The sequence below is a fragment of the Ammospiza nelsoni genome, chromosome 4 (genome assembly GCF_027579445.1).
Source record: "Ammospiza nelsoni isolate bAmmNel1 chromosome 4, bAmmNel1.pri, whole genome shotgun sequence".
Lineage (NCBI taxonomy): Eukaryota > Metazoa > Chordata > Aves > Passeriformes > Passerellidae > Ammospiza > Ammospiza nelsoni.
This window is the reverse complement of record NC_080636.1, coordinates 28,823,411-29,111,768: the sequence shown is the minus strand read 5'-3', so window position 1 is coordinate 29,111,768 and position 288,358 is coordinate 28,823,411. Positions and strand designations below refer to the sequence as shown.

Here is a 288,358-nt window from a genome sequence, read left to right as displayed (position 1 = left end):
TTCAAGTTCGCTTTTTCTTAAATAGTTTAAAAGTGTGTCTATGATAACAAAGTACCAAAACCATTGTGACTTGACTTACACTAAAAGATTGTATATTTTATACATGTGAAGTGGCTGATGATCTCAGCATTATTTTTCAGAAGGGTGTTTTCCTACTTTTGAATATTTTGGCCTGTTAATAGGTCACAAAATAAAAATTCATTCTAGTATTAAAGAATTAAATGGCATTGTATATGTCATAGTGTCTGTATCATAGTATTTTTCCCTTTTAAATACCTCTCCTGTGCTTTCATAGACAGGTAGAAAGATTGTAATGTGGAAAAGCAAGAGGGGGACCTCTGTTCAGAATCCCTGGATGTGTGTATGTTTCAGTGTAATGGAAACCTGTGTGTATTCAAAGTGTGAATTTAATGAATGTAGAAGGACAGTGTAAGAACTCTCACCTCCAGACTGCAGTTTGTTGGTTTTTTGTTTGGTTGGTTTGCTTTTTATGGTTTTCTTCCTGGATCTGGCTTATTATAGAGGTGAGGGGATTAAAGGTATTCTGGCTGGAATTTAGGACCCAAGATATAGACAGAGCATCATGGGAGGAAAGACCTAAAGAAGCAATATTATGAAAGTGATGTATTCTCATTTACAGTCATTTAAGTATTAAGAAAGTAAAGTTCATTAAAAATCTGACTTTGAAAGACTTAGTACATCCTTAGTTGAATTGAGAGATGTATTCTCCTACTTCTTCAGAGGGCTGAAAATTTTAGATGGATTTTTTTGCAGAATTTATGCTTTAAAAATTACTTTTTTGTTTAATCAGTGCTTCTCCCTGATGAACTATTCACTGTGACCAGCACCAGTTGAGAAAGAGCCCTTTTGCTTTCTCTCCTAAAATGCCAGGCTGTCCAAAGAACGATTTGTAGACGTTTAGCACTGTTTGTGATTTTCTGTTGTAAAACCTAACCAGTAAGCTGTGAATACTCCCACACAAGTTCTTCAAACTGAGAACTGAACTGCTTGCTCAGAAATGCACTGTATGAATGAGTAGTGGGATTCCTCTCAATAAGAATGGAAGAAAAAAAACTACACATAATTTATAAGGTAGCATATTATGTAATTTTAATTACTTTTCTGCTAAGTAGGCTAGATTAACATTCTTTTTCAGAGGTTATCTTACCTCTTTTTATAAATTGCATTTGAAAAATATCTTCTACTTGCTTCCTATGAAGGCATGTTTCATGGATTTGCATCAGGCGGAGGCACCCTGCCTGTCTATCCAAACACCACAGTATTCTACTCAAACCTCTTTCACAACCTGCAGTGCCCTATTGTTCATTTTATGGCTTTCAGCTCCTCTGAGGAGCAGGTTAGAGACCATCACACAGGGATGTTCTGTGAAAGCAGTCACATTGATTTAGATAATTGCAATTTATTGCTTTTAAGGCTAGCATTCTGACTTCCATGCACTTTGCTAGATCAGAAACAACAGTGTCAAAAGCTGTAACATCTCCTCTGATTGCAGTGCACGAGAGCTGCTCCCAGTGAGTTTCTGCTGAGGAGTGCTGGGGTGTTCCCGATGGGCTTTGCTAGGACAGTAGGTAAAATCTGAAAGGATTCATTGCACAGGGCAGAATCTTGTAGTCTCGATTATAGTTCAGTTCAAATGGTGCACAGTAATTGAATAGAAGGAATGATAAGTCATTAAGACTAGACATAATTTGCAAAATATTGTATTTGTAAATGGAACTTCCAGTTTAACAAAACATGGAAATTGTTGTTTGAACATGGCCTATGACCTTGTTTCAATCCTAAACAATAGCCTCCAGAGGTAGATATCAGTGGATTATTTCAGCATTCCTCTGTAAATCACATGTATGAACATGGAGTCAGAAGATTTGAGCAGGGCTGAAAATAAACTGAATCTACATCTTCTTCTTTTCAATATATATAGTAATAAAACAGTAAAAAATTGCTGAGATTTATCTTCCTCAACTACTTCATCACAATTTTGTTTGGTTGTCTTGAAAATATAATTTCGCAAATATTTCTTTACCAGGAAATCTTCAAAATTAAGTAAAAACAGTTTTCAAAAAGAAAAAAAAAGAAAAATCACAGGGATTTTTGTGTCCATTTTTTTAAATTGATTTACTCAGAAACTGCAATCATGTCTTCCCATTATATAAGTCCAAATGGAACCTGTTTCCCATGTGTGACTATAAGAAAGATTGCTGTGCTTCAGTAGATAAAATAGATAAAGATGGGTCTTTTTATGCTATTAAATAGGAATTGTAAGAATATGGTCTAAACTATTATATTTGCTTAAGAGTAGAATCTATTTTAAGGATTTTGTGTTTGATGTTAAGATAAGTTGTCAATAATAGAAAATTGTACCTGCTTTATCATCTGTGGAAATTGGAATCCAGCTATTTCATTATTTCTTTTACAAGATTTTCCTTTAATTTTGAAGCTCTGTGGTCTCCTCTTTCTTCAGGCAATGCATACTAAATATTTTTCTGCAAGATTCACATAAATAGCAGATTTCATTCAGTGGTTTATAAATTAACTAATTGCTTTTGTTTTTATTGAGTTCTGTGTGCTTTTGGTAAAACAAATGATCCTTTAGGAATAATTTAGTCAACTTAGTAAAGGCTTTAGATCTTTTAAAGGAAAGCTCACCACTAAGGAGAGGACCTATAAATTCAATAAGGCAAAATTCTAAAATGTTTATCTTGCCTTGTAATTTTTATTTCTCATGCATCTCTGGGCAAAAAGACTGTCTTTTTGAAACCTTAATAATGAAGGCAAGGCAAATGTTTGTAGATATGTTTGATTCTCAAAAAACGTTTGCAACATCTAAATGTATTCTTTGGACAAATCTTTTACCTATATACTCCCTGTCTAATATTCCTGCAGTGGGAACATGTGTTAGTGTTCAGATAGCTTGTTGTATCATTGTACACATAACTAATTATCACACATGAACTTTTGTTTTGTGCTTGACAATCTCTGGAATGTCAGTGCAGAGGCTGTCCTTTCCGGCCAGCCTCTCATGGCACTTTGGTTCTTATTTACTATGTTGGATAAAGAGATATTTTAAACTGTATTCATTTATGCTCAGTACGAACTGCAAGGGAATTTTCCCCAGTCTTTACTGGTATTGCCTGCCACTTGTTTGCAACTGCCAGTACCTGTTTAGGCCATCTATTTTCCTGTCAAGGTCTATATTTCCCGTATTTCCCCACCTTCTTCCCCCTCCCTTCCTACTACGTGCTTGACCCCAGCCTTTTGGAGCCAAGATTTGAGTGGTTGAGTATATTGTCACATTTGAAAAACAATTCTTTTGGCTAGAACTGAAAAAAAATTAATTGAAATTTGAAAAAGAAAACCTCTGAAAATAACTGGAGTTACATAAAATAAACTTTGCTGTTGGGGTAATTGTACCATTAATCTGAAGCTTACATTTGTGAGTGAATATTTGTGGGTTTGTATATAGTCAAAATGTTAACTGTATAAAAAGGAAAGCTGATATAGTTGATATAGAATTAGTAATATAAGATAAAGAGGTTTTGGAGAGGTGTCAAGCTGACTATTAAGGAAAATTTTTATGATTAAATGAGACATTTGAATATATTTAGATGAAGTTGTAATTAAGACAGTCAAATAACCTTAATTCTGATATTTTTTTAGCACTATCCACTAGCGCCATAGTCACAGTTGTGATAATGCAGTATTTCTGCAGATTACATTAAAAAAGTTTCAAAAAGTGTCTTTGCTTCCTTTTCTGCTTCTTACCTATGTGGCAGAAGTTTCCTGTATATTTTATTACTTTTCTGTACTTATGGCAGAGATATTTTGAGGCTTGCAGCCTTCTATTGCTCAACATTTTAGCATTTCTAGAGGGGCTTTTTTTTAAAAAAAAAAGTATGACAATGTCATAATCTGCTTTAGAAGAATTATATTTTTATGAATTAAACTGGTCATAATAGAGAATTCATTTTAAGTTATAACTATTATAAATATTTATTTTAGAAGCATAATATTTTGAAGCATTATTGATTTTTTTTATAAATAGTTTATATTCTAGTGCATGTTATGGTTAATAATTTTTAAAAAATAGTTTAGAATTTAAAAGAGATTAGAGTCAAAGTAAATTATTTTTGTAAAATCAACAGTGATATTATAGAAAATATATATATATATTTTGGTTAATCTAAAGGTTTTAACAAGTTGATGTAGAAAGGGAAGTCATCTATTGAAGACATCAGAATTTAAATCTATATCTAAATGCTCAGTTGACCTACCTCTAGATTATTCCTCAAATGAGTTATAAGAAAAGTATATAGGAAAAAGTAAAGGATGCTGTCCTCTGTTTGCAGGTTTGTAGAAGGTATTGCAGAGGATTACTGAATTTTTCATCTGTGAGAATTGAAGGCTTTGATCTTAAATATTTGTGAATAAAGTCTGTGCTAGTTTTTAATTAGTATTAATTCCAACTGTAAGGATTGAAAAGCATACAGATAATATTAGTCAGCAATAAGATGAGAAGCAATATTAATATAAGTTCTGACTACTTCCTGCATAGCAATTGTTTTGGGTTTCTCACAGTAGAAATAATCCCAGGTAGTAGAGAATCAGTGCTAAAAGTTAAGCAAAATAGGTGGTGATTAAATGTCATATTATGGAAGATATTTTTCTAGGTAAATGGTATTAGTGAATTAAAATAGTATAATAAAACCTTTCAATCACCCTGATAACAAAATAATATAATTTAGTTTTTCTGAATTAGGAAATATCAGAAATAATTCTAGCTGTATATCATCTTATGTTGCATCTTTCTCCCTTGTGCTTAATATGTTATTCTGTAGGTATGTAGTATTTATATGGGGACTTGGTAAACTTTTTTTTTTAAATTCTCACTTTATAGGATATGCAAGTTCAGAGAGTAAGTGCTATTTTATTTTTATTACTCTGTACGTGACTGATTTCTCATTAATTTTTAAGTATTGTGTTGTGCTCTAAATATAGAATTCCTATATTGCCTTACCTTTCTTTAATAACAATTATCTTTGTGGTTCCCAAATGTTTCACAATCCTAAATTTATTTTTATGGTATCATGAAAGGTGAAATTTCCATTTCCATCCTTATTCTCATAATACACTACAAACTATGAGTGGTGGGATTTTAAGTCTAAAGTACCATCTAAAGATAAATATGCCTAAATATGGAACAGTGAATACTTACAAACAGTAATGAGTATGTAATTTCAGTATGTTCAAGCACAGCTACCTTGGCTTTAGTTCCAGGTAGAAGCTCTGAGCATTTCTATATATTAAATCCCTTGGTATAACTCAAATGCCCTTGTTTTGTTTGTAGAAACATACCAGTATTATTGTCTGATATTCCAAGAGTTTTACTTGTACATTCATTTGAGTACTACTTTGGTTTGTTTCTTCTGCTGAAATGCAGAAGTAAACAAAGTATAGAAACAAAAAATTCAATACTTGCCGCAGTGCAGAAAGGGTTTTAAACTGACTCTGTAGTAACTTAAGTAACCAGTTCTTCCAAGAAATTGAATTTATCTGTTTTCAGTATATGGTTTTATGTGTGTATATTTTACATATTAATTTGAAAAATTCAGTTTTAAAAATAGGCTAATGAAGAGACTTGAGCTTTTTCAGTGCTTGATATAGGTGACATGACATACGCCTATCAGTCAGAGATTACTCATTTGACTTGAAAGAAAATAACCTGACACTTGGAAAGAAACAGTCACAGAACTCCTTAATATTCCTTGATCTTTGTTTTGAAGTTTTGCTTTGATGTATATTCAGGCCTGTGAGAAATGTTGCCAGCTAATGCTTGTACTAGCTTTCCTGTAATTTGCATTGCAAATTGAATCATAGCCTTAGATTGGGAGGAAGGTCCTATTATCCAACCCGTTGCTTATAGCAGTTCCAGTTAGATCTGACTCTGTAGGTCTAGCCCACATCAAATTTCAAATGTTTTAAGGATTAGAACTTAAAAATAATTACTTATTTCTCCACTATTTGACCATTCTCATGTCATTTTTTTTTCCTTATACCTGTTCAGATTTTCCTGTCTTGTATTTTACATATGTAGTCCCTTGACCTAGCTCTGTGAACATCTGAAAGCTCAGGAGCTCAACATTTGCTTGAATTCAGCCAAGGGAAACAGGGAGTTTTAGAATCACAGAATCCTTTAGGATAGAAATGACACCTAAGGTCTTAGGCTCCAGCTGTCCACCATTAATCGTGTTCCTAAGTGCCATATATGCATGCTTCAGATGAACTGCTTCACATACCTACTGTAGATAAACTCTACTTCCTTTTTAATAACTTGAATGCCTTTATTTTACTGTAAGGTTAGCTTAGAGTAACTTACACATACATGTTCATGCAGTAAGTCAAGTCTCATTGGTTAAAGATATCTCTTGCTCAAAGAAAGAAGATATCAAGCATTAATAGGAGAAGCTAAAACTCTGATGAAAGTGTCCTTTTGGAGACAACCATATCTGTATAACAAGATTGGTTCATCATTATCATCATGTGACTAAGAGATAAAAGATAGCCAGCTTAAAATGGATAGAATTCAGGTCAAAAATAATTAGCAGTTCAGAGGGATAGAATGAGCACCTCTCCTATGAGGAAAGATTAATAGAGTTGGAGTTCTTCATGCTGGAGAAGAGAACTCTGCAGAAAGATGTAATTTCAATTTCTCAGTACTGAAGGGTTCTTATAAGAAAGACGGAGACCCTGTAGTGGTAAGAGCAGGGATAACGGTCTTGAAGTACGAGAGGGTTGATTTAGAATGAACTTAAGGAAGACATTTTTTACGGGAATGGTGTTGAGGCACTGGAACAGATGGTCCAGAGAAATTGTGGGTGTCCAATCTCTGAAAGTCTTCAAAGTTCAAAGTGAATGGGACTTTGATCAACCTGGTTCAGTGAAGAACACCCCAGTTTGTGGCAGGACCTGGTGGACTAGGTGATCGTTAAAGGTCGCTTCCAGCCCAAACCATTCTATGAATTTTTTGGTTGTTGTACTTTGCAGTATTCTTTCTGTTGAAGACACCTGGTAATGATAAAAGCCTCTTGTTTAGATTGAAAGCTGGAACCCCTCTTTTTGGCGCAGGGTATGAAACACCACTTGAGTATTATTCTGTTCAGAAGAGAACCTTAAGATCTGCATTTATTTGCTATCATCAAAAGAAAGATATGGCAATAAAGAGTACTGTTCTTATGACATTTATTATTGTTTCTGAGTTAGTGGAAAAAATGGAAACCATCCTGAAGGACATGGACTGTCTGTTACTTTTATAGAATACAAATATGTACATTTTTTATGTTTATAATTGAAATCTTAAGCTTAATATTGACATAGCAGTCAGTCTCTGGAATAGATCAATGAGAAGATGGTTTTCATTCACTGCACAGCTGCTGTGGGGTTTTGTTTCAGTTTTAAAGTGGTGTGTGAATGGAGAGAGGTTCTATTTTCTGCTTTGTTTTGACTGGGATATTAGCTGGTCCTTGGATTTATTTTTCCTTTTTTAGGCATGCCCTGTACATGTTCTGTAAAGCGACTGTTTCTGAGGTGAAAAAGTTACCTATATTAGTCATAAAATACCTCCCACGTGGTGAGAAAATGATGAAAGAAGAAGTACAGCTTTGACTGCACTGCTCATCACTTCATCTTTCTGCTTAATAAAAACCAAATGGAATAGAAGAGCAAAGATGCCATAGTAAATTAGAAGTAGAGCACTGGTGGAATTCTTTGCCAAATATGCCAAACCTTTAGCTTTTTTTATAATTCCCTGTGATTGATACTAGATCCTTTTGTGCATTACCTGCCAGGTGGAATGAAGTCTGGCATATAAAAAGGGGTGGCTGGACATTAATGCCGCTTCAGAGAAATTTGATTTTCTGTAAAGTTTTAGCAGCGCTGGGGATAAATACAAAGGGTTATAAGCAGTGTAATGATCTTTGAATCTGCATCTTCATCCTATCCTGTATCCCAGGAGGCTAATGTAATTTCACAGGAAAATGTACCAAGATACATCACTTATCTTTCTCCTTCATGCATATGCTATCAACTCTGATGTAATGCATTAACATTATAATAAAAAGAATTTGTCAATCAGGAAATAGATAGAAGCATGCATTTGGAGGCAGAAAGGAAGAAGGAGAAGGAGAAATACAGTCATGTTGATGCAGAGATTTTTACAAATTTTGACATGCATTTAATTTATTAAAATCTCTCCTTTGAAGTATAAATAAAAAGCACATATTCTGTCATTGATGCTATCATACTGATTTTGCTAGCCTTTTATTTATGCAGTACTAATGTGAAGACTTTTATGTAAAGTAATTGTGGAATTCGGAGTTAATCAAGGTATTTCAATACAAAATGTAAAAGGAAAAAGTCTCAATGGTTTTAAAAGCTGTGAATAGGTTACAGCAATGGTATGAATTAATTGAAATGTAAATTTTTCACTATGACAGAAATAAGTTCAAAGTCTCAGCAGTTCTCATCCTTTTTATTCTACCACCTTTACTGGCCATGTTTAGGTTTTTTTAAAGGAAATCTGTAGAGGTTCTACCTAGCTAAATATTATAATTAACAAATTTTTTCTCATTATTTTGTATTTTCAGGTAACATGCATTTGGAACAGGAATGAATACAGGTCAGGCAAAAAAATCTTTAATATCCCATCTAGGCAGTTTTTATGTAATTGAAAGTCTAATATCAATATGCCTATTTTCTCAATATAATACCTATTTTCTCAACAATGTATCTGATCCAGGGTCTGTTAGTTGGTTTCACAGTTACTGACCGTTCATATTCAGTGTTTCTTTGACTCTCTAGCTACATTGATTTCTATTTTTTTTTTTTTTTTTTTGCTTTAGTGGCCAACAAAACCAAGCCCCTTACTTTTTGGGCCTAATGATAGTAATCACAGCTCAAGATCTTTCTATTATTTTTTTTTTCTTGTGATTGTTTATAGTTTTCTGTTTTTAGTTGCATTCTGTATTATGTGAAATTCTAGTGATCACTAGCTGCATGAAACCTAGAAAGTACTGCTTGTTCTGAAGTTGCAAAAATTATAAAATTCTTAGGGTTTTTTTTTTTGGCATAATTTTTTTCTTAAATTGATGATTTCTTATGGAGCTATCAGAAAGAGGTAAATTCTAGGATATTTCCTTGAATTTGGGCTGAGTTCTGCCCACCCATATCAAAATTTGTTCTCTCTACAGAACTAATATTGAGAAAGTGCCAAGAATTTGTATCTTCTCAGTGACCATTAGAAATATTCAGTAAAAGAGTCTTTAAAATTGAGAAACAATTTTATTGGAAAAAGGTAATTTAATTATTTCCATTCTGCTTCTCAGATTTTCAGTTCCATTTTGATATGAAGGCACAAAATGAATATAGATAAACGAGTTTGATTTGTAAATTTAAAAAGGAATGATTAAATTTGATTTTGCATAATGGAAACAGGAGTGTTTGTGTCACATGTTGATACTAGCCACTTTATGTCCCCTGTATATTCCAGTTATTTTCCTGCTGGTAAAATAAAAGTTCTGCCATAAGCATTTTTCTTTCATTTATGGAATTACAGGTACTGAAGTATATTTTAACCATGATGAATTATTATTTTTATTATTGTTATCCCAGAGACTCTTTGGAAGCTGAAGAAACACCAGTGTTCTGTGTCAGTGTTTAAAATAGACAAGAAACTTTAAGTCTACTTTAACATATGTAAAATAGAGTCAGTACTATAGATTGTGACATTTCAAGTCAGGTGTTGTTTTCAGAATAAGAAATGTTTCTAATCCATTATTTGTAGGGTATGAGGTCAATGAGAAACTGCAGTGGTTTCATTTGTGTTTGGCTCAGGCTCCCTAGGTCTTGGAAATCACTAGGAACTACTCCAGATATATTTCTAAGTAGTTGAAAGCAATATCTGTACCTAGATCTACATACGCTTTGCATAAATATAAAGCTTTAACTTTGAAATTTTCCAGTTAGAATGATTAATGAATTGCAAAAATGCCTTCAGGGAAAAGATGTCCTACATTAGTGGAGAGGGAGCCTGACAAGACGTCTGTTTAGCTTAAAGCACTACCTGTCTCCAAAGGCAAGACTGTTACTTTTCAACTAATATTCTACATGTCAAAACCATTGAAGTCTAGTAACTAACTGTAGCCGAGTGACACTGTCAAATGATTTTTTTGAAATTATATTTTAAGTAAAATTATATCTAATTTTGTGCACATAAATCTTTGAAGCTGCAACTTTTAAGCAATAATGGATTATTTCTGAATATTAATTTTAAGGATCTTTTTTATCAGTCTGTGAATATACTATTTTTAAGTTTCTCTGATTCATTTTCATACAGGTACAGTTCTGTAAATAATAGGAAACATGTAATGAAAATAATTCTCTACAGTAATCGGTTTCCATTTACCATACAACATTTTGTTGTATTTCTAGATTGTTTCTGTCTGTATTTGCTTATTCTTGTAATTACACAAATAACTTTGTGTTTTATTTAGAAATAATTTGGATTAACGTATTTGTTTAGCACTAATTACAGAATTACTGAGGCCAATTGCATTGCTCTGAGGCCCAGTGGATTGCTTGGAAAAGTGCCAATATGAATAAACACCTTTTAAGTAAAATTTATGGAAGTTAATGAGATGAACTACCCTATTTTAATACTCTGGTCTGAATTCCTTAATGTCTTTCACAAGCCTCAGTTTCAAGACAAAGAATTTTAGAAATGTTGCAGTTATTTTAATTAATAAAACATAGTGTTGTTCCTGAGGGAATAGTTTTGTCTTAGGTATGCTTCTGAAATGCCAACTAGTCATATGTAGCTTTAACATTTTGGAAAGCAAAGCGTTCTGTTAGTTGTGGAAGCTGTGTAAATGTTTACATGAACTGGTAGATTTTAACTTTTTTTTTTTTTTAATACAGTTTTCACTTTAAATTCATATCCTAATAAATATATCTGCAAATAATCTCAGTTTTAAATAAAGATACTCATTACACAAGCCATATATTAGGTCTTCTGTTTTAAGAAAAGCTTACTCCTAGCAAATATTTTCATATTTGGTGGTTTTGAAAGCATTTAAACATTTTTTTCTGCTAACATCAAAGAATATTTTTGTACTGTTTGTTAGATGGATTATACCTTTAATTTGTGCAAAATAATAAGTTCAAAACATTTAGGAACACCTTTGTAGATACTATTATCCAAAGTGCAGTTGTGCAAGACTGCAGTACCTAATTTTGTGGGTACGCTACAAAGATAAACTATTTTTAGTCTACAAATGACTGAGGGAATTAGAATTATTTCAACAAATACAATTTCAAACCTGACCATTTAATGGCTTTAATTAATATTATAATTCAGAGACACTATGGTCATTATTTTCATGCAAACAATAATTATCTAGACAGTATTTCCTTTACAGGAATGTTTAGTGTATTATAGTTATAGAAGCATTAAGGTTTGAAAAGACCTGTAAGATCATCAAGTCCAGCTGCCACCCTAGCACCACCACCGTATTTGTCACTAAAACTCATCCTCAAGTGCTGTATCCACGTTCTTTTAGCACTACCAGGAATGGTGACTCTACCACTTTTCAGGGCAGTCTGGCCCAATGCTTTTAAATCCTTTCCAATTTTCTTTTTCCTAATATCTAACCTAAATGTCCCCTGGAAGAACTTGAGTTTGTTTACTTTCATCCTGCTGCTTGTTACCTGGGAGAAGAGACTGAACCCCTCTGACTCCAACCTCCTATTAGGTAGCTGTAGAGAGAGATCAATCCCTCCTGATTCTGCTTTTCTCCAGACCAAGCAACCCCAGCTGATAAACAAAGCTCAGCTACTCCTCGTAGTGTAAGGTGGAAGATTTGGCATCAATCTTAGTGTTTTTTCACTGGACAGTGATGGTTTTCATTGTGCAGGGATGATACAAGCACCGTTTTTAAGTTAATTTTTTCAATTTTTCATTTTAACTACCTGGAACATTTTAAAGGTTGTGGGTTTATTAATGGTCATGTAAACTTATTGATAGCTGGGGAAACTTCATTATCACAGAGCTTTTACTGGTGTTTTGCAAATAAAAAAGAGGAGTTTAATTATATTTGAGGGCTTGAAACTAAACTAGTCTTTCTAACATGGTTAGACTGATTTTGGGTTCAAAATGTTCAGCATACTTTCTGTGTGAACTGCCATAATATTCAGAGAGGGAGTTGTTGGTGCCTTTTTTCATTCTTGTAGTTGAAACCAAATACGCAACTGCAAAATTAACAAAAGAAATTATTTTCTTCTTGGAACTTCAGCACTTAAGAATTACCATGTTTCCTTTAACTACCAGCTGTAATGTCACATCTCTGTGTATGAAAGCAATGATTTAACTGCTGCTTTGAAATATTTCCTTTTGGGACTATGAAATCCTTAGCGCTTTCTACAGACTGTTAAACTATAGTGTTACTCTGAAGATGTGTTGCATCATTAGACAGAATAAAAAATGTGTATCTAGTCCATGGTCTCTAGAGTAGCTGCCTCTCTGGTTTGACATATTATAGTCTTTTCTGTCACTGATGAATGGCAGTTATGCAGGAACTCCTTTTCATAGGCATTGTAAAATAAAATGTCTGCCTTTAAATTTATAGAGGCAAAAAATATCAAGGAAAAGGGGAGCAATGTAAGGTCACAAATGTGAAGATTTTTTCCTTCTGTAAATTTTCTTCTTCTAAAGGAAGGATGCTAGCAAATGCTGTGAGGATAAGCTTTCCTTTAGACTGTCTCTCTTTCCTTTTGAGAGAGACTTTGAAACTACATTGATTAGATGATCCATTGGTACATTGGTAATTGATTAACAGAGACTAAGTACCCTTAGATTCTGTTTGGGTTTAATTGTCCATTTTTTTGCCTTTTTTTTTTTTTTTTGAGGGTTTTTTAAATGGTGGTCAAAGGATGATTGTGGAATTTTGTTGGGCTGTCAGGTTAGTTAAAATATCAGCTGGTTTTAGGAATCTCTGAACATAAATAGTGGGTGACCAAATTGCTGAGGTTTGCATGTTACCGTTCTTTTTTTGTCAGTTTGCCCAAGGGCTTTATTTGCTCTTTTAGGCTTCCACAGGCAAACTTAAAGTCTGTTCTATTGCTTTGAAAAGACTGTGTTACAATTTAGCAATCTAATTTTCTGATTAAATCATTAAGGAACCAAAATATAGACTTCAGCTGAAGAAATCTCAGTGCTTCTGGAGGTTTGGGAAATGCTGTTTATTTCTCCTTTTCCATTGCATGCTTTTTTCATGTTTGTTTGACTGCTATACTTACATCAAAATCACAATTCATCTTAGGATAATTTAATTAGGCAATTTTTTTAGTAGTGACTGGTATCCCGAGAGGGTTGATAATTACGGATTAGACTTTGTATACTCTTTAAAAATGCTGCATTAAAAAAGGACCAGTGGGGATTTTGAGCAAGCATCACTTAGGCAGATGGAACCACTAAATAAGAAAATAAAACAAGATAAGTGAAGAGAAAAGATAATCGTAATGTTTCTGAACTCTTGGAATTTTGTGGGTTTTGTTTTGCTTGTGATCACTTCTTGATTGTTTTTTCCTCCTGCTACTTTTCTTAATCATATGTTGACTGCTGAACCAATTCTGAAATAATCTTTGTAAATACAAGAGGGACTCTGATAAGGAAACAGTGGTGATTCTACAGAAAACTTACACAGCTGCGGTGTAGAATTTTTTTCACTGCATATTAAAAAACCAATAATAAAATTTCTTGCATCTGCTGACTTTGATCTCCTATCCTTTAATTAATATCTTTCTTTTTCTTGAAACGACAAAAAGATAATTCTTCTTTATCAATGTTATAGTCTCTGTCAATCTTTTTTTAAATGTAGTCTGCTTGGGCTTTTCCTCTAGTCCATGAAAACCAGGTCCTTTATAGTGTTAAAGGTACCCATCTCTTTGCAATTGCCTGTTATTTGTGATCCACCAGTGGGTGGTAAACATGGGGATAAGCAGCAACTGCACCCCACAGCAACAAAACCCTCTTCAAACCTCTTCAATTTTCCAGAAATATTTAAGTGTTATATTTTACACCTAAAAAATTATGTAATATTTCTGGAAAATTAAAATGGTCCTTTTTGGGCTAAAATATCATATATATGAGGAACATGATGGGGTGGATAAAATCTGTTGACAATCTCTGACTGCAAAAAATAATGAAGTGAAATTTCTGCTAAGCAAAATATTTTTCAAGATACTCAGCACAGGTGTGCTGATCTTCCTCAATGTGTTCAGTGGTATAAAATCTTCTGTCACAAAGTTGAGGAACTTGCCTATTTTTAATGTAACAAAGCAGTGACATGTTGGATATATTTAAATAGTCTTTACAGTGCAAGAGGCTCTCTCTTAGGGGAGAGACTTCTGACGAGGATGCTAATAGGAAGGTAGGTTTAGTAATGTGTGAAAGAGTACCAGAAAGCTACTAGTCTTTCCAAGGAGGAAAAAAGTGAATTTAGGCTTATAACAATTTACCAAGTGTTGACTGTGCTAATCACTCAGTGGACATTCTCAGCTGAGGTATAACACAAATGGTCCTGAGTAGCAGTAGGGATAATGATTAGTGGTAAGAAAGTGGTTGGATTGAGAAATGAGTGATACTTCCTCAGAAAAGAGATATAATAACAGTGAAATTTCTCACAAACTGAAATCTGCTTTTAAATTCTCTCTGGGTGAATGATTAGTAAGCCATCAATAATGGCTGTTGGACTTTATGGACTGTTGTCCATAAGGAAGAGACTATAGACTCTCAGGCAGCACTACATGTGCTGTTTTTGGAACATCTGAGAGGCAAAAGAATTATGGATTTTAAGGACTTGAGGGTAAGGAGAGTAAGAACTGTGAAACTAGAAAATGAACAGGAAGATAAAAAAGGATAAAATTTTATATATTTGTCTCCCCTTTATTCTACTGTGCAAGAAGACTTTATGTGCTTCTGTTTTGTTACTCCTGCAATAAATAGTGACTGCAGTCATTAAGAGATCTGTTACTGTTCTAGGAGCTCCAGGCTCTTTTAAGTGACTCTTGGTGGCTTGTGCTTTTGATATCAGATGGAGTTTTATTCTAAACTTAAACTTCATTTCTTTGCCTTGTTCTTCTGTCTTTTTGGACGTGTACGCTTTGTCAAAAATGCTGGTTGTCTTCTGATTGTTTTCTTATTGCAAGCAAGGCTTTTAATTTATTTCCATATTTCTTGTATATAATATTATACTGAATCACTTAGAATTACTGCAAAAAGAGCTGTTGACTTAATTTTCTAGTCTCTCTATGAATTCAACTTAAATGATACTTTCTTGAGCCTATAATCCTTTCTTTTTTCTGCAACAATTAGTCCTTTTGTCTCAATATTTTTTCTTTGTTTTCATCTTTTTTTACACATTTTAATAATATATAAAAACAATGGATGGTAACAGAAAGTAAATATTGAAGTTTCTTTTAGATCTTTATGTTAATTTGAGAGCTCACATGTGAAGTACGTTTTGAATGTACTCTGATACTGTAGTAGTCACAGACAATAGAATAATTTCTGAACTTAAACCCAGGACTCTTAGAGATTTCATTAGATCTAATTATAACTAATTTGTCTAAATTCCCATGAAAATAACTTAATAGGCTGAATGCATTCTGTTGTACTTACTTAATTACTTTTTAGTAGTAATAAGCAACTGAGGGCCTGTAAAGAATACCAAACAGATATCAGTGACTGAGACTTTCTAAAATCATTAGTTGAAATCTTGACTTTTCCACTTATGAGTTTGTTGTTTTAGTGTGTTTTAGAGCTGTATGTGTGCTATTTCCCCTCAGGAAACGAGCTGATATACCAGTCCAAGCTGTCTGTGTTTAGCAAAGCCATGCTGGTGGTATTTCCGGGAAGAGACTCTACAAAGTTTTATTCATTGTCAATGAAGATGTTGAACTTGGAACATACAAAAGTTATACTTACTACTGCTGCAACAGTCACACCCATCAATATGACTTTTCTGGTAAAAATTGAGAGAACACTTTTCCCCACAACATTATTTTGCTAGAGAAAGGTTAGTAGGCCTATTGGTCTAACAGTTTTCTGTCACATGGAGGATTTGAGTCATATTTGTCTAATACCTTCTGCTCACCACACTCTCCCACACCCCCACCAAAAAAAGAAAGCAGTTGTAGTGACTTTTCATGCAGTGGAAGATATCTTTCTTGAGAGTTTTGAATGTACTACTTAAAAGGCCTTACAAACTTTCCACACTTAAAAGGAGAGCTATTTTCATGTGGTCTTTAGTTGCAACTGTGTTGAAGAAAACTGCATTTAAGTTGTGTGGGGCTTTTTTGCTTTAATTTTTTTAAGAAATTACTAGAATTATTGTTCTTACTAATTCTATATACTTGCCACATGAGTGAGTCTAAGAAATGCTTTGCAAGAAAAATAGAATTATAAAGTATCTGTAGTTTACTGCACGGCTCTTCCTTGAGTTCTCCTTGCAACTAAGTTCAAAAACAGTACAAATCTGTTCAGAATTTTAGGTGTAGCAAGACTTTCTCAGCTGCACTTAGCCAAAAGCAAGAGGATCTGCCTACAAAATATTAATTCTATGAGGACCATCTTTGTGTTTCCTTTTGTTCCAATGACCTGCAATTCTAACAACAAATATTTTTTTTTTGTGAAGTCTCTGGCCAGTATTCCTAAGAGCACAGCTCTGTTTCTACTTTCTTGTTATAAAAATAAAGATTAAAAACTCCTCAAAAATATTCCAAAGAAAGATGAAAATATGACCAAGCTTTATAAGAAACAAAAAAGAAAAGCGATGAAGGGTGCTCCATGTTTCACACTCAGGAGTATGCTTTATTTACTTAGGATATGGAAAGTTGGCACCTATTATTTAAAGGAAATTGTTTGCAGACATGGGAAATTCAAACTGGCAAATTTGGAGTTAAACTGCCTGATAATGCAGCTAAAATTACAATAGGGCTCCTTTTCAGCAAAGATTGAATCGATGGTGAGAACTACGACTGTAATTCATGCTGTGCATTCAAATTTAAGACTTATTTTATTAACTATAGTACAGTTGTGCAGGTGAGAAAAGGAAGACGGGAATTGCATCTAAAAAGCTATGGTCAGATTCTATAGAAGTCTGCCAGTCTTTCTCTGAACAGACAATGGCATTTTCAGCTAATGAAATAGGAAAGTGTGTTAGTTAATTAAGTTCACTTTACACTGCTTTTAAAAGAAATAGGGAAATTGTCCTTTATCAGGATAGCAATAGAACAAAATGATTTTTTTTTACATGTCAAATATAGCAGGAGCCAGGTACTTTAAAAATGGCTGCAATATTCAGCAGTTATCAGACTGACTTGTCTTTCTACAATTTCTTTGCTTCATACTACCTGAAGGTAAGAAAGCTAGGAGTTACAACAATGTTAACAATGAGTTACCTAGTTTTAGTACTCTTTCATTGCAGAAAAATAGATGTTTCCTTGGCACGTTTGATAGTAGTTTTCCCCAAAACAAAAAGGTTAAAACTATATTCTTAAATTTTTTGAGTTTAATAATAAAACTGAATTCCTTTTAGTTTTAAGCTTCTCATTTTTTTGGTAATCATGTGTTGCCATGCATTCATTTGTATAAATTACTGAGGGTCTTGTGCTGCTAGAAATGAGTAGCCACAGAGCCAAGAGGTGTCTTGTCATCTTTAAAAATGTGCTTCAAACTTTTCAGGTCAAAGAATGTGCTCTTCATTCTAATTTTATAGATGACACTTAACCATAAACAAAAGAAATAGATAACACGCTTTCAGGATTTCTGCAATTCCCTTTCCTTCTCCACTTTATTCAGCTGATAATGGTGTATGTGTTTCCTGCTGCTAAAGCTGTTGAGTTTGTCTGTATTATTGTCCATGTGTGTGATTTCTGAATTCCCAATGAGAAGAAAAGCCAGCTGTGGTTTGATCACAGGAAAATTTTTTGGAAGTTTTGGATCCTGCTTTAGAATTGAAGGAACCACACCTATCTTGGATGAAGGCTTTAGCCATAGATCTCCTAGAATAAAAATTTCAGTCTTGTTTTGATTTTGCATATCACAGGACAAGGTTCTTAACTCTTGAGGAGTGATTTTAAAAACAGTTCCAGGACAGAACATGGGCTCTTCCAGCAGGCTATCAAGGTACCATTTTTAAGGTAGGTGGGGCAACACTTTAATATTTTTTATCAGTTAATAATATGTTTCTTATCAGGAGCAAGGTATATTTTGTTGTTAAAAACTGAATAAAAGCAGTTCAGTGTCATGCATTTGCCCATAATACAGGTGTTTGGAGACCTACCAGCATAAGATGTAGCCATCCTATGTGCTCTTTAAATAGTCCTGCTAATAAATAAAGGCTTTTGTGTCCATAGCGCTGTGCTCTGGTGCATACTGTAAGAGTGATAGGGAGGACTGATCTGTGGTACCTTGTAATACTCTGAATGTGTCTTCTAATGGCACATTTCTGTGCACATTCCATAGTAACATCTCTGTGCCTAAGAGAGCAGGTAAGTTTATTGGCCCACTATGTCTGTTCTGTAGGGCTGTACCAGGCAAAGAGAGGCAGATAGCATGAAGAAATTTCAGGTGTCATTGCAGGGATTCTGGGAGAAAAGAAAGGGTAGTAAAAGATCAACTCTTCTCTTGGATGTAATAAATGCCCTGTATGAGTAGAAGTCCTAAGAGCATCTCCTCTTTGGGTGGTGTAGAGTTGGTGTTAGTTGGTTGGTTTGTTGTTTTTTTCTTTGTCAGATGTTAGCACTTCCACTAGTTCGGGTGTCATGTTTTATCACTTGTAATGTTGTTTTCTCTGTGGTCTGTTTTCACTGATATGAGATCTAAGAGTAAAGCAATTGACACTTTTGTGCTTTTCCAACTTTTTGTATTTTTGACTAGTTGTAGATGTTCTTTTGGGGTGACAGACATACTCTTCATATTTTCTGCTTCTACTGTCATTCCTCTTTGTGTTGTTTTCAGTTGCAGAGAAACAGAGCATCATTTTGAAGTAAGAGCACTTTCCTACAGCTTAGATTGATTTTTGTCTGTGTTGGCATGTGTCTGAAAGCTCCCAGCATCATCAATGCCAGTTTTAACATCAGAGGCATTTTCTTTTTCTTTTTTCTGTTGAAGAAAATATCAATAGGTGAAACCATGTTCTTCATTGATGCTATTCCATAATGTGAACTGCTAAATACAACTATGATTGTTGCTCTGTCAAATTACTTTTTTTTGTTCAAAACAATTCTCTAGTGTGAGCTCAACTATGGCTAAGTGACTAGTTAAAACACCTGCAGTAACATGAATGCTTGTATCCAATAATGAGTGAGTCTAGCTAATCTACAGCTTCTTAGGGATGTATTAGTGATTACCATGGAGCAGCTAACCCTTGAAGGACTTCCTTTCCCACACAGTCAGCATTTTCACATAGTTGCAATGTCATCCTTTATGGAAAATGTGTTGATCTTGGTATACAATTGGTCTGTCACATGAGTCTTTGTGAAAGATTATGAACCAAGCATTACTCTGTTTTAGACATAATTAACCTGAACTGTAGTATGACTGAGATCACTTTTAGAACAAACTTTTTCTATCTGTTAAACTAAAGTTACAGTGACCAGAAAGATAGTTTGCAGAATTTAATTCTATACCTTAATGGAATTTAGTTAGTCCTCACAATTCTACAGCAAATAGGTGGAGTTCAGAGAGCTAGAAATGGGGACTTATGGTGATAAAGGCATAAAATCGGGATATTTTCTGCCAGATTGCCTCTCCAGGACCCAGTGCATTTTGGGGCTGATATGATACAAGGAAAAGATGATTTTAAGTTCTAGTCATCTAGGATTTGTAATGCCATTTACTTCAAATTTCAGATCAAATAAGTCAGCAGCATAGATTTCCATCTGTGATGTAGACAAAGAAAAGATAGCTATGTTGATGGTGTTTGTTTTGAGGGTTTTTTTTCAGTTGGGTTTCATCATGTTTTTAATTTGACCAGTTAGCAAATTTCCAGTAACCTATTATGTGTGTGGCCATTCTGACTTCTTTAGTGCTTCATTGTTTAAAATGCAAGACTTGGGGTTGTTCAGCCTGGAGAAGGTTCCAGGGAGACCTTGAAGCAGCCTTCCAGTGCTTAGAGGTGACAAGGCTTTGTAGTCTTGAAGAACTTTTTGTAAGGATATGTTGTAATAGGACAGTGAGGAATGGTTTTCACCTGAAAGAGGCTTGTTTTTTCAGATTAGATAGTAGGAAAAGGTTCTACTGCGAGGATGGTGAGTCACTGGAACAGGCTGCCCAGAGAAGCCTGGGGATGCCACATCCCTGGAAGTGTTCAATACCAGGTGGGTTGGGCATCCTGGTCTGTGGGCATTCTGCTCAATGGAAGGAGGCCTTGTCTGTTGAGAGGAATTGGAACTAGATGATTTTTAAGATCCCTTCTAAAACAAATCATTCCATGATTCTGTGACTTCAGCAGCAAATTCATTATTTAGGATCTATATTGTAAAGTAGATTGTGATATTTGTTTCCTCATAGTCAGTTTCAAAGTCTCTCAATTGAGATTTTTGTTTAATTAAATAAGTGGGATTTTGACATAATCTGAGAGAATCTTAACTTTCTGATTAGTATCAGGGGAAATTCAGACTTGACATTAGGCAAGCAGAAAAGGCCTTGACTCTAAGAGCTGCTCAGTAATAATGGAAAATCTCTGTGTTATCAACAGCACAAATCTGAGATGCAGCCCCTACATCAGTGAGTATGAAGAAAATTAACTCTACTCCAGGCATAAGGAGCACAATCCAGACATCAGGAGCACTGATTTGCTGCAGTTTGCTGGCAGTGCAGGTGGAAGGGCAGCTGCTTGTTTAGCCCACTTTCTTATCTATAAGAGTGAATTCTGTTAGTAGGATACAGGCATGGCATAAAACTACTGGGGTGGCAGATAAGGTAGTAAAAATTCTTATTTCCTTTAGAAGAGTATATGCAACTAAAAATAGGATGTATGTAAAAAAAATGAAGGCAATTGTCTTGCTGCCTTGATCTATGTAAAGTGCCCATCTGTGAAATAGAGGCATGTAGTGTTCATATATAACCATTCACAACATTTATCAGATATCATAATGGTTATAAGAGACATTGGAAGATTTTATTTATAGGTCTTTGGTTTAGGTTCATTTGTTTGGGGTTTTGTTGAGGGTTTTTATTATATGTTGGAGAGAATTCTATTTATGAAACAGATTTCCTGCACCTGCAAAAAGAGAATGGAATATGCTAAGAAAGCTGTCAGCACTTCTTTCTGCAGTGGCTTTCATGGCAAATTGCCTTTTTTTTAGTGTTTGTAATGAAACTGTGGGCCATTAATGTGCTTGGAAGGAAACTCTAAAGGTCAAATTTCATCCTCTGTTGTGATCGGTTACAAGTACAGTTGAGATCTGGAGTGTTTCCTCCTTTAGATGAAATTTAGCCCAAAGTATGATGGAAGATAATTTTGAATGTCATATAACCAACAGCTGAGACTCAACCTTTTCTGATTAAAATATAAAAACATAGATTTGGTTTTTATCAAAGCCTACTGCAATGTATTTCACTCTATATCAATTCAGAGCAGCAAGAAAGCCAAATGAAAAGAATAGCCACAAAATAACTGTCAAGTAAAGTGGTAAATGAAAAGCAGAGAACCTGTTTTTTCAAAAGGTGAGTTTATTGACTGTGGATATGCTATCTGAATAAAAACATAGAAATGCTTATATGGGAGCACATTTGCCCAAGATTCTCTTTTAAGTCATGCTGAATGCTTGAACAGAGAAACTATTTCAGCCTGTTTGTCTTGCATTTACTTCAGCCTACCCTTGTCTTTGGACTAAACTTTCCGAGTGCTGTGACAGTAGAAGAGATAACAGTGTTCAAGTAATTCTTGGAATTCTTAAAACAAATTTCAGTTTTCCCAGGCCAAAGTTGTGCCGAAATATTTTGATAAGCCACATTATTTTCCCTAATGTTAAGTTGAAAGGCAAAGAAGCAAAGGATAAAATTTAAACTGAGTAGGGATCCATAAAAAATACCAAATGGTGCTCAGTCTTGGGACTATGTAGTTGTTCATAGATTAATGAGAGCTCACACAGTTATAATGGTCAGGGGCAGCAAAGTGTAACACAAGAGCAGACATCATTGCTGCTGATTCAGTCATGGGGTATCAAGCTCCAGATGTAAGTCAGGTGTCTCAATTATTTAGTGAGGTCAAAATAAATATTTCTAGAACTCCTTACCTTTTCTGTCAGATGTTGTTTCTAGGCTTCTCCAGATTTACATTTATTACTTTAAACATTGTAAATGGATAATTTCTTATTTACAATGATCTAAAACATCTAAACAATATTGGTTTATCCATACAAGTGCCTGCATTTTCAGTGTACATTTGACTTCAGAAGACATTGCTGTTGTATAGTGAATATTTTGTGTGTCATTTGCATAGAAATTTTTATGGGTCCTGTTTAATACACACTACAAGGAAAAAATAGATGCAGTTAACGCAAAGAAATTCAGATTTCTTTTCTTTTAATATATAAATGGAAGTTAAGTGGTCATTAGACTTTATATATGTGTCCTTTTAAAATGCCCTGTTAAAATTTGCAGAATGAATATGGGCTATGGAATACAGGTTCTTGCTTCTTCATTTTAATTGTAGGTCCAGGTTATTGTAGAAGCATATTTCTGGTATTTAGCATATAAGCTCTGAATTTACAAGTAGTAATTTTATATAAATATATGTGTGTGTGTACATATGTGTATATATATATATACACATGTACGTATGTCTGGGGATATAGGGAATGAATTATCTTTAAATGCAAAAATTAGAAACTGATTATCATATCGAGTACAAGCAAATAAAAGCAGTGATGAAAAATAAATCACATTTCCAAAGAGGCACACTAGTGATATGTGCATTTTACCCTGTAAATCCAAAGCAGGCTTTTTTTTGCATCCTCATTATTTAAGGTGTGAATAACATAAATTCACATTTCTTGGGTTGAGAGCAGTGCTATGCAGTCTGTTATTAAGCAGTATTCTTTTTGCCCTAAATTGGTATTCCCAGTTCGTTCAATGAGCTGAAAATCCTTTTATTATTGATAAAGCAATCTTTTTGTGTGTCTTGGAAGTACCCAGCTTTGCTATTTAATTATCTTCTAATTAAAATACCCATTAAAAGAGTTTATTTGATTACTCAGAGACAGTTAGTAAAAAGTGTATGTTGTAGATATAAAAAGTCTGTCAGATGTGAGTAGCATTTAACCTTTTTTTTTGAAAGTCACAAATCAAAAGGAAGGGCTCTGAAATGTAGCAGAACTTCAGTAATGACCGCCCAAATATGCATCAAACTTGGAAGGCAATCAATATTTTTAGGCTTACCTTTGAGATTGCTTCAGGAATAGGAAAATTAGCAAACCCAGGTTCTATACAATTCTGATGGACTGTCACTGGAGAATACAGCCTTATTTTTAATCACAATGTATATAAACACATTTTCAGAAGAAATGTTTTGGGGGGTTTTGTTTGTCTGTTTTGTTTGGGTTTTTTTGGTGCCTCTTTCTGGTTGCCACAAGCCAGGCAAAGACATATATCAAATTTATCCTTTATCTTAGAGAATGTTGCAGCTGCATTGCTAGTGAGATTAGTATTTTCTATATTAATTAAATGCTAGTACTTCCTAGTACATTTGACACAAAAAAGGAATTAAATACAATATTGGATCCTTTCACTAGTTTGTTCAACTTTTTTTTATACTGTGGAGTAAAAACTCCACAGTACTTTCTTGTTGTCTGTGTTGAGAAGCTGATCTACACCTGTGTACACATCAGGGGCATTCATTATTTGAGAACACTAAGGAGGTAGGTGTCAGGTTTTGCCAGATACTATTATGATGTTGCACATCTTGATGAGCCCAAAAGACTAATAAATAAGGCAGGAAAGAATCTAAAAAGTTAATGTTGTTAATATATGCAAAATATATTTTGTTTATTAATGGAGAGTAAATAGGTTACCTGTGTCCTGGCTGAGACTCTGCAGTAATCTAAAAATACATATTGAAAACTCTTGAAATATAAAAGATTTGACTGTGACATAAGATCAAGTTATAATCATGCTTTCACTTGTGGATGGAATTGGTTAGGGCTCCTTACCTGCACTAAAATGAGTAAAATGAATCTTCAGTTGTGACTTCAGTGATACCACATTGATGGCTGATGTCTGAAGAGGTGGCCTATAAAATTTAACAGATCTAGTGTTTTATAATGGCATCTTTTTCCTAACTGATACACTGGTAGATGGCTTAAAAACACTTTCACCTGACAGCATTTTCTTTATCTTACATTACTGTGAATGGATGTAATAATACTTGAATAAAAGGCAGATTTCGTTCAATTAGAATTTAAGTTGGAGGAATTTTTCCTTTTTATGTTGATACACCAAAAAAAAAAATAAATCTGTTTTCTCTACAAAATAACCCATTTTGAAGACATGCAGCCCATCTCTGTGTGGAAAAAACAGAAATAGGAGAGATCCATGAGGTGAGCTTAGTTTATGGTTCGTGTTTGGAGATGGAAGTAAGGAGAAAAGCTGATTGTATTACAGCACACTGCTACAATGTGTGCATAAGGCTTCCTTTAGGCAGCTTGTGCAAAAAGAAGCCTAATTATGGTATTTCAAAATACAGACTTACTCAAGAAGCAGAACTAGATTATATGCAGAGTTTGTTTTGATTTGTGCTATTTGGTATCACAGAGAGAATGCTTAGAGCTATTTTAGATTTATCTATGTCTGGCCTAGTCACAGTGTGATGATGAGACACATGTTTTTTGAGATTAAAACCTATTAACATGGTACAAGTGAAGAAATGGCTATCCAAAACTGATGGTATCAGCTTTAACTTATCAAAAGACAAAATCTCTTCTGTGAAGATTTTGTATCTCTGTGCTGGGATTGGGTTAAAAAAAGGCAACATAAGTAAAAGGAAAGGCTTTTACATGCTCTTTTTCATTTTTCTGTCTTCTTTCAAAATTATATCTTTGGTTTTTCAGTCTGCTTTTATGTGTATTCTAGTGAAAATTGTGGTTGTTTAGTCATCTGTGTGTTTACTTTTCCTTCAGTCTGAAATTGTAAATTGACAATAAAATTATTGTAAGCCAATTTTAAATAGGATTTATGCAGCAATTGGTGTTTGGAGATGGCAAAGAAAATTGAGCTGTAATCTTGGAGGAGACAGTGGAACGTGAAGGGAATTATGTTTAGGTGTATCATAAGGGGAGAGCTGAGTGTGGTTGTTGCAACAGAGGTCTATAGTATGTCTGCTCATGACTGCTGAAAAAGAGCTAAGGAACCAAATTTGAGGTAGTCCAGGTCTAAGGTCTTTCCTTTTCTCCAAATAAGATAGAAGGAAAAATACATTTTAATGATGTTTGGTACTGTGACTTACCTGTAGATTAAGGTAGTTACCAGTAGACTGTGAAATACCATACTTTGTGAAATGATAGCACAGAAAGCTTTTGAGCATGGCTCCTTGGGGAAATATTTCCTATGGGAGATTCTGGCTGCAGTGAAATGGAAATAGTGGCTCATTTGGGACTGATTTCTGTAAAACTATGGTCTCTGAAAGTATTAATTAGTAGCGACATTATCAAATAACTTTTTTTTCATTGATTGTTTTCTAAATTATCTTCTAAAATTGGTCTGTCTCCACCTTTGATTAGCATTGATCCAACATGCTGCTGCACGACAGGTAAAGATTAAAGTAATACTCTTTTTAGTAAATTACAAAGCCTGTTTTTTATAATTTACATTTTAGTTTTCATTGTTTTACAATAGCAGGGAATTCTACACTTGTACAGTCAACTTCACTATCATATTTATTAGGCTTAATAACTGGTGAAGTGAGTGAACATTCTCCAATAGCTTGCAATATGCAGGCTATTTGGAGAAATACTGATTTGAAATCTGCCTAAAATCTTAGTTAAGGAGTGGAAACATCATTTAAAAAGTGTCATAGAAGTATAGCCTAAGTAATGAAAAATATGCCAACTAGCAATTTATACTGTCCAGGAAAACTAGGAATTTTGGAATACCCTGCTTCTAATTAGAAATTAGCCTTATAGTCTAAATTAATTGTTTTTCTTACAGAAGAGCTGAACCATTTCTTCTTTTGACTGTTTTGTTTCAGAGTCTCCAGTTGAAATTTTGAGTTTAATTATTGACTTAATTCAAAAAATGAAAAATATACTGTGTGTAGTTTCAGTCAAACTCTTGAAAATCATGTATTGTGGTTTCGGTGTCTAAAATCTGTGAATCAAAATTCTCAACATTTTTTTTTCCTAAGAATGAAGAAACTAAATCCTATTCTTTTTTCTATATATATATTTATATTTGAGGTTTTAAATAAATCAAGTAAAGGCATTACTTTATGATAATATAATTGAGTTACACAAATATTCAGAGAAATTTTGCACTAAAAATTGTGTCAGTCATTAGCCAGTCCTTCTTCAGGGAAAATCAGCAATAAATGTAGCATCTTTTGAAAAGATTAATGGAATTATAAATTGGAAGGGTAAAGAAAGGAGGGGATTCAAAAATGACCAGAAAGTTTACAAAGGGATTGGTTACAGGAAAAAGGGAATACTACTGCAGTTCTTGTATGCATTTGTTTTCTGCGTGAATACGTTCATGCACACCTACGCTTGTAGTGCTGTCTTAAATTTGTGACCTCTTGCAGATTTATATCTTTCTAAATATTTTTATTTTTTCCCTTCATATTTTCCTGTGGGTAGAGGGAGCATTCCAGCATGACTAGGCAATGATAGTTGAGTGCTACTGTGATGAAAAGTGAGTTCTTAAAACTAATTGAAATATGAGCTTCATCTTAGACCATAAGTGCTAGAGGGGAAGTAAAGATGTACTTGTCAGTCTAAGTTAAGATCACCCCTGCTTAGGATAGACTAAAGAATTTCTAGAGAAGGGAAATTAGACTAGTCAGATAAGCTTCAGAAAAAACACACATTTCAAAAATTTTATCTAATAACTTCTGATGCATTGCCCTGTGTAATGTGACTTGTCTCAATGCCTTTATCAGTTATCTTCCAATATTTTTTAATGTGTTTTTTTTTCTTTAATAAAAAGTAATTGCTGATACAGCTTTTGAAGTATTGCATTGTATCTACTCTTATGGCTGTTTTAGCTACTCTTTCTTTGTGTCTTCCTGAAGAGCAGTAAAGTGGATTTACACAATCTGTGTCTTGTCATTTCAGCATATCCTGTTTTGGCATTCATCCCAATATCATTAATCTTTAAAAATTCATAAGTGTCTTTTTTGTAGAAAAATCACTATTGGAAATCACTATAGTTTAATATTAATCTTAATTAAGGCATTGGAGGATTAGGAAAATTCTAAGAGGTAATGCATAGATTAGACCAATTCAAGGAAATTTATAAACCAAGTGGCGCTCTCAAAGTATGAGCACAATTTTAATAAAATGGCCACTCTAACGTATGAAATTCAGAGTGAGAACATAAATATACTCATTGTCTTTGAGAGATATGAATTTTCTTACTTATTTTAATTTTAATTAGTAACTTATGTATTCATCAGAAACTTGTCATAGAAGATCAGAGAAAGAACATTGGAAATCTAAATTAGGATGGCCATGAGATATGATTAATTAATATTGGATTTCAAAAGATATGACTCAAATAATATATTGACATTACATTGCTTTTTATTTGTTCATGCTGCTGCTTTGAATGTAACATGCAGCTTACTGGAAACTAAAAGCATTAGACTTTATAAATACACTTGTAAACTTGAAATGGCTTGCAGGTATCAGCCAACCTCAGCTCTAAGTGGACATGGATAAAAAATCCCATCATTCAGGAGGCAACCGAAATGGAACATATTTTCAAAATTCTTGTAATTCTTAAATTATCACACTTGCACAAATGAATGAACTGTGAAAGCACTTTCAGTCTTTGCTATATACTTAGAAGCCATTTCTATCAAAAAAGAGTTATGGTTTGAGTGCAAATGTTATCTGAGACACCTATGACTAAAAGTTGAGAAGTCATTAGAACTGTTCTCTTTTCCAACTTGTCTTGACAGCAACTTGTGTGTAATGTTTTATATTTTTTTATGCACTCATTTTCATTTTTCCTCACTGAAAATTACCTTCTTCTAGTCTTGTAATGCATATATGATTACCTGGCATCTGAAGCCTAGAATTCTTATTCAGAGAAAGAAAGAGAATTGATTTGAAGTAACTTAGAGGCAATGAAGTTCTTTGCATGACCAGATTTTAATTGCTCAGATTAATGTGCATTAGTAAAGGAACAACGAAGGTTTTTTAAACCTTTTTGGAAAAAATCTGCTTGGCTGAATAATAAGTTGCTGCAGCATTTCATAGGATGTTAATGTCTTGTTCAGGTGAAGTTTTGAGAGAGCTGTTTTTCCCAGTAATAGATGCCATGTGAATCAAAGTTTCTTTTTAAGTGTAGGAGTCTTGTTTAAGTAGTGTGGAGAGCAATATGGAACAACCTTAATGAAGCTAAAGAACCAGGTATCTCTGTCCTGCAGAGATACCTTTCTAAATTCTTCTACACTTAATATTTTTTTCTCCCATCTCTACTCCTGTCCAAAACTTTGAAAAAATTTCATGTTTTGTTTTATTGTTTTAACAGTTTCATTAACAGTCATGATTTCAGACGAATTTTGTCCTTTCTACTGTGTAGAAACAGGCTGCTATATTTTTCTTCACAGTAAATAATTAATTTTTCATCATTCTTCAGACTTCTCTACCCAACACTCTTTTTTAATGTGTCTCATTTAATTGTGCAGCAAATGCATTCAAAATGAAATACCGTTTAGCTTCATCTAGTCATCAGCCTGTATACTTGTCTTCTGCCTTCACATCCTAGTAATACCAGTTTGGGTGCCTCAAATTCTGTTTGTGACTGTTTTGGTTTATTTATTAATTTTTAGAAAAAAATATTTTCTGGTATACACAATTCTGTTTTGGTCCATTCCTATGATAGTTCTCATTTTAAAAGTTTGCTTTTTTCATTTTTTCCAAAATGCATGAAATCATGAATTGAATATCTTATGTGTCCCAGTACATGGTATCTTTTTTTGTTTTTGTCAGTTTGCAAGTTCTTTAAAATATACAGCTTTTATTTGTCACTGCTGTAAGTGAAATTCTAGACAGTTGTAGTTAAGACAATAATGGACACCAGTTTTCTACCATGAAATGGGACTAGAAGTAGATTGTTCTTGCAAAGAACACTAACAGATGTTTGGGAACACAAGACACAGAGATCTTGTGAAGCAAAGTGTCTATGTCCCAAATATGAATAAAAATGCCTTCCTTTTTAAACAAGACACTGAGTGAAATAAATTATTGGAATTAGTAAATATTGTGAAATAATAAAGCTAGAAACTGAAACTAGACTAATTAAGACAGAATTGAAGTGTCATAAGCAATGTATATTGCTTTATTGAAATGATGGAGACAGATGTTGGAGAACCATGACTTGAGCCTTAGTGCATTTTTCTAGATCTGTAAAAACTGGAAGTGTTATTTAATATGTACTTTAAGGTTTTAGTCAGTCATTGTGAAATTGGAATAAACTTTAAATTTTGTGGTTAGGATCAATATTATTCACAAAGATAACAAATACCAATCTGAGAGGACCTGATAATCTTGGTTTGGAGTGGGGGAAGAGGGGGGTTTGATATTTTTTGCCCCCCTCTCCTTATTTGCATTATGGTAATTATGGTGACAAACCCACATTCTCTTACAGAATGAGACTTTATAAGGAAACAAAAGAAAATCAGCTTTTCACTTATCTGCTGTAACAGTTATTTTTACTTTCATCCCCAATACATTGTCTCACTGAATGCAGTTTGATTTTTGACTCTTTTTGTAGGCAGACTGCAAGTCAGTTGGTGGATGGCAATGTTCTATATATCTTCTCTATTCCTAAGATATCATCAAATAGTAGGTTCCTTAGGACATCTATGAAAATACTGTAAAATCTCAGGAAGTCTTTGATTAGTCAATTTTATCTTTACAGACTACCATGTACATTTTTTTTAATCTCTGTTTGGATGCCTTTCATTCAGGATAAAAGTTTCTACAGTTTATATAGTTTTAAATTGTCATACGTTTGTCCAATTTTGTATTCCAGCTTCTACTGGATATCTGTAATAGTTTATTTCATCTGGGTGAAAACACTCGATTCTGTAAATAATACTGCAGGTTTTACTTAGCAGGTTAGAAGAAAATTTTCTAACTTTTTTTTTTGTTTGTTTTTAAGGAGGTAAATATTTTCTGAATGGAAAAATTCAAAGATTGACATGAAGATATGCTTAAAATTATTCAGCTAACCTCTTGAACCTCATTTAAGTCCAGATACCTGGACTGCAAGTCCATCTGGAAAACAAACAAGTAGTTTTGTATATCTACATGCATTTTTAATTGGATAAAGATATGCCTGATCACTTATAGTAATTTGCAACTAGATGTTGTTTGTTATTGCAATTTAGCTGGAATACTTCTTAATAATATTAAAAGTAATAAATTTTGCACAATGAGCTAAAATTTCTAAAAGATCCTTAAGTAATGAGCATGCATTAGTATTTCATCCAGCAGCAGAAAGAGTGAGATTTTCCGAATTTGAAGAGAAATTACTTTTTTTCAAGTCCTTCAAGTGCTATGTTTTTGAAATAGTGCAGTGATATAATGACAGATAGAAAAAAGAATATTTTTGCAAATTGTTAGTCCTGTTAGAATAAAGACCCAGCTCTCCACCTGTGCAAACCTTTGCATGAGCAGTGCTGAAGTTATGAACAGGAAGATAACCAATAAAATTTTCTGAAAGGAAAATTGAGAAAAAGGGAAAAAAAGTGCAAATATGTTTTATATCCTCCAGCTCATTTAATTAACCTTACCTTATTACCCTTTTGCTCATTAGTACCAGTCTGGTAGCTTCTGATAGCCTTTGCATTTAAACAGTCACAGGTTTTAAAGCTCCAATAAAGCCAGTGGTATGATACCTTACTGTTACTGTTCCTGAATTTGTAATATGCACCTAACTTCACTGACAAGGATTATTTTTCTAAAATTTTTGATGTCTCTGAAACATGTCTTTTTGGTTTTTTACCTTGGTAACCTGGAGTCTCAAAGAAATATTGTCAAACATTTTTATTTTTACTTTTTCAGGAATTGGAATTCAGAAATTTTTGATGCTAAGGTTTAAATTTTTTTTGCTATCATTTTGTAACTAGGTTGTCTTGAAAAGGCCTTTGAAAATTTTGTGAGCAAAATTTTCTGACCAGGTCTATGTCCCCAAAACCATTTTATTTATGTCATGTAACTTATAAAAGTCTGGAATATAATCAAAAGGGTTTTTTTTGGGTTTGGGGTTATTTTTTTGTCACTTATACAATAAAATTATTTTTAAAATTAAATGCTAGTAATAGAAGAAAAAAATTCAAATTATATGGAAGAGTTAGATGTTAGAGACAAATAATACCAATAATTAAACATACCAGCATGGAGCTTTTTGGTTTGTTTGTTCTTTGCTTTTGTTTTCAGCAAATAAACGAAATCCTTAGATATGTGTAGTTAAAGAAACCCCTCAGAATCTGCAACTGTCATCCCATCATGTGACCACACTGTCCAGGCTTTTCAGAAAAGTCTTATGATTGGGATTTTATAGGTAGTAAAAAGGAAAAATATAGACAAAATCTGTAAAAAAGCATAAGAAATTGTGTTTGTTGTGTGATCCTTCTATCTGTGAGGATGTCCAAAAAATGGCCTGAAAACAGGAAAAAACTTTATGCAAAAGATTAAAATAAAGATTTTTTCATTGTTTTGTATCTTTTTCTTCCTTGTAGATTTTGGAGCAGAATTTTAGCTGAGTTCCAGGAAGATATTTTTCTTCCTGTGGTTCATACGTTTACCATTTTCTTAAAGAACACATGGAAAGGGCAATACTAGCTATTTGGAAAGGGAAGTACTAGCTATTTCAATAAATAGGTGTAAAAAGAACATGATGTTAATATCTGTGAATGATTTCTCTTTAGCTAACATTTAGCTACCACATGATACTGTCATCTACTAAAATCTTCCCTTGCTTTATAAGTGAATAATGCAGTAAAAACACATTATTTAAAATAAAAATACTTGGAAGCAAGGATTTAAATTTTCCAATCAGTCAGGCTAGTAAATCCATTAGGTGTAATTTAGAAATTTTCATTAGAAGTTTTATGTGTTAATTACCTGGTGAAATATGTGGAATTATTCATTCAAAAATTAGGGGTAGTTACGAAAGTAACTTCTCAAATATACCACTGCCTATTTTTCTGTAGCTTAGGCATGTTCAATTAATTTTATATTTTCACGTAATTTCATGTTTATGATACCACCTTCTTTTGGCTTAAGTCACATCAAGAATTTTAACATCCTTTAAAAATTTCTAACCTACTCAGTAGGAGACTCCTTTTTTTTCTTTTTTCTTTTTTTATTACTTACATGGATGTGTTTTAGAGTAGACTATTCAAAATCAATTCTTCTATAAAATGATAGCAGGAATTTTGTGGTTGTAGCTGAGTATGTTAAGCAATGCAGACCAGACCATATAGAACATCACATTTGGTATCAAAACACCACAGGGTGTTTTCAGAGCTTAATATCAAAATAACTGTAAAAATCCCTCTGCTTGAAATCTGATAAGGCCTGTACACCAATTATAAAATTATACCCTGTGCAACAGTTTTAAAATTGCTTAGGCTACTGAAAGTTATTGCTGATTAGTTCTGCTTTTATGATTTACCATTAAAAGCTTCATTCTCATGATTTACTATTTACTTCCACTTCTGAACTTAACTCTGATAGAACTCATTTGAGCAAAGAAAAAAATTAATCCAGGATTTGAGTTATAATTTTCTATATTGGATTTAATGTTTGACTCATTCTAGGGTGACTTGAAGTAATATTTGGCACTGGATTCTGTAATCAAAAATCCTGCCTTTTGGAGTGGTAGGTAAGGATAAAGTGAAGCAAGGGCATTTGTGGTCAAAAAGTGGCAGAGTCTTCATTAGAGTTTTGTAACTTTGTTTTTTCATTATTAAAGTTTCAGAGATAGCCTATGTTATTACTTTTTTAAAGTGTTAAACTATTTTTGTTGGGAAAACTATGCAAACACTAATATTCATGGGTATGATTAATGAAGGCTATTGAATGTTTTGCGTAGATGCAAATCTCTAGTCATAATCTTAGCTATGCTTCATAGTTTCCTCAGTACCTAATAACTAATGTTAAATAACCAATTTTAATACAATTTTGTGAATTTTAAGCTTTCCTTTCAATTTAATCACTTGTGAAACCTATATCTGTCCTTGGATTTATATTAAATTTTTCTTCAAAATTTTAATGTTAGAGAAGTTTTCATATTAATTAAGTTCGTGCAACTCAATGTTTTGTTACTCTAGCCCAAAAGTTAGTATCTGACACTTGGATTTCCTAATATGCAAGAGATTTTATAACAGGTTTTTTTCTTTTTTCTCTCTGTATTTTACAAGAGCCTCATTTAATGAAGAAGTATAGGCTAATCACAGACTGAATAAAACAGATGAAATGAAGTTGCTGAATGCCACTTTAGTACTTCAGTTTTCTTGGTGGAAATCTATGTATAATTAAAAGCAGATCAATGAGACTCTTAGAATACTTTGAATAGAGAATTTTATCATCAAAACATGGGAGAGAAAGAGAATAATTCTTATACGGAAATAAGATGCTTCATGTTGTCTCTCGATTACTCATAGAAATGTCCTATTGACAAGTTAGAGAAATTATAAAAATTGGTCAGTAATTTGTCTCTATGGTTCTCAGTTTATTTCTGGGGTTGGTTGACACTGTAAATGTCTGACTGGAGTTTTGTTCATCAGAGTGTAGATTGAGCCAACTGGTTGCTCATTCTTCAGCATGAACATGAAAAGCAGAACGGCAAATTGTGCTCAGTACAGGTGATGTAAATATGATGAGTACTAGCTTTGAAATCAGCTGATCTACTGCTGGAATATACTGACTTTTAATTATTATGGCTTGTGTGACACATTTGCCCTGCAGTCAGGTGCTGTAAGGCAAATAGTTTTCCCAGGGACCTTGGAAATCAAAGCCAGGGTTCACCTCCTGTGTGCCCACAGCAAGAGGAGAGGAAGGACCTCGGGCTGGAACCAAGGTGTGGGTGATGTGAGATCTGGGGCTGATCACTGCTGGGCACTGAGCATGATGTGGGACAGTCATAAAAGCTACATTTCTAAGTGTCTGTGGGAGTGCCAAATAAGTAGCTGTGCAATAGCCTAGATATATTTATTTTAATTGTTTAGATGATGAATTAAATTTCATCAGAATAAAATATCAGCTGTTTGTTGTAACAAGTTATGTGTTTATGTTGTATAACACTTTAATGATTTCATGATTACTGTGACAGCTGCTTTCCCACAATTAGTCCCACATTAATGTCAGTGCAATCTGTTCATATCATTTACTCTTTTTTTCCCCTAAAATCTTTAGGCATTTCCCCTGCATTGTTTCAGAACAACCAATCTTTCAGATCTGAATTATCAGAATTACTCCAAATCTGTATTGATGTTTTGAAGTTTCTTACAATCTTTTTGATTACTGTTCCCGTAATAGTATCAATGCCCATTAAAAACTTTGTTTCACTTAACAGTGAAATGTCAATAATTTGCAATAAATTTGCAAAAACTTCTGAGATTAATATCCTTTTGCCCTGTGAATATTTATGTCATGCTATTTCTATTTCTATTATGTCATGATATTTCTTAAATGCTTTGTCTCATCTATATCATAATTAATGATTTTATGCTTCCAGTGTCCTTTCAGACAAGATGGCTATAGTTTTTTGTTTTTTTTAAGTTATGTTTGTAAAGATTTTAGCTTATGTGATCAAGGTTTTTCATTTGAGTATCTGTGTGATGTTCTCTATAATGTTATATAAATATATAGCTGTTAATTTCTTGGACTAGGAAAATCTTTCTTCAGTTGTGCTTAAGCAAGAGATATAGGCCATGATTGCTTGCATCTAGAAAGCAGATTGCAGTATGTTTCCCTTATCAGTTCCACCTTTCCTCCATCTTTATCTAATTAGGAAAATGATAAAATAGTTACAATAGTTTGAAATTATATTCTAAATTGAGTTCTGGGCAATGACATAATTTACACAAGGGAAGAAGCACAAAATAGCTCTAGGAAAGGTTATGGAAACCTTAGATGTTATAACATTATCTGACTTCTATGAATCAGATTTCATTTTATGATTCTCATTCATTTATTTGATGAACAGCATATGTCTAGCTTATAATGAAAGGTATGCATTTTTGATTTAGTTTTTTAGTTAGTTTTCTTTTGTTCGGACATTATTTTTCAGCTTTACAAAGATGAGACGGGAGGACTCCATATCAGCAGAGTAAAAAACTGCAGCTCACCCCTGCTTTTTATGATTGCAATGATATAATTCTGTTCTCATTGCTCAAAGTCTAGAAACCAAGTATTTATCACTGTATCAGGAAAGCCTCATTACTTCAGATTCTTTTCAGGTGTCTAAAGATAATCTTGCAGAAGTTGATAGGAAGTCTTTTGGATAAACCTCTGTTTTAAGTGATTCATTTGCTTATGCACTTAAAGATGCTTTTGAGTAAAGTAAAATGCCTTATTAGAACTGGGGTTTTTTTCTTTTGTTTTTTTATTCCCTTTAAGCTGCAACAGTTGCCAAATTTCTGTTGGTAAGTTACAGGGCTGCATTTCTGTCAGCTTTCACCTGGTTTTGGAAAATAGAATGGTTGACCTGGTAAAGGAATATTAATTTCTACCAGGTACACACTAGCTAGAAGAACTTGGCAAGGTTTCTTGATTTTAATCATGCTGCCAAATATTAAGAAACAAATAAGGTCACATCACTTAAAACAGGAAAACTTACCATGTATTTAGGTAAGCTTGGAAACTTAAAGCAGTGATTGAAAATTTACATGTAGTGAAGAAAATGAAGCTTACAGAAGGAGGAATACTCAAAATGGTATTGGAAGGGAAATGGTAGGAAAATGCCCACTACAAAGATCATTGCAGAGAAAGACCATTTGATAAAGTCTTGGAGAATAAGGATGGCTCCTTAGAGATTTCTAAAAAAGTGTGAAAATAAATGGGTCTAGATAGGTTTAGGAAAAAAATCAAGAAAATATCCAAGAGCATATGGGAACCTGTTCTGGTGTCTCACTGAGTCTTGTAGCCTGCATTGATGTTAGCTGCAAAGATGTGGGACAGTGATGAGAAAGCACCCCTCTTTTATGGGTTTGCATGAAGTTATTTTATAATTCTATAAAAAACTTGTAAATTATGGAAATGTGAACATTTCAGATAAGATTGAAGGGAAAAGCAGATGGTAAATATGAATTCAAACTCAAACCCACATATCAGTGTTCCTTATTTATTTCTATATTCTCCATAATGTTTCTATACATTTAGTTTTTACAGTATTTTGTGCATACAGTATATTTGTATGTAAACTGTCATTTTAGTAGAAATTTTATTTGTATTTTCCTTTAGAACTGAGGAAAATCTCTTTTAATAGACATATTTTGAGGTGTATTAGGGGTACTAATGTCTTTTTCTTGCTGTTTTGGTTTGCTCCAGTATTCAACTTCATTAGTATAATTGTATTTGTACTTAGGCATTTGTTGCAGAATGATGATCTAAGAGAAGCTTAATTTCTTGGGAAGGTTCATGCTTTTGTTGCTGGACATTGAGTGACACTTCCAGAGTGCTAAAAATCCCACCTTAGAGCTGATTTACCATGTCAAAGTACTTCTCTTTTGCTACTGTAATAGAGAAAGCTTTCAACATATAGGCTGCCTGTCTGAGAACTCACTGGGATGACTGAATTGCAGTGCTGAGCTAGATGTGAGTACAATTGATGTGTGTGTAGGTCTGTAGTGCTTCTTCTCAGTTGGTGGAATTGGCTTTTTTTTACCCCTAAGAGAAATACTGTAAAGGCCTCGCTCATCATGCAGTGGTCTGTTTCTGCTATATTGTACATATTGAGTATATTGTACCCAATACATATTCATATCAATGTACCACATATACATATCTGGTATATTCTACATATTGTGCATACATTTACACTGGCTGATTAGCATAAATGAGGAGCAGAACTACTTTGCATTTGTGCCATGGAAAATATTTAACCTTTACCTCTTAGAACTTTGAACTCTGCTTGTTGTTTCTGCGTAGATGGGAACACAGCTAACTCTGCAATACAAAGCAACAGAAAATTCAGTAGTAATTTATGTATTTTCAATTAGATAGTTGGTGATTAGTATTATTTATTTAGAAGTAGTAAATTTGCCTTTTAATTATGTACACTGAGAAAACTGAATATTGCAAGTAGGTAAAGGAAATGAACACTGAATGAAGAGTGCCAGCTTTTAATTATGCAAATGAGCACCACCGCAGAAGAATTATTTAGTAATCTTTTTGTTCTTAGAATTGCAAATCTATCTCCACAATTGTGTTTAAAACAAATGAAACTGGATTTGTATAACTTCTTTTGTGTAGATATTTGTGGTTAATGAGATTGAACAGAAGTATCAGTAGTCTTAAGAGACTTTGTAATGTGCAATGGATCAGGGTTGTAGAACTGAAATATTACGGCCAATATTATTCTTGTAGGGGATCCTATTATATAGAAATATAATACTTGAGAAACAGCAATTATCTATTTCTCCTGATTTTTTTAATATTATGTTTTTATTAAATGTTTTATTAATTTTTAATGGCTGCATGTTTTTTATTCTCATTCTGCTGGAGTTCAGTTGAATATCTAAGCTATGACTCTTCCCAGATGGTCTGCTTTTCCTTGTCTCTCTCTAGCTCTCAGAGCAGCTTTTTATTTTTTTGTCTCATGTTAATTTTACAGCCTAGTGCCACTCTTGCTGGCAAAGTGCTTAGTTCTGTGACAGTGACTCAATGAGTAAATAGTAGTGAAAGAGTAGGCTAATTTGTAGTCTCTTCCATCACCCTAAAAATGTGTTTGAGCTTCAGTAATGCTAGGAGGCAGTAAGAAGTGTATTTTTAAAATCCAGTGGGAAAAAAAAACAAGGAATTAAAAGCCCTGAAAAAAATATTATGACAGAAGGATAAACGTTGAATAACATGTGTTTAGAAGATTGTAGAGTAGCAGTGAACATCCTTTCCCAACCAGGGAAGGAGCTGGAAGTTAGGTAAAAGAACATTGTCCGTCACTCCCCACCTTGGCTGAGCTTTCATTTTCTGAGTGAGAGAGAACCTTGACTTTCTAAGTCTAAAAGTCAAATTATGGTTTACCAAACAATGCTCAGAGGCAGACATGCGTTCCCCAATATTGAAGAGCTGGTAGGTATTGATAAATAGGCCCATCAGCACAATCCAGTAGTGAAATTCATGCTTGCATGTAGATCTGGACAAGGAAATTGAGTCTTGTGGTTGAAAAAAGGAGTTGCCTGTGCTGCTAGTTCTTGCACCCATGAAGAAATAAACATTCTTCACTGCCCAAATGCTGATCATTTTTCAATTTAAATTTTGATTTTCAGTATCATTTATTCTCATAAATTCCAAGACATGAAATTCCAACAGGGTTCGAAAAAAAAAAAAACTAGCTGTAAAATATTTCTTCTGCCTTCAGATTTGAAAAACAGCATGGGCATATTCACACCAAATATTGAGATTTTTCCATGCTTTTGCTGCAGGATTAATCATCAGCAACATGCTTATTCTCCTGCTGCTACTTAGAGGAAGGCAAACACAGCATTGATATATTCTGCTCATTATCTTGTTGATGTATAGGATAAAGAAATATGTGTGGAAAAGGTTGTAAATATGATAGTTCTTTACTGAATTGAGAAAAAATGCTCAGTCAGAGAAATAAATTTGGGAACTATAAATGGATGTAAATCTATCTCTGCTTCATTCACTTCTAGTTGGAGATTTACTAATTTGGAGACTGGCAAATGAGTGGCTTTAGTCGACCTTTGCAATGTAAAAAGATTAAGATAGAAAATGTTTCTCCTAGCAATTGTGTGTTTTACATGGTAAAAGTAAAGATAGGAAACTGGGATAGTTAGTGAGAAAAAGTTTCTAGGTTAAAGGGGTACAATAAGAATAATAAATAAGAAATAAAATATGTAATTATTTCACAGTAGAAGGGTATCATTACAGGATATTTGGTGTGCTGCCTGTCAAAGCTATGGGTAGTTGAAGGTAGCTTAAACAGTTTGTTTGCCTCTTTTAATTTAGGATTCACAAATGTCTCCTTTCAGCAGAAATGCGTGCTTTTTATGAAAAGGAAGAGGAATAATGTCATTTTTAAAATCTCTGTGGCTCAAAGACCAAAACCAAATTAAAAGTAACTATGAATGACATAAAAAAAATAAAACCTACACAGAGAAACCACTGGAAAAAACCCCCACATTTCCCACAGGACTTTCAATTATGCATAATCTTATCATCAGAACTTTACTGTTTCTGTAAATATGCATATGCATGTTGGTTTTAGGGAATTTTTTTCATATATGCAAAGTAAAAATCACAGCTGTTTCTATAAGGGATGTTGTTTACTTAGTTAACTTTTCTTTTGAAAGGTTTATGGTGGAGAAATGTAAAAATTAATAAATTCTAGCTCTTGTAGTTGGTTGGTGAGAAGATTGAAAAAATCCCTTTTCTCTGCTGCATAGTTTTTATGTCAAATTTTTATTTATGTACATTACAGTATGGTAAAATCTTCTTCGAGTTACCAGTTCCAGATATACAAGTGAACATATTTTCTAATTTAAAAAACCTAGAAGTTTGTGTATGTTTTGCTCTGTTGGAGTGGGTTTTTTGGGGGTGTGGTCTCTGGTTTGCAGGGTTTTTTTGTTTGTATGTTTGGTTGGTTGGAGTTTTTTTGATAATTCCTTTAACTAGCCTGAACTATCTTGATATTTCAATATAACTCAGACCCCAGAATTCATCCTCTTTCATTGATGTTTTTCTTGCAGTTCAAGGATAAAAGTAATACTAAGGAGTACAACTTTAAGATCAAAACTGAGTATGTGGTTCATTAATGTGTCCCAGAGTGCTGATTAATATCTCTCGAATTTCTCCCAAATTCTCTGTCAGAGTAGAGCTCTATTTCAAATTACTTGCCACTGCTTTATAGCCAACACATTCCTGAAATTTGCCAGCACCCTTTTCCCAGTTTCATGTTCAATTCTTCATCAGGTATTTGAGAAGCCTTAAAATGTTTTCACAACTTTGGAATTGTTAAACTGCTGTTCCACTTTTTTTTTCTTCTTTTTTTAGTATCTTTGCAACGTTCACCATCTAATTGGAATAAAGTTAGAATGTTATATAAAATATTGTTATTTAAACGACTGAAATAAAACAGTCACCAAATTATTTAAGTCAAAATATTTTCATACTGCATATGTTAACTATTTGTTATTTGTTATAACCACTTATGCTTTTATAACTACTTGGACACACCTCAGGTAATTGTCATTAATAAAGCTGAATCCTTTGTTCTCCATTAGTCAGCCAAGACTCATTCATGACTTAGAATCTCCATAAAGTGGTCATGCTGTTTTGAAGAATTCAGAAATTTATGTATTATTTAGCACATTTTTTTTTCATTTGGCTAAACAAGTTATAAAATACAGAGAAGCTAAAAACAGAGATTGCTTGAATTTGCTGTAAATTGTTGAATTGTTGGCTTCTTCTTCCTGTATTATTTGATTTTTATTGTAATTACTTCTATTTCAGCAGCTTTCACATAACAAAATGTTACATAAGATTGTGGTTTTTTTTTTCCCCACTTCATTTTGAATTTTTAAAGGCTACTAATTCCAGATATAATGTGCATTGAGGTAAAACTTGACACAGAAGAACCTACTTCAAACATAATTTTTAATATTTGAGAATTTTGTGATTTGAAGGACTGAATGTATTCTGAGTTAAGAGAAAAATAATCTTTGAACTTCCTCTTTGCCTACAAAGTAAACACGCCTGAAATATATTAAATACTATGTAAAAGAAAATTTATTTGATACCTCTCTGCATTCTGTCCAAGAAGGAGGGGAAAGTAAAGATTAAAAGAAAATAAGCTGATACTGGTTGTCATGTCTGCTGATGCAAGAGAGAAGCCCAAGATCAGCCTATGCATCAGTTAAATCCTATAGAAGTTTAATTATTGCTACGCAGGACATTTAATTTCAGACCATTGTGAAAAATTTTGTTGAAACTGGGAAATATATTGCTATTTAACTACAAGTATCTTCATATATATGCATTATTTCAGAAGTGGAGTTATATTGGGGTAGGATTCTACATATATCTTGAGTTCTGCATTGTATTTTCTGGAATATGAGGGGATGCCAGAAGAATGCTCTGGAGGTCTTAGTGGTAATAATAAATGGATAGTACAAAGACATTGCTGAAAAGCAGAGTCCAAAAAGTTATTTCTGAAATCTGGAATGTTCCAAAATCATGTTAATTCCAGGGAGACTTTACTAACTTCTTGAAAAGATACATTCTTTTAAGGTCTTTCATTTGTCATATTTTATGGTGTTATTTTAATAAATGTTGAATTTAGAAATACATTGTACATATTGTATTGGGTTTAAATATTGCTGTTATAGGGAATCTAAACTGCCATACTTTTATAGAATTTAATTTGTATATTTTGACTTTGCTAAACGGTTCAGACAAATATTGCAACATATAGAATAGGATGAAACTGCTTACACATTGTTATGTGTCAGGCTTCATAAGGTTCTTCAGATGGTAACCTGTTACAAAATTATGTGGAGGACCAAAGGGCCATGAATTGTCTGGACTCAAGAGAAGGTGAGGAGCAGTTCTAGAGGATGGGAATATAGTGGGCAGATGCAGCCAGACTGGTGGTGGTTGTCTGAAAATGTTCATAATACTGGATGGAATGGCAAAGCCTTAGTGTGTGCCAGGTAGTAAAGGGCAGGACTGAGAAGTTCACATACAAAAAACATTAATGTAACTTCTGAAGCTGCAGGAGCTCCTGAAGTGATGATAATCATCATCAAAAGCCAAAGGAAAGAGATTTATTTCTGAAGTAAATGGAATTAAATTACATTCAGATTAATTTACATGGTTATTTATAGGGCTTAACAAATTCAGTAGGAAATAATACATATGAAACAACAAGAGGCTGAGGATAATGTTTTAGACATTAAACCATACCGAAGTTCTCTTTCTTCTTGATAGGCAGTGACAAAATTAAACTTTGAAATGACAAGGAGCAGCCAGGAGAGTGAAAGTCCCAATCATGCTGGTGACAGAGAAAAAAGTGAGAGACAAAACTGTTTCAGTTGAATTGACAAAATCAAAGAGGGAAGAGGAATACTGTCTTTTTCTGAGGATAATGACTGAACTGATAGAAGTCTAGCAGGAGGAAGAATGGAGAGAATTGTAATGTAATGCCAAAGTACAGAGGATATAGAAAATTTAAGTGTAGGGGAACTGGTGGTGATGATATATATTTTAGAAAGAGAAATTATGAAAGATGATGATAAATCCTTTAAGTTTTTTAGATTGTATCAGGAGTAGAACATTTTTCAGACCCTGTAGGAGCAATGTACATTCAAGAAGGCAAAGCCTCTGAAAGATAACACTGTACAAGAAAGATACAGTGGTATTTTTGCATCCATCTTCTTTGTCAATCTGCCTTTAATCACATTGTCCTAGAAAATCTGTTGACAGGAGACAAAATCAACAAAATCAGCTGTAGCAAAAGCTTACTCTTTACTTAAGAACTCTTAAGCAACATAGCAATGGATAGAGAAGGTAGAAAGCATCACATAAAACCTCTTATTTGAAGCTGTCTTTGCATTGGGGATGAGAAAGGGACAGATGTTATGGAGAACTTTTAAATGGGTATATGTAGGGGGATAGAATATAGGGAAATAAAGATAGTGTAGACAGTAATCTTACCCCTAAGGAGTTGCAGCTGGGCCAATTATCAAAGATTGGGAACAGGCCTGACTTCAACAGGCCACAGCTGTAAGCAATGAGGAGAAGATGCTATAAAAGAGTGGCGTGGCTGGGTGAGAAGGGAACTGGAGTCAGTTGGCTGCTTTGTGAATTAGAAAGAGACAGTCCTTGGTGGAGCTGACCGCGAGAAAACACCACGAAGATACGAAATTTTTGTGATAAGGAGACAACAGTATGGAACTCCTGCAATAAGTTGACAATTGATATGGAGTTCTAACCCTTGAGAAGAACTGAGGTAGGAAACAGCAAACTTATGGGAATCTGCTTGCAGGAATTTCTGACTATTAGAGTAATAGATTTTAAATCACTTCCTTTAGAACATTAAACGCATTAGGAGAAATTAGAAAAAAGCATAGGATTAGTGGCATAATGAAAAAAATAGATCAGGGAAAATTCTAGTATTTATAAAAGGAGCTCTATGGATACAGTCCACTACAATTTTCGAAGAATTCTCTGAATGCATGGATAAGGGAGAATTTCTTGGTAGTTCTTAGTTGACTTGGATCTCCATATTTTATGCAACAATAACTATTGTCTGACGGAGAAATGGAAATAAATTGTTACCTATAGAATGAGAAGGACCTCATACTCTGATGTATATTAAGACTATTTGAAAAACACAAAACAAAGGGATATAAAATATTAATGGTAAACTTTAGAATTTAACTAGTTGTGTTGATTTGAGCAATGATTCTCTACACATGCATTGAAATGAAAGTACAGAAAACAAATGCAATTTAAGACTTTGCAAATCTTTGCAGGAGTCTGGTTTTTTAGATACTATTGGGTTCTTTAAAGAGTATTGGACTGTGAGAGAAGTGGTATGCTGGAATATGATGAAACTAAAGTGTCAGGTTGAGGTTATGTTAAATGATGTGAGCAATTTTTAGTTGAAGATAGAGGGGCTTAAATTTGGGTATTAACTAAAAAAGTCTTCCCATGAAATAATTCAGTATTTTTGTGATATTTAAGTTTGTATCTATCTATCTTATACCTTTTTCCTTAGCAAGTTTGTCTCCTCATCATCAATTTTGTACATTAATATTTACCTCTAGAAATCTGTGTAAAATAAAATAATAGGATGACTCTAGCACAAAATTAAAGAATGTTAGTTATTCTTATATTGGTTGTTAGTAAGAGTTGCTTTTTAACTTCTTTTATCCGGTAATAACTAATCCACTGTACTAATCCACTATATTCAACAGTCTTATTCCATATGCACTGATTTTTATCTCTTTCTCCCCAGAATAGCAGCACTCATCTCGCTTATCACAATAGTACTTTCCTTAAATGACTTAGATATTTCAGAAAATTAGATAGCAGTTATGATATTTGACTTCATCTTTTTACTGAAGGAAATTATTTCTTTGGGCATATTAAATCAAGTCACAGTTATTTTCCCCTGAAGATATCTGATACTGTAATACTTGCAATTTTGTATTAGTTAAAATATCCATTATCAAAAATTGGACAATTTCTCCCTTCTTTTTTTTTTCTTTAATGTAAAACTGAGTAATATTAATAACAAGAAGAAAGTTACTTCAAAGGAAGAAGTAGAGGTATTGAGAATAACTAAGATTTTTAGAGCTGACTTTTTTTTTACTGCTCTGATGAATGTGGATTTTTGAATTTATAATTCCATTTCTAGAGTCAGCCTAAATAACCTAGTATGGATATTTCTCATTATTTCTTTAGAACAGCTGTTGTTTTAAATTCTTGCAGCAAATCCTAGGCAAACAACAGGCTGGAGAGAAACATTAATGAAGGTTTTCTGAAGTGTTGACACTACGTTTTCACTGTCCTTCCTAAATCATTCCCATCATTTTATTGGTTTATTATGGCTGTTATTATTCATTGGGCTCATAATTTCACAGAAATATTACTAATGACCCTTAGAATCCTTTCCTTCATTTTGCTGCTAAATCTGAGTTCATGGTTATGTGGGCATGGCTTGGATTGATTTCTACAGATACGTTGCCTTGCAATCATCAGCTCTGAAGATCGTCACGCTCGTTTGATTTGGCTGAGTCCACCCTGCAGAAGTTGTGCTGGCTCTTTCCAACAGACCGTGTTTGTCAGCCTTCCCACTGACATCACATTGTATTGCAGAGTCTTGAGGGGTTGCCGGGAATGGAAGTCGGGATCAGTGGCCTGTAGTTCCTCGAATCGCTTTGGAGAGAAGCTAGTCCTCCTTGCAGATGGATGCTGCACTGAAGACCTGAGGCTGTCCTGCTGCCTCAGTTTTTTGCAGAGGCATTGCAGAGTATTGCCAGCAGTTCTGCTGCTCCATTTGGTACCTTGGGTGAACGCTCCACAGGCCAAGTGGTTTACTAGCACCTAACTTACCTATGATCTAATTATCTGCATTGACACTGTTAAGCATCTTTTTTTGGAGCAGAGGTGGTAGGCAACAGACTATTTCCCCTATTATTTTTTTTCTATTTGGTTGCTAAGAGTGTGACCAATTACTGATTGGTGGTATGCTGGGTTTTTTTTGTTTGTTTTTGTTCTATTCAAAATGCCAATTGCATCCTTAGATGCTTTCACACAGAAAATTAATCGAGAAAAATCAGATAAAACTGAGGACATAACATTATAAAAGATAGAAAAGTTAAAGGAAAAGGGCTAACAACAGATAGATGCAAGACCAAGTCTTAAATATATAAAATATATGAGCTGGAAAATAATATAAATTGAATTGTGAAGAATTTTATGAGCGTGTATCCTTTGAATCTCTTTTTTTTCCACCCAAGTGTTCCTCTGTGTTAAGACTACTATGCTTTATGATCTTCCAGACCATCAATTAACATCATTAATTTGAAAATAATTCCATAGGTTGTGTTAGGATAAAATTTGTGTGATTCTGCAAAAATATGAATATGCTAGACTTGGATTTTCTATCCACTGTTTTATGATAAGCCAAGAATTCTCCTGTGGCCAATTGTGCTCCTGTCTTATTAATCTTTTTGGCACTGGTAAACTCACATTTGTCATATGGACAATTTAGGTTGATGACATAAGTTATTTTGAGTGGTGCTCCAGTACTCATTAGCTTCATATTGAACTACTTCTCAGGGAAATTTTTTTTGCCATATTTGACATTTTAAAGTTGTAAATAGAGCTGGTTTGTGTACTTTCCTTTTGGCTAAATGTGTCAGTCTACATATAGCTTCCTGCCTTTTTTCATAAGCAGCAGGTTTGTATGTTAGCCTGTTTAATTCCTTTTTTTATTTGTGTGTTGTGTTTCTAATTCATCTAGTGAATTTCAATGAGTATTGGTTATTTGCAAAGTAGAAGAAAATGATTGATTTGTTAATAGAAAGTGCCTAGCCACTTCAGTGGTTTTAAGTGAAAATTGAACTGCAGATGTTAAATTTTAAACTTTTTTTCCTTAAAGTAGTTGTTTAATCAAGGGGAAAAAATGCAAATAATGCGATTTTTCATTGTGTTGGTTAATTCTTTGTAATTCTTCATGGCACTAAAGTTTCAAAGCTTTTTAAGATCAGTGGTTTGTAATTAGACAGTGGAAATGCTGAAATTGATAACAGAAAAATTATTAGTTGTTTAATAAGGAGGATTTTAGTCTTTCAGAAGCTCTTTGAATACATACCTTTTTTTCAGATATTTTAGAACTTGTGATGTGAGCCTAATGCTTAAAGGGATACCCTGCACAAGATCTGTGGTTCTGTCTATGGAAAGTGTGTGATTTTGCAAGGAGGACTAATATGTCCCTCTTCAAGCATTTAATGTGTTGCTATATGTCATAACTAGCTAGGCACTCCCATTTTTGACTACAGTTTCATGTGACTGTGGTGGTTATTTTTTAAACTGTGGTCATAAGAACATTGTGGGGTAAAATGCTGCTCAGTACCATTTCATGTTTCTGTTTGGAACTACAAGTTGTGTAAAGGACAAGGTGGAAGAAAAAATTTCTTCATTTTCCTTTATGCAGCACCTGGTGTATAGCATCATAAAATTTTGTGCATCTGTCTGAAGTATTAGCAGAATGAAAATGGAGCATAAATTAAAAGAGTTTGTCATAACTAATGGCAGGTAATTAGGCTGTTAGATACAAAGCAACACAATAATTCAAGTGAAGAATTAGTAATATGGCTAGTACGAAATGCACTGGTTTTCAAGTCTCTGAAGTTTTCTTGCAGAGACTTAGATGGGAAGAAGAAACATTTGTAATTTGTAACAGGAAAATGAATGGTGCTCTTCATAAAAGTACTACTTGAAATTCTGAAGTTCATTAATCAGACATGAAAAACAATCTCATTCTGGATAATGTGTCAGTTGAAAATAAACACCTATTTCTTAATCAGGTTTATTAGGTTTCCAAGTTATTATTTAAAAAACAAAAAAAACCCAGAAAACAAACCCAACCAAAAACAAAGTCAAAAAACCCCAGTAATCTGTATGGCTAAAAGCTGCTCTCCGTTCTTCAGTGATTCAGAGACTAAGTGCCTATTTGCACATTTATTTAAGAAAATCAATTCACAATGCTGTTTAATTTAAAAGTAAACCAACTTCCTGCTTTGAATCTTACAGAGTTGAACTGCAGATGCTAAATTCTTTAAAGAAGTAGTTTAATGAAGGAAAGCTGTTCCAGATATTCCAAAATGACTTTCAAAAGATGTGACAGTGTATTTCACTGAGCTTCACAGGGACGATTGTGCTGCTGTTGAAGGGTTTTCTCAAAGAACAAAAATTTGTCAACAGATTTCTCCTTTGAAATAAGGAGCAGAGGTCATTAGTGCAACAGCACATATAGAATTAGTGTAAAATTCCCTCTTTTTTTTGTCCCTTTCACCTATTTCAGACAGCATAAAGCAGTCTTGTTTCCTTTTCAGAAAGGCGTTATCAAAATCTCTGTAGACTAGAACACTTCATCAACAAAAGTTGGTTTAATGAATTGCTTTTAAAAACTTGTCCACGAGTATTCAAGTTTCTATCCAGTTTTTCTACAATGGATTGGTTGTGTATCTTTTCATATTGAAGAGTAGATAATTTTAAGTGAAAGTTATCAGAATGCTCTTGTGTTATTTTTTTAATGAATTTCTTTATATCCAGGATAATTCTGACATAATGTGAATTTTGGAAACAGATCAAGTAATAATGGAATCAATTTTGTCTTAGTAGAGATTTTATCAGGTGTTAGCTGTGTTTGGGGAGGTAAATGTGTTCTCTGGTGAATACATTCCTATATGATAAAAAAAAAATTAACTCCTTGCTGAAACCCCTTTTTGTTGTTTGAGTAAATGGGATTTATTAAAGCTTGTGCACACACTTTGGAGAGGCCTGGTCATTGCATTTGGAAGTTTTCACGCAAAACAGGAATGCTGATGTCTCTAAAATAAAGCTGCAGATGGAGATTAGATTTTCATTTCCAGACCATTTTAGACTATATTCATGGCTGGCAGACCTTGTTAGGGTTATATATATCCTAAATCAAATGTGACAAGCAATTAACAAATTTTGGGCACATTGTTCTCTCCCATTCTTCTCCTTGCCTCCTGGTTTTCATTGTGTCTTGTTTTTCTGATAATAAGTGGAAATTCTTGTCCAGATTATAAGTGATCAGAACAATTACATAAGGAGGAATTGGAGTGGGCGTGAGGTGTTTAGGACCTTAAGAATCTTTCTGTTCTTCTGTGAGAAATATTTATTGAGCCTGATTCTGGGCTTGTCCAACCACATTATTTCTAATTATTCCTGGATCAGCAGGAAACTTTTAGTTTTATCTGGTAGTTGTTGCAACAATCTTGAACAGTGTGGAGAATTGCAGCTTTTATCAGTGTAGGCTATACTTTCAGGTGATGCACTTAGAAACCTTAAAAAATTTATTTTAAGGTCATATATATTAAAATACAAAGCTAATTACTTCTTGCAACACTTTGGTGATATTTTCAGGTGTTATAATAATTATTGTATAAAATATTGATAATTTGTCTTCTTTTCAAATGGCAACAACTCATTAGCTCTAAGCTCAGAAAAAATGCCTACAAGAAGCAGTTTTTGAAAAGCGTAAGGTGGTGATTTGTCCAGAGTTACACTACTGTAGTCATGCTTTTGAGATACTTATGTCAATTTGGAATTTGTATAAGAAAAAAATACACATCTTTTAAGCTAATAAACTTCAGAAATTTTTATTTGAATGCACTTTTTGTTTAAACCAGCTGATCACATATAAAAAATGACTTTTATGCTTATTAAAACTGTGATAACAGTTTTGACAGCTCCCTTGTGAGTACTTCTATTCATGTCATTGTCTTCCTGAATCATAAACTCAAAAAAGCTATATTTGGTAGTAAAATACTGCTATTAGAGGCTTCTGAATGTATACCATATTTCTGCTTTCTGAATGTTTATACACGCGGGTGGATAGAAGTATATTTTACTGAAATGCAGTTACACACGGGAAAAAAAGCAGGAACACCAAAAGCACACAAACAGGTCAAAAAACAATTGTCAGTGTGTTGTAAGTACAGTATTGACTGAAGGGAATGATCTCAGAACACTCTTCTATATTGATTTCAAATTCAGGCATTCCTTCATAATTTGCTGCTCTTGCATAGAAAGAGCTTGGTTCTTTTCTTAGTTATAGTGTTTCCTTAGGTATAGTGTTTATTTGTTGAAAATTAAGTTCCTTGGTATGCTGATATTAGATGATGGTTTTTTCCTCTTTTCTCTTTTTGTTCAGCATATGTAACTCGTTTGATGCACAATAGCTGAAATACAGCTGAAGTGTATTTTAAATTGTGGAGCGTAGAAAATGCTTTGTTGAAGATTTTTCCGATGTGTGATGCTATAAGTAGAATTAGGCAGCTTGGCAGAAACCAATGGTGGTTTCTCTCTTTTCTACTCAGAAACATTAATTTTTTTCTTTCTCTGTTTGGATTGGCAGGGACCACATAAATGCCATACAAGGGTTGTATCCACAGTGATGTCTGATCATGGAATTTCATTCTCTTAGTTGTTATTCTACATATTGCTGAACTTGCAACTTGAATAAGTGAAAAATGCCTTTCGCTAGGACTTCACAGTGCCCTGGTGCTTTCCCTGTTAGCTGAGTTTGTGTGCATGTTTTAGGATATAGCCTCAATACCTAATGGCATCTACACTTTTTTCCACTTGGTCTCGAAATAACTTCTAGAAAAAGGACAGGACATAAAGATATTTGTTCAAATGTGATAATGGTATGGTGAGGGACTCGATTCTTCTGTTTATTCCAAATCATCATAAGCTGTAGGTGCCTTTAATACCTTTCAGCTCTTTTCTATTGCAAGGTTCTATTACCAGTCTTGTAAAAGTAATGGGATAAGTTATTCAAACAAATAGCATAGTGAATAATGTTGCAGCAGGAAATCTTTACCAACAAATATAAAGCAACTCTAAATATATTTTTGTAGATAATAATTTTTACATCTGCAAGAATCTGCCTTATTATGAAAAGAGTAGAAAAAATTCACACTCCAAAAAGAGAAATTCTCAGATGAAATGTTTTTTCTTTATCTTTACAGAGAACTGAGTTTCCAAGGAGTCTAATACTCAGTATGCTGATACACCTGACCTAGAAATTTAAACAGCAATATTAAATTCATTCCCTTTCTAGGACGGAGGCCCCGGTTTTAGCTGTATATATGCCAGATTACCTTGAAAACATTTTCTGTGGATCTCATGAGATGATGTCCCAGAAACTTGACTTTTAAGGCAAGAATGACTGACTTTTTATGGGCTGAATGCGTAAAACACAAAGCAGAGATAGAAGTTACTTCCTAACTAATTTTGTCAGTGCTTCAGAAATAGTATTTCAGTAGTAGTTTCTAATAAGGTAAAGTAGAATTGTATTTCATTTTCTTTTGGCAATAGGTGCTTCATAATCCAAGATATTCAAAATTAAAGGATGCAATAAATGTCTCCTTTAAGCACAAAATGTATAAACTTTTTTTTATTTTCAATTTTTATCCATATTAATTCAGAGAAGTTGGTCTTGCTCAAGAAAACTGCTAATCATCATTAAATGGATTTAATCTTAAATTGCAGTACTTCCCATTCTCCTACACTAAGTATAATGCAGAGACTTCACCTCTGTCATGGTTTAACCCCAGCCAGCAGCCAAACTCTACACAGCCTCTTGCTCAGTCTTCCACCCACTAAAGGAAGGAAGGGGATGAGAATCAGAAGGGTAATAGAAGAAAAAATATGTTGGTTCAAATAAAAACAGTTTGATAGGTAAAGCAAAAGCTGCAGGAACAAACAAAGCAAAGCAAGGAATTAATTCACTGCCTTCACATGGACAGGCAGGTGTTCTGCCATCTCCACAAGATCAGAGCGCCATGTAATGGTAACTTGGGAAGACAATTTCCATCACTCTGAACATCTCTTTTCTTCCTCCTTCTTCTCTCTGCTTCATGTACAGAGCATGAAGACGCATGGTGCGAATATCCCTTGGGGCAGCTGGAGTCACTGCCCTGGCTGTCCCCCTCCCAGCGCCTGTTGCACCCCCAGTCTCCTTGTGGTGGGGCGGGATGAACAGCAGAAAAGGCACTGGCTTTGTGCAAGTGCTGCTGAGCAATGAGAAAACATGCCTCTATTATCAACACTGGTTTGGGCACAAATCTGAAACATTTGCCCATGCAACCTACTATTGAGGAATTTAGCTCCACTCCAGCAAAAAACAGCAAAGAATACAGAGTCAGCTGAAAGATTTTTGTATTCACTAGGTGAAATATCTTTCTGTACAGGGGGCTCGAGGGAATACAGCAGTTTCCATTTTTTTGGTCTGCCTGAAGTTTAAAAGCCTGTATGATAAAATGAGATGTTTTGCACATAAACAAGAAGATCAATCTAAGCTCTCGAAGGGAAACTTATTATGAATTATGGTAGTTGCTCTGATTTTTTTTTTTTCTGCTAGATTGATTTATCCATTATAAATGCTTGATTTCAATCTAGATATAAAAAATTATTCTAGCATAACATAGCATGCATAGATTTTACTTAATTTAGAAGATCATAACATCACTAAAATTTTGGGTTGAAATGTTTAGTAACTACAAAAGCCATGCCTACTGTTCTAAAACGAAGAAGTAATTCTATCCCTGAAGGGAAAAAATAAAAAAGATCTTTAGATCATGTAGACACATTAATTGCATTTTAGGACTTTTAAGTCCAAAAAGGGTATGATTACCACTTTTTTTTTCTAGTATTTTTGAATAAATAAACAAAATCTCTTACCCAGTCATAGGATCCTGAAGATGATGTGGCCATTTCCATCCCAGTTGTACACATAATTTTTCACTCTTACAGTACTGTATTGCCTTTCTTACAATGAATGGCATTGTAGGCATCAGGGAAAAACAATACTTTTGGTCTCCCATTTCTCTTTGTACTGTGCATGTTTGTAGTGCTTATTGTAAATGCTTTCTTGTGTTTTCCCAATATGACCCAGTGAAAACAAAAGGAAGCTGCTGATGCTGATGAATGTGTACTTGGGGTACGAATGTGGAGGTGGGCACAGTTTGCTCCCGAGCTTGTGCCTGGTTACAGGGGTTGAGGCTTCAGAGGGAAGAAGTCTACACTATTTTGGCAGACCTCAAAGCAAGCTGTGCATGCATTGGGAAGGTTTGATGAGGACCATGCTTTGTCAGACAGCCCAGCAAGTAGCTGTGCAGTGCCTCGCTACTCCAGTAGCAGTTTCTAGTGAGGAGCATTTAAGGTGAAGTCCTTCCAGGGAATTTAAAGAGAGAGTAGGGCAGTTGCTTGGAATCACTAGCTAGAATATGTGGGCATTAGTGGTTGAGTCTTAATGTTAATTTTAAAAAGCCAGAGATGACTATGTTTTTGTCTGCCCAGTAGTTTTTCTTCTTTTTTATTATTCTCTGTGAAGTACTAGAAATGCAGTGTTTGAAGTTCTGTCTTCCCTGAGGTGTAGAAATAGTGTTACTGCCCTCCTTTGCACTATGGTGCTTCTGACCGTGAATTCTGGAAATGGTCCCTATTCCTGTCTGAGCTAGACTCTCTTGGCTGTACTTACCTTTTTTTCCTCCTGTCCATCACCAGCCTCATGTTTCCTTGTTCCCTTGAAGATTCCTAAAATATTTTTCCCACTTGAGAACAGACTTTTTATTATCGGTTTCTTTCTGAGAATCAGCTTGCACATTTTGAAATAAAAATTGCTGTATGATTATTTTAGTATTCATAATACCAGGAATTTTAAAATTCTGTGAGTACCATTTCCTAATCTTCAGTGGTGGTTTTGTGAATAAATGATGCTGTATAGCAATTCTCTGAAGTTTTTAATGAAAATATTGAACAAAAAGAGGCTCATAATTACTGCATTCAGTCAGATAATACATTAATCAGTTCAGAAAAATATCATTATGTGATATGATAGCTAATCCACTGAAAATGTGTTTTGCAAAATGTTTAGGTGCACTAGTACAAATATTTTCTGAAACAAAGTTTTTATTTTCCATTTTACATTTCATTATAAAGTATTTATTCTTTGAGACAGAGTTGAAACAGATATGTGAAGTTTTTACATTTAACCTCATTTTCCTCTGTTAATAAATATCTTTTGAAAGGATCCTGATTTGTTGACCGACTTCTACTAAACAATACCCCCTAAATCATTAAGTATTTAGTTGTTGCAACTTATTTTCATAGGCCTGCTCCACTGGTGGTCATCAAAAGCTCAGTTTATATGACAGCCACTTCCCAATATGTGTATTTCTTGTGCTTGATCTGTATTTCCTCTATTTCAGATGACTAAGGAAAATAATTCAAGAAAACAATTTTATGCATTTAGTATTTTCAATGCAGTAATTATGTTGCAAGGAATGGAAAGCTTTGAAACCTAGGAATGCCAGGTTCCCTGTTGCTTTAGCATAAGGAATGGTAGGAATGGGTAGTCTTAGGCAATTATGAGGTCATTTTCTCTAAAGGAATATCTATATAGCTTTATAGCTATACCTCATTAATAGGCTGAAGCTAGTGAGGAATTAGCTTTCCACGGAGATAGAGTTCGGCATGAAATGGCTCTAGAATCTTAAATAAAGGTCCTAAGTCCATTGATACCTAAAAGCTGAAAGTCTGCAAAAACTGCGTCACCAGAAGTTTGTATAAAGAAAAAAAAATGTACCAAGATGTAGGATATGTCCACCAAAAATTACTGTTGCTGAAGAAAAATGCATTGACGCATGAGGAATTTTCTGTAAGTATTAGAAACAATTTTCAGGCTCCATTGTCATCACTCAGTAGGTTGGTTGATCAGAAATATGAAATCTACAGACTTTTTGTAGAAAAGATTCCTTAGAAGAAATATTAAGGGTAAATTTCAGTACACTGATTTGGATTTTTACAAACTCTAACTTTAGACAGGATCTAGTGTGAGCATTTCTGATCAGGTTTGATTCATTGATCCAAAAGTGAGTGGATAGTTGGTCAAATGGAACATTCTGGTTCCACCATACTTCCTGCAGCTTGTCTCTCAAAATTGATCATTCATTCATGTTGGGATTCTGGTGAGAGCGGATAGGAATGGTTTAATTACTGGTGAGCCTACAGGAGCCAAATTAGTACTGAAGAATAACAAACATGGAATATTAATCTGGCAGATTTTATCCAAAGGAAACTCTGGAGGCTCTTATTTGTTTATAAGAAAACCGTGGTATGGTGGTAAAAGCAAACTATTGAAAAAAATATTTTCCCCTCTGTTGTTTTTGTGTTGCTGAGGAGTTTTGCTGACCCTGGAAATTTCATTAATTTCCTGGATTGTTCTCAGTAAGAGTTGCTTCTTGCTTTTTGACAGTCACAGATAGTTTCTAGGATATGCAAAGGTGTTTTCTGCTGATGTGGTAGCTGCCTTCCCAAAATACGCAGAGAATTAGCTTACTTTTGCCAATTTGAAGAGTGAATGTTTGGCTACTTTCCCAGTTCTTTGTTTACTGAAAAAATTGTTATTTCTTGAGCCACAGCTATATCCCTTTTACTGTGGTTTTTTTTTTTGTTTGTTTGTTTGGGGTTTTTTTTTTGGTTTTTGGTTTTTTTTGGTGTTTTTATTTTCTTTACACTTTTTTTTTTTTTTTACAATCATACTGATTGAATCATGTCAGTCTTTCTCATGGCTCATTTATTATGCTTTCCCCCTTATCCACAGGTATCTAACTAGTTATAAAATCTGAATCACTGAATGACTTGTAGGTTAAAATGGACTTCTGGAGGACATCTGCTAATTTTTCTGTATTTTTATAGCTGTCTTCACACTAGCATCTTCAAAGATTGTTTTCCAGTCTGTTTTTGCTTCCAGATCATTTTTCTGTCTCTCTTTTCTATACTTGATCTCCCTTGAATATCCTGTTCCCAAGAATTAGAGTGAGTAATGACTTTTGAGTAAGAGTCTCCAACAAATCAAGTGTTTGATATTTGTCAGTTTTCCATTTTGCTGACCATGGCTTCTTCAGGGACAGGCAGCTGCACGCTGTCTATTGATAAAGCTGGCTCAGTAGAGTTCCAGTCAAGAGCAGTTATTTTTTTCTTCCGTTCTTCCAACTGTGCTTACATGTATCCTAGAAGATAAAATTGCATTGACAGTGGCTCCTCCCTCCTTCAGTCTCTTCTTAGTATGAAAGGAAGGCTTCATTTTTTCCATTCCAATCAGTCTTCTCTTCATCAAGCTATATTGATTCCTTTTTCTTTTCACAGCAGGGAGAGCACATATTCTGTAGGGTGAGTCTCATTTCATTTTTGTTAATCATTTGAGGAAAGTCAGGACAAACCTCTGCCTGCATGAGAACATCAAAGGATTTCCAGTGAAGAGCTGAAGGTAGTTGAATGCAGTAAAAATGAGATCTAGATGACCACCTGTATCTCTCTAGTTTTCCCACAGTACCTGAAAGGATTGGATATTTTTCACCTGGAAGTTGAGTTCACTCATGTTGTTTAACCCATGACGTGGTAGCATCCTATTAATTGCTCAAAGAAAAGAAAAAGTAAAAAAACATTCTTAGTGCTGCCAACTTAGCTAGTGAATATGGAAGAAATGTATGATTGAATCATTACATATTAAATGTCTTCATTATTTGTAAGTACTTGAAACCTCTTTTAAATCACACTCTTGTGTGATTGAGCTTCCTTCTCAGGAAGGAAGCTCAATTTGGATTTTTTTGCTAAATCTAAGCAAGATGACTGTTGGTCAATGAATGTTCTTCTGCATGCATTTTCAGGAAGAAGCAAATGCAAACAGAAGTAAAATGGGGAAAGGGAAAAGGTGGAAATTATTCTAGTAATAAAGTGTGTGATTCTATTTTTGATGAAAAATGTTGCCAGGGTGATTTAGGAGTTTAGATCTGCTTTTAGTAATTAATACTACATCTTTAACATAGATCTGCTTTTTGTAATTAATACTACATCTTTAACATTTTTTAATTAATACTACATCTTTAACATTTCAAATAGGTTTGGAAAATATTATTAACTTCTTTTTCATCTAGGGATCTTAAGTGATTTGGGAGCTTGCAACCAGAATGGTTATGTTTCTTTCCAAAAGATCAACTAACATCTGAAAAGAAAGTCAAAATTTTTTTGCACTTTGAAGCACAGAACTAAATTGTTTAGTTATTGAAATATAGTTTTAAAAGTGCAGTAAGAAATAATTTCAAATTTCATGTAATAAGAAAAATTATTTTTCTGCTGATATACTTTTAATGCTGCTTTTAGATCACTGATAAAGACAGTTCTGAAGGTTCCTTTCTCTTGAATGTTTTACAAGTTGCACTTCATCTTCAGCATCTCTTGGTATTGGATTTTTATTTTTTTTGGTGAGATGTCATTGGTCATGTGAGTGCTAGATAGATGAGTAGTCTTTTGTTACAGTATTAGGATGCCATGAAGATGGTTTATAAAGAGTCAGGCGCAGAAACAAGGCATCACAGTGAAACCACTTTTATAAATTACAAAACTGCTCATCAGGGTTGCATCCATTAGTAACAAGGAAGATGAATAAGCTAATTAAAGGAAGGAAATGCTGAAGACAAAAAAGGAAACAAATTAGAGTCTTAGTCCTGTATATTATATGAAATTTAAAACATAAACTTACATTCCTCATTTCTGCATAAACTACCTAGGTGTTCTCCATAGCTTTATGGTATCATCTGAAATACAGGGTAAACTTATAGATTAATGACTTAAATCTCTATTCTGAGAGTATTTGAAGAATTGAGGTTTTTGTGTTATCTTGGTAAAAAAATCATGACCAGAATGTTAATATTTTAAACACCTGGTAAAACACCTCTCTTGTTAAATTTTAAAAATGTTATTCTTTTAGACTGGAGCAGGAACCCATATTGGTAGGTAGGTGGTAGAAAATTAGAGATTACTGTATGTGTATCTGTCTATTTATATTTAGATTATCTATTTATATTTACACACCTATATGTATTTTTAAATCTAATTCTCGTGGTGAATTCCATCGTCTTTTATTAAGATGAATTCAGCTCTTTTCTGCCTGTACTCTTATCAGGCAGACAGGCAAAATATAGCTTATACTTTTAGAGCTTTGGATGGTAGTAAGATTTGATTCATGCTTGTTACTGTAACACCAATAACACCTTTAGTTTGCATATCGATATAATTATGATTACTTATCTATATGATTGTGATTACTATTGATTAAAAAATATCCTGACAAAATGGAGAAGCTATTAATATTGAATATGAGGACATTAAATTCACATTAAGGTAAAACTGATAAAAAAATCAGTGTAGCTGTGCCTGTGTACATTACTGAAGAAGCTCAACCAATAAAAGTAAAACCCAAAATGTAATCAGTCTCTTTTTAAGAACTATTCCTGTTCTTCATATCATAGCACTTACTCAATGCAGCTTTTTCTGTACTCTGATATCTGGTCCATGTTATTTTTCATATGAATTTACAGAGTTATGTATTTTAGGCTGGAAGAGACAAGTATGTGGATTCAGATCTACAAGTATTGGTTTTCTAGCCATACAATGGAGTTGTGCTACACTTATGTGAAAATAAGAGGAAAAGGAAGAGTATTTAAAAGCTTATTTTCCATCTTTCTAGAAATTCAGGTTTTCGTTCATATTTCCTATGTTTCCTCTTCTTTCACTGTGGACTACATGATTACCCTACAAGAAATTTAGACTCCAAACTACAGGCAGAAATTAACTATTTAATGAAGGTATTTCCTCATAAAGTGTTCATTCCACCTCTACTTCCAGTCCAGCTGAGTTTGGTGAATCTGCAACTCTTAAAACATCTTTCTTGACCCTTGAAGATTACACTTTTGCCACCATCTACTGAAACTGATGTAACAAAATTTGTAATTCACAGAGGAAAATTAGCTCCAGTTTTTGTGAAGCTACAGAAGTATTGGTCCTGTCATCTTCCATTGATGTGATTGCCAAGTTTTCTCCTCATGAAATATCCTTAGCAAAGACGTTATTCATCTTATCTTCTCACTGGCCTTAAGAGAAGGAGCTGAGCAGATGTAAGGTTCTGGTCCTAGCACTTGTGAATGCTCTCTGCCTTACTGTGATATGTAGAGAAACAGGGATGAGAGCCCACCAGGTTTAAAAGAAAAGTGGTGGGTTTTTAAACTGGTATCCAGTGGTTTGCTGTAGTTTTCCTGACTTTGTTGCTATTTTATTAGTCTCTTAGAATTTATTCAGTAAGACAAAATTCATCTCTTTGTCTAGCAGAAGGAGTATTTGAGATAAGTTCCAGAGACCTGTCACAGGTGGTAGGGCAGAATGCTGCAGTCTCTTTCAGCAGTCTGTCTCCTTAGGCATCTGCTTTTCTCTAAGACAACTCAGCTATATGGAATCTTGTGTTGCTGTTACTAGACTTCAGTGATCCCACCTAGTTTGATTAAGGTTTTCCTTAATAGTCAGTGTAGCTAGATAGAGCTCCTCAAAAAGTTATTCTCAAACACCACATGCAAAGTTAGATGACTATAAAGCTAAATAAACTGAAATAATGATTTAGTTCTTAAAGCAAAAACTTCTTTTAAAAATACACTAAAAATGTACTGAAATTAGGTTTGGTTTTGAAAACGTAGCTTAGAAAGGCATATTTTTTTGAAAAAAATGAAGCCTGAGCTGGATTTGAATCCAGATTCCTTAAAAATTCATTATATCAATTATTATTATTTAGAAATATTTCAAGTCACAGAACAGTGGTAAAAAGTATTATTCTATTCATTACATGATTATTTATTCTTTTAACATGCTGTGAACTTCATTGTGCAGAGAACATTACAATTAAACATGTTGAACAGAGCAGCCATAAATGCTCACACTAAGTAATAATGGTAATAGTTTGTATCAGGTGACTGATATTAATTTTTGTGAAGTGATAATTTTATTGGAGAGAAAATTTCCAAGATGCAAACATTTATTGTCCTTTTATAGGCAACTGTTTCAGTAAGTGTTTAGTAAGTACAGGCATCACAGGGAGAAAATTTTGTACCTCAGCTGCTGTCCTGCCTGTGGCTATAATGAAGTCTCTGTAGTAATCTAACTGTATTGAGTTAGGAAAAATTAAATTCTAATTGTCAACATAAAACCCAGCAAATTGTCAGTAAAAACATACTGACTTAAGCCTCGTTGACAACAATGACTAAGCTGTACTTTGTGGCCAAGACAAAAGCAGATTCTTCTGAATTATTAAACTTCAAATCACATAAATTATGTAATCAACTGACTTTATGTGCAGCTTGGTAGTGAAATTATTTGGTTGTGTTTTTTACTTTAAATTTTCAAGGGTGCAAAGGCATTTCCAGATGTCTTCATTAGAAAACGCAGTTTTGGAGCGTTGTGCGCAATTCTACCTTCAAGTCTAAAAGTTACAAGAAGAAAAATCCACAACAGAACAAAAAAACATCAAACCCTCAGATCAGAATCTTGAAAACCCTCTGATTTGACACCTTCATGACAAAAATAGTCTATGATAAATAATTCTTTTGTTGTGAGGCACAGTTTGTTTAGTCTCCATCCTTGGGGTTGGACTGGATCACCTCTTTGAACTCCATTCTGTGATTCCATGACAAAAGGAGAAGACTTAGCAGGTGTCAGGTGTAGCCTGTATAAAAATTTCAGAGGAAATTTCTCTCTCTCTCCAATATTTAATTCTCTAGTAATGTACCTCTACAGTCTTGATATAATCTCAACCAAATCAATCTCAACCAAATCAAGATAATACAATATTTTTCTGTTAATTTTGGAAGTATTCTAGATTACCAAACTCTTGTAAAAGAGAAAGAACAATCCATCTGCTTCAGCACATACTAGAAGAGACACCAAGAGCTTCTTGCATAGGTACTTGGCATTTTAAATGCTTTCTAAGAAAATTCATTTGTTTATGCATCAGGCTTTTTCAAAAGATACAGCTCTCTTACTTGCCATCTTCATATTTGTTTTTATAATGAGTTTCTTGATTTCATCCCAAGTCTTGATTTTAAAGCCAAGGCTGGGATGTAACATTTGTGTATTTGCTATAAAAGAAGTGCTATGAATTTTATAGCTCTTCCTGCTCTTTGTGATGTATGTAGGGTAAGCTTTCAGCAAAAGTCTATAAAGAAACCAGTAACATTATTTTCTGCTGTAAGTTTGGTGCAACATACTGTGTGAGGGGAAGCAAAATGAATGGCCTGCTGTAATGTCACACAAAAAGAGAGTTCTCCAAAGCCTGTTGGCCAAGAGGTTGTTTTACTTTCAGAGTGAGTGGGGAGAGATAGCTGGTTCAGGTAAATCATCTCTATGATGTTTTGAGCTATGGCTAGTCATGACCAGATTGCTTTTTTGATTTTTTTTTTCCCTCTAAATGATGGTATGATGCATCTTCCTTGCTGGCTATCATTCTTCTGTATCTGAATCTCTACAGCTCATCCAATTCATTATCAACCCAAATGAATATTGAGTCTAGATGCTGTCATACTGTGAATTTATATTTTCAAGTACCTTTATGTTTTCATTCTTTCTATGAATTGAGGGAATAATGCACAGAGAATGTCTAGGAGTAGTGTTATGTTCCAGGTGACAGTTTCAGCAGAAGGTAGGGGCCCCCTTCCAAGGGTTCAAGGTCCAGAGAGGCTCCTGCTTCAGCATGGGCTCTCCATGGGCTCACAAACTCTGGCCCCTCAGGCTATTCCAGCATGGCATCTTCCACAGGCTGCGGTGGGGATTTCTCCTCTGGCTTCACCAAGGCTCACAGAGTGGAGCAGTATACAAGGGGGAACTGAGGGATGCCTGGCTGTGGTGATGGAATAAAATGCCATTGTATTTAATGATTATGTTGCAAAAAACGCTCCCTGTTCCATGGGGCTATATTCATAGTTTTAGGACCAGTGCTACTTCTGACATTGCCATGGTCTGAAAGTTGGCTTTTCAGCTGTTTCTAACAAACATAATTTTTTCATAGGTAATATATAAAGTTAAATCAAGAAAATGGAAATGGTGTAAAATTAACCCATTTAAATCTCAAAATTTAATTATACATCAAATTTTTTTTACAATGACTGGCTAAATAATGTGTAGAAACTCATTATAAGGAGAAAGTTGATTAGCTGATTTGTGTACACAGTTTTTAGGTTTATAAGGCATTTTAACACAATTAGGATGAAAACTGCCAGCGTATGATAAGAAGATGATGCAAAGCCTTAAAACCTGGCCATACTTTGCTTTGGGAGGATTGAGAAATGTCTTTGAGAAATTTTGTTTGTAAAATTCACTACATAAATAAACTGTGAAGCATTGCATTTAATTGAAATTGAGGGCAAAGAGAAATCATGATTGAAAAAAATAAAAATGACAAAATGCCTGTTTGCTAAATTACTTAAAATCTGCTTATTAAATTCTTCATTTCTGTCTTGACTTATTTCAGTGATATATATACTGTCACAATATGTGACAGTATATATAGTGTGTTCTATGACTTATGTCTCTATTCACTGTGAGTTAATTTATTCCATTAATATCTCATTCACTAGAAGAATGGTAAAACCTAAAAAGTGTTGATTTGGATAAATATCCAGCAACACAGATAATTACATGAACATTTTTGAGCTTCACATTTTAAAAATCTTATAAAATCAACATTTCTTTGATCCTTCAAATGAATGTAATCTGGTTTTTATTTCTCATTGGATCAACTGACTCATTTTTGTGTATTTTTACTTTTTTTTTAGTCAAAAGAAAGGCAACTTTTAAGCTCAAAATTGATTTTTATCTGGTTTATAAGTTTGTTGAGTTTTTGTTTGTTTGTTTTGGATTTCTTCATTTTGTTTTGTATTGTCTAATTCCTCCTGAGCACAAAGCCTATTAAAACAACATTTCTAATGGGAATATTGCAGAAAGAACTCTTACATAAACAGAATGAGAATGCTTTAATTTAATTTTTAAGTCAAAGAGAAAATTTAATACCTTCCCGTCTAAAGGCAGTGTGACAGCTCAATATGAATATAAATCTCTGTAAAAGACAGCTGTGAAGGAAAAAAATTAAACAGTTTTTTATTAAATGGCACAAATACTTCTTTTTAAAGGAAGTAATAATTGAAAGTTCTTTAAGCAGTTTGCAAATAGTTACTGCTTGTTGGTGTGTGAGAAGAATTTAAACTAGTTCGGGAATTCAACAGATTTTAACTGTATCCATCTCTTGAAGGGCAAAATGTAGCTTTTGGTTTTTTTTCTTTTTTGTAAAATAAGAAGGCATATATAATAGCATCAATTGTTAATTTAATTTGCTAAGTACAATAAAAGACTGAAAACTTCATTTATGAAAGATGTATTTAGAAAGGTGAGATTTTTCTTTTGTTAGTTCAAGAGTGTACTGGCTACAAGTTTTATGAAGAAAATTGGTGTTATCTCAGCCAAAACCAGTACAAAAGAAAAGATACATGACTCTTTCTCCAGACCCAAATTTTGCTGAATGATCTCATAAAGGACAATAAAACAATATTCAGAATTAAAGTGTAAAATACATGTATAGATTACTTTTATATTTTTAATAGTTTCGTGTTGATAAATTTGAAATGCAAATCCAATTTGAAACAGAAACCAAAGGTTTACATTAAAGTCATAAAATCCACCAAATTCATGCTAGATGCCTAGTACAAATAACATTGATGTGGTTAATGCTGGATGAATGTGTCTCTTCTGTGGCCATAGAAACTGATTTTCTATACCTTCTGAGATAATTGTAATGTAACATTGCGTGTGAAAAACAGACCTCTCATTTCCCTACTTATGCTTACATCTTTCTTTTACAGATGACACGAGAGCAGTATATATTAGCAACACAACAGAACAGCCTTCCAAGGACTGAACATCCTCAGTTTTACCCAGTAGGGATTTATGGATGGCGAAAGAGGTGCTTATACTTCTTTGTCCTTCTGCTGTTGGTTACCATGATTGTTAATTTAGCAATGACAATATGGATTTTGAAGGTTATGAATTTCACAGTGGTAAGTATTACAGTAACTTTATGTACCTCATTTCTTCAAGTACTAGCTTCTAGGCTTTTTTCTTTTTCCTTTACCATGTTATATAAAAATCTAATAATTTTGGAGGAAAAAACGCATATACTTATTTGAATGCTGGTTCAGATAGTCAAACTTTTTATATATATTCTGCAATGAGTGGACTGGTGCCCTCTCTTTCTGATGTTTTTGGTTAAAAAACATATTTTCTGAAGTTATATCTGGATCTTAGACTTTTTTGTTTGCCCAGATCAAAAGTATCATGATGACTGCCCCAAGCATCTTTTAATTTCTTGTCATCACTAAATAACAAGCAAGAGCAGTTTACTGTATTTGTTATGTAGAGTATCTCTCTTAGGAGGGAACTGGGTTAGTCATGTCAATGTATGGTTTTTCTTATCTTTTGTTCTTTGTATTTTTTAAAGTTTACTGGAAATTTGGACTGTGTTTCTCCCAGAACTTAGAGTAGCTGTTTTGGTGTTGGTAGGAGGGTAGGCGAGTCTAAAAGTCTCATGCTTTAATGAGTCGGTCTCTGGTGGAATCTTTAGTATCAGCAAAGTGTTTCAGATGTACACTTGAAAGAACATCTGCATTCAATGGAAACTGTGGTAGGAGTGAGCACTAGCTGGCAGCAGAGTGGTGACTTTTTGTATATCAAAAGAAAAGAGAGAACTTCTACACAGTTTAAAGTAGCAGTGTTTCTGCTAGGACCAGTGCAGTCTTCCTCTCTTGATTTTAACCTTCATAACCAATATTTTAGTGTATTTAGTTATAAAATTCCAATTCCTGTGTCACAGCACATTTCTTCATTAGTTTATCAGAAATAGAAGATCAGCCAGCAAAACCAGCATAAAACCTGTGTCTAAAATCGTTCTATATCTGTTGACGATCTGTAATGCATTAGATGATCTGAAACTGTTTTCTGGTGAGACGTATTGTGCAAATACATTTATTCTTCTAAGTTTCCACTAGTGGGTGAACATGTTGAATTAATATTTTGACAACTGTATGATTTTAATATTCACGTACAGAAAAGTTTGTGATAATCTTTTGGAAGGTTGCCTTTTTTCAGAGGGGGCTTTTTTTGCTCTGTTTTTTCTATTTTTCAGCACAATGTGTTTTTAAAATAGGATACCCATATATGTTTTTGCCTATTTGAATAATTATTCATTTGTACTGGAAAATATTTAGGCATAACTCTTTAAGCAATTTTAAAATATAGCTTTTAAAAAGCACAGAATTTTTCTCTGTACAGAAGATTGCATTCCAATAGAATATTTGAAAGTACTGTTTCCATATCTAGGGATCTTTTGACCATCCACACTACAAGCTATTTTAACACTATTGAGTTTAAATCTTTTCAAATTTGATCAAGCAGTTTTTAAAACAAAACAAAAAGATAAATTCTGAAATATTTTGCTTTCCTGCATGTCAAAGTTTGTTGGAAAGTTAAAAATTTATGGTGAATTACTAAATCAGTGCAGGATTCTAGTGCAGAAAACAAACAGATTATTGCAGCACTTAAAATAAAACACTTTCTCCTTGATCATATTAAAATACATTTTTAAAATTATGTGCTGAAGACTTAAATTACTTCTGCAGACTCATGGAATAGTAGGTAGCTGGTATTCACATTGGAATCTCTGTGTGCTAGAAGTGTCATGTTAAAAGTTGAGCAACATCTTCACGCTCATGTCCTCACATGCACTTTTGAGCGAGAGTGAGAAATTTGTATGAAGTCTGAAAGAGTCACATTCTTAGGTGTAGGTTTTTGACAGTAAAATAATTTAGTTTATAAACCTAAAGTTTGTGTATATAAAAAGGCAATGACGTTGAAATACAAAGATATTTCTTCCATGTACATGTATGTATGTACAGATAGATATAAAAGAAGAAATTTTATTTGTTTAACTGGAGTGTGATAGGAAATCAGAGGTGCAGCTAGAAACCTCAAGTGTTTGCTCAAAAGAGGAATATATTCATGATAAAAGTAATTGCTGAAATTGGACTGCTTTGACATTTTGACATTATTTTAAAATATTTCCTGTTTTAGCATAAGTCAGTGTTGAGCTTTCTATGAAGACAATATTAATTGCCGCATTTCAAGGGGTCATGAAAAGCCAGGTCAAGGTTTGTCGTTGCTGTCTGATGATTGCAACACTGTTAATTTGTATTAGCTGTTGCCTTTTCTATTTTTAACTGTAAAGCTACAGCCACTGACAATTTGGCATAATAAAAACCTTGCTGCGGTCAAGTTTCCAGCTGGAAAAGTTTTCTTGAATATACTGACCTTGCACATAAGAGTCACATTCTGAATCTGAGCAGTCATCCCATGTTCTTTTTATACTCAGAATGTAAAAAAGGGTCTTGTGTAAAGCATTCATCTCAAAGTAAGATAGGCAACTTATATGAATTTTTCTTATGGATAAATGTTGAATAGCTTATCAAATAAGTAATAATAGTAAAAAAAAAAAGTTTCTTTGCAATCATATAAAAATATAGTACCGGCAAGGTGTGCAAGTCTCCTTTTATCAGATTATGTAATGTGACTAGGAAAAATAGAGAAATGTTCAGGGATACAATCTCTTCTTCCGGTGTCTAAGGTAAATAAACTTGAAAGGTAACAAATAATTGAAATTACCTTGAAAGATATAAATAATTCCCCTGATATATAATATGTATCAGATGAGCAAAACAAAAAGTAATTAATATCTGTGTAGCAGGAATATTAGCAGGAGGGGTCACAGATGTAGTAATAATTTTTGAAAGATGTTTTCCCACTGGTAGCTTAATCTTAGTGTCCTCTAATATCAAGTTGAGCTTTGTTACCTCACTGTTCAATTATCTTTTTAGAAAGATGTGGCCAAGGAGGCCAATGGCATCTTGGTCTGTATCAAGAGCAGTGTGGCCAGCAGGACTTGGGACATGGTTATGCCCCTGCACTTGGCACTGGTGATGTCACACCTCAAATACTGTGTTCGCTTTTGGGCCCCTCACTTCTAAAAGGACATTGAGGTGCATGTCTGTAGACAGGCAACAGGATGGCAAATGGTCTGGAAAACATGTCTTGTGAGAATGGCTGAGGGAGCAGGGGGTGTTTATCCTGGAGAAGAAGAGGCTGAGGGGGAGACCTCATCACTCTCTACAACTGCCTGAAAGGAGGATGTAGTGAGATCAGGGTTGTTTTCTTCTGCCATGTCTCAAATGAGCAAATGAGAAGAAATGGCCTTAAACTGTGTGAGGGGAGGTTCCAATTGCATATTAATTTCTTTTTCAATGAAAAAGTTGTTAGACATTGAAATAAGTTGCCCATGCAAGGAGTGAAGTTATCATCTCTGGAAGTGTTCAAAGGGCATCTGTATGGTTCAGGGGTGGTTGTGGTGGTACTGGGGAGATGGTTAAACTGGATAATCTTTAAGGTCTGATTTTCAAAGGAGATGTGCAAAATATCTTGGAAAAATCAAGCCAGGAACTAAAATCTGTAAATTTTTTTAGTATATAAAGTAATAGCCTTAGGGGACTTGGGTTTCATGGAACACTTATGGTTTCCTTTCCTTGCACTAACCTTGGCATGGTTCACAGGCTCCCTCATGGAATTGTCTGTCTTTCACTTTCCATCAGGATGTAATTACCTCTCACTTAGTCTATGCTGTATGAGTTTAATGAAGCTCAGAGCTGTTAGTCACTATTTACCTGTCTATACAGTTACTATACTAGGGATTTTGGGAAGGATAGATACTCAAGTCATGACTTGGTACGAGAGCGAAGGGGTAAAATATTAATGGTTTTGTGTTTAGAACATTCTGGTTATTTCATATATATGTGAATAGTATATGTGAATTTTAAAGGTTTGTGAAGAAATATTTTTTTACTGTGCGTGCATTCTTGTCAACCTGTATTTACATGGACTACAGCAAAAGTAATTAGCTGATTTTTTTTTTTAAGATCTAATCACTTTATCATTATTCTCCAATACAGCTTTTACTTTGTATCCTCTTTAAGTTTTTTAACCTCAACAGAATTATAGTTTTATATAATTTATTCTTGATATAGCTGTTAATGAATAAGACGTATTGACACTCTGTCAATCTGTTTACTTTTTAAAAGAGACTTACTATATATTTTTGTTACTAACCAAATACCAGTGTAGCAATACATGACTGAAAGTTTTCTGCATGTATTTCAGGTTAGCTTTAAAAAGGGGAATTCAAAGTGTTCCTCTTATTGTTGGGATGTGACATTGTGAAATAACATGTAGCAATCGGCACAGAAGTGTAGGTCCAGCTCTTGGTGGAGGAAGCATTTAATAACACCTCTTTGATACATTTTCTCATATGTGCACAATTGGCATTGATATTGACACATCTAATATTATGTTTTACCTTTGCTTATCACATGACATTAATGTCTGGAGTTTATTAAAGCTAAAAAAAATGGTACTGTTAGAGAAAATGCTCATGTAGCTCTTTGATCTCTTTTTGTGTCCTGTAACAGCCACAATTGGCATTGATGGCACCAAGTTATTTTACTGGTTTTGGTTGTACATCTGGTTTTGTGTGTCTTCATTTTCTGATTACCCCTAGGAATCCATATATGAAAAGACATTTTATGACCCCCTGTAAGAATGCAGCCACCAGCTTCAGATGTTTTCTCTTGCTGTAGCTGCAGTGTTGCAGTCAGTTTTGACTGCTGTTAGGACACAATGTTGTCTGTATTGATCCATGTTAAACTCCTCTTGCCAGTCCTACCATGGGAATTACTTTTAAGATCAGGGGCCAGACAAGTTATCTGGGTAGAGACAGTTTATTTCTCCAGGAACTTTGAGGAACGCTTTATCTTCAGACATAAGCAGAGTGTAAAGAGCAGTTTGAGTTTCCTGGCTGGAATGCTTGTGCTTCATGCCCCAGCTGAGCATACTGTCTTTGCTGGCTGCCTAGCTCTGAATCCACGTTGTATGGACAGCAGGTGGTTTGCAGGGGGAATGTTTGCCTGAATTCCACCTATTCCATGTTTAACTCCTAATTTCCATGTTTAAAAGCCAAGTAAACATGATTTATTTCATATTTAACAGAATATATATTAAGGCAGAAATTTGCAAACATTAATTCTGCCCCCCCCCCCCCCCCGTTTGTATCATAACAGATTATCCCTATATTCCTTTACAAGTTTCAATTTTATAATTGAAATAGTGTTTCAGTAAACACTATTTTCCTGGGTTTTGGTTAATATGCAAGAATGTGGAAATCTTCCTAATATTTAAGTCTCTGTTGGGACACACACATGCTTCTGATCTTAATATCCAATATGGAGAAAACACTCATGATTTTTTTAAAAGTACAATTTCTACATTAAAGTTATAATTTGATGCCCAAGTTTTTAGCAGTACAGAACCAAATCAGTTCTGTTCAATGCTTTTATCTAGATGTAGACCAAACTGTCTTGGCATACTGAGGAAAAAAATCTATTTGTGAAGCTATACTGTAATAGAAATTATCCATTTCTCAACAAGCATGACAGTGATATGAGTAGTTAAGTTTCTAAGTTCTTAGGCCACCCATAAGTCTTTATTTGATGGTCAAATATTGGTTACCAGTTCCGTTAGTTCTGCTGAACTATGTGATGAAGATAGCACTTTCACATAATAATTAATACCATTTCAAGTAGCACTAGGGCAATGTCCTTTTCTTAGGCAATCTTTGAGACATGTCCAATTTGTAGCAGGTTGGCATTTCAAAGTTATAAAGTTTTGTAATTGTACTTATGTAAAAAATAATTATGTCATCTGGCAAACAGAAAACCTCTTCCATCTGACAAAGGCAGCAGTTTGTTATTAGGTTTTGAGTAAATATGAATAGAAGCAGTTGATGTATATTTAATAAATATATTCTGTCACATCTGCAGGTTAAATTTACTTCAATGGCAATAATTTATTGCCAATAATTTTTTAAAAACTGAAAATTATCTAATTTTTAAAACTTTTTTTATCTTATCATCTATGTAGAAAATTATTTCTCTAGATCCATCAGCATTTTTTCTTTCAAGAACATGATGTTCTGTTTTTCTGTTTTGGAATGAATGAGAGAAAACTCTTGTTTTCTTTTTGCTTGTTTTTTTTTTCCTTTGTTTGTGTTTTTGTTTTGTTGTTGTTTTTTTTTTGCTTTGTCGGTCTGGACTGACAAAGTTCCAGTCCAGAGGAGAGGCAATATAATTAACTTTTAGTGATTATGAGACTAAGTCAAGATATGACAGACCAAGGCTCAAATTATCTCTAATGTAGATCATGTTCCAGATAAGTGTTTTATGCATAGCTTATTAGTCCTTATGATTTCTGGCATTTTGTTTTAATAGATACATGACATCTCTCTTACTATTTCTTAATCTCAAATGCTACATATCAACCTTGTAACAAATTTTATTGAAGAGTCCAATGAAATGGCTGTGTATTCCTCAGGAATATTTTCTGCACCGATTTAGAATTCTTTTGAAATTTTGACTTTTAAATTATTTGAAATAGTACTTAGAAAATCTTCAGCTAAAATGAGTGTTAGAAACTAGATGTCTGCGCATGGACATGTATACTAGAATGCACAAATTCTTATTTATATAGGTGACTATTTTCTCATATCCTTATGGTGCACTGGAAATCAGAAATGTCAGCTTCTTGAATGAACCTGTCAGCTCTGTGAATAATTCAACAACTTACCCATAGAATGTCAGCAAATTAATCTTGCTGTGAGTTAATTTTACTTGGACTTTTTTATCCCACTTTTTAACATTCATGGAAAAGCACAACTTGAGAGAGCTGGAGGGAATGTTGTACAACTCGTGTCCCCTTTCATTTTCAGTGCCATAGACAAGAATGAACCGATTTATTCTTACTCTCTTTTGAGCATTTCATATATTTGCTGTCCTGAGCACAATGAAAACTCATTTGAAATATTTCTAGTACCATTCTTCTAAATCACCTTTTTATCTCATCTTGTATGTGTACCTCCTGTGTTGTGTACCTCTTTTCCTAGTCCTTATGGGGAGGAAAAAAATCAGTGTTAGTGCAAGCATGGGGTAGGCTTACTTGACTATACAATAATTAATATAAAATCTGTTGTGTCACAGTGGAAAGGTGACTAATCTGATGTCATATTTGTGATACATAAGACAACAGCTTGCATGAACAGTCAAGCCACTGTTAAACATATTTTGTTAGGTATTTTATAGTACTGGACCTCTCATGGAAAGATATCTTTCAGTAAAAAGTAGGAAGGTATTGTTTAAAACAATCCAATTTAATAACACTTCTCAGCAAACATTGACTCCCTTGATTAATGTGCGGGTTACTTTATTGATTCTGTGTGGCTGAATGCAGATCTTAAATTATTTATTTTATTTCTGAGATATGTCTGTACATTTTGGGGTTTGTTTTTAACAAATGATCTCTCATGAAGAAGGAATGTGATAAAATTCTTTTCTCATTTTTATATTTGTTTGGTCATTCAGATTTAATGGCAAAATACTAGTAGAGTTTCCAATAGAAAAAATAAGTGAATACACTGCACCTCAGAAAGTATTGTAAAAATATGCCAGCAACAACAGTTGAAATTAATGTAATAGGTTAGCCAAAAATGTGTATGTACATATATAGATATGTGTATATATATGTATCTATTCAGTTTGCCAAGGTTTACCTTCTCTGAAACAATCATGTGTTCAAGCTGAGTGAGCAATATTTACTAGACAGCTTAATCATTCACTGTGTAAATAGGCTGGAACAAGTATCTCAGAATTTTTTCAAATATTTGCTTTCATGAAAATGGAATTAATATAATTTCCATTAAAGGCTTTTTTTTTTCCCTTCTGAGTGTATTCTAGCATGACATTAGTGTTTATAGAAAATTATCTTTTCAAGAGACTATTATATAAATATAATTTTGAATTCTTAAAGGTTTATCAAGTAAGAGTTCTGACACTTATATTTGTCCAAGTACATAGCTTGAATAGCAGACATTTGAAGAATGTTTTTGGTTTGGAGTTATTTTTAATGAGGGGGGAAAAGGTGGAACAAATTAATTTTGTATACCAGGTTTCATGAAAATAATCAATAGAAAGTCATAAAAATAAAAGAAGGCTAATGCATCAGCTTGTTTGTCTCAAGTGGAGCAACTAAATCAGAGTTAATTTTATAGTTCAGGCCAAGTAGTAGTATTTTATATGTTTATTTAGCAGTGATTAGAGAGATATCAAACCACTTGAACAAAGTTTAGTTACTTAAAAGTACCAACAGTCTGTATAAATAATGAAATGTGTGATTCTTACTTCCTTTCTATTATTGGGATGACTTATCTGAGTAAAGAGTGCAATAAAAAATTACATTCTCTGCTTGGAATCCTGCTTTTATTTGTACAAATCTTCCACCCTGAAATAAATACAAGTCCATGTATTAAGTACAAGAGCAGAATGTACTTATGTAAATCTAGCCTATATTAGACCTAGCACATTTAGGAATTATAATAAAAAAGAAACAGGAAGATAAGATAGAATATGTAGTGATAAATGTCTTACATGGCAGAGTATTTCCTCTTCTTTCTTATAAGTCAGGATATTAAATGTGTGGTTGGAATCCCAGATGGGATTAAATGATGAATTAAATGTTTCACTGATGCAGAAGGAAGGACATGTTTTAATAAAAAATGTGAATAAGGGTTTTTTTTTGTCCTGCAGCAACGAGGAGAAAAATTTTCAAGACTTTGACCCAAAAGATACAACACTGGTGCAGGTATCATTTCTATGCCTGGCAAACATATTTTACTACTGCTAGGTACAATCAAGGAATGAAAATCAAGAAATCCAGTAAAAGCAGATCATAAATGGTATTGCCAAAGACAATGTAGAAGTAGTGGAAATACCACAAAATATAAGTCAATGTTGATACACAATCCTAAACCTCTTAATCATAATCTAAATTTGGCTGCCTTTTCTGGAAAAGCCTGGAGCATCAGAGCTTGTCCAATGATCTGTTATTCAGGCAGCATGCTGCATACCCTGTCTGTGACATCAGTGTCCATCAATAATGTGGGAACTGCATTATTTTACTGTGGCACTCAGTAAAGCACAAGTTGTGGACAGCTTTGTGTGGAATCTTAAAAGTTTTGAGCTTAAGGCATCTTACAAAACAAAACCCCCAAAAACCCCAGATACATATTTTAGTGTCTCTAATCATGAAATCAGCATTTTTGTGATGTAAAATCACTATCTATAAATTGGTTTTAGTTATAGATCTTACATTCCTCTCACTTCATTGACATCTACTTATACAGTAGAGCAACATCAAGAAATGTTTTCCCGAAGAGAAATTTCTAATTACTGTGTTTATTTTTCTTATTATCTTCAAGGCTCAGTTTTATAACAGCAAGGATGTGCAAGAGGGTAATAGATTTCTGTCCACATCAACAAAAAACTAAAATTGGAATAAGTATAATAAAAATACAATAGTAATTAATAATATATTAACTTTGGTTCAAATTTTAACACATCTTTCTTCTCATATACTGGGATGGCACAAGTCAAAAAATGATAAGCAATTCTTTTTATAAAATGAAATTGCTATCTATTCTTCTCAGTTGAGATGATACTTTAATAGTAAAGGTAGATGAAAGCATATGTAAAGATAGAAATTTAAAAATATAGACTTGATCATCTTCAAATCATTCTTCCATCTTTTAGAGGTGGAGCTTTCTCATTTCCTTCATTGTGTTCAGGAAGATACAATTCTTATCAGTCATCTTTCGGGTTCTGGTCATGCTACATAGAAGTAACAGAGGAGACAAATATCTATATTTGTTTTGTTGTCTGAACAAACAACATGAAAGACACATTTTAAATAGTTTTTGTCACATATTGTAACGCTGTTATTTATTTACCAGAACATGATCATCACTATTAGAAAGGTGTTCATTTTTTACAGTAGTAAGTTGAGAATAAAAATGTATTATGCCAACAATATGCCTGTGGGTTTGTTTGTCAGACTGATTGATATAGGCTTATCTGTATATAAACATCCAAACTTATTTTTTCTCAAGAGGGATGTAAATTATTTACATTTGAATTTCCTGATGGTTTTTACAATTTTTTTTGCTGGTTCACTAATTAAAATGTGAACTATAGAGAAGGAGGATTGATTTTTAAGCTTAGTTCTATGTTATCTTGCTCTTACTTTCAAACTTAATTATTTGCAAAATTATTTAAATTAAATCCTATCTACAGGATGCTACTATGGAAATCCTTATGTTCTAATTGAAAAAAGGACACACTCTTTTGTGGTACCTAAGGAGGACCTGTTGGACAGGAAAAAAGGGGCAAAGAATATGGCAACACAAAGTCTCTGGCAGGCATAAAACTTCAGGGGAATGTGATGGTGCTCACAGGGGTTCTTGGATGAGGCAAGAGATGAGAATTTTGACTCCATGTTCAGAAGGCTTGATTTATTATTTTATGATATGTATATTACATTATAACTATACTAAAAAGAAATAGAAGGAAATGTTTCCTCTCAGAAGCTAGCTAATAGAATAGAAAAGAATGATAACAAAAGGCAGCTCTCTCGGACTCTGTCTGAGATAGCTTGGCCTTGACTGGCCATTAATTATAAACACCCAAGATGGGCCAATAACAGATGAACCCATTGCATTCCACAGCAGCAGATAATAATTGTTTACATTTTGTTGCTGAAACTTCTCAGCTTCAGCAGGAAAAATCCTAAGAAAGGATTTTCACTAAAGATGTCTGTGACAGGGGAATATGCTTGCTCTAAACTCTCATGTCACTTTTTATATTAAGCAGGAGTGTTATGATCTGCAGTTCTTAATGTGAACTGTGGAAAAATAAATATCCTGTTATGGATTGTTATCTGAGGTTTCGTCAAACTGTCAAAGGACTCTTATACTTCTGTTTTAAGGTTTAATAAAGCTGTAACCTGGAGCTTGCTGAAGGTTAACACATTTACTTTCAAGAAAATAAAATTCAGTGACAGATAAGGGCATTTATTACTGCACAAATAGAAAAAATAGTTTTCATAGTCTGAAGGGAAACCTTAATGGATTTTGGATTCATGGTGTGTGTGAATAAAATTACTTCAGATACCCTAAGGTTCAGGTGAAACTTTAGTCATATGTAAAGTACAATAAAACACCAGATAATTCTTACCCATTTTTAAAAATTCTGAACATACTTAAACCGCTGCCTTAATAAAAATGAAAATAAGTATAGATTTTATAATAGGGTACAGTATAATCACAGGTTCTCAAAGGTATAGGCTCAACTAAAATATTCTGCAAACTACTGCTATTCGTTGACAGAAGATCTGAGGAGTCCACCTAAGCAGTCCACTCATATAAATATTTCACATTACTCTTTGCTAGTTAACTGAATTTTATTAGTAGAGTTATACTGAATATTCAGTAAGCTTACAGTGTGTGAATTTACACACACACAAAAAGATATTCCTAAATAATTTTTTTACATCAAATAATCTTTCTGTATTACAGAGAACATTTCTGCAATCTTACTTGGTAGCTTTTAGTTTACTGGTCATTAAAACCTCTCTCTTCCTAGTAGTGCACTCTATTAACTCTGATTAGAAGTATTTCTATACACTTTTTTCACACTTCTGTATGGGTTTTTTGTATGCTTTAACACTTGGTGTTACTTTCATACACACAATCTAAAAGATTCAAGTGTCAGGTTAGGATTTAATGGCTGGGTTTTCAAAAGTAGTTGGAAGTCAACCTTGATGGCATGTATGTTATTTGAAAAATACCGTCCTGCACAGCTTTATGCTTGTTGGTGTTGTAAGATGCCCTCCATCTTACATCCATTCTATGTGAAATATTTCCTTATTGAGCACAGTATTTGTTGTGTATCATACATACACACAGTATGCTGGGTAATAACAGCTGTCTGGGAAGTAACAGCTAAATAAACAAATAGTCTGTTATAAAGGGTGTTGAAGAGCAGAATGCTCATGCAAGCTCTAAAACCTCAAAGCATGGTGGCTAGAAGTATTGATTCTCGTGAAGGTGGAGCAGCAAAGTATGCAAAGAATTTCTGAGACTGGGCAGGACAGTGAAGATCAGGAATTGTACATCAGAGGTGTGGGGGGGGGCATACAAGTTTCTCCTTCCGTTTTATTTACTGATTATTAGAAGTACCAATTCCAGGGTGAGTCCAGGAAAATAAGACAGTCAGGAAATAGTAGGGAAGCCAGCTGAACATGAGCTACAGAGGAGAGACAGCTGTTCAGGCCACAGAAGGACCATTCTGTGCTGGGTAGCCACTTGGATGGAGAGGAGTTGTTAAAAGTTGTGGAAAAGTGTTACTCTGACAGCATCATCTGTAGTTACTCTGTGGAGAACTTGGGGAGGACCTTATGATGTGAATATTAAAAAATTGATGGAGGTTTGTGAATTCATTGGGTAAATGCCTGGCAGGAAAATGTACCAAAAAAATCCTGAATCCGAATATCCTATTTTAATATTTGTGTGTCTGATGTTATTGGAAATGAGATATTAGGGTTAACTTTTGATCTCACCCAGAATGTCCATTCTTATGATTTTTTGAAAGCAGGGCTGAGAACATAATACTCAGTTTATGCACTATATTGATAAACCCGTGGTTTGTATTGTGTATTTCAATGCATCACAGTGTGCAGTCAATTCAGGAAATTAAGGATCGCATTAAAGTCAATAGAACTAAGTGGTTTAGTCCTAATCCCAGGAAATTAGAAGTTATTTGAAATCTTTACTTCCTCCCAAAAATAGATGAAAAAATAAAGGGGTAGGCTGAGTAGCAGTGTTGTAGCACCACAAAACAAAACTAAACTGATTTCTTGTCAAACTAAATTCTGGGTTTGGCTCTGTGAGTTATTGCTCTCTGTCATGAAAGTGTGATTTAGTTAACTATTTTGAAGCTATGTCTGCTCTCATATAATTTTGCAAACAGTTTAAGACAATCTGAAGAGATGGAAAAAAGAACTGTTCAAGCTATTGGAATAACAATTTATGAATATATTTAGGATATTTTCCAAGTTAGAATTTCAAAGAGTTTTTTTTCCTTCGCATTTACAAATATAACTATGTTTATATTGGTTGTATAAATTCTGAAAAAACCCCATCAGAATGTCTTGAATAGAAAACATTGATCAGTTGCTTCAGTTTTTGTCCTTGGCTGCAGGCTATGCTGTAGGCAACACGGTGTTACACTTATATAAATTTGTCAAACAAAATATTATAGATGTTATTTTATAAATATTTTTTTCAGTTTACTAGAATGCATGAAACTGACTTCAAATTACTAAAAAAAGAATCCGTATAATCCATATACCTAGATTACTTTCTGTGCTTATTCTCAGATCTGTCTCTCTGTCCCTCTGCAAAATCTACAAGCCACTATATGGGTAGCTGAGATCATTTAGATTTAGTATTTTTTTACTTCTTAATTCCTGTTCATGACAACAATTTAGAGAAGCAGAAGCATGTTTAAGCTATGTCTGCCTTCCTAGAGCTGATTATGGGTCTGTTCCATTCCTGGTGTATGCCTTGTGTTCCCATGTGTGTGTATGAAACACGCGTGTGTACAACTACTCACGTGGATCATTGACAGCCTTTCTTATGCTGGCTGCATTTTAATATTCATCTGTTGCTTGCCCTCTGACCTTGATAAAGTCAATCTACAAGCAAGGATTTTCAAAAGCTTGTCCACATATTCAGATCTGAAGATACTGTAGGATCTAGCTACAGAAAAATCATGTAATGAGTGTTTTAGTTAACTTTGCCCGTGTGATTGTGGATGATTAATCTCTTTGAAGTGGAGTATCATCAAAAAATGGTAGAATATTTTCCATATTTAGTTTTGAAACTAAAAATATTTTAAGAAAAGTGCAGCTCCAATTATTTTTAATAGAATGGCAGTTTTTATTTGACTATCAGATGAAGGAAATGAAAAATGCCATAATCTCTGATCAGCACACAGCAGGATAGAGGCATGGTGGCAGTATTACTGATATCTGAGGTGATAATTTTCCAAAATTACCTAGAAACTAAACACACTCAGTGTAAGAGGCAAAACAACCTTTCCAACTTAAATTTAGTGTAAAGTGAAAGCAGAAAAGCCTTGCATATTTTCAGTAAGTATTTTTTATTATTTGACAAAAAATGTCTTTATACTGAGTGCTCAAAAATTCTCCTGTTTTTCATTAAATCTCCTGGGGAAGCAAGACAAATCTGTATGCCAGTATAAAAGCAGGCTTCTTAAGTGTATAAAGCACACAAGTCAGCAAAAATGTAATGATTTTTCAGTTAAAGATATAATATAAAACTATGTTTCCTTTTTTCACTTTTATAAATGAATCATAGAATCATCATAGAATCATAGGATGGTTTGGGTTGGAAGGGGACCTCGATCATTTAGTTCCAGCCCCCCTGCCATGGGCAGGGGCACATTCAGTTAGATCAGGTGCTCAAAGCCCCATCCAACCTGGCCTTGAACAGGGATATGAGGCATTTGCAGTTTCTCTGGGCAGCCTGTTCCAGTGCCTCACAGCCCTCACAGTAGAGAGTTTTTCCCTAATGTCTAATCTAAATCTAGTCTCCTTTAGTTTGAACCCGTTTCCCTTTCTTCTTTTACAACCCACTTTTGTAAATAATTTCTCTCCATCTTTCCTATAAGTTCCCTTCAGATACTGGAAGGATGCACTTAGGTCATCCTGAAGTCTTGCCTTTTCCAGGCTGAACAATCCCAATTCTCTCAGCCTTTGCTCTTAGGAGAGGTGTTCCTTCCCTCTGATCAGCTTGGTGCCCCTCCTCTGGACCAAGTGCTAACTCTGTTCCTATTTTTCCCCAATCCGTTGTCTTCATCACTGTCACTTGTGGTTATCAAATCACCCCGTGTGGTTATCTGAATAGAACTGGTATTACTTGCATGTTACTTTACCATAGTCTCACTGCAGTGATGAGCATGAGGACAGAAACTCCAAGAAATAAAATGCTTTAACTACCCCAATTTTATGTGAGTGGAATTATTAATATAACCATACTTCATAATTGGTTGTGTATATCTGAATTTTCTCATGCTGCAAAGTGAAGACTTAAAGGTGTACAGGAAAGGATGTATAGGCAAGGGAAAAAGAAATAGGAGGCAGAAGAAAAGACTAATCAAAGATGGTAAAATTATGAAATTAAAAAATAATTATAAGATGGAAAAATTGAAATAAAGAAAAAAAGCCATTTATGTTTCATATAAAAGAGGTTTCTTAGCTAACAGATGTATTAGCCACAGGCAGCAATAAGTTTTAAAAATGAAAAACAATACATAATTTTTAGATCACTAAAATTAAAATGGTGACAGCACTAGCAGATACGATATATTGCAAAGAAGTATTCTAGTCTTCTGAATAAATCATTGAACAACGACTGAAAATTAGGGTTTGATTTTTAGCATTCTTTGCAGTTGCCTGGCTGAGAATGTTAATAATTATTACTTCGAAATGGAAGTTGTTAGAAAACCAGCTTGAATGAGAGCAGTCCTGAGAAGGATGTGGGGATTCTGGTGGACGAGAAGCTTGACATGACCCATGAGGGTGCAGCTCAGAGAGCCAGCCGTGTCTTGAGCCGCATGGAAAGGAGCGAGGCCAGCAGTCTGAGGGAGGTGATTCTTCCCCTCTACTCCAATCTTGTGAAACCCCACCTGGCGTACTGGCACAAGTATCTATTTTTTTTTTTTAATTTCCTGGATTTTGTCATTCTCACTCATAATAGACTGTTTTTAAATAAACATTTTATTAAGAAAAGGTTTTCTGATAGTAAGCAACTTAATTATGGAAACCAGCTTTTTTAGTATATAGCTTTGGAAAGGGAAGAAAAGGAAATGAGAGTAAAGAAAAATTGTGTCTAGAGGAAGAAACAAAAAAAAAAGGATAAGAAAAAGACATGAAAATCAAGACAAAAACAAAAATTATACTCCTTGTTTCATGTTTTTTAGTGTCTAATGTACAACTATGCAAATTTTACAAGGACAGAGATATACTCTGAAATATACCTAAAACTAGGTTTTTAGAGTGGTTCTGGCATTTATTCATGGGGAACTATCCTGAATATATTTTATTACCTCTCAAGGAAAGAGGAACTTGGTTTATTTTCTCTGAAAATCTTTGCTAGAGGAACTATAAATTTACCCTTAAAAATTATGATTACCTTTCACATCAGTGGAAGATAAATTCTAGCATCTTTAGCAATACCAGCAAGGTGTTATTTATGCAGGTGTGAGTTTTAACAGTGCCACTACAGATGCAGCATGTATGTGTTAGCAGAAAGGCATGAAGTACATGGCACATTCATTTATATATGATTTATAGGTTTAAGTGTATCTTGAAATATTTAAGTATGCTGAAAGTGTTTGAAATATGTAGTTGGTACTCATTAGTTGTCTCTTTATTACTATTTTCAATTAATGGAGGGCTATAAATTTTATGTTAATTTAGAAATGCTTTCGGCCTCTAACGGTTATGATCTTTTGTGATGTGCTAGTGACATTAAATAAACACAATTGCTGGATGCTGGAATTCTTTTAAGAAATATTTATTACTTACAATAAAACTGTCTCTAAATTCTATAATGATACTGTAAAAATTACAGTACCAGGAGAAAAAGGTCTTTAGGAAGAAGTGGTTTCAGGCTCATACTAAGGCAGAGCAATACAGGCCAAGTCTTGAAAATGAGAGTAGAGGAAGGAAGAAAAGGAAGGAAAGAGAGAGAAAGGGGAAAAAGCATCTCTTCAATGCAAATTATGTTGGCACTTTTTATGTTGGTTGTTGATCTGAGACCCATTAGCTGGATATAGACAGCTAAATAAGCTCTAAGGAGTATAACTGGTGAGACAAAATACAGGTAAAAGTCGATGGATTAGCATTGCATTATTGATGCTGTCAGCCCTGTGTTTTCCAGGGAAACACTGGTGTGAAGTAAGGAACATCTGCTGAACAATATGGCACATCTGATTTCATGCTGCTTGTGAAAACTGCCCCTTGGCATTCTGTATGAGGTCAAAAGATCTCTGAAATTTCAGTGAACAGGCACGGTGGGCATGAGGGTTGACAGATCAAATCAGGTGTGTGTTTTGCCTTTCAGCAAATACCTGATGATTGTGGGTGAAATAAAATCTAAGGCTCAGCAGAGAGTGCCTGAAATGCTATTTGTTGTAGAATTTTGCAGCTGTTAAAGATGTGTTATATAATCTGGCATAATTGATTCCAGATCTATTTTTATTCTCTTCATTTGAAGGGTAGAAACTATTATTGAAAGTTGTTCTCACACTGAAAATTGATTTCAACAAAGCAACTTGTAATTCACAGTTTAGGAAAGGATGTGTAGAACTAAACTATTAGCTAGAATTATATTTATTACTTGATATAGTATTTTTTTAACCTTATAGGAAAAATGATAATACATCCAAATAAAGTTCCAATTTTAATTTAAAACTTAAATAACTGTTCTCCCTGTTCCAAGAATCTACATGATGATTTTTAACATTTAAATACTGTTATTTAACCAAACCCATTGTTTAGAATCTAGCTGTTAACAGAGACATTTGTCTCTGGCTACTTTCTTTCAGGCACTTTTACTACAGAATAGTCAGTAGATAATTTCAGTGTCACTTCAGTCAATAATTATGGGAGATTATGAGAAAATGCAGGTGAATTACACTAGAGTGTGGAGTATCACAGCTTCAGATGTAATTTCATATATATAATGTGTAACAAACGTGTACAAACTGAGCTGCTCAGACTAAGCAATAGGAGTCTTTTTGATCCTTTGAGAAATAATCAGCTGAAAGTACATCCCATCTGAGTCAATAAACATGTCTTCTGAATGTGTTTTCAATAGGAGTAAAAATTGATAAAAATAAAGATAAAGATAATAATAGATTGTTGCAATCTGAATAGATAGAGATTTCATGATTGATTTTCTTGAAACAAGCTACAAGAATGCCGGACATGAGTGGAAACAAAAATTCATTCTGGACTGGGAACATCAGCATGTAGGAAATGACTGTTACCTTTTGCAAAGGATTCAGTCAGCCTCACTGTCCCAGGAAGGTTAAAAACCTGGATGTGGTGACAAACATTAATTGTTTGAGAGGTTTCTTTGTTTACACAAACAGATTTTTAAATAAAAAAGCTAATTAGCTAATAAAAAGGATTCTCACAGAACAACAATAATGTTACTATTTTGTATTCAATCCAAGGCAGTAAATATAATGAAATGCCACAAAAAGCTGACTGCTGTTTGGTATTAATTTTTTATCATAGATGGCTAAATTCATGACTGGTGATCTGGTTTATGATAATTATTTTTAAAATTGTGATTCAGTATTACTGTTTTGGCTATACATGAGTATTTGCTAGAAAAGGTAAAAAACTATTTTCTCAAAATTTGCAATATTTATTTCAATAGCCTTCACAATGATTGAAAGAAGAACTGTATGCATCCTCAAGAAAGGACTATTGCTTTTTTCTTGTGAAATTTCCAGCATGATAGGGAGAACATCTTGTTAATGGAAGTAGTTTGGCACTTTTGACTGTGTACTTCATTAATACTTTATGGGGATGCATGAGCATGGTGATGAAAAATCCTTTCAAGTTATGGGGAAATTGATGCATATTAAGCATGTTACACAAGATGGGTTTTTTTAATTTTTTTTTTTCCCCCAAATGATTATGTCTGGGATTTGAGGACATTGAAAATGAGACAATTGTTGTGTGTTGTCTTGTTGTGGACCTGATTCTTGCCAGGTTACAACCAAGCAGTTGTGCTCTGGAGATTATTTACAATAACATCAAGGAAAAATCAAATTTGTAAAAAGCAACATGAATTTTATAAGAATAGTTTTATGCTTTTTATTTGGATTTCACATCATGTCAGTCACAGGAGTTCCCCTGTGCCATTACTACTCTATCTCACTAGATGAAAAAACAGCCATATGTTGCATCACATAAATGAAAGTTGTTTAATTCCCAGACTTATTCTATGAAAAGTAATTCAATAAAATTAATTGTTCATTTTATATTTTTCAATTTGTGTGCATTGTTTTTCACACTGTACAGTAACTCACATGTTCTTTTGTATGCCTCAGGACCAAGACTCTGCAACTTCATTGAGCAGGCATTAACTTTAAAGAAAAAAAAAAACCAAATAGTAATGAGTTTACAGTAAAAGAATGGAAAGTTGAGGTTGTTAGAAGACTAGAAGAGCATTTGTAAGGGGTCAGCAAGGAATGCAAGAATAAAAATCCATTAAATTACATTATTGAATAGAAACTTCAAGTCATGGGCACATCTCCGCTGCTATGGAAACTGTTTTCTGTGTAGTCATAGAATCAGTGTACTGAAGTGATTACAAGCAGGAAAATACATGTGAAATACAATACGAAACTTCCTTTGAAATACTGAAAATATCTAGAGAAATAAAGGAATTTCAGTAAGTGAAGAAAACTGGAGGAAAATATTTTGCAATTTTATAAACTTTTCTTGTTTCCCACTGAAACAGAAATAAACTTTGCACCATTTTTAAGAACTAACCAGGAGTCTGGCACTGAAACTTCAATTATGGGATGTAGGAGACAAAATTCAAAGGAGGGAATACAGCAGCTTTATAGTGTTTGATCATGCATTCCAGTACTTCTGAAGATATCTTTCAAAATTAGAAGTCAGCACATTTCTAATATATTTTGTAGTAATCTTAAAAACTAGTATTTTCTTTTGAAACTTTATGACTTGAAAATTCTGCAGTTACCTGAATAATGACAAAAAATGTATTGAGTGATTGGGGTGTACTTCTTGGGATTGCATCAATGGAACATATAATTCAATTTCAAAATTTTCTTTCTGAGAATTTGTCATTATTTTGTTTCATCAACAGAGAAACTTACTATAGTGCATCCTCATATTTGAAATTATCTCTGATTTTTGTTTTTTTTTTCAATGAGATATTCTGATGTAGCATTGCTTGCAATTTTTACTTGCTGCTTTGTGAGTTGTAAATATATAGTCTATTCTGGTAGTGGCTGTGGCTCAGTTCATGAGCTGCTAATAGCTGTAGGCACCCCAAATATATCTTCAAACTCATCCCAGCTTTTCTTTCACAGTAACCAACTACAGGCAAAGTTAAAATACTTTTTCTGTTTGCTGGAAAGGCGTATCCACACTTAAAGGTGTTTGGACTGGCATATAGTTGAAGAGACTGTACTAACCACAATTATTTACTCCTGAAGTGTTTGCTTGGATATATGAACACAGTCCTGTAAAAAAAAATCAACCACTTCAACTCTTCTCTCATACTTTCTTGACCACTGTAATGAGCCCATTGTTCTGGTCATGGTATGTGGATAGCCCCTGCATCCACAGGGATGGGGACAGAGTCAGGAATGCCTTTCTGCTGCCATGGGCTGTTTTATCAGGTGTCTCTTCTCTCAGGACTGCAGTCTGGAACTGCTGGAGTCATAACTTCTTTGGCATTTGTAAATCTCTGTTCTCTTTATTCTATTAAAAAGAGCCATGTATCTTCTGCAATGTACCCCGGTGCCAGGACAGGAAATATTTTTCAAGCAGCCCTTTTCCAATAATCTCTTCTTTCTCCTACACATTCCTGTTCTTTCAACACAGCAGACTAGCTGTGTTCTGTTGTTAATACTTTGTTCCTTGTTTTATTGTTTGCTGGGTGTTGTTTTAATTTGTTTTGGTTTTTTTTTTGCATTTGGGCATTTGGGAGCAGAGTCAGGAAGAGTATGAAAATATCAGGAAATTTGAATTTATTCATTTTTTTGTATGTGTATAATTTTAATTTTTTTAAACTCTTCTCAGTTCATTTTCCCAATGGTAGAGGTCTGAGAGAAAAAACCAGAAGTAGAACAGCAACTGCTGCTGCAAATTTCACTTTGTGAGACTACATCTTGAGCCAGGGTCAATCAGTGCTGCATGCAGCCACTGTTGCCCAAGCTGGCTGCTACTACAAATGTCTCCCAGATCTCATGCATTCCTCTTCCACTCTCTGCCATTTGACTTGGTAGAGTCTGACAGAGACCTTGATATGTGCTCTGTGCTCCCTGATTCAAGTGGAAAATACAGAATTGTGGATAGATGACAGGGTTTGTCCATGGCTATCACACAAAAATTCTCATTGATTACAGTCAGGGGCAATTGCAGTCACTATGGTGGGCAATTTATGTCTTTCTTTACTGGAGGTATATTTTCAAAGTTGTTTCAAGATATTGCAAACTTAATAGAAGCTTTACAGCAAAGAGGAAAAAAACAATAGCTTACTGTTCTCTGCTAGGAGTAAGGTTTCAAAGCTGCCATCTTACTACACTGTAGTTTTGGGGTTTTTTTCCAGGTTATTTTGTGAAGTTAGAACAATTTGCAACTCTGAAAACTATTTTGGGATACCAGTTCTGCTTCAGAAGAAGCAGTAGTTTCTTTTATGGGATTTAGAATGAGGAAGCCTTTTCATTCTGCTTTATCACTAGCTTTGGGTAGATAGAATCCTTCTATCCTCCCAGAGCTAGTGATGCCCTTGAGATTAACCTTTTATGAAGAGATTAGGGCTGCTCTGTATCCCTGTGAACAGCAGTGGATGCTGAGAGTGCAGAGGGAGCAAACAGGGTGGAGCTCTGTCTCTTCATTGGTGTTGCTTTTTAGTGTGCTTTGACACTACCCTGAAATGCAATCTCTGAAGTGGGATCTGTAATTTTGTATAAAAGATCATTATTGTATTTAAAAGTCTGTACAAGTTCAGCAGTATAAGAAATGTTTTCTGTGCAAAGTAATGGAATATGCATTTTTCAGTCAGTAATTGATAGAGACACTACACTATCAGGAAATTTCTTCAGAAGGTAGAAATAGTTCAGTGCTATAGCATTGGCTGAAATTTATCTCTGGCTGAAATTAATTTGCATCATTTATTTTGATTAAACATTGCATTTCCTGTGGCAAAGAAAATTTTTCCCCACAGACATTTATAATATTGATTAACAGAATAGTGGGGTGTTTTTATACATGGTTGTAATAGGATGTATTTATTTGAGTGCTCCAATGTAGACTTATGGAACTGTGCTCTTATGCTTTCTGTAAGCTCTACAAAAATCTACACTGAATAAATGAACAGATCCTAAAACTTCCTGTGATATCTGTAATTTACTTCAATATCTTCCATCAAAATTTTCTGCTTTTATAATATTAGAATTCAGTACTATAACTAAGTTCTAAATTTAAGTGATGTTGGAAGATCAAGGGATTAGGTTAAAGAGGGGACTTCAACCTAAATGTTTTAATAGAAGTTCTATTATGTCAAATGTCAACTTTGTTTCAGTAAACAGTTAAAAGGATGAAATTAGTTGATCCTAAAATTTTTAATAACTTAATATAAGGAAAGAAAATGCCCTTAGATTTGAGAGTTTCTTTTTTTTACTGATTTTGCTGTAAGTTTTTCAGCATATGCAATTTATATAGCAATTACCCAGTAATGTTAGAGAATTGCTTCCAATTAAGCTGTCATAAATAGTAATGCACCAGGCACAGTAAAACATTAAGTGTCTCACAGAGAAGTACTTCCACCCTTTCTTTGGCAATGCTGTGTGATCATTCTTTTTGAAACAGAAATATCTGCCATTATCAGTGCTTTTTCACAGCTTGACAGACCGTGTTCATATCCACTTAGAAATATTTATCTTGATGCATTGAAACCTGTACACCTAAAGTCCCTAAAATTGACATCTTATTAAATGGGAAGAATTTCCAATTAGAGTGCTATGCAGTGCCTGGACAGTAAGTGATTCAAAAATATTAAGTGTTATTTGCTAAGTGATTATGATGTGTATTTGGTACAATTATTTTTCTTTACTGTGGCTAACCCTTTCTCTGCTTTCATTTAAACCCTTTTATGAAAGAATTACCTTTAAAAAAACTAGGAAGTTTTTGCTGTCGCTTGCAGACCACTGAAATTTCTCAAGTTTATGAACCTCTCTCTGAGCTCTTTGCAGACTTCCTCTGTCAACATCCTTGATGATATATTGATTAATTTTTGTGAGTATTCGCAGAGTGCTCAAGAATATTAATCTAACTCTAGCAGGATGTAAAATCCAGCTAGGCAAGTTGGCCACTATTATCCTTTTACAATCCAAGTATTGTTTTTATATGCTGTACATTTAAAAAGGGGGGGGTTTTTTGGTCAATGACAATTTTCATTTGTATTTTCCTTTCAGAAGTATATGTCACTATTTTATATACATATGCCACTACTATATATAGACTTCAGACACATATTTATGCAGATTTAAACTACTAACATAGAAGGCTTGATTATATTGTCCAAATTAATAGTCTGCCTGCACAACTCTAAAAGCACATTAGCACAATTTAGATCTAATGGAAGAGCAAGTGCAGAATCTCCTTACAGTGTTCAGACCAGTTTATTATTGACACATCATTCTGTATATGTGAAAAATAGCAGCAGATTAGATTTTCAGATTCTCAGTATAATGGCTACTAGACAAAAAGTTTGGGATTGATTGATTGATTTTAATGCCCTGCAGATATGCTGCGTAGTTGTATAAGATTGCTTATCAGTGATGCTTTTTTTGAGTTTCCTATTAAATATACTGATGCTAATGATAATTTGGCCAATTTTCCACTAATTTTACAGTTCACTAATCCAGTTCATATGTACTTTTTTGGCTACCAAGATCTAAAAGCTGTGTTAAAATCAAGATAAGTTACATCATCTACTTTCACTTCCATCTACAGAACTGTTCATTTGATTTGAGAAACAATTGCTTTAATCGAGTGTGATTTGCTAAATTGCCTCTTTATTCTGTGGTTGGAATATTAAATAGTGTTGGCTACAAATTAGTTTAACACAATATATTTATAATATATTCATAGTAGAATCTGAGAACAGTTTGAGTTGGAAGGGACCTTAAAGACCAGGTTGGATGGGGCTTTGAACAACCTGTTATAGTGGAAGATGTCCCTGCCCATCACAAGAGAGTGAGAACATAGATTTCTTTTCCAATTAGAATTGGAAAATCAAGTTGCATTTCACATTTCTAGTTAGTATTGTTACAAAAACATGACTCAGTAAAAATTTTCCTTGTAGATTTGTCTCTCTCAAATCCCAAAAATGAAACTCAAGTTAAACTGCAGTGTTATTTGAATGACAAGTAAATCCAGCAGTAAGTGCTAGTCACCCCGACCAGCATATAGAAAGTGTGATTCACCACTAGAAGCCAAATTTGCATTTAATCCATCTGTTATAGAAGTTTTATGATAGTTACTCAGATGGCATGAGTACAAATAGGTAAAGTGGGGATATAAATGGGTTATAAAATAGTGTTTTTCCTGTGGTGATGTAAGTTATTGTTATCCAGATTGGTAATCAAAGAATTTAGTAGAGATGGTGCGATACAAGTGTTGATAGTAAATTTGCTTTAGCAGGAAACAGATGGTCTGGATCTTTTCAGCTCTGCAGTTTAGATCATTAGTGTAACTGCAGTAAAAAAAGGTCTTTTTAATGCCAGTGCAATTTACCTCATTATTCCTGGGTAAGTCACTCTTGTTAAAATCATGAAAGAAATATTGTTGTGTGTGTGTGTTTTTATATAGGAGACTATATTAGTGGCTGATGCAATTACTACATCAAACAGTAAGAGGAATATTAAAAAAATTGCAGAAAAAGATCTGGTTTGGATTTTAGGTAGAATAAAAGCTCTTGTGGTCAGATCAGAGGAGAACAAATGAATACAAAAAATACTCAGTCTTGAGTACATGAGCCTTATGTTTTTTGCCTGTTTTTTGAATACAGCAAACAATTTGCAGTATCACCCTACAGATTCATGTGGCTATTAAATGGTTATAAAATATAAGAGAAAATATTTGGTGCCCATATAATATTAGTAATTTTCTAAAAAAAATCCAGCAAGATGACATCATATACAAGTTATGGCAAAAACTATTTCCTATGGCATTTTATAGAAATGAATAGAAAAAATATAAATTTTTCAGTCTGTATGCACTTAGATAGAACTAAAGATTCATGTAGGAGGAATGTTTTCTGTATCACTGCAAAATAGGCTTAGACATTAGTATCATGCAAATATATCAGTTACTTAGAAATTCTCTTTAAATGCTGACTATTCAGTATTCATAAGGAGAATATACATTCTACTGTTGCCTTAAGCAGAAATTCTCTACAGCATTTCAAGGTAGAATTGGTGTTCAGTCAAGTGGTTGAAAAATTCTGAATGAGTCTTTCTCAGAATACTAAGTTTCTCTATCTTCTAGATTTCATCAAGTTCTTTTTTATTTTTTTTTGCGTGTGTATGAAATGTTTTTCAAGAAATGCATTGATTCTGACAATTTCTTGCTTGAATTTCTCGCAACAATTCTGGCATGAATTTCTAAATTCCAAATTTCTAGATGGAATCAAGGGGTCCTAAGTTGGCCAATTGAAATTGCTCATTAAAGCTTCAGAGAGAATGCATCTGGGATTGCTGAACCATCCTTCTAGAGTTCTGGGGAGCAGGCATCTGTGTGGCTCAGACACCAGCAATGCTGCCATGTCAAGCAGTGTGCAGAAATTCCTGATTATGTTGTGACATCAGATGGTGTTGCTTAATATTTTGTACTCAATGCCTGGAAAAAATATTTGCATAAAATTGACCTATATTTCACCTGAGTCTGTAACAAATTTGGTTGCTGCTTGTTGATCTCTATGCTCTCTATGTTGAATAGATAAAGTTCATAAAGCTTAGGTTTCTTTTTAGTCTGTTTCACAACACTTGTACATAATTCAATTTTATTCTCATGTAGAATATTTGCACAACCTGCTTCTTGGTAGTTTATTACATATACAGCTGGAAATAAAAATTAATTTGGTGCGATCTTCGATATTTGGTCATTTTAATATTGTGAATTAGAAATGTGCTGCATGCTGAGATTACTTATGCCTATTTTTATATTTCCTGTTAAAATAGATGCCACAGAATAATATAAAGCCTATGAAGAAAGATATATATTTAACCTAGTCTATAAATTGCAAGGATAGGATAACACTTGAAGGATGAACAGAAAATCGTTCTTTTGTCATTAACATTTTCTTTAGACTCTGCAGTCAGATTTCTAAATAAGTGAATAAAAATCTTATTTCATTAAGTGCTGGCTATTGTCTTTAAATATGACATCTTTCAAGGTAAATTATTTGAAAAAAATTGAAATTAGTTTAGGTAATGGCTAGGCAGGGAAAGGTTTAAAGAAAAAAAATTCTCAAAAGATAGTCTCCTACAGTAGTAAGAGATTTCATTGCTTGTGTTTGTTTTCTTGGTTGTTGTTTTTTTTTTTTTTTTGTTTTGTTTTGGTTTTGTTTTTTTTTTTTCTTTTTCCCCCCATTTCTGGCAATTTTACTGCTCACGGTATAATTGACTGATTTTAATTATTTTTAATTACATGTAGTTGCTTTCTTTTTATGTAGCCATTGATGAGTTTACACCAATGCAGGCAGTGTGGGTAACAAACAGGAGGAGCTGGAAAACATGGTGCAGTTAGAAATCCGGGACCTCACAGAAACATGGTGGGATGAGTTACAGAACCAGAACCCTGCCCGTGAGGGCTACAAGCTTTTCAGAAGGGCAGGCTGGGAGGAGGGGCAGAGCTATTGCTGTTTTGGAATTGTGTTAGGGAATGGATAGACTGTGAGGAGCTGCCTCTGAGTAACAGCTGTGAACAGGTTAAGGGCCTGCGGGAAAATGAAGGCCTGGACCAACAAAGGACACTTCTCAGCTGGAGTCTTCTGTGGGTGCCTGACCCCATGAGGTTCTTTGAGGTTCTTGCTTCAGACACAGGAAGCATTGCGCTCATAATCTCTCATCCCGGTGGGGGTTTCAGCCGCCTGGATGTCTGCTGGGAAAGCAGTGCAGCAGGCTGCAAGGAATCCAGGAGACTCCTGGAGTGTACAGAGGCCACCTTCCAGGGCCAGGTATTAGACAAACCAGCCAGAAGCGAGCCCTGAGGGACAGCGGTACCAGCAGGTAGAAGAATGCGGGATATGACAAAATTTGAGAGATTTGAAACAGAAATTGTACAACTTAAGTTTACAACATGAAGGCATTTTGTTTTCTCAGATTTGCTGAACATAATTAATGGCATTTTGGAAAAGATTGCAGAGTAATTAATGACATCTAGAGCTAGATTCGTTGTATTCAATCCAGAACTGAAAAAGTTTATTTTAGAGCAATGCCTTTCTTGCTTTCTAAGTGGATACACAGGAGCATGGAAACTAAAATCCTTTAGTCTTGCTTCAGTCAGCTACAAAAGTCATCTTCATTCTGTTCAGCCTTACCTTCCTTTTCTTCCCTATATAAAAATGAAGACCAAGAAAGCTAACTATGACAGTGCTAGAAAATACATCACTATCTCCTCAAATCAGACCATACAGAGCAAGAAAAATACAAAATCTTGCTCAACAATCAGAAGTTTAAGCTCAGTGCTGCTCTCCATGCTTTTTCTGCTGCACTGGTGTTATCCAACTGTGGAGAGAGCTCAGCACAGGTTAAATAAATTTTTTTTTTCAGTGAAGTCCTGTACACTTACACTTCTGGTATGAAAGTCCCTGAAACATCTGGATTTACTATTTTTCTCCCTATCAGAAGCTTCAAAGCCACACTTCCAAACTGTAGTCTGAAACCATTGTCTATCTCTTGTGGAGTTTTTTTGCAAGACCTTTTTTTACATATGTTTTCTTTATTAATCCTAGAGAGTCTGACAGTGTGTGGGTGAATTTATTCCTTATGATGTAGTTTTGACAGAATTATACAGCAGTCCTATCTCATGTTCCTCTATAGGGAATCCCAGAAGTCCACTTGAATCAGCCAATGCATCCATTGTTTTTCAAATTATATGTGTCAAGATACGTATGAAGAATGGATACGGTCAGTTCTGTTACTTTAGTGAAGTGGGAGTTTATCAGGTTCTATGGCTACACTTACTATAATTATGTCATGAATCCAAAAATACTTATTTTAGCTGAATGTGAATCTTAATATTAACTCACCTCAATACACCATGGCATTGATTCTGTTCCCTACTGCTACCAGGTCATTCCTTAAATTTATCATGATAAAAAGCCAAATCTAATACGTGTGCTTGTCTCTGGCCATATACAACCCTTCCTAAAGGAGCTTATTTAAGAGCAAAGAATCTAAACAGAGCTGTCTATTTTATTTAAAGAGAAAATTAATTACCTCAAAAATTCTAAGCTTTTATGCAGAAGAGCACAGCATCCTCTGCCCTTTGGTAAGAAGCTGATACATGCTGCTGCCTTGCAGATTGAGTTAAAATAATTTATTTTGGCTCTTTTTTAGATATTTTCCTTTGACTACTGAGTTGAAACCAGCATCTGACCAAGAAACGTTTAAGCTGTCACCTAAATGGGAATTACTAATGACATATCAGGAAAAAACCCCAGATATTCTGTAAGACATAATTTCTGAGTATCTTAGCATAAAGCCTATGACTCATTTTCTGAATTTATCCTCTTCATAATCCTCACCATCAACATGCTTACAAATAGTAAAGCTATGAAGATTAAAAAAAAAATCGTTTTAGGTCTTTTTTTTAGAGTGCTCACAAAAGCCAAGGAAAGTCTGATATTCTGATTCTGGATTCACATATATGGTTGGACTTTCCTATGCTTTCTTTATAAAACTTACTAGAATTCGGGTCAGTAGAAAGCAGCCTAAGAAATGAACTATCAAAAAATTAATTTCCCCCCCAACCTGCAGTGTACAAAGTGTACTTGCAATGTGTTATAATGAGGTATGTAGCATTCATTAGAAGATCTTTTCCTGAAAAGGTACTATGTTGATTTTTACAGCTTAAAAAAAAAATATGCTTGAATAAAGTAAACCTCTCATTTTTGCATTCTTTGAAATGAATAATGATGCTTATTTTAAGAGATCTTGAAAATAACAGAAATCTTGCTCAGATTCTAGTATAATAACCTTCATATGATGCTGTGTCCTTTCCTTTCTGAATAGCATTGGTAATTGATACTGATGTACAAGAAAAAGCTAAGTTTCATCCTTCCTAGCACAGACAAATTTTATCAAGGACTGTAATGAGCTTTGGCTTCATAGCTTTATTTGCAACAAAGCACTACCAGTCTTATTGAAATAGAGAAGTGTGTTCAAATCATTGCATGTTAATTTGATGTACAACTGTCTTTGACAGAAAGGTAGAAGATGTGAATATTCTATTTTGAAAATTATGTTATGACAGTAGAGTATGGAAATACACATTTTCATTTAATCTGGGAGTATTGAGCATCTTAGAAAATGTTGATTACATTTTCTAAATTCACTATTAGATGTTTTGCATATTATGTTATTTCTCTAGTAGGTTGCATCAGTAGTAGTATCTTACAAAGTTCTCCTCAGTGCATGCATGCTCTAGGGTCATCACTGATAGTTCTGACCCTTTGTTCTCTCATGCTACATGAGATCATCCATAAAGTTCTGAATCATTTGTACACCAGTCATATATATCCATGCTGAGTTCTGAAACAAATAAAAACAAAAACAACCAAACAAAAAACCAAACAACATACAAAAAGTTTAGATGAGATTCAAAATATAAGAAATAAAGGCTGATGAAATTTTTCCTTAATATATAGCTGATTAATCTCTTTGGTCCTCAGAAATTTTCAAAAACTTTTCAAACCAACATACCGCCTTCCTCTTCTTCAAACATTTAAATAAAATAGATAGTTATTTGTTGGGTTTTTAGGCAGAAGTTTCTTTCCATTTTGTTTCTTTACATTACAGAAATTTATACTTCAATGCTGGATAAGGTGGATAATGCTACAGCTTAGAGGAAATAGTTTTCTTAAAAATATTCTACAACCTACTATGCTACATCACTAGCGATTCACAGAATATGCACAGAAAGTTTAGTGAAGAACCATTAGTGGGACCTATCTAAAGGAGAAACCTTATCAGGTAATCAGCTATTTTGGACCAGAAATATATTTCTGAATATATCTATCTATCTATTTATGCATCATATATATATATATATGAGAAAGAAAGAAGAGAGGGTCAAGCTGCAGAGTGTTAGCTGCAAGACATCTCAAATCTTCAAGACATATTAGAACCCATATTTACATGAGAAACCATGTTGAAATATGAGAATGAAGCAAATATGATGAATTTATCATCAATGAACACAACTGTTTTAATACTTCACAAGTTACTAAAGTATTTATTAAAATAGCAACCACAAATATTTGAAGTGACTAAATAGCATTAATACTAATATATCAAATTAAGATTTAAATAGTGACTTTCTGGTGCCTTATATTCAGAACATGTTTTTCCTCAGTGATAATAAATGGGTTTGAATTTACTAGTGAAATCCAGAAATTATAGTGAGTACAGTGGCACTCAAAATGGTGTTATATAGAATTAAAAGATTACAGGCAGTATCAAAAGGAGAAGAAACTTGGAAACCTGGCAAGCAGTTCCCATATTTAAGTTTCTTTTCTTTTGTTCTGATAGATAAAACCAGCACATTGTGACACAACATATGAAAATACCGTAAATTTTATTTGTGATACAAGCTGTTGAAAATAGATGTGATTGTGGTGGTCTGATGCAGACTTGTATATATAATATGCGGAAAATATGCTTTGACTCTGTAAGTGGAAAATTTCCCACCTACCATTGCCACCACCTTAATTTTCAGAACTTGTTCTGAAGAAGGAATCATCTCTGAAAATGAAAAGTTAAGGAGAACATTGCCATTTTGGGAGTAAAAGGTATTGCAATGAATTCTATAGTTTAGAAAACTAAAAGCAATTTGAAATCCAAACAACTTTTGGTAAAAGAGATGTAGTTATTTTACATCACTGTTTCAGAGTGTGTGCTGGAGTGGTAATTTTTGTTTAATGTGCATATTTAGCTGCCATCAAACATCAAAATCCACTACAGAAAATAACAATTTAAATACATTAGCCGTATCACACCAATGCACAAACCTGCACTGTTGGAAAGACTTTTTTGTTTGGCAAGGGCTTTACTACAGATCACCATAAATGAGAGGTATTAAAGGAATTTGAACTGGGCACTCACAAAACTATCTGTGTCTGTTTCTTTCACGGTATCAAACAGGAACTGGGCAAGAGGGTGAGTGGAGGCTTGGCATTCACCCACTGATAATATCTGACAAGACATGGGGATGCAATCAGGAAGTGTGCAGGACCAGCAGAACATGGAGCAACCATGTAAAAATGGGATGTTCGTATTACATCCCATAACCTGTGCATTGCAGTCCAGATTATACTGGAGAAGTAGTCTTAATTCTTCACAGAATCTAGCAATCAATTCCTGTCTAAATCAAAGTCTGTCTGCCCTTTGAAGGAACAAACACATACTGCCCTTTATGACAAGGATCTTGTAATTTACAATTTAGAAAAATATTAGCAGTTTCTACTGCCAAGAACAATATTTTTTTTATTTACTTACTTACTTGCCAACTAAACTCTTGTGTAGATGTGATTTTCCACAATGCCTTTCTGTGAATATTCCCACAGCATGTGTGTGAATATTCATGATGCTACACTTCTCTGGATTTTCTTGGAGAAAGCCAGTGCCTGCAATTGAGAGGATGATAAAATCAGAGACCTTTCTGAGGGAACGTTACTGCTTAGTGAAGGTCAAGGGACTGACCCTTATGAGTAGGGGTATCTCTTCTAGTTGTATAATCCTGTTTTAAGTCAGCAACTAAAAAAGTATACAATGTAAGAAAAAGAAAATAGAATTGAAACAGAATCCTACTGCTTGCATGTGTCTCTCTGCAGATAATGTCTTCAGGCTTACAAAGCCTTTTACAGTCCTCTGATAGTCACATCTAAATTATTTTCATACTGATTATGCTTGAGAAGTCCAAGATTTTTATGAATATGATCTTGAGCTTAGTAGAATTACAACTAATGGAACAACCTGGTGACTGCATTAATTATGTAGTGTTTTAATTGCTTTTGATGATTAACTCAATTCATACAGATTAATGCTCATGTAAACTAGAATTGCAACAATGAAAGAGAATAGAATATAGACACTATGGTATAATTTTCCTCTGTTGTTTTATTTGTATGCCTTTATAGTTTAAAATATTTGCATCTGGTATGTGACCAAATATCAAAGCTGTGTGTTGATAATGTACATGGAACATACTTGAAAAGAAAACAAAATATTCCAGAGGAAAAGCATACAAAACAATGCTGACAAAAATATTCCATTGTTCTCTCAAATATTATAATTTCATGTTTTAAAAGCTTTGTCTATGTCTTAAAGCTGCAATTTTGCATATGGAAAGCTCTTTTCTGACTGTTTTCTTCAGACTGGATTGACACATGTAATTTCAGTTAGTTTTTCTTGCTGGTACTAGAGAAGTATCTTTGTGTAATCCTGTGCCATCTTAGGTAATGTGCCTCAGCAATGGACTCAGTACCATTGACTACTCACAAGATGTGCTTGGCAGCAGTAGACTCCAGATGGTGAACTAAAAAACTCTGCTTTTCTGCAGCATCTGGGTATGTGGCTGCTTTCTTGTTTTCTGTTCAACCTACTTGGCTTATTTCTCTGTTTTATATCACAAGATAGATAGTAGATATCAAAATACTTGTGAGAAGGGTTCTTTTTAGGATGCATTTTCTTGTTAGTGAAAAGTGATTAATCTTTCTGATCTGTTTCAGAAAGTTGGAAGTTTTGGGGTGAAAGTGGTAAAATAGGAAACACGCTTTTATTGTCCTGAATTGTATATCCCATGGACTGAATAGCCTTTAGTGATTTAGAGATCATCCAGTTTCATTAGAAAGTACTCTGTTTTTCACATGTTTAGAGAATTCTGGAGATGATCTTCAGCAGATTCACACCTGAACTAAAACCATAAATTTAAATTCACTCTTGGAGTTACTTGCAAGGGTTGTGCAGGCCTTCAAGATGTTCAGAAAATGAGTGTTCTGCAGTAAAATTTGAGATGTGTGAATTTAGAATGAAGAACACCTATCAACTTTGTCCTGCTCTATCAGGAGCTTGATCTAGATGAAAACAAAGATGTTTTTTCTGTGTTGAGAAGAGGAAGCTGTTAGTCACCTTTTCATATCAGAGTGAAAACTTGATCTGTCACTCCTTTTTTCTTATTATAGGGAACAAACACAGAATCTATTTTTGTGTATTTGACAGTGTTAAAAATAACGGAAAAACAATATTAGTCGGTCCTTGCACTTGGGTTATTTTTTATTGGATATTGGTTTTGAATATGCTAAGAACATCCATTCTAGCAATCCAAGCAAAGGATGTTTTCAGTTGTCTGTATGCACCATTTCAAATCTCTAAATCATGCAATAAATGCTATTTAGATACAAGTGTAGGGTGAGAATAGATGGGATACAGGTGGGTCATACAATTTGCAGAAGTGTATGCAAGCCTATGTAAAAAGGAATGGAGATCTGTATTTTCCACCTCTGAAGACTTTGATTTCATTGAGACTGCACTTGCCCATGCTTGAAGGAAAATTGTCATGGGCAAAAGAGATGTCCTGTATGCAGGAAATTCAAACTTCTTTATTTATTAAAACAAATGTGATATCTTATTATCAAGTTAAAAAATTATCCACCCTTGTGTTTGCAGATGAAATTCTAAAATTATAGAGTGAGATTAAAGAATTCCTATTAACCTTAATAGAATGGCAGTTTTACTTATGATTTTTTTTTCTGACAATTAAAAATCCCAAAAGGAGTTTGACGAATCAAGGCATTCAGATGCCAGCTGTAGAACTCCCAAGCCAAATACCAAATTCAACTTCAGAGTAGGATTTCTTATGCCTCCATTTCAAAAAGTAGGATTTCTTATGCCTCCATTTCACAGAAAGAACTGTTTGGATGCAATAGATATTTTAGATTCTACTCTATAATAACTCATAGAAAATAGCCAAGCATAAGTATCATTATCTGTAATACATGCAAAGTGATATCAACTTTTACAGCTTTGTTTTTCTGACAAAATCTCACATATTTTATCTATGGTTGGTTTAAAAAGTACTTTTTTTTTTTATAATTGCTCTCTGAAAACCTGTAAACCTTTTCTGTTAATAAACATGACAAATAACCTTGGTCTTATCCAAATGTTTGCTTATGGTAAGTTTATGTAATTATACATGACAGAAGAAATACAAATATAATTCATAGCAGTATTTGACTTCACAGTACATTTATTCTGTGTTTTGCACAGTACTCCAGTATTTGTTTTAAAAAAAGTTCTACTGTACTGTAGAGCGGTGGAAGTTTTCTAACTGCATTGAAAACTAATACATATGGCTTGCATACATTGATACTAAAAAAATAATAAATGCTTCATGGGCTCCAAAACTGAGAATATAATTACAGTTATGTAAAAGTATGCTAGATTGTGATTTATTGCCACTAGTATTTTTAAACATTCACTTGCATTAAAACCTGTTTATATATTAATAGATCCATGGTTTTGAATAATGAAAGTAGGAGGATTTAAGATATTGTTCTCCAAATGACCACAACAAAGGATGTAGACTTCCACAGATAGCTCTGATCCCATTCAAATCCCATTCCTTTGATACAGCAAGTGCTTGTCATTCCTCTGGCCTTAACGGGATTGAGGCTAAGCTGAGGAGAACAGACTGTTTCTAAATATGCTAATTTACTCAGGCTGTAGAGAAAGGTAAGAAAATAGCAGCCATGACTCTGCACTACTTCACCTTCTACTTTAAGATGGCTCTTCCTCAGGGATGAAGCTGTTTTCTCTCATTCAACCCATATTGATTTGTTTTGTATAGTGCTTCCTTGTACAGCTTTTGTAAGCTGATAATTCAATTTGCATTCCAATTGACCAGTTTAACTGTGGTAAGGGGAGATTTGGCAAAAAGCATTGTGCAGTGCAAAAATGCAATTAGTCATGAGGTTAGTCTTAGTGCTTCATTTTTCTGGATAATGAGTAGATTATCATAAGTACCATGTTACTATTGATTTTGGTTTTCAATAGATGTTTGCAGTCTTTTGGGGGCTTTTTTGAGAGTTGAATAATGCATATCCAAACAAAACTAGACTGCTTAAAATTCTTGGTTGTTTATTTTCAAAGGAGTAGCCACAGCCACTGGTACTTAAAATCCCTTCTAAAGAACTTGTTTTTGTTAGTTACAGTAGGATTTATATATACTGCTTAAAATAAATTCATCTTCACAAAAATTCAACTACAATAAGCTGTCATACTAGTTTCTGACAACATAGACTTCTCCATTAGGACTGCTAGCTTTGCTTTTTTTGGGATGCTATGCTAGCAGTTCAGAGTATCAGAGTATCTACATCTGGGATTTACAAAAGCATGATTTGTAAAATAGCAAACTATAATAGTGTATGCATATTAGATGGGTATTGTGAATTTGTATTTTGTAAGTTTAGGTGCTGCTGGTAAATTACCTATGATGCATTTTCAGGATGCCCTGAACTTAGAGGGGAGTATGCTAACTGAACCTGATTTTCACAGAACAATAAAAAGGCATGGGTTGGAAGAGACCTTAAAGATAATCTAATTCCAATCCCTTCACGAATGGCAAGGCTACTGCTCATTGAATCTGTTTGCTCAGGGCCCATCCAACCTGGCTTTGAACACTTCCAGGGATGGGACATCCACAACATTTCTCCGTGAAATGTTTTCCAGGGCTTCATCATCCTCACAGTAGGATTTTTTCCCTAGCATCTAATCTAAATCTCACCTCTTTTAGTTTAAAACTGTTCCCTACTGTCCTGTCACTAACTGTATGTGTAAATTGTCATTCTCCTTCCTTTTCATAAGCTCCCTTTAAGTACTGGAAGGCTATGAGACACTTTTGCCAGAGCATCATTGCTATCGAAATGATGTTCATTAAACAAGTGTCCAGAACAAGGAGTTTCAGCTTAAGCAGTGAGCATAGGGAAAGAGTTATACATATTCCCCTTCTTTATGAATGTCATGACTCCGTTATTAAAGTCTTTAGAGAATGTGACAGTCTCTCACAATAAGTGACAAAATTACTGCATTTCTTTTACAGTGTCTTATCTGTGTTCTATTTTTAAAAGATCAGAATTTATAAGTCTAGACAATATAAAACTTACATTCTGATCAGCAAGATCTAATCAACAATGCCTCTTTTGTTCACATACTCTTCAACATATCTGTCAGAGAGGTGTAATTATACACAATATTCTGTGATTTTGGCTATGTTGTAGCACTCTTTCCATAAACCTACACAGAACGGTGTTGTTGCTAAGAAAGGAATGATTGTGATATGTGCCCCTCAGGCACATATCTCCGTTTAACCAGTTGATAGAGAGATATTGCATTGTGATCTCTCTTTCCTGTTGTGTTAATTTGCAAACATCAAAAATAGTGTCGTTTTTTATGTCTGTGTAGCAGCTATCATAATCGCTCTCGCGTGATTAGCTTCTCTAAGCAGTACTGCAATTTAATTTAAAAGAAAAAGAAGAGAGGAAGGAGAATTAATTTATCACATAGCTGGTAAAAGATCTACTGTGGCCAATTCATCAAACTTCCTTTGTAATATTAACAAGAAAGTCCATTCATCTGCTAGTACAGTATGTACGGTACCTTGCTTTTATATTTAGTTCCTAGGTACTCTATCAAGATTGTTATAGAATTTTTCTTTCACATAATGAGTGGGGGTTTTGATTGTAGTTCCTTAACTTTGACTGTCCATAACTTCAAAGATGCAGCTCCATGAGTCTTTCAAAATAAAGTATAAGGCTTTGCAACATTTTTCCTAGTCCTTTAATACTTTGTCTCATCCCTAAACTTTCTCCTCAATTTATCAATGTACTTCTTGATTTTCTCTTGACCTTTATACTTTGAATTTCATATAAAAATAAAAGAGCCAATATTTAAACTCCTAATACTTGACAGGTGCCTGTCTGTTCCACAGACGTTTCAGAAGAAAGTTTTCACTTTTTGATGAATTTTTTTTCAGAAGCAAGTCTCCCATCTTAAAGTATTTTTAATGCTGTGTTGGGTTTGTGTGGCAAGGTTTTGATACTGGGATAGAGGAAGTGACAGTGGTTTATAGGGGTGGCTTCTCTGGAAAGATGCACATTGAAGAGAGGGTAGTAAGGGTGTGAGTATGGGTGGCAGCAACAACATGTGATGAACCGACCACAACCCCCATTTCCTGTCTCTCTGCACCACTGCAGGGGAAAAGGGTAGAGAATTCAGGAGTAAATTCAAGTCTCAGAAGAGAGACACTTCATTTACTGTAATATGTATTGCTTCTTAGCCTGTTATTTGATGCAGCACAATAATCTGCCTAATTGTCCTAAGCTGTTAAAAGAGTAATGTTTGTAGTTAAAGGTGGATACAGAACTTAGCCTGTCTCATATTGTGCATATTTTGTATAAAGTATAAATTTTTTTACTGTGAAGCAAGGATATTTATTTCCAGAAAACACTTCAATCATCTTTCTTTTTTTTTACTTCTTTATCTGTGAATAGAGAAATTTTCAGAAGTATTTTAGTTCTGTATCATTCATCTAGTACTTTGCTTATTTAATGCTCAAGACATTTTAATGACTGTAGAAATATATATCAAATATGCAGATGAAATGGTAACATTTCATATCAAAACTGGATTTATAATATTGATTGATCAGAAAGGCCACATAAGACATTTATGTTCACTGAGTGAATGGTCCCTACACTTAACAGAGGTAAAACTTAAAGGAGAAGAGGGTATGATTCATAGAAACAAAAATAGAAGAGGAGAATGTGTTCATACATGGCCTGTGGAAATGTGCGAGAACTTCTCTAAAAAGGCTGCAATAAATACCTTTTAGTGTTTTTTTTCCTTTGTGTAACAATGAAGAGTGATATTATACCAGTTTATAGGTTTATTCTTGTAAGCGATATATAAAAGAACTTTCTTACATTTTTCAGCTCCTCAGTAGAGGGTGTCCAATGATCTTTGATCAGAGATAAATTCAACATGATTAAGCTTTTCATTAGGTAGCTTGCTCTTGGGTTAACTACTATTTATGTGAGTATGTACACAGAAAGACATATATATATATATCTACATACAAATTATAAACAGAAAATTTCAGAGTTAGTTCATATTTACAACTGTATCTGACTAATAATATCTCAGTGAAATGTCTGACAGCCTACCTCTTTTGACTCCTCCAAGTCATTGATAAAGACACTGAAACAAGAGGTCCCTGTGGTGTACCACTTGTCACTGGTCTCCATACAGGGAATGAGCACTAATCACTATCCTGAGTGTCTAATTATCCAGCCCACTTTTACTCACATACTTATCCACCTGTCCACAACCTTGGATTGTCGTTTTGCCCTCTTTTGAAAGTGGGTGCAACTGCTATCTTCCTCCAGTTGGTGTGGACTTGCCCTGATCTCCATGACTTTTCAAAGATGATAGTGGAGGGCCTTGCAGGACATCAGCCAGTTTCCTCAGCACCCTCATTCAGCCCTCATGGGGTCCCACTGATTTCTGTGAGTTGAATTCTCCCAATTCATCCTGGCTTCAGTCCTCATGCGCTGCTGGTAGCTCACCTCGTTCTCAAACTAGAGAACTGTTTCTCAAAGCAGAGAGGCCTGGAAGGCTCAGGTGGTGAGGATGGGGTCCCCACTTTGTGCAAGTTACTTGAGGGGTTATGCCCCACCACATTATATATAGCAATTATTATCTCATATGTAGTGTTTAATATATCTCCGTGTTTTCAGGAAAAATGAATTATCTCCTGTGGTTTTTCCCCTTCTGTCTCTGTATTATCAGTATTTGTAAAAACCCATAAACATTCTGTTTAAAGTTTAACATTTAGTATTAAAATTAAACATTTTGCAGCTATGAGAACTCCCATTTGATGGCTTGGGCGTTTGAATTTTTCATGTAACTGACTGATAAAATAGCTCACCTAATGGAATATAAGCTAAATTGAAATTCATTACCATTGTTTGTAGGCTTAGCCTTAGATAAATAAAAGAAGAAAACAGATTTCTCTTCTTATTTTTGTTTTTGTTTGCTTTTTTTTTTTACTTTAACAAAGTAAATCCTCATCAGAACCCTGCTGTTAGTGATTGCCAATTACCTGCAACTGCAGGAGCACTGGTAAAGCGTTGCCTTAATTAGGTAGGCCTAAAAATGCTCTTGGGATCTAAGCAAGCATAAATGTAGCTGAAAGGTTCTGTTTCTCCTTGACAAGCACAAATTTTTGTGTGGAAACCACTGATAGGCATTCCTGAAAATACCTTCATTGAGCTGCTCTGAATATTCTGCTAGTCAAATAAGGTAAATTTGCCATCTTGATATTAAGTTTTTTAAAATGTATTTTCTTAAAACACTGGTTTTGCAGTCATAGGCAGGTATACAGTTCCCCTTTGTTCAGATTTATTTGCTATAAAGTATTTGCTAACTTTCATGAATGAGAAAAGAATATTTCATGTGATACATTATAAAACAGGAAAACCCAGTCAACTCCCAAGTTAAAAAGAATGAAATTAGTTCTGGTAGTATACAAACCTTAAACCATTAACATTTGTGTTGGTTTTACCACGGTCAGGAAAATTAAACTACAAGGAAGCCACTCCCTTTCCTCTGCCCCTTTGGGTAAGGAAGGCACAATAAATGATTTTATGAGTTGAAATAACACTTTACTAAAAACGTGCTAATAACAGCAGTATTAATAGCAAAACTATACAAAAGGGAATGAGGGGCTGGTGAGCAGCAGAAGTTGAGCAGGGGTTTAAGGGGACTGTCTGCTCTGCTCTGCTCTGCTCTGGCAGAGATGGCAAACTCCCGGATTCCAGCGCCTGGCGTTTCCTGCTGAAGCCATCATCCCAGCAATGGCCATGGTGGCACTGAATGAACCTTGTGGTGACCCCCACTCAGTGCTAGAAAACTCCACTGCCTCTCTCTGTAACCAGGAAAACCAGCAGGCCTAGCTGGTATTGACATCCACTTCTCATGGTGTTATCAATCTTATGATGATTATTAAATCTTTGCTATTTCTCCTTGCAATTTACTTTGCCTTTTTTTGACGGTTGGTGGTGAAGTATCATTGCATGTGACTATTAATCCTTTTAATGTTCTGTTTGCTACATTATAATTGTGTTGCAAAGTCAGCATGAAAGAAGGTTTTTAGCATAGTTGCATTTACAGATAGGAAATTTTCTTTGTTCTAGTTTATCCAGAGATTAAATTATGAAATTGGTTTTTTTTGCCAAATTGAAAAGGCCTTTCAAATTCATCTTTCACTTTACTGTAAGATATACAGTGAAAACACATTTAATAGTGTTGGCAAGATTTTGTAATGGTCATTTGCAACAAAAATGAATTTAGCTGCTCCTCAGTTATTCTCTAAATTTAGTTTTCTGGCTGATAAAACATTTATATAAGGTTGTTTCTTTCAATTGAGATGTGAACTATATTATTTATCTATGCTCCCCATTATAATATACAGCCCTGCTTGCATTATTTAGGTAGAATAATGATCACTTAGGTGCAACAAGAGTCTTGTGGTTGTTTTATCTTCTTTGGGTTTGATTCTTTTTATCTGTTTTTAGTTTCTTGCCTTTTTTTTTAACTTTCAAGGCTATGTTTTCAAAAGTGTTCCCAAAGTATAAATTAAGATATTTTCAGCATAAAGATGTCCAGATGTCGTGCCGTGTTCAGACATTAATTTCTCTTTTACATCAATAAAATTAAGCTGGAGGTGAAGATTGTTTCAGGATGTGTGAGGATCCTGTGGCCCTAGGAGGAGTGGTGTGAACTAAATTTGGAAGGAAGGTTGTGAAGGTGGAGGATGCCAGCCTGATTCTAGAAAAAGCAATGCTTTATTCTCTAGGTCCTAAAATAAGCGTGTCTGACCCTAAATCCACAAACTAAAAAAAAAGAACAACAGAAGAGAAATATATTTACAAAGTAATTGAATTTCACTAAAACGTTACCTATTACTGTAATTTTATTTGTTTAGAACTGGAAAAACTCACTACCTGGCTTCTTTTTTGAATAGTTCTGTATGAATTGTATGAACTGTGAGCTTTCTAGCCTTTTTTTTTCTTTGTGGTTTTAGGTCTTTTTTATGTCTACAGTACTCTTTAGTTTTCAAAGCATTGAATCTGCATATTTCACAAGGACATTGTTGTGACTCAGTTCACTGGGACAGTATCTCCAAGTTTCAAAAGTTCTAACTTTCTGAAAAGGGGTTTTAATTTTATTTGGCTTTCTGGAAAAAGAAATTGAATTCTGGATTTAATGATACTTTTTATGGCTTCATGGCCACAATGGACAACACTGTTGTGCAGTGGTACAAAAAAATCAGTGTGTGTTGGCTTTTTTCTTTTATATTAGTTCAGTTGTGTGGAATATCAATTTATGCAATAGTCTGTGCTGTAAACAGCTGAGAGTGACAGTCTGGTGTCCCCCTGAATCAGAGGAAATCTACCAGTGATCCTGCTAAGTCTCACTGATTTTGCAGGAGGAAGTATTCTCATGTTCAGCTGCTGTTCTTTCTTATTTGTTATTTTACCCTGCAGAAGGATAGCATTTCTATATTTTATGTATTAGGGTTATGAAAAATAGTAATATTTTTATAATAAAAAACGTTGAAAACTGAAACAGATGAAATAAAGGTAAAAATCAGAATACTGCTGGCACAGATTCCTCAAACGAAGAATAGATGTCTGGGTTTGGCGTTAATTTTGCATAATGCAATTGAATTTAATCAGGAAATGTTCACACTGAGTATTTAATTAGACTCTAGGTGATCAATCTTGGTAGGGACTTTGCTAATTATCAAGTGGCTGAGTCACTGAAGAAAGTCAAAGTAAAGCTTCAGAGGACTGTACTTCACTGAGGGGTTTGGATGTGTGAGCAGAAGTTTTTAAGGTGATAAATGTTAAAGAAGGTTAATAAATAGTTTATAGTTAATAATGAAGTTGCAGGAATAATAGATGGAGGCACAGACATATGAGAGACTGGAACTGTAGTCTAAAGTAATTTGTATAAATTATAATTGATCCTCTAAGAAGTATATAGAGGTTTAAATGCTGAGCAGAAATAGTTTAGAGAAAAACTGTATCTCTCTGAAAGGCCATGTTAGATCTAGATTACAACAGTAGGAATGATTCTGTTCTTCCTTCACATATCTCTGATATATTAAGTGGGAATTGCATACACCTAGATATGCTTTTGCAGAACAGGCCAAGTATGTGAAGACTTTCTCCCGAAATGCGGCAAAAAAGTTCCACTGACTCTAAGAAAGGGTAGAAGAAAAAATGCTAAATCAGCATCTCTTCTCAAATCTGTCCCTCTTTAGATAAAGATCTGTGGCATTCCCTTAAGCTGTGCTCTGTTTCTGTATGGCTTCTGTTAATGCTTTGCATTTCCCACCATTCCAGTGTTTTCTGAAGTTTGTTGTTGTGGTGAGCTAGAAATGGTATTCTTGAATTTAGTGTTCCCTCTAAAACTACTGGCACATTCCCTTCCCCTTCTCCAGCTGGAGGCAAAAAAGGCAAAAAACATGGGTTGAGATAAGAACAATTTACTGGAAACAGCAATGAGTTAAGAGAACAAACAGTAACAAAAAAAAAAAAAAATTACCAATGATAAAGGGCATGAGAAAAGAAACGATTCACAGGGACAACACGTGACAATAAATAATACTGGACACCTCCCCCAGCACATTTTCTCAACCTGCAGGAACCTTCTCCTCTGAAGCAGTCCTTTTCTTTCCATCCTCAGCAACCGCCTGAAGGAGGGTGTAGAAAAACCTCTGTGTCCTAGTAGCCACACCCTCTCCTGGCTGCTGCAAAGAAATTAACACTGTCCTGGCCCAAACCAAAACATGTACTCTACACCATTTAAGACACACATAAAATGCTAGGTTGGAGCACATCTCATTTCTCAAACTTGGAGCTACAAGCTCTGTGCCTCTACCAAAAAGCTTCGTATCCATTGAAGTCTTTAGCTGAACACTTGTGATCTTGGCATCCCAGCTAGCTTATTTTGCTATTGGATCCTTTCTTCATCCACCCAATATACAGTTCTAGTCTTTTTGTAGTCCTGAGTAAATCACCCAGCTTGTGTAAGTGCTCTCTGTTTATCACCTTGCTTCCAGTTACTGTGCCTGGCTGTCAATCTAAGAATAGTGGTAACTTGATTTTAGTGGCAGTAAAATTAGCTTTCAGGTAATGAATTTGAATTTTACTTGGACCATTATCACATTTTAAATGAAGTTGTACGTGAATACCTGCCAGGTATTTCAGCACTGCTAACAAAAATCTATGTGCCTTCCCCTCTTTCCTGGGATTCTCTTCCTGCAAGACCCTGTGGCAGAGCCTGCCTTCTGCATGGAAGACAACTGGCTGATGCCAAATAGTGCAGAAATTTCAGGGGTTGTTGTTAAAGTATGCTTCATAATTATGTTTGTTTATTTCCATATTTAAATTTGTATACTTTAAGCTGTGTATTAATAATTCTACTGTATATGTAAATTCAAGTTCATATTAATACACACATAATTTTCCATTACTTGTTTCTTGCAGTCACATTCATTATTCAATGTCTATGATTTATTAGATTATGAGGTTTATGTTACAGATAGCAGCAAGTTTTATCTTCTCTTTCTACAGTGCTAAGTACAGCTGGATTTTTACCTGGTAAACTGTAACACAAGTAATAAATCAAATGTATCATATTAGTGCAGTCATGGGATAAGTAAAATTAGCTTTGAAGCATTTATGCAAATAATCTGTTTTCATCAGTCCACGCTTAGGCACATACTCTCCTACTCTCAAAATACTGATATGATTACTTAAAGTATTTTAATGGGTATTTGAAGACATATATATGTATGTGTTTATTTTTAAATCCTAAATATTAAATATTTTCTTGGGAAAAAGAACAATTTCAGTGAGAATAGCAAAAATCAATACAGTAGTAGTTTATGTACAATGTGGAGTTTGACTTCATGGGCTCCTTCATTTTTAGCTCTGCACAGTTGAGGCAGTTGGGTGCTCTGCAGAGTGAAAATAAATCCATAGGCCTGATGAAAATATACTCTCTGGTTTGTGTTTGAAAGAAAAATATTCTCATAAAGCCACAAGTGGGATGTTAATTTTTTTTACTTTTTTTTTTCTCTGAATTATTTCTGCATTATTTAACCTCCTTACTGTCTTGCCTCATCAGTTATCATTTTACAAGGATTATTCTAATTTTTAGTTGCTTTGGTAGCCACAGTGCAATAGAGAACACATACCCAGGAATGTTTTATGGAGAGTTATAGAGTTTTGGTTGTGAGAGATTTCACAATTCCAAAGCCAAAAAATGCAGTGTGGTTCATTTTAACTGACAGTGTAGGTAAATATCTTGTGTGGATTTTAGTGTGATGATCTGGGGTTTTAGTGGATTTGGTTGTTTGGTTGAATTTTTTTGTTTGCTTGTGATTTTTTAGGGTTTTTTGGTGGGTTTTTTTTTGGTTGGTTAGGTTTTTGGTTATTTGGGGATTTTGTTTGTTTTGATTTTATTTTTTTTTTTTCTTTTATTGTAACGCATGTATTTAAGGTAGATATTTGAAAAAAACTACAAGAAATTCAGAGAAGAAAACTGCCAGGGATCATTTACCAGAACAATATCTCCTGTAGCTCAGAAAGTGCCATTATCTCGGTGTTTGTTGTTTCACCCTCTGCCACCCAAACTGTTTTAGTAATCAGACAAATTATTCTCCTATTTGTCTGTATTTTTTATGGTTTCTGTGAAACTAATGTGAAAATAGATGATAAGTGTCATGAGGACAAAACTCTAGTTGTTTTTTTGTGAGTTTGTGTTGGATGATAGCAGTCACTATGTCTGACTGTATCTACCTGTGGCATTCAGGAGCTGAGGATATTAGCCTGGAATCAGCTGATCTTTTCTTTTTCTTTGAGATCATTTCCCCTACCTAAATAAACTTAACAAAAAATCACCTAAACGATGTAATTTATTTTTAAAAAATGAGAAAACAGTGGTAACCTATTTCAAGTGTTACTGGCACTCAAGAGTACACAAATACATGTCAAGGTCACACATTATTTCTTTTTTTTTAAATATGCCCTTTCAGTGTCACAGTGACTAATACTTTTTCTGAAGATTATTAGTTGAACTCAGAAATAGAAAATATTTTTTCTTTGAATTACTTTATAAGTAGGAGTACCAGTCTTTGTCCCTGCCTGCAAAAACAATTTAACTGTGCTCAGCAGAGGTCCCCTGCTAGGGAAACTGTAGTTTTTAATTATTTTTAATACATTATTTAATGAGAAAATTAAACAGAGTAGGATTAATTAGTTTTGTAATTGTTAGCACAGTTAGTGATGTGAAATTGATTTTAATTTCTTAAAGTTAAGGACAGAACATTTTATATAGGTGCACTTAAAATTTCAAGCTTATCTATTCTCTTCAACATCACTCAAAGGAAAAAATATTCAGAAGCTCCACATAAGTAGAAAAAGGGAAGGTATTTAAGACCTTCGCACCTTTAAATGTTTTTCACTAAATGAAGGAGCTGGAAAATATCTCAACCCATCTTAATATATCTTTAGGTTTTGGATGTTTTGACTGCAGAAATTAACATTACATCATAAAATAATCCTCCACAACCCTTCTTCCATTATCTTAGTGAATTTATTTTTGTTAAGAACAAAATTTTTTCCTCTACAGTGGATAGTCTTTTGTTGTCCACTCATTGTTATTTTGATGAAGATAGTGTACTGTCTACATCTGTAATAAGGCACATGAACTTCAGAACTTTTGAATACTTGAGACCAGTGGCTTAGTCAGACACCAAACTATGTATTTGGAATTTACCAGAGAAGTCCTGAACACCTAAAGTATGCTATTGTCCTACTCCGTCCATCCATCCCTAAATTTCCACTTCAAATATACCATAAAACTCTTCTCATTGCATCTTGAAAATAAAATATATGGGCGAAACAGATTATGGAATGGAAAGCTATGCCCTATAAAGAATGGCTCTTATGGAAGAATAGATAAGGAACTATAAAATTAGGAGTGGAAACATTAAACACATTGCTTCAAATTAGTTCTGCGCACATTTGAACTGTGAAGATTGCAGCTGGGAAAATGTACAAATAGATTTGAAAGAAAACTCTTAGCCCAAGTAATAGAAGATATATTCATCAGTGTTCACTAAACACAGTAGTTAAGGTCTCATGTCAGAGCCTTTATAGCAAGTATCATTCTGCCCAGGTCCTGTTTTATTACTTTTCTAATCAAATGCTACTGACATCTGTCAGGACAGGGTGGGGGTTGCTGGACAGACCTTGGGTCTGAGTTAGTATGGCAGTTCTTGAGATCTTGAAGTTTCTTTTAAGAATATTAAAATGTTAATTCTATCATTATGCATTGGATTTTTTAGAGCAATGTTGGAACTCTTGGAGGGTTTGGGGTTTTTTTTTGATGAACATAGGCTTTTTAAGAAAGCCTTCTTACACTCATAACTGAATATGTTGGTTTTGATGTTTTTATTTGGAAATGTTTCTAGTTTTGGGTTGTTGGTATATTTGTTTTCACTCTTCTGGTAAAAGCTTTTTGACTCTGGTCTATTAGGATTTGATCAGAGCAGGATTTGATCTAGCTTGTAGGGCTTGCTAGTGGCCAGTTTGTTCACAGGCATATCAGAATGAAGTGGTGAGATCGACGGTTACTCTGCCTACAATTGTCTGCTCCTAATATACAATTTTGAGGGGATTTCCCCAAAACAGTGTTTAAACAATTTCTACAGCTCATTCCTCTTGGCTTCTTCAAGGGAGAAATTGGATATCCTGTTCACTTTGAGTCTGCTGTACTGCATGTGCACAGAACCTGTATGATGTGAGCAGAGGAGTTCTTGTGTTCACCCCTTCCCTGCACTTGTAGCAAATTGTATGGGCTACCCAGGTACAAGTGTTGGAGATCAGTGGGCCACACAGAGATTACATTTTTAGCTTAGCTGCTTTGAAATAATTTTATCTATTGTGGTCTGAGATCATGTTGAAAATTATCATCTAAGATATGTCATACTAAATGTTACTGATAGGTCCCTCACATGCAAAAATACAAGATATTTAAGAATGATGTGATCTTTCATTTTAGCCCCTAGTGTGAGAAAATAATATAGTACTTATAATAATAATAATGTGCCAAAAATATTGGAAGGACCTCAAAAATATCTGAATATTTTTTTGTAAGCGGTTGCATCCCAAAATATCACATTTCTATTCTGTTAGGTAGGTTTCCATCCAACTCTCTCTCTTCCCATCTATATATATATATATGTGTGTGTGTGTGTATGTGTATAAATTTATGTGGTTTTATATGTATGTATGTCATACTTTTAGGAGCTTGTTCCTTCATTTTGTTATGAAATAACATACATAGAAAAAAGGATGTGTTGGAAACTTGTGTAAGTGATCAGTGTTCACATTTTGCATGCTTCAGGCAAGTTACAATGATACAATATAAACAGAACATAATGTGATTGGTTTCAAGCTCAAAAATAATTCTTCTAGTGTTATACAGGATATAATTTTCTCAAAAGCACTGGAAGAGAGCGGCAAAATTTTTAATTAAAATTTTCTCTAGCTCAAATTCTTCCTGTGGGCAAAAACTTTTTTTTTTCCTTTCCTTTTGAGAAGAAAAAATAAAAGTATACTGTGTTAGTTCCTTAAAGGTACTTTGGTATATAAATAGAGACTTTTATTTTTCTTTTATATGAGGCTCATGCTATGCACATACTCAGATATGCATTAAGAAGTTGATAATTTCTATCTTGTTAGTGTCATCCTAATGATCTCTGCACTCAGGTGAGTGAAGAATTCCTCTTTGTGGTGGTTCTGGTGCTTTCAAGACAAACCCAGAAGAGACTTGAGGAAAGCATTACTGCAGTTATTCTCAGGCCCACCCTGCAGCATTTATAACAGAGACTTTGGAAAATGCACTATTGCATACTGCTTGATAAAATACTTGTGATCAATGCACTTCAGGGCTTTTGATCTAATTCTTCATTACTCTTTCCTGTTCAATATAAAATGAAATATTAAGAGATGCATTTACCAGTTTCAAAACTGTCTAGTTAGTCTTGGAGCATAAATGGATCTCATAACCTCCTCAGTGATTTTTTTTATTACTTGTTATTATTACTGTTATTTTTTCTATTATTAGATGATCTTTAGTTGATGCCAGAGATTAGTCGCATATAGGGCATAACATATATATTGGATATGTGAACATTTTTGAGGATGAAATTGCTAACAGTACATTATAATATCATGTGCATTAAACATTCATACAAGTGCTATGTTAAAACACACAAACAGTACTCAAAACCCGGACACGGATCAAAACTTGAATAGAAGTTATTTAGCTAGGGACAAAAATCATTAATTTTGCAACAGGTTGAAGAATATTAACCTGAAGGAAAGTCTTTAGAAAAGAATTAAAAGTCATAATGGATAATCTGATATAGCAAGAGACTCATGCTACTGTAGAATGTATTTAAAGACAAAGAAATAAAACCCCTAAACACACCTACTCTCCAAAGCCCAATATCAACAAAAAACCCTTTAAAATGAAAAAAATTAAGAACTTTAGCACCCACTCACTCATGCCCCTGCACTCCCAATGACTTTGAAATTAATTTGGGGTTGATGCCCCAATGGAAATACTGGGGTGTGTCTTCTCTTTTTATTCCCAAAAGAATAATAAGACAAAAAAAAAATTTTAATTCTCAACTATGTACCTGTGCAGTGGTTTGAAAATGAGTTTTAAAATAAAATGCTTAAAGAGCTCAATTTATTTCTCATAATGAGGGGGAGCAGTTATTTTTTCTTTAGATGTACTGTCTAAACTTACTGAAGACTATGAGATAACTCACCATCTCATCAAAAAGGTGAATACCATTGGAGATCTTTATGCAGCACTTCTGTGTGTTCTTTTGGCAAGGAAAACCCTTACCTCTGTAAGTGCACTCCCTATGCAATCTCTGAAAATTTAACTTTGCACCCCAGGATGTAGCAATTCAAATTCCCTGAGCTCTCAGTACTAAGTCGAAATCTTTTCTTGTGAAAACCTTTATTGTCTTTAATTGGTTTTTATTGCCTCAATTGTCTCATAACTGTGCCTGATTGAAAAATAACCAGCCAATCAACACAAAAAACCCTCACAAAAACCTCCCACCCTGTGGCATCAGTCTGAGAAAATTTCACTCTCTGCCTTCAGGTAAAAAAGAGTACATTTTTTCCAAACTCAACTGCTGGTGCCACTTTTAAGCTGAAATCATAGCTTCAAACTCCTTACATTGTTGTCATCTGTTAAATGACATAATATAGGGATCTGCTTTGTATAATATATGTGAAATGCCTAATACAGAAGAATCAGACACGTTACATAAGGGAAATGTGCAGTCATCATGTTGCAATAAATGTACAACTGAACTCTTGCACAACCCTTTCTACATCTTACTAACTCTCTTAAATAACATTCTTGATAGGAAAAGTTAGTTCATGATCAACCTATTTACTGATATGTTTATTTCCATAAAAACCGCTGAGTTATATAGTACAGAGCAGCTGCTAGATTTTGTTAGGATTCTTGGGTACTTTTATTCACTCCTGATCTAGAGTCAACTCACATATTTTTGACTCTGTAGTTATTTCTAACCAGAAAATAAAAGGTAATTTGAAAGTTAATTTAAAAAAAATATGGTCACCTAAACTTACAGAAGTATAATGTAATAATATCAATTATATATAAATATAAGGTAATTAAGTAATAATTTTCCCAGTCTTTGCATAAATTTAGGGTTCTTCCCTGACTTGCCTTCCCCCCTCCCCAGTTTCTAGTTTTAAAAATGTTATTCTAGATTATAATTGCTGCTGAAGCTAAATATTATTGTCTAGGAAGAATTTTTTTGCCTGATTATAATTCTGCTTATTTAAAGAGGGTAGCATCCTTTAGAATTATTTAAACTTTAAAAAGACACCTGGCTTAATGTACAAGCCAGACTGATTCTCATTTTTTATAGCTTCCATCATGGTTTAGAATATCAAATACTTTATGTAACCAGTAGTTTCTAATTAAGGCAATGCCATTCCTCTGTCTATGAGGAAAACTTTGATGCTTTGTCATCTTTATGGAAAATGCTTTGTGTGTGTGTGTGTGTTTAGTATACTTGCAAGCACAGTGTGCTCTTCCCTGCAAAAGCTTGTACCTCAGCTGGCAGCTATTCCTGTCTGCTGCAAAGAGAGCTCCAAAACTCAGGACTTTGGAGTCTGCTCATGCAAGATGCCTTCTGTGCATTGCAACTATCTGATCTTGTTGCAAAGCACGTTCTATAACCTAGTGAATAGGTGGCTTTCTGAAACTGAACAGCACAAAGCACTTCTGATATGTTCATATAACTTGATGGCTTTAAACTGGAAAAATACCCAACTGGAAGATTTATGACACTTCTGTATGTCAAAGGATATACATCAAAGGAGACTTTGTATCCTTACTTTATATTTTAATAGTTGAGTTGGCTTTGCCTTATAAATAATTAATACCACTAAGAATTTAACATCTGAAATGATAAATGGCACTTGGCAGCAATAATGTATTGTTTTTATGCTAACAGGGCATAATTCTACCAGCCGGAATTCAAAAGGCATAGTAGAATAAATTGTATCACCACTTGATTTATTGTTATGGAAAAATGGAAAGATCAAACTTCTGGGTCTTGTCACATGGGTACTTCAGTGCTGACAACCTTTTAAAAGGTAGAGGCTGCACTGAACCTGTCTTTTGTGTGTGTGAGGCTTTCCACCCTTCAAAGCCTTTTCCAGGGACACCAGTGAACTGTCTTGCCCTAAATTCTGGCAGTGGCCAGTGCATATTGCAGGAAATATTTCAGAAAATCTGTTAGTGAATGCTTGGTTACTGAAATCCTAACAGAATGGCTTTCTTTCCAGCTTCAAATTTTTATTACTTAAGCCTGGGATTATATTTTGAATCACAGAGCTTTAATGCTGAATTTTTGCATGGAGTTCGACAAATGAGTTACATGGCTAGGCTCTTTTTTTACCCCCAAGTTTTAATTTACTTTTGTTTTTCTCTTTCATTTTCATATGATAACTCTCTGTGGCACTCACTTTTTCTCTGCTCTACCTCTTGCTGTGTTTTATCTTTCTGCTGTGTACCGCTTTCGTACCACATCTAAATTAAATAATTTCCTTTTTCAAACCTTGTTTTTTTATATGCAAAGCTTTAATTTCTTTAGTCACATTTTTTTTCCATTTATGCATTGCTTTATCTTACAGGAAACAGCATTTTTCAAAAGCATATACCTCTTTTATAGCAGTAAATCTGTAGAGATTCTTCCAAGTAATTATTTTGCATACAAATATTCATGGGAATATTGATAGATGGAACCTCTGGAAGTCCTCTGTCCCAACCTTCCATGTCAAGTGCCATGAACACCAGAGCAAGTTCAGCTGGTGTCCTGAAAACTTCCAAGAATGGAGTGTTGCTCACACACTGCCCTCCCCTCCTAGAAAAATGGAGTTTCCTAATGTTGAGCCTCAGACTAGCAGTGTGCAATTTGTGGTGATGTATTTTTGTTATATTGTCATAACCGAGGCTCCACATCTTTGTAACTGTTCCCCATGTAGTTAAAATTTGTGTTCTGTCTCCCCATCTTTACATCTTCACGTAAACTGCTCCAGCTCCCCCAACTTGTAACTCACATTCTCTGGGATCCTCACCATCCTTGTAGCCCTCCACAGAACTTACTTTGGTTTTCAGTCACTCTTGAGCTGGGGTGGGGTGAATGCAGAACTGTCCATGTATTCCAGATGTGACCTCGTCAGCACCAAGTAGAGGGAGATGGAAATTTTCTTCAGTCACATATTTAATTTGTCAAGTGCCGTAAGCCTTGAATGTATTTCAGCAGGATTGCTACTCAGGAAATTTTTTATCAGTCTGTTTACATGCATGCCATCATTCTTCCCTTGTGTGTCTTGGTAGAAATTGTTGGATTGTTGTTGCCCTTCTCTGCAGCTCTGCTATTCAGCATTATCAGCTCCTCACTTATCTTTCCGATTTAGCATCATCTATGGATTTGTTGGGGCACAGGGGGGTTGTTCCATCTCCTCATCCAAGTCTTCAATAAAATTTAACAGAGTAGGGCTAATTATAGAGTAGTTTGAGTTGGAAGGGACCTTTGAGAGTTAGTTAGTTCAACTTGACTGCAGTGACCAGGGGCATCTTCATCTAGGCAAGACCCATCATGCCTGATATCCTTGAACATTTCCAGGGATGTGGCACTCACCACCTCTCTGATTTTCAAATATCATGGAAAGTGGTTTGGCAAGTACATTAGCCAGTTCCCTCAGGACTCAGGGATGCATATCATCAGGTCCCACAGACTTAACTGTGTTTGTGTTTGTGTGGTCAGAAATTGGATTTTCTGTTACAGTGGGAGGAACTTTCCTACTTTATTGCCCATGCTGCTGTTCACTCACTGGAGAATGTGGGAAGAGAAGGTGCCAGTGAAGACTGGAGGCAAAAAAATGTGTGGAGTGTCAGTTTTCTCCTCACCCACTGTTACTGGATTGCCAGTCTTGCTTGTGGGGGCACGCCTTCTTTGACCTGCCTTTTCTGGCTGACATAACTGCAGAAGCCTTTATTCTTCACACTCCTTGCCCAGTTAAACTCCAGCAGCACTTTGGCCCTCCGGACCACATTCCTACATAGCCAGGCAGCATTCCTCTACTCTTCCCAGGATATCTGTCCCTGCTTCCACTGCCTTTGCATTTGCTTTTTTTCCATTAGTTTGATCACCAGGTCTTAAACAGGTTGGTCTCTTTCTTTCCCTTTTTTACCCAACTAGTGGTTTGTTCTTGCAAAGAATTTCCTCATATTCCACAGAAGAACATGGCTGGCTGTGTCAAAAGCCTTAATGTGCAGTAGTGTTTGTCATTGTCTGCGTACATATAAATTTCCAAACAGAAATCCCTTGCTGACTACGCAGTGTGGGGACATTTTACATGCAGGCTGTTGAATTTACTGAGCCATTTATTCAAGCATATATGACTCAGAAATGTCATTAGTCAGACTGGAATTATTGTCTGCATAAAGTGACTGAAGTGTTTTGAAAATTGAATATAGCTCAGTGTTCCTGTTAATTGTTATGAAATGCTGTGTAAGTTACATAATTCTGGAATGGTCTATATTTTAGGCTGCTGTTAGACATCAATCAAAAATAGTCTACCTTTAAAAAAATTTTGAAAGCATGCAATAATATTGAAGAAAATGTTATGATAGAGTTGATCAAGAGCTACTGTGGAATGTGTAGAGGTTTTTAATTACTATATTTGAAAGGAACATAATGTAGTACACATAGAAATAAAGGTGATTTCACACAAAAAGCCTGAAAACAAGCCAGCCAAACAAAAAACCAACCAACCGATAAACAAAAAAAAACCACCAAAAACCACACAAAAGGCCTCAAATACAGCCAAAGTCAACCTGCTGAGAGCTTTTTGAACCCAGCAAGTTTAGTCAATACCAAGGTCATTGCCAAGTAAGAATGAGGAACGAAAAGCAGGTCAACCATGCAGTAACAAGTAGCAGGCAATGAGTTTCCTAAGCTCAATGCAAAGAGGCTTACAGGAATGGAACAACAGGGTTAAAGGGGCAGGGAATAGCAGCAGAAAATCATGAAGATAAATGAGGTAAATAAGAGTGAGAAATAAACAATTAACACATCAAAATCCACATTTTTTGCTAGTTTTAAAGCTCTAAGGATTTATGGAGGTTTTTTTTGGTTGGAGATTTTTTATGTCAGCCATTACACTTACTATAGGGCACTGGAGAAATATTGTATTTCAATTGGTGAAGCAATATCATTAGTACATAACATTAAACATTTGTATAAAAGTAAAATATACATTACTCATTTTAGATGTTGGCAGAGGTCTGGGAAAAACTCCTTTGGATCCCATTGTTCTAAGTATCATTACAAATACTGACCCTTTTTCATCCCTGAATGGTTTTATCTCAATAAATTTTCACTCAAATTAAGTTTTGTAACTCCTGACGAAAATGGCTTAAATACTTCCCTTTTAAAAATATTTTTGCCATTTTAAAAAATTGCTTCTAACTCCTTTTCTTTGTGTTTTTTAATTGGGTCCATGCAGGGGAATGTAATGTGCCTTTTCTGCTTTGCAACTATAATTTAGTAATGAACTTGTATAAAAAAGACAATTGGATTGTGTATTTTTTATTTTTGTAGATAATTTATCATGCTGATGTGGTATTCAATCTTTTTTTCAGTCTTTATTTTATTTTCTGGGAGAAATACTTTGAGAAAAGGGGAGTTAAAGGGAATACTTACAGACTTGTTATAAGCAAATATTATTTCTGTAGTTTAATGTTCTCCTCTTATTCCCAGAATGAAAGGAAGAGGAAAACAGGTTTAAGTACTCTTTCTTTTTTTTCACATGTTCTCAATTTTATGTATAGTAATGTTGAAAAGCTTGTCATACTAATAATTTTTAAATCTAGGCCTTCACCCCTGCTCAGTACTTCTAATTAACCATTAGCATGTCATTAAAAAGCCATTAATTTTGACATATACTAATGTCAATAAAAGATCAAATTAACCTAATAAAGCAACATATAATCTATCCCAGACCTCTGTGTTATGTTTAGCCTGTGCCAAAGGGAATAACAAAACAGATGGACCTGATAATTTTTCGTTACTTAAAACTGAAATCTGTATATCATATGCAGAAGAAGAAAAAAAAATACATATAATGTGTACCTATTAAAATTGTGTTTTATTACTCTTGATTCAATCTAATTGATTGCACATGTAAACTTGGCCTCTAATCTCAGAATATATTTTATCTCAGAATCTGTAGAGATAAGATAACAGATTTATTTGAGAAATGTGCTACAACTGCATGCTAGAGATTATAAGGCAAAAGAGCATTTAGGATTCTGGTACCATATTGCTTGTTTTGCTGCAGTCCTTTATTTACCACCTGTTCATATTTGTTTTGCTGGTTAGTTTAGAGGTTTTTTCCTCTTTCTAATATCATTCAGTGGCAGCTTTAATTAATCATGAAATTGTTAAATACATTCTTGAAATATACTGTGGAGTCTTAGATTCAAGAAAACTTGTTTGTAATGTCGGATGCTTCAGCCAATGCAATCTTGTCTTCCTAGAGTGCTATATATTACTGCAGATTCTCAGCATTATGTGACCACATCTGTCAGTGTGATGGTTATGAAATAGCAATGAAATATGCAATTAAAATCTGAAAATACATTCTGGAAAAGGCGCCTTTCTGAAAATGTCTAAGTTCTTGATATTATTGATTTCTTTAAGCTCTTTATGGCATTGACAACCAGAAGTTTGGAGACAGAATGCTTTGATTGCAGGAACTGGGGTTAACAACACATTTTTCCTTCTACTTTTTCCCTTATTATGTAAATTGTTTATTGTAAAGATAGGGACTAACATGGTTCTGAATGCTTGCAAACTTTGGATTTATAAAGGTAAGTTCAAAAATGTAGAGTTAGGATGCTTTTCAGTCTGCATATAGCATTTTTTGGACCTGTTAAGTGTGCCTTCTTGAACATTTGTAGAAAAGTGTGCATGATGCAATGCAAGGTAGTACCAACCTAAATTATGACTTATCTGTAGCTTTGTGTCGTGGCATCAAAAGTCAATACCTATCTGAGAGAAAAACTTCAAAGCTCTGGGCAGCCTCAGTGTAAGGATAACTAAGTGAAATTGAGTTGCTGAAGGAATCATCTCAGGTTCCTTATGGCCTCCCTTTCTGTGTGAATATTAGGATAACTCTTGGGCTTCTATTGTAAGAGTTTGAAACGAACTTCGCATTTGATCAGTTTGTCATCATAGGGTTGATTTTCACTAGGGAGAACAACAAAAATACAAAGCACTAGATCTTTTCCTTTGTCACATTTATATTATTTTAAAAACTTTGCTAAGGAATTAAAACTCAGATACTGAAAATTAAGTTGACAAGAAATGGGCAGCACAAATCTCAGTGCCTTCACCTGACCCATGATTTCCCTTGCAGCAGGCACTAGGGACCTCTTCATTTCACTGTATGAGCTTCATGTTAGTTTGCCTTGACAATATGTTCTCTTCCCTTTCTCTTTTTGTAATGAAAAACATTGAGATAAAATCCTTAGCTTTCAAATTTAAGTAAAGTGCACCCAAAGCACCTGGTTTTGTCTGTAAGGTTGATCAGGCACTGAAAGAGGTTGCCCAGGGAGACAGTGGAGTCCCAGTCCTTGGAAGCAGTCAGAGTTCAAAGCGGACGGTGTCCTGAGCAAGCTGGTGTGGCTGCTGTGAGCACCCAGTGAGCTGGATGAGTGAAACACCAGTCAGTCCAGTTGCAATGGTTCTGTGTTTCTATTGCTGTTTTAATTGACTGACGGAATACATGCACCACTACTGATGCTGCATGAAAATATTTTCTGTAATCCAAGACACACTTCTAAGTTTCCATGGTTTTTAGACCTCTTTTTCAGGTATGTACGAGATAAGTTTATAGGTTTGCATACCAGGCAAATCAAATATTATATATTATTTCTTTGAAAGCTTGATGCCCTTTTCTCTGTTGGAGTAATTCTTGCTTTATTATTTGACAGCTGCACTTAGGTCTGACTGTGGCTTATGGATCTCTTTGTTTTGCAGTGTGCACAGTGGTACACTACTCACATTTGGATTCGTGCCTTTTGGGGTTTCATTTCAGTTTTCTGTTAAAAGAACATAAACAGATTGCTCTCCATCTATTGCCCAGTTTTCAGGGCCTTTTGCCTTTTGTTTTCCATTCTGTATCTTAAAAAGGGCCCTGTTCACCCTTCTCTTGAGAGTGTTGAGTAATATAAGTAAATGAAGTATGTGAATAATTTCCTGCATGTTTAATTGTGCTACGGAACAACTTATGTAGGTATTCTTGCAACTGCCTTACTGTCTGCACAGTAAGAAATTATGCTGTTCAATTATTCTACTACTTCTTCCACAAAAAAACACCCCACAGATAAACATTATTTCAGTTATTTAGACTAAAAAGATGTTCTTTGTTTTCTTGCAATCCAATAAAGCTGTCAGTTATTGGTGATCACTACAGCAATTTTATCATAATCCTGAAACAGTCAAGGCAAATGTAGTTCTTAAACCAACTAAGTGTACATAAATTTTCCTGAATATTGAAGTCAGCAATAAGTCTGGAAACTTGCATGTTAAATATGCTTCTGTTTGGATTCAAAGGCTCTATTAGAACAAATTATGATGCCTATAACAACCAAAAGGGCAATCACTGAAAATTCAGATGTACTTCATTCTTCATCTCTTATGATCTTCTTTCTTTCTTTTTAGTTTTTTTTTTTGTTTTTTTTTTTTTTTTTTTTTTTTTTTTTTTTATTTGTTTGGTTTGGGTTTTTGGTTTTGTTTTTTTTTTTTTTAATATTAATGGTGTTTGGAAAAATATGCAGATATGCTGCATTTGGACATCTGTAAGATGTTGCATGGAAACAACATTCTTATTTCCATTTGTCTGTGGACTCAGCAAAATACTGTACGTACAATAAGCATGATAAAAATATATTCCACAAAACATAATAAAGTAAAAATTTTAATATATTCTACCATCTTTTGATTTTTCTTTAATTAGATATGTGTAGTGTTATAGAGTGGGCTTAAAAGAGATTGAAATGCATTTTGAAACAGTATTTCCTCAACAAAGATGAGACATCTTGTGAAGATACATACTGTGTGTAATAGTTTCTGCATGGAAATCTAAAAAGAATTATAGAGAGAACTTCAGGAAAATTTTTCCAAAAGCCAACTGCTCCACTCTTTGCTGCAACATAGCTTAAACTGTGCATCATTCTTTATATGTCTGTCAAAAAGGTTATTTAAAATAATTTCAAATGGATCTTGCAAGAACCTTCTGGTCCAGTTTCCATATTCTACTGGCATCCCCTTGATTCTCAGTTTCTTCATTGTAAGTTCACTGTTTATTGCTTTATTATCAGTAGGCATGAATCAAGTGTTATCATGTTTTATTATCGTGTGCTTACTTTCTCTTCACCAGTTTGCACGGCATCAATTTTAGCCCTTTGTATGTCTCTAATTTCCCGCCCCCCCTTATTATTTAATGTTTATTTGCATTGTCCCTTGTGTCATCCTTATCCTGTTTTGGTTTTTCATTGCTTTTGAATCTCATAGATCTCATGAGCATCTCCCAGCTTCCTACAAATAGCTTGTTTGATTATCTCTTCTGGTAGAGTTCATGATATTTTTCAAAGGATTCAAGGTAAGTTGATCTTTACTGCCACTCTTTTGCCTTTTAAAAGATAAATGCCAATTCTGTCTTCTAGTTTTCACCTTTACAGTTTGCTCTCATCCATCCTTAATGAGCTCTCACAGACTTTGTGCTCATAGACTGCATAATTATGAGCCACACAGCAAAAACTACTGTGGTGCAATATGAATAGATCAGTAGAAAAGACAGTTTGTACCAAGGACCCAAAAGCTAGAGTATAGGTATGCGTATTTATTTACTTTATGATTACCTTGGAAAAAACATCCCTATTATACATGTTGCTCAAAGACAGCCAAAGGAAAGATATTTTACAGACTTTCAGCTGTCCAGGCTTCCTGGTGCTGCTTGAGCAAGTGCCAGAGGATACTCTCATCTGTTTAGTGGAGGTGACATGGGTCTTCTCATGCCCTTTGCCATCAAAGCAAGTCTTATTTTAGTTGTTCACTTAAATGCAACACTAGTGCCAGTTGCTTCCTAATTTTGTGTTTGGGTATTGGCTAGAATGGAAGAGATGGTGTCTTAAGTCTTGTGGTGGAGGCAAATGATTAAGTAGACACCCTGAAATAATGACTTTCATTGTCTCACTTGTTTCTTTGTATGAGCAAGAGGCAGGATAAATGGGAGAGGATTTGCAGTTTTGCATTTGGACAGATGGATGTTCAAAATCTTGGGGATAACTGACAGTAGATGCAGAACTTAGGGACACAGCGACACAGCTGAGACCCCTTGACTATGAACTGGTACTGGGACTGCAATGTACTGAATCTTCTATGAGACTGAAGAAGCTGATGGGAAAGCAGGGATGGAAAAGGAAAATCATTATCAATTTAGGAAAAAAAAAAGGCAGGCAGGTAAGACAAGCAAATTAGAAAAGTGCTGAAGAGGGATACATAGGAGGTCTTGATATAATATAAAGAAATACCTTTAGCTTGAGGGCATTTGTGTGAACTGGTTACTGACCTTGAGACCTTTAGCCTTTTAAGTGGTACAAGAAGCAGAAGGACACAGGAGGTCTCTGTGATTTGAGAGCATTCTGTTGGTGCATGTGCACTTGGTACTTACTGTGGGACTTGCTTGTGCTGCAGATCACACATTGATTCAGACCTTTCTGTTCCTTTTAGAGACTGTTGCTGCACTTTGAACAGATCTTCTGATTTAATTTCATCCAAAAGGAATCCCCTTCACATGCAGAAAAACTGCCCCACAGTGTGAGCCAACATGGAGTAAGTGGGGAAATGAGGGATTGCTGCACTCTACTGCTCTGAGCTATGTCACTGTTGTAGACACCTTTTAGCTATTATTTTATCATTTGCTGATTTTGTATACCTCAAGATGAAGTTCATTTCACTCAGTGGGCTTGAAAATACCTAGGTTATGAAACTATTCATAAATGCGTTCATCCTTTCCTTGCAGGATCTTAGTCCTTTATCACCGCTGCACCGATTAAAACAGAAAACCAATTTTTTTTGACCTTTCAACTAAAGAAAAAATTTAGAAAGCAGGAAAAACATGCTTAAGAAATGCCAAAATTCTTCAGTATTTATCAGGAGCCTTTCTTCTCCTTTGGGTAAATTAGTTTGTTAAAGAGCTACTTCACTCTGATTTCTTTTTCACCTTCAGCAAGTCTCCCAGGAAATTTTAACTAAGAGTCCTTTCACTGGATTTGCCTTCTTAAAAAAGCACTGCTTTTCCTTTGATATTTTCCTTCTAATCTAATTTTCAAGAATTTTTGTCCTTTTGTGACCAATCTCAACTACATTACCACTTAATATTCCCATTCACTCTTCATTCTCTGTTAATTGGAGCCAAATGGAAAGCAGTGCCTATCCACCCTTATTACTCCTCAAGAAAGCATTTCAGGAGCTTCCTCTTCATCCTGTCTCCTTCTGTATTCATGAAAGATGTTAGCCATTAACCTATATTATCACTGAGGTCTGTCTCTGGTTTACTCTTCACAGATACATTATCTAATTGATCCTTCTGGTCTTCGAGGGAAATCCCAAACTGGTAATGTTGTTTGGGATTTGTTTTGTTTTTCTTCTTTAAGTTTGTACAGATCCTTTGCAGTCACTTAGCAGTTCTTTCTCTTTTTTGGTCTGAACATCAAAACAAGTGGATTCATCCATGCTCCCTTTCTGTTCTTCCTCAACAAGATGTACTGTGTGAATTTGAATTCTTCAACCTCCTTCTCTCCTTAGATTGTTATATTACTAGTCTTATAACAAATCAGCTGTATGAGATAATAACCAGGTGGCTGGTGAATCTGAAATCCACTCTAACTCATGATTCTTGGTGTAAGTGACCTACAGCTTCAGTCCTGCTAGGACTGAGGTGAGTTCTACATTTGCTGTTGGGGATTGGACCATTTGCTTCCTTAATCAGCTGCTTTGGAGGGTGTCCATTTCAGTCTCCATGTCTGCCACTCCTGCACTCCTTTCCAGCTAGTCAATCACTTTTTCATTGGAATTCCTCATGCCTAATGTTACTGATATCCATTTGTATCATATGAGCTTCTCTGTTTCATCACTTTATAGGTCTTCAGCCCGTTTCCTAAAAGGAACATGCAGGGACACTTCATTCCTGATTTCTACCTTTGGAAGATACAGGTTTCCCTGGTTTCAGCACAGAACCTGAACTGAAGAATTTCCCTCCACAGTTCCTTTGCAGGCACAACAGCAGGTAGCTGTTCTGTGTCCAGCCTGCACCCTCAGAGCTGTAGGCTGAAAATGATCTCATGACAAAGGTGACACTGATGCTGTGCTTTTAAGGGGGTGAATTGTGATACTGAACTTCTTTCTAAAGTCCCTTCTGCAATCTGTCTCTAAAGTTTCCCTGTTACAAAGGTCAGCAAGCCATTGAAATGTTGATTCACAAATTCTTATCTTTCATTGTGCTTTTGTGATCAGTTTAGACACACCGTAGGAAATTTATATCTAAGAACACACTATCATCCCTCAAAATGATGCAATACATCTCTTTGTCATGTTTTCTTGTGAAATTATCCCCTTTACAAGGCTTCTCCCATTTGCCAAACTAACCGATAACTTCTCGATGGCTTTTGCCATGCTGAGCTATATGCAAAGAGATTAGGTAGGTCCTTTTTCCATTGTGGTTTTAACACTCCCTAAAAAACTGAAGGTTAGTATTTTTACTCCCTTTGTGCTGCAGAGAAGGAACTGAAAGCTATCATTTAGGAGATGAGTGTTCTATTGAGCAGGCTGTTAGATAAAAGAGGAGCTATTTTTAAGCAACTTTGTGGCATTTCTTACACTTCCATTTTCTTTTCCCTGATAGCACGAGATGGATCTCTGCAGCAAGCTACTTTGCTCTTTGTCCCATTTATTTTATTGAGTGTATCAATGGAGCAAGGTTTTGTTTAGTGAAAGATATGTAGAAGTTCTTTTGAAAAACATGCAGTGTTGGTACTGTAATACTAAGTAACTGCCTAAACTTGGATAATATTAAGGCTGCAATGTTATATAGTCACACTTCTTGAATCATAAAATTGCTTGATATGACACTTTTTCCTCACATGAAAATAAACATTTTTCATTTTGACAGTAATACATTCCTTAAACTGGACTGCTTTGAAAATTGTTTTCTTTAATGCTATTTAATGCTACAATGTGATCAAGGAAGCAATATAATAGGTCCTACTTAATGATATCTGTTTTGTTATAAGAAAAGCACACGTTGCTGAATACAAGTGCCATTCTAGGGAGTTACAGAAGGATGTGCTTGGCTGTGGGTACTTCAGGGCCTCCATGGTATGGCTCATTAGGTTAAGTTTTTATAAAGGATACAGAGTCATAGTATAGCAAAATATTTTGGAAGGTGCGCATGCCTTAATATAAGAAAGTAGAAATTAAGACTCAAATTACTTTGGATGCTGAAATCTAAATCAGGGAATATTTTAAGTCCTAACTCAGATCTGCAGGTGAGAGTCCAAGCTTGTGGAACTTCTCTTAAAATGGATCTGAGTCTTTTGTGATGGAGCAGTGTGAATTTTACTATTTAAAAAGTCTTTTGGGAAAAAGAATTTTGGTATTAAGGATTTTGAAGGCAAATTCATTTTTTCCAATAAGTTTTTTATTACTTGTATGAACTGGGTGGTTATCTAAAAAAGAGCAACCATTAGAGCAATGTGGTTCTACTATGGTAGCAATAGACTAGTCATCACATACTAAGGAGGTTAAAAAAATTTGCTCCTTTCATAGACAGGGCACGTACTCTAATAAGTACATAAAAATGAAGCTACTGTCTGGCCAGTTTGTGGAATCCAATATCTAAATTCATTTGTTCTGATGACAACATCTGATCTGTAGCATATCATCAGTCAGAATCAGAATAATATTGCAGAAATACCAGACATGCTGAAATCAACAAGTGAGATAATTTTTCTCTGCTTAGCCATGGTAAGTGTTCACAAGCTGTGCTTGTTCTTTTTTTTTTTATTCCACTTAGAGAGATATGGGCGATAAAGGCAGACTAGGAGCAATGTGAGCATTAAGATGCAAAATAACATACAAAGAAAATGATCTGTGATTATTTAGTCTAAGCAATAATGTATCTGAAGGGCAAACAAAAGTAATTGCATGATAGCACTGGAGTTTCAGACTATGTATGAAGAAAATTCTTTCAAAGATAGTAGAGGCAATATTGTAACTTGCCTAAAGAATATATAGAATCTGCCTTTAAGGGAAAGAACAAGAGAAAAGCAAACCCCTACATCTATAGCAGCCAAGGTAGAGCTGACTTTGCAACATTGTAAGAGAATAATTTTCTTTACAGAACCTCTCCACTACGCCCACAGCTCAATTCAAGACATGCTTTATCACTTTTCAATAGGTATAAATGCTCCCGGAATAATTGCTAATGCTTGTTCAGCACTTTTTTTTTTCCTGCTGCCCCACTTAGAGATTAGTGTCACAAGGGCTGAAGTTTTGGTTGTGTCAGGGCAAAGTGCAAACATGGAAAGCTCAAAACACATAATTGCATTAACACAAGCTATTTCCTGCATTTGACTGACAACCCAAATAACATTTTTACTTCTCAAAACCTAGACAAAACTGCATTAGTTTAGTGTATTTCACTGGAATACACAATAAGGGTAAGTCCTAAAACTTATTTGTAGAAGCTCTTAGAAAAATGTCAGAACCTCTTCTCTATTTTAATTGTCATATGTGTACACAACAAACCAGTGGGACTGTACATTTTTTTTCTTATAGGTAAATATTTTTATAGGTTTATCAACAACATTGACTGTTTCTGTATACAGCATATTTGTTTATTGTCCTCTTATATCAGTTTTTAATTTTTCTTTCTGAAGTCAGGCAATCACTTGAAAAAAGAAAAGAATAATGTATGATTAAATTTTCAGCATGACTAAATTATCTTCAAGATTCTTTGCTGAAATTACAACCAGGACTCAAACACAGGGAAGTGGATCATATAAACTGCAATTTATGTGGACAAAGTAAACACACCCACAGTCAATACTGCTGGCTCCTGCACAGCTTGTTTTGCCCAAGACCCCGAGGTCATTTTCCACAGAGCTGCTTTCCAGCAGATCAATCCCAGCCTTGTGCATGGGGTCACCCCTCCCCAGGTGCAGGACCCTGCACTTGCCTTTGCTGGATTTCCTCCCTGCCCATGTCTCCAGCCTGGCAAGGCCCTTCTGAAGGGCTGCACAGCACTCTGGGGTATTGGCTGCTCCTCCCAGCTTGGTGCCATCACCAAACTTGCTGAGGAGGCATCTGCCCCTTCAGCCAAGTCATTGATGAATAAGTTAAACCACTCCCAATATTGAATAACGAGGGACACCACAAGTGTCAGGCCTCCAACCAGAACCTGTATCACTGATTGTGACTCTCTGGAGTCAACCAGTTGTCAATCCATCTCACTGTCCACTCATCCAGACCACACTTCCTGAGTTTGCCTACAAGGATATTGTGAGAGACCAGTGTCAAAAGCCTTGCTGAAGTCAAGGTAGAACAACATGCACTGCTGTCCCCTCATCCCTCCAGGTAATTTTTTCATTGTGGAGACATCAAACAATGATTTACCCTTAGTGAATCCATGCTCCTGATCACCTTCTCATCACCTACATGGATAGAGATGGTCTCCAGCAGGAGACACTCCATCACCTCTCCAGGCATTGAGATCAGGCTGACTGGCCATTAGTTCTTTAGGTCCTTCTTCTTGTTCTTTTTGAAGACTGGGGTGACATTTGCATTTTTTAAGTTCTTAGGTACCTCTCCTGGCTGCCAGAACCTTTCAAAGATGATTGTGAGCAGCCTCACAATGGTGATATTAAAGGACACATCTATGTTTGAATGAAAAATAACATAACTTCCCTTATGATGGAATAAAATCAAAATTTTAAACATGAAACAGGTGTTTCATGTTATTGTCGTGATAGGTATATATTTTATATTAGTAAAGGTAGTTTATAATTGAATAACCAGGTCATACTCCACACTTTATAACCATTCTAAAGTAGCATGTATTCAAAAAATTTTAATTCCAGTTAGTTTGGATAGTAGTCTGATTTTTCTTTCTTTTTATTGGTTTTTTCATCTTATTTTTTTCCTTAGTTTGTCTCTCCTTAAATATTGCTCCACTGTACTACAGTAATTTATTCCCTAGCTTTACCCTGATATCTACACACTGTCAGCATTGAAGATGCTATCTATTATTGTCAGCAGATGGATGAAGGCAGGTGTTTCCATCAATCCAGATTTTTACCATTCCAGTGAATATCTTGACTTTATTTTAGCTTTATTTTTGGCTGTTGAAGCTGTTATCTTTCCTAGTAATCCAGGAAAATACTCTGGTTTTCTTGCTTATACCGCTACCCATTTTGTTTATGCAAGACTTTTGCTGCCTACAGTTTTTCCTTCAGTTGTACATCCATAATCACATCCAAGCACCATTTTTCTCCAACTGGAATTATTTTCCAGCTCTGTTTATTACATCCAGGTTTCTGCATGTGTGAATACAATACAAATAATTTCCTTTGTCATCTTCCTTCCAATCTTTTGTGTGCATCTTCCATTTTATCAACAACCTAGCTGCTAATATAGTTCATCTTCCTAATCATACCCATTGCTGTCCCTTTACATTACCTACTTTTTTGTGCCATGCTGTCAAGTTCAGTATTCTTTTTCCATCTTCACTATAATTCACTACTGCTACATTGGTTCATTCACCTTTCTTCTGATATCATACCCATTTTTTTAATTTGGCATGGCATGTTTGTATGCTTACAGCTGTTTCATCTGTGCTTTTTCATACCTGTGCAGCCACATCATCCAAATTCCATTTCATGTATGGCTTGTGCTATGATGCCTACAAGGCAACAGACATTGAATGCTTATTAATTTATAGGATATCTGATGTAGACACTTTGTTTAAACCTACTTTTTTGTTATTATAATGTCCCCTCTCCCTGTTTTGTGTAATGATTCCTTCAGAATGTGAGCTTTTGAAGACAGGGTTTGGGCTTAAATATATACTCAGAAAACAGGCAGGATATCACATCAGAACTTCTGAAAACCTTGAATATTATTGATAAGAATGAATTTCCTGACCCACCAACTACTTGTTTGTTCCTGCTGTAAAGTACTGAAACATGTATTTGGTGTATGTTGTTATTATTATGGAAGTCAGAAAAAATGCCATGCAAACTTGAAATATAAAATACTATTTAATAATGTTTTAGTCAATTCAGAATAACCAACACTTCAGTTCACTTTTCATTTTAACTTTTCACTGTGCTACTGCATGTAAGTTCATGATCCTAAGGAAAAAGCCTGCATTTTAGTTAGCAGAGTTCTTTACTGCCTTCTCAGTGCCCACTTCATGATGTGCATGACAAATTACTGGAGGATCTATCAGAGTGCTGTTCTCTCCCCATGTAATGAGAGTTTTCATTCCTGACCTGGCGCATCATGCCTTCCAACTTCTTTTCTCCAGACCAAGGAATTTTGAATTCTGTGGTTTTACACAGGAATTGCAGATATTTTGTCCACTTTAATATCTTTCATATAGCAATGTTATTGATAGATTTGCAGAACTTTCTAACACTGGAGGTCTGGGTTTGATGTCATGCAAGAAGGTGTTATTTCATCTGGGTGGATGAAATATAAGATATAGTTACTGATTTCCAAAATGTTATTTCTAATTGAAATATTCCACAGCTTGGCTTCAAAACTGCCCTTTTAGTAGCTTAAAGATCTTCTAAGCCAGCTTATTGAATCCTGTCCTAGGTCTCCAGTTGTCATCTATGTCACAGAGGATTGGCTTTATTGTGTAGAGAGCTAAGCTTGTTCTTTCATACTTCTGGTTTATCAGCAATTTGTGTAGAACTCCTTATCCTCTTCTTTTTTCTTAGAATTTCTTAGTGCTTAAACAAATAAAAGTAAAAAAGAAAGAAAGAAAAACAGAGAGAGAACAATAAAAGAAAGAAAGCACACCACCACATATTTCATTAGATAGCAATATGTGTAGTTCAGGACTAGTTGTAGTAGTTTAGATTGTAGACAGGCTACTGCAGACTGTAGTTTTAGCCAACTTCCTAACTTGTTGAGAAGTATTCATTGTTCTTAAAAAGTATTCATAGCATATACTTTATATTTGTAGTTATCATAAAACATGCTGCTGTAATAGTTTATTGGGCAGAAATTATACAGGCTGTATAAGTAATGCAGCCTTGTAGAATTCTCAGCACATTGTGAAGAAATAGCTTTATCTTGTAAAAGATCATCCTGCCTGTTTAAAGACAGTGTGAATTAATCTCTGGTTTTTTTATATACCATTTACAGGATCATTGAAGAACATAACATGTTTATAAGCAGGTCAAAGCTTGAATAAGCTCTGAATGTCAGTATTGTTGTTTGCCTCCCAGAATATTTTTCTGGAGAGCTCTTTTATGTTCTGATTCAAATTTATACTCTCATTATCACAGATTTATAGTAAGTATAGTTTAGGACTACATTGACTTTAATGTAATGTTCAAAGTCAGTAAAACCCTTCCTTAGGTTGCTGCAGTTTTAAGACAAAGAACAGCATAAACTAAATGCTTGGTTTTCATATTTTAATAGCTTCTTATTTGAATTTCTGGTTTTAATCACTGAAACGTGATGTACTCTAAGAATAACATAAAATATTGATAGTGATGTTTGATTTTTTTGTTTACAATCTCTATAAGATGTTTATTGGTAAAGGGGTTATTTTTCTTTGTATGTGAGGGGAAAAAAAAATGTAAGTGAGGCAGGGTCACAGTTTGTTTCAGATTCTTAAATGAGAAACATGGCAAGTTGTACATGGTATAAGATGCAGAATAATAATAAATACCGAATAATAATAAAGAGGACATAAAGTGATGCAAAGACAATCACTCACAACATAGCACAGACTGATGCCCACTGTGTCTTCAAGCAGTGGCCACTTTGAAAGACAATCCTTGTTCTCTCCAGCCCCCTTCTTGCTCTACCCCCAATTTTCTTGCTGAGCATGGTGTTACAGGTATGGAATATGTCTTTGGCCACTTGGGGTCGATTGCCTTAGCTGCATTCCCTCTCAACTCCTTGGCCATCCCCACTCTACTTACTGGGGGCAGAGAGCGGGGAAAAATGATAGAGGCTTGACACTCTGGAAGCACAGTTCAGCAATAGCCAAAGCACTGGTGTGTTTTAGCCAAAACTGCACACTATTATGCCAGCTGCCATGATGAAAGAGAACCTCCATCCCAGTCAGTCCTAGTACCAAACCTGACGCATGCTTTAAGTACTGGCATAGTTCATTCAAGTCTATTTTTGCACTTGAATAAAATCAAATCACACCAAAAGGATAAATCTGAGTTTTATTTGCCTGGAAAACCTTAACTTTATGGAGTTTATTTGGGAAATAAGCCGAAGGACCTTCCTCTGATTAATTTTTTAATATTAATAACTTTTTAACCAAGTGTTAGTTTTGAAAACCTTCAAATTTTTCTCTTTTACAGCATAGTTTTAACCCAATGAAACAAGAAAAGCCTATTATTCCAAACTCTGTTTAAACTTGAAGGAGGGGATATTGATGAAAAAAAACATACTGGGAGGTAATTCTTTAGTGGGGTCATCTTCATTAAGCATCCTGTGGTAGTACACGTCTGACTATATTCTGTATTTTACTATTCAGACTTATTTCACGCCAGTCATTACACACCTCAGGAATTATCTGGAAGATTATTGTGTTTATCAAGGAATTGAGGTTGCCATCACCCTATTCCAGTTTGATAACACCTTTTGTGACTTAGGCTCCAGAATGTAGTGTCTGTCTTTTTGTGTTGAATCATGTAATTTTACTGAAGTTAGTGCTTCTGTCTGTGCAGAGCCTGTCTGCTTTCTATCTGTTGGATTCTGCTGAAGGACTAAAGAATGAGTACCTAGAAAGGTCACTCAGAAAAATGAAAGCCCTGATGGACACAGTAGGCTCTATCAATACTTTATTTCTGAGACCCCTGACAGTTTAATCTTGCTGTGCGATTTAACTTCCTGCTGCTGAAAATAAGCAGAGAAATTATGATAAGTATCAAAACATAGTGAATGAATTGATTTTGTGCTTTAGGTTTCTGTCAGTAACATAAGAACAGTACCACCATATAAAGTTACTGAAAGTATTTTGAAAATTAATTGATAGTTGTGAGGAATGATATTACTTCAGTAATAAACACTTATATGAATAGAAGTCTAGAAGAATACTGACAGTACAGTCTTCACAGCAGAGTTTTAACAGAGTACAATAAGTGAGCAGCAAAAACAATAATAACGTGAAAGCAAAATAGTGAGTAGCTGCTTATTGAAGTTTGTGCCAATTCTATATGCAATAAGCTGAGATTCAGGAGGGTAAATATCACATATAAATAAATAATTTTATCCTAAACATACTTGTAAGATAGAACAGATGGAAGCTTCTTAGATAACTTTAATTTCAACATTTCTAGTTTTCTGAAAGCTTGAATTTCCATTTTTGTTTATTTTTTGTTTATTTTTTTACTTCCTCCTTTTCCCTCCTTCCCTATTTTTCTTGTAAATATTGTTTATGTGTGTCAGTTAGAAGCATTCCACAGAAGCAGATAAAATCAAATATTGAATTTGCCTTTTCTTTAGAAAACATGTTTATATCCAAATCAATAAATCAAAAAAATATCTAATTCTTGTTGAGTATTTATTCACTGACAAAAATGACAGCATGCTTGTTGTATTTTCCCAGGTTATTCTTCATTAGTAAAATTTTACATTCCATTACTATAGGATTGATCAAATAAAGACTTAATTTTTGTTAATGCAGATTGCACATTCGATAACAAGCTCTAATTTCTTTATTTCCCTTTCAAAAACAGGTATCACTGTTTCCTTTTGCACTTTTTGTTAGAAAGCCCACAAATACCTGAAATTTTCCAAGTGAAAATATTTGTATAAACATTACTTGACTTGAGACAAATACTTTAAAATATATCCTCACTTTCTTAAGAAGCATTATTTGACAATTCAGCCATGGCAGCCGAGGACTGTTACCCAGCTGTTCACCCAGTAGGCGGAGGTTTCTTGTCTCACACTTCAGCCAGCAGAGCACAGGTGCAAGTTCTCATTGTTCCAGTAGACCAGAGTCATCACTGGCTTTGAGATATGTGATTAGCAGTTAGATTAAATGTGCTTATTTTGCACTTGAGTGCATCAAGTTAAATTCCACTGGCTCTACAGTGAAGAGTTACTCTTCTATCAGGAACATAGTAACAAGATTCTCAGGATAAAAAATCTTGACTTTCTATTGTTGTGCAAAATAATTTTGTCTCTTGAGTATAAAGCACGTTTCATTGGTTTTTTTCCTGTAAGAGTGCAGCTGAAGCCTTGTTATGCCACTTTTCTATGCTTATATTTTATTGAACATTGAATTTTGTGGTTTACTTGTTTCATCCAGACTTTTACAATGGCGCTTTCCTATTTCTATTCTGATAAATAAACACAAATAATCAAAATTAGCATTTTTGAAGTTGTTAATGAGCAACATGCTTTTAGTAATGATGAACAACCACTAAAAATTATTTTCTTTCTTCTACATGATATTTTCCTATGTATTTTAATCACCAGGAAAAGCAAAAACACTGGATTGAAGCTATAAATTGCTTTAGATGTAAAAAATGTTACATATATATAGAGAAAATTAAATAGTGGGGTTTTTTTTATTGAGCAATTATAAAATTACATTCAGCAATTGTAATATTTTCACCCTGTGCAGGGAATAATGATGATCTACAGTTCTACCCTGGCACCAGGTTCATCCAAGAAATAAAGTATGCAGGTCACCATCTGGTTGCACAGTTAAATACTTCAGCTCTAGGTTAAGCTCTGGCTATAAATGTGCTCATCTACCTCCTGCCCAAGATCATGAGAAGAGCTGGGGACAGTGGGAGAGCACTCATTATTTTTAGGGGTTAAGCCAACTACTGTCTTCTTTTTAGGTTGCTCTGGATAAGGTTATTTCCTAAAGTGAATATATATATATATTATTGATTGTAGGATGGAATGGGAAATTTGAGAGTCACTAAAAAAGGAATACGACTTGACGGAATATCTGAATTTCTACTTCCACTATATGTGAAAGAAATCCATTCCCGAAAGGTAGGTGTTTTTCATCTTTATTTCTTAATTTGCAGCTAATATAAATTGATCTCTTCAGTCTCAAACTACAAAGTTTAATTCTTACACCTCCTAGATTGGCAATCAGTAGAGGTTTGCTTTGAGAATATCTTAACAGTGAAAGCTTCCTTCATGTCAATTTTTTTTCTGAAACCTTGCTTGCTTTTTAAAAGAAATGTTTTATCCTAAAGAAAGGAGATTCAAAGCATGTATATTTTATACTTCAAATGACCTCAGAAATGGGAATGGAGCATTTGACTCTCAGTTGATGTAAAGACCAGGAAAGAAAGAATGGTGATAAATTCAAAATGCAGAGAAATGAGGAATGGTTTTGTTCTTTTTATCACTAGCTATCATGACTTCTTTTTCTTTTTCATTATTTTTTAATTTTTTGTTTGGGTTTATTTTGCTCATTAGGTAGAGGAAATCCTGCTATACTGTGTAATGTTTCTAGGATTTAATTTTTCAAAGCAAACCCTTTTAAATGTTATTTAAATGAAATTATCATATATCATCAGGTTATTACAGAGAAAAAAAGAAAAGCAATAAATTTTATACTATGAAATTCAGTATAGGTCATTTTAATTCTTTTGGTTTTATTCAGTTATGCTGTTTATATTAATATTGTCAATGAATTTTTAAAAATATTGAAATGCTGGAAAAATAATCTTTTTACCATGAGAATGATTACCTATGATCTGCGTAGAATGTTATCTTGGCTTTCAGTCAATGATCTGAAAAGAATTTTAGTGTGCATACTGCAACATTTGACAGTAGTCACAAGTATGTTGACTCTAAATTCCTTTGCGGAATTTTTTTTCTGTTGAAATCCGTCTTCTATGTATATAATAAAAGTCTTGAGTACATTCATAAATGACATGACAGTTTCCCATTTCTCTTAATTAGTTCACTCTTATGTTAATAAATCCTTGAGGTAGTCTCTTCATCCTCTTGTTCTCTAGAGCTAAGGTCTTTCAATCCTTGACAGAGTAGCAGTATTGTCCTACGTAATGAAAATTTTTATAATATTTAAGTAACCTTGCAGGGAGCATACTCTTCATTCAAGGCTGCAGAACATTACTCATGATGTGTGCATTTTTATCATTTCTTTCCTGTAAGTGGACAGTATGTATTGTTGTTCCATGTCCTGTTCCTCTACATGAGAGTAATGATTTGGAATATTTTCTTGCCCAGTGCTCATACTGCAGAACATTGGTTCTTTTAAAGAGAAGATGGAAACTTTTGTTTCAAGTGATAGTAATGAGACTTGAGTAGGGTCCTATTTTAGCTGCTAACAAATCTCAGAAAAAAATACATTTTATGCATATTTAATGCATGGTTATTGTAAAGGAGGGGATGCAGAATCTACCAGATGCCTAACATAAGGTCCCAATAGTCCTGTGAGGCTCATGAAAAAACACCACTTGTCAGTAAATATTCTCAAGCTAGCAGAAAGTAGAGTTGATCATTAACTTGAAAAAAGTAATTCGAGTAAAATATTTTTGGAATTCCTGGTCTACTTATCTGTATTAACTTTAAGGCACTTGTCACCTAGATAAAAAAGTGGTATTAACACAGACTTTATTCTATCTTGCAGAACTTATGAAATAGATTAACTTTCCAGTCTTATGCCAACTTGCTCAGTAGTTGTGCTAAAGTTCAGTAACTTCTATATGCAAAAGGAATGCCTTGAGGGAATGATGAAGGAAACCTCTGGAGCTGTATCCAGCTTAGCAGTAGAGTTTTGTTACGTCTCTGCAGAGTATTTCTACAGCTGCATGGCATCTGTATGTGACATGAGATGTTTTGGTACTTACAAAAGTGGCCATAGTGCTGCTGAAATCTAAAAGTAAGCTTTCTGGGGTTTTCTGGGGTCTCATCACAGTCAGTAGTGACCTAGTCAATACTGGCAGCAGATTCTGAGCAGCCATCCTGCTCACTCACCAGCTATTAGTGTTTACTTTGGGCAATACAGACAGGAATGCTTTTGTCTGCCTTTTCCATTTAAGTAATAATGATTTAAGTTTGATGTATGCAGGAGTTAAAATATTCTGTGAAATCAACAACTTATTACTTATTTCTAGAAGGAGGGTTAGTTCTTTAAGCCTACACTCATTCCCCTATAAAAGAACACATCCATTAAAGTGACATTGTTTGATGGACTCCCCGATGACTTATTCAGTAGTAACTTTGCAGGACTGGTATATTTCCTCTGCAGTGCAGAACGTGGTTTGTGGAATGGCCTCTGAGGGAGCTCCATGGAGGCTCTCAGGAGCTCCCAGGACCTCTAGGAGGTCAGGCATTCACTGTTCTCCCACTGCAGCTCAGGGCAGAGTGAGGCACAGCAGTGGGTGTGCTGTGCTATGGCTAGGAGGCATTACTGGAGTTCTTGCACATTTGCTGGTGCTATCTTTTAGTAAGCTTGATCTGAAAGTGATAAAAATGTTCATTAAGAGGACAGCATTCACCTCTGATAGTGAATTACTGCTGATAGGAGTGCCCAGCAGTCTGTTGAGTAGGTAGGCGGAGCTGAGCTCTGTGCTGCTGCAATTTAAGTGTGAGAATGGTTAGATTTGCTAGAGTAAAGCTCACATGTGCTTACTGATGACCACTTGCCTGCTGCATACCTGGATGCCCAATTAAGATAATTTATACAGTGTTAAGTGCAGACCTTAAAATGCCTTTATCAAGAGAATGGTATTGAACTTTGTATATAGGTTGAAATACTGCCTTTTATCTTGTGATTGCTTCATTGAAACCCTGAATATTCAAAGCAAGTGCTAAAATACTCAGATTTAAGACAGCTAGAAAACAAATGTATGTGAATTCTTAAAAACATAAGAAAACTTCTAGTGACAATTACTTCTAACAGTATAAAATTTTCTTTCCAAAGGTAGTAGTGAAAAAGCCAGGTCTTGACTAAAATGAATATTTTCCCTTGTGTAGAAGTTGTGTAATTGAGAAGGCTACTCAAAGTGTGCTGTTTTCCTGGCCTTGCTACCCTTGCTTTGCCCTTTTTACCATACACAGTCAGTGGTGTCTGCAGAACTATGGGTTCCAACCCCTAATTCTGTGTTTATACAGAGGAGAAACTTCTATATTTTCATCAAATGGCTTCCCTGCATTTCAGAATTTAAAATGATGCATCAGACTCTGAGCAGATAAGGGCTTTTTTGATCTTGAATTGACATCTTTATATCCCCAAAACCAGGGCATGTGTAGTCTGTGTATTGAATCTTACAGAGAATTAAATTTTGGCTATGAATTGTCTAGCTGTATACTGTTGATCAAATTGCTCACCTGAAACCAGTAAGTTTCATCCAGACCATGTTGTAATTCTCACGTTTATATCATTTGCATTGTTATGATGCAAACTTTATTCTTTATAGTGTATCTTTAATGAGATGTGTGAAATCAGATTACACATAATGCAACTTCCTGAATTATTTCAGTATTTCAGTTCTTCTGAATTGTTTTTATTATCATGCTACTGCGTCCATACCACTGCACTTCAGAATGGAAACAATCAAGGTACAGTCTTATTAGCTTGTCTTATAGCAATAAAAGTTATATGGTGTTCATGGTGTTTTCTTGAGAATGTATTCCTGGGTTTATTAATTTTGCACATACAGTTCTTAAGAGCTGAAAAAAATCCAGTTTTCTCTTTGTGAAATTGTTTCCATTACATAAAAGAAGTAACCCATTGTCCCTTAAAGTAGAGGGGATTACTTTGGGGTTTTTTCCACAATTAATAAGGTTAAACATGTATTCTCTGAAATTAGTGTGTGTTTTCCAGAGATATCCTTAGAGAGCACAGAATTTCCAATTCTTTGGGGAAATTTCAAGAAAACAAAAATAGTGAATATATATGAACTTACTGAACATGAGAAACTCTGAAAACTTTATGTTTATCTTGGGTTTTAAAATATGTGATTCTATATGAATTAAGAAATTGTAGGTGGGGTTCAAAGCAGGATTTCTTTCAGGCATTTTTTCCTCCAGATTTTTACTCAAGCGACTGAATATCCTTGTAAGTATTTAGAGAGCTTTATTTTACATTGTTTTATTTCCAAACCTGGATCTTTATTTCCAAACCTGGATCAATCTTGACAAAAGCTAATCTAAAATATATTTCTTTCATCACTGTTTCTCTGAGTGTATATAATCATCAAAATAGAATTAGTTTTTGCTAATTTCAGCCAAATCATTGCATATATTTAGGTTTATGTTTGGGCTTTAGGTGGCTTTGTGATAACCTTAAATTCTTTTTCTGAGACAATGTCTTCGTTGAGCTTCTCTCTCTGATCAATTTATAAGGATGCAGCATTGGAGATCACATCAAAAACCCTTATAAAGCTGAGGAAGAACATACGCTCTTCTTGTGCGTTGAGACAGGCTTCTCTTTTTGCAAGACCACAAGTTGGTGCTCCTTGCCTTTACTAATCCCATGCTTATTTTGTCCCAGCTCACTTTTTTTCATATCTACATAGTAATAATTTTTAGGGGCCTCTCCCACATAATCTTGTAGGAGCTGATGTGAGACTGACTGGGCTGTCGTTTCTAAAGTCTTCCTTCTTTGCAAGATGCTCATACTCTCTTGTAAGGCCTGGCAGAATTGGGGTTTTGTTGATTTCGGGGTTGGGTAGGAGGAGCATATTCTCCCACATTCCACTCAGAAACGTTCTCCCAAAATTTCAAGGCCAGATTTGCTATATCAACCCTCTTTTCTGCTCTTTGAGATACCCTTCTGCCATGCAGTCAAAACTAGTTCAAGAATCATGCAGTCCTACCCCTACTGAGGTATATAGGTATCAGAGAAACTCCGTTTAGGAGATGTCATTGCACATTTTTTTGTAATACCAAAAAAATCACAAAGGTACCCAAAGAATCTGCCACTGTTATTGCAGATTCTTTAGTTGATGTTCTTTAGTTGATTCTTTAGTTCTTTAGGATGAAATGCAATACTTATTTCTGTAGCCACATGTCACAATCCACTCAGATAAAACTTGAAATGCTTCCCACTTAATTTTTTTGATACCTGCTCTTCAGGCCTTGCCCTTTGGGATCACACACCTGTCACTAAAGATAAAGTCACTATTATGGCATTGTCCTGGTTTTGAGAACTAGGACAGCCATAAAGGACTCCTTAAGTTATTTTGGCTCTCAAAACCATGTCATTCAAATAGTGTCACTTTTATTGATATGAAAGAGATATAAGGTTTTCTTCATCACAAGCTTTGCCAAAGGACAAGTCACTCCTATATTTGTTGATGGTCTCTGGAGGACTACCACTCTGAAATTGAGTTGGCTGTGCTTGGTCTTTGCTGACAGCTGATAAGAACTTCCATGATTCATGATTTTGTTCTTGATTTGCTATACTTCAATGGAATCTGTCTGGGGATCATTCAGTTGAGCAACTTTATCTTTTGAATTCCGCTTTTTCATGTCAGCCTCTACTCCTGTTATTATTGGTGAGACTGGTTGCTCAGTCAAGGAGGATTTCTACTTTTTACATCAAAATCTGAGTTAATGTTACCCAAGCCTTTTTCTTTGGTTGATTATGGTTCATGAATCAAGTAATGATAGGCCTGTATCCATTCAATTTTATACCAACCTAAGGAACTGAATTTTATTTGGGAGCCCTTCTTCAGAAGGATGTGGGAAAGTTATTGAAGTTGGGACTGTTTTTCTAGGGGTTGGGTTTTGTTGTTCTAAGCCTCAATTACATTTTCAGTTTTCCAAGTACGTCCTTCATATAATACGTCTGTGTACTGCTGGGAAAAATTTCAATGAAACTATGGGACATCTCAGTGTGATGTTCATAATGTTTTGTATCTAATTCTCAGGTAAAGTGTAGATAGATTGAGCTGTTTTAACTTTATGGGCATCTTACACTGGTGAATGACCTTTTATTTCCTGAACAACTTTGAAATAGTTTAGTTGCAGTTTACACAAGCTAAGCAATTAAAAAAATACTACATGTTTAAAAAAATATTAATATTTCCATAGAAAATCTATTCCAACACAATAAAGTAAAAGCAGATTACTTGCAAGTGACTTGAAAAGAGGAAGAATCTCTGTCTTCATCTTTTTGTGTATGAATTTGCTTATATTTGTTTTTGGAGAACATTTTTTCCTTTGCATGACATTTTATAATCTTGAGGAACACCTTAGTTTTGCTCCTCTGGATAAACCTTACGATTATGGATGCACAGGTAAAACCAAGAGGCAAAAATGTGAGTCATTGTGGCAGAAAAATATCCACAGAAGATATTAAGCGCAAATGAAATACATTAACATAGTTTTATCTCCCAAAAATACTGTTAGTTTTTTAGCCCTGGCTTGAGGGCTGCTGAGATGGTTTTAAATGTATTTCTCCCAAGTGTAATATCCTCACTCTTAGGCCTTTGGTAGACAAAAGATATATATTCACAAAAAACATTGTGAATGGGAGTGTCTTAAATTAGAAGGAGATATTTCACATCCACTCAGTGTATTAAAAGTTACAAATATTAATGTAATAAAATTATAAGTCTAATGATGTTGGAAGTTGTCAGAATGGATTTCGGAACAGGAAATCATGCCTGCCCAAGCTGTCCTCTACAACAAAATGTCATGCTCGGTGGATGAGGACAATTGTTATTTTTAATCTTGCCTTTAGTCTGCCATCGCTCTTCTTGACTGATGATGTACAGTCTAAAAGAACAATGGGGTGGCCTGAAAACTGGCTAAACTGCTGGGTTCCAAGGGCTGTGACCACTGGAGGCCAGTGGTGTAGACATGAGGTCAGTACTGGGGACGGTGTTGTTTAATTTCTTCATTAATGACCTGGACAATCACAGTGCAATCTTGGCAAGATTGCATATGAGATATAACTCAGAGGACCAGTGTAAAACAAGTAATTTTTAGAAGCAAAAGAGAACAAGAAAAATAAGGAAAGCATTGGAGTTTTAACTGTTCAAAATTTTAATTATTCCACACTCGTTAGTAATAACACTCTTTTTTTTTTTTTTCCTGTTTCACATCAGATGAATTTTAAAAGTACTGAGGGTAATGATCAAATCACAACTTCAAAGATAACGCTTTCTAAATGAATATAAGACAGATTCTCAGGGTATTTATTCGGAAACAGATGTGTCATAAAGTTTGAATTTTTAAATTCCAGAAATACAGGTTAAATTATAAAACTAATTTTACCCATTATATAGAGATTTCTTTTTAATCTTGAAATAAAACAAAATTGTAACAATCTTCTTTTATTTTGTCTGTTTTGCTTTCAGAATACTTTTATCCTGCATGGTTCTTCTCACTTTAAAAACATTTGTAGTGAAATCATATAAAATAGTCAAGTCATTAATAATCAGCAAAAATAAATATCAATAAAATTCCCCAAATTCCCCAAACCTAAAGACTGCTTGTTACAGATCAGAGGTGAGAAGTTCTGAAGCAATTTTAGTTTTGATGACATCTGTGACAAAGCCATAGAAGCTTACTCCCAGAGTTTCATGAGGCAGTTTAGAAAAAATAATTCTCCTAACTATTTATATAATTTGTCAGATCTGTATTGTGTTAGAACCAGGGTTGTTGGGTGGAAGTTTTGGTTTTTTGTTCTATTAGTATTCTCAATATTTCTATACTCTATGAGGACGAATAGAAGTCCCTTAGCAAAGAAAGAAAATTGCCTTCTAACTGTTAAAAACTACTCTACATTTTGGGACACCGCACACAATATTGTGTCTGACATCACAACAGAGAAAATTAATGAATATTTCAAAGTTTGTGATGCAAAAAAAAAGAATGAATCTCATCTCAACAAGCTGGAGTGAAATTCAAAATACAAGTTATGGAATAGTTATCATGACAGTGTCTTATTAGAACACCATTGCTCTCTTAAAGGGAAAAATCTGCTTGCTCCTCCACAGCTTCTGACAGTCACTACAAGCAAATGTAATGATTTAATTTAAAATATTGTCCCTCTCCTATTTGAAATTAGCTTCACATTTTCTTCCTTTAAGAAAGAACTACGTTGAATTTTACTGCTTCACAATAAGCAACATTTTTCGTATGAAGATATATATATTGACCTGCTTGATCAGTCTTAAGAGCTGGACTTTTTATCCCAGATAGCAAGCAGGCTTTTTGGTTTTGTCATAATAAATGTGTCATGTTATAACCTCTAGTTTCAGAAACAACTTGTATCCAACAATGAAATTTTCTGCTGAAACTGCCTTTACAGAGTGATTTTTGTTTTTTGGTTTTTTTTTTTTTACCATTCCCTGAAGGAGTTCCCTGTCCATCTGGTGTTGTGACAGAAACTTCCATCTCTTTTATATAGTTCTGAAATTCCGCCGTCTCAGTGACTAAAACTTCATGGGGTTTTGTAGTGTCAGATCAATTTCTCAGGAGGCTGCTGAACTTCCATCAGTTTTAGGAAGCAATTTGGCCACAGCATTAACTGTACTGGGGGAAGAATTAAGTTAAAATAAGGTAAAGAAGGTAAAGAGAGGCAAGAAGTGCTACAAACGCTTATTTTAAAGAAATATTACAACTTATGAAAGCATTTTAGAATAAAAAATATAATTTATCATTTTTCTCTTTTCCTTTTTAGGCAATGTAAGAAATATGTGTTACTTTTATTTTTGCTTATAGATATTCAATATATGGTTAATTCAATTTGTCCTTAAAAACAGACACGTAGAACAATCATTCTCCTTCTTAGATGCAAAATAAGTACCACATTTCATCATCTTATGAATTGCGTTCTTGAATCTTTGCTAACACTGTTACTGCAAAGCAGCTGGAAATTTATTTTTTGAGGAAATGAAATGGAAGCATTGATTATACTGTATCAAGGAGAGTGTTTTGACACTGGCCTCCATCCAAGAGTGATAAGTAATGCTAACATTAGTTGAAAGCCTTGTTGACTTGAAGAGCGTCCTCAGGAAATAATTCCACAAAACCAAACAATTTATATTCTTTTCATTACCAAGTGCATGATGAGTCACTTCCTTTAATCTCAAGCTACTATGGTATGTTAGAATTTCAAATAAAAAAATCACCTAACTTCTCATCTTTAACAAGTTATACGAAGTTACGTTTTAAAACTCAGTTTTAATTACTCTGCTAATTCACTGAAATTGATATTTTTAAAAAGTCTTAGAATTAAATTTCAAAAAATATTTTAAGGTAGTTACTAAGTGTGTAGGATTTTCAAGGCTAAATCTCCAGACTGTGCAAAGACCTCACATTAAAGAAGGAAAGCCTTTAACCAGCAAACCAGTTCATTGCTGTGTGGTGTATTATTTCTATCTCATAGACACAAAGTAAGGGAAAGATTTCTTTCTTTTTTTTTTTTTTTTTTTTTTTGTTAGAAATTCAGTAGGAAATAAACACTAGCAAGAACTTCAAACTATAGATGGTGAAATTCATGGGTGAGATTAGGACAAAGAAAACTCATAAGTAGAAATCTTGTAATGGAAGCAGCAGAACAAGTTAGCATCCTGTACTGGAATTGGTAATTATGGCTTCAGCATTATGATTGTACAATAACAGCTGGGGATTTACTGTAAAGTTGGCTCTTGGGCTTCAGCCAGAGGCTCATTTGTATCTTTTGCTGAATTTAAATCAGTTGTTCTGCAAAGGAAGTTACTATAGTTCACAAAATTTGTTAATTTAGAGTGGCAATCTGTCATGCATAATTCTACAACAGCTACATACTCTCACTGAACTCTTTGCAAGTGTAATTGGAAATTGCAGTAGTTGGCTAAAGGTTGACTCTGAATTTTCTTTTGGTCTGAAGATGAAATTATTTTTAAAAATAAAAAGTTAAACATAAATGTGATTAGTAAAAGTGAAATCTGTGTGATACTAAACTTGGCACTCCAGTGGTGATTTACATGAAAGAAGTTTCTTAACAGAAAGGAAAATTGAAGTAAGAATATAGAATGGCTAGATTTTTTTTTCACCTCTTGCTAGATCAGCATATAAATTACAAGGTTTGGACAAAGGTTACTTTTGCCTCTCAGTTTCTCCACTGGCATCCACCAGATTGGAATCTTCCTATAAATCTTTGGTCTCTCTTTCTGAGTGTAGTACAAAATCCCAGAAGGAAAGTGCTCCATACTTGTGTTGATATTTTGATAAAGTACAGATATTTTAGAATGTTAATTAAGTCTCCTGACAAGTTGAGCCAAAACACTGCTGCAGAAAATGCAAAAAGTAGTTTGGCTTTTTGCAGGAGAAACTACTTTACATTCTACAAGCAGCAAATTAATTTAAAAAATATTATAGTAAAAAATATTACTATGACTATTTAGATCAGGGATACTACTCAATGCTATTTTAAGATGTTGGTGCTGCTTCTCTTATAAAATATTCTCTACTACGATGCAGGGTTTTTTTTGAAAGAGTGTGGATCATGTTGAATAATATACTAATTTTGGAGTAGCTTCACTGGTTGTTCAGCATGAATAAGGACAACAAAATTTTGTTATTCTGAAAGTGATAAAAATTATACTTTAGCATAATAATTGAGGGACTCTTCTACTGCTCAGATAAGGTGTTAGGATTACCTGAAAGCAGTCAATGGAAGAATGCAGTGATTTCTCTCTATCTTTTATGGATGATGGTGATTGAGTACTTGGCCAGAGAAGTGGTAGATGCCCCAGCCCTGGAAGTGTTCAGGGCCAGGTTGGATGGGGCTTTGAGCAACCTGGACTAGGGGAAGGTGTTCCTGCCCATGGGAGTTGGAAAACAGATGATCTTTAAGGTCCTTTCTGACAGAAACCATTTGATGATTCTTTGATTTTTAGTTCCTCAAATTTTTTCTCCTATTAGATGATAAACAGTGTCTTGAAATGGTTTTAAAGTTGTCACACAAAACCCACAGAAATTATTAGCTGAAACATTGTTGGTAGTGTATATGCAAGAAGTCAGGGTCATATTCTTCCAGCTGAAGACCACATATTTTCTTAACTCCATATTTCGTCTTTGCATTTTAAAGCATTTATCAATTGTTTTTTGGAGTCAGAAGAGCATTAAAAACTGTTTTTAACTAAAAATAGAATTGGTGTTAGGATTTCTGTATTTAGGGCTATTCTGTATCTTTCTAAGGTTTGCAGGTTTTTATTGGTCTGAGTTTTTATCTGTGGATTTCAGCAATTAGATGTAATTGCCAATCAAAATATTGGAAGAGGCATCTGATGATCATGGCACAGATGCTTTATGTGTGATTCCAGTAGAATAAATCAGTATTTGTGAGGCACTCTATAAAGAAATATGCATGTGTGTATTTTTGTAAGAATAACAGGCATAAATCTCGTTTTGACCTTGATTTTGGCATTCAGAAGATAGTGTCTATATACATCCCTATTATTTAGTCTCTCCACCCAGTTCCCAGTTCAGGAACTATGTAATTAACACAGTCTTAGTGCAATGAGAAACAGGTGGGCACTAATTACCCCTTTATCCACCAGGTATCTCAGTTCCTACATAGGAACCACTTAAGCACGCACACAGACTACAGATATCTGGTGTTCACTGCAGTTGAGCTGGGATTACAGGGTGTGCTGCATAGTGTAAAAGGAGTTACAGATGCAACCAGCATAGTACAACCTTCCTGCTTAATTCCCTTCCATTGAATAAACCAAGTTCAGTCTTGGAATGCAAGCAAGTAGAGTAAATAAACATAATTTAAACCATAACTGTGGATACTAGAATCTAATACGTGCCTCAGGCTGAAATGACATCCTGGCCCTGGCAAAAGAGTTTAGTAATGAAACATTAACACAGTAATGAAATCCTTTATGAGGTACGTAGAGACACTTGCTTCACACCATCTGAGATTTTCCATGTGAATTTCGGTGTGAATTGATGAGACACATTTAATTGCATGTTTGGGTCAATTTCCACTTCATGTACAAAATTTTGTTGTTGAATTACTTATCCCTTAAAACAAACTACTCTTGGATCAAATAATTAAAAATATTAAGACTAGGAGTGTTTCCCTGTAGAAAAGCCCATAAACATTTTGATGGTTATTTCAATGTTATGCAGATTTTTATTGTTTTTTAGTAATTTAATCATGATTTAAAAATTTAACCCCCCCCTAATATTTTAATTACTCATTTAGGTTTTATTTAATAGACCAGTTTAACATTTGTTCTTGAAGATAAATTGCAGGTGAAGGACTTACTTTCCAATTGCTGGGCATAGTCCCTCAGAATTTCATCTTGTAATCCTTTTCAAATGAGAGTCTAGCTCTTTAAAACAGAATCTTCTCTGATCCATATCGTAATATTTAGCCTATTAGTTTTCATCAAAAGGGCACTTCTGTAATGCCTGTCCTAATCCTTTCCAAATACTGTGCTTTGGTATGTGTGCTGCTTTGTCTTGCAGCATGCAAACTGGATTTCTTTCTGCTATTTCCTAATGCTGTGTCCTCAGCACTGCAAGTTTCATTGTGAAAGTCTGTTGTAATTAGATCACGCTGCTGTATGTATAACCACTTTCTCACTTCTGCTAATCAACCTTTTCCCTTTCTTTTGCTTCCCTTCCTTAATGATGCCAAGGGCCCTGCTCTTTTGTCAGCCTGCCTGGGGGTTTAAGCAGAAGGCTTAATTAATGTCTTCAGCTGTGATCTGGAAAATGCACTCTCTCACAGACAATTTGGATAGACCCCTACGATTCAAATAAAGTAAAACTGAGAAATCTCTTAAGGCTGAAAGTTCCAAGTCAGAAATGTAACTGAGAAATCATTATCCTGAGGATGAACAAAACTCCTTTGTTTTTAATTTTTGACCTTTAGAAATTCATTAGTTTCTTAAATATCTTAATTATATTAGACCTTGAATATCTCGCCTTCTTGCTTGTGAACCTATTGGGCTTTCCCATACAAATAAGAAACTATTTTAACTAAGTTTTAGTCGGTAGGGAATCTTTATAGAATTAGAATCCACATTTCCCCATGCATCTGCATAAGGGTTTTCAGAAATTTCACAAGTACCTTGGTACTTCTTCTTTTCCTTGCTAAAAGATTTTTTTAATTAAGTCACTTTTTAATCTTCAAGTATCTACTGTACATATAGGAAATGTATTTAAAAATTTATTTTACAAATTGCTGTAATGTCTTAGGATCTCAGTGTCTTGAGAATTTGTTATATGTACCTACTTACATGTTTATTAGGTCTCCAGCTTTATTCAGTCTTCTTTCTGTATTTTGGAATAATCTTTGGTGATTCAATGTTTTACTTCTTTACTTTTTTTTTACTTTTTTTTTTTTTTACAAAAATAAATGCAATTCTAAACTGGTTGCAATGTTGTCAAAACAAAAAATGTGTTATTAAAAAACCAAATCATTTTTGTAGAAAGCTGGAAAACTGAACAACTATCTGCCTCACTTTTTATATGTTTTGGTTTTCCAAAAGAAAGAAGGATAAATTTGGTAGTACTCTCTAACAGTGAATAAATTAACCTTTTTTAAACTGAGATAAGTCTTTAAAGATAAAAGATATTTACAAATAATGTCTTGCCATCCAGTGCCTTCATGTTTCATACTGTTTTTGAGAACAGAAGGCACCATTTCCAGGCAACACATTAATGCTTAGAATTTAGTTTTATTACCATTATGCCATTTGTCTTTTGTGTGATGATGGAGTACAAAGCTTAGGAGAAGCAGAAAGCCAGGATCAGAATTTATTTCTGAAGGTCCATATCTCTCTCCAGCATTTCAGACAACATGGTTTCTGCACCTCAATTTCTTGTCTGCAAAACAGGGCTCATAGCACATCCCTACCTCACAGAAGGTCATTAGCTACATAATTTAAATGACGGTGTGTGCTTTTAGACAACATAAGCAAATAAGGACATCAGGCAATGAGAGTATTAATAAAAAGTACAGAAGTGTTACTGATTCTTATTTACATGGAGTATTCTATATCAGGCATACTGAGATCATCCATTAGTATTCAGTGCCCTCTGTTATTATTACAAATATTACTTTGTTTTGAAGATCAGGCTTGTAGGCATCATTCTAAGCTCATCCTTCCCTTATAATTTATTTCCTTTGTGTTTTGAGACTGATGAGCTATAAATTGCTCATGAGATGTAATGGGTTTTCTAATCAGAAGCTGTAAAGAGTAGAGCCTGGCATTATTTTACTGCTTTGCTAAACAGTTTTACTAATGAGGCTACTAATACAATGTCCCCATTGAAAGATGAAACTCATGATGATATTTCTCCTGATTGGGAAGGATAAGCAGTTTTATTGTGAATTATTTCTAGCAAATATCTTCATCCTTTGAGATGTTTTGTGGGCAGGACCACTAACAGTAGAAATATGAAAGTAAGCAGTAGCTTTGTCAAAGTAAGATGGAAAAATTGGAAAGATTTAATTCATCATTCACGTCTCAAATATTTCCTTCCAAAATAATGCAAGTAAGCTCTGACTCTCAGCAAATGCATTTATAGCATCATAATATCACATTTGTTACAAAAATGCACTAGGAATGCAGCATCACATCCTATAACACTTTCACAGGAAATGCTTTTTTCTTTTGAAAAGTGAATAAAGTTTGATCATAAAGACAAGTATGCAAAGTGTACCGTGTTCAGAGGAACTGAAAGTGTCCCTGACTTTCTGGAGGCAGGGCACCCTATGGCTTCCTTTCCTCTCTCTACGAAAAGTTTGGTTTGGTTTTGGTTTGTTTTTTCTCTATCCTCCATGAGAATTAATCATTATCCTCTGCAAAAATTAATCTAAATATTTCTGATTCTCTTGTGCATGTATTTCTGCATGTGTGCAAAAGTGAAAGAAAGAGATCCTCATCACATACATAGAGTTGTATAAGGTTGAATATTCAAGTCTCTGATCTAGGTCAAGGTGACTTAAGACAAGAAGACTGTGGTCCAAGGTGATGCTTTTTCCTGGTTTTAATTAAAAAAAATCTATTTCAAAAACTTATCTTGTTTTATGTAGCAATTACATAACTACTAATTTCCAGAATAAGTGGGAAAGTCCTACCTGGTTCTCATGCTTTTAAAGAAATGAAAAGAACTTTCCCAACCAGTTTTGATGGCTAAGAAATAATGATAACAGAGTGTTGGAACTTGACAGGCTTGCCTGGAAGTGGATGCACAGTGGAAGGTTGAGGAAAAAATTCTGTACAGTGAAAAAGGTTTTGATTTTTTTTTCCTTTTTTTAAATTGTAGAAGTTGACTAATATTGCTTTCTGATGTAGCTTCAGGTCTTGATTTGAAAGATAAAGAAGTGTTAAATGAGTTAGTCCCTTTTCCTCTCATCCTTTAGAAGAATGTGGAGTGGAGAATGGACCACCACCATTAGAATTTCTTTAAGTGCTGGAAATTTTTCATGTTTTTTGAAAATGATCCAATATTTCATGCAGGTATGCATGTTATTTCTTAGCCAGAAGAGAAGGTAGGATCTGAGAAATTGTCTCTTCCTATTATTCTTCTCAGCAGAAGGCATAATTTATTGGCATGCAGGCCAGTGTGACTGAAATAATACCTGTGTCAAAACCTTAAGATAAACAACATCTACTGCTTTTTCCCCATCCACTGAGTTAGTAAAATCCATTCTGACTAATCCTGATCTCCTTCATCAATTAGCAATTGTTGAAATCATTTTGAGAGTGCATGTTTTCAGCACCATCTGTGTACTTGGGATGTCAGTGTTTATTCTAAGTGAACTGAATTGAAGAAAATAGTCTAAGAATTGTCTATAAACTACCAATCCTCTAAGTTTTCCGTTTTGGGAGATTGCTGCATGCTATTTTTTCCCTGCAAAAAGAAAAACATAAAACATTCTGTATCAATAAAATTACACCAAACAGTAATATAACATGTATTAATGAACTTTACCACAGCAATAAAATATGTATTAATGAACTTTATCACATTATGTAATATTTCAAACTAAATAAGGTAAAAATATGACTCAAGGATGTTGACAGAATTTCCCTCCAAGCACATTTCCAATGTAACATCAGCAGGGAAGAAGGCCATCTGTCCATGTGTTTTTCTGAAAGTATATTCAGGTTTCTTTGGAAAACAAACAGACCTTGTCCTTGTAGAATTTGGCAAATCTGAAAAAAATTGAGTCATTTAACAGATTGAATGTTTTTGTGCAATTCAAGAGACTAGAATGACAGGGAAAGCAACTGCCTTAGCATTAAAAATCAGTGTATGCCCTGTCCTCATGAATTAATAATAATGGCAATACTTAGAGCTTGATAGTTTTTTAAATGTTAATACATATAGTGTAGCCTTAGCTAAGGCAATATCATCTGCTGCACGTACTTTTAAAGCTCTTTATAAGTATATTCCCTGTAAATATCTTCCCTGAGCCAGGAAAGGATATTGATTGGTTTTTGTCTCTGCAGTGCTTTGGTACTTTCAGTCCTGTATTTCCGGAAGTGTGTTCTCTTCCAAAAGACATTTAAAATTATGCTCATATGGTACCTGCAATTAGTATATTGAAACTTGAAGTTATATCAAGAATTAATTTGAACTGTAAACACAAAGAACTTATGCACTTTCTCTGAATAGAGCAATCTTGTTAAATGCAAAACTCTCATTTGTGAATTTTACCATCAATCTGTTTATGGTAGAGATAGTCAATACCTGTGGATTCTTTCACCAAAGTTTCCCACTTCGAGTTCTCACTTATTTACAAATCCTTGAAGATGTACAAGAATGTTACATGTTGCAACTCATGCGACTAAGATTGTTTTTTATGAAGAAATCCTCTGTATTTCACTTCTGTCTATATTTTGTTTTCCTACATTTGAAATTAGTTATTTTATAAATCTTGGAGTGCATTGATATTTTGATAGATATAATTAATTTTGATTAGCTGGGAAAGAACAGGGTTTGCCTGAGGGATGTGGAAGAGACACCATTGCAGAGGTTATTGGCTTAAGGTTCTGTGATCTAGATTGTAATGAAAGATAGATTAATTAATTGTTCTGACTTGAAAATACATGTATATAGCATTTCAATTTTTTTGTCTTTTGTCAAAGCAGTGAGATAATAATTTCATAAATTACATTGAACTCAGACTGTTGAGAGAAATTGCTTTCCCTGCTTAGTAGCTTTGGACTTACAGGTACATTGTTGTTCTTGGATATTCTTGGTTTGATGTGCTGCTGTTGTGACATACAGGACGAGAGACTACACTATGTAATATTTCATTTTCCTCTCCAGATTATACAGAACTTCATAGGTTTACAACAATACCATTTATTGTGCTCAGAAGATGAGAGTAAACCAATTTTAAATTAATGCAATATGTTCTTCAAGGAAAAGAGTAAGGGAAGCTGCAATCTGTTCTTGTGGTTTCAGGACCCTGTGGAGTAAATTCAATTCAGCAAGGATATCATAAATGCCAGAAATATTCTGGGAAGGTCTGAGCATGACAGGATATCTTGCAAATAATAAATTAAGAGAAAAGGAGAAAACTACATTTAGCTAGTTATACTGTAGAGATTTGAGCACCAAGAAAAAACCTAATGACCCCTCTTAAAAAGGAAAAACACAGATGAAAAATGAACAAGATTTTTCAGGTACTGAAATTTTTTGAAATTTTTTCAAATTTGGGTTTTTTTAATCTCTCTGGAACAGTCGCACACCATATTAAAAAAAAAAAAAGAAATGGACTACATATTAGTATTTTGTAATATTTCAGTTTATATATTTATAATTCAGGGAGAACCCAAAGCGGCATTCAAACTGTGGTACATACAAGGTACATGAACATTAAACCCCCTTGAATTGGTTGTGTCATATCAGTTATGACTTTTAATCTCAGTCATTCAAAAATTAATTGACTGCAGTGGGCAGTGCCTATTCAATATACCCAGTGGTGCTTAGAAAGTAACAGTTTATTTATCTTAGAGGGTTTATGGTATTTTTTCAAGGGAAGAGAACTGAGGCAGGAGAATCAGGAAACAACATTTAAAATAAATTTCTGAACAGATCACCCATAGAGAAAACTGCTTGCACTCTTCAGCTGCTAAAGAGATCAAATTTTTACATAATCTGTTGTTTATGATAATATTTCACTATATAGAAACATTAATTTTCATTCCCAAATTAGGCAATCCTGTGTTACAGATGTGGAACATATGTATTGTTTCATTTCAGTACAGAATTAAATTAGTTTCTTGAAAGAGAAAACAGATATAAGTCATAGCTCATAGAATCACAGAATATTAAGGGTTGGAGGAGACCACAGGTATCATCTAGTCCCAATCCCACTGCCATTTGAAGCATTCAGTATTATTTTTATTTTCTGTCTTTGACAAATAAACTCATGTTATTCCTCTAAAAAACTCAGACTAATGATGAAATTCAAGTTTTCACACATCAAAAATTTGTAACTTTAAAGAACAGCTGCCCTTGTGACAAAGGCTGGTTTTGTTTCAAGAAAGAATGTTGAAAATGATATATTGCCTAAAGTATTTTTTTCTACTGTAATATGGCAATCGGAACAAATACATTTCGCCGTGCAATTTTGTCTTAACCTTTTGAAATCCATGTACAAGTAGGTATACAGAACAGGTGGAGCAGTGTCAGCTCAGGAACACCGGTCTGAGATATAATTCTTCGTTATATCACTCTTAGTAAAATGATTTTAATAATTCTGAGACATTTCTGCAAGCCCTGACGCTTAGCAAAATGCCAGCAATTGTAAGCAATTTTCAGTAAGGCAAGAGTGAGATTCCTTATATTTGGCCATTACGTTTCACACACAGCTGGACAAATGGAGGAAGAGCTTCCTCAGAGGGTTCCAAAGGGGGTCCCATGCACTGTGACTCCTATGGGAATAGTAAAGCCTATGGGAAAGAGCCTGAAACATTGACAGAATAGATGGAAGCATTTATGTGCCCTTGTTGGAATGGCTCTTAAAGGCAGCGTAGATGCTGCCCAAGTGGCTGTGGTAGAACAATTCTGAATCTAGGTTTCTTCCCCCCAAATCGACCTGTGAAACAGTGATTCCCTGCTGATTTTTACTTATTATTATTTAAAACAAATATGGTTGCTTTTTTTTTTTTTATCTCAGTAATAAACTAAAAATTGTACTGCCACTTTTCTGAACTAGTGAATGAAAACTTTTAAGGTAATTTAATGTTTTCTGGCAATAAATTATAAAGAACGCGTATCTATATTGTAAATTCTGTCTCTTTCCAAAAATCAGTTAGTGTATGGGAGAGTCACAGATATCCAGAACAGAGTTCAACTAGACAAATTTCACCAAGTTTCTCACCAGCTGTGTGAGAGCACTGGGTTGTGGTTCTTTGATCCTGTTGTGACAAAGTGGAAAAGAAAATACTGCTATTTTTTATGTTTTGCTTTACTTTGTTTCGGAAAGTTCGAAAGATTCAGATTTTGCCATCTGTCTTGTAATTGCAGTTTTGCAATCAAAAAATATCTCCTCATTTTAGGTGGCAGCAAAGTATAGACAGTGCAGCTATATCATTGCCACATACAGATACTGAAATGCCATTTTGTAGTAAGCAGAGAGAATCAGAAATAGGGCACAGTGAACCCCGACATACCTGCAAGGTCACTGTATCTGAAGCAGCATAAAGAAGCTTATGTCAACTCTAGCACCTGTCTTTCTACAACTGTTTTTATCTATTTACACCTCCAAGAATTCCTGTGTAATACTTGAGCACAAAAGAACCTTTGGTTGATAAAGCATCTACATCACAAAGTCAACTAGTGACTGACTGATGTGTGTGCCTTTATTCTCTCACAGCAAAGCAAAGCCAGCATCTCTTCTTCCACTTCCAGAGATAATAAAATACATTGTGATCTAATCTATGTCAAAGAACTGAATGAAAGAGTTTCAAAAACCATTTTTGCTATTAGCAGTCTACCACTTGTGACTAGACTTGTCATTCAAACGATCTAAAATTGAAAATTAAATTAAACTTTTGTAATCCATTGTCATTAACACTAAGAAATTGATTACTTACATTTTCTGGAGGGGATCCTCAAAATTAATCACACTGTGCAGAACTTGATTTAACTTTTAAATTCTGTAAAATCTCCATTATATTTATAATTCTCCTACAACACTTGAAGAAAGTTTATTCCTAATTCAATCATTCCTCTCACTTAGGGCTTTAGAAGAGCCTGCTGATATCATGAATTACTGGTAGCATGGTGCAATTGAATGACTCCAGATGAGTCTCTAACAATAAAAGAGAACTGGTAAATGTATTATGCAATACATTATGGAAAAGAACATTACATTTCAACCTTAAAAGATGGCTGTGGTATTTATTGCATCTTAGAAAGTTAAAGCAAAGTCTGAACCTGTTCATGCAAGACAGTTGAACAGAAGAAGGTAAATTGCCCAAACAGATAAATATCAGTCCTCTTCTCATGTGGAAATCTGTTTTTGAAATAATTTCAGATTCAGCCTCTTGCATTAATATATTCTCAAATCTGTGTTATGACCTGACAATGCTGGGAGTGGATTAGTTTGAGTGTAGCACCTCAGATAGTGAAAAAACTTGAAAATTATGTCTAAAAGGTATAAAGCATGGGGAAAACAAAAAACTTCAATCTTCTGTGTAAAAATCAAAAAGCCAAAAACCTGGGAAATATATTTGTGTTAGAGCTAGCATTTGAGATTTTCTACTCTGTTCAGACTCTTGCTGTGAACTTGATTGTGTGCATGAATTATTTTTTCTTTCTTTACCCTTAATAAAATATTAAGGGTAAAGTAACACTCTAAAGTGTTAATATTGAACTGGGAATATTGAACATTGTTTTAAAAACTGAATGAACTAGAGAAAATCGGAGAAAATCGTCTTAGAAAATAAATAATTTTTGCCTAGGTAAAAGGGGACTTCCAAGACCATGAAATACTTCCCTGTAGAAGTTCTTTGGCAAGATTTCTGTCTGCCTCATAGGAATTGGTAGCTTAGCCTCATGAAAGAAAGATTAAGGGTCTAAAAATGAACAGATTATTTGACATATGTGGTATTTTTAAAGCCCTTGTGGAAAAGGTGCCAGGTTGTATAAATCATATGCTTCCTCTAGAGTCAAACTGGGAAAAAATTCCATGGGAATCTGGAATAAATTTGAGAACCTGTCCTTGAAACGTGGTGCAAGTTCAGCTTGCAGTTCAGCTTGTCAGGAGAAAAAGCCAATGGACAAATGTGTTGTGGGACTCGATCCCCAGGTCTTGGGTTTTGGTCTTCTCTGTTCTTGACTTCACTCTGGCATGAAAGTCAGACAAATTGCATCTGTCCCTCCTTGCCCTTCAGCAGCAGGAAATCAAGTTGCCTGAGCAAGGCAAGAAGTGGCTGCTTTTAATGATTCCTTGGAAAGGGAGTCAGGGCTAGGAGGCCTGACAGGTAGAGCACCTGCCTTATTGTGTATACCTGACATAAAAAGGAGTTGTACTCCCGAAGGAATGCAAGTTTAAAAGCTGTCACTCTGTCCCTGACTGTTTGTTGAGGAATTAGCTAGGGCTTTTAAAAGGAGCATCATATCAAAGCAACATGGAAGACAATTATATGGAAGAGTGTTTTATTAGTTTGCTTTTTTGTTTATACTGCTGGGAATTCTATATTTGAAAATTTGTTTCTATTTTGTTGGCAAAATGCTGTTTTGAAAATACAGCCTTCCTGATTTTAGAAGGGATACTCAATATTTTTTATCAATTTGGCATATAAAAATATATCCAGATAAAGATAATGAAACTGAATGTCTCCTTCCTGATTTTGTATTAAAATGAAGCTAGTATAGAACTCTGTCCCTGTGACATAGTGGGAATATCATAGATTTTGACAATCTCCATTTCCCTTTATATAAATTTGAACTAGTCTTCTTCTATTGCTATAATTCCTTTTGTATAACTTATGAGACATAAAATTATGGATGATAATATAGGTTATGGCTACATTTTTCCTTGCCTTTTACATTCTCTTATAAAAATTTTGGCTGAGCTTTTCATGCTATAAACTAGACAGACGCTGACTCAGGGTAGAGTTTTTCCTAACTAAAATTCTTCTTTTCCCTCAGGATCTTTGACACTTCAGAAGTGCTGACCTAGAGAGAGCACACTATTAAAATACTGTTTTATGCTAGAGTCTCAAAAAAGAAACTGATAGATGACTAGCATTCACAGCCTTTGGCTGAGAGAGGTCTATTTGCTGATGTCTGTGCAGGAAAAAAATGATGAAATTCAAGCTCAGGAAATTGGGAAATGCAACTGTGTTTCATTATGGGTTTTGTAATTTTATTAGTTAGAAAAAAATCCAATAGCTAATATTAGTATGATGAAGTAAAACTAATTCTGTTGTGATTTTTCCCCCATTTGATGTATAGTTCTACTTTTTGGGGTGTTTATTATTATAGATAGATGAAAGCATTGCATTTCATAATTGTTAGCACTATTAATCACAGAATGACAGAATATGCTGAAGGGACCCAGGAAGGGTCCCACAGGGATCGTTGAGTCCAACTCCTGACCCTGCGCAGGACCATCCCCAAGATTTACACCATGGGCCCAAAAGTATTTTCCAAACACTTCTTGAACTCTGTCAGGCTTGATGATGTGACCACTTCCCTGGGGAGCCTTTTCCAATGCCTAAACATCCTGTAGGTAAAGAACCTTTTCTGATATCCAATATAAACAGGTCCCTTTTCACAGGTCTGCTCTCCAGCCTCTCATTCCCCAGTACATACATCCAGGACTACCCATCCCAGCTGCAGTTCTTTTTTGAACTTCATAGGGTTGGTGATTGCCCAATCCTCTAATTTGTCAAGGCCACTCTGCAGGGCCTCCCTGCCCTCAAGGGAGTCAACAAATCTTCCCAGTTTTGTATTGCCTGCAAATTTACTTAGAATCCACTCAAGTCCTGTGTCCAAGACACTTATGAACGCTGAAGAGCACAGGGCAAACTGCTGTGCCACTCCCTTACTGATGTGCCACTGTTGGCCTGACTCCTGTTTTCTGTGCTCCTGGTTGCCTGCATACCCCGGAGACACTTAAATCTCCCTTGGCTGTTCACAGCACTGGCCCTCCTGGCCTGGTTGGCTACCAAGGGTCATGATGAGGCTCCTGAACCCTGGGGAGTCCCTGTACAGCTGGATCCCACCCCTGGGCTTTCCTTCAGTCATGGCGGCTTGATATTTGCCGACTGAAATAAAAATTTAAAAAGTGTTTGATCAAATTTCATTTTTAATGAAATGAAGTTACGGAACAAGAGAATTGAAAAAAAATTAGTTTTTTCAGGGTATCAAGCTGATATTGGAGTATGTAATGCAGAATTCTCGCCATATTATTAGAGGAACCAAAACCATTTTCAAGATACATGCATGATTGTACATTCATTATTTTATTCAAAGGTCTCCTGGTGCAAGTTAATTCATCCATTATATCATCTATATACGCATTAATATCTTCCATTACTTGCTGAAAAGTTACCACACTGGGTTAAAAGTTCCTAAATTTAAAATATTATATATATATATATAATTTTCAGAGGAAGAAAATTTAATAATACAGATTTTCTTATATAAAGGTTATAGGTTAGCACAAATGCATCTAAAATAAGCTTTTTTTTTTTAGATTGACATTTAATCAGATAATATTTTTCTTGTATTTTTGAAATAATGCACTTAACCTTCCTCCCCCACCTCCATGACACTGACAAATGGAAGAGCAAGACTGATTAAAGGAAAAAAATGAAATATTGTGTTGAAATACTGCATGAGTTAGTTAGGATTCTCTTTAAGAGATTTTGAGTTTGCCAATGATGGCAAACCTGTTCTTCCAAATTGATCTTTCATAATTTTTTTACAGGGAAGAATATTTAACAGCAGAGTGAGAATTTCTTAAAAACTTGACTTGAAATGACTTGCCACTTTTTTGGCTGCCAATCTTCTGTACTCAGTGTGCCAATCATCTACATAATTCCCATGGCAAAATGGATAAAGTAAAAACAAAAGAAATACCCCATTTGGGAGAAGAATTGTCGCACAGTGAGTTACCAGATAAGGGCATTTATAAATCCGTTAGAGTCCCAGAGGACCCAGGCTGACTGATGGGACAGTTTGTCTTGTAAAGAATGTGATGCAATTTAGCACAAAAGTCATTGCAATTCATTATTTAAAATTTATTTTTAAACAAAATTGGCTTTTTTTAGAGTCTATAAGGACTTAACTATACATGTCAACCCTGTATGGAAGCAAGGAATTATGACTGGGGTAATTAATACTGTATGTTTTTATCTGAAGGGAAGCTGGAATTTTTCAAATAAGTTCTTGTTGGTGTCTTCAACTTTAAATACTTACTGTCTGAAAAGGATTTAAATTCTTAATGAATGTGACAACGAATGCATGGTCACATTCTGCAGAAGTTCTGATGTAGTTTCTCTCATTTGGCCATAAGTCATTTGGATAGAAATTGTATAAATATTGGAAGACTATAACACAGTTGCACATTAGGTCCTTTGGCAGAGAAATATGTCTCTATGCTCAAACGTTGTTTAAGAAGTCTCTTTCCTACTCCTAGACGGTCAGTCCCATCCACTACTGCAGAACTTCCCTCTTACCTCTATCAGTGCAATGATTTTAGTTGTCTCAGTTGAGCTGTGGTTTTAAATTGTCTTAATAAACAATCTAAATTCTGGTTTTTTGCTATTGTCTGATTACATTCTTACAAATGAAATGGTAAGCCAGTTCATTTGAGTGATAGGATTGATACTTTTTCTTAGCCAAGAAGGGAAAAACAAAACTGTATACTGAGAGAAGGTAAACCACTATTTCTTTCATTATTCTTACTTGGTCTGGAAGAATCTGAAAATCCAGGCTTACATTGTTGAAAGCACTACAAGGAGATGTTCAGTATCTGTTTTTAACTATCTTTAAACTTCTGAAGACTTTTCCAATCTTCATTATTATCTCTATAGCACTTTTATTATCTCTTTAAATATATGTTGTCCTTAAAATTCTGAAGAATGGTCATTTGCATCAGTAATCTTTCTTAAAAGTGGTCACTAAGCCACTTCCCTACACCAAATATTCTATTAAAGTCTGTTTTTCACAGGCAAGTTTTTGTCTAAGGAAGCTTGGTAAAAATAGCTCTAAAAATATAAATCAGCTGATAGTCTTGTTTGCTTGTTTTAGTGTTAAAAAGAAGTTAAGATAATTAAACCTGATTATATGAAAAACTAGTAAATTATTTTCATTGCCACTTAGAATCAAATAGGAAGACATATTGATTTAATTATAATACTAAGAATAGGAATTTTATAAGTTTTAATATTTATTAAAATGTTAATTAGTAGACTGAACAATATCTTAGTTCATTATAAACTAAGTTCTTATGACAAATTTTCTTAATTTTATTTGAATTGCAAGACTGAGTGTAAGGGTAAAATATTTAAGATCACAGTGGTTTTAAGTGTGTATAAAACTCTAGAATCCTAGAAAGCCTGAAAAAATTCAGGGAAGAAAAACATTGTTAGGTGTTTAGGGTTCTCAAGAATTTATTTTAAAAGTGCACTGTTAATTAGTTTTTAAATTTATTATAAAAATGTTTTATATACAGTTTTAGAGTACATTTGGACTTTGACATAGTTTTCATATATTTAAACACTTTGACAGTTCTAAACCAAAGGCTTTATGCTTTACAGGAACCATTCTATGAGATGTACTAACCAAGTTTAAATTTTGTTCATTACCTTTGTTCAAAAGTCAGAACTGAAAACACAAACCAGAGCTGTTTTCACTGCCTCTTAGGATAAATGTGAGGAAAAACACATTAGCATCTCAAGGTTCACTGAAAATAACTAAGGCACACTGGAAATATTTTACAGAGTAAAATAAATTTATAAATTTATAAATTTATAGAATAATATTATAAGATTACAATGGAAAGTTAAGTATAATGGTTTATACTGACAATTAGTATAAAATTCTGATACAGAAACACCTGGAACTGTTTGATCTCTTTACGTTTAGGACAGCTTGACTATCTCACTGAAGTACAACATAAAATATTTTAACTACTGTTGTGCCAACAATGAAGAAAAAAAAAAGCAGAAAGCATTCTCAATTTTTTGGTATGCTGTGTGCACAGCTTTGTGTATGCAGAAGCATGAAAAATAGTCAAACACTAATGCAAGCCAGAATGACATCTTTTTGGCAGTTTACCACTGTTACTGAGGAAATACAATAATTTCTAATTTCTCATATTGCTCAGCGATCTTGAATTTAAAAGGAATTCAGTCTTTGGGACTCTATTGATTCATTCTGCAGGTTGCAGAAGTTGTCCAGGTCCATGGCATTTCTCATGTTTTTTCAATCTAAATGTTATCTGTGAAAAAGTGCAGTTGAGAAGCTCTATTTGATGTAGACTTTGTAAGCAGAGAGATGTTTTCCTCAGTATTTTAAAATATGCAGTGAAAAGTGTTTGGTGTGGAAAAAATTACCCAGTTACTGAAACAGAAATACATTCTGAATAGCTACAGAGTTGCAATGAAAGTCAGATTGTTAATTATGTCCTTTGAAAAAGATCTGTGTTACTAAAAGGTGGCAATTATCTCAATGGTAAAGTTGACAATAGTGCAGTTCCCACTGGGAAATAATATGCTTCCCTGAAGGAGCATATGCCAAATCCTTCCCTGAACCACAATCCATTCGAAAGGGTTTTATTTCCTCAATTTTGACCTTCAGAACAGCTCCAGTGACTTGTTTTAGTTTGTGATTGGCAAGTCTCAAGGCAAATTTCCTAACAGAAAGGCAATTTATTGAACCAGCAAGATTTGTCCTACAATAAATGTGGGGATGAATATCTCCTTTCCAAAGAGAACAAGTTTTAGAGGAGACATGAAACAAATTCTGAGCTCACATATTGGCCAACTTTGTGTCATACTAATGTCAAAGCTACTTATCAAATATTTTACAAGGTTAAAGAATACTGAATGGCAAAACCTGAGATAACACTTTTCAAGGTCAGATTCTAGATGTTGATGTGTAAGGATTAAGGGTGAATGCATGATATGTAGGAGATGTTTGGTGGTTTTAATCTTAAAATACTCTCTTCTTGCTGTTTTCAAGATAATGTAGCATTTTCTATTGATTGTTCATACCCTATAGTGATAGAAAATGCATACTTTGTTAAAAAATAAGCAGTCAGATTAAGATCGTCTTGTGAGCCTGTCTGGAGGATCAAAAAGCAAAGACTGTTCAGATTTACTTATTAGCTGTTTGTATACTATTCAAAACTTGAGGATGCTGTACCATCCAAAGGTATGAAACATCTTCATTCCTTTTTATGTCAGCCATGTTTGTTAACAGAGAATTTTATGGTTGTCTTTCAATATCAGAAAATCACACTCTCCTCCCTAAGGTGAGAAGTTGCCAGCAGATATCATTTCCCCAGGGAAATTCAGAGCAGCCTTAACCATAGAATCAGGAATGGTGTGTAGTAAAGAAAGGAGGAGGAAAAGAGATTTTATAGTCCATTATCACCTAGGGAAGCTTAATGACCAAGAAGAGAAAATGACAAGGAATCATGAGACAAATGCTTTCTTATGAAAAGATAGGAGACATTGGGAATGCAAGTACCGGTGGCCCTGAAAAGAAGACTGTGACTGTCTGCAGGGAGTATGGAAAGGTGTAAGTAATTGTTCCATCATTAAAACAGCTAAAAATTAGCTTTTGTTCTTTTACAGCCAGGCCACGTGGAAAGCTACCTGACTCTTCTAGCTGGACAGTCAAAATTGAATTTTCTCAATAATACCACAGAAGTTGCTGTCGTGAAAAAAAATTGCTGCACAGACAAGTTTGGACTGAATTTCTTTCTTAGGAGCTGGTAGAACAGATGCTGAGACCTTTGCAATTATGCTGAAGATTTCAGTCCTGGCACGTACAAGATCATTTAGTTCCAACCCCTGTGCCATGGGCAGGGGCACCTTCCATTAGATCAGGTTGCTCAGAGCCTCATTCTACATGGCCTTGGCCACTTCCAGGGCTGGGATATCCACAACTTCTCTGGGCAACCTATACCAGTGCTTCACCACTCATAGTAAAGAATTTCTTCCTACTGTGTAATCTAAAATTACACTCAGTTTGAAGCCACTCCCCTTTATTCTATCACCACATACTCCTGTAAGAAATCCCTCTCTCTCTTTCTTGTAGGCTCATTTTGTGTACTGGAAGGCCACAATTAGGTAATCCCAAAGTCACCTCTTCTCTAGGATGAACACCAAATTTTTTAGCCTTTCCTCATAGGAAAGGTGCTTCATCGCTCTTGGCATCTTGGGGGCCCTTCTCTGGACTCACTACAGCAACTCCATGTCCTTCCTGTGTTGGGGACCCCAGAGTTGGATGCAAAGTTCCTTCCAGGTGGGGTCTCACCAGAGCAGAGGGGCAGAATCCCCTCCCTGCCCTGCTGCCCTCGGGGCTCTGGATGCAGCCAGGACACCTTTGGCTCTCTGGGCTCATGGCTGGGTCATGTCCAGCCTCTCACAGCACCCTCAAGTCCCTCTCAGCAGGGCTGCTCTGGATCTGTTCATCCCCAGCCTGTGTTGATACCTGGAGGTCACACAGACCCAGGTGCAGCACCTTGCACTTGGGTGTGTTGAATTGTGTGAGATTCCCATGGGCCCCCTTTTCAAGCATGTTCAGGTCCCTCTGGATGGCATCCCATCCTCTAGATGTGTCAACCACACCACTCAGCTTGGGGTCATCTGCAAATTTGCCGAGGCTGCACTCAACCACTTTGTCATTGATGAAGACATTAAAAGAGTGTTGATCCCAATACAGACCCCAAAATGACGCAACATATCACTGATATCCCTCAGGAGCTGTTCACCACCAGCCTTTGGATGTGATCATCCAACAAATTCCTTATCCACTCAACAGTCTACCTATCAAATCCATCTTTCTCCAATTTAGAAAGAAAAATGTTTTGAGGGACCATGCCAAAGGCTTTACAGATTTACAGATAAATGACATTTGTGGTCCTTCCCTTGTCACTCTTGACCCTTGTAATCACTCCATCAGAGAAGGCCACTAGTTTGGTCAAGCAGAACTTTCCCTTGATAAAGCTGTGCTGGTTATATCTCATCACCTCCCTACTTTCCATGAGCCTTAGCACAGCTTCTAGGAGGGTCTGTTCCATGATCTTCCCAGGCACAGATGTGAGTCTGACAGGTCAGAAGTTCTCAGGGTCCTCGTTTCTACCCTTTTAAAAAATAGGTACATTTCCCTTTTTACACCTGTGACTTTACCTGACTGCCTTGACTTTTTGAATATCATTGTGAGTGGTTTGGCAACTACATAAGCCAGTTCTCTCAGGACTTCTCAGCCTTCTCCTCATCCATTGTTAGCAATTTTCCACGTTCTTTATTAGGGGGAGTTACACCTTCTTTGACCTTCCTGTTCTGGTTAGAAAACCAGTGAATTATCTGTAATTCCCGTAATTGCCATTCTTGCTCATTCCTTTTGATGCCTTGACCAAAGCCTTGTTGTATCTTATGCTAATTGTCCACCTAATTGATAGTTCTTGTCTCAATGAAGTGTAATAATGCAGCCTGAAAGCACCTAACAATTGTAGCGGGTGTGTGCAGAGGAGGGCCCAGTAAAGTGACAATAATAATTTCCCCTCTGTTCACTAAGGGTTTCAAAGTTCATTTGAGATGTGTTTGCTTCTGGTTATTTAACACAGGAGCAGTAGAGATAACTAACAATGCAGAAAGCTTTGCCGAGGTAATTGGGATCCAGCAGTGAGTGATTGTGCTTGAAGGAAGGCTTATCAGGAAATATAAAGAAAGTATAATATTGTAGAACTAAGAGAGCTACATGAAGAAACAAAAAATACAGTTAACTTCTCTGATTTTTTTCTTTTAAAGCTGATGTTAATACTAGTGCTATCATTTAGTCATATAAGTTGCCACCTATAGAATAATTCTATAAAATAATAGATTTAATATTCACCTAAAAAGCATTCTAACTAAAGATTTAATGACTCATCTTGCCATTTTTGTCTTATAATTTTATTTAATATATTCATTTTAATGTGCATTAAAGACTTTCTAATACTTTCTGTTTAACAGCAAGTCTTTCTTTTCTGCTTTGAGCTATAAGCTTCATTCCAGATTTCTGCTACAGTTTATGTATTTCTAAATTTTTTCTTTGTTTCCTAAACTTTCTTTAGAATTTGTTTATTCTTCTTCAGCTTTAGAATTTGAAAAGATCTGTCAAAGAAATCCTAGTGAAATAAAAACTGCTGATGGAAATATTATTTTCATGTAGTCCTTTGCTCTATGTCTGCAAGGCACTACAAAAGAGGAACCCAGAACCTATTGATTTGCTGAAGAGTTCATATTTTTCAGAAATTTTGTTTCAGATTTTCCATAGAAATGGGTAAATATAATGAAAAAAACTTATTTTGACTATTTCTTTCAATTTTATCCATTTTTCCATTTATTGCCACGTAAAAATGATGTATAATTCTTGACATAGATCAAGTGAACAGGTGGTGACATTCTTTCCTCATAAGCATCTCAGAAACAAGAAATCTTGTAAATTATTTAAAAATATCCAGGTTATCAGATCACACACTACAGCATATTGAGGGGGTTTTGGTGGTTTTTCTTCTCTCAGCTACTTAATCTAAAATAATTAGAGAAATTCTCACTCAATAGGCAGTGTTGGGAAATAGCTTTCAAAAGCATGAATATATTTTGATTTATATAGATTTTCATGTGATAGCTTCATCCTCTTCCTGCTGTCAATTGTTGCTATATTTCATGTTGTAGCACTTTAAGTTAAAACAGCATGGGAAAGACAGTCCTGTTTCACTCTGATGGTATAGTGTGGTCAATACTTGCATACATACAAGAACTGAGAGGCTGCTTTCCAAGGCTGAAAATAGAGTAATGAATTGTTGGTGACCATTGAGCATAACTTAAATGACAAAAATCCTTTCAATAAGTTATGCACCCACACCTCAAGAACTTTGGCAGGTTTGAAAGGAGTGAAGTACAGTGATTCCACCCTTAATGTTTTTATTTCAGATTTTGAGACTTATATTGGTTTTCTACGTTTGTGTCCATTAAGGTTTTGGCGGACTTTGCAGTTCAGTGATATATAGTTTTACTTTTTGTGTCACAAGTTTAATGACTAAGTCATGAGCTTTGGGCATTTAACAAGCTTCCTCCAAGTACATATGTAGTGCTGCTCTATTTTTAGTTGAGATATTTATACCTGAATCCCATTTTAAATTTTATTTGATGTTTAAATCAATTCTATGAAAGCCATGTCTTTTGTCTGCTATTTAAATTTCTACTTCTGTTTTATAAGTATGTTTTTCTATGCTTGATTGGATTCCTCCATAATAAAAATGTCATGGTACATTATACAAGGAAGTAAAACAAGTAGGTTATTTCTATCTGGAGGTTATGGCTGTGATCATTGTTCATGTGGCTTCTTGGAACTCTGTGTATAATTCTTGTTGGGTACATCTATGTTACTTTGGTAGGTTTAGCTGAGTTTGAGCTGAGATTTGGTGCGTCAGGAATTGATTTGGTGTGTCAGTCAATAACTGTGATTGCCTTTAGCATATAATATGGACACAGAGCAAAGGCTGTGAATCAAGAGAACATCCTTTGATGAAAAAGAATTATCTAGAAAGTGTGTTTCTTGAAACATTATCAACAACCTCAACTATCAGCTGGGTTGTTTAATTTGTTTGTTTCAAAATATTTGCTTGTGCTTTTCCAAACCTCCTTGGTGTTTAAATCTCATGTGAAGAAATGCAGACTTTTGATAACATTTGGTCAAAATTTTAAGATATCTGGAATGTTTCCTTAAAGCAGAAGTCCAAATGCGTTTACTGAAAATTTTCAATCAGATTTGTGATTTTAAGTGTAATTAGTAGCAATTAAATTGTGATTTTTATGTTTGAAGGGACAATTAGACAGGAAAAACACTAAAATATCATGTGAAACTTTGTTTTGGAAAGCAGGAATTTAAAAAATATCTATATTTTCTATGAAGAAGAAAAAAAGTATCTAATTAAATTGGACCAAAACTTATGTTAACTCTTCAGCTCAGAATTGCCCAGGAATAACTCGGACAATAGATTATATTCATTTCTTCCTATTTGAAAAACACTTGTGTTGGGGTCCCTGCTGTCCTGACACCTTGGGAAAATTCTTGGGAATTTTTTGAGAATATTCTTGGAAATACTGAATATTGGTAAATATTGGTATAATGGAATATTGGAAATATTCTTGGAAAAAAAATCACAGGACTATTCTGATGAAAAAGTTTTCTTTAGTTTGTGTTTTAACAGTTCCAAACTTGTACAAACTTCCAACAGTTTTAATGGAGCCTTCAATTTTTTACCTACTCAAGAACTCAGCAATTGCTTTAATTTTTTGGTATTTTTCTTTCATATCTTTCCTAATGCATTTTTTTTCATGTTTGTTTAGGGCTAGTAATAACCTTAATGATAGAAAGTCTGTCTCTGAGACTCCAAGCCCTACAAATGAGTGGTTTTTTAGATCTACCATCTCTCCCCATTTGCAAGGAATGTTGCTAAAACATGCTGATGCTCTGGTTCTGGACCATGGATAAACTCTACAGAATGTTTTTTCCATCCCCTCATATCTTCTTTGCTCTACTTTCTACCCTTCTTGACTGAGACTATGTCTTTCATACCCTTCTTCTAAACATTTTTGCACTGAATTCCTCCAAGATATTCTTCACACTTGTCATCTGCCATTTGCCTTAGCTGCAGTTGCCCCTGTAGTTATTGCACATCTACTTATCTGTCCCTTCACTCCCTTGGTCTGCTGCACTGACCAGAGCACTCAGTACTTTCTATTTCTTTCAGTTCTCATTTTGTTCCTATGGAGTGGTCAAATAACTCATACATATTTCGTTCTTCTGTTGGGGTCACTGACCAGGTGCAGACAATCAACTTGTTCAGTGGCACCTACAGCATGATCTCTAAAGCAACAGACAAAATGTGCTGCTCTGCAGCAGTGAGGAAACATATTCTCTGTATTTCTTAAAATCTGATAATGGTGGATTTCTCAGCAAACCAAGGTTTAATGCTGATTTCTTTTTTCTGTAAAGGTGCCTTGGTAATGCGATGGTCATTCTGAGTGTTTCAGGGCGTGTTTGAGAACTGCCCTGTAAAGAAAAGTTCTGCCATAATTATTTTGTCCGCCCATATTGGGGGTAGGCTCAAATAAAAGAATATATAGCATTACACCGTCTTACAAACTGCCAGCAGATAGTGTGGAAGATCTCATCCTACCCGCTTATCACATTACTTTTTACATCTGTGTGACACCATGTAGAAGTCCAGAGACCTGAAGTATTACACTTGCCTAAGCACAGAAATCAAATCATAAAAGTGCCACTGCTTGCACTATAGCAATGTAGACATATCAGTACTGTTCCTGAGTGTCAAAGTTGCTGGTATTGTCATAATTATCTGTGTTCTGAGCATAATTTGGGAATATATTTAATTATACAGTGTACCATCTTACCTAAAGTAAACCAATGTTTTATTGAACTCACTGGAATTAAATTTCTCCATTTAAAATGGTTCTAATTTAAAAGGTTCATTTTGGAAAGACTCTTCAAATCTGAGCTAATTAGCTGGGATTGCCTTTTTGAATACTGTATAAAATTTTTCCAAAATATGTTAAAAATAATTGAACCAGCTGTCTAAAATTTAAAAAAGAGGTTTTTTATGATTGCTCATGCAAAAATGGTAAAATGATTTTATAAATTATTTTAATCTATCAGTCTTTCATATACCTACAATTATATGCTCGTCTAATTCTAAAACCACAAGTGGATATTTACTGCTGAACTGTGATTCTTACTCAAAAAAAACCCAAACTAACCAAACACAATTAAAAACCAAACCCTTTTTCCTCAAGTGTTTCATTGTATTTAGAACTGGATTAAAATTTCAGAAAGCTTTCTGAAAATATCCCCTAAATTAATTGGCTTGTTTTTACTTTTATGAATCCTAGCTGTAAACCTGTTTCAGATAATAAGTAACTATTGTAACATTTTAACCTGATTTACCTTTAATCTTGAAGTTGTAGTGCTTTGGGGCTTATAGAGGAGAGACAAGTAGCACAAATGAACCAGAAGGGTTCAGTTCAGGTGGGGCTGGACTGAAATGGGTCCCTCCAGGGACATTTGGTAGGGCCAGTAAGGGCTGGTAGAGCCCTCATGGCCCTGACAGTATCCTTCTGTAATATTTCAGTTATTGGCATATTGGCATTATTGAAGCTCTATGTAACTGTAAGAATGTTCTTACATTGTTGGGTTTTGTTTTCTACAGTATAATTTTTGAATTGGCATCACAAATCATTGTAACCTGAAGTTTGCATCCAGAGAGTAACAGGTCTGGTCATGGGGAGAAAAAAATTATCCAGTGTTTTTATGCTTTATATATGTTTGTATTCCTATGAGTGATATTCATTGCACTTTATACTCATCTTACAGATCAAGAATTCCACTTATTTCAGCTAAGTCTTCTCTGAATGTCTAGCTCCTCTGAGTAGACTGTTTGTGAATTCCTTGAACCTCTGTCTTTAGGCACTTCCTGCATAAAATAAAGTGCAGGTAAACAATGTGGATGAAATGCTGGACTTCTTAAATTCATAGGAGTTTTGCCACTGAATTTTTTTTGGTCCAATATTTAAGATTGTTGCTCTGTGTCTATCATCAGAAAATGAGGAATATAGATTTAAGTTCCTAACTTCTTCAGCCCTCTTTTTTTTCCTTTATATAAGACAAGAAAAGAAGAAGAAAGAAGGTTTGGCTCACCTAATTTTTCATTATCTTGTATTTTGGAATTTGTTATCCAAGATTCTTTTTTCAAAACGAGAACCTGGGAGGCAGATTTTAGCCTGAGGTTTGTGTTAAGTGTTTTTCTATGACGAGAGGAAAAAACCTTGAGATCAGACTGTGATCAGTCTTTGTGAGCAGAAGTTTCCAAATCTTTGCTAAACTGGGAAAAATAGGCATGGCTGTATCCTCCCTTGCTAAGGATAAAATTATTCTAACTGAGAAGACTTTTAACAAAAAAGTGACTAAACAAAAGTGAAAAGGGCTCCTTAAAAGTCTTTGGCCTTGCTGATGCCTATTAGGACAACTGCTTTTCCCAGAGCAGCAGTTGCCTGGACTAATGATTTTCAAAAGACCATAAGGAAAGTGGAAATTAAGTGGTGAGAAAAAGGTCCTTAACAGCTGCTTTTGTTGCCAGAAGCTCCCTTGATTGCATCACATGCTCATCTCAAACTAGTAAAATTGAACCCAATGTCTCACTGATAATTATATCTTTTTATCTGGAAAAATGGGCAAGCCAAACAATCTCTTTCATCTGCCAGAATCTGTGAAGCAGAGGTAATTGGCAGGATGTTAGAGAGGTCATAGCATAGTCCAGTGAGAGATTAAATACACCTGAACTCCTTGAAATTATCTCAGAATCATTTCAGGCTTCCCAGGAAACTGATTATCATTTAAAGTTAATGATCATAGTGAAAACAACTGGGAAGAATGTTTGTTGTACAAGAAAACTCTGGATACAAAAAAAAAGGTCTGTAAAGTAAAGAAAATTTTAGAGAAATTATACATCATTCAGGTAAAAATAAATCTTTATCTATGTCTCCTTATGTAATTTCTTTCTTCTTGAAAAAACTTTCAAGAACAGCAAGAACCAATATATTAAGAGACACACATACAAGGTCTCTTTAACCTTACATGCTTAACCCAGGGATAACCAATAATGGATGCCCAGGGAAGAATCTAAGAATATAACAAGTATATAATAAATTTCTCAAATACCTTCCTAGCCTTTAGTCATTCCTACCTAAGGCACATCCCCAGCTGTTTGTCTTCCTGCTGTTGGGTAAACATACATAAGCGTGCTGAGTGCTAGCAAACTGCCAGGAGCATTGCAGGACCCATGGTCTCTCTGCAAGCTTCAGGGAATGAGCTGTGTGCTACCAGCTGATTTCAGCAAGAAAAGTGCCTTTCTGCAGCATCAGTCACAATCCTATTTTTTTCCTTCTCTCACGCTCTCACCCCACTCCAGTGAGAGCATGATTGGTGAGCTTGCACTTTTTTTTAGGCTGTTTCTTTTGGCTCTCTGTTGAAGCTCTGCTCCTTTCCTGCACATCGGCACTTCCCTTAAAGGAGTGCCTGTGGCTCCTCGTTCTTCTAGAAGCGAAATCCAATTCTGTTTGGGATTGTTTATGCTGGCTTTGAACACAAATGTTTGTATATGCAAACATTTTTCAAAAGCTCAAACCTAGCTGGATGCTGAGAGCCAGATAGTCATCCTGCCAAGTGACTTTAAAAATGTTAAGACTGTGGTTAGCATAAAGTGTTTGTCTCCCTGCTGTATCAGTTTGATCCCTAATAGTACCTGTAAAGTACTAATGGCAGTGGATCAGGGCTCTCTGCTACAAGATCTCACCTTCCAGTGCTCTCATTGTTTTCTTTGAGAGTAACAGTTCTCTTTATCTTCATCTCTTATCTTTACATCTGTGTTTGTAAGGTTTTATTAAGTGCAATGCAAATATTATATATTGTGCAGATTAATGGAATAATACAATATAGTGTTAGTTAAGTAGTTAGGAAAGTATATGCTAACAATATATGGGAAAGGCTAGTGAAACAGGTTGGAATTAAGGCTTTTTGAATTTGGAACTCTGTAATATTAACAGCAAATTAAAACCCAAATTTGGGTGTTTGGGTGTGCAAAGAAATCAAGTTCAAATCTGATTTCTGAAGCAGGGATTGTATGCACAAAGATTTCAAGTTTAAACTAGAACTCTTGGTATTCTTTAATATAAAAATTTGACTTGTAAAATATTTGATGAAATTATTAAAAAGGGCTGTTATTCTTGACACAACTTCCCTCTCAGCATGCATGTTAATACTAAGTTCTAACTTAATTTTCCCTCAAATTTTTGTTCTCTCATTTATTGTCTCATACATGTTTCCCAGGATAGTGCACTGGTCTTACAGTCTGACAGAAATGTAACAGTGAATGCAAGAAATCACATGGGACAGTTAACTGGACAACTGACAGTAGGTGAGTGTTCTTTATTGACTGTTATGTTTATCAATTTAGCTTTATTTATAGGTTTCCTTTATTATCATCACATATAAAATATTACTAAAAAGTCAGGAAAAAGAATCTCATCACCATGCTCCAAAACCATTGCATACAATGGATCATAAGAGCATGATTCAGCATTAGCTCAAGAAGAAAAACTAGAAATGCCTCAAAGTAGCTAAAATGAAAAGAGCTTAATGAAAAATTATTATTTTTGAGATCATTGTAACAAAACAAACTGAAAATGCCTCAGCAAAATATGTTTCAACAACACTTTCAGCAGGAAAATAACCATCATTTTCTTACACTTTCTGTCAGTGTTCCATTACTTCAGTGGCAATTGATTTGGCCCTGTCACTTGTGTAGGGCATTTGTATCAGAACATATTCAAAGTGGTTGGAGTAACAGAATGTTAAAAATCAGAAAAAAAACCCCAAAAACCAAAATGCTTTCCTAGTCACTACAAAAATTAAATGAAAAGGTAACATATTTCCAGCCATTCATTAAAACTGATATTTTACAAAGTATAAAATATAGCAGTTCCAGATGAAATGGATAGTAAAGAATCCTCTACTTATCTTTTTCACTTACCATGTATTTCCCCCTGTTTTATGAAATTTATTGTTATACTTTGTTTTTAGTATGAATCATACTTCTTGTGTTAATAAGTATGAAGTAATATTTTTTTATATTTTTTGAACTAGAGGAGTACTGATTTTTAAGAATATTGGCCAGAAGAATCACTGAGAAATGATTTACTAGTTCTGGTACAAAACAATATATATTGACTGGGAATGGGATAAAAAATATAACAACATACATTCATAAGACCTTAGTATATCAAATTCAAGGAGACACCGCTTAGACTTTATTTGTTTTCATTTTTTTCATTTTACTTCTGGATTAAGATGTGTTTTATTCATTGTTTTTTCCTCATGTCCTGAGGTTATGCCCACAAATAATTTTAACTTAAACTCTAGTTGTAATCTATACTAAGTTTTCATAGTGACTGGAGACAGTGGCTTCTAGTTATAAAAATCTTTTCCAAGTGCACACAGTGACACACCATCTGCACTGATTTCCCTGAGCAACCACGTCGAATGAACGTGCAAAGGTAACCAGACTTGCTAGCAGGTACAGATGAGGAAAATTAAGGTAACACCTGTTCTGGCCATATTGTGCTTGCCCAGTGCAATTACAAAATGCAGTTCTCTATCATCTGGTAACTCTATTGTTAAAACCTCTTCAGCTGGTAACTGCAAAAAGGTGAGTTGTCCATGGCAGACATTCACATTGGCTGAAATAGATATGATATTTTTATCACTGACACTATTCTGGCTGAGTGAATCCAGCACTGAAAATGTGTGTGAGTTTATTGAGGCTGACCTACTTAAAGGCATCACACTAGAGGTTAATATTCTAAAAACATGGATTCCTGAAAAAAACCTATGTTTTATGTTACCGTCATTAGGGCGAACTCCTTAAGCTTCTTGGTGTGCAGCTGGTGCCGTCCCTGGAGAGTAGAAGCTTGTGAAATTGTATATTGTATTTACATTACTTCTTAATCTATCTCCCTCTTTGTTTCATATATGACCTTTGTTATTTCTTATATCAGTATAAAAATATTTTTTTTTGTGAATCCCTAGTACATTATTGAATGCATGTTAAAATACTCCTTATCTCTTATTAAATATTTCTTAGTAAAGACAGTCACAACTGCCAGTAGAATTAGTAAACCCTGAATGCTGTGCTATTAAGAAATCAAAGGAATCTAAAAGTAAAAATATATTATTAAGGCACTCCCTTCTAAATTTTTTTGTTGTGAGAAACACAACAGAGACAAGTTTTTACTTTTGTTTGGGTAAAAGCATGGCCACATTTGCTGGAAGAATGGTAGGGGTCTTTTCCATACAAAGTTTGCTGACAAAAGAAAATATTTTTTTTCCTATTAGTTGTAAATGTGCCCCAGAAAGTCCCTGTCTTTAAAAATGCTCTCTGTCCATTCAGTAGTGATGTGTGCTGAAGCAGCTGTTTGTGTGGCTGCCCAGTGAAAGGAATGAAAATAAACAGTGAGGAAAAATATTTTAAACAACAACAACAAAGCAAATTATCATGTCTTGGGGAAAAAAAAATCTTGTTAAAACTTTGAAATGTCATTATCTGTTCAGTTTTTAAAGAGTTGAAGAATAAGCAGTAAAAAAATAGACTACATATTTAAATGCATGGCAGGAGCATTCTACAAAGAAAGAAGGATGCCAGTGCATTCAAAAGGATGATAATGCACTTTTTATACATGTGATATCATTGGCATTTTATCTTCATTTCACAGGACTGAAGTGATACCACAAACCAGCAAATAGGCTGGTTTCATACTGTGTTTGGCAACCACATTGCCACTCATGCCAAATTTTAGGACAACTAAAAATTCTTTCTGTGGTGTTTGAAACCATGCCATGTAAGAGTAAGACAGCCTTAAGAGCATATAATCAGAACTGTAATAGGAAGATGGATTAATGTAAAAAAGTGTTATTATTGGGCTGGGTGGGAATATGGCTATATGTTCATTAAGGGAGATGGAAAAAAAATCCAGTGAAACTCTTAAAGGGTATTCAATTCTGTAAGTGACAGAATATGTCATTAAAGTGCATCATTAAGACATCTTGGGAAATATCCTAATCTAGGAGGAGTGAAGACAAAGGATATTAAATAATTTATTTTTTAAAAAAAGTAACTAAGTGTATTGGATGATTGAGTGGTTGCATGTTTAAATGGTATAAATTCAAGTTATGCTTCAGGACATAAAGGACCAAGGGTACACCCATTATTGCGTACAGCATTTTTTATACTGGCACCAAAATCTGTACGGAGAGAAAGTCACAGCTGTAGCAGTGCTTTCTGTTGGGAACTGTACCAACTGAGCAAGAGATGTTGGTTTGTACTCCAGTCTATTCATGACATATGGTCTGGAAACTGCCAAGTTTGTGTCTGCATCTCCAAGAGGACTCCACAGCCTTCAGTTTTTAGACATGCCATTTAAGTCCAATGGAGCAGATTTAGCACAAACATGAATTGTATGTGCAGAATAAAGATGAAAAGATGACAATCCATTGAATTTTGCTGGATAAATTGATAGATCTCTCCCCTCTCAGCCCTTACTTACTTATACTTCTGTAGTGTGCATTCTACAGAATTACCTTTACACAACCTTTTTTCTCTGTTTAATCAATGTTTGCACAGTTTATATGGAAAATTATTCTTTTTTTCTACCAATCTTAGAAATGCATGTTAGTTGCTCCCTTTGAGCCACAAGTCTTTTGTCTCCGTGCTGTCTGCACATATCTTGGATACCTCTGCCTGCTTCTGAGTGGAGTATAATAGGCTCACAAGCACTAAAAAAATGTAATGTGACATTTGAAATTGAAACACACATTTGTATTTAATGTAAATTCATCCTCAGGTTGGATCATTATTTCAACTTTGTTGGGGTTTTTTTTGAGAGCTGTTTTTTCTTACTTTTTTTCCTTACTGCAATAATTGCTTCTGACAGGTATTTCTGCTACTGTTTGACCCTTTTCAATTCATAAAGAACTCTAGGGATATCTGAAATGCACCAAAAAAAAAAAAAAGGCATTTAATTTTTGCTAAGCTTTCAGCCCTCGGACAGAATCATAACTCTCACAGACATCCAGACCTGTACAAGTCACGGCTTTGGAGAGCTCCTGAACCTGTCTCTCTAGTCACTGAGATCTCCAGAGCCATGCAAATTCAGAAAAAATATTTGAATACCAAAGTTATATCACATTCTTGCAGCTACTTTTTGAAAATAGCAGGCAGATGTATGATTTCCAATTACAACACTGCTAAAGACTGATAACACTGCTAAAAGATTTACTCAAATAACTTGTCACACTTGGAGATCCTTTCTATACATTTACCATTACAAAACCTGTCTTGTGTATTCCGAGATCTTTGTCTTTAAAATGTGCTTGCTTACTTGTGGTGCTCCATCAAGAGTGCTTGGTATATTGTGCAGAAACTGTTGGACATTAGAAACTGCAGGTATGTAACTTTGTGGGAGTGGGAGTCTCCTTCATCATCCATACCTACATGCTGTATGGCAGTTCCCTATGCTTATATCAAGTGATAAGTGATACCTTAACAGGTAACACATCCTGCTACCCCTTCGCTTCTGAGGTCCTCAAAGTAACTCATCGCCTCAAGGCCACTCCTGGGGCTCTCTTTGCAACAATTAGATATCAATGAAGATCTGAAGCAAGATACAACATTTCAAGTATTCTTGCTTTTAGAATCATCTGTGGGAGTAACAAAATGTTATAATATGATCTCACTCTATCGGGTACTAACAATAACAATAAGGTACAAGTACAAATATGTCTATACATGTTGCTCTAAATCTTTGGTATTATTGTCAAACATTTGTTTGAGATTTTTATGAACTTGAACTAAGTATCCATTAATAACATGCTTAATGAGACAAGAAATGTTTCTGGTTTTGAATCTTGTTTGCATATACTGTAGCCTCAAATGTAAGGTCCTCTCTCCCAAGTATTGCAAGAAGAGGGTGGTTTTAGGATGATCATACACATACATTCTTTCCTTACTGTTGGAAAAGGGAAAAAATGGTCTCAGCTCTTCTCTTATCTGCATAATTGTTCTTGTATCATCTGTAGTAGAGTGCTGGGAGGAAAGGGATGAGTTGGTTTATGACCCTCATCAGTTTCTGCCTTTCAACTGGGCAAACATGGATTAGAACTTGTCAGGAGTATGTGAAAGAAAGGCTTTCTCCTTCTGCTTACAAAGAGGTTTGCCTACCTGTCATTCCAAACTGCAGTGAGATTTCCAAAATCTGAAATGCATTAAACATTCTGCTAGTCTAATTTCCATATCAAGGCAATTGCTCTTGTAACTGCTGTGGTACAGTAGGATAATTATTATTGCTAAGAAGATATGGGAAAACAAAGCCAGATAAATGAATTATCCATTTCTCAGCCTTCTCTCAATTTCTATTCCTTAACTGAAATATAGACTGAATAAACACAAGTTTTGGTCTCTAATACCACTTTAATGTATGCAAATAAGCAATGTAGGCAATTCATTTTACCACACTTAGATGAATTAGTAGTCCAGTTTTTGCAGTTATATACAAAGAGGGCAATTTCACATTGAAATTCAGAATAAATATGTAATAGCTTAAAATCTTCTTTTGGGACATTTTTTCATTTATCAAGTTATTGTGGTGAAGGTTTTCAACTTATAGTTGCTTCACTTCCTCTTAATTTTCTAATACAGAAAAAAATGAACACAGAGTCCCTAATTTCTGGATTAAATTACTTGCATTGCTTACATATTTTCAGGTTTTTTGCACCTTAAATGGAATTTTCTGTTGACAATCATTAGTTGGTATTTTCCGTGTTACTTTTAGATTAGGTAGTTGTCATTCAGAGAGTATTTGGATAATTTACACAGCAAAATCCTATACATTCTGACTGTACTAATTTTAAAGTATAATATTTCTTTAACTTTTTTAGCCAGTTAAGCACTCTTCCCAAAGGCAGGAATATAACAAATTTATCAGGAGGTGAAAATGCATCTTGTGTGCTAGTTTGTGGTACAAATCCATTGTAAGATCTTTTAAATGGAGGTAAATGGGAGATAGCTAGATAGCTTATTCGTTTTTATACAGGTTAGTTCACCTTGCACATAAGTGCAGAGTTAAAGGATTTCTTTCATCTTCAGGAGTCTCTGCAGAAGGAATGATGGAGCAGTGCCTGGAAGGCCATATGGCTTCATGTCTCCTCCTGGCAAAGCACGTGGGATGAGCCAAGAGGCAGTCAGAAAGTGAGCCATGTTCCTCAGAGCAGTTGAAATGTCCAGCTGGAATCTGAGTCTCATCCCTCCTCATAATTTACAGTGCAACGTGATGTTGCCTCCATTTCTGTCTGTCTAGTCATAGAAAAGTCTTTTTACAAAGCATCTGTGCTGTAACAGGTTTTGTGATAGGACTTTACCTAATATATACTTTTAATGAATTTGGCTAAACTATCATGATAATCCACTCCCATTAATTAATTATCCTGAAGTGAGATATTAGGAAAATGTGAAGGTCTCTGAAAACTGGTCCAAACTTTGACCTGCTTGCCAGCACTTTGATGGGTCTGCCAAACTTATCCTGAAAAAATTAACATCATAATTTATTTGAAATTCATCCATATTTCTCTTGCAATTCTCTGTTTAAGTAATTTACAAATAATAGAAAGCATTTTTTTTGTTTTGATTCGGCATCAAGAGAAAGGCAACTCCTTTCTAATTTTTGTTTCTATTTCACTTGTAAATTAGTTGCATCATTTTTCTGTGTTAATTTTCATGCATGCATTTGAAATTCAGCGATGGCAAATATCACTTTGTGGCAAGCCCTTGCATTAACTGGATTGAAAAGTAATACTTTTTTACACATCCATTACACAATTAATTCATAAAAATATTAAATGTACTACATCAATCATTTTCTCTGCAGTTTGTGCTTGGTTAACAAGATCTCTTTGGAAGAAAGGGATGCTTTACACTTACTTCTGAATCCATTTGATAAATCAGGCATATTTTCAGTTTTTTATCAATATCTTTCATATCATTATGATGATCTTATTGTATGTTATGTGCAGACATAACACTTCATTGCTGTTTAATATTTGAAATACCATATGGTATTAAATATATCCTAAGTTTCCCTCATTGCCACATGAATTGCTACAGGAAAACTATGCTGTAAAAATAGAGTAATAAGATATCCCTCTGTCAGTTATTAGGACCAAGTAGTAATTCTGTCTTGTAGGTATTGCCATTATTTAGCCTGATACCTCCTTCCTGAGATACAAGAGCATATCACATCAGTTGGGATATCAAGAATAAAAAATTCTCTATGAATAAACACAACTGCAAGCAGCAGTAGAACAGTAACTGAATTCTGTGCAATTTAAGCATGGTTGTTTCAAGTGAGAGAGTGCTTATGCATTATTGATAATGAACACCTTATCCAAAATGTCTATGGAGTGGATATTTTTCTTTGCTTTAAGTTTTATCATCCTCAGTAGTGTGTTATACAGAATCTTCTTTGAATCTTAAAACAAATAACTCCAGTACTTCCAGAGCTGAGGTCTTAAGACCTCTTCCCCATCCCCTTATTTCTGCATTCAGTATATTTTCTATCTTCTTTCTACCTTCTTCAGACTCTAAAAGTTTTTGTCATTTGAGTCTTGATCCAACTTTTCTTCTCTTTTTCTTTCCCTCAGTCTGAGCTCAGGAAGACTATTTCTACCTCGGATACAAGGTACAGCTCATGTTAGTTCATATCTGAAGTTGTATTGATCTAACGAGAAAAGCATCTTTTCTGTCTGTAATGGCAGACAAAGAGAAAAACACACTTTGTACTTTTATAAATAGTCTGATCATTTTCTTTTTGTACCATAGACAAAATAAATGCAGCTTATTTCCTTTCCTTGTTTGTCCATGATCTAAATTCAGAGGGAATTTTAAGGTCCAGTGCCTTATTTTTGATGTGGTGCTGGCAGGAGAACCTGGCGTGCTAAGGATGGGTGAGGTGCTGGCTTCCTGAAGGGCAGCCTTCAAAAAGAAGCCACCACAAGCCTCTTTTTCTCATGAAAGCACAATGGTCTATCCCACTGTCACTTTAGAGGTGATATGAAAATGATGAAAGGGAGCACTAAATCAGTGTTTTCCAGGCAGGAATTATGGAGGGGAGCGGGAGTACAGCAGTGACTGTGCAGAGAGGTGTCCAATCTGCTTGGTATGAGCTTCAGCTCACTGCCTTAGTGTTTCATATCAGTGCTAACTTTGACCCCAGAGCACCTGTAGTGAGCCTGGACACATACTGAAGTAGATTTTAATTATCAATAGCTATCTGACAGTGGTACTTCAGTCCAGTTTACTTTGGTGCTTTACAGGCTTTTTATTTTACCTTATTGTATTTTAAACACAAATCTGGACCTTTCCACTGTTTCTAGAAAATTGGCACTGAAAGAGAGAAAAAGGTACTCTGTTGTAATTCTCAAATACTTTATCCTCTTCCCATCCCACCCAACCCAACCCTATAACAAATCAGAGGACCTGGAACTATGAGCAGTTGATTGATTTAACTGTAGAAGTAGAGTCTGAGTGGGAAGAGGTAATTAGTGTTTTCATGGTGCTGCAGAAGTGTCAGTGTTTAAACATTAATCCATTGCCATCTGTCCTGCTGCTGTTACCCACATGCTGGTGGCCAGGACAGAGAGCCTAACTACTGCCCAAATGTTCAGAGCAGGGAAGGAGAAGTGGTTTCCTTTTGTAGGAGAGACATCCCAAGAGTCAAAGAAATGGGGCTATTAAGAGGAAATAAGTAGGTTTTAGAGGTATAGGAGTGGGTTTGAAGGAGGCAGCATACATCTTCCAAAGATGGTCCTAATTCTTTGTCTTTAGCTTTATCTGAAGCTAATACTTCATTTAACTTCAAAAACAGCTGCTGTGCATGCCTTGTGACATTCAGAAGGCTGCTGCTGGGTGCTAAGCATTATTAAATTACCTACAACATCTGGACCTTTAACAAGTCTCTGACAGGACATTAAGATTTTATTTTACCCCTTTTTTCCCTGATGTTCAGACGGCTCACTGATATTGTCAGGAATATATTATTCTAAGAGGTGAAGGACAAAATAGGGGTAAAAATTGAGAAGACTATTTTAAGTTAATTAAATACAAAGACATAATTAAAAAGAAAGAGAAGGGCAGTGAGGTTTTTCTGGTGTTCTTTATTTTCATATTTATTTCAGAGAACACTTGGAGGTAGAAATTCAACAGCCTGCTGATCATGTTAGAGGTGTTGAAATAACAGCAAAGAGATTTTTCAAACATAGGGGTGAGAAGTAATTTGATTGTAGACTTAGATTCTTTCTTCAGCTAAATCATCTTTAAAAAGTCTGAGTTCTATCAGTTTTATTACTGAAGCATTTATGGGAAATTTGCCTGTTTCTATTAGTGAAAGAGATTCTTGCAAGTGAACAGTCAGGCTTGGAAACATTTGTGTTTGCCCATGAAAACTATTTGTCCATGTGAGATTGTGAACCTCTTAGAGAGCACTGCTCCAAGTCCCATAAGAAATATAATTCCAAAATGAACTTCAGTGTAACACTGAAACATTAAAATACATTGTAAAATAGTAATTGATAACCACAGCTAGAACATTGCTGCTTATTTGTGCTCATTTATAAATCTGCTTATTTATAAATGAAGTTGTTTATTTGCCTTTCTTTTGCCTCCATTTAGTACAGGATTAAGTTTCAAGTTCCAAATTATGCCAATACTAGACATGTTTAATTGTGCCATTTGTAGATGGGCAGAGCTGTCTTGATATAATTTATCTCAAGCATGTACAGCATTGTTAAAGATATATTTATTATGATTTTGAAAATTTCTTTAATACATAAATATATCTCTGAAAATAACTTCTTTTTCCTTAGGCTATTCTTAGAGTGATAAATATTGTAGTTGTAACTGAATTATGAACAGATGGCATTGAATTAATGATTAGCTGAATATTTTTAAACTTGACTAGATTTCTTCCTGTGAAGAAAAGCATTCCATAAATCTAAAATTAATTAGTCTCTGGGAACAGTTATCATTCACTGAATCGCTAACATGTATTAGAGATCAAAATAATACAGAGTGAACATTTTTTTCCAACTCAAAATTAAGGGCTACCTTGCATTTAAAATAAGTTATTGCAACATTAGAGTTCCAAAACGTCATGATTTTACTCGTGTGTTATTTTGCACAGATATTTTGGTTGCAGAAGTTGTTTTGCTACTCCTTTATCATATGTATTACCCGTAGCATCTGGATGTGTTATGACCTCAAAGTTTTCACACACTTGAAGATTTCTACCCATTTTGCTTCTGGTGTGGAAGAAGAAGCCAGGTGTTAATTTAGCACATTTATTTTTCTCTCGTTGAGTGATTCTGGTTGGCTTACCATACTTCTGATGTGAAAGCTTTCAGCTAGTCCAGACAAAAACTCCACTTATGCTGCAGGTCTTGTCTCTGAATTTGCACATCCATCTGCATCTAGGTTATATTTCTTTCCAGACACAGGATCGTACACTCTTTCAAGGACACTTCAGATTTCCCAAGGGTATCAGTGTAGCCTCCATAAGTGGGGTGTTTCAAAGGTAGACAATCTGGCAGTGGTTCAAATCACAAAGATGCAGAATTTCAGTGTCAGCAGGGTTACTGGCTGAGGTAGATGTCTTCATTGGTGAATTGAATTGCATCTTATGTGTTACAAGTCAACAATGAGCTCCCCTGAGAACATTAATCAAAAGAGACGCTTCCAGAAGCTAAGAGACCAAATATGCTTTTATCCTGCTTCTACAGCTTTCTGGCTCTTATCCCACTGTCAAGGGCAAGGAGACAAGTAATTTCCTAAATGGGTTATGCAGAAATCCTGAGAGCTTGGTTAAGACCTCATTGTCTTGTGCCTTCATCATAGCGGATGCAACTTGCTCAGAAATCTGCAAATGCATTTCACTGATCTGCAAAGTAGCAGAAGGGTTTAAAATTATCATTTTCTGGTAATAAGGCTATATTTTTTTGCTTGTTTTACTACTCAGTAGTAACCAGTGGTAGCCTTTTTGTGGATGAGTCATGTGTATCTTTTAGTATTTTGTACATTCTTTCATTAAATCTTTCTCAGATAAAGTGTGATTATATAAAATGCTAAGACCTTTTGCATAGATAGCTTCAGGATATTTGAGCTCCCTAGCTAAAGCAGATAATTGGAGAAATAGTCAGTTTGTAAAAATTAGACTTTTATAATCTTTCTTATATAGTAACTATCAGTATTGAATTAATATTATAAAAATGTGAAATAGGGATTTTTTGACATTTCTTTTTTCAAGAAAGTTTCTGAGTGCTCTGGTAGCTTGTGTCCTTTGTTTAGGTCTTCTCTCTCCAAGTGTGATTAATTCAATTCTTTATCTCAAAAAGGTTTGATTTGCATTCAGAAACATTATAATGGTCTAATTCACTACATTGTGAGTAATATTATACTTTTGAGTCACAACAGAGTTTATTTAAAGTCTATGGGAACCTGCCAAAAGCATCTGGAAGAACAATTTGTATCTTTTTAATCACGTCAGGGGAAAAAAAGGAAGAATGCAAAGCCAATCTCTTAATAACAAGGGTACATTAAGAATATATTGACAAGGTGGAGATAGGTCAAATGTTGGATTCCATGATTTTGGAGGTCTTCCCAACCTGAATGATTCTGTGATTCTGTGAATATGGGCAAAAATATTTGCTAGCTTTTAATTTTTATTAATAAAACACCAAAAAATGTCCAAAATGCCTGCCAGGTAGAAAAAAGTCTCAGAATATCTGTCTAATGCTTACAGAGAATATTGCCAGTAAGAAAGACAGAAGTGAAATGCTTTTCTTTTTAAATCTTTACAAAGATCCATAACAGTTATTTTAAAAGGTCAGAGGATAAATGAGTAAGAGGAAAAGTAAAGAACCATTGGGTTACATGAATGTATTTCACTTCATCCAGTTTCATTTTCAGTCCAGTTACCTCAGAGTGATAAAGCAGGATGCATAAAGGCCCTTGCAGGTATTTTAGGCAGCTTGCAGATGAGCGATTAGGCGTCAAAAGATGCAAATAAGTAAAACATCAGATTTATTTTTAAGAAAAGAATAAAGTAGAGATGTAGAGATTTACACATCACTGAATTTTCAGTAGAATTTCTGGTAAATTGGTAGAACATTCAATAGGGAAGTCTGGCTATAATTGTGACCTAAAGGAAATATATAATGATAAACAGTAACAGGTTTAGCAAGGAATGATTTGCATTATCTGCAAGATGTTATATTTCCCAAGGAGAAATTCAACAGTCCTGTTTTGTCTTTGAGTTTCATCTGTCTAATGAGGACATTTCATAACTCCCCTTACTATTTATGTGTGTTCTTGCTATTTGATTTGAATGTGGTGTTCATCAAGTACAGCAGGTAGTCAGGTACCTCACAATTAATTGTTCTGTCTATTTTTAACTCTCATTTCTCTTCAGTGGAATGTGCAGCTACTTAGAAACAACTCAGTATTTTCATAAAACCCAGTGACCAAACAGCATAATTATAGCCTTACAGTCTAGCTTAGCTAACAGAGAGAATGGAAATATTCCCACTAATTTTGTATGGAAAAGTAGTGCCCAGACTGCTTCAGTAAGCCTCAGCTACCAAAAGGTGTATGTTCAGTTTTGTAAATAATTTATGTTGTAAAAACTATTCCCATCACAAAAAGCTAATATTTACAGGGTTAAGGATAAGACTGAAGACTTGGACAATTCTCTTAGGATTTAGTAATATTCAGGTTGCATTCATCATGATGTAAGAAAAACTGATTAGCTTTCTGCTCCCATTCACATTTTGCATTGCACAAAATATGTTAGATTTATAAATAATACAATTGCATGAGCTGGTCTTTTATGCTTGTCAATGTAAGCTAAGTTGATAAATGCAGCTGTAAAAAGAAGTTAACATATTGTGGCTATTTATTGATGTCACAAAGAAACATTCCTGGACAATAAAGGAAAACATGTAGGAAAGAGAATGTCATAAAACTGGTAATAAAAAATAATATATATATTTATTTAAAATTTAACCTATTTATTTTATACTTTAGATACTTTATTTAATAATCTAATTTAAAATTTATCCATTTACAGAAACCATGTATATTTATTTATTAATATATGTTTATTATATTTTTGTATGTTTATAACACATCTAGTATTGTGAGAAAAATCAGTCTGATACAAAAGTCATTTTACTTGCTGCAAGACTCAGTTCATGAATCTAGATCATGCTTTGAGTAAATTAACCTTAATGGGATTATAAAAGGAGCAAAACATACAGTGTGAGGTCCTACAGATAAATTTTGGTGCCTGACATATCTTCCTGTGTCTTGCATGGCTTTCTTATCTAAGGAGCCATATAAGCAATTAAGATATTATAGCTAAAATTACAGACAATGCACATCCTTTTAACCATTACGGAAGCAAAATAAATGTGTTGACTTAAAGCTCAAACAACCTTCAAGATGCAGAGAATCACATTTTCTTTCATTCCCCCATGAGTATAGCTCATAGCTGATGAAATTATGAACAGCTGTATCTGATCTGTTCAGCCATGTAATTTCTGAGTCTCATGGAAATTACCATATGTTAGGGGTAGTAGACAGAAAAGGACAGAATTGCTCTTGAGTTGTTGTGGCCTCATCTAGAAGTACGATGGAGAGTGCTGTCTGCTGCTGCTGGTATGCTACTCCCACATACTATTTTCGTAGCTGAAACATAGCTGAACATAGGTTCCAATGTCAAGATGCACCAGGAAGACAGATTGCAGGAAGGATGTATTCTATCTATTGTAGAGGTGACAGACAATATTTCAGATGTGTTTTGCAGTGAAACTGATATACCATATCAACAGTGGACTTGACAGTGCCGGGTTAATGTTCTACCTTTGAGGTCTTTTACAACCATAATGATTCTAGGATTCCACAAAGTTCCTAGAAGTAAAACCAGCTTGGGAGAGCAGAACTTTTCTGTCAGATGTCATTTGACCAATATCACTAATCTTTGATGGATATTACTGGGTCTGTAGGTCACAGTGAAGGAAGTGTCCCACCTGATTCAGATGGTCCTACTGAGTTTCCTCTTATAATAATGTGTGCCTTATTCCTATTCTAATAATTTATGTTGACAGATGTTATTGTTCACTTCCACAAAAGGTAACAAATGTGTGCTTTGTTTCTTCTCACCCAGTATTTGCTCCAGCTTCCCTTGCCTGAGTAGATGATAATCAGAATAGGAAACCTTGAAGATCAACCTCTCCTAGAAACCATAGCTTTCTGACATCTCTACATACAGAACCAACTATTGAGAGAGAGCTAAGGGATCTTTTACCTTCTCCTTTCACACTTTTTAGATATAATGAAGATGATCCCTTCCCTTCCTCAGCAAACTGAACAGAGAATATGTTGTCATTGCTTCTGTTCTGTTCAGCTGGTATGAATCCTTCATTTGCACAATTGCTCTTGCATTCACTGAAAATTTTTAAAGATCTCTGCTGTCCAAAATACCATAATATTTATAATTCCTATGAATATTAAAAAAAATTATCTAGGTGTATACTTGTCAAAAATTGATCTTAGACCCAGATGAGTGTTGAATCTTTATTAAAAATAATTTATCTATTTAATCGCCAATCTCAGAAGCATCAACACATTCTCATAAAAGTAACTTTCTTTGTCATCGAGACTCTCTATAAAACTCTGCATGTAATAAATGTTTAAATAACCCATTTTTCATTGAAGAACCAGAAGAAACTTTATCATATTTCCTATTTACAATGATCAGTTTGTGGTAATTCCATTTGAATTCTAATCCCTATATTCAATTTAAGGTTGTTGATTTTTTATCTTTTTCTGTGTCTGAATTTGCTGTGTGCCAGATGGACATGGAAGGTGATTGAGAAATCAGACACTGCTAGTGTTTGTAATCATATCTAAACCTTGTAAGACTGGAGAGTTCTTATTTCTATTTATTATCACAGCAAACAATGGTTCTAATTATTATTGCTGAATAATAATAATGAAGTACTGTAAGTAATCATTGACTTTAAAATGAAAAATATTAGAACATTCATTTTTCATATTATTATATTTCTTAATTAGTAAGTCAAACTCTCTTCAAATTCAAAATAGTTTTTATTTTGAAATTTAGTCTCTATTACTGTTAATCTGGATTACAGAACCATAATTTTCTGTATTTTTACAGCACGTACTGCCCAAAATTTTCATTTAATGTGTCTTCACTACAGTTAAAATGTACAATTTTAGGCTCTGTACCATTTTAAATGTAGCTGGTTTGATGATAATTTCAATTATACAACTGCTGTGCGCAAAGCATGTGTTATAAACCATCATTACATACCATGTATATATGAATATGATACACATATTTTTCATCTATATAATTTAAATGAAAGGAATTTCACAGAAACATAATAATTTAATTGAGCATTATACATCTGAATTTACAAGTTAATAGTTTTCCTGAACACAAGATGAGTTTTTCATAGACATCTCTTGAACCTGGTTAAAGCTGTTATGTAGCCAATTCCATGTCTAGGATGAAGTAGAATAACAATACAGTAAGAAGTAGCAAAGCTAAACAGCTTTTCTGGTAGCCATGTGTTTGATAGAAATTACCTTTCCAAACAGAATTTAGAAGATAGATTTTCATACGTGATTCTCTGGACTGAAGTATGCATTATTCAAGCAGGTATGAATTGCTGAAAATAGTGATGGCTCTACAAGTTTGAGATTAGAATTTCAAAATACTTCCTTTGTTCATGCATAATATTCTAAGACTTGACATTGTTTTTATTAGTAGCACTATTAAAAATTCAGACATTTTATAAAACGTGTATGTTGGTAGAGTGGTTTTGGAGCAAAGCAATTTGCTTTACAGCTAAGAAGATAATACCTTAATACATTGCAAATGCAACTGCTTGCTCTTATTTCAACTGGGAAGTGAAAATGAAACAAAACAGAATTCCATTTTGATAGCACTGAGTACTCTGTAGGCAGTTCAACTTTTCTAAACCAGTTTTATTACATTCACACCTGGTTCTATGTCAAAGAGACAGATGTAACATGTATTATGTTTTTTAGTAATCTCTAAAGTGCCTTGAACACGCTAACTACCATTTCAGGAATAAGGAATACCAAGTAGTACACAATTAAGTCCTGAGTGAAACATAAAAACCCATTTATTTTAGCATTAAAATTTATTTACTTCCTGTAATGGTATTTTGGACTAGCTGAATTCTAGGTGTATTTTTATGCTATGTGATTCTGAAGCAGCACAAATCGCATCTAAAATATATGGAGTCCTTAGTCCAAGTTCCAGACCATTGTTATTTAAGTCATTTTTAATGAAAACCTATATTATCCTAAATACATCTCAAGTTTTTAAAAGCTGTTTTTGAAACATAGGCTGTCACTTAGAGTGATATATAATGACTAAGAATGTGGCAGGTCTTTTCTCTTTTTTATTTCTGACACATTTTTTGTTAATTTCTTTTCCTTACACAGCTAACAACTTTGATGGGTGTAAATTAGTAATGTCACAGTACTTATAATGCCACTTTTTTTTAGGTGGCTAAGCTGTCATCAGCTCTTAAATAAAGATGAAACTGTTTAGTATTAAGTTATTTGTAATTATCCTTTGGTTTCCTGAACCATAACTATGGTTGCAGGACAAGGGCATGCCCAAACATCTGCATCTGAAACCTGAAATCTGCCTCTGTTCTTACAAAGATTTTATATTTTTTTTAAACAAAGCAAACAACCTGATTAACACATTTTAAAAAACTTCAGTGAGGGAGGGGAGTGGGGAAAAAATACCATTTTGCACATTTACAGAACAAACATATCTAAATTCAACAAAATGCATCATCACAAGTATTTTTATTTTTTCATTTTCTTTTTCCATTGTGAATCAAAAATAGCCAATTATTTTTTACAGTACAAACATATGTTCATCTGAAAGTAAGAGGAATTGTTTTGATCCCATAGCTGATTCTGTAAATTATGAACTGCTAAGGCAATTCCTTGACCAAAATTCATTATCAGAGTTTTTATATTCCTTATTACATGTTTTGATACTATGCATTTGCATATTAAAATAAATACATATTATGCAGGAAGAGTTTTTTTTACAAAGTTTTTAACCAGATTATTAAACTGAGATAACATATATAAATTTATTTGTTCATAATGCCCTCCACACAATTTTTGCACATGTAGATTTATGCCAGGAATGCATTACAAGTATAATTAGGGATCATAGAGAAAATTTCAGATTATTTTTCCCTGAATTAATGTATCTTGCTTTATGTCTTGTTGTGCCATATGCAGTTGGTTGCTTTTCAACACCATTTTCAGAAATTATGTTTGCTTTCACTTATTAATAAAAAAAAATTTTCAGAAACAATTTAGTACGCAAATCACTGGAGAGTAAGAATAAGACCTGTAAATTGAAAAGCATAGTGAATTTAAAGTCTTAGTACCTGCAAACTGTCTTCATTGCAGTTAGATCAATCCATATATCTGTCCAATTCCACAATTATTTTAGGATTTTTGAACTTTGAGACATTTGGGAATGTTGTTTCATAAAATGTGACATAAATTTTGGTATCTTAGTCCATGGTTTTTTTTCTTTTGTTGGGTTGTTTTTGTTATTTTACTCTCTAAGTTTTTCAGTAGAACTGAATGAAAAATACCGTTTTCTGCTGTGTTGAGTTGTGTGTCTTGATAGAATAAGGTCATGTGTTATCTTTATTTGTTCATTGGCAGGAAACTGCAATTTAGACTGAACAAACCCCAGAAAGCTCTGTTTGAATTGGCATTTCAAGATCTCAGTGTTTAAGTACATTCTAAATATTAGTGTTGATTTCCACATAATGCTGAAATAGATGTTTTCATAGTTATTTCTGTAAACTATTTTAACAGTATTTTATAATGCAAGTTTTCTATCAGGCTTACAGAAAGCCAAATATTTTCATAAATCATCATGTATTCAATAGGTTTTGGATATTCAATTTATGCCAATGATTAATTCTTACAAAATATCTTAGATGTAATGATCCCTTCCTTGGTTTCAGGGTCTGATGCTGTGGAAGCTCAGTGTAAGAGATTTGAAGTGAGGGCAAGTGACAGTGGAAGAGTGTTGTTTTCTGCAGATGAAGATGAGATTGTCATTGGAGCTGACAGACTGAAAGTAACAGGTAAGGTAATAATACAGATTCTAAATGCATGTAAACATATATTTTTAAATACCTTTAGTAGTAATTAAACTATCAATCTTCTACACAATTTTAGTCCACTGGAGAAGAAAACATCTTCTCATTATCAGAGATTTTTTGACCAACCAGAAGATATTGCATAATCTAAATATCAATTCCTCTAAAGGCACATTTAAATTTTTCTTCAGGATCAACTGTGGTACAAATCACACTTACCACTGTGTTTTGGCTTTATATGTTACATTATGGATTGTTTTGTGGTGTGTGTGCCATTTGTTTAGGTAAAATGTTAAAAATATTATATATATGGTAGCCTTTGTTTTTTTTCTGTATACAAAGTATCAAGTCTAACTTCCATATGAATTAAGATTTCATGAGGCTCATCTGAAAAACCTTGCCTTGACTTGGGTGTATTAGTTTATAATGAAATTAAGGTTACTGTTATAGTTTCACCACAGCCAGCAATTTAACCTTGCATTCACTCCTCCACTGGTGTGAGTGGGGGAGAGAACTGGAACGGCGAAAATTGAAAAGAAAACCAATGTGTGGAGATAAAGGTAAAGCAAAAGTCACACACACAAGCAAAGCAAAATAAGGAATTAAAATTAATTCACTGCTTTCCGTAGGCAGTGAGGTGTTCAGCAATCTGCAGAAAGCAGGGCCCCATCAGGCATAACGTGGAAAAGGAGAGTTATGCTGAATCCTGCTAAGGCTCAAACTTGGTCATAATACTAAATGCTGAGAGAATTAATCTTAAATGTACAATTGACACAGGAGATTTCAAAGTGTCTCTCATATGTTAAAAAAATAAAACAACTTATAAATGGCACTAAGAATTAGATCCCCACCACTGAGAAATGCATTCATAAGTTTTTCATGTCATGATCATTATTTTTTAATCAAATATTTGGCACCATAAGAATTAATTTTATCCAAAGATTGTGTGATACCTTTAAATTCTTCAGCAAACACATGAAAGGTGATGAGTCCCTGTGAGCAACATCAATCAGACTGTATTACTCCACATGGCATGATGTGACTGATGAAACCTGGCAGGAAATCATAATGTCAAACATCAACCAGAATTTTTTTCTTTAACTTATTTTTCTCAGGCTTGTGGTTTTTATTATCATGGTGCCTTGGGGTGAATATAGGAAAGGAATTATGGAAGAAGAAATAAAACAAAAGTTGAATATAAAAAAGAGAAAATAAGATGTGCTTATTTGGAGATAAATCTCTCACATGTATTTATTTAAGGGTAGTACTACAATGAAATTGTTTTCTTTTCTTCTGTAGCAATCAATAGTGTCTCTTTGAAAACACTTCACTGTGAATGTGTCCAATAAATTATTTATTTTGGTCATTAATTTTCAAAGTATACTTATGGGCATTTGTAAACTACCATGGCAATGTAGGATTTTTTGTATATTATTTTTCCTGCATTCAGAAGAATGTTTGTTAATGGTCAGCTTTTAAAAGCAGTCTATTATAAGTCAGTCTAAGAAATTCTTGATTAGAACAATCTGAAAATTAAGTTGACAGCTTCTCACTGATTATTTTTTGTAAAATTTTTATTTGTAAATTTTTATGTAGGTAGGAAGGTATAGTAGAAACAGAGTAGGAATCCAGATATCAATTTATTTCCCAGATAAGAAAAATATAGTATCAGAAGTAGTATTTTTGGTTTAGAGATATTGCAGTTATATATTTATATAAGAGTCTCTCACTTTAAAATTAGGCAATTGGCTGTTTTACTTTAAATTCTTATTCTTCCTCACATTGTTAGTTTTGCTTTTTCTTTTAACTGCATAAGCTCTTTTCTGCTTTATTACTCAAAGAAAGAAGAAAAAGGATTCAAATTTTTACGTTGTTAGAGAGAGCAGTTAGAATTGCAACTGTCTATTTTCCTTTTGCACAGAGATGCCTCCTGCCTACAAGTTTAGGATGTATCATGGGGATTTGGAGGGAGGAAAGAGAAAGGCTTGGTGAAGTGAACATTTTGTTAAAGAACTGGGGAAACAAGTAGTAATAAGAAGCTCATTTTCTGGCGCGCTCATGGGTTTCTTTCTGCACATGGTTAAATCTTTCTCCATTTTTTTATATTCATCCTGCTGTTCCAAGCATCTATAGCACCACAGGGTCTTCTTGTGTCTCTCTGCAGCTATAGAACAAGAATATCTGTTTGATTTTTACTTCTCTTATTTAAATCTTAGTTCAAAATTTTCTTCCCTTTGCTTTTATTTAATTTTTCTTTTACCTGCAATAAGATCTCTGTAAGATACTCTTGAAACAGAACTGTACTGGTGAACCTTGTTCCTGAGAGTGCAAGCACACATCATGAGGCAGCTTTATCCTCATATCCAGAACACTTTTGAGAAAGATTAAAAATCCCTTAGGTCAGCGTACCTTTTCCTGAGACAATGCTGTGAAATAAACTTATATAAAAGCCTTCACTGGAGGGCTCTGTTAGTATAGTTTGTTTGGGTTTTTTCTCTTTTTCCTTGAAGCAAACTTGTAGTTAGCAGCTGTATAAGAAGGATGAAGGAACCTGGAATTCACCTAGTTTTAGTCAAACTGCACCTACTTTTTTTGACAATGTAAATGAGGTTTTTTCTGTTTTGTCTTCCAAGATGGGTTTCTTAGTTAAGGCTAAATGCACACTAACAGAAATTCTCTTTTTTCCCATTCAACTCATACTTTTCTATCCAAATTTTACAAACATTTTGCTTTGTAAAAAGGTATTTCTCTATGATTTCAAAGAAGAAGAGACAGTGATTTAACTCTCATGTTGTCTCCTACAAGTTCTTTTGATCTATGTAATTCCTTCATTTTTCCATAATGTTCTTTATTTAAACATGATTTTACTCTGACCCTTCTTCTGAGACCCATAAAAACTATAGTATAATTTCTTTTGTTCCAGGTCTACATAGCTTCTATGTCAGTCATTCTTGCACATGTGGCTTTTTATGTTTATTAATTATCCTTTAAAAAGGCAAAGCAAAAATAGATTTACAATTTAAATTGGATAGGTCGTCATTCAGAAGCCATTGCTGTTCTGCAGTCAAATCCAATTATGTTTTCTAGATGTTGCAAATCAGCTACATAATTTTTTCTAAATAACCCAGTCTAAATTGTTTGGAAAATACTACTTACTTTTAAATAAATTGAATTATTCTTGTTTACTACTACTTAATTTCTGGATTATTTTTGTTCTTACTGCTGCATATCTGGGTGGTGTAGTTTCTTTTAGCCCAGGACTTGGATAGAACTGAATTTTTTTTATTATGATAATTAACATGACAACAGTAATACTTTTTCTCTAAAAAGAAATAAGGAGCTACTTAGAAAATTTTTAGTTATAGTTTTACCAAGATTTTAGTTCTGTAGAGTTCAACCACTCCATAATTTTTGGAAACACAAATTTCTCAGATAGATCAAGCTCCACGTCTGTATTGTATGACCTGATCTAATTGGTTGAAGATCACTTTTTCCCATATTTCAAACATAGAAATAGTTCTCACTGGGGGAATTGCAGTTGTACAAAGGTCTGCACATTATTGGTTGCAGTGCTGGGAGAAACAAAAGAGGCATAAAAAAATTGCAGGTCATTATGACTTCCTAAGACCCTTCTTCATTGTCAAATAGCACGATCATGTGGAAAAATGGAAGTTGGAAAAGGACAGTAGAGCACATACAGTGGTAGCTTTCTCAGATTAATAGCAGGATGTATATAGGGCAAATATACTTTTACATCAAAACACTGTCAGGAAAACGTATGTGAAGGGCTGCAAGTGTCGTTTTCATTACACTGAAGTATATGCTTACAGTGGGTTCAGTCTGGCTTTTGATCAGTCATTGACTTCCCTAGATGAAAGATGAGAGCCTTGATGTGTCAAGGAAGCTTCAGAAGGTTCCAGCATACCTATATTCCAATAATATTCTGATAATAATCAGAATTAATACGCGGAGGAGTGCATCAATACTTCAGTTTTGTTTTAAGACTATGCTGCAGGACTGGGAGTCTGCAGGTAATTGAAATATGGAAAGGTCTTCCAGGGTAGTTAAAAGGAAATGATAAAGTAGAAGTATGGCTTATGGCTATAAAAAGGAAATATGACAGAATTATGAGGAAATATATGTGAATTGCAAATTAGGTTGGAGAAGTAGAAATAAAATATTTATAACAAGTACTGAAATGTAGAAAAATAACTTATTATTTGATATATGTGGTTATTACAGTAGACTTATATCTAGTGCATTGTGAGACTGAATAGGAATTTCAGTGTGAATGGGATAGAAGGTCTTGGATTTTCCAGGTTCAGTGGGTGGATTGCTGTTCAGGACAGATGGAGTTTGGAGAGTGAAGTGGCATAAGATGAAGGGAAGCATTTAATCATTTTAAGGTGGCTTATGGAGCCCTATTATCTGACCACAGTAATACAGTATTTGATGCGGTACTAAAATTTAATCCTTTAAGCAGATATGACAAATTCTTGGTATCCTGAACACTGAGTGAACCTGAAATCTTTTGTCGTCATCTGTCAGTAACAAAAATGCATCACATATATAGGATTTCTTGGTTTCCTGAGTAATGAATACATTAATATGTACTCCAGTGATGAATAAGGTTTCTGATGAGTTATTTAGCACTTAATGTCTATTCTTGCCTTTAAGGGAGCTCTGACTGAAAGATATTATTGTGGTAGTCTAACCACTTGACAAAACAACCTGTCAGGGCATGACTCTGGAGGTACAGCTACAGAGCTGATTACAATCACATTTATATATCTGACTCAAACCTCTCTATGAAATGAAAGCTTAATGGGCAGACTAAAAATGGTGAGAATAAATAAATGAATAAATAATTTTTTTTATCCAGGACATTGCTTAAATAAATTTATATCTTCTATTTAAGGGTAGAATGCACCCAGCCAGCTCAAACTCCAAGCAGTGTGTACTTACACCAGCTTGGAGGTGACTGTGTAGACTGTTGGAAGAATACATTAACCTAAGGATAGTAACAGTTTATTGGCAAAATAAAGGTTTTGATTTTTGGCACTTAAAATTGTAGGGAAGCAAAAGAAGAATTGGTCTCAGAAACGTATGTAAAGTGAAATAAGTCTTGGTAAAAGGAATTTTTCTGAAAAGGGAATAAACCAAAAAAGCAGACAAATGTGCAGAGAGTTCTGTCAGAACAAGAAAACATAGTCAGTTCCTCTACAGCCATTTCAGTGAAAAATACTTATCTTGCCTGTTCTGTAGACTGAGAAATAGAAGAAGATAGCATATAGTCAGGCCAAAAAAAAGGAAAAGAAAAAAGCCCAGTCAAATAACACTCTTTCACAATAAAGGTAGAAGAAAATCATCTCCTAGCTAGAGAGTCAACCTTTCTGTAATCCATAGTTTTTTAATAACTCTCCTTAAGTAATCAACTTATTTTTTTCCCCTTTTTTCATGATAACATCAGTTACAAGAGAAGACAGATTTTAATCCTTTCTTCTCATTCTGGGCTGTTATCCATTTAATTCTGTTAAATAGGGTTTATTTTTTTAAAGCTGATTCTGTTCTTGTCTGAGCTGTTGCTTTGCAGAATGCAGCCAGCAGTTTTTCAAGGTTAGTGAATGAACATTTTCCTTGCTCTGGTACAGAGCAGCATCAATCCAGAGGCTGGTTCAAACTTACCAAGTGAATCTGATTTTCAGGTTAAACCGTTAACACCAAGATTAACACCAATATCCACTATTGGATATTTGTGGCCAATGTAAGAATTAATGCTTTTAGGAAAAACGTCCAATTTCTGCATCATATGCCTAATCATATTCTGTGTTTCCTGCTGAAGGACTGTGTAAAGTCTACAGATGCAATTTAAAATACTTCTAGTTTGAGGTATCAGAATTACACCAGGCAAATCCACATGAGCTAGAGAAGCGTCAAAGCTCAGTGGAAAATTGCCCCACTTTTAGTAAGCTAACTTTTAAATCAAACCAAAAAGAGCATTTGGTTCCAAATACTCACACTATAATGGTGACACTACAGGCCAAAGAATTTTTGCTTTGTCCTGGAGCAGTATTCTCATTGGGTGCTAGAAGATGAAATCATTTGGATTTCAATTTTTAAAGCTTTCAGAATAGGAGAAATACTATTACTTTTTCAGGAGATATTGTTGGCATCTGACTTTTCACTAAGAATAAACTGATGTACATCTTACTGTAAGACATGTAATGCATGTCAGAAGTGCACTGCATTTTCTCTGACTTATGTTAGAAAGCCCTGCTAAATGGCATTTTTCTTTTTATTGAACCTTAAGCAAATTTTTATCCCAACTTTCCAACAAACTAATTTATTTAGTAATCACAAACTGCATGGTGAGATTATAGAAGCATTTGTCATGACATACATCATCCTTTACAAACTTACATGAATCGACTCTAAATTTAGGTGGAAAGTAGCAGAAAGCCTCACATGAAGGTTTGAGGGCTGTTTGAGTCTGTGGCAGTCACAGTTTGATTCAAAGCCTTACTCAGAGGAAAAGTTAGCTCACCACCAGTAACATCTTGAACTTCACTGTTTTCCCTAGTTCAGTTTATAAAGCAGGTATGCAGGTAAAGCTGTGAAAAACATTGATTCCAATAACGTCTCCTCTGCAATCCATTTCAAATCTTATTCATAGCAGACTCCTATAAGCTAGGAATAATTTTGCACACAAAAAGCAACTCCAGAAAAAAATATTTAAACAAAAACAAAAAAAAAATGGCCTGCAGCTTTCAGCCTACATTGTGAATTTAAATTCCTATCCTCATTGTGGCTAATGATGAGTTTAAATTTCACAGTGTCTGACAGCATTAAATTCAGCACACCAAGACACAAACATAGTAAGCTATTATTCTGGCTGTAGAAAAATATCGTCTATATATATATAGGAGTTTGTATTTGAATTGTGTATTACAATGTGGCTTTGCTCAAGGCTCAGAAAGTACATATGTATGGGTTATGAAGTTTAAGAAGTATAGATAGAAATGCCTAAAAATTAAGAATAGGTAATGTAAATTCTATAAGTAAGAGGTGGTAAAAATCAACACATATTCTATGAAAGACATGAAATTATCTGTGGTAAAAATTATCTCACAAAAATAGAATGAAGAAAAATACCTCAATATCCAGGCAGAGATGGATGCATCTAAAAGCTATATAACTACTCTGAGATACAAAATAAATTATTATTTGTACTTCATGAGTATTGAAGAAAGGGCAAATAACCTATGTGGTAATGTTGACCACCAAACAAAAAAAAATTACACAAATTAGGTTTTTGATAAAGAAAATGAATTATCTAATGCATAGGGCCTGGTGACAACATTTTGGAATATTTGGGGCCCTCTTATTTCTTTTAACTTCAAAAGACTTTTAACTTTGGAGACCAACATCCATTAAGGGAAAAAAAATAAAATATCAAGATTGTAAAAAAAAAATATACAGATTTTAAGGACGACACAGTTTTGAAAAAGTAATGTGAGAAGTGTTGCTGAGAACGTGAAGCTGAAAAGAAGTCTTAAAATTATTTCAAACTAAAACATCCCCTGCTCCAAAGTTATAGGGAAAAACAACAGCAAAATAAAATCAAATTGACTTCTAGCGGTCAATTTTCAAACCTCAAAATAATCCTAAGTAATACTTAAAGGTACCCCCAAAAAAAGATTTAGAAAGCATTTTGATCAAAGGTCAAAAGCATCATGTGAAACAAGAAAATCAAATATGAAGCTAGAATGTGTAAACAGGAGTAGGCCCTGAAGATCTTCTCACCTTTTTCACACTGGCAAGGTCCTCTTCAAAGAGTTTAGTCCTGTTTGGTGCACCATTGTTCAGTAAACTGGATAGAGCCAACAGCCATGGGACTGGTTAGTTGTCCAGAAAAAATTATTTCTGAGGAAGCAAGAAGTTGGTGCTGTGCAGCTTGAAGAAAAAACATCTTAAAGAGAATTTCATATCAGTCTTGAGGCCCTGAGAAACAATGTGTTGTAAAACAAGGGATGCTATCTCTCAGTTAAAAGCCAAAATCCAAAAATAACACCCAAACAAAATAAAACAACCACCCCCAACCAACAAAAAAAACCACCAAAAGCCCCACAAAATACCTCACGCCAACTAATCAACCAAATATACACAAATCTTTTAAATGAAAGAATAGAGGATTAGGGAAATAATTTGTCTATAGAGAATGTGGAATTTCCTTCATTTTTTACTTCACAGCTAATTGTATCATCTGTTGAAGATTAACTGGTTTTTGAACTTGATTTGGTTTTGAACTTAATGATCAGAGAGGAATAAGCCTTAGCAGAGCTCAAATAGTTCCTTTTTATGTCTAGTCACAAGTCATCTAAGATAAATTCAGTAAAATTTTTTCTTTATAATTTTAGTTTTTACTAACATATTAGATACAGTCCTCTTCATTGTAGTTTTATTTATATTCCTTAGGGTTTTTTTTTTAAGCTATAACACATTGGTTAGAATGAAATGTGGGTAGCATGACAAAAAAGCCAGAGATCACTACATGCATTTGCATGTAGGTTAATTGCTTTTGGGATGTATTGTCAACTTCACTTTTGACTGAAATTTGGTACAGTGAGGGGAAGGTGAGAAAGCTGCTTAAATAAGGAGACTTTATTATGAGAAAGGATAGAATGAATGAGCTTAGCAAGGTAAAGCAGTCAGAGGAAGGATCCTCTCTTTTCAGAAACTCATCATGCTGAAGCTGGTAGCCCACACTAAACCTGCGCATCCATGCTTCCTGATGTCATATGTTACAGTCATTGTTAAACTGAACTGAATATAAAGAGCTGAATATAAATTTTACTGGTTTAGTACCTGAAGAACACTTGTGCTGATCCTGACAATACTAATATCATATACATATCCTGAGAATACTAATATCAGTATAGTATAGTGGGATAGGATTATCTACCTCTTCATACTTAGGAAGCATTAGAATTCAGTTTTATGGTAACTCTTCTTTAGCATATACCTTGATTTTTATTGAAGCTGTCAGATTTGTAAAACATTTGAACCTTATTTTGTGAGTATGCTAGAAAAGCACTGCTAGAGAGTAGATTAGAGCACACATATTTACGGACACACATGTACAATCATGTACAAACAAATGCCTTCCAGTCCTTACAGGCAGACTTATCACTTTACAAATGCCAAAATGTCATTTGGGTCAAGTAGAGAACTTTCCCTTAAGTATCATCATTCTAAAGCAAATTGATTCATAAAGTGTGATAGAAATGACAGCAAGTTACACTACTTATGATGTAAAAGGGTATTTTCCTGTCCTTTATCTACATCACTGTCTGCAAAGTGTGTTGTGTTGATCAGAGATCTAGATAACAGCAGCATGGAAAATTTTAAAAGTACTTGAATATTGTACTATGACCTCAGATGCTTCCAAGTTCATCAAAGCAAGATGCTGGAAGTAGACAAAAGCTAGGTTCAGTTGAAAAATTCCTGTCCCAATTTCTGGTTGAAAGCATGAGGTGAGATTGTTAGTTGCATCTGAAAGTCTCTTCTCATCAAACATCAAAGGAAGATAGTTTTTTAAAAGGTATTTATTTTCATATCAAGCAAGCCAATTGTATTATTTTTGGTATTTTTATCCTAGCAGCATTACCAATTGATGGACTACTTTTTAAATCTGTTTTTACACTCTCAGTGTAGAGCAGGGAAAATAGATAAAGCATATTGTGCAGAAAGAGTATCTATCAACAAGTTTGTTTCATGTTTTAGCTGTCAGAACTGTTTTCAGGCTTTTTAGAGTTGCAATTTTTTTACTTGTTGCTGTCATTCTTGGACTTTTCTCCCTGGTTTATATTTAGATTTGCAAAGAAAGGAAAAGACAATTAGAATTTCTGAATTTGAATTTTTAATGAAAACACTCTCTTTTTTTTTTTCTTCTTGACAGTAAATCTAACACTAACTCAGAACAATTCCATTTAGACAAAAAATTAATGCAAAAAATTATATAGATACTAAATAGAATTTTAATGTAAAACAGAAAAAGGAGCAGAGGGAATATTGTGCTGGAAAAACCAGAATATTTTACTTACAGTGATGTCTAGAGGCCAGAGGGAGTCTAAAGGGCAAGGAAGATTAAATCTAAAAGTATATTCCTTTGGAAGGTGTGAGAATAAAAGAATAGAGGTTTTCCCAGTCACGTTCTCTTCAGTGTAAGCTGAAAGGCTGGAGTGGTAAGCATCATGACAGTTTATTAAGTGGATAATATAGAGAAATACCTCTTACAGTTTATCTGAAGAAAAGACAAAATAAAAAAGATTTTCTTTGTCTCTGAAACTGTCTCTGAAACTAGTATGAGCTTTTGTTGATAGTTGGAGAAAGGAAATATATTTTTCTGTGTTTTTAACTTACAAATGATAAAGCAAAATAACTAATTTCATGATGACTTTCAAATTGTATGACAGTCTGTTTCCTAGGCATGACTGTCATGGTGCCCAAGATTTAGTTTTCTGTTCTGAAAATGCCTGAATATAATGTATATAATCCTGAAGAGGATGTGAATAACAGATTTCTCTGGCAGCTGACCGCACTGAATTTTGATGCTGCACTAAACCCTGCTTTGTTAGTTTGAGCTAGACATGCATTGTTATGTAGCAAGGCAGTGGAAAGAGCTTAAATCTTAAAAGTCTGAATTTATGATAGGTATGTGAAAGATGAATTTATGGTAGTTGTATTGCAGCAGTGATGAGAGTGTGATTTTTGAGTCTCTCCTGACTCACAAACAGTAAAAGAGCAAAGACAAGATGAAGGTTTTGCCACAAGACTCACAGCAGAGCTGGACTGTTGCAACATTTGCCAAGTAATCTGAATTGTGGTCATAGTCTGAGTCCTGCATGCTGCTCCTTGGTGATGTAGAAGGAACTGCTGAGACTGGCACTGATAAATTGCTCTGTGACCAGCTCAGTCCCACCTTGAAAATGGAGTGGTAGATCTAGCAGTAAATTACTGCCATAAACCCTCTTCCTACAGCATCTGCAAGGTATGTGGCACATCTCTTGTAGTTCTTGCCTGAAAAAATCATCTGAGTCTTTGGCAAAAGACGCATATTTCAGCCAACTTTCCCATATTACTCTATGCTTTAGTATCTCATCCTTTCCTGCAGAAAAGGCTGTCTTTGCCATGGTTAGTACACATAACAAATAGGCTCATGTTTGCTAACCCAGCCATTGGTGGCTTGCAGTCACTGCAGTTAATTGGTTTGAAATACAGCTGCTTCCATTTTGTTGCTAAATTAAAAGCATAGCTTCACAGCTATGCAGACTTGAAGGTGAGAATATTAAGTGACAAAATTACTGTTCCACATTCACACTTCCACTCACAGCTGCAGAATTTCCATTTAAAACTGCAATAAAAGTTACCTAATTCCAGGTTTAAATGTATTCATCTATGTAATTTACTTTTAGAGAGAAAACCAGAACATTAATAAAAAGCAGGAACAGGAACTCATAATAGGTTATAATCACTAGTGCTAATATCAAATAGAAACCTTTTAACAACCTCATAGGGAATTAATATTATAGCTTCATTTTATTTCTAGTATCTGAAAAATAAAAAAACTTTCAATAATTTGAGTTGCTAGTATTTTTGTTGCATTTTGGTCTAATAGGCACCAAAATTTATTACATCCACATATCCCTGTTTTGGCGTTGTGGAAATACACATAAGAATTCGTCACGGATTTTAATTTTTGCACGTATTCAGAAATATTTGGAAGCATTTGAAAACTTTACAAATACATACTATGTACTTGCATATGATGTACTTCTACAGGGTGCACAAAAACACTTATCTAAATATCTGATTATAATTTATCAATGGCATGCTAATTCCAATACAGTAAAAATACTATAGTACAGATATTTAAAAAATCTGGTTGATTGTCCTGCTGCTTTGTGGCCTCCTTAGCATAAATAAAACAACATACTAAAATGTATGAATGCAGCAGTAATTCTAATACACTCATAACAATTCATCAGTATGTTACAGTAATGGTAAAGAGAACAGAAATAAATGCACATTTACATGTGGCACAGGGAACTTACCTTTAAAAGGTGAATGTGGTACCCTATGAAGCAGTCAAAATGCTAAGGATAAGAAACTTAGATGACTTCTGATATGGTTATAGTGAGATTTCCAAACAAGATTTTCCCAATTTAGATGAAATTCAGATCAATTGCTGATCAGGTGTTGAAGGCAAAAGCTTCAAGGTGCTTGGGTTGTCTGCATTGTTGCTCTAGTCTCAGTCCATTATCATTAGTAACTAACCTCTAGAGATGCCAATTTCTCCATTTTGGCTGCAGATAAAATATAGGTAATCTATGTTCCTACTTTAAACATCTAAGTGGCTAGACTTATTGGACAAATTCCTGATAAATTCCTCTGAGCTTTAACTTTTCAAAATCATACTATTTATTTATGGAATATCATCGCTGAAGGGAAACTACCCTTTACTTTTATCAGAAGCTGATCATAAATTATTTTATTTCAGAGCTTTTTGAAGCAGATGCATCCTTGCCTGTATCAAAACTAGTGTGGCCAGCAGGACCACAGCAGTGCTGGTCCTCTGTACTCAGCACTGGTGAGGCCACACCTCGAGTGCTGTGTCCAGTTCAGGGCACCTCACTTCCAGAAGACACCAAGGTGCTGGAGCATGTCCAGGGAAGGGCAGTGGAGCTGGTGCAGTGTCTAGAGAGTGAGGACTGCGGGGAGCAGCTGAGAGATCTGGGATTGTTTAGCTCTTTTTGAAAGATGATGGGTGGGTCTCTTCTCTCCAGGGACTCGTGACAGGACTGGTCAGGTTCTCAGGTTACACCAGGGGAGGTTCAGGTTGGACATCAGGAAGAATTCATGCACTGAAAGGGCAGTCAAGCATTCCAGTGGGCTGCCCAGGGAAAAGATGGAGTCACCATCCCTGGAAATGTTCAAGAAATGACTGGACATTACAATTAGTGCTGTGGTGAATTGTCAAAGTGGTGATCAGTCAAGGCCTGGGCTTGATTATCTTGGAGGTCTTTTCCAACCTTAATGGTTATATGATTCTATGAAATTGGATGGACATTCCTGGCTAAGTTTTGAGGGTGAGCAGATGTATTTTCCAGAAAACTGCAAAATGGGAAATTATTGCAATTTGTTCTTGAAACTGGGCGAGAAACATTTTTCTCATTCTCCCATTTTGTAGTTGGGATATCCAAGTTTATGTACCATTTATTTACATTCCAGGTGAGTCCTCTGGTTATGAAGATATTGACTGTTGTTTGAAAGTCTTCTTATTCATTGATTCATTCATTTTTCATCAGGGAAACAACAATTCTGCTTTGAAACTCATTAACTATTCATCAGAGCATAAGCCTGAGTGTTCCAAAATCTAGGATTATCTACTAAAACAAAGTGAAAATGTGATATTTTTTACTTATTAAATATGAAAACAATCCCATTTAATTCTATCTTATGAATGTAGACAGGGACACTTTTTGTGTCTGATGAACTATAATGAACCCAAAATAATTTACACAGTTTTAAGAAAAGTGCAAGTCCAAATTATTATTTATATGACAAGATGATTAATTTTAAGTGGGGAGGGGTTGGTATTAGAAATTATTTACTGTGAAATCTCAATATAATCTTTAAGTCTATTCTTATATCTAGCTGTTGTAAATTTTCAAGGAGACTGAATTTATTCAAGCAGAAAATGATTGTATTTCATCATTTTCATTGTCATGTGTATCTCCGTCTGCCATACCTAATAGGGGAAAAAGTAAAAGATATTGCAGAAATTATTATGTTTTTAAAATCTCTTTTCTCTAAACCCCCTATATATATTTCAATTTCATTCATGTTTTGAGGAACTATTCATATTTAATGTGACTTTTCAGCAGTTTCATTTACATTTGTTGGATTTTTCATCTCAGAGGGAGCATTTAGAACAGTAATTTCCAATTATTAATTGAATTGTGTTACTGCTATTCTCAGTCTAGATTTTATTCAAATAGATTTACCTTTTCAGAAAATTAAATCAAGTGGTAGCCAAACATAGATTTTGGATGTGAATCTTCAAACAATTCCATGGATAAGAAACTGGGCAAATAGTCACAATCCAGTTTAATTTGCAGTGCAAGACAAGAGGTGTCTCAACTGCCCACCATTAGGAATCTATGTTTCAAATGTTTGTACTTAATAAGTGAAGATGTTATTTAAGAAGATAAATACTGACTGTTGCAATTTTGCAAGTATTTCCCGGAGTTGCAATTTGCTTTGATCAAAATTTAGCTCACTGAAGATGCTGAATTTTAATTTATTGGGGAAGTTGTTCTAATTTAAATGAAAGGCTTAGTAAGAATCTTTGCTTCGGTAGAACTCCCATACAGAAAATATGCATCACAAATTAGTCATATTCAAGTGCTTTGAGTTAAATCTAAATCAGTCCATTTAGAATTTACTTTTTAATAACAGCTTACCTCTGAAGATTTAGTTTATAAGTAAAAAACTGCATCAAGTCAGGGTGTACTACAACCTCCCACCTATAATATACCTCATATATATGGCCACATCAGTATCATATCTGAATCCTTCATATTTAATATTAGTCAGTTTTGCTGCTGAGGGACCCTGCAAGATTGAAATGCCAGCAATCATGTCAGTCATGTTTTCAGAAAATAACTCATTTACTTTCATTTTAGTCATATCTCCATAGCAAAAATCCAGTTGAATCTTACTTTTTAGTACAAGTATCTAGCTAAATTACACTTCAAGTAACTTAAAAAATCTTTAAGAAATCTTTAAGAAGTCTTTAAGAAATGCATGACCAACATGAGGGTCAGAAGCTTCATTCCTAATCATCCCAAAATGAACTATGATAACTGGGCTTTTACAAAAGAAGGAACAAACATTTTATGTCATCTTTTAATGATCATTGGTTTGCGTAGTTGCTTAGTTCTGTTTTGTTTCTCCAGTCTGGCAGTGATTAGCTCATTTAAGGTCTTATTGTTAAACAACAGCTTTCAAGGTTAATTAAAAAACCTTTTAAATTTTATCTATGTACATATGATAAAATAATTAAGATTTTTTTATTGCAATTTAATTTTTAGAACATAAAAGTTCCAACTGAAAACACATACAACACAGTCTGTGTTTTTAAGATCTCTTGAATGGTAAAAAAAGTTGTGATTATCCATCCCTCTTTGTGACATCTGTCAGTGCTTTAACTTAGCTAATTAATGTGCAAAAAATAAAATTGCAAGCTTCAAAAATAATAAATGTTTTACAAACCCTTCTTTAAAGTCTGTAACTCAGTGGAAAATTTGACATCCCAGTCTAGTACTTGCATAGTCCCAGTAACTGATGTTCCTTGATGTTTCTGAAAAACCTAGTGAAAAATCAAGGTAAAACTGAGCTGCATATGTGATGCTGCAATGGCATGTAGTTTGTACACATCAAAATGATTCACAATTCCATTGTCAGGTAATTTGCTTGCATGAATGATGTGAAGGAGTGGGATAATGGTAATATGTGGGTCATTTTCCACAGCAAAATACTTCATTACTTTTTAGTTCTTGCCTTATCAACTCCTAAGCCAGCATTCTTTTCACAAAAAAAACCAAACAACCAAAAAACAAAAAACGCACACTCCAACAAGCTCCCCCATAAAACCAACCAAACCAACCCAAAACAGAAAAAAACCCCAGCTCGGTCTTTTCATCCTAGTTAATTACAGAGCCACTGAAAGATACTGTTTTGTGATGAAAGTTAACTATTCAGAAAGTATGAAAGGGTTATTTGCTGGTTAAATAAATGAAAAAAACTTCCTCAGCATGCACATGCATAAGCAAATATAATCCAGAACCGAATGCCAATGTTGCATTTCTATTTTTTTCAATGACACATGTTATTTTCCAGAAGCTGAATTTCAGAAACCAGTAAGCTGAGCAGAAATTAGTAGTCTATACTGGTCTTTCTGAATATTCCATTTCAGCAGAAATGTGTGACTGTTTTTGCTTGTAGCAAAAGCCCAATTTTGATTTGTGCTGTATAATGTTTCTTAAAGGTCTGGTGTTTATAACTCTGTTTTAAAAGATAAAAAGGTTTCTCTATAAACACAGAATGGAACTTTTGGCCTCTTACCTGGCTTGTGCTGTTTACTGAGTTTTCTCCAGCAACCTCTATAACAACTGGTATTTTTTGATCAGTAATTTAGCTGCACAGATGCTTCTTTCTTGGTGAAGTCTTTACTTAACTCATTCCCTTCAACTAGAAGCTGGAGGGGTTGGTTCAGTTACACTTACAATTTTGATTTTAGATCCTTTGCACCTACTTCATAGCTTTGTGATTTTATTTCCTCTAAAATGTTCACTTCTTATAGTTATGCATTCTAACTCATGTTCCATTGAATTCAGTTCCCTAACTACTTTCTTTTGAGCTGTACTTGAAAGGGCTTTAAGGTTCGAGCCTTTACTTTTTGTACCTTTTTTGTATTCATTCATATTTCACTAGAATTTCACTCTTCTCAAAGTAGTTCTTAGCTATGATTCTGTAAGTCTGGGAATATAGTTATTAGAACATTCACTTATTTCTGTAATAAATAACTATTTTAACATTGTAACTTATCAAATACTTAAAGTATATTTCTTTCATTTAGAAAATAGTGCTATGGACTTTGAATTTGGTTTTATGGTTCTATTTATTTAGTTATGTCATTAGAAGCTACATGTATAGTAGCATTTCTTAAGAATACTGAACTACATGGTCCAGCTTCCCATTAAATTACTACAGATTTGCATATAGTAAATTGATAAAAAAAGATAATATAGTTTTTCTTCTGTATTTTTAGTAATGCTGATAGTCTTCTTTTTTCTTGACCCTACTGTTTAACTGCAGGAAACATATCAATAAATTCTGGTTGACTGATCTTTTTCACCTTTCTTACTAAAACCAAAATAATTTAAAGGTCTGCTTTTATTCCACTATGTAATAAAGGGAATTGGAGATATTCTTGAATTGTTGAAAGTAAATTTTTTAAGAATAAAGCATTTACTACAGGAACTGTTATACTGCTTTTGAAGTTGTATGAGAAGAAAAAAAAAACCCATTAATATTGCATTTTCAAATAGAAAAAGCAGCATATTTTGTTTGGTTTTAATTTAACTATATTTTATTTAATTATATCAGTTTATCTTTAATTCTACCAGCCTGGATTTCCAGTCTGCTTGAAAAACTTAGTCGTTCTATCAAATTTCTATTTTCTTAGGGAAGAAATGCCTTCTCATCTTTTAAAATAATGATGCTGAAAGTGAGGAGATACTAAAATTGGGTTATAACTAGCTGTCATTTAACTTTTGTTATAAGTCTTTGCCTGATAATACCTTTGTTACTTCTGATTCATTTAATGTCAGACTCAGAGTGAATTTTGTGCATCTTTGCATTGACAATATTCTTTCAAATATTACAGGCATGGTCTTCTTATAAGACCACGGCAACTCTGCATTCTGCTCACTTGTTTACATCTCCATATTCTGTTGCCACCTTCAAAAATAAAGAGGGCCCTTGGCACTGAAAGCATTTCATTTTACTGATGAAAATGGTGAATGGGATCTGGAAACACACTCTGATTTTGGATATTCAGCTCCCAGAGAGATTCCTCACAGATGGGGATGAGCTTTATTTTGAGTGGCAGAAGGCCTGGCTGTACAGACATGATATTCTGGTCTTTTAAAGGAAAGAGAAACTGAAGTCATTGCCAGATTTAAAAAACAGATTCTGTAGAGAACATTTAGGAATATTACTAGGAAAAAAGAAATGCTCGGTTTTTTCCTCCTATGGCTTTCCATAATTCATTAATTCATTACTCTTCCTCTCTTCAATACTCCATGCTAATAGACTACTGTACAATTAAATTTTTGGGGGGTGGGGTGAGTTGGTGGTTTTTTTTGGTTGATTGGTTATTTTTGTTTTCTTTTAATGAAGGTGGAATTTAGAAAATTATTACAAGGTTAAAGTTTGCTTAGCTTGGGGGTTTTTTGCCTCTTTCTCAGGCTATTTTCCTTTTAACACTAAAAACTAATGTTACCATTTTGGCATTTATAACCTCATTCTGCTTTTAAATCCTGGTAATGATTTGAAACTAAATATCATTGCTTAAATATAAAAGTACCTAACAGCTATCTTCTTTGACATCCATTTTTTCTGAAAAAAATTTGCTAAATATTTTAATATTTTAAAAATTGAAAATACTTTATTTTATTTAAAATACTGTAGCAATTAGAGTGGTGGCTGTGTTCTGCTGAGCACTTCTTGCAGACCTACCATGAGATATTGTAGGTATATTTTTAGGTCTACTCAGAATTCAAGTCTTAGAAACCTTCTGCTATTGGAATATAGCAATTAATTCAAGAATATTTAGTAATGAGCCATAGTTATCCCAGACAGTTTCCTTGATCTTATTTTGATAGAAGATAAATGCATTACCCATTTTGCACATTTTTATTGAGATCTTTCCCTTTTGCTAGAGGTTCTCCGTTGGAAAGACTTTCACTGCCTAGTTCTAGGCTATTTGCCTTACACAATGCCCAGTAAACCATCTTCAGAGAAGGAAAGCAAAAGTTATGTAAGTGGATGACAAAACATTGGCATTGGATAAACCAGGATAAACCAGTAAACAAGGATAGGCATGATGGTTGTCAGTGAGTGAAAAAAAGGAGGCAAATTTCAAGTGCCTAAAAACGTACAGAGGCTATCTCTATCTATTAAATGTAAAGTGAGGGTATAAATAACCTTTATGTCTTTAGTCCTTAGAGGGGGGATGTAAGAGAAATGCTGATTTTATAGTGCTGTTCCCTACATATAAATTTCTTGAGTTTTCTATTATTTTAACAAAGAACAAAGATCCTTATTATTTTTTTGTCTTTTGTTTCCCCCATCATTTTCTTTCAAGAAATGCATTTAAAATTTATTAAAGAATTGTCTTTTTCTGAAATAACTTAATACTAGAGTTGTATTTTTTTAATTGAAGAGGAGTTTCTCAATGAAAATTCTTACTTCTCTAATGAAAACTGTGGAGTTACCATATTCAACTTGGACCAGGTAGTATAAATCAAAATGCAATAGAGAAGAAATACAGATTTTAAAAACTGCTATCCATTTTCTTTGTCTGGATTTTAAATGCCCTGTAGGAGATACCTTAGTTTCCATTTCTAAAACAACACAAAGAACATTCCATGAGAATAAAATTTTTCACTGAGAAAGATCTGATAGAAAGAAACTCTGAAACTGTCAGATATCTACATTAAGCCAGCAACTTCAGGCAAAACTTATAAAAGCTTGGCATCTCAATTTAAGTAATCAAAATAACCAGAATGTAAAATGCAGCAGATATTTCTCTACTGCGTTTTTGCCACACCAATATATAATTTCCATTCTCTGTAAAATAATTGTTCTCCAAAATATGGAGACAAACATTCAGCCAAACCATTTCTGAAAAATTTGGATCTGACAGTGTTCCAGATTTCTATGTGTAAAAGCAGAAATCCAGAGCTTCACAGGATGTTGGTTCAGATTTTTATATAGAAATGAAAATGTAAATATGAAGAAAAATTTAAAATTATTAATAAAGGATTTTATCAGATATTTTTTCCTAATAGTGTCAATTTGTGGTTATATATTTCAATGTGTTTTTATTTTCCAAAGTAATTTTACTGTATTTTATTTATGTATTTTAGGCACGGAAGGGGCAGTGTTTGGGCACTCTGTGGAGACACCCCATATCAGAGCAGAACCTTCCCAAGACCTCAAGTAGGTGTTGTTCAAAAAGTTGCTTTAAAATCAAATATTCTCCAAAAAAATTAAGTCTGGATTAAAAGAACAATATCTGTATAGTAATATATATATTGCCTATTTAATGACTCATAGATACAAAAACCCTTATAGACTCCATTTTGTTAACTAGTCAAAAGACCCCCACAAACTCCCATTGCATGAAATGTAAAATATAGTGCTTTTTATATATGACCTGCCTCCCATAGTGGCATTCTTGAGAAATATATTTTCCCTAGAGATGGGAATTTTCAGGTGTTTGTAAGGTCCAGTGTGTGTAGCATTGTTCAATAGCATCAGACCAGTTTGATTTTTTATAAGCTGTTACAGAATATGTAGGCCAAGTTAAGTAAACTGTCCACAAATTTTTCCATTTAGCAATGTTTCTGGGTTGTTGGACATTTTAATACCAACACATACACTTTTTAAAAATTCATTACCAAGTGAGGCTACATTTCTAACTGTAAAATTTTTCTATATATAGTCAAAGTGGAGAAATAAGTAGATAGTAAAAGATTAAATTTAAAATTTACTAGGGAATCTGTAGAAAAGAAAACTTGGAAAAGTTTAAAATGAAAGCTTTGTTTTTGAAGTGCATGTATGTGCACTGCTAAGTACTAATCTGTGATTTATATAGATGCGATTCATAATGAGAATCACAGAAAATCAAAGGTCCTTCCTCATGTTACTCCCAGCAGAACTGGTGAGAAACAGTATAGGCTTTGACTGAATCCTACTGTGATTTTTGAACATTATATAAGTATCTCTTTACCTGCCCAGAAGTGTTTCTGATTGATTGATGCAGAAAAGAATGGTTAAATGCTCAGCCTTACATTTGCAAAGGCACTGACCAATGTCAATATTGCAGAAATCATTGGCGAGGTTTGACGATTATACATGGAGTGTGTGAAGTAAATGATTGTTTTTGACCATTTACACCAAACATTTTAAAGTAATGTATAGCTTTGGGTTCTTTCAGAGGATACCACTCGCTGGATTTCTATCTTAAAAATCTTGTCCCCTTCCATGGCTCCCGCCAGTCCTTTGTGGAAAATGATTGTAAAGGCATTTATTAGTGACAATCACCAAGGTGATATGATCTCTAATCAGAGGAAGTTCAGCAGAAATCAAAGGAACATAACAAGCTTTTTTTTTTTTCAGAGGACCAGTAATTTTGCTTCCTCTACTTCTTTCTAATCATTAAATAATGAGTGAAAATGTATGGTAAAGCAGATAGTCCTCTGTCTTCAGGATTAATTTAAGTAAGGTTAAAATCACCTCATATTGCTTCTGAAATTCATGCATGGGTCATTCACCCCTCCTGTCTTTTGTCTTTATTCATTGCCATGATTCCTATTGTTGCTTAATGATTTCAACTCTGCTGTAACTTCAGTTCATTTTTCCAAGACGGACTTAAATTAATAAGTATTTGGCATTCAGATTTCTGCCCTCTCATTAATAATTATTTTAACCCATACGTCTTATTCAAAAAAGTGAAGAAACAGACACCCTTGGAGTTGGGTCAGGTAACTTTAACTTACTTGTAAGTGATTTATTCTTAATATATTCAGTTCATATTATGTTCTGCAAGTTTTTGTACACATGTGCTCCTCTATATTAGTTGGATTCTTGTCATATTCCTTTTTAAAACTCTCAAGTCAATTTAGTAATTTAAAAATTATGACAATTACTATTAGGACATTTCATAGGGCTGGTCCTATTACTTTTTAATGTTTTAGAATAAACTTACCTAAGGTGTCCAATAATGGTAGTCCTAAAATCACCTAGAGTATTGTTCCAGGTGCTGCATCTCTGTGTCTTTGGTTAAACTTAATAATAAGGAATGGGAGTGTAGAAATTTTGCTAAATAAACATTATTCATTTTTTTCAATGGACAAAACTGAATGCAATTTGACAGCAAATTGCAGTGCATTGGTGCAGATATAGTAGACTATGAGAATTATTGTATACAGGGCTGAAAGATAATGGAATATATATTAGATCATTAATTAAAGTATAAATCACCCCATATTTTTCATGTTGGAATATGCATTTGTGGTCAATTAATAAACCTCGGACTTTTTTTTCTCTTTTCTCCCAAATAAAAGAGGAAATATGTTGGAAAGCTACTCATAGCCTTGTATATGTAAAATGATTGACTACTGGATTTTAAAAAATGGAATAATGACCACCTTGATTATTCTGAATGAAGGATAAATAGAAAATTTCGTCTAAGAATTTGATATCCACAAGGATCATAGTAATTCCTGGGATTTCAGTTTAATCCATCATGGGCAGGAAGACAAAAATATCGTCAGATTCACATTAGCTCCACATATCTGAACCTTGCCTCAGACACTCTTAGCTCTATAGCCAGATTTTAAGGTCTTCATACAGAGAAGATCCCTTAATATTTACTATTAAAAGTGTGTTGTGTGAAAATAAACTTGAGTACTAATGTAATTAATTCCTATGTGTCCAACCATTTGAGTCACATCTTTCTCCTTTCTTGCATTTTCAAATAATTGCTAGAAAGGTTTTGCTTTCAGGCAGTGCTGTTATGCAATCCTTAGTGAAAGCTTTTGTGTCAAATCCCAAAAAGTAATTAAAGATGACTTTCATTAGTTGGGATAAGTAGCATAAAAGAATCATGCATTAGAATCTGGAAAATGAATTATATCTTAATAATTTAATCTTCCTGTTTCTCTCACTACTGTTACTCACAGGAACACAGTTAGGAAAACTAAACTGCCAATATATTCCCCAAATACTGGTTTTAGGCAAATAGTGCATTAAAATATGGTGCACTAATAGGCAATATCCATGCACAAAATAGACTGACAGTAGTTAAATGCAGATAACTTTGCCCTCAGTAACATCCTTAATAAGTGGATGAATTATTTTTTGTTGTCCTCTGGAGATAACTACAAGTTCAAATTTTAAAAAAAAATTTTCTCTTCTATGTCATGCCTCGCACACCCCAATCAGTTAATCCTGCAAGCTAATGCTGGGAATAATGAGATGAAAATTGATCAAGTGGCAAGGAACCGTGCAAGATAGTTGGATTCTACTTTACCTCTGCTAAGAATTAAAAATATTCCTGTCTTGCAGAGGAGGTCTGGTTCATTCAGAGTTGTCTGATGGTTTGTAAGAGACACCTTTTGTGACATTTAAGCGATGGTTTACTAATAGGTTAGAATATTATATTTTGTAAAAGCCTGGAGCCAGAAAACACATCAAATTTTGACCTTAACTTTTTAGTCATCTGAGCATGTTGAGAGTGACAAAATCTCCATTACTCTGTCATCTCTTTTGAGCCAAAAGTCAAATAGTAAACAAAACCTAATAAAAAACTAGATGCAGCAGAGTAAAAGAACCCGTCTCCCTTCCTATGCTGTTTTAATGATGCCAGATTCTAGTTACTTTCAGTACCCTTTTTTAACAAAATAGAAATAATGACTATTTTTTTTTTCATAGTTTATATTAGTTATTTCATTGTTTGGGCATGGATATTGACATGGATATTGTTTGCTTAGTCTTATCAGTAGCTGTTGAAAATATGATTTTTTTTAACATACATGTTCATACAAAAATAGGTATGGATATAGTAAAATTTGAAAAATTTCCAACATTTAAGCTTCTCTTTTAAAAACACATGCTCTTGTCTTATATATATACATATATATAAATGTATATAATGCATACTTTTTAAATATGCATTATATACATTTATATATATGTGTGTTTGTGTACATATGTGTGTATATATATAATTTTTTAAAATATTGAAGTAAACAGAGAAGAAAGCCAGTAATGAAAGGTTCTAATTGCTATGTAGACAGGACAGAGTAGAAACAAATGAATCTGGGTATGGCTCTTAAATTGAAAGAATAATTTGCTTTAGTGTTCAGTGCTGATGATTATATTTGACAATGGAAAGGGAAACGGCTCTAGCAGGAACCAAGATATGAAGGATAAAAATATTACTATCACAAGAGATAGAAAAATCCATTGAGTTTCATATGCTTAATTAAGGATACTGGAGCCTCCTTTTGTCCAGGCTGAAGTACCCCAGCTCCCTCAGCACTCCCCTGTCTTACACTGTAGACCCTTCCCCAGCTCCGTTGTCTTTCCTGGACTCGCTCCAGCCCCTCAATGTCCTTCTTGTAGTGAGGGGCCCAGAACTGGACACAGAATTCAAACTGTGGCCTTGCCAGTGCTGAGCACAGGGGGACAATCCCTGCCCTGCTCCTGCTGGCCACACTATTGCTGACACAGGCCAGGATCCATTGGCTTTCCTGGCCACATGAGCACAGCTGGCTCATGTTCAGTTGCTGTCACCAGCACCTCCAGGCCCTTTTCTGCTGGGCTTATGATTATATTTGCTTTATGATTATGCCATCTCATGCCTTCAGGAACCCACAGATGGGCTCCAAGCACAGCTGTCTCAGCCTACACAGGCCTATGAGAGTAAATATATTACCCAATCAGTCTCATTTGAAAAGCCATCTAAAGCTTGTAGCAGTAGAAAGCATTTGCCCGGTGCTGGGTTAATGAAACACATGGCAACTTCACACTGCAATTATTGTGAAGGCAGACGAGGATCTTTGTTTACATGAAGCTGCATCACATCTAACAGCAGGCACAGCCAGAGTGCTCAGAGTGTCAGAGGGAGATGGTGAAGGTTTCAGTAGGTGCCCTCCTCTGTGCCCTTGCCTCCTGCAAGGCTTGTTTCAACTGCGGTTGCTTTTGCGCTGCCTCCAGATCCAAGCTGCCGCTTAATTAATTTGAATTTAACATAGGTCCATCTTAGGGCTAGGCACAACAGCCCACAATTTGTTCAAGTTTTTCATTCTCACAGACAATATGGATAGAAATTTTTACTACCTTTTTAAATGGAGCAACTATGCTCCATGCCCAGGAGATATTAGAGATACCAGAACTCATTTCTGACATGCTTTGGACTCTAAATACCATCTTGTTTCACCATACCATCATACCTGCATTTTGCTGTAGTTTTTCTGATGAAATATGATTTGTTAAATGACTTATAGTCCATAAAAAGTCCATAAAAGTTGTACAATATGTCATGAAGTAATGCTTCTCTAACATACATAACATTTTCATTTCATATCTTTCTTTTGATTCTAAGTGAACAGTCTTATTAATGCATTACTAAAATGGGCTACTTTTTTTTTTTTTTTTCCATTTGAGCAATCTTTAGTTTTCCCATTCTGTCCTTATACTAAATTTCTCCACAGAGATTTTTTCCTCACTCCAGCTGTTCCTTTTCCCTTCTGGGAGTATCTCCATTTTAAGTGATACTGTTTAACCACTTTCACAATAAAACAAGGCTTCTTAAATTTGAGAGTTCCTGAAGCAGTTAGGCAGTTTCATACAAGGTGGAAGACCTTTAGGTTTCTCTGTGTCTTCTGAAAGCTGGTGCCCATCTAAGATCAGCTCACACTACTAGTAATTCCTGCTTTACCTATTTGAATACACATGGCTCCAGAATACCCAAACTCACCAAACCTTTTCTGATTTTTTTTTTATGATTGACCGATTTTTTTTATTTTCTTGGAATTTTTGAATATAATCCAAATATGGGCCATTGGAAGATCTGTTCCAAGGTATCTGCTATGCTTAATCTGCAGAGTTTGAAGCAGATCTGTCAGGATTTTCCGCAGAATAATTTTCCATGAGATGCTGTTTTCTCAAAATGTGGAACAAGCCGTGTCACAGTTTGCCTCAGCTAAAATAGATCTGTTTATATCAGTTTAAGACCCCTTAGAGAAACAATATAGAAAATATAATTAGACAATTACAAGTGGTCTGGACTGTTACTTCCTAATCACAGGAAACTAATGCTTTTCAAAAGTGAGACTCTTCAGACTCCCCCAAGCACTTTATCTTCAGATCTAACTCTTGACAAGCACTTGAGCATTTTCTGTGGGCATGTTGCTTCAATCTCTTTCTGACAAGAAGGATTTCTTTTTTAAGGAAATATATTCTGAAAGACAACTCAGGTAATGGAGCTATTTCTGTAAAGACAAACTTCATGTAAGAATGTTTAGCAGAAAGGCAGGGCATGTATGGAAAGGGATTCAAGCCAGAATAAAAATAAGGAAGATAATGCAAAGGGAAACATTTAGGGTAGAATGGGTTAGCTCTAAGTTTTCAGGACTATGAAAAATCCTTTTCTCATACCTTTCCTTAAGCAACTATTTTGGATTGTCTCATATCCAGAACTTTTTCTCACAGCCTGGAAGTTTAGACTTTCAAGCATGTTTTGGTATTTCTCTGAGAAATAAAAGCTCATGTTCTAAACCTTACATTTCTACTTATTTCAAAGGTTTGCGTTTTAGTTGACTTATGACTGCAGGATTTTTTACTACCTGAGATGCCACTTATGTTTTTGGTTTGTTTTCTTCTTAATATTACATCTGATTTGGATAGCTTTCTTGTCTTTAGCTATTCTGGCTATACCTTCATCCATGCTAGGAAAAAATCATGCATTAAGTTCTCTTTAACCTTAGTCTTATCACCTGCTTGTTTAGTCAAACTTTTGTAAATATTTGCTTTTTCCAGCCTTTCTCACTTTTCCTTGATACTTCTTCTAGAACTCTTTCTATTCCTTTAACACCACTTCTGAAAAACTCCTCAATGACCTTTTGTTTCTTTTTATTTCTCCTCAGTAAGAAATATATATTTTTTTTGTACTCTCAGAAGAGATTCTTTACTTCCCTATGTGGGGAATTATTTTTCTGAATTATCATCTATGCCAAATAACATTAAAATATTCAGTGGTTTCAGGTGTTGCTATGACAATGCAGACCTATTGAATTTAAATCTCTGGCATGTACAGGGCAATTAGAACTCATCTTTGAGCCTGGTGAATTTGTAGGTTAGTGAGAATTTTAGAAGCTATAATAAGGGCATGCTGACACATGCCAAAGTCAGTGACATGCAGAGCATGGACATAACACGAAATGCGGTACTGAATGCCATTCTATTTTGATTTAGGTCATGAAAGTTTCCTCTTTGTTTAATTTTATCATCCATGAGTTGCACAATTGGAAACTGGGAGAAAAAAAAGGCTAATATTTATTGGTTCAGGCCAAAACTAATTTCAGGAAACACTTATCTAACTCTCTGTTACTTAAGAGTGGTGTGTGTTGTCAAAAAACTAGAGACAAATCATGCCCAAGATTAGGTTTTAACATATATAAAAGTAAGTTTCCCATGAAAGTATGAGAATTTTGCTTCTTAACAAAGAAAATATGATGATCAGTAAACAATATTAAGAATGTTGAGGCCTTCAAATCTACCCGTGCTATAGTATTATTATTATTATTATTATTATTGTTATTGTTATTGTTATTGTTATTGTTATTGTTATTGTTATTGTTATTGTTATTGTTATTGTTATTGTTATTGTTATTATTTTAAAGCATCAGAATACAACATCTTCAAGAAATATAAATATTATGGCAATGATTCATATGCATCTTGAAGTGCATCTTTTGATACATGTAAATGTATAAAAATATTTTTAGTTACTTTTATATATATATATTGTAAAAGGTGCATGTATAACCTTTAAATAGTATAAGCAATAAGGTATTGGTAGAGGTTTATATCAGTTGTTTTACTAAGTAGCATGGGTTGGATATAGGGGTTAAATAGACAGAAAGCAAATAAATTATTTGCTTCTGCACAGGGGAATCTTCTGTTTCCTTTTATTTTAAGAAATACTTTCCATGAGCCAACAGAAAAAAAAATAACATAGATAAATTATATCCCATGTGAGTATGAGGGATATGCAAGAAATAAATCTAAAATATTGCTTAAAACCCAGAAATAAACCTTTTATTTTGGTTCTTATTTTAAATTATTTTTGTCTAATACAATCTAGGTCAGCTTGTAAACAGAAAATACAAAATGAAGAAAAAATATTTCTGCATTTCTGATAGAAATATTTTAATACCTTCAAAGGAACATATTCAAGATATTTTAAAAGTTTCCCTTTTCTAGCAATAGTTCTTTCATTATTTCAGCTCAAATTCCTATGGCTTTGATCTTATGAAATTTATCATTTTTCACAAATTAACCACTGATAATTAAGAAGAAAAAGCCCTTATCTGCTATGGATAGATCATCTTGCTTCATCACATATAGCAAATTGACCAATTATACTATTTAAAAACTCTTTTAAAAAGCCTTTTTGTATTTCCTACAGTTCTGTAGTTTCTGTCTAATAATAGCAGTAGTTACCTTCTCCATCAGACCAGTTTGTTGTTTGGGAAAGAAAACTTAATTTTATGAATATGATTCACTCATAGATGTAAATGCCACTGTACCGGGCCATCAGTAAATCTGAAAGGAAGCAAATTCTCCATATGCTATTATAATAATACACTTTTTCTTGGAGGGATGAGCATTACAATGTGGAGTGTAACAATGAGTTTATAGTAGATGTTAAAGGTATCAGAAATATGACAAAGAAAAATTATTATAAAGAAGCTGCATATCAAACCTAATTTATCTCAAAACATTGAGGAAATAATCTACGTGTATAGACTTTTGCATTTGCAGCAGCATACTGCAGTCTCTTTTCAGATGCAGATCAGACAAAGAATAACAATAAGAAAAGTAAATAAGAACTGTAAAACAGATTTAGGCATTCAGTTTTACTAATGGATGGGTGTTGGTTTAAAATCTGTCTTGATGATCGTTAGTAACTCCTTGACATTTCTACCACATTATTTGATTTCCAAAGACCGCTAAGAATCTCTATTGTCTAAAAATTTTCTTCTACGTGGTATGGAGAAGGCTGTAATTATCAACTTTTCAAGTTGAGAAAATAATAATCCAAATATATTCTTTTTAGACAAACATAAAGTTATTTATGCTAATGTACTTCATGAAAAACTGCGATGAAACTAGACAAAACAACTCTAAGCTATACACTGACAAAAGTTTATTCTTCAAAGAAAGCCATAGTTTCTTGATGGATATTCCAAAACAGATTTTAATTGTCCTCCTGCTGAAAAGTTTTAGTTAGGTCTGAGGGATTTGGGTGTTATGAAACTAGAAATATTTTTGACTTGGCTAAGACACATGAATTCAATGCAATAAATGTAGCTAAAAACACTTTTGTCTTTATGATTATGAAATGGCATGTGAAACCATGGAGAAATAAATGTTAATATTCCTGTAAAGTAGATTATAAATCACAATGATAAGCTGCTGAAAAATATGGAATGGAAGAATAAAATCATTTAACATTTATACCATTCAGTTTCCTTTTAAGTTCAAGGTAAAACTTCATTAAGGCAATGGAGTACTTTCAGAAACCTAATTGCTAAACTTCATAATTTACATAATTTAAAAAATATTTTGGAAGTCCTTTTTCTGCCGTGCTGTAGCCATCAGAAGTTCACAAATCAGCACCTGAAAAGCACTTGTGTATGTCATAAAATAATTCATGATATTTAGATTCTTCCCCAGTACAAAGAACTGCAGAACCTTCTATCAACTTCTCCCTACAAAGCATCAAAAAAAAGAAAGAAAACGCCCTAGCAGTAGCAGACATTGATATTTTTCTATTGCTCCTATCTATATGCATCCCATGTAATTGTTTTTTTCATATCACTATCTAAACTTGTGTTTTTCTCTATCTGGATACCTGCTTTTAATAGCTCCATTTTGTTTGCTGAATAAATTTTTTTCTCTGTTTCTTTTTTGTTTTTATTTTCTTTTCCTTTTGTTTTTTTTTCCATTTCTTTTTTTTTTCCTTTCCGTGTTCAGTCAGTGACATGCAACAAACAGAAATGTTTCACAGGCACTATCTCAGCGACTTTCTTTGCATCTAAATGTGGCACCTTGGTTTTAAAATGGTAATATGGTGCTGTTCTCTGTACTTAAAAAATGCAGTAGTTAAAATACTTTGAAATTCTCTTGTTCCGTTGCTTGACAAAATTTATCTGGCTTTTCTGCACCAAATTCATTATATATCTAATACTTCATTATATTCTTGGATAGCTATGACCACTTTGCTGAAGAGGAAAATACAGCATTTTCTTCAAGCTACTCAGTCTAGACGTTCTTATTATTAACATATTTCATCTTACAAAAAGCCTTTGTTCAGGTAAAGTGGAACTGGGTCCTGTCATTATATTACTAAGTTATAAACAGGTTAAAATTTTTTCTCCCTCCCTTATGTGCTATACAATAATTCTACAACTGAACACAATCAGAATCTGAATTGTTTCCTAGTTCAGTACAGTTTTCATCCTGTCATTTTCCCTATTCAACATGTGAGCATGTTTTCTACAAAATCATTGCATTAGTACTTCCCTTTCAAGAGCAATCTCTGCAATACTGTGAGAAAGCACAGCTAGGAAAGTATCATAGCCCTGCATTAAGGTTGATGGAGGATCTTGAGCATAGAGGAGTGAGAAGCAGAAAGACTGACAGTAGAACAAGAATTGTTTTGAGTAAAGATACCAAGTTATGTGTCTTTACCCTATTATAACGGGGTTATATGAACATATTGAGTATTTTGGACTACAGAAAAGCCATACAATACCCCCCCAAATAATAGCAACATAACAGATTTTCTTTTCTTCTCTCTGTACATGAAGCTGCTAAACATACCCAATACATGGATGAGTCTGTCAAGGCAAAGTAATTTTAACCAGTTTCACATCATTTAAAATATTTAAAGGTTTTGTTTTCTTTTATTTCGTTAAACATTTGTCATCAGTCACTAAGAAGATTTTCATATTAAACTCTCATTACAGAAGCATTAACAGAGATGTGCAGATTCTCAAGTACCTATATTTCATTATTAGTACAGTTGGATGCATGAAGTGCTAGTGTCAGAAAGCATCACTAAGCAGTTAAATTTATATTAGTATATTCTTAAATGCTTAACATTTTTCTTTCTCTGTGTCATAAAAGGCAGTCATAGAATCACACATATTATCTGGTTTTCCTTTGTTACCTTTCAAAATATGTTAATATCTACCTGCATGGTGGGTTTTGAGGCTGGGGAGTTTTTGGTGGTCAAATTCAGTGCATTTTTTTTCTCAGTGATTGTTTTTGTCCTTTAGACTTGAATCTCCTACTAGATCTTTGGTGATGGAAGCACCCAGAGGAGTGCAAGTCAACGCAGCTGCAGGAGACTTAAAGGCTACCTGTAGGAAAGAGCTGCACTTGCAGTCCACAGAAGGGGAGGTAAGTTCCGCCAGCAGGGAAATGTTCTACAGCTCTGCCCAGCATAACACAAACAATGTGAGGAGGGTTTATCCAGCAGCAAGGTAAATGACATGAAAAGTATTCTGCATTTGCCTTTGTTAAAGTAATTTTGGTTTAGCTTGTTCAACTATTAATACTTATCTCCTATTTTACAAATATTTGAATCCGTAAGTTTCATTCACACTGAAAATAAACTTAGTTGATACAGATGAGAATTACTTGTAAATTAAGAATCAAAGAAAAATCTTCCACGGAAACAGAGTTGGTTACATGATACTGGTAAAAAATAATTTGGATTAATCTGTCAAAATAAAACAGAGAAGTTTGGATTAATTTAGATTAATGCATCATTAAACCATGAATAAGAGGTTTATCAAATTGGCTCTACCTGTGGTTTAACTCCTTCATCTTTTACTACCTCTGTAAGAGACACAGAGTACTTCCATCATATATTCTCTCCTGTTTCATTAGTGTCGTGTTTCAGAGATCACTGATAATTAATTGACATAAAAAAACTTTGGTAAAGATTCTTCATGTGTAAACCTGTGTGAACACATGCAAATGATTCAAAATTGGGTCACTTGTTGGGACTGTAATCTATACATTTCAGAAATGCATGAAAGATTGCTGGTATGGGAGTCCTTTCATCTTTAGACCATAAAATGATATAACATTAAAAAAAAAAAGCAAAGATATTGTTGAAGGCTATCAAGAGCTCTCAGATTTCTATTAAGCACTTTGGAGAAATGGATAGATTTTCAAATTGTTCTCAGAGGGGTTTGCTACAGTACAGCACTTTTGGAAGTTCATAATGTAAATATTTCACTGTGAATGAAGCTCTTTAGAAATTTTTTGCCTTTTGTGTTTATGTTTTGTATTCTCTACCAAATGTTTCTACACATTTTACATACTATCCAACATAGACAAAACCAAACAAAACCAACATTCACATCTGTGGCAGATAGTTCCCTGGAATGCACACTCTGCATTACAGTGCAGACAGGAACATTTTGGCCAATATATTGCATCAAAATCATATTTTGATAACATTTTTTTATTGATGTAAGTATCTGTACAGCATACTTAAAGCACTATGTTTTCCTAATTCAGAGTCTCAAATATTTACATACCACATGCCCCACCTTATTTTTGAGTTTCTCCAAAATCAGCTCTTTCCCCAGTCTCTCATCTTTACTTACCACCTCTCTTACTGTTTCCTAACATTGCTGAGATAGAAGTAAAAAAATCGAATCCTCTTTTAATAGCAAATATTGTCCTACCTCATCATTGTCCCTTCTGTGAGTATTGTTGAGTCTAGAGCTTCCTGTAACCTGTCTTGTTTCCCTTTCATAAGTCCCTACCTGGCCAAATCTACTGTGTTTCCTAAATTTATTAGCATAAATTTTACAAATAGAATGTATTTCTTTCTTCTTTCCCTTTGTGATATTGCCAGAGGGGAAAAGTAAAACTTGAATTAAAATTAAAGTTAAAAAAAGAGAAGCCAACAGAAAGACTGTTACCATTCCTTACTCAGGAATGCTTGTTTCTATATTCTCTTTGTTTTGCATCATACACCTCTTCATGCAAATATTTTATCTATGGATCCATCAGGTTTTTTTTTTTCTAGATCAACATTGTGATTTAATTGCATGACTTCTCATTTTTCTTAGGTATTTACTATATCTTGTTGGAAAAGTAGTTTTGGAAACAATGTCCTATGACCTCAGTTGTACTTTGACAATGGAAATCCAAGAAAAAATATAATGCCTATATTATGTTTTATTCAGAACTGGAATTCAATTCAGTATTAAATGTTTTGTAGTAAAAAAATGCTAGTGAAAAGCTGACTTTTCTGACCTTCTTATTGAAAATTACTATTTTCTCTGTGATAAGACTATGCACATCTGTGATTTCCTACAAAGATGTTAGATTGAAAATTATCAGAAAACAAATTACCAACCTTTATCCAATCTTCCCAATGAAGTGTTCAATAAATATACATCTGACAAAGTTCAAAGTCTAGAATGCTTGCAATTTCAATAAAATCTGAAATGAACTGTAGCAAAAATCCACAGAGAAATTCTATTCTGCAGTCTGACCAATGCCTCTACAATCCACTGTTTAAGCTCTTCCACTGGAGTGGTTTAGAGGAAAATGCAGAAACACTTAGGAAGGCATATGCCAGGCACCAGAGCATTAGCTGTTGTGCAAAGTTACTATGGCCCCGTTAGGGAATTGCTGGACTAATTGCAGCCTGGTGCGAGGAACCAGGGTAAAACATCTGATGGATTAAATATCTATACAACAAAATATTGATTGCTTTTCCTGCTTACAGCCCAACAGATAAACCACATTAGCAGACAGTACAAAAAAAATGCTTAAAGGTTTTATCATTATTCATTTTTAAGAAAACACATTCTAAAATGACAAAGTATCTGGATTAAAAATAATCATTTTAGCTTAAGAATTGAATGCCTTATAAGTCAGGTTTCCTCCACAAATAAAGTGTTGTCTTTGTGAATTGGATCTGTGAACCATTTTCACAATAAGACAATTTGTACTAGAAAGACATGCAAAGGTTTTTGTACCATTTTTATTCTAGTTAGTGACATTTAATTTTTTAATGTTTGAAAGCTTTTTCAAAAACTCATCAAAGATATGTTAATTCAAATTTTCTTTCTCTAGCAAAGTTATTGCCCTATTATGACAGAAAATGTGGCACCTGAAATCAACTAGCTATAGCCAAGCATTATGCATTTACTGACTATGAAAAATAGATTTTCCTTTTATTTAATAATAACTTCAGAATATTTTTAAGAACATAAATGTGTTTATGAAATACTTTTCCTCTAGCTTTATTTCTATGCAGTATAATCTTTAGCCTCCCACATCACAAACTGAATGCCTCTGCAAGCATCCTGAATTCTGCTGTTTGATACATTTTCTTTTTATTTACTGCAGTATTATAATAATCCTTTTAGCCTTATTACGCATCATAGTGTGTGATCCCAGACTGAATACTGGCGGCTGTAATTTAGATTCAGATTCTGCTGCCCTTTCTAAAGCTCTTGAGCTGCACCCTTGTGAGCCAAGGCATCAGCAGAATCCTTTGATTCAATTATAACTTGGCATTTAGTTGTGAACTATGTATTATTCTATAAATAAACCATAACCAATGGTTTAAAGCAGCAATCATTTACAAGGAACGTGAAATGTGAAGCTCCAGGCTACAGCTGAATCCACTGGTTCACAGAAGAAGAAAAAGATCATTTCTTGTCTGGAAATTTAACACAATGACTACTAGTTCACTACAGCTTTTTCAAATAAGGGTGTAATGCAAAAGTACAAATCAATTTTGAATTCTGTAGATACTTTATTTTACTAGACATAAAAATGTTCAAGTTGGACCTGAAACACATAACTGTGTAAAGACAGCAAACTGAAAGGTCTGTTTGATGGTGTCCACACATTGGCCTAACAACTAACTGTAATAGTTTTGACCATCCAGAATCACATAATGGGTCAAGTTGGAAGAGGACCACAATGGGCCATCTGGTTACTCTTCCCTCCTCCAGCAGGATCATTCTAGAGCACATGGGATGTATCCAGATGGTTCCTGAGTATCTCCAGTGAGGGAGAATCCACAACTTTTCTGGGCAGTCTGCTACGGTGTTCATCACCCACACAGTAAGGTTCCTTCTCATATTTAGGTGTAATTTTCTGTGAAAGAGTTTCTGCCCATTGCCTCTTAACCTGTTGCTTGGCACCACAAAGAAGATCCTGGATCCATTCTCTGAGAACCTTTGTGCAGATATCATAGATATTGATGAGGTCCCCTCCCAGATGTCTGTCGTTGAAGTTGAACAGGCCCAGCTCCCTCAGCCTTTCCTCACAAGAGAGATGCTCCAATCCCTCACTCATCTTTGTTGCCCTCCACTGGAGGAGCCCAGAGCTGGGCACAGCACTCCTGGTGTGGCCTCACCAGGGCTGAGTAGAGGGGCAGCGTCCCCTCCCTCAGCCTGCTGGCAATGTCCTTCCTAATGCCCCCCAGGCCACCTTTGGCCTTCTCATCCCCATGGGCACACTGCTGGCTCGTGGACAGTTTGTTGTCCACCAGAACCCCCAGGTCCTTCCCTTTGCAGCTGCTTTCCAGCAGGTCAATCCCAGCCTGTGCTGGTGCATGGGGTCACTCCTCCCCAGCTGCAGGACCCTGCACTTTGCTGGATTTCAGAACATTTCTCTCTGTCATCACTCCAGCCTGCCAAGGCCCCTCTGCAGGCCGCCCAGCACTCTGGGGTATTGGCTGCAGCAGTCTCTGAAGCAGAAGGCTGCTGAGTAGGCTCAGCTCTTAGGAATCTTGAGCAGCTGCTATATGTCTTTCCAAGGAGCTTCTATGCAAGTTATGCTTTGCACTTTCATTGCATCCTGTTGACTGCCAAGGATTGAGTCAATAAAAGGAGAAAGATGTACAGAGGTTTCTCATTTTTAGAAATGTATTCATATTAATCACTTTCTCTATGACCTTTTTCCTATTTACCTCTTTATGCCCTTGTATTTCCCTGTCAAATTGGACTCTATCATAGTATCATTTGTAGAGTATATTTTGTTGTGTTTGGCATAATGAGGCTGATCCTTCATTATAGTAAGGCTTATAGCTGTCACATTAAAAATTAGCTATATTCTTTAACAGACAAAGTTTACTCTAAAATCAGTGTGGCAGACAAGAGGCCAAGTTTATATTTACTGTTTTAGCACAGCACATTTAATGAAACACACAGACAATATTATTTTGTAGAGCCTAACAAATGCATATAGAGCTAACATTTGATCTATAATCCTATCCAGTTCTAAATCCAGGAGATGCATTTAACACAGAGATTAATAATTAAGATTTATTAACATATAATAAAACTGTAATAATCTTCACTTGTAAGCTCAAGTAACTATACCATTTTAAAGTATTTGGTGGCATTGTTGTGGATGTTTTTTGTGTTCTGAAACAGAAAATAAAAAATAAATGGGACTTTTAAAATTAAGTAGATACACTGAAATTGAATTACCTTCTTGTACATGCTGCTTGCCATAACTATGGAGGAATGGTTGATCAAAGAATAAAAATATTTCATACATGAGTTAAATTCAACCAAGTTATGTTTGTCTGAGATTAAATGTATGCAAAAAAAGTTAAATGTTTGTATGCATGAATTGAGTTCATTAAACAATAAGCAATGGCAGGCTCTAGACATCAAAGAGTTACTCTTTATTCACCAAAAATTATCTAATACATGTGTTGCATATTGTTTTCAAAGCCTTTTTCATGGTATTAAGCAGTTGACTTCTTAGTGTTTTCTGTGAAGAAAGAGAGTAGTGAAAATGAAAGGAATTTTTTCTGTATTTTTTTAATTATAGGCTTAAAAATTCTATTAGGGTGTTTTGACAGATACTTAAAATCAAATGCATGTTGTTTTTAAAAAAGCACTTTCCTTTTCAAACCAGTTATTCATGTGTAATTTATTTATAGAAAAAAACCACTGTTCTCTACCATTTTACAATCAAAAATACAAAAGCAAAGCAATTTAACTGAAAACACCCATATTTAATATGTTTTTTCATGGCTAAATTTTCAAGATTCACATCATAAGAAATTTTATTAAAAAGGTAAAAATTACCATGCATAATTTATTATATATTTTTAATATAATGTACCTTCTAATGATTATTTAAATGGTAATTAAGTTCTTGTACTCTGTAAATTAAGCACAAATATTTCAAGTACATTTTCTTTTCTGGATTGTGCACATAAACCACAAAGAAGTCACATCTATCAAAGATTGAATGAATTTACAAAGACTGAAAATTATTTCTGTAACAGAAAGAATAAATACGCCAGAGAGTGTTTTTCTTCAGTAGGCACCTATATATTGTATTGGGGTTATAACTCAGAAGTACCAATATATACTTTTGTGTATTAAATTTACAAAAATTTGTACTTAAAATGAAATCTTACCCTCACAAACAACTCTTTGGTACTGATGAGTGAAAACACAAATTCTTCCATTCAAGAATGAACTGTACACTTCACTGATGTACAGTGTTATTTTTTATGTATGGATATGTTATTTTTCAAATCCCTTCCAGTTGTCAGTGCTTGTAGTCATAACATGGAGATGGGAATGGGAGCAATGCTGCCAGGGTGGCTGTGCTCAGGTGTACCAGATATAATCTTTAGAAAGATAATATTCACCACATCAGGCCATTGAAGGTCTCATTTGTCTTGTGGTCAACTGATCCTAGCACTGTGGAGAATACATTTTCAATACACATTTTGTACTAGATGTTTTGGTCACTTCTGAATGCTTAGTATATTCAGTTTTATTTCAGCCATTACATTAATTTCACTGTTTAACCGTTCCTCAACACTATTAATCATTATGACCAATATGGTTCCAGATATTGTGCCACCATGTACTTAAATTTTCCAGTATATATGCTATCAAGTTAATATTTTAATTTTTCATTATGACTTTTTGTTCCTTTTCTCAGAACTATCATTTAGATTTAATGAAAGCCACAGATAAGTGTTAGAATAAATGGTGCATGCAAACTAAAGTGCTTCAATTTATGCTATGGTTCATCTTAACCTTGAATATTGAAATACATCAACATATGAAAATTATATAGTTGAATCTAGTGACCTAATCTGTATAATCTTCTTTGTAGGATGCTTCTGAGAATACCAAAAAGACTAAGAGCAAACCTTGCATTCCTGTAATTCAGAATAATTGAATATTTAAAGGAATCCAAAAAGTTTATTTAGTGAGACATCATTACAGTGTCTACTCACACTGGTTGATTAATACCCACCTATCAGATTTCCTTCTTTTCTTTCACACTTCCTCCAGTTTCCTGACATTTCTTATCTACATTAGACCTTAAATACGCCTTTGCAGCCCTAGAGAATAGCCTGTTTAGTCAAGAGTTCATGGATACAGAAAATTCCTCATTGTCCATAAATCCTAAATTTTTAATTTGACTGTGTCAACTTAAACTGTCATTTGCTGTCTTGACTAAGACCCATTAGAGAATTTTATACATGACAGGTTCATATCTCTTTATTGAAGGCTTGTAGAAGTATTTGATTTTTTTACCTCATGCCTACATTTCCCACTGAAAGTTTGCTCCTTCAGTTTAGTTCTTTTTTTGTAGATAATCTATGTTTTCTGGCTTTCCCTCCTCTCCCTTTCCTTCTCAATGTTCAGATTAACAATACAGTCTGATGAGCAGGAGAATGGCAGATCTTCATTAGCAAAAAGTGTATATAAAAAGTGTACCATTTTTCCATTCTTATCACATACGCTAGGCTGATTCAGTTTGATTCTTTAATTAGTCAGAAATCAGATATACTTTTAAACAATATAGTACTAATATATTTTTCTCTGTACTAAAATGCACATGACAAAGCAAGGATCTGGGATTTCTAAACCTTAAGTATTTAGAGAGCATGATGCTGTTAGCATTCTGCTCTCCATGAAATAACATTTCTCGGAGTAGCAGCTGCCTTTTCCATCTTGCAATCTGTCCATCAGTCTCCTTCAATGTTTCAGGAATGAATGAAGACTTTGGTTTTATTTGTGCCTATTTATCTGCTGAGGAGTGAGACTCTCAGAAAGACTATGACTGGCCTACATTGCCTTGATGCATGTGAGGTATTAAGTGGCTTATCTCATACCTCTCACAGCAAAACAGATTAGAGAAAGACCATGTACACATTATCTGGCAGCAGTGTTCCCTAGAAACATCATACTGTTTAATTTTTTCTCTTGCCGCTTCTTCCCTTCTCTTTAAACACCTGATAACATCAGATATAAAACAGTAAGTAGTTTAAGTTTTGCTGGTGTTGGAGGAGTTTTCAGCCATGAATTTCCGTTTTAGCAGATCAGAGGACAGAAAACATATATCCTCAAATATGTACACTGAAATTCCTAATGTGTTGGGTTACTCTGGCAGTATATTTGGATTCCTACTTAACTAATAGATAGCAATGTTGCATCTCTAAATTTTGTCTCTCATTTATAACCCTGACAGCATATGTACAAGGTAGATTTTAACACTGGCTTTAAACCATCTTTATTAATCCTCTTCAACACAGGCTTCACCAGGGTATAGCTACAGGGATGGGATTAAATTGGACTCACTGCAGCAGATATCACCCTCTCAAGAAGCCAGTTCTGTTTTTCTCAGACACCATATCCTAGTACCCACATTGCTCACCAGATGCTCTGGGATGCATGCTGGGACAGGCCTGGATAGCTATCATGCTGGATTATGATACCAGATAAACCTGGACTGTTGTACATCACAGATTGAAATTTGTAAATACCAGTGGAAAAGCCTGCACAGCTATGCTTATTAAAGATAATTTCATTTAATGAGCAAAACAACTGAGCTACTTTGTAATGCACACCAGAGTAAAGTGCTCTAGATTAAAGTCTTTGAGCAGTACTCTACAGAACACCTGCGATAGTAGATTGTAGAAGAGTAGCTGTACTGATGTAAACAAAAAGAAAAATTATTGAGTTCACAGCAAATAATAGAATAAATTTCAAGATATTTAACTCCAGCCAGATCTCTGACACATAGGCTCTCTGATTTTTTGAGTTAATTTTTGTTTGAATCAAGACATGTCTTTTAGAAACCATTTAATTTTGTATTACAGATTTCTCATGAACCTTCCCCATCATGACTGCAGCTAAGCTGTTAAAATGGTCAGTCACACAATCTGCCAAAAGTATGAAGAGCTCATACTGTATTTTGATGGGTTGCCTTACACGCTTGTCTTCTATATTGGAGTGCTTTTTATTATTGCATGTATGATATTCTAATGTCTCCAGCTTCCATAGAAATAGTATTTTTCTTTTCTTCTTTGATATTCCAAGTATACCAAGGTGTGCTGGTTTTGGCTTGTGAAAGTGTTTATTCACAGTAGCTGGTACGGGGCTGTGCTTTGTGTTCTGGTTTTGTGTTGTGGGACCGTGTTTATTTCCTTCACAGTAGCTGGTATGGAGCTCTGTTTTGGATTTCTGCTGAACACAAGGTTCATAATGTAGAAGTGTTTTTGTTATTGGTGACCAGGGCTTACACAGACCCAAGGACTTATCTGATTTTCATCCTGCTGTGCTGGGGAGGGGACTGGGGGTGCATGGGAAGCTGGGAGGTGACACAGTCAGGCAGGGCAGGTGACCTCAACTGACTAAAGGGACATTCCGTACTCTGGAGGAAGAAGGAATAAGGGGAAGGGCCTTTGGAGTGCTGATGTTTGTGTTCCCAAGTCACCATTATGCATGATGGGGCCCTTCTCTCCTGAAGATGGCTGAACACCTGCCTGCCCATGGGAAACAGTGAATTCATTCCTTATTTTGCTTTGCTTGTGTGCATAGCTTTCACTGTTAAACTGTCTTTATCTCAACCCAGGAGTTTTCCAGCTTCTACCCTTCCAACCTCTTCCTAATCTTTCTGGTGGGGAGTGAATGAGTGAATGGCTGTGTGGCACATGGCTGCTGGCTGGGGTTAAACCATGGCACAAGGCTTACTGAAAGTCAGTATTAAAAGTCCAAAAGGCCCCTCAGATTTTTTTAGCTCTATTTGTTCAAAGTTATCAAGAACTGCTGATTAAAAGTTTGTGACATTACTGGCTCCAGTTTAATATCCTGCTGAATTACTGTTGAAATTGAAAGTATTTTATCACAGTCATGTTCTGACATCAAGTTTTGATCTTTCTCCAAGCACCGAACTATGCTAAGCATTATTTAATACAAAAGATATACTTACACAGACCTTGCATTGTTAAATGCTACTGGAATTTTTTGCAATGCTATTGATAACTCTATTGTTACTACTTTATTAATAGACCTGTTACCATTTGTTTTTGCTTGATATGAGAAGTGAAAGAGTACTTTTAATTATTTGTCACTCCATTCATAATTGTGTCCTTTGTTTCCTTCCCACATTTTACCAATTCCTAGTTTCTAGTTTGTTGTTAAACTCTTTTTCCCCCCATCTGTTATTTTGTTTTCATATTATATTTGCCGTAGTTACTTTCACATTTACTCTTAGCTGAGATGAATGTTTTAACGTGTGTAATCTTTTTTTTTTTTCAGTTGTAATCTAGCAAAACATTAAAGTGTTGCCAACACCATCCACATTTCTTACATAAAAGTTATTTCTTCATGGGTTGTGACTACTAATTGTCTCAGGTCTATAATACTGGAATTTCCAGGCAACATTGTGTGTCTAAATACATCATTCCTTTGTTATGTGAATTACAGAACAAAGGTAATAGTTCGCTACATTTTAGCTTTGTGATCACTTCCTCTGTCAGTCACAACGTGAATTAAAGCAGGCATTGTGACATGCAGATGTCTCTGAGATTCTCCCTTTCTGTCCCTTTTGGTGAATATTTCCTTCCACAACAGTATGATTACTGTGGGAGCTAGAGAACTTACAGTGATGGGGAGTTATAGTGTTTGGGGCTACTTTCAGACTATATTACCTTCAATAATTCCAGTCATTTACAGTGCTTCTGCTGTGGATGGAAACATGAATATGAATCAATCCCTGTATGGAATTTTATACAGAAACTTTATTTTTTTTCCCAGCCTGCTATTCCTGACTTCTCTATGGCAGGACCTCAGTAGTGCTTCTGCACTGCTTTGCTGCCATATACTCTTATTTTATCATAAAATAATGCTTGTCTCCTATAGAATAAAAAAAGCAATATTTTCCATATTTCTTTTGGTTCTTTACATGTACTGTGAACCTTGTGGTACAATGATGTCAAGTTGGCTTCATTGATTTTAGATAACATATAAAAAACATTAGCAAGTGTTTAAGGAGCTCAGGTTTTCCTAAGCTTCAAGTGTCACCTCCAGAGCTTAATGTCATTTTGTTACCTTTCTTCTAGAAGTTCCTAGTCTTCTCCTGAGATAATGACTGGTTTTACTTTAGCTCTTATTTACTCTTTCCATAGATTAAAATAAAATAAAATAAAATAAAATAAAATTTAAAAAATTTTGAGCAGCTGGACACTCATCTGTTTGAATCAGTAGAAGACATGCAGTTTTCTGCAAATGTAAGTGTAAGTATTGGAGAACTCAACAGAGATTCATTAATGTTACTGGTATCTACAGTTTGATACTGACTCATGTTATTTCCAAGACATATTGAAAAAAACACAATATTTTTTAATCATACTCGATGTTCAAAACCAAATGGGAATATCTTGATGGCCTTCTTAATAAGACTAACCTGAAATCTTTGCTCCTCTTAATTTAGGTCAAAAAAGCTCTTTATTTTGTGCATATGTCTTTGTAACCTCATTTAATTATTCTCTGGAAGTAGCTATTGTTAAGCCCCTACAATTTAGCACATATTTTCAACTGCTTACAGGAGCACACTGGGGAATGTGCTTTAGTATCACTTCACACTTACTAAAATACAAATTCTGCCAGAGCAAGTATATGCTGCTGCCATGAATGAATAAATGTTAATCATAAAATGTTCAAGTGAAAATTCAACCTACTCAAGAATCTTGTCTAAATGTTTTTGAATAATAATATTTGTACCTGAATAAACATGTCGATGAAGTAATTGCATATATTGTCATAATGACTATTAATGCAGAAATGACTACACAGAGATGAAAAACAATAAATGCCTACAGCTTTTTTACTTCTAAAAAGAGTAATTTCTAATATATCTTTATAATACTTCTAATGAAATATTTCTAAAATTTAAAATATATTTCTAGAAAATCACAGCTGCCTCAAAGCACTTCTTTAAAATACATCTCACTGCTGATAGAAATTTATGTATTCTTTTTTTTCTCCCTCTTTTTAGATATTTTTAGACGCAGATACAATCCGCCTGGGAAATCTACCAGTGGGGTCCTTTTCATCCTCCTCCTCCTTCTCCTCCTCCTCCTCCTCACCCAGCTCTTCAGCTCCTCGCCAGACTATCTATGAGCTCTGCGCCTGTCCCAATGGTAAACTCTACCTGTCCCCAGCAGGAGCAGGCTCCACATGTCAATCCAGTAGCAACATCTGCTTGTGGAGCTAGAAGGACTCCGTTTTATCCTCACACCAGAATAGCCTTTGGTTACTATCCCTCAGCTTCACAGTTCAGTTCGGTTTCCCTTGTGACCAGCCCGACGCTCCGAGCGGCCTGCAGAGCAGCTTCTTCCGCTGTAAGCAGGAGTTCAGCGCTGCCTTCTCCTGGGGCTTGTGCTGCCGCCCAGCACAGAGATGGGAGAGAGAGATCCACTCAACAATGTATTCTTCATCAGGAAACCTAGAACATAAGATCACCTTATTTTCCAAAAGGGACAATAACACAGGTGCCTTTGCTACTTGAAGTGAAGCACATAGTTTTAGATTTTTGCAGGACCTGGATATGAACTGCACATATATATATATCTAGAGAGACAGAGAGAGAGTACATTAATTTACCCAGAATCTGATGATGAGATGAATTGTTTCCCCCTGTATGATAAATAACTTTACTGTCTGAAAGCACAATTTTCCATTCATCTTTTTGGAAGTAAACTTTTATCCCTGAATTTTAAAATTTTAAAGCATTGTGTGATGCTTGCTTTACTAAACAAATTCAGTAAATGGTTTTTAATACAAAAAGAGACAGAATTCCTCCCTGAGTTTGGTTTCTTTAAAAATGTGTTGTTACTATTTGTCTACTAAGTCTAGGGTTTTGTACACTAGGTAAATTTTGGAGATGCTCAGCAATATTCCTTTAAAAGTTTAAAAGAAATGCTCCTGTTTGTCAGATCTGAAGGACCTTATGTAATATTTTCGAGGCCATTGCATGTGAAGCAATTGCTTTAAGTAGAACACACAGTTTCTGGAAAAGAAGAACAGGGTAAAGAAGGAAATTCTGGTGATATGTTTGTTGATCGGTGTATTGCTCTTCAAAAGGTTCTTATAATTGGCAAATACAAAACCAAGGGAGAAATCTTCAAAGGTACATCTTGCCCATTTTCTGACTATGTCTATCCGCTGCCACTTGAACACATTACAAACATTGGTAGTAATGTAACGTGGTGCTGAGGAGCAGTGCACTAACAACTTGTATGACATTCACATTTATTATTCTCTTTTGTTTACCATCTGTTGCTGAGGTTTCAAAGTAATAGTAGTATATATAAAACCACATATTAAACAACATTCAGTATTAAAAAGTACATTGATATTACATTGCCTTTACCAGGTCTCTGTTTAAATTATGCAGCCAGATTTGCACTCAGATCTCACTACTGGCTTTCTTTTTTGACAAGTTTCATGTGGGATTTCTTTCTTGTATCAATGTTCATACTTATTTTGGTTCATTGTTAATTGAAATCTTATAAAAAATACTTTGGTATGCTGCTGGTAAATTTGTCACAGCATTGATTAACAAGAGTATCTTGAAACTTGCAGAACCCAGGAAAGTAAAACAATATAAAAATGTTTCCTATTGTGGAAGATGGCTTGATTGTGTGAGGTAAGTGTGCTCTTTAATTCTACTATTTAAATTACATCACCTTGCTTGTATTTTTATAGGCTTCTGAATCTAAGGTCACCAATGAAATGAGAGTTTTTGCAAAGTAATTCTAAAGCCAGGGGAGATGGTGCAAGGTGGGTATTTCTACACACTTTAAAAAAATACATATTTTTAGAGGAAAAAAAATGAAAATGAGCAAATAGCATGGTGATTGCCTTGGCATCTTATTACCACCTAATAAGATTGACTTTGTTTTCACTTCAGGGGAAATTCACTCTTCTGCAGAAGACCAGCACAAGACATTTCAATGGCTTGACTGGTGCTTGCCTTACCATTGGCCCTCTTCAGAGGTGTGAATTTTACCCCATAGCAAGAAGTCTCTATTTGCTGGTTTTAACAGATAAATGAAGATTTTGAATTGATTATTCTATGTCTTCAAAAGAAGGCTGTTAACAGCTGAGTTGTTGTCTATTTGAGAGTTTTCTTCTTTGGAGGAAATTATACTAGAAAATATTGCAAGGAAATATATTAGAACATGAGGATTTTTCAGATAGTAAGAGGGGCAAAAAGAGTTACAGATGACAAAGAAGGTGACAATAGAACATGAAAAAGTGTAGCCATAAAATGCACTCATAACTGCAGGGATATGGATGTCTTTTTCTTATGCACACAAGTAATAGAATGGTGGAGAGACAGTCATGAATTTCAGGAGGAAAAGTAAAAAGATATGTATAGGGACACATCTATGTGTATTCATTATCTGTGCACATCTACATACACCTGTTGCTTAAAAGATGAACAAATATAACGACTAATCTATTAGGTGACTTAAAGTGGGGCTTCCTACAAATTGTATACAGGTAAGCTAAGGAGGTTTTTTCTCATCAAATAAACCTGTAGGATGACTTGCAGATACTTTGTCATGAATTGTCCACTGAATAATTTCTATTTGTTCTTCACCTTCGGAGATTATTTACCTGCTATTTGTTCACTGGATGGAAGGAACCAACCTTAATAAATTTTACCCCAACTTGGTTGGGAATGGGCAGGGAGGAAGAAAACCCTTTTGTTACTAGATTAATTTTAACAGCAAGACTGAAATAATTTGCCACTTTGTGTGAAGAAAACTCAGAAGAGATATGTGGGTAGTACACAGAACTCCAAAAAAACCAACCCAGTAAGTCCACATGGCTCTGCTCTGTCAGGATATTCTTTATTGGAGTCTCATCAGGATGAACTAGAGCATATTTAAGAGCTTCAACAACCTATGAGATGGAATAACAAGTTCTCATAAAGTCTTAATATTCTGGTGAATTTCATAATATTGATGTCTTTCTTTAAATCCATTGAAAACTGTAAGAAAGGAAGAAAAAAGTTTGTATTTTAAAAAGTATTTCTAGCCCACATGATTTCAAGGAGTATTCCTAAAGTGATTTCAATGCATTAACCATAGTAAAAAATTAGGGTGCCATCCTGATGACAGCAACAAAATATCTGCAAAGAACTTATTGGCCATTTGTGTCATATTATAGGATGCTGTCTCTTTCTTGTTAAAAAAAAAAGAAGAAAAAAGAAGAGAAAAGTAAAAGCATTAGCCAGCCTCTCTGAGCACTGTCAGCTGTATGGTTTGTATCGCAGTTCATTCATTGTTTAAGTGTTAAGACCAAAGACAGACACTTCTATTATATCCAACATTATGACACTGCTGTTTCTACTAATTCTGTTGGAATGAAGAGATGAAAAGTTGTAATTACAACATGAAATGTAACATAGTTTAGATTTGTGCAGCATTTTGAGCTGTAGTTTTTCACTTTTTTCCAGGGTTTAAATTTTTTGTCAGTGTTTTGCAATTACATTACTATTCATGCATATGGAGGGTCTTTTGGTGTTCCTAAGAAAACATACCAAGACATTGCTTCTTTGAAATGGAGTTATACTGATTTGCTTGCAAAATTAGCTTGACTGGATAAAATAATTCACTTTCAAGCATATTAGATGCAGAGGGTTATTAAGTCTGGAAGACAGAGCCATAAATGTCTAGAAGGATTTAATGAAGGATGTTTGAAATATTTGGTTGCTAACATAATGTATCTTTTAGGGGGATTTTGTTTTATTTGTTTGTTTTGCTTTGTTTTTAGATTCTAAAAAAGTGCTAAATAAAAAACAAATTAAAAACCCACAAACTTTGGACTATGGACTTGTTATCAGCTGATTCACTGTAATGCACATGAAAGTTGGATCAAAATTTGTGTTGTGTTGTATTGTTCCAAACACTACTCAGTAAAGGTCTGCTAACCATTTTTGCTTTGTAACCTTCATGTTAATGGTTTTCTTGTATATAGAAGTATATATAAAAAGATGGGAACTATTTTCTTACACATACTATGCAATATGTTTGTAGAACTGCAATATTACCAAAATTACAAAAGCTGTGCTTTTGTACTCTCTTGCTTTATGTAAATCAAATCTTTTTTCTATTTAATGGACTGTCTGTCTTAAAATTGTGGATAACATTATTCAAAAGCAGTACTCTGAATATTTTAAGATTTTTATTTTATTTACCTTTGATTTTTTAAATGAAAATAATAGCAAGGTTTTGGAAGTTGGAAATTGTTTTTTGTTGGAAAGCTAGAACTTTTTCAGCATGTAATTAACACTCAGTTTAAAACGTCTCCTGTACTTCTTTCATTTGGTCCTAGCATTTCCATCTGGTGCTACCATTTAACTATAAATAAATTTGATACATTAAATAGGAAACATACCAGAACTAATTTCAAGAATAATCAAACAGGAATCCTGCTAAGGATGAGAAGAACATGTAGAGTGGATGATAAGAAACTTAGATTTTCTGGGGTTTTTTGATAGATTTTGCTTTTGTTAGTTTGTGTTGCCTTACCTCCATCTACATTAGCTGCATGGTAATGGCTTTAATTTGTTTTTCAATTGTTTTGTCCTCATGCACAGACTACAGTACAGTTTTATTTCAAACATTTTTTTGAAAACAACAGACACTGCATTTAAATGCAGTACTTATGTTAAGAAAACCCAATTTTAAAGAAGTGTAGGCTTTATTTCTACAGCAGCATTAGTAATGTTTAAATTACGGTGCTGCTATATCATCTACCATAAAAGCATATTACACTTCTCAAGTTCCTTTGTATCTTGCCAGAATAAACTTAAACTGCATATTCATGTTTAAACTGCACTTGTTTACAAGCCACTTGAGAATTACAGAATTATGTAAAAGGTTTTGTGGTGGTGTCATCAATGCAGACAAATGTTCTCTGTGCTTACCCTGGGGAGTGTCAGTGCTGGTAACAGCACAGCCCTGCACAGGGCTCGGACTAAAACCAAGGTGAGCATTTAGTGGGTCTGTTTACACTGAGCTCCTTGATGCCATATTATGATTTCATCAATATCCAGACGGCAACTAGCTTCACAATGCCTAAAAAATCAGCAATTTCTGTACACAGCAACAGTTGTATAGAACTGTCAGTAATATAGACTGATAAGACTCAAGTGACTAAAACATGATAGCTGATACAGTAAGAAAAAATATTCTGAGCCATTTTACTCAGGGTTGGAGTAGTCCAGCCTGGGGAAACTACTGCCAGTAAAAGAGAAATAGAAAATAAGTGAAACAAAAATCTACCATATGCATTGTGCTGATTCAACACAGCCCACACTGGGACTAGAATTTAATACAAGCTCTCTATTTAAAATATAGCTATGTCTCCTCTGAAACACTGAACTGAGCTTCAGATTATGTTGTTTGAATTTGAAAGTACTATTTGATCTTTCCGCAATACAAGCCAGGGCAGGAATAGTTTCAGAAGAGCTGAGGTAAAATCTTATACTGTATATCCAGTCTGATCAGAGTCCATAAACCACAATAAAATCTAGCCTACGTAACTAAGGAAAAAAACCTAAAAATTGAAATTTGAAAGTTTTGCTGAGTTTTGGGAAAACTTTAAGTGGATTTCACCTTTTTAAGGAGTGTCCAGCCCTAGAAGTGTCTTCAATTCTGACATGTTTAAGCAGTGACAGCAATTTATATTAAAAAATTTGGCCTAGGGCTAACCAGCTTCATTTAATGCATGACTTGATCTGAGAAGTAAAAGTTGCTTTTAGTCCCATGTGTGGCTCCTGACTGTTTGAGAGACCCACAAGGGAGAAGTTGAGCTTTCAGCATCACCCAGAGCACAATGCAAAGTAGGACTTAAGCATAAGAGATGCATTACTGAAGGCAAGAAGTATTGTTTTCTGTGCTTTATGATATTTTGAGAGCTTGCATACAGTCATTTTTTTATCACTGAGAGATCTGCATTCTAGCAAAGCAACTTATTTCTAAGGATATATTTCAGAACATAAATTGTTTTCTTTCTAGGGGATGTTTACTCAGTTCTCTTGTCTCAAACACTGCAACAGTTAGTAAGTCAAATCCTCCTTCTTCACTCCCACCCACTCTTAACTCTTCAGCTGAGCTTCAGTTGTCCCCTTAAGCATCCTCCTTTCTTCACAAATAACAAAAATATAGGCAACAGAAAGAATTTTGCTGTCTCTATCAGGATGCTTCCTGTGTGACTTACTTAAACTCTGTCAAGGGGAAGGTTATTTGCTTTGTGACAGCAGAAGTTATATAAGAAGGAAAACACACATAGGTAAATATCATTTTTAGTCTATCTTACTAGAATGAAACTTCTAGAGTGAAAGATTTTATACTATAGGCTCCTTAACAACTTTTGATTTCTCAGATGTTTTGTCATTCAGTTAATGTATTTAAAATACCATAAAATAAAAAGGAAAATTATCCAATCCTGTTACATCTTTTTTTTTTAAATAGAAAAGGAATCACTGCACTCATTATTTGTCTATCTGTACCAATGAGCTTATTTATTTTTACAAATCTGAAAGGAAAAAACAGAGCTAAAATATTAAATAGTATAAAGATAGCTATTTAAAACCCCTATTAACAACAGAATATTATTCCTTTCAGTTCATGACTGACTTTCTCATTCATCCTTGGTAAATTAATGCTCTGATTTCTTATACAGTGGCAAGCCTTTCTGTTGTTTTGTGTGATCTCTGGAAGGCAAGAAACCCTTGATGATAACGGAAATAGAATAACTACACAAAATAACGTAAATAGAATAACTACAGAAACATCTGTAATAATATTCCCCATGTTACCATGGAACCCAACAAGATATAGGGCATTTACTCATGTTGAGAAAAAGGGTCATCTAAAGTATTTAAATGTTGTGAAGAAAAGAGTCAGGATGCTTTCCAGCTCCATGCTCCCCAGGATAACTGAGACATGGTGTTGCAATAACCTTCGAGAGACAGACAGAGGGAGTGGTTTCCTTGATCTGTACAGGGATGTGTAGGACAGTGATGCACAGGCAGGAAATCTAAATTGTGTCCCAACAGTAAAAACAGTCAGAAGACTTCTCCCTAAGCCTCAGAGAAATGGAAACAAACTCAGGTGAAGATGTATCATAGATTCCTAGAATGGTTTGGGCTGAAAGGAACCTTAAAAAGTGTCTAGATTCAGCTCTGCTGCCCTGGGCACCACCACCTTCCACCGAACAGCTTTCTCAAAGCCCCATCTCCAACCTGATCTTGAACGTTTCCAGGGACATCCACAACTTCTCTGAGAAATCTGTGCCAGTGCCTCACCAATCTAAACCTAACCTCATTAAATTTAAAGCCAGTAACCCTTGTGCTGGCACTTCATGCCCTTGTAAAAGGTCTGTCTCCAGTTTTCTTGTGGGCCACCTTTAAGTACTGCACTAAGGTCTCCCTGGAGCCTTCTCTTCTCCAGGCTGTACAGCCCCAGTTCTCTCAGCCTTTTCTCATAGAAGAGATATTCCATCCCTGTAATAATCTTTGTGGCCCTCCTTTGGAACTCACCCCAACAGGTCTGCAAATCATTTTTGTATCTTTATATCCTTGAAATTTTCTTTGTCCTTTATTTTCTTTGCGCTTTTAAAAACCAGCATCAGGAAGGAGAAAAGCAGTGTAACCTAGGTATGAATTTTGTGCTTCTCAAAGAGAAGGTGACAATGAACTCTCTGTCTGAATATGTACCTCTGTTTATGGGAGAAAGAGGTGAAAATGGGCCAGTACAGTAGGGTGGATTCAAACCCCAGTAAAGTCAATAGGAAATAATGACAAACTCTGTGTCTCTGGGTTAAGTTTTAAATTTTCATTAAAGCTTTTTACCAAAAAAAAAAAAATGGTCATAGTCCATGACTTTTTATAGTGCATTTCTAAAATTCATCATTAACATTAGTGTAATTTTTCCTCTGCAAATTGTTCCGGCTTCTACCTGCAAGTATCACTTTGACTACCCCACAAGGAATCTCTAAATAATTGTTCAGTCTTCAGTCATTTGTCAAAACCAAATTTAAAAATTACTAGATGTCCAAAATGAATCATAAAGAACTGGTAAAAAAATCTACTGCTGCTGCCTTTTCATATTTTGGCTCAGTGTTTTCATTGCAGTGGAGGAGTTGCCCTGTTTCTGGAAGAAATAGATTTGATATTCCTGGCCTTCCCACTCACTTTTAAAGATTGACCATGCTGCTTCCCTTCCCTTTTGCACAGGAGAGGAAATAGAAAAATTAATTCTTTCCATTGGGTTTTGGCTTGATTTTTGTTGCGTGGTCTATCTTTACACTTACCTTAATCCCTCTTTTTAGGTATAAAGGGAAGAGAAACATATGATGGCATCTACCAAGGTTGAAATATTAATTGCAGCATGGGGTTGGTTATTGATCAAGATAATAATTACTGCTATGGTAGAGCAGAAGGCAGGAGGAGAAGAGGAGCACACAAAGAAAGAACATGGAAGGAGAATAAAGGTATAGGAAAAGAGACAAAGAGTGGTATTAGAACAGGTTTACTGTTTAAAGGGGAAGAAAACCCTAAATAAATGTTAAAATTTCTCTTTACCTCTGTGACCTTGTCAAATATATCATGCCAAAGTGCAGAAAGCAGAGGAAAGCTCCAGGATAGCATTGATTCACAAGTCCTTCTCAAGACCAGAAATGTACTATTCATAGCAACAGGGCAGTAAGAAAAAAATCAGAAAATTTCTGTTGCTTCTCTGGCCTCTCTGTGAAGATAGGCACATATGTGGAAGCTGTAAGCCATGAAAACTGTATAGAAGACAGAAAGTTTTATGTACAAAAATACAGTTCTGGAAGAAGTCACTGAGGCTTACATTAGGCTACAGCAGTGTAAATGGAAAGTAGCTGGAACAAGAATTAGAAAATGGAGAATAGTCTATAGATTGGTGAGGTTCTGCTTGTTTCTTTAATTTGAGTTTTTTTTAGAGGAGGGAATCTGGACTGTAAGGTATTTTCTTATTTCCTTATTTCTCTTTCCTTTTGTTCTATTTGGTTTTCCAAGCAGCATCTGAAAACAAAGAGACTTGTGCTGTGATCTCACAGCAGTCAACACGTGTGTACACACAGACACACATGCATACGCACACACACACGCACACACACACACACATACACACACACACACATATACGTATATGAATGAAAGAATAATTAAGAAAGCAGTTCTACTTACAAGCATTTTGGAAACAGCAGTTTTCTTGTTTCGTGAAAGATTGATCCATCAGCCAAAGAATGGGACTGATGAAAGCACACATTTGTGTTCAGGTTTTTATCTCTACTCACATCACATTACACAATTTTCAAGCCCAGATGTGTCTTCCTGAATTACCATCTAAAGAAATATTTTATGTCTCTACATATGAATTAATTCACATGCAGGGCAAATCTTTCATAAAGGCATTTATTCTCTATGATGACTATTGCCACCTCATCTTCAAATTTCCTAGCATAAACTACTGGATTCTAGTAGACCTCCTAAAATTCTGATCTTAAACTCTTGGTACTTCAGTTATTACTTTGGGAAAGTCTAGGACACCATGCCAGTCCATTTTATGGTGCTGTGATAATGAACATCTCTTCTCATGCACGTTGAGCATACATTCGTGAGCGAGTCACCACAGGCTTAAGCAGATTCCTGGAGCTGCTTCTAAAATTATTTGTTTATTTACCTCCAGTTTCCAAAATCTTGCATGGCATTAATATAATGTGTTTTTTTTACCTTTTTCTTTAACTATAGTATATAATGTACTTTTAAGAGATTTAAATTATATACCTAAACCACAAAACTTTATTAGTGGCCACATGTTCCTGAGAACTGAAAGGGAAAAATACATTTAAATCATATTATCTCACATTTTACAGAACAGTGGAATTTCTGTTGTTTTAGGTGATTTTCCTATCTATTTTTATCAAATCTAACAAGCAAACATTTAATTAAAATTGACACTGTACAGTTTGCCTAAGAAATATCAGTTCAGTTAGACTATTGTGTGACAAAGTATTAACATTCCAAAAAGAAAATTCTAAATGGTGTATTATTCCCTTTTAGAAGTAAATGATGTATTATCATGTTGTGAGATACCACAAATTAAATTATACTAATTTTTAAATAAATGTAAATAAAGTTCTTTAGTAGAAAATTCTGTGAAATGTGCACCTTCAATTTATTGACCTTTTCTGCTAGTATAATTAATTGGGAAATTATATTAACCTATATGCTAATCCTTTTAATATTTTATGGCATTTTGTATTATCACACATGTCTTTTGTCTAAGTGGGATATATTTTTCTATGGTTTTTTGTGGAGAATTCATATATATTTAGTTCTATAATTTAATTAATATCAACTTATCCTTTGGATTTATTTATCTTTAATACAGTTTTGTCACTACACTTAACATCTAGGTCAAGCTCTTCCAAAGCTCTGAATATGTATTTAGCTTTAAGTATGTGAATCATTCCAGTAAATTTAATGGAACTTCTAAATTTCTGAAGTTAGAAGCATGATAAAATATTTTGCTGGATCAGTCTTCATATATCCAGCAAAGTAAGGCAATACCTTTCCAGTCTAAAGCTTATTTATTGTAAAATAATGAAGGTTAAAGACTATTCTGACTATTCCACAGTGCTTCAATTTTGCTTATTTTAGTTGAGTAAAGCTGCTCTTGAGAAGATACATTAATCACTATTTTCCTTTTCAGATCTATGTGTGACTTCTATGCACCACTGGCCCTCTGCATCATAACTATTTTTACTCTTGATTTGAATTATATCAGAATCTATTATGTTGAAGTGTTTTGAGCAATTCCTAAAAAGCCCTGCTGACTATAAGAACATACTGATTTTGTCTTTGAGGTTAAATGCCATCAATCAGCAAAGTGAATCAGTGGCATTGGGTATATTTCACATATACACCTCTAGAAATTATCTAAATTTGAAGCCTTGAAACATGGATAAAACCTTCACCCTGCACATGAAAGGTGAAAGCAACTTGATTCCAAACTTCATCTGCCATGGCACAGTTTCTCATTCTGATGTTCTCTTACTGACAATGTCTTCCCAGATGCATTGGATGGTGTGAACACACATTATCAGTCATGAATTCCACAGGACGTAGAAAATAAATTTCAATTGTCAACAAATGAAGGTGGTGCAGATGGTCAGTGTATATTGCTAGTTGTTCTGCAACTCTGGAGTCTTTGAGAGGGATTTAAAAAACAAACAAGAAATCAGTTTGTAAATTTTAAAAATCTTCTGAGCTTCATGACTGCCCTATTTATTACTACAGGACGCAGAGGAGCTGGAACAAAAGAAGAATGAAACTTTCTTCACACCTGCAATAATCATTGTATAGTGGAAAAGAGAAAAGGAAGAAAATTACAGTTTTTAGTTTTGCCCACATGAAAATAACAGCTCTGTAATAGCAGATTTTGTATTGGTAGATCTGGCTGTTAGGTGTATAAGAATTGACTGCTCTGTCAGCTTTATTCTGTGGAGAATAATCATTAGCAAAAATGTTTAGTTATGCATTTTCTTCAATCATGATAATTCTGCTTGTGCTGTCTCTTTTCCTTATCCATTAACTTTATAACTACTTAGGACTCTTTCTGTAAGAATATGTAGCAAGTAGTATTGGGAAAGATCTCTGGGTGAACATTCTTACCTTCTCAAGATTAAAAGAATAACACATGGAAGTAATGCTTCATTTTATAAGACAAGTTTAAAAATCTGGTCATAATTACAAATTTAATTATCCTAATATCCCTCTGAATAAAACACCTTAGATATCACTCTGCACAGTTTTCCTGTTACATTCCCCCTGGACTTCTGTGAACTCTGGAAAAAATACCCTGTCAATGCACTTAGCCCAACCAAAGTCCAAGTCTAGGTCAGACTGGCAGTGGCAGCAGAGGATGGTATTTAAGGACAGCATGGGTGTCTGGCCAATTTACACAGTCCCTTCCCCAGAGACTCCCCCAGTACCTACAGTTACATTCCCAGCCTCATACCTTTGGTATTGGATTATGAAGCTTTTGTGAGTGAGTTTTTCCCACGTAATCCTTTTTTAAAACTGCTGACAGTTACTTTCTGTGGCAGCAAGTTCACAAGAACATTCTTCTATCTAATTTAAACACATCTTCAAGTAATTTCACTGACTGCCTTTAGTTATTTTATTGTGGGATTTAGAATATAACAGAATAGACTGTTTCAGTTGGAATGGGCATACAGAGCTCATCTAGTCCAACTTCTTGACCACTTCATTGCTGACCAAAATACTCTTAAACACTGACAGGCTTCAGGTATCAACCACCTTTCTAGGAAATCTATTCCAGTGTTTGACCACCCTTTTCATAAAGAAATGTTTCCTAATGTCCAGTCTGAACTTCCCCTAACTGAATGAATAATAGCTCTGGAACCACTTTATCCACTCCCATAAAAGTTAAACATGTCTCCTTCAGCCTTCAAGAGACCCCATCCTCTCTGCAGTTTCTTCTTACAATACTTGAGAACTCTCAGATAAATCCCACTCAGTCCTGGTCACTAACTAACACCTGATTTTCTTGTTTTGTTCTGCATATATTCTCTAGTGTTTTAGCTCTTCTGCTCTGTGTGATACACAGAATACATTGAGTACATTGAGTGTGAGAATATCCTCAGTACCATCAGCATCCTCTGCATTAGGCTTGTAGTTCTGGCACAGAAAATAAATTTTAGCTTTGCTTTACTTTGATTCCAAAGAAAGGATTATTTTCTCCGCAGAAAGAGTGATTAGATACTGCATTGAACTGCCAAAGGAGGTGGTGGGGTCACCATCCTTGGAGATGTTTAAGGAACAACTGGGTGTGGCACTTAGTGCCATGGTCTAGCTGTCATGGTGGTGTTGAGTCATAGGTTGGACTTGAAGAACTCAAAGGTCTTTATTTCTGGCCTGATTATTTCTGTGTGATTCTGTGATTCTGCATTTGTTGACGTTGCACATGCCAGTCAGACAGCCTGGCTAGCAGTCTGGTTCGTCCACACTATTTTTATATTTATTCCCTCCTGGCCTTTCAGAGATACATGAATATTAACCACATCCTCTCAGGGGATTCCTCATTCTGAACCAGGTGCTCTTGTGGGCCTGTTGGCTTTCACCTATCCCCTAGCATCAATACTCCTCTACAACCCTTTTAATATTCAGTGCCACTAGACTGAAGGTTCCATTTCTATTAAAGTGCAGTCTTAACAGGATGACTGAGGATTTTAAATCTACAATTCTGAAAGTGTTCCTGCGGAGGTTACGTGTGTTCCTCTGGTGTTATTCACATCTCTAACAAGAGTCATACACACTCCTGAATTTGAAAAACAATGAAATTACAGAGACCTGTAATCAATCTTCCCTATGCACATTAATTAGGCTATGCTAGAAAGCAAGTAAAGCCCGTTCTTCGGTCATTGCTTGGACCTTTAATTCTCATTTCCCAAATATGTATTAAAAACATACCACAGAGGCAGCATTTTTAGTTTTTTTGACTATTTTATTGTTCAGCGAAATAGCCTTTGAATAACTTTTGGTCATATTTCTTCCTTTCCTAGTAATACTTTTCTTCCTGGTAATTTGCTTATTGTCATATTCTCAAAATGTTTATTGCAATAAAATTCATCCCACATATTAATCTCATCCTTCTCTGAGCATAGAGCAAGACAAAATGAGGTTTTTGGCTGAGGGGAAAATGGGATTTAAAAAAATTATCTAAGTAAGACTCCAGGTGGGCCTGCTGGGTGTTTGCTTGGTAATCAGTGCTTGGAGTTGTTGCAGCTGGTGTCTTCATCGTCCTGCAAGGCTTCAGCCTTCCCAAGTACATTTGGCTTTAGCTCCTGGTCAAATCCCAATTCCTGCTTACTTGTGCTGTATTTACTGCTGACTTCTGAGGTACTTGTCATTTTCTTCATCCTCTAGCACTTCGTGCCCTCAGTCTGATGTGTGAAGCAGCATGGTAAGTACTGTTGGAGGGAAAGGAATTGTCTGCTAGTGAGTGCCCTCTGGCCGGTGCCTTCTCAGGCTCAGAGCTCTCCAGACATCTAAATAATCATCACAATATGTTGTTTAGTGTTTTCTGCATGGAAAAAACTAACTTAGCTATTTTCAAATGTTGGATTTTTCTCCTTTATCAGAGAATATTCTAAGTGCTTTGCCCTCTCTTAGCCTGTTGCTAAGCTTCCAGTCTTACAGACAAGAATGTAAGGCTTCAACTGCTGGTAGGCTCCAGTCTTCAGTAAGTTTTATCAGGCTGCTCTCAGGGTTAGCAGCTAAGTTATCAGTATGTACATCAGTAAATGACTTTGTACCTCATGCTCCTTGGGCTTTACCCAAAATCAGAAAATAAAATAATATGCAGTGATTTAAGATCAGATTCTTTTTAATGCCTTAGATCCAGTTTAAGGACTATTCAGGATTAAAAATTTTTAAAAAAATTAATTTAAAAAATCAAGAAAACTAGATGAAGCTAAGAAACGAATCTTCAGCAATACAACAAGCTTTAAAGGAAAAAAATATTTTTTCTAGTGATGTTAACCTGATGCTTCCCACTGTGCTTTAAAAAAAAAGTGATAATAGATTTGCAGTTAGCAAATTAACATCTCTAACAGTTATTAGAATAAGGCATTACATGTTTATAGTGTCTTGAGAGCCATATTTTTAATATTCTATTCAATTAGATTTCATACAAAATCTCTTCTTACTCTTTCACTCTTTTTTTTGAGGACATCTGCAGCAGTTCATATTTCTTGTAGATATATTCCACAATTTAATAAACCTCTGGATTATTTCCTCACTACAAGAAAAATGTCATCCAGAGAAAGTCAGAAGGATAATCAAAATTATCACCTAATCTAGTGATATGAAGAAAAATTCAGAACTGGTAAAAAATATATAAATCCAATAAAAATCTCAGCTCACTGCCTGTGCAAATATTTATGCCAATGGCAATGATTTATGCTCAGTTTCTTTAGAACCTTACATACAGAGATTTTTTTTTTCTCTGATTCTCCTGTTCACATAGTTAATTCTTCTGCAGTATTACTTATTACTACTTCACTAATTACATACAAAAAATTAGACTGCAGCACATACTAAACTACATGTCAATAAATTTGGTACTTGGCATTTATGACTTTGCTAAGAAGCTTATAATTTTAATAAGCCTGACCATTTGTGAACTATTTAAAGAGCTTTTCCAAAAGTCCAAAAATACATGAAGTGGTGCTGTCATGCTCACTGTTATTTATGAAATCTCTTGTCTTTAGATATCCCAAATTGTATTTTCAGTAATTATCATGGATAGATGTCTAAACTGTAGGGATTACAGCTTAACAGGTGTCAGTTAATACCATGCTTGAGTGCTGCAGATAGCCCAAGGAGTATATTCATGTCTAATTGTCTACACTCCAGAGCACAACAGCTGCCACTTGTAGCAGATGCATCATCTGACTGATGATATTCTGCAATGTGTCGACAGGGATTTCTGGTGCAGCTGATTATATATGATTGTATTTGGCATAGCTGCACACCCTTAATAGACACTGTTATCATTGTTCACTGAACATTGGAACACTTTAGTCAGCTGTTTGTTATGCCAGCTACAAGGAAATATCAGCCAAAAATTTTCATTAAGTTGGCTGTTTACTGGACCATATAAAATGAATCGTTGACCCTAATGAACTAGTGTCCTCATGTCAAAAATACACTACAGTGGGTGGAAACAACAACCTTGGCAAGAAGTCTTTATAATGGAGGCTCTTCTAATTTTGATGGGTAATTTCACTAGCATTGGACTAGCAAATAATTAGGTAATAGTTCTAGGAATCTGCACTACTGCTACCTGTGTGGGTTTTTATATAAAGAGGTCTCATTCCTACAACAATCTTTGCAGCATGACTGTGGTTAACAGGCTCTCATTTCCCAAGTGTTTTGCATTACATTATTCAGAGAGAGGGATGGAGAAAAGAAAGAAGGGTGGAAAAAAGAGAAAAAAATTATCTTTAGCATCAAGAATAACTTGGTTATACACTTTGTAATTTTTAATACACTTTGGCATTATATCCTATACCCAAGGAAACAAAGGCACCTTGAAGGTACACAAAGCATTGACTGATTTTTAAAAAACCAAAAAAATAGACTGATAGGTAGAATCCAATGTTTTCTAGAGTATAAGTTTCAAGGAAGCTTGGGAAAAGCAGGAGAAAAAAGTAAAATTATTAACAGCTTTCAGATTTGTGAGAGAGTAAACTCATATTTTTCTCATATGTCTTCATCCAGACTCTTGATTTTTTTTTTTATCAAAACTTAATCACCAACCATTTCCTGGAAGAATGATTAGAAAATGTATAACTGACCCAAAATTAGTCTGACTTTTTTTCCCCCTCTCCTATTCCCCCCACTCTGTTTTATTTATTTTTTCAAATCAGTGGCTTCACGTGGAACTAATGTAAGCATTTCATAAACAAGGTTTTCTTCATTTCTCCTTCTTTTTGCAGCAGAACTCCATCTTTAAAACAAATATACAGGAGAGGGTCTACAATATTAACCTTTACTAACTGTAAAAGGAAGGCATTCCATTCATAGAAGCTGTTTTAAAAGAAAATTCTCATAGTGGACTGGGAAGTTAGATGAACCACTCAAATTATTCAATACCTCTCTTACAGTTTTCAGGAAGGAGATTTCAGAAATTATTATTCTTCACCACACGTAAACTTTTTGGATTTATTTCTATTAAGTTAACGAGTGGATGAAAAAAATGCAATTAATGTAGGGCATTTTTTTCCCGGTAAAATTATTGCAGTAAAAATTTTGGAAAAGAAAATGCCAAATCATTTTTAGCTGATGACGTCAAAACAGTCTGAATTAAGAAATAACTGAATTATCATATTTGATACCTCAGTAATTTGGGGATAATTGATTTTGAAAACCATGGTAGATAAGAATAAGGGAATTGTTGGCAGCTTCTACTGATAGATATCCTGGATAGATCTCATGCCATGCAGAGTCTGATTTTCTGATCCCCAGAGACAGATTGAGACAATGTCTTAAAATAAATAAAAATTATTGTTATGGAACTTGTAATATCAGCTACTAAGAACGTAAAAATAGTGGTGGATTTTAGAAGCAAGATACTGAAGACTGATAGGGAGCATTTCAAATGAAAGAGTGATTAGTTCTAGGATTACGGCCTCTACTGTGTGAATTCTCAGATGACCTAAGTTAATAAAGTTGAATTTTGATTAAATCATAGATCTCTACTTCTGGTTCATCATGAAAGGCAGGAAGTCCTCTGTAGAACAGATGTAACTCTAAGCCATCAAAATATGCTGGCATCTGGAGCACACGATGCTGCATTACATCATGATGTTTTATTAGAATTAGTTAGGGAAGGCTACCTTATGCACAAATAAGTTTGATAAGTTATAGCAAGATATCATTAAAAAGGACACCCTTTGCATCTGTTGCAGTTAGTGATGCAAACCAAGCATGTTTAGTACTTCAGATTACCGTAATCCATTCTTCTGGAGGCATGAAAAACTCTCAAAATTATGCAAATGTCATTTTCTTACAAAGATGGTCAATTTTTAACAAGGCTAGAAAGAAGACCTTGGAGGAGTCATTGACAAAGCCCATATCTGTATGAATTTTGCCTAAATTCTGAACGGAAGAAAAGTTTACATGCAGAAGATGAGTCTGTCATCAGGGAAGTACTGGCTGGTAATTTACAGGGAATTCCCTGGTTTAGGTGGAACAAGACAAACCAAAATTTTCTCTTTCAGGAGGAGTTTAATTATGTTGGCTTTTCAAAAATTTCAAAAATCCTGCATTTTAATAAGCACTGAAATAATCAAAAATGAGCCAAGCACACATGCTTACATTACAATTCATAGGCATTGCAGCAACACATGGAGTACAGAAGTGTGTGTGCATGTATATATTTGTGTGTGTGCATACATATACACACATATAAATATCCCAAATCTCAAAAATCTGTCCATGATATATCAGATCCCAAGTAGTCAAAAAGGTGAACTGTCAATTTCTTGTCTTAAACTTATTCTTATCTTTCTACCCTAAGTAAAATTTTACAGATTGTTCTTCATGCTTAATAAAAGTTTCCTCAGCACACAGAAATTCTTAAGTTGGAACTGCATTGTTCTTAGACAGTTTTCTTTGATCTCATTGTGTTTTATCTTAACAATGACAAGCACGTGAAAAATTCAGATTCAATGTTCTAATTATTATGTCATAGAATAAACCCTTCAGTTTTAACTTAACAGAGCTGAATAGAGTTAACTGCTGTGTACAGAGCTGGCTGCAGTTTGACATTCTTAGCTGTAACGGGACTTCAAGACATATCAATCAAATCAACCTGTCACTCAGAGCCTTAGACAAAAGAGTGTGTGATATCTGACAAGACTGGGTATCTTCAATTCCCATAGCTGGAAACACTTATGTTTTAATAGCCTTTTCAGCCTGAACTGATAACTCTGAGCAGGGTAGTCTATTGAAAAGAAGAGTTGGTTTTTAAGGTCAGACTCAACTACTGAAAAAATATGCTGGATGCAATGCCAGTCACAGTCAAAGTTTGCCTGCCTTGTTTGTCGTTTGCTCTGCCAGGAAGGCTTTACAGTGGTGTGTCTAACACGGTGGATAATAGAGAGTGAACATTGATCCTGCCCACTGTGACTCTGTAGTTGGCTTTTCTCCCAGAGTCAGTGTAAATACTGTGTAAATACTCAGAGCAAATACAAGTTAGCTCTGCATCCAAATGTGTGGGGTTCAAGTTCTTCGTGAATATGCACATTTTGGTGATACAAATCTATCCTGGGCATTGCTTAACAATGAGCAGCACTGAAACACTCTTTTTTTTAATGGACCAGTGTTCTTTTATACTGTTTATATTATCTTCTATGAAAGTTTTGATGACAAACTGTTTATTACTGATTCCTCCAGTTTTTAGTGAAAAGTCCAGTTTTGCCTCAGGCATTTCCTATGTTTGTAGAGTTAAAGGATTTATCTATCCATCTATTTGCCAATGATAACTCAACTTTGGGAAACAGAACTTCTTATCATGAGCATTGACTTTACTATTTGTCTTTTCCTGACATCATTTAGCATTACCTTCCTAACTGTGAATACATTCCAGATGTATATTGTAGGGAAAAAAAACAGAGCTGTCTAATTTTTCATTCCAGTATCTAGCTTCCTGCTTAATCTTTTGTATCAAAAGGGAAAAAGAAAAGAAACAAAAAACTATCTAAAATGTTTTTTTCTTATTTTCTTATGAGTGTCTTCCTCAAGATCCTTTCTCATTTCTTCATTAACACAACCTAATTCTGAAAATTCTTTTTAGAGCTCTTTGCCTCTGAAGGTCTTGGGATTTTCCCCTTCCATCTCATATCTGATTATGTCCCTGCTGTTGTAACGTTTGAGCATTCCCAAAGGCAGTAATCACAGTCATCAGAGACTGGTAACCAACTTCTGTTATTACCTTCTCCCAAGGGAATTTCAGATGCAGTTCTGACATGCTGTGCAAGGATTGTATGCTGCTTAACTTCAGTCAGATTCTTCAGTAGTCACTGTTTTTATCACACACTCCTCCTCTAATTCTGAAATATAATTTTCAAGGAAAAAGTTAAATGTTTAGTAAGGGCATTTAACAAGGAGAATGGAAATATGTGTAAACATATATATATTTTTTTTACAATTCTCATTCTTCATGCAATGAATGGGTATTTCAGAGTCCTTTAGGATGTATTTTTGATTTTTACTTTCTCTGAAGCTTAGTACAGGACACTTAGTACCAAGTATTATAAAGAGATAAAAGTTTAGATTTTTCAATTGAAGTTTCAATTTAACATTTGCCACGTACATAGGGAGAAGAAATAGCCATTGTCTGCTGAAGGGTACCTGACTAGATTTTGCCCGAGTTGTTTCTTATTCCAGCAGGCTATGGTCTTTTGGGGAAAAAGCCACTCTGATTTCAGTTTCCATTGCCATCAGCATACCTAGCAAATTTCACAAGTTCTCAATTAATGTTTCCATTCAGTATGCCTTTTTTACATTCTGAATTTAAGTGTAATAAATTTTATTTAAATCTTGACTGCTATTAATAATAATTTTTCAATCTGGTTTAATTTTCAATAAATAGGATACACATTGTGCTTGGTAATTGCTTCCCTTTCTTTTTTTGTCCAATGTAAGTTCATTGAGACTTTTCTTTTTTCCCACCAATCCTAGATTTATACTGTCTTTCTTCTCTAAAGGTCCTTCTGTCATTTCATTTTGGAAACTTGATGTTCTCTCACAAACAGAAAGGTGACGGAAGATTCTCGGTTTTCCCACAGGATGGTTAAGACCTTTCTCCAAGTTCTAAGGCGCCTTTAGGCCTCGCCTCAGGAGATGTGTGTGTACCTAGATTCTTGATAAAACAGCACTACAGCTTTTTGGCTGTATTTGGCACCTCTCTGGTTTTTACAGCTAAAGATATTCTATGTTGCAATTATAAAAGCTAATTTCCATATCCTGTTCAGATTCAATACTCCTTTCCCCCTTTTTTGGCCTTAAAGGTTTTACTTTGCATTATATGAATAAAACATATGTAGTGGTTGCCTGGCTCTACATTACTGAATTATTTGGGTAGCACTGCAATTGACTCCTGAGGTCTGAGAGAAAGCTTCAGATAGCAGAGCCGTGCTCTCATACATTCAGAGACAAATTTCTTCTTCAGCTTTTAGACGTGTCCCCATAAGGGACAAGTTTAGAATCATTTGCACAGAATAAGCGTTGAAGGCAAATTATTCCACCTCTCTCCCTTGTGCATATTTTTATTTTATTCTGCAAATACCTTAACTTTATTTACATGACAGTAAAGGAAAGAATCAAGACTATACTATGGCAAAGAAGTAAATCTTCTATACCCTATGGAAAAAATACTTTTTGCCTCTCTTAGTGTATTTTTGTCTCTCTTAGTGTATGTATTGTTGCCTCTGCAAGCCACACTCCACACTCATGCTTCTTGCACAACTGTCTCTTGAACAAGTATTTTTTTCAAACCTGCTTTGTAGAATTACAATTGTTCTGGTTTCTGGTTTACAGAAATGTATAATAGAGGCTGAGCCATAGTCCTTTCAGACAACAATTCTGAATTTGTCCTTTACTGTTTCTTAAATTATGTATTTTTACATCCCACCTGCTTTACAGACAGTGCAGGTATCTCAATGTATTCAGGCTGTAAATAACACAAAGTATTTATAACTCAATTCAGAATGGCTCAGATCTGTCACAGCATGCAGACAAACCTTTTCTCAGAGGGAGATGCTGTCACCAGCATGATTTCCTTTTGAGATAACCAGGTCAGGCAACAGGCATACTTGTGTAGAACCATCATTACTAAGTTATTTTTTACTCACAGTCCATTTTATGTGCTTACTTCCAGTCTTTGTACCCAGCCTTTATTCTTGGCCTAGTATATTTATAAAAATTAATGCCCTGTTTGAATGTATGCTTTCAAAGAGAAGATAATATTTTAATTTCTTTAATATTTTAATTAAAGACAGCCTTAGGCTTGCCTTTAATATTGTATAAATAATAAAGGGGTCTAAGATTTACCTTAAATTATTAGTTCTTAGGGTAATATTTTCCTCTATGCTTGAGATATGCCAAGTTGTAAGGGCAGACATAAAGGAAATTAAAGGCTTTTCTGTGGCAGCCAGCAAACTTCAATTTATGGAGGATTTTAGCTAAACTGACAACCCCCTGTTACATTGAGGGGAAACCTAGTAAAATGTCTCTTGAAAACTGCCAGGGAGCTTGTCTGGTTTATTCAAAATGTCCATTTTCTGTGAACAGGGACTTTTGGAATAAAATAATCAGTCTATATTACCCCACATTTGCCTTTCATAGTGCATGGACAATGACAGAGAAAATGCCTACTAGACACAACAAGTGGTAGATATACTTGTTAAGGATCAGCAAAGATGGAAAACTTCTGGCTCTAGCAAATTTGTGTTTATACGCTGATTAGACTTTTGAAGGTAACCAAAATAAATTAGAAGGTTCAGAAAAGGAGTTGTGATTAGGCCAAATTGATTGAAATATGAAGAAGGCTGCATTCAGCTCTTCTGGGAATGATGAAGTTAGAAAACTGCCAGGTGAACTTGCAGAATATGCCAAGTAGGTCATTATAATAGTTTGGATATTTTTTAAGGGAAGGCACAGGAATGCAATACAACCTTTGGCATCTGTTACAGTAATTTTTCTAGATGGAAGCCTTTGAGACTTGGTGTTCACTTCTGTTTTGTCACAAAACAAAAATGGACAGCAAGCAGTACTTAGAGAGTTTCATATTCTATGCTTTGGCAATTTAGCTTTTTGAACATGGTGTTGAAGGGGTTTTTTGCATTCGATAATATATCTACCTTTAATATCTACACCACATGCAACCATCCCCACAGTGCTTGTGAATACTTTGGTCACTTTTCTACATGTGGGAGCTCGGGGATCACTAGAATTGGAAATCAATTTGGTTTTAAATCCTGTTTTCACCTCTACAAGTAAGCTCTATCAACCTAAAGTAAGATCTCAAGCTGTGGTATTATTCAGGGAAAAAGTTCTAGCTTTCCTTGAAATAGTCTCCTACGTGTGAAGAATGGAGAAGTCTCTGAAGAAGTGCACCACATACTTTCAAAGATCAGGAAAGATCAGATATTGGCAAGACCAGTACCTGTGTGAAGCAGAAAGAAAGGTTCGCTGCAGGCTACCAGAAATAAAATAGAACAAACTCTAACCCCAGATCTCTCAGTAGGTTAAACTCCAAGCCATGGTTAATTAGGTGCCCATCACTATCTTGAAAGTAACATAGAGGATGTTTTTTTAAAAACAAGTGATAACTGAGAATAAGATCCTGTTTGTAGTGAACCATAAAAAAGCCAAGGCTGTAAAGACCTACCCAGTCAAAGTATCAGTACACAAGGGAATGCCACAATTAAATGGATGTCATAAAAAACAGAATTTCTAAAATACTGGGTTTGAATTTTCTGTTATGTACACAAAAAGAGGAGAATTTGTGGGCTCTCACAGAGACAATTGTCTGCAGAAGGGTATCTGACTGAATATCTGGAAGACATTGGTGTTGTGTTTATGAATTTAGAGAAGCATCTTTTAGTATTATAAAGAAAGATGTTAGACTTATGTAGAATCATAGAATAGCTTTACTTAGAAGGATGTCATCTAGTTCCAACCCCTCTCCCATGCACAGGGACACCTTTCACTGAACCAGGTTTTTCACACCGCCATCCAATTTGGTCTTGAACACTTCCAGGGATGTTGCATCCACAATTTCTTTGGGTAATCTGTGCCAGTGTCTCATATCCCTCACAATAAAGAATTTAAAATTAAACCTACCATAACTCAGTTTGAAACCATTCCCCCTTGTGCTGTCAGCACACTCTTGTAAAAAGTCTCTGCCCAAAATAAATTGATGTGAAACTTGGGCATATGATTTGAGATCCTAGAACAGAATAAATGAGTTAGCTTTTTGTTGGAAGTCAGAAAAACTGTGTATTTTGAGTATCTGAAATAATGAACAAGAAATTATTGACTGAAGCACCCACCACAGAAAGAATCATTGTTCTGCCTTGAAATGCTCAATTCACTTTTAAATAGGAACTAGTGTGGGCTACTTATATTTGCATCTAAGACAACTATAACAAAACAGCAGAGCAGATCCCCAGAGCAGTAGCACCTCTTTGTGGAAGTTATGAATTGGCTTGCTGCAGAATATTGACTTTTAAAATTTCCATTAGTGGTGCGCTGCCTGCACTAGCTTTATGCACGATATTCGAAAACATCCCATCCATCTTATCAAGGAAAGAACATCCATTTCAGCAGAATTTTCACTGCACATTCCATTGCATGTAGTAGTATCCACAAAAACTTTTTCCCTGCTGAGAGCATGAGCATTCACTTCACACTGCTCAACCAACCAATTCTCCGCTGTCGGACCAGCTTACATCTCAGGGAATACCTGCTGAGTAGCTGGAGGGAGTTTGTCATGCAACTCCAGGAAAGAGTTTAAGATTCTGAAGCAATGGCTACATGTCACAGATTGACATTGCAGATCTGTGCTCATAGAGAGGCATTAAGCTACTGGCTCACTGTGACGAGTTTCTTGGAAATCATTTACAGGACTGTTGATCTTCACACACACTCATCCTGCTGTTTCCTGTCCCCAGTTATTTGTCTTGCTGTTAGAGTGGGCCTTCAAAATGCCAAGTATTTTGTGTGAGCATGCTGAGGGGCACTGAAGCCTTTTTTCTCCGGAGTCCAGTGTTTCAAAAGTAAGCTTAGGACATAAGAAAAAATCCCCAAAGACATTGGGATGGAGAAAAAGGAATATGGCACCCCAATTCTGCTGTTAGAGATGCCCCACATATGGAAAGTTACCACTCTGTGCTGACCAGTGCAAATGGATCACTGGGCCTTTGCTGAGCTGGTCACAGTATCTCACATAGCATTGAAATTTTAGGGAACAATGTTTAGGCACAAGCATATGGATGTGGATGCAGACTAGATTGTTAAATCTCCTTCAGGGCAGTTTGCCAACATTGTATTTTGTCATAGAGGTTTGTGGCTGTTTTAATCTTGCTATCTTCCAGTCTCATATCCCTTCCTTGGTCTGCCCAAACTTTGTGTATATTTTTATCTGTGCAGAATTCCAAGAATAATTGTAAGTCAAGGGCCTCTTTTCTGACCTTGCCAATTTGCAAAAGGATTAATTTTCTTCTCATTATCAGTGATGTGAGTTGCTACCCATCTCTCTTCCAAAGCAGACACTGATGGTATCATCAGAGTGATATATGAGTGGCCCTGGGATGCCTGGCTTCTCAGCTGCTAGAAGTACTGGTAACCATCTGATGGGATCACTGGCGTGGAATCTCTGCTCCCTGTGCAGCCCACGTGATGAGTTCTGTAAAGTGTCCCCGCTGCCTCAGGCTCTGTGCTGGCTGGCTCCCTCAGTTTTGGGAAGGTTGGGGCAGTTTCCCAGCTGCTGGGATCCCAGTCCTCATTGCCAGGGCTGGGTGGTGGACTGTCTTTGCTGGCTCCATTGGTGGCAACTTCCCTGGGGCTACCCTGGAAGCCAGGCAGCACAGCTGGTGGACACAGCTGGTGGGCTTGATGCCCAAACTGCTGGTGTCAAGGGCCTGGCTGAAGATCTCGAGTTTAAATACCAAAGGCAGTGTCTGCTTAGTGCATGAGATCTCTGGGCATGCTACTCTTGGGTTTCAAGGATATTTTTCTGGGCTTATTCTCTTGCATATCATGAGGAAAGATTCAAATTACTTCTGCTATCTGTTAATCTGATAAAATGATAATTGATTTTCTGGGGTATCTTATTAAGTTCTATAACCTTTGTATTTCAAGAGTGGTACAAATAACTTTGGAAGTGATACTGAAAGCTGTGTGTTTTAGCTTTGCCCTTCACTGCCAGTTGCAGATGAAGGAAAGGACCACAGTGCTGGTGGAAAACAGGTTCTGCTCATGGCAAAATTATGGAAGCCAACTAGGCTGATCTTGTTAAAAGGAGAAATCTTTTTTCTATCAGCAAAAATGATAGAAAGATATCTTTTACTTGTTTCAACCTATTCTGATTAATCCTGTGGGTGATATTATTATTATTATTTTTATCTGATTGATTCTGTGAGTGATATTATTTGTTATTTCTCTGTGTTTATGATGAGCAAAAAAATGATTATAAAATTGTTCTTACTTGTTGATAATAATAAATCTTAAATTATTTGAAGCAAATGCACTTCCTATTAACTTCTAATTTCATCCATACCATTACTTTGTCTCTAAAGTCATATTCAGGAAAATAAGTTATTAAATTAAGAAGCTGATGTGACTCTGATTTTCTAAATATCTGAACATAGATAATACAGAGACATGCAATGTAAATATGCACAAATAATCAGATTTTCAGCTGCTACAAGTCACATAGCACATGATTTAAAATTAAAAGCTCTCTAGTATACACAGATATCTATATTGACTAAATAGAGGTGAAAGCCTTGGGAGTTTTGTCTGCTATTTGATAGTTTCTTCATTACTTCTAACCTGATGTTTTAATCTACAATATTTTGAGCAATTTAATTTTAGGGAAAAAAACTATCAACACATGGCTACCAAATATTCTTGGGCTATGACCAATAAACTGTGGATGAAGTTTTTTTTTTTTTGTAATGATAAGGATTTAATGGCTTTTTTTTTTCTTCTGTTCTAACTATACACAAAATGTCAGAGTAGAAAATATCAGGTTCTGAGTAAAAAATATGCTGCTGCATGCTAGAGGATCACAGTTTTAATATGTTCTGGATGCAAATGAATAATGAAAGTCTGATGGCAAATCTCATCAATATTTTTTAGCCACTTCTGTTCCAAGCTGGCAGCAGGAATATGGAGACCCTGAACCCTAAAAAGCAGATTTGTGCAGCACTGACTAAGAAGTGCTTGAGTACTTCAGTAATAGCAGACTTTTTAAAAAGCTTTCTTTTAAACTGTTGCATTGTACCTTCCTTTCCCTGATTTTACAGTTCATTTAATAGGAGTGGAAGCTGCTCAATGACTGCCTATAGTTATGACCATTCCTTCTTAAATGAATAATGCACCGCAATATGACCTATTTTTCACTTATTTCTATTTGCAGGGTTAGCTAAGTATCCTGAGTGAGACTGGAACCTCTTTTCTCAAAATAGGAAACTGGTATGAGGGATTTGGGGCCACACCTGCAGAATTCCTAAATCATAAGGTCTGGACTTGCTTATGCCCCATTATTAGGGAGATCCAATACTTCTTCAGCTTCTATTTAAAAAAAATAATAAAAGGTAGAGCAAAAATATAGCTAATTTAAAATTAGCAATATTTCTTCAAATGACCTAATTTTCTGCTTTCAACATTTGCCAGGTAACTTTTCTGCCTGAATAAAGGAAATGCATCTAAACACCTGACTTTAAACATAGTTAACTTTACATTTTGTCTGAGTGTCAAAAAATGCCTTACCCACCAAGTCATTCTTTTTCCACATTAACTCTGTACTATTATCTTGCAAATTACTTTTGAATTGCTGACATTTTGATTTACTTTTATTAGAACGTGTAGATTTTTTTATTCTGCATAGTCCTTAAACTGTATGTGTCACAAAAGAGAAACAAAAACATTGAAGTATCAAATGCTATTACTCCATAATACAGAATTTGACACTATTGCATGATTACCAAATACTTTAATTACATATTAAACCTATCCATGAGGTTGTCACTTCATTTACCCTCAGAATCAATTAACTGAACTGTGTGTAAATAGTGATTATTCGGGTCACGGGTGATTCAAACTAAATGATTTATTAAATATTTTAGACTAAATTGCTCAGAATGTTTTTCAGTATTTTCTTGCCTCTGATTTGTTGGTTGGACCCTTTTTATACATATATTCATCACTGACAAAGCATCAGTATTCAGCATTTTGTATTCAGACTTGGGTGTTACTTGTAAAGAAAAAATAGTACTGGGAATGAATCAACAAGAGCGTGAGAAAAAGGGCAGAGAGCTACAATACAGCACTCATGAGGATATTATGGAAGCTTTTTTGATGTTTCAAACAATTTCCTCACCAGGGCTTAGACTGAGTAATTTCTTTTGTTTCCCTTCAGGTCAATGATCCTGTATTAGGTGTTAAAAAAATCAAATGTCATTGGTTTCTTAGTTTGTGATAAAAAATTATTAAATCAGGAATTTTTTTAAAGTTCAAGTAATAGTATTATTGAAAGATTTCTCAGAGACACAAGGGATTCTTGGAAATGCTTCTCAACAAGATCTCATGTGTGAATTTTCCTTTATCCAGTTGGAACAGTTCAGCATCCTTTACTATTAGTCATCCAATTTGTGAGTATTTGTCTAGAGAGCTATTACCAGCAGTGGTTATTTGTTTCCTGGAGGAAAATGGCACTACACTATCTAATCAGCATTTGGAAGAGTAGTTTTTTTGAGGCAGAAATGGGGAAAACTCAGAGGCATGAAGCCATCTGAGCAGCTCCTGTGAAGAGCTTACCTTCCTGCTGCTAGTCTAAGAAGCATAATACAAAGTGATGTGACAAACAGGATATAACATGTGGCACTTCAAAGACTCTGTCAGGAGATTGGGTGTTGAGATGCTGAGAATGAAGGAAAAGGCAGGTAACATTCATACGCCCCCACACACACCTCCCTTGAGTTGTCTCATTCTCTTCATGCACAGCTGAGGACCTGAGATTGCAGTTAAGCTACAAAAAAAGAGAGTAAATGCTTTTGGCTCACTGCCTGCACTCCCCCAGGGTTTGGGAAATGGAACCTGAATCTTGGCCTCACAGGTATGCAAAAGAATATTGACTCCAAAGTTCCTAAGCAAAGACTATATAACATGGAAGTATGTGCATTCACAACATAACAGGTCCAGTTCCAGTGCATATCTTGCAGAATTATTAGCGATCAGTGACCAACAAAAATCCCTGCAACCTTTCTTTATGGGTATATTCAGATCAGTCTTTGATTATTGTGTTAATACATATGTAAACATGCTCTCGTTGAATCCAGTCCATAGATCTTCTGGATTGAGATATCCTCAAAGACAATCTTGAGAGCTAATCCCAGCATAGCTGAGCAGCTATTTATTCCTGGCAAACAATAAAAAATTGTGTTGTTATCAGAATTCTGTATGCAGCCTAGAGAAACTAAAAGGGAAAAGAACAAAACTGCAAAATTTTAAAACATTTAGGGAAAGTTAGCTATCCACAGGGAAGTAGATTTTTCTGTGCAAGACTTGCTTTAGTAGGATTTTTCAAATTAGACAGCTTAGCTCAGTGCAGTGAACCTAAAACAGTAATATTTGACAGCTCATCTCTTCAGGTACATTAGCCCTTTAGAAGCCTACCATAATACTTCTGGTCCCTCTGGATTAATGAAAAAAATATTTAGAACAAGAGACATATCTTTTTTATTTGCACTGTTCCTTTGCAAACTAAAGTTGTTAAAACTTCAGGAAACAAAAAGGGTTAGGGTTGGTTCAGCAGTTCCAATTAATTCATTGTTTAATCAACTGTTTAAAGATTAAAGGTGACACAGAAATAGCTTCAGCTGTTCTTGGATATTTGTTTGCCTATTTCTACAGGGCCCAAAAGGCTGTGCTTGAAATGGGTAAATCTTTATATTGAATTTACCTGGAAAAGTTTTGGTAGCAGATAGGCTAAAGTGATTTCTATGAGAAGCCACCAGAAGCTCCCCTCATGCTTGACACAGGCAGTGCCAGAGGGCTCCCAGAGATTCCCACAGCGGCCAAGGCTGAGCCCAGCAGCGATGGTGGTGGCACCTCTGGGATGATGTACTTGAGATGGGATAAGAAAGCCTGTGCAACAGCAGCCAGAGAAGATGGGTGAGAATAGGAGAGGAAAAGCCCTGCAGACAACAAGGTCAGTGAATCAGGATTGGAGAAGGTGCTGCAGGCGCTGGAGCAGGGATTCCCCTGCAGCCCCTGGTGCAGACCATGGTGAGGGAGCTGTGCCCCTGAGCACCAGGAGAAGGAGCATCAGGGACAATCCGTGAGGAGCTGACCAAAGCTCCCATTCCCCACCCCCTGCACCTGTGGGCAGCAGGAGACAGAGAATGTGGGAGTGAAAGTTTGCCTGTGAAGAGGGAAGGAGTGGGGGTAAGGTGTTCTAAGATTTGGTTTTATTTCCCATTATCTTTCTCTGATTTTGACTAGTAATTAATTCATTTTTTCTCCAGGTTGATTCTATTTTGTCTGTGACAGTGACTGCTGAGTGATCTTTTCTTGCCTTTGTCTCAACTCATGAGCCTTTGGTTGACATTTCTTTCCCCAAACCAGCTGAGGGGAGTGACGGAATGGCTTTGGTGGGCACCTGGTATTCAGACAAGGTCAATCCATCACAGTCTAAATTTGTTTCTTAGATTGAATAAAAGTGTCATACATCTTGAATTTTTCTGCTAAATATTAAAATATTGTTTCATTAATAATATAATAGTAATCACATTTTCATTAAATGCACATGCCCTTTGTATATGATTGAAACAAATTTTTTCATGGAGTCACTTGCACCTATCTTGGCCATTTGTTAGATAACCACAAAAAGCGTCTATACTATTGAGATAATTTTTAAAAAGGAAAAATAAAAAAAAAAAAAAAACAGAAAGCCAAACAACAATTTTTCTAACTGGAGTATTCTGTTACTGGTTGCTTACAAGAGCTGGGTTGCTTCTATATAGTTGTTCCCATCTTTTATTACTGCAAATATGGAAGAACTGTTGATCTTAACCTTAATGGCTATTTTTAATAAAGTGTGATGAAATCCAACCAAAATTATAATTTATTTAAATTAAATTTCATTATATTTTCTAAAATTACAATTTTGGCTAATTTTTAAAATAGCATTGTATTTATAAATATCTACCTGAAGGGCTAAGGTGACAAAAAGTTATCTGAAAAGGAACCCTGTGTGTCCTCTAATGTCCTAAAATGCCCTTCAGTTCAGTGAATTTCCAGAGATTATAAACTGGAGCAGCAAAATCTGTGTTTAATCAGAGAATTTTCAACATTTCTCTTACATTTTTGAATGTTCGCAGATAAAAGAGTGAAAACAATATATGGTATTATCTTCACTTTTTGGCCTTTCATCACTGCATGTGTAACTGATGAGTGCAATTTGTTTCGAAACTCCTGAAGCAGTTAAAAAAATACTTAACAGCAGAATTGATCTCTACTTAATATTTCATATTCTACTGCAATTGCTAACAGCTGATCCACACCTCTATGGTATAGTTTTTTTAAATCCTTTTCAGCATCCATAAGGAATATAGACAGCATGTTTTGGCATAAAATCCTGGATAAGGATAGAGTAGGAAATACCTGTAGAATGTTGGTTGAGCAGTCCTTGCCACTGCCTTCAACCTGAAGCAGTATTTTTAATAGGGATTGTCATTACGGACGCATTAATCTACCTGTGTAGAGTCAGCTGTGCTCTGCCCCAGCCTGGTCCCTTGGCCTTCCTCCAGCTTTTCCTCCTCAGCTGTTCAGCTGTCAAGCCATGGGAGGGTAGTGCTGCCTGATAAACCAGTGCTCAGATTGGCTGGCAATGCAAGCAAGTCTTTGGCCTTTGAAACAAGTGAATATTGTCTGCCAAGAGGATCAGGCCCCCAGTATTGCTGCCCTGTGCTCTGTCCATTTCCAGTTGGTTTTACAGAAGTAACTACGTCTGGATTAAGGCTCACAATTTTAGGCAGCAATAAATCTTCTGACTGCATTTTTGAGGCATTTATAGAGAAACACAAGAGCTCCCAGTATGTGACAGCTTTTTGTTTCTATATACATATATTTGTCTGGCCTTGGCATCAATTAGAGCAGGGGTACTTTTACAGTAGACTGTTGTCAGATGGTAAATTTTATTTGAATGTGACACTGCATCCTGCCCTTTAGTTTTTATATTTCTGCATGTCTGCCACAGCTCATTGAAAGGAAGGGAGCATGTAGCATGTGGTAGGCTAAGGACCACTGAAACAAAACACTAAATAATAAATGCCTCTTCCTGGTTACTGAATGTTACTAAATTGTCTGGCTTCAAAAAAGTTTGCCAAATGAATTTGTGGAGTAACCTTATTCTGAAGACTATAATCTTTGAGTGAATGTGGTACATAGAAATATATATTGATAAAAAATTCTTGGCTACATTTATTTTATTCTGGCCGAATTGCAACCCTTTAATTGAAAAAAAAAACAAAAAACAAAAGCAAAACAAAAACAAAGCAAGTAAATTTTATTAAGTTCTTTTTGCCAAAAGAAGGAAGAAAGCCAAACCTCTTTCCTGTGTGACAGTAAAGAGAGAGACAGGAACAGAAGGCATCACTAGTCACTTCACACTCTCCTGTAGAATTATACTGAAGGGAAAATACTGAACAGCAGGGAAAGTATAGAATTCATGGGCAAAGGAATGTTCGTTATAACCTTTTCTTCCTAGTAAAATTCTCAAGGCAGAAATCATTATGTGCTGCATTATGACTGTAGAGACTTAAAGAAGAAAATATCTGAAGTGCATTAACACTTTCTAGTCTCTGTCATTTCCATTCCTATGCAACCATCAGTTCTTTTCTGATAGTGCAGCAACTCATGAGAATAAAATGGAAAGTCAAAACTGGTTTAAGGTGGCCCTGCAGTTGGTCAGGGGTGCTTTCCTTATACCTACAGATATTCAAGTAATATAGTTCTGAAAAACAACTCCTTAGTTAGAGTCAGTGTGGCTTGTCATTTGCTGCTAAATCACCTCATATATAGTAATATTGGCTCTGATCCACAGGCATTACTGTGATTACAAAATAAATTAATTCCCTGAAAATATTTTTTTCAAGCTTTCCCTGGCCCATAGGCTCCCTTTTATTTTTCTGGTTAATTAAAATTCTGTCAGCATCTTTCTTATTTTGTTCAACAAATAAAAACAGGGAGCATCTTGCGACTCCTTCCACTGACCACACTGCACTCACTTTCTGAGCAGCTTTGGTTCAGCTCTACAACAGTGAGTATGAATTGCAGAAAAAGGCTGTTGATCTGGCTTTGATTTTACAAATTTTTCATTATTTTACAAAACTAAATGTTTGTGTTGTTCTCAACATAAACACTGGTAGACTTTTTTCATACTGCTCTAGGTGGTGTGCTGGAACAGTTCAGTACAACTACAGTTTTTGCTGCTATACAAGTGGCGAGTCCATGCATTTTGTTAATGATTGGCATTTGAAGGAGAAATTATGCTGTCCTTTTTTCATTGACTAGCTATCTTTAACTTCTCAAGCTATCTTTAACAACTCTTCTCTGCTTTTGCAAGGGAAGAAGTTTTCTTCCTCTCTGGCAGTGCACTGGATAATATGGGCTTTCCTACATTTAGTGCTTATCTCAAATGCCTTTTTTAACACTTGCTGATACTTCCTAAAGTTTGGGTATATCTATGCATCTCTAAAATACCCAAACATATATACATAGCTGATATACACCAGAGCTTTTTTTACATGATGATGGATATTGGATTTCCACTTCTCTTCAACTGCTAAACTTTTGAAGGTAAATATTAGCTAAGCAAGGAAAGAGAGAGCAACCTTTACAAGAACTCATGCATTTGTCCTTACCATTAAGATCATGAAGTGACCTAATTTCCCAGCCTACATAGCCTGAACTCTAACACTGTACTGAATCTGAGAAGCCTGTAGGACAGATATGTCTGTAATAAGAAAAGAAAAACTGTTCTGTAAGGATTAGTTTTTACAGGAGAGGAAAAATAGGCCAAGCTGATCTGGCTCTTCTGCCAGAGGAAATTTTCACAGGAAATGGATGCAAAAAATTCAAGCCACATTAGGGGAAGGAGTTAGGGTGAAAATAGCTGGCAGGAAATGGGACTCCAATGGGAAATAAACAGCCACAACAAAAATGTGTGCAAATGGGAAACAACAGTCTGTTGCAATTGATGTAGAGTAGATACCTTGATTCTATTCTGCCTATGTTTGCTGCTGCCTATTAAGCACACAGAGCATGCCAACCTACTCAGGTTTATTCCCAGCTTAGTATTGCTGATTTCAGAGATTGCATGTAGTCTGTCAAATATGGGTAAATACCTTTCTTTTAATGTGCAGGTCAATATTCAGTATGTTTTAGATAACATGCATTTAAATTGTTGTGAAAATGCTTGGGGACAGGAAGTGTCATTTAAAATTTTCCTTGTTTGCAATTAGAGTGCAGTAGTTAATCATTCTTGGTAACACTTTATTTTAAACAAGTGTTATGTGACATGACCTTGAAGCATTATAGCAATCTCTTCTTTACTTTACTAATATGTCAGCTATATGCACCATAAGCATTTACTATGGCTGGACCTAATCTACGGAAGCTTGATTTGTTCATATCAAGGAAAAAAATGCTTTAAAATAATCAGTTTAATTGTGTGGTAATATAAGTGTAAGCACCTGATGAACATGGTCTTTTTGCACTGCTTTTTTATATTGTTTTATTTATGTAAGAATAATTGTGGTATGGAAATTACTATAAATAATGCATTGCTTTTCTGCATATAGAGAAGAGAAAACTGAATCTGCCAGGTGAGGTGTTTGAAGCAGCATATTTGCTAGAGTTGTTTTGGCTGTTGGAATTTCATCTTGTTTTATCTCACTTGCCACTCAACTAGGGAAACAGACAAACAGAATCTGACATATTAAAGAGGAATCTAAGAAGAGAAATAAAGTGTCAAGGTTAATCAGTAAGAATATTGGACTAATGTGTTGTGAGCTGAGAAGAATAAGACAAAGAAGGTTATATCACTACTTCTAGTGTCACTATTAAAGGTACACATGACAAATTCATCTGAACCTGATGAGATTAATATGATCAGCATGTGATATTAAGAAATACTGTAATCTATTACTCATTTAATAAAAATTGTCTTCATCCAGTATAGTGGAAAATATTATAAAATCCAGAGCATATAAGCAATCTAATCTAGCACTCCAGAGTATCTCATTTTGTAACTGCTAAGATTATTTTGAAATATGACTGACATAAACTAAAAAGCTGCAAAGTAGGTAACTCTTAACAGAAAGACACTGCCATGGCTAAATTTAACATTCTTTTTGGGAGAGAAAAATTTCTAGGGTGTTAGTCATGCTAGTATAAATCATAAGGCAAACATTTCCTTAATTAGGCACATATCCTAAAACAGAGATACACAGAGATTTTATATAATTGAGCTATTGAGTAACTCTGCCTTTCAATCTGAAACATTTACTCATTTTAGCTTGGGTCAGCAATTGTCTGTCAAACCTTTCAACACTTCTCTGCAGGAAAGGTCTGTATCTTTCTAATTCTGGGAAGATTCAATTTAGCTATTGGCAAAAGTTTTCAGTATTACTTGAAATTCATCCAATTAAATGAATTCCACATTTCTGGATGTGAATGCAGACAGCCAAGAGCAGTGCCAACATTAATTTACCATTATATATGAGCATAATGTCACAGAAGGCCAATTTACTCAGTCTGTCTCCCAGACAGCACACAGTTGTTACTGTATTTCTGGCAGGATCTTTTCCTAGCCTAGTGTGAGATTATATTCTACTTTATGTGAGTATGTGATAGGAAGGGGAAGGAAGGGCAGGCGCATATCTAAGAGTTTCCTTAATTTACTTTATTTTGAATCAGCAGCAACATAGCAGGTTAATTGATGCTTTATTTGCGTAGAACTTCTCTGTTACTACTGAAGCAACTGAATGTAAATCCCAGATTTGAAAGGAAACTTGGCAAAACCGTGCCCTACAAATGGCTCAGAAGAAAATGTCTGAACTAAAAATGCTTGCTTGCTTGCCATCATTGTTCCTATGCTCTTAAGGTCTTATCAACACTTTCTCAGAGAACAAAATAGAAGATTTAAGAGTTCTAAAGAGCAAGCCAAAACAACTCAGTATGTTCAGCCTGTAGCAGCATTAAATGGATTTATTTTTCCCTTTCCTAATTTTTTATTTTTCTTTCAGTCAGGTCCACTAGGTTGCTTGGAACACTCCAAATTACACTGTTTGGATTTATTTTTTTTTTTAATGAATGGGTTTTTATATTTAGCCCATTTTTCATTGCCTGTCTTATCTTAGTCAGACTGCATATATCTTTTTTTAAATTAATTTGCTGTGTACTAGAATATGAAGTTACACAGTGTTAGAAATACAAATACTGTAGTAATTGCAAGATTTTCATTATAAGTAGCCCTTAAAAGGCTGTCACCAAAATCTTTAAATTACTATGAAGAGTATCTACTCCCAGTAAATACCTCAATGAGAAATTATGTATTCAGCTAGTTATTTTTATTTAAGTGGATAAAAGAGGGAGATGTACCACATTTGTTGTCAAGTGCCTATTAAAATGATTTTTTATTGAATAAAGACTTGGTATTTTTATACAGAATCACGTTGGAAATATTTTATTGTTAAAATTAGATTTTAAAGGTAATTATTATATTGTTAAGTAATAGACAAATAATATGGTTTTAGCACTGCATATGTATTTGTCATCTGGACTATTTTCCAACTGAGATTAGAAACATCCTGGTGAAGTTTCTAGGCATCAGTAATACAGGACAGCTTTTTTGTACTTTGTCAGTGTTAAGAGTGGCAAGATAACATAACTGAACATTGTTTTATATCACATTAAGAAAACAACCTGAGATCCCAAAAGCATCAAATCTGAAAAAAGTATATTAGACAAGCATAAAGCCTCATGCGTTCCCACTTAAAAATGCAGGAAATGATACTGTGGTAATGCAGTTGTTGTAAGTGCAGGCTGATATTGAAGATACTTCATGTCAGTACTGTCACTGTGGGCCTTATGTTGGGCTTTCTGCTCCTCTCCTGCCTTTCTTCCCTTGCTGCTCACACCTCCTCCCATTCCCCGCTCTCCTCCTGTACCCACTTTGGTAGAGTTGGAGTGGTGTTACTAGCATGGCTTAGCTCAGGAGCAAAGACGTGCTGAGAACCTCTCACTCCCTGTCCACACACTGCTGTGCTCCCCTTGCTTTGCAGAATAAGCTGCTCACATATTCAGGCAGCAGGTCTGGGTTTCAGCCCCTAATTACAGCACTTGAACTATCATGTCTGCAAATCAGGATCTGGGCTGTTCCCACTGCTGTCAGCAGCAATCTACAGTCCATGGAGGTCGGAATGCTGTGGCTAGGATTTCCCTAAAGGACATCCTTACTTCCTGCTGAGGAAAATTGACCAATAGTGAATTCTGGACTCCATTGGTTGCACTGTCTATATCACCATTGCCTGTATTGACCACAGCTTCCTTGACAACTACAGGATATTAGATATGCTTAAATGCCTAAATCTCTCTCTAACAGACTTTGATACCAGAACAATGGTTAAGGAATAATAAGGAAGGAGGTGAAGTGTAAGGGTTTTGATATCAAAAGACTGAGAAACACAGCAGGGATGCCAGAACTTTTGTGAACTATTGCCTCTGCATGCAGTAAGTTTTCTAAAAGAGATCCCATTAAAGCAGCTGCATTAGATTGGGTGAGTATTTGGGAGATTCACAGATACTTCCAGACACTTCCCCCGCCATGCAGGAAATCATAATGATTCTTTCAAATAATCTTGAGAAGAGTAAAACATGTAATAACATCTGCTGGGAGGGAAGGGTCAAAGCTGGAAGATTTGGCAAGGAGGGAATAGTTCTGCTCAAAGTGGCCTTGCAGCTGGGAATGCTAAGATTACCAGTGTGGGTAACTCCATTTATTATGCATAGTGTTGTTTATCCTCTGCCTGTTTTGAAAAGTAGAATTCCTGTGTAGGGATAGCACACTCTCACAGACATGCTTGAGCCTCCTGCTGGGAGAGAGAGAGATCATAAATTCCCAGACTGTGCCTCTCTATCCCCCAGAATTGATAGCATGCTAACTAAATAAAGCTACTCTCTGCATTTCAGCTGTGGTTTGATGTTTGACCTGCTTGTCAGGCCAGTATGTCCATTCACACACTATCACAACTTGTGCTCTATGACATTGTGGGATACAGAGCATGGCAGATTCAAAGAATGCATCTTACAAACAGTTCAACAATTCCTTGAGTGAACCACATGGCTGGGGAGTAGGCCACAGGGGATTTAGTTTAAACCAGTGCTTCACAGGTTTGCTTGGTTATCATTTAGGTTGAAAAGGATCTCTGGAAATGCACTTTAATCAGAACAAAACCAGCTTCAAAGACAAAATTGATCTGTAAACTGTCAACAGCAAACTTGGGCTTGCAGGGTCATATTGCCTGTATTTAGCCCAAGCTAACTCAAGTGGTATAGCTTGTAGACAGTTAAAAGCAAAGTCAGGAACAGTAAAGTACTAACTGTGTGTCTTCAGCAACTTCTTGCTGAGTTCCTTTGAGAAATTCTGCAAGGAAGCAGATCTCCGGCTGTTAGAAGAATTCCCAGTTTGCTTTGCACTTGCATCCTGGGGCTATAAGTTTCTGTTATGAAATGAGCGCAATACTCTTGTGCTTTTAAAAAAAATTTAACAGGATCTGATTTATATAACTTTTTTCCAGAGGAAAAATATAAGTGCTCAAAACAATAATGATGAAAAGGTAAGGTATATGGGTGTGTGTATATACATACCACATATATGTGGAATAAATGTAAGACCTGATTATTTATCATAATAGCTATTACAATTTTTTTACAAATTTTTCACACAATTCATGTATAAATGTATTAAGGCAAATAGTGTTTCAAAGTTCTAGATTAGAAAAATTATAAACATTTTCCCCCCTTTATTTTTGCCATTGTGTATTTTGGTGTTCTAAGACAGAAAATTTTCTGTCCTATTTCCTGTCTTTCCTCCAGCTCTGTCATTGATTTACTATTCCATACTATTTTAAATAATAAATTTGATAAAAATCTTATAAAGCAGTATATATAAGTCTAAAGCTTGGATTCATTTTGTAATAAATATAGAGAAGCAATAGAAATTCTACCTATTTTATTGTAAGACAGCCCATATAAAAAAGCTTTAATATTTTGGAAGAAATTTAGACTTCTTAATTTCTGTAACCAAAGAATCAAAATCTTTCTTTTCAACTAACCAAAAACTACTCACGTTTCCTGTGTAATTAGTCAAATTCACTGAAATTTGGCAATTATTAAAAGCAGTATTTGACATCACAAAATACCATTGTGTTGCTTTGTTCCTAGAGTTTCATATCACTTTGCTATATAATCTTCATTTTTTTATACTCCTGTCAGTTTTGATCAGTTTCAGCAAATACTTTTCTAAGAAATAAACCTTGACTGCTTTATATATCTCCACTTACATATAATCTCTCAATTAAAACTCCATTGAGTCTTCTTTCACTGCGCATAATGCTTTTATATCCTCTATAATCTAGTATATGCTGTTTGGCCAAGCTGGGAAACAGTTTAAAGTTGCATGTCTTTTTCAGTCATTAATTTCTTGGATTTTTAAATTTGTTTAAAAATTTGCTCAGTCTTTTGTTGCACGATTCTCTCAGTAGGAATAGAATAACTTAATTACAGGCTCTTGACCTGAAGCAGTTAAGAGGAAACTAGTATTACAGTCCTGTGCATAAATGTCTAGAGCTGTCATTTTCATGTTTTAAGAACTCTCCTTTCCTCCTAATGAGCAATTCCAGCACACTACATATTGCCACATTTTTAAGACATGCAGCTTGCCATTGGGATCGGGGTACCACATTGTATCTGGAATTTGTGATTTTGAATAGCTTTGTTAATCTGTTCTCCCATAAAGAGTAGTAGTTGGAATTTCTAAACTATGCATAAATTCCATCCTGCCCACAGTAAAAAAAAGCAAAACATAAAAACATACAAACAAAAACAAAACAAAAAACCCTCCCCATCACAAGAAATAACCCAAAACAACCAAAGAAAAACACCTCAGCATAACAACCAACTCCAAGGTTCAATTAATTCTGGCTTGAAACACGTTCTGATGCAGACAGGGGCATCCCAATTAATTGATCATGTACAAGTTTCTGTTCTCCAAGATATTCTTCCTTAGTAGATTTATATTGAGTTTATTCAGCTGTCACATATATATATATATCTTAGGATCCTGGAAAACTTACGTCATTACTGATGGACAAATTACATTCTTAGTTGTGAAGAGGAGAGTTTGCAGAGTTCCCAGTACTTTGCTGGTCATGAAGGTGTTGCTAAGAAACAATGGTGATTTTACTTTCATGAATGTATTTTTCATGAAGTCTGAGCAAGAAGCCTGATAACTTTGGATTTATCTAATGTTTTTGAAACTGAATTTAAAATGTCATTCCTTCATGGTGGTGTTCTACTCACTTCAGAACCATAATGGATTAAAAAATAAATATTATTTCATTAAAATGGTATTCCTACATTCCATATGGGGCAATTGGATACACTGAATGCTTCAAAAATTTGATGGGAACAAAGAAAACCCAACAGGAGGTATATTTAAAGGATGCATATACTTTTAATTAAATGGTATTCTATTTTTTATTACCATCAGTCTCAATTAGAAACCAATTGATAAGTCTTTTCACTTATTCTTCTTGTATAGAAAACCTCTGACACAGCTAATCTCTCCTTTGTTTTATTGCTCTTGAAAGTCTAATTTCCCTTGATAATAATCAGTTTTGTCAAGTTACAGAAAAAATAATTGAAGATGTTCATAGCTAACGCATCCCTCTGCCAACAAACAGAATAGCTAAACTGTTTAGGAATGCAAACAAAAACTAGCCTGTATGAATAATGGAAAACTGGTCTTGTTTATGCTGGTAGACATAATGGTGGTGGAGGGATTGATTTCCACACAATCAAAGTGCAATGATTCGAATTATAGCTATTATTCTATTGAATACTGATAAAAGCATAAATATAGCCATCAGTGTTACAAGATTGCACCATCTTCCTGGTGAATTCGTGAAAGTGAAGAATTCACTGGACTGAAAGTGAAGAATTAATTCAGGCAGTCATAAGGTATGCTGATTTTAGGAAAAACCTTGTTTGTTGACCTTATTTTTTAAAAAGTAAACGAATACCAGTTTCTTTCTTGTGAATAAAAGACACCGAGGTCTATACAGATTTCGTGATTCCTCTAGATGGATGTACAAAACTAAGATGACGGATTTCTTGATCTCAAACCTTAATCATTGGCCCAGCCTCTCTTTTGATTACTGTGTTTCAGAGATGATACTTAGCAAAAATTATTATGAATAATATTTTCTAATATCACTAGGGAATTCAATGCAGTCTAAATAAAATTAAAATCTTAGTCATTCTCAAGACTAGATGAGAACAAATATGTTAAAGAAAGAATGTTGCTTTACATTTTAAAGTACACACTGTTAGTAGAAATATTTTAGATTTGCAACCATCGTAGCAAACAGAACTTTTAAGTGTTAAATATTTTTATTATATATGTTATGAAAAAAAGAGACATAAATGTAGTCTTAAAATCTTGACATATACCAATGTAGTTGTACTTACCATGTTAGCTGAAGTTGGAGTCTCCATGAATTACTTTTCTCAAAACTCTCAAAATATTTGCTCAAAAATTCAATGGAATTTGGCAGATCTAATTTTTTTTCCTACAATCCTATGAGAATCTCTATGTGTACAGAACAAAACAACATATCTTCAATTTGTTTGTTTCCAAAACCAGTCCCAAATGTATCAATGAACTTGTTATTCTCTCTCAAAATTGATTTATTTGTCCTTACCAAATGTTCATTTAATTTTGTTTTGTCCTCAGCAAGTGTGTTTTCCTAGGACTAATTTCTGCCTGAACTCACTGACGTTATCTATATATGCAATTACAGATACATATATGATGTATGTACACACACACAACACACATATTGAGCGTGGCCACTGGGGTGGAATAGATGCACTGTGAGCTGGTTAAGCAAATCAAGTAAAATGTTTTCTATCTCCAAAATCTGAAGGAAGATGACATAACATAGCAAAAAAAAAAAAAAAAAAAAAAAAAAAAGAAAGAAGAGGAGTGGGGAAAAGATACTTTCTTAGTAACTGCTATACCCACTACAAGCTTTTCTTACCTACTAACCTAGCTTTTAATCTGCTGGAAGGTGAGGACTTGAGGACAGCTGAACAGTCACAGGAAGATGTTAATTGCACTTTTTGTCTTTCTAAAGCCATATATATTTTTGTAGAATCTTCTGTGCAATCAGTTTTGAAGTATGTGTTGCACACCTATATAGTAATAAACAAAAGAAAGTAAATGAGAGAACCTCTGCCAGAGCACCATACTTTATAGGAGATTAGATAGAGGACATTGCTTCGTGCCCTCTGTGTGAAGACAGATTGTATATTAAAATACAAGAAGAAGCTGACAGAGAAATTTTGAAAGAAAATTATGTAGTCAGAAAAGGTGTTCTTTACTTTCCCCTTTATTCTTTCTTCAGTTTCAAACCTCAGCAAAGTTAATGTCAAAGCTCTGGAATACAACAGAGGGGGAATTTTTTCTTATATTTCTGGAGTATTTTATAACTAAGACTATAGAAGGTTCATGTAAAAGAGAAGAAACGCTGAAAAAGGTAAAAGTACAGAAGGTTACACTGAAGGTCTGCCTTGACTGGAGAACTTCAGTACACCATCCTCTTAAAAAAAAAAAAAATTAAAAAACCAGCACAGACTTTTTGTGGGGTTTTCAATTTTTCTAATTCTTCTAACTCTCAACTTGCTGTTTCAGTTTTCTTTCCAGACTTTATTTCCTCCTCCCTGGCAAGTCAGTGCTATGGCTGACAGACCTCAGTGGATCTGAAACTCTGCACACATTCTACTGATGGTTTCTGACACTGGTTTAAAAGCACCCAAATTAGATTATTGTCTCCCATGTTTAGGTGCTACCTACCTCAGGAAAGACTTCTTCAAGCTAAGAATATTTTGGAAGAGAGTGTTTTTCATTAAAATAATTGGAGTATATTCATAACAAAGTAGCAGGTCACAGATGAAGTCTTTTTATACCAAAAAATTGTCTGACAGAACAGCTTGCATGGGTAAAGTAGATCTCACAGAGGGAAATCTCTAGACAAACACCTCTTTGTTTTTGTTTGGTTGAGTTGGGTTTGGGTTTTAAATTATGAATCTGATATATCTGTTGGGACAGGTTTCAGAAGCTCTATTTAAAAAAAAAAAAAAATAAAGAAATTTTTTAACAAGCAATGGAGAGTCTCAGGAAGGTGTTAAAAGGAGAACATATCAGAGTCCTGTGTTTGTCACACAATCTATGGCCTCTCCATAGAATAAATCATGGTTTGTAATAAGTATTGTATTTTTTAGAATGTTAAATAGTATGCAAGGGTGTAGTTTATCCCATATCATCTTTTCCATCCCCCTGCTAATATATTCCAAAATATTTCATAGCCTCTGGTATAATCTGAATTCAAACTTAATAATATTTTACTGCAACAATTCTGAGACAAAAAAGCTGTCTTTTCCTTCCTCTCTTTTGAAAAAGTGAATGCGTCATTAATGTAATACAAAAATGTGGACATCAGTTTCTGCTAAAAATAAGAAGATCTTGCCCCTTTGCTGGGCAGAAAATTCTGCTTTCTCAGATTTCTCAGACTGTTCCGAATTTCTTCTTGAAAGTCTTGTCTCATATTACTGTGCTGTCTAATATTTCTTCTGCAAGTTTGGTGTGCTAAGTTCAAGGATCAGCAATGTTGTATCTGGGATTCCAATGAATTAATGCCACAAAAAAAAGATAAACGGACCTCTGGTATTATTATTTTTCAGTATTTGTTGAAATAAAGAGAATATACAAGATGTATGAAGCAGGATATGGTTAAAAGCATAGGACAGAAGTAGAAGTAAATAGAATTTTGAGTTATGAAAAAATTAGTGCAATTCAGCAATGGGGAGTGCAATTCACATAGGATTATGGTAATTAAATTTCTAGTATGCAAAAGGCTTAAAGAAATAAGGTTATTCAGTCTACAAGGTTTTGTTTAAGAATGAGGGGGGAGCAAATAACAGCCCCAATGAAAATCATCTAAAGAGGGATGGATGGATGGATGGATGGATGGATGGATGGACGGAAGGATGGATAGATAGGTAGATAGATAGATAGATAGATAGATAGATAGATAGATAGATAGATAGATAATTTTCTCTGCCCTTTGTGGAAAAGTTCAGTAAGGACAGGTTAGCCACTTAGACAATCCACCTAGGAAGGTTGGTAAGTCTAGAAATAGACTAAGTGGGTATATTGTCAACCTAGTTGTTGGAACTGCTAAAACAGAAGTTAAACAAACAAAGTAGAAGATAAATTGGTATAGATGCATGCAGTTGTTTATATTTGACAGATTTCTTTTAAAAGACATATGGTGGGGTAGATAAATTTACTCTGTGGGCCAGGTTTTAACCAATTTTGTTTTCATGTTTGATCCTTCCTATTGTTGGTCTGAGTTTGCCTGCTGTCAATGCTGAAGTATTGCAATACACATGAAACAGATGCTCTGACCTTCCAGCGAGCTACAGAATGTTCCAACAAGGTGTGGTTTTTACCACTATGTAAGTAGGAAAGAAAGTGCACTACAGTCAGTAAAGCAGACTGAAAATCAGTTTTGTGTAGCGCCCAAAGGGCTTAGCCTTTGACAGTATATCTTGGAAAAAAAATGGTCTGGTTCTTTTCTTTTATTTCAAAACATAGGGGAAAATTGCTTCTTTTTCAGTGGAACACAAGGAAAATAATATCAGCTGGCAATACCCAACCTTTTGCACCTTCGTTTCTCTACATAATGTTGAATTCTCAAAAAAAAAAAAAAGGCGAAGCTCTTGAAATTTTATTTCTTTGGTTTATTGAAAAAGTATGTTATTCACAGCAGCAGGTCAAATGATATAAGAGTTTGAACATTGCAGCTAGAGAAGTTGTGTTGTACCCACTGTTGTTTTATTTATGAATAGTTTGTAATTTAAACATAGCTGGAGAAGCTTACTGGAACAAAACGTGCATAAAACCAACAAATTTTTATAGAGTTCTTTCTTTTCCCTCTGCCATCAGTCCAAATAGTCCTTACCTGCTGACAATTTTATAAGGAGAGGGACAGGAACTTTATTGAAGGAAGCATTTGTATCCAAATAATTAGACCTTTGTGCTGTTACATAAACCAATGTAAAACTTTCCAAGAATTGACCTCTAAATCATTATTCTCCCCCTTTGCTCTCCACCCCAACTTCCATTACACCATTTACCTACCTCGGCATAGCACTGATCTCTGTTGGTTCTTGAAGTTCACTTGATCTTTGTATGCAATCATTTTCTTATCAACATGTAGAAAAGATTTTTATTATCTAAGGGAGTAAATTATTCTGCGTGATACACAAAAATGTGCAGAAAAAATCTTTTCTGTTTTTCTCAAGCAGAATTATTGAGACTTCATATACGTCGCCATGGAGACTTTCAATTCCATATATATTATGACTAATTTATGATCAAACAGTGAAATAGTTGACTACATATTAAGACAAACCCCAATCACTGAGTTTTATTTCAGTTTTGCCTGATGTGTCTTTCAGAAAATGGAGCTTAAATTCCAAGCACTTCAGTATACAATGAAAAATACAGTTTTTTATTGTTCTGTTTTTATAAGACATTGGTTATCTATTTATCCATTAAACTCTTCCTCATTATGTAGAAAGGTGACTTTTGCATTATCTAACATTTTCTTTTAAAGTCAATCCATGTGTTATCTCTAACAGTGACAGATTCAGTCAATTCATCAGTTATGCTGGACTAGCTTTTCAAGACTAAAAAAATTAGCCAGTCTACCATTCACCTGATATGGCTATGAACAGAAGGTGAATTTCCTCAGTAAGTATTGATATTAGGCTTAGTGAAATCTGCTTTGACAACCCAATTATACACCTGGATTTCTTGGATCTGCACTATACAAGATTGATCATATTAATGAGTGGTATGAATCACAAAATATGCTATGTACTTTATGGGATAATGATTTTTTTCATTCCCTTTATCTTAGCTAATCCTTGTTCCTCTGTGCGCCTTGTGGGAACAGCTTCCACTGCTTCCTATATTAGAAGGAACTTCTGTGGACAGCAGGGGAGAGGTTTTTACAAATCCTACCAAGAACTAAGATATGCAGCACAGAGGTCCCTGAGGCTTGTGTAAGAAATGTTTGTGTTTCAGCTTGATTCAAGATTTTGAGATACATACTTGTTTAAAGCCTCCTGGAGACTGACAGCATCATGTTTTTAATTAAGAGGTATTGAGAAAATTCAGAAATTTGAATAGTTATTAAAATCTCCAATTAAGATATCACAGTGTTTTATGCTAGAAAAAGTACCTTCCAAAAGAAGAAACTTCTTGATTTTTGTCATAAGCCTGTGAGTAAGTCCAATGTTCAAGGCCAGAATAGAATCAATAGCATTTTCTGAAGTCTAAAATTGCAGCCTTGTTCTCAGGTTAAATTATATATATACATAGGTTTACTTGGGTTTTTTGGCAGGTTGTCATAAACATGGGAATGCAAAACTCAAGTATCTGCATTTTTTGTTTATTTCAGCCTTGTCAAAATGTACGTTGCTGCTTTGGTTCAGTTCAACTCAAATAATTTCAGTTACAACTTCCTTTAAATCAAAGGAATATTTTTAGGAACTGGGAAGGAAGGGGCATAAAGTATATTAATTATTTAAACTATTTGTGGGTGTGTTAATCCAGTCTCTTTATTTATTTATTAATTATTTATTTATTTATGAAAAAGAGCCAGCTTTTTCTCCTTCATGAGACAACCTTGCTGTTTGGTTTCATTGTGAGGGGTGCGTTATTGCTCGTCTGCACTAATGTCCCATCACTTTTTATGATGATCAGTACTTATTCACGAGGGAAAGGGCTGAAAGACAGCACTCTCAAAACATTTGTCATGAGCTCTTTCCAGGAGATTATTTTGGCTGAGGTTATCAGGCATACCTGCCAGGGCCTGGGTAGCAAGGCTGGTGGCACAGCCTGCTCTGAAATGAAGCCCTGAAGGTGACAGGCCAAGGCAGAGACACCCCGGGACACGGCAAGTGACCTCAGGCAGGGCAAGAACACAAAGAATCATAGAGCAGTGGATAAAATACAGCAAGAAGGATGATGGAAAAGCAGAAAGAAACCAATCCACACAGGTCCCTGACCTCCCGCACTACCCCTCGCCTCCTTGGAGAGACAGAGACAGTTTGAATGTGACCACAGCAAAATCAGTGCTTGTGGAGAGTAGAAGAGAGGGACATGATTCTTTTGTATGATGCAGGACATCATGAGGTTTTGCCTGTGACAATGGGTAAACAATTTTTTATTTCACTTCAGTGTACCTTGCTGAGACACCCATGAGACATCCATTTCATTTTTTACCTCATCTTGTTTGATTATGCCGATCCTTATTTGAATCCATACAAGTGTAAGTTTTCCCTAGGGGTGTTTTTACAAAAGCTTTTTCTTTCTTCAAATGATGTACATAAAATACTCAGTGTGCACTTTGATTTGCTGCTTCTTATGTGACAATGAACCATCAAACCAGCATTTTTATGATTAAAATTATTATACAAAAAATACATTTAATTGCGGTGACTTATAAATTTGAGAATATTTTACCTGAAGAAGTTGTTTATATAAAAAAGACATTGTTCATAGGCTAAAGGTTTTAAATGTACTTAAAGGTACTTAAAGTAGCAAATCTGACAATAGTTATATAAACTTAGTTGAATTTTTTTCTCAGCCAGTTCCAGTAACTTAATGGATTATGCTACTAAAATGCAAACATTCCAGTTAAGCTAGAAATTTCACAAGAATTTTGAAAATTTTGTTTTATTATGCTATGCTATAGCAGATAAAAAAAGATTGAACTATTTGAAGTATTGAGGAATTCCGTATTTTTCATCTATATTTCCCCTCATTTTGGAAACTTGCAAGGGAAAAAAACTGCTTCTGTTATTGTCATTAGTAATAGCATTCTAATAATTTCTGTTTGCTTATCTTTGTTTGATTCTCCACTCCTTTTCTATTTCAATAAAAGGAGCACATACTCACAATATCATTTTACAGGACCCTATCTTGAGGATTTGATTTTAATTATTATTGTAGCAGATTCTGTTCTTGAAAATATGTTTGAACTTTCTAGCTGCACACTAGAAAGTTTGCCATTCCTTTCAAACGAATTTTCTTTTCTAGCTGATAAGTTTTGTTTGTGGTTGACTTTTAACATTTGATTATACCCTGAGCAAAGTCTGAACACTTCTTACATAATTAAGGAGGTAGGCTGTCTTGTTTCATGAGGAGTATAAGTGCATCTGACTTGCATAAAATAGCTAATTGTTTCTGCCCTAAAATTTAATACTCAGGTGTTATTCATATAAACTACAAGTGGAAAGCCATGCTGTTTTAATGTCAGTGCCAATGCTATCTAGAACAGCTAGAGCTATCTTTTTGCTAGATTTAAAAAGAAACCATTACAGATTAGGTAGACCTGGCAGAAAAAGATAGACACTGGGAGAACTGAGATAGGAGGATGTAACTTTATTGGTTCCATGGTAGAAAAATAGCTGTGAGGAAGGCTCTATGTTGATATACATTTAGCCTACCACTATATAACCAGCACCTTGGGCGAGCTTCCCTTCAGTCTAAACTTCAGTGCATTTCATGGGGAAGTTCTTGTGAGCTCACCCCCTTCCCCGCTGTCAGGAGGGAGCACGCTAGCATTGCCACTAGGCAAGCCAAGCTGGGAGAGTGCTACCAGCCACATCACCAAGACAATTAACTCTCAGGGGTGGCACATCTCCACTGTGCTTCAGCCAACAGCTGCCAAGAGTTTGCAACTTCTCACTAGTACAGAAGTCCTGAGTTTACTCCCTTTATCTACACCTCAGCAGTAAAGTCAGAAAAATTAACATCCATCCTTACTCAAACATTCACTCTCAAATATATGAAATCATTGGAGAGTGAGTGCTATTTTCTGGAGCAGATCATTACAATCAGATATTTACCATATTAGTCTTTTAGACATCCTTATAATCGCTATATAAGCAGGATGAATTGGTTTAAAAATTGAATGTGTTAGAGCAAGTAGTGAAACCTAAGCACAAGAGAGACATGGCATGATCTCTTAGATTACAGCACAAACATATGAGTTGGAGTGTGCCCTAGGGTTGCTAAACTAACCATGCTTGTCAAAGCTCCTAATTCTGATTGAGGATATGAGTAACTTGAACAGGAATGTTTACCTTAATATTAATGCAGGACATAAAAAAGTGTGCCTTGGTGCTATTACAGCCCGTGGTGGAACTGATGACATCCACTTAGGAAGAACACTAAGTGTTCTTACTTAAGTAAGACATGTCAGCATAATCTAGGCTAAAATAAATATGTATAAAATTAATTTCTTTTAAAAACATGGTATGTAGCTTTCATTAACAAATTCCTTCTTTTCCCTCTAATTCTCTGATTCCTGATGTTTGAATGACCTGGCAAGCATAATCTCACTAGCAGTGCCTTCCATCCTCAAACACAGCCATGCATCCCAGCTCATTTGACAGTAACTTTCTTTTCCAGGAGTTTAATTCCAACCCACAATCAACAAACTGTATATTGTACACTCATGGTTGTTCGTGATGCTACCATGTTTTCCTCATAATCTTTGTTTTATCAAGTAAAACTGACTACTGCAGGATTATTCTTCAGACTGTTATTTCTGGTACTAGGATCTTGAGTTAGTTACTACATATAGTGCAGATCAATTTTTCTAGACCTGAGGAAGAAGTTGTTACTATATGTTGCCTTACTAGAGAAGGAAATCATCATCATACATCAGGTATGTGCCAAACTTTCTTAAAATATAAAAATAGCATAACTTAAAATCTGCCCATAATGAAATAGGAATTTCCCGGGGCGCACAGCCTGCTCCTGTGACTTCTCTGACTTTTGACAGAGCTTCTGTAGTCTTCAGGGGATGGTAATCTGTGGCAAGGAACCTTTCATTCACAGTTATTAAAATTCAGTTTATTTTAATCACAGGAGGTTTCTGTCCATCTTCAACTTTTAATTTTATAGGTTTTTTTAAGGATCATCTCCTTATCCATTTGTCCATCACCAGCTGGATAATTCTTCTTGTCATTCAAATTTTGTTATGTAGAAAACTGTGAAATTCACTGTTGTGATGAACATACATAAGCCAGACAAAAATTAAGATGGTAAAATGTTAAAGGGGAATAAAATATACTTTTTCATCAATAAAAATCCTCAAATTTAATTCTTCCCCTGGTGAAGTAAGCCTGCATCAACCCTCGTAATCAAGTCCAGATTCATTAGACATTTTCAATAAATGTTTTCTGTGGGATCCTTTGCATACCAGTGGTTGCTGTGACAACCATAGTTTGCCCATTCAGGTTATTTTCCCAAAACACATAACAAAATTATCTTTTGCTTCCAAAATTCCACAATATGTTCAGCTCTGAAAGCTAGTATATCTCCTTAATCTTAAGCTATTTTCTTTCTCTTTACTCTGTTTTGCCTCTGATATCCTACCAACCTGCCAGACATGCTAGGTCTAACACATATTTAATGCAGTTCTACAGCTCTCTTTGATAGTCAATTCACCACAGGTAGCCCTTGCTAAAAAAGTTTCCTTTCCTAATTTTGGATGTCATTAAATTTGCCAGTTCCAGTAGAGCAGAAACACCCTAACTACCTGGAAAACATGCTTGTTTCTTTGTTCCATTATTTCTTTACAAAGAAGTGGAATTCAATTTGCTTATTTCTCCCTCTGAAATTCACAAAATATTTCAGTATCAGTTGAATTGTCTCCTAATAGGTCTGGTATTTGATGCTTAAATTGATTTGATAGTTTTTATTCAAACACGAGAATAGCGCCACTGTATCATAATAGGCAGACTTCCAGAAAAGTGTAAGTTTTGGCATGTTTCCCTGAATTGTTTTTCACATTTCAAATATGCTTAAATAAGACATGTCAGCATAATCTAGGCTAAAATAAATGTGTACAAAACTATTTTCTTTTAAATACAGGGTATGAAGCTCTCATGAACAAGGCTTCTAATAAAATTTGAAATGTCAATACCCAGTTTTCCACTCTGCTGAACCTAAAAATATTGTCATTTTAGGTTATTCAAGTTTATGACCTTCTGAATTTCCCTTGCCCCACCCCACCCCCAAATGAACACCAACATTTCAAAAGCCCAGGGTTTTATAGGTTTCCTGTTCAGATGAACTTAATATAAATCACCTATACCCACTTGTCTTTTACTAGTAGGGAATATAACCTGAATTATGCAACGCTATCAGTGTCTGAGGGGGTCAATTACATCCTTTGCTTTTGACCATGCAATGAATGTACTTGCTATTTCAAGTTTGATCAAATAAATCTCTTCTAATCTGCCTTGCCATTAAATGTGTCTATTCTCTTAAAAGCCTCTAGTGGTGCCAGTTAACCTTCCTACCCTAAAAGGGGCATGGACCTTTTCCAGTCCAAGATTCCCCACAGCTCTTTGAACAGAGCTGGTGCAAGGTGACAGCTCTCCATGTGTTTGCCCCTTCCAGTGGCACAGCTCTGCACGGTGCTTGTCTCTCAGCACCTCCTGCTTGCTGTCCCTGCAGCCGCCCTTCCCTTGGACCTGCGTGTGCAGCGTGCCTGTGGCAGCTGTTTGCTTTAATCTGCACTGGCACAGGTTCAATACAACAGTGTCCCATAAATCTAGTGCAAGAGCGGCATTGTTACCAGGGGGGCTGGAGGAGTCAGATGAGATAAACCAACAGATGTTACTGAAAGCAGAACCCTTTCACACAAAGTGCCCATCCTTACACAGGTGTACGGAGAGAGCCTTGCATAAAACACTTCCACTTCCCATGCTGTTTTTATTCTTGCCTTGGAGCAATCAGAGGCATGTCATGCAGAAGCTTTTTTTTTTTAATGTTGCATGATAAATAGCATAACTGCGATGCTTCCAGATGATATGAATTTTTTTTAAATGCTTGCTTTACAAAATAACATCAAATGATTATGAACCTTCTTATCATGCCCTGTGTTTAGTTTGAAACAGGAAAAATATTCTAAATATTTTACCACCTTTGTGTGTATATGATCAACCCTTTCTGTTGGCATTAAAATACATTGTTTTTCCTATGAATGTAAGTCAGAGCTTCTGCTATGAAACATCTATTCATCCATACATGTTCTGGAAATGCAGTGTCTTTATTTGGGATTGGACTAGATGGTCTTTAAAGGTCCTTTTTAACTCCAAACCTTCAATGATAGTTATTACTTTATTTCTTTTCAGGTTAGACAAGATGCTAAGAGTTTCTTTTCACTTTTAACATCATCTTTTATCCTGGGATATCTTTATCATAATTAGAAAGTTATTTTGCATTCTTCCCCCATCTAGCACCTCATAATAGCATAATCCTTCATTGTTCTGGTTAGTAAAAATCTGCTGTTAACTAGGGCAGCATACATCTGACTTCTCTGCTCTAATACGTAGAAAACCTTTCATGTGATATGTAACTTTTTCTTGTCTGTATTTATTCTAACAAGGTTCATTTTTTATCTTTATGAATCATGAGATATTAGCACATATTTTCTCACTGAATTAGAGTTATTACACTGCAGAGCTCCCAGTCTGAAAACCATTATAGATTCTACATCAAATCCTACCAGTTACTATGGCTGTAATACTACCACTGTGTATTTCTTGCTTTTACCAGGTATTTTGGGAAAAGCTCTACAAATTTTTAGTGGTTGTTAATAAACTAATCAAACATACTCTTCAAATGCACCATTACATACAAATACCTGTGTTTTATGTATTACAGCTCACTTGTGTTCTCCACTGTCTAATCTAAATCCATGTTGTATATTGCAAATTGTACTTATGGGGGGCTGTAGTTTCAGTTATGCTGCAGCACACAGCAACAAAAGACTGAAAAAGTCAGCTGAAAAATAGCTATTCACTAATTGCTGTACAGTTAAACTACAAAGAGCTGGAGCCCCTTATTAAAATTATTTTTAAAGTGATCATTCTGCTAGTTTAAAACCTCTAATGAACAACCACAGGCAGATGAGTCCTTCCCAGCTGGATTCCCAGATAATAAGAGGTAATTGCGTTTTCCTGACCCAGAATTTTACTTTCTATTTCTTTTTTCTCACTACTATTGGCAAATAAGTTGGAAGGACTCCAAGAATATGTTGATCTTTTAGATTTTCTAGTTAATAATGTTTGCCAATGTTTATTTTTAAATGATAATGCATCATCCATTTTTTGCTTACTTTTTTCTGGCATGCTTCTCAAAAAATGAGGAACTTTGAAAAGAGAACACATGAAACAACTGTCTTCAAAAAGCTGAGGTCTTAAAAGATGAGTGGCATGGGTATTTTTCTGATGAAAGTTTGCTAAACTTACCCATAAATTCTCACCTCCTTTCCAATGAGTAATTTTTTACATCTACTATTGAATTATTTTGCTTACTGCCTAAAGCAAAATTCATGACTGAACATGATCACATTAACTTCACATTTTTAACTCCTTTTTATAGTTTTGAAATATTTAATTGTTTAAAACACTTTGAATTACCAGAAGTACTCCACTGACTAGTTTTATCAGTAACTAAAGTCTAGCATGAAATAGCACACTTCGTTGGCTCCTGTTGACTCTGCAATGGAATTTGACAGGAAAGACAAGTAAAGGATCTCCTCTGAGATTTGTGCCACTACATAAGGCAGCCTTACTGAAATGTGCAAAGGAAAAAACCAAACAAACTTGCTTTAAGACTATTAAATCTGTCAGAAATTTGGTGGGTTGGTTTGAGAGTGACTAAATTGTAACCTTTTTTTTCAGTTTATATAATCTCACTCTATTCCTCTTCATTTTCTTTGTCAGTTTTAATGCAGATGAAAATAAATTCAGCCAAAACAAATGTTTTCAGTGTTCTCAGAGTGAAATCTTGAATCCATGAATAGAACTAGAGGTTAAAAGTCACCATCATGATTTTCTTTGTGCCTTCTGTTAATAATTTCAATTCCTTAATTATATTTATTCTTTATTTACAGATTTCTGAAGCTATAAAGTGACTATAGGCCTAGATATTTTTCTTTACATACTACCACACCTTTAAAAATATTTATTCATTTAAACCAGTTTAGCTCTGGCCTGAAATGTGCACTCTTATAGTTATAAGCTGAAATTCCAATTAATCTCTTTTATATTGTCCATAAAATCCCTGAAAGAAGGAAGTAAATTACTTTTTAGCTTTCCTCTCAGTAAATTGATTTTATTGTTTCAGTCCTTCATTTTTTTTCCTTGACTTTTCCTATTCTTTTAGATTGTGGTAGAGAACAGAGGTCAGAAAAAGTCATTAAAACCACTCAGAAAGAAAGTGATTATGAACCCCTGATTTAGTCACTGGTTTTTCTTCACAAACAGGGGCTTCTATGAGTGTGTTTAACATGCTTAAAGCTGATGCTGTCATGACTTCCAGCATCTTTCCACCTGCAATCTGATATGCAGTCTGAAACAAAATCAAACATTGTAGACAAGGCTTCTTGGAATTTCTTGGAATATTATCAAAATGGAAAGAATCCTGGAAGCTTTCAAGGTTGGAAAAAACAGTGATGCTGAATAAGCCTCTTACTAATTTTAAGGAAACCACATATATAAAGTACCAATGCAGTCATCATAGGATGTCTTGGATTATTAAAAAAATAAACAACAACAAAGCAAACAAACAAATGAAAAGCTGCAACATCTGGAGACACACAGGTGGGCAAAAGGATTATGTTAAGACTTTTTAGCTAGTGTATAGCAAAGAAATTAGAGAAGCCAGACAACCTGAAGGAGAATGGATAGTTTACATTCTCCCTTGAGGATTTTGCAGCAGTGGAGTTGCTGTAAATAATGATCTGTGCTTTATGGAGGCCTGATTTTTGTGGGATGTTGCTTGGGGAATTAATTAAATATTTGATTTCTATTCTGCTGCTCAGATTCCCCTTCCTTTATTGCCAAATAAGTTAACCTTTGCTATGGTGTTGAACCTCTCATGAGGGGATTGCTAGGGGAAGAATTGTAGCTGATTTTTCTTGCCAATTTAGATGACAGGTATGAGCAGACATGGAACATGGCCAAGGTCCAGAACCAAATTTAATCTACTGATTAACTTCACTTACCAGTTAAAAAATTAAATATAGTTTACCCTCTTGAAGGTTGGGAAGAATATCTCTTGATGATAGGTTACTGAATTGTTTTCCCATTGTTTTTTGACAGACAGCTGGCCCTGTTGAACTTTGTGAGGTCCCTCTGGATACCATGCTTTGTGGCTGCATTTCTCTTCACAGAGAAAAGCAAGGCACAACTTCCCAAGGATATTTCTGGGAATTGCAGTGAGGAACCTCAGAGAAAGAAAAAACAATTCTTATCTCATTTGCTGTGCCTGTGTTTGCGCCAAAATAGAATGCAATATGCAGATTGTTTACCCAAAGTGATGGTGTTTTGTTTCCTTGGTCTATCAGGGCTG

The 288,358-nt window shown here is 34.8% G+C and overlaps 1 protein-coding gene and 1 long non-coding RNA gene across 3 annotated transcripts in view; both read left to right on the top strand.

The window, feature by feature from the left end:
- The window catches only part of LOC132071935 (uncharacterized), a 22,478-nt gene extending 12,250 nt beyond the window's left edge, over positions 1-10,228 (top strand). Inside the window, exons 2-4 of one of the 2 annotated variants that reach the window (XR_009418260.1) lie at positions 8,661-8,692; positions 9,264-9,367; positions 9,685-10,228. This is a non-coding gene — a long non-coding RNA (uncharacterized LOC132071935). Of the gene's footprint in view, positions 1-8,660; positions 8,693-9,263; positions 9,426-9,684 lie in introns of those variants that run through there. The other variant, XR_009418261.1, reaches the window with a different exon arrangement.
- A 45,852-nt stretch (positions 10,229-56,080) lies between these two features.
- On the top strand, positions 56,081-233,569 carry SGCZ (sarcoglycan zeta). The gene is given in 10 exon segments (XM_059470679.1): positions 56,081-56,089; positions 63,552-63,746; positions 134,884-134,985; positions 172,048-172,135; positions 189,949-190,071; positions 209,865-209,937; positions 221,076-221,199; positions 233,116-233,260; positions 233,396-233,541; positions 233,543-233,569. Coding segments are annotated over 9 exon segments (1,023 nt in total). The 5' UTR covers positions 56,081-56,089.
- Positions 233,570-288,358: the final 54,789 nt, after the last annotated feature.